This window comes from Mobula hypostoma, chromosome 23 (genome assembly GCF_963921235.1).
Source record: "Mobula hypostoma chromosome 23, sMobHyp1.1, whole genome shotgun sequence".
NCBI lineage: Eukaryota > Metazoa > Chordata > Chondrichthyes > Myliobatiformes > Myliobatidae > Mobula > Mobula hypostoma.
In genome coordinates this window covers 52577537-52865894 of record NC_086119.1, presented here as the reverse complement: position 1 = coordinate 52865894, position 288358 = coordinate 52577537, and the positions used below count along the sequence as shown (strand labels likewise).

General features: G+C 47.8%; 1 protein-coding gene across 14 annotated transcripts; it reads left to right on the top strand.

Annotated features, from left to right (window-relative positions):
* The first annotated feature begins 66548 nt into the window (after positions 1 to 66548).
* camkk1a (calcium/calmodulin-dependent protein kinase kinase 1, alpha a) lies at positions 66549 to 268472 on the top strand. Of its 14 annotated transcripts, none has more exons than XM_063031526.1 (19): positions 66549 to 66715; positions 75646 to 75761; positions 79806 to 79967; positions 80850 to 80946; positions 155172 to 155714; positions 202522 to 202569; positions 204835 to 204888; positions 210578 to 210629; positions 216411 to 216544; positions 219073 to 219109; positions 225845 to 225866; positions 225974 to 226062; positions 227161 to 227360; positions 232726 to 232779; positions 234658 to 234731; positions 236252 to 236339; positions 237910 to 238038; positions 239093 to 239196; positions 263297 to 268472. In XM_063031526.1, the coding sequence occupies exons 5-19, from the start codon at positions 155268 to 155270 to the stop codon at positions 263367 to 263369; spliced, it is 1605 nt and encodes a 534-aa protein (XP_062887596.1). In that variant the 5' UTR covers positions 66549 to 66715; positions 75646 to 75761; positions 79806 to 79967; positions 80850 to 80946; positions 155172 to 155267; the 3' UTR covers positions 263370 to 268472. The 14 variants fall into 14 exon arrangements, with proteins under 14 accessions (XP_062887596.1, XP_062887593.1, XP_062887594.1 ...); XM_063031523.1 differs by having other exon boundaries at positions 79806 to 79974; XM_063031524.1 differs by lacking the exon at positions 75646 to 75761 and having other exon boundaries at positions 79806 to 79974.
* The last annotated feature ends 19886 nt before the right edge of the window (positions 268473 to 288358 follow it).

The following is a 288358-nucleotide window of genomic DNA, read 5'->3' as shown; positions in this document are numbered from 1 at the left end:
GTGTGGTACTTGTCCTGTCTGGGGTACAGGATCAGGCGTGGTACCTGTCCTATCTGGGGTATAGGAGCAGGTGTGGGACTTGTCCTGTCTGGGGTATAGGGGCAGATGTGGTACTTGTCCTGTCTGGGGTATCGGAGGAGGTGTGGTACATGTCTCTCTGGGGTATAGGAGCAGGTGTGGTACTTGTCCTGTCTGGGGTATAGGAGCAGGTCTGGTACTTGTCCCAGAGAGTGTGTAGGAGCAGGTGCGGTACTTGTCCTGTCTGGGGGAAAGGACCAAGTGTGGTACTTGTCCTGTCTGGGGTATAGGAGCAGGTGTGGTATTTGTCTCTCTGCGGTATAGGAGCAGGTGTGGTACTTGTCCTGTCTGGGGTATAGGAGCAGGTGTGGTACTTGTCCAGTCTGGTGTGCAGGAGCAGGTGTGGTACTTGTCCTGTCTGGGGTACAGGATCAGGCGTGGTACCTCTCCTATCTGGGGTATAGGAGCAGGTGTGGGACTTGTCCTGTCTGGGGTATAGGGGCAGATGTGGTACTTGTCCTGTCTGGGGTATCGGAGGAGGTGTGGTACATGTCTCTCTGGGGTATAGGAGCAGGTGTGGTACTTGTCCTGTCTGGGGTATAGGAGCAGGTCTGGTACTTGTCCCAGAGAGTGTGTAGGAGCAGGTGCGGTACTTGTCCTGTCTGGGGGAAAGGACCAAGTGTGGTACTTGTCCTGTCTGGGGTATAGGAGCAGGTGTGGTATTTGTCTCTCTGCGGTATAGGAGCAGGTGTGGTACTTGTCCTGTCTGGGGTGTAGGAGCAGGTGTGGTACTTGTCCTGTCTGTGGAAAAGGAGGAGGTGTGGTACTTGCCCTGTCTCGGGTATCGGATCAGGTGTGGTACTTGTCCTATCTGGGGTATCGGAGCAGGTTTGGTACCTGTCCTGTCTGGGGTATCGGAGCAGGTGTGGTAGTTGTCCTGTCTGGGGTATCGGAGCAGGTGTGGTATTTGTCCTGTCTGCGGTATAGGAGCAAGTGCGGTACTTGTCCTGACTGGGGTATCGGAGCAGGTGTGGTACTTGTCCTGTCTGGGGTGTAGGAGCAAGTGTGGTACTTGTCCTTTCTGGGGTATCGGAGCAGGTGCGGAGCTTGTCCTGTCTGGGGTATAGGAGCAGGTGTGGTACTTGTCCAGTCTGGGGTGTAGGAGCAGGTGTGGTACTTATTCTGTCTCGGGTATAGGAGCAGGTGTGGTACTTGTCCAGTCTGTGGTGTAGGAGCAGGTGCGGTACTGGTCCTGTCTGGGGTATAGGAGCAGGTGTGGTATTTGTCCTGTCTGGGGTATAGGATCAGGCGTGGTTCCTGTCATGTCTGGGGTATAGGAGCAGGAGTGGTACTGGTCCTGTCTGGGGTATAGGAGCAGGTGCGGTACTGGTCCTGTCTGGGGTATAGGAGCAGGTGTGGTACTTGTCCAGTATGGGGTGCAGGAGCAGGTGTGGTACTTGACCTGTCTGGGGTATAGGAGCAGGTGTGGTACTTGTCCTGTCTGGGGTATAGGGGCAGGTATGGTACTTGGCCTGTCTGGAGTATAGGAGCAGGTGTGGTACCTGTCTGTCTGGGGTATAGGGGCAGGTGTGGTACTTGTCCTGTCTGGGGTATAGGAGCAGGTGTGGTATTTGTCCTGTCTAGGGTATAGGATCAGGCGTGGTACCTGTCATGTCTGGGGTATAGGAGCAGGTGTGGTACTGGTCCTGTCTGGGGTATAGGAGCAGGTGCGGTCATTGTCCAGTCTGGGGTGCAAGAGCAGGTGTGGTACTTGTCCTGTCTGGGGTATCGGAGCAGGTCTGGTACTTGTCCCATAGCAGGTGTAGGAGCAGGTGTGGTACTTGTCCTGTCTGGGGTATACGAGCAGGTGTGGTACTTGTCCAGTCTGGGGTGTAGGAGCAGGTGTGGTACTTATTCTGTCTCGGGTATAGGAGCAGGTGTGGTACTTGTCCAGTCTGTGGTGTAGGAGCAGGTGCGGTACTGGTCCTGTCTGGGGTATAGGAGCAGGTGTGGTATTTGTCCTGTCTGGGGTATAGCATCAGGCGTGGTACCTGTCATGTCTGGGGTATAGGAGCAGGAGTGGTACTGGTCCTGTCTGGGGTATAGGAGCAGGTGCGGTACTGGTCCTGTCTGGGGTATAGGAGCAGGTGTGGTACTTGTCCAGTATGGGGTGCAGGAGCAGGTGTGGTACTTGTCCTGTCTGGGGTATAGGAGCAGGTGTGGTACTTGTCCTGTCTGGGGTATAGGGGCAGGTATGGTACTTGGCCTGTCTGGAGTATAGGAGCAGGTGTGGTACCTGTCTGTCTGGGGTATAGGGGCAGGTGTGGTACTTGTCCTGTCTGGGGTATAGGAGCAGGTGTGGTACTTGTTATGTCTGGGGTGTAGGAGCAGGTGTGGTACCTGTCATGTCTGGGGTATAGGAGCAGGTGTGGTACTTGTTATGTCTGGGGTGTAGGAGCAGGTGTGGTACTTGTCCTGTCTGGGGTATAGGATCAGGCGTGGTACCTGTCATGTCTGGGGTATAGGAGCAGGTGTGGTACTTGTCCTGTCTGGGGTATAGGATCAGGCGTGGTACCTGTCATGTCTGGGGTATAGGAGCAGGTGTGGTACTTGTCCTGTCTGGGGTATAGGATCAGGCGTGGTACCTGTCATGTCTGGGGTATAGGAGCAGGTGCGGTACTTGTCCACTCTGGGGTGTAGGAGCAGGTGTGGTACTTGTCCAGTCTGGGGTGTAGGAGCAGGTGTGGTAGTGGTCCTGTCTGGGGTGTAGGAGCAGGTGTGGTATTTGTCCTGTCTGGGGTATAGGATCAGGCGTGGTACCTGTCATGTCTGGGGTATAGGAGCAGGTGTGGTACTGGTCCTGTCTGGGGTATAGGAGCAGGTGCGGTACTGGTCCAGTCTGGGGTATAGGATCAGGCGTGGTACCAGTCAAGTCTGTGGTATAGGAGCAGGTGTGGCACTGGTCCTGTCTGGGGTATAGGAGCAGGTGTGGTACTTGTCCAGACTGGGGTGCAGGAGCAGGTGTGGTACTTGTCCTGTCTGGGGTATCGGAGCAGGTCTGGTACTTGTCCGATAGCAGGTGTAGGAGCAGGTGTGGTACTTGTCCTGTCTGGGGTATACGAGCAGGTGTGGTACTTGTTCTGTCTCGGGTATAGGAGCAGGTGTGGTACTTGTCCAGTCTGGGGTGTAGGAGCAGGTGTGGTACTTGTCCAGTCTGGGGTGCAGGAGCAGGTGTGGTACTTGTCCTGTTTGGGGTGTAGGAGCAGGTGCCGTACTGGTCCTGTCTGGGGTATAGGAGCAGGTGTGGTATTTGTCCTGTCTGGGGTATAGGATCAGGCGTGGTACCTGTCATGTCTGGGGTATAGGAGCAGGTGTGGTACTGGTCCTGTCTGGGGTATAGGAGCAGGTGCGGTACTGGTCCTGTCTGGGGTATAGGAGCAGGTGTGGTACTTGTCCAGTCTGGGGTGCAGGAGCAGGTGTGGTACTTGTCCTGTCTGGGGTACAGGATCAGGCGTGGTACCTGTCCTATCTGGGGTATAGGAGCAGGTGTGGGACTTGTCCTGTCTGGGGTATAGGGGCAGATGTGGTACTTGTCCTGTCTGGGGTATCGGAGAAGGTGTGGTACATGTCTCTCTGGGGTATAGGAGCAGGTGTGGTACTTGTCCTGTCTGGGGTATAGGAGCAGGTCTGGTACTTGTCCCAGAGAGTGTGTAGGAGCAGGTGCGGTACTTGTCCTGTCTGTGGGAAAGGACCAAGTGTGGTACTTGTCCTGTCTGGGGTATAGGAGCAGGTGTGGTATTTGTCTCTCTGCGGTATAGGAGCAGGTGTGGTACTTGTCCTGTCTGGGGTGTAGGAGCAGGTGTGGTACTTGTCCTGTCTGTGGAAAAGGAGGAGGTGTGGTACTTGTCCTGTCTCGGGTATCGGATCAGGTGTGGTACTTGTCCTATCTGGGGTATCGGAGCAGGTGTGGTACCTGTCCTGTCTGGGGTATCGGAGCAGGTGTGGTAGTTGTCCTGTCTGGGGTATCGGAGCAGGTGTGGTATTTGTCCTGTCTGCGGTATAGGAGCAAGTGCGGTACTTGTCCTGACTGGGGTATCGGAGCAGGTGTGGTACTTGTCCTGTCTGGGGTGTAGGAGCAAGTGTGGTACTTGTCCTTTCTGGGGTATCGGAGCAGGTGCGGAGCTTCTCCTGTCTGGGGTATAGGAGCAGGTGTGGTACTTGTCCAGTCTGGGGTGTAGGAGCAGGTATGGTACTTGTCCTGTCTGGGGTGGAGGAGCAGGTGAGGTACTTGTCCTGTCTGGGGTGGAGGAGCAGGTGTGGTACTTGTCCTGTCTGGTGTATCGGAGCAGGTGCAGTACCTGTCCTCTCTGGGGTATAGGAGCAGGTGTGGTACTTGTCCTGTCTGGGGTATAGGAGCAGGTCTGGTACTTGTCCCAGAGATGTGTAGGAGCAGGTGCGGTACTTGTCCTGTCTGGGGGAAAGGAGCAAGTGTGGTACTTGTCCTGTCTGGGGTATAGGAGCAGGTGTTGTACTTGTCCTGTCTGGGGTGTAGGAGCAGGTGTGGTATTTGTCCTGTCTGGGGTATAGGATCAGGCGTGGTACCTGTCATGTCTGGGGTATAGGAGCAGGTGTGGTACTGGTCCTGTCTGGGGTATAGGAGCAGGTGTGGTACTTGTCCAGTCTGGGGTATCGGAGCAGGTCTGGTACTTGTCCCATAGCAGGTGTAGGAGCAGGTGTGGTACTTGTCCTGTCTGGGGTGTAGGAGCAGGTGTGGTACATGTTCTGTCTCGGGTATAGGAGCAGGTGTGGTACTTGTCCAGTCTGGGGTGTAGGAGGAGGTGTGGTACTTGTCCAGTCTGGGGTATGGGAGCAGGTGTGGTACTTGTCCTGTCTGGGGTGTAGGAGCAGGTACGGTACCGGTCCAGTCTGGGGTATAGGAGCAGGTGTGGTATTTGTCCTGTCTGGGGTATAGGATCAGGCGTGGTACCTGTCATGTCTGGGGTATAGGAGCAGGTGTGGTACTGGTCCTGTCTGGGGTATAGGAGCAGGTGCGGTACTGGTCCTGTCTGGGGTATAGGAGCAGATGTGGTACTTGTCCAGTCTGGGGTGCAGGAGCAGGTGTGGTACTTGTCCTGTCTGGGGTATAGGATCAGGCGTGGTACCTGTCCTGTCTGGGGTATAGTAGCAGGTGTGGTACTTGTCCTGTCTGGGGTATAGGGGTAGATGTGGTACTTGTCCTGTCTGGGGTATCGGAGGAGGTGTGGTACGTGTCTCTCTGGGGTATAGGAGCAGGTGTGGTACTTGTCCTGTCTGGGGTATAGGAGCAGGTCTGGTACCTGTCCCAGAGAGTGTGTAGGAGCAGGTGCGGTACATGTCCTGTCTGGGGGAAAGGAGCAAGTGTGGTACTTGTCCTGTCTGGGGTATAGGAGCAGGTGTGGTATTTGTCTCTCTGCGGTATAGGAGCAGGTGTGGTACTTGTCCTGTCTGGGGTGTAGGAGCAGGTGTGGTACTTGTCCTGTCTGTGGTATAGGAGGAGGTGTGGTACTTGTCCTGTCTCGGGTATCGGATCAGGTGTGTTACTTGTCCTATCTGGGGTATCGGAGCAGGTGTGGTAGTTGTCCTGTCTGGGGTATAGGATCAGGCGTGGTACCTGTCATGTCTGGGGTATAGGAGCAGGTGTGGTACTTGTCCTGTCTGGGGTATAGGAGCAGGTGTGGTACTTGCCCTGTCTGGGGTATAGGATCAGGCGTGGTACCTGTCATGTATGGGGTGTAGGAGCAGGTGTGGTACTGGTCCTGGCTCGGGTATAGGAGCAGGTGTGGTACTGGTCCTGTCTGGTGTATAGGAGCAGGTGCGGTACTTGTCCTGTCTGGGGCATAGGAGCAGGCGTGGTACTTGTCCAGTCTGTGGTGCAGGAGCAGGTGTGGTACTTGTCCTGTCTGGGGTCTCGGAGCAGGTGTGGTACTTGTCCCATAGCGTATTTAGGAGCAGGTGTGGTACTTGTCCAGTCTGGGGTGTAGGAGCAGGTGTGGTACTTGTCCAGTCTGTGGTGCAGGAGCAGGTGTGGTACTTGTACTGTCTGGGGTATCAGAGCAGGTGTGGTACTTGTACAATAGCGGGTGTAGGAGCAGGTGTGGTACTTGTCCTGTCTGGGGTATAGGAGCAGGTGTGGTACTTGTCCTGTCTGGGGTATAGGTTCAGGCGTGGTACCTGTCATGTCTGGGGTATAGGAGCAGGTGTGGTACTTGTCCTGTTTGGGGTATAGGATCAGGCGTGGTACCTGTCCTGTCTGGGGTATAGGAGCAGGTGCGGTACTTGTCCTGTCTGGGGTATAGGAGCATGTGCGGTACTTGTCCTGTCTGGGGTATAGGAGCAGGCGTGGTAATTGTCCAGTCTGTGGTGCAGCAGCAGGTGTGGTACTTGTCCTGTCTGGGGTATCGGAGCAGGTGTGGTACTTGTCCCATATTGGGTGTAGGAGCAGATGTGGTACTTGTCCTGTCTGGGGTATAGGAGCAGGTGTGGTACTTGTCCTGTCGCGGGTAGAGGATCAGGCGTTGTATCTGTCATGTCTGGGGTATAGGAGCAGGTGTGGTACTTGTCCTGTTTTGGGGTATAGGATCAGGCGTGGTACCTGTCATGTCTGGGGTATAGGAGCAGGTGTGGTACTGGTCCTGTCTGGGGTATAGGAGCAGGTGCGGTACTTGTCCTGTCTGGGGTATAGGAGCAGGTGTGGTACTTGTTCTGTCTGGGGTGTAGGAGCAGGTGTGGTATTTGTCCTGTCTGGGGTATAGGATCAGACGTGGTACCTGTCATGTCTGGGGTATAGGAGCAGGTGTGGTACTTGTCCTGTTTTGGGGTATAGGATCAGGCGTGGTACCTGTCATGTCTGGGGTATAGGAGCAGGTGTGGTACTGGTCCTGTCTGGGGTATAGGAGCAGGTGCGGTACTTGTCCTGTCTGGGGTATAGGAGCAGGTGTGGTACTTGTTCTGTCTGGGGTGTAGGAGCAGGTGTGGTATTTGTCCTGTCTGGGGTATAGGATCAGACGTGGTACCTGTCATGTCTGGGGTATAGGAGCAGGTGTGGTACTTATCCTGTCTGGGGTATAGGATCAGGCGTGGTACCTGTCCTGTCTGGGGTATAGGAGCAGGTGTGGTACTTGTCTGTCTGAGGTATAGGAGAAGGTGTGGTACTTGTCCTGTCTGGGGTATCGGAGCAGGTGTGGTACTTGTCCTGTCTGGGGTATAGGATCAGGCGTGGTACCTGTCATGTCTGGGGTATAGGAGCAGGTGTGGTACTGGTCCTGTCTGGGGTATAGGAGCAGGTGCGGTACTGGTCCTGTCTGGGGTATAGGAGCAGGTGTGGTACTTGTCCAGTCTGGGGTGCAGGAGCAGGTGTGGTACTTGTCCTGTCTGGGGTATACGAGCAGGTGTGGTACTTGTCCCATAGCGGGTGTAGGAGCAGGTGTGGTACTTGTCCTGTCTGGGGTATTGGAGCAGGCGTGGTACTTGTCCTGTCTGGGGTATAGGAGCAGGTGTGGTACTTGTCCTGTCTGGGGTATAGGAGCAGGTGTGGTAATTGTCCAGTCTGTGGTGCAGGAGCAGGTGTGGTACTTGTCCTGTCTGAGGTATCTGAGCAGGTGTGGTACTTGTCCCATAGCGGGTGTAGGAGCAGATGTGGTACTTGTCCTGTCTGGGGTATCTGAGCAGGTGTGGTACTTCTCCTGTCTAGGGTAGAGGATCAGGCGTTGTACTTGTCCTGTCTGGGTTATAGGAGCATGTGTGGTACTTGTCCTGTCTGGGGTCTCGGAGCAGGTGTGGTACTTGTCCCATAGCGGGTGTAGGAGCAGGTGTGCTACTTGTCCTGTCTGGGGTATAAGAGCAGGTGTGGTACTTGTACTGTCTGAGGTATAGGATCAGGCGTGGTACCTGTCATGTCTGGGGTATAGGAGCAGGTGTGGTATTTGTCCTGTCTGGGGTATAGGAGCAGGTGTGGTACTGGTTCTGTCTGGGGTATAGGAGCAGGTGCGGTACTTGTCCTGTCTGTGGTATAGGAGCAGGCCTGGTAATTGTCCAGTATGTGGTGCAGGAGCAGGTGTGGTACTTGTCCTGTCTGAGGTATCGGAGCAGGTGTGGTACTTGTCCCATAGCGGGTGTAGGAGCAGATGTGGTACTTGTCCTGTCTGGGGTATAGGAGCAGGTGTGGTACTTGTCCTGTCTGGGGTATAGGAGCAGGTGTAATACTTGTCCTGTCTGGGGTATCGGAGCAGATGTGGTACTTGTCCCATAGTGGGTGTAGGAGCAGACGTGGTACTTGTCCTGACTGGGGTATAGGAGCAGGTGTGGTACTTGTCCTGTCTGGGGTATAGGATCAGGCATGGTACCTGTCATGTCTTGGGTATTGGAGCAGGTGCGGTACTTGTCCTGTTTGGGGTATAGGATCAGGCGTGGTACCTGTCATGTCTGGGGTATTGGTGCAGGTGTGGTACTGGTCCTGACTGGGGTATTGGAGCAGGTGCGGTACTTGTCCTGTCTGGGGTATAGGAGCAGGTGTGGTACTTGTTCTGTCTGGTGTGTAGGAGCAGGTGTGGTACTTGTCCTGTCTGGGTATAGGATCAGGCGTGGTACCTGTCATGTCTGGGGTATAGGAGCAGGTGTGGTACTTGTCCTGTCTGGGGTATAGGAGCAGGTGTGGTACTTGTCCTGTCTGGGGTATAGGATCAGGCGTTGTACCTGTCATGTCTGGGGTATAGGAGCAGGTGTGGTACTTGTCCTGTTTTGGGGTATAGGATCAGGCGTGGTACCTGTCATGTCTGGGGTATAGGAGCAGGTGTGGTACTGGTCCTGTCTGGGGTATAGGAGCAGGTGCGGTACTTGTCCTGTCTGGGGTATAGGAGCAGGTGTGGTACTTGTTCTGTCTGGGGTGTAGGAGCAGGTGTGGTACTTGTCCTGTCTGGGGTATAGGATCAGACGTGGTACCTGTCATGTCTGGGGTATAGGAGCAGGTGTGGTACTTGTCCTGTCTGGGGTATAGGATCAGGCGTGGTACCTGTCCTGTCTGGGGTATAGGAGCAGGTGTGGTACTTGTCTGTCTGAGGTATAGGAGAAGGTGTGGTACTTGTCCTGTCTGGGGTATCGGAGCAGGTGTGGTACTTGTCCTGTCTGGGGTATAGGATCAGGCGTGGTACCTGTCATGTCTGGGGTATAGGAGCAGGTGTGGTACTGGTCCTGTCTGGGGTATAGGAGCAGGTGCGGTACTGGTCCTGTCTGGGGTATAGGAGCAGGTGTGGTTCTTGTCCAGTCTGGGGTGCAGGAGCAGGTGTGGTACTTGTCCTGTCTGGTGTATACGAGCAGGTGTGGTACTTGTCCCATAGCGGGTGTAGGAGCAGGTGTGGTACTTGTCCTGTCTGGGGTATTGGAGCAGGCGTGGTACTTGTCCTGTCTGGGGTATAGGAGCAGGTGTGGTACTTGTCCTGTCTGGGGTATAGGAGCAGGTGTGGTAATTGTCCAGTCTGTGGTGCAGGAGCAGGTGTGGTACTTGTCCTGTCTGAGGTATCTGAGCAGGTGTGGTACTTGTCCCATAGCGGGTGTAGGAGCAGATGTGGTACTTGTCCTGTCTGGGGTATCTGAGCAGGTGTGGTACTTCTTCTGTCTGGGGTAGAGGATCAGGCGTTGTACTTGTCCTGTCTGGGGTATAGGAGCATGTGTGGTACTTGTCCTGTCTGGGGTCTCGGAGCAGGTGTGGTACTTGTCCCATAGCGGGTGTAGGAGCAGGTGTGCTACTTGTCCTGTCTGGGGTATAAGAGCAGGTGTGGTACTTGTACTGTCTGAGGTATAGGATCAGGCGTGGTACCTGTCATGTCTGGGGTATAGGAGCAGGTGTGGTATTTGTCCTGTCTGGGGTATAGGAGCAGGTGTGGTACTGGTTCTGTCTGGGGTATAGGAGCAGGTGCGGTACTTGTCCTGTCTGTGGTATAGGAGCAGGCCTGGTAATTGTCCAGTATGTGGTGCAGGAGCAGGTGTGGTACTTGTCCTGTCTGAGGTATCGGAGCAGGTGTGGTACTTGTCCCATAGCGGGTGTAGGAGCAGATGTGGTACTTGTCCTGTCTGGGGTATAGGAGCAGGTGTGGTACTTGTCCTGTCTGGGGTATAGGAGCAGGTGTGATACTTGTCCTGTCTGGGGTATCGGAGCAGATGTGGTACTTGTCCCATAGCGGGTGTAGGAGCAGACGTGGTACTTGTCCTGTCTGGGGTATAGGAGCAGGTGTGGTACTTGTCCTGTCTGGGGTATAGGATCAGGCGTGGTACCTGTCATGTCTTGGGTATTGGAGCAGGTGCGGTACTTGTCCTGTTTGGGGTATAGGATCAGGCGTGGTACCTGTCATGTCTGGGGTATTGGTGCAGGTGTGGTACTGGACCTGACTGGGGTATAGGAGCAGGTGCGGTACTTGTCCTGTCTGGGGTATAGGAGCAGGTGTGGTACTTGTTCTGTCTGGGGTGTAGGAGCAGGTGTGGTACTTGTCCTGTCTGGGGTATAGGATCAGGCGTGGTACCTGTCATGTCTGGGGTATAGGAGCAGGTGTGGTACTTGTCCTGTCTGGGGTATAGGAGCAGGTGTGGTACTTGTCCTGTCTGGGGTATAGGATCAGGCGTGGTACCTGTCATGTCTGGGGTATAGGAGAAGGTGTGGTACTTGTCCTGTCTGGGGTATAGGATCAGGCGTGGTACCTGTCATGTCTGGGGTATAGGAGCAGGTGTGGTACTGGTCCTGTCTGGGGTATAGGAGCAGGTGTGGTACTTGTCCAGAGTGTGGTGCAGGAGCAGGTGTGGTACTTGTCCTGTCTGCGGTATCGGAGCAGGTGTGGTACTTGTCCAGAGTGTGGTGCAGGGGCAGGTGTGGTACTTGTCCTGTCTGGGGTATCGGAGCAGGTGTGGTACTTGTCCCATAGCGGGTGTAGGAGCAGGTGTGGTACTTGTCCTGTCTGGGGTATAGGATCAGGCGTGGTACCTGTCATGTCTGGGGTATAGGAGCAGGTGTGGTACTTGTCCTGTCTGGGGTATAGGAGCAGGTGTGGTACTTGCCCTGTCTGGGGTATAGGATCAGGCGTGGTACCTGTCATGTCTGGGGTATAGGAGCAGGTGTGGTACTTGTCCTGTCTGGGGTATAGGGTCAGGCGTGGTACCTGTCATGTCTCGGGTATAGGAGCAGGTGTGGTACTTGTCCAGTCTGTGGTGCAGGAGCAGGTGTGGTACTTGTACTGTCTGGGGTATCAGAGCAGGTGTGGTACTTGTCCAATAGCGGGTGTAGGAGCAGGTGTGGTACTGGTCCTGTCTCGGGTATAGGAGCAGGTGTGGTACTGGTCCTGTCTGGGGTATAGGAGCAGGTGCGGTACTTGTCCTGTCTGGGGCATAGGAGCAGGCGTGGTACTTGTCCAGTCTGTGGTGCAGGAGCAGGTGTGGTACTTGTCCTGTCTGGGGTCTCGGAGCAGGTGTGGTACTTGTCCCATAGCGGGTGTAGGAGCAGGTGTGGTACTTGTCCAGTCTGGGGTGTAGGAGCAGGTGTGGTACTTGTCCAGTCTGTGGTGCAGGAGCAGGTGTGGTACTTGTACTGTCTGGGGTATCAGAGCAGGTGTGGTACTTGTCCAATAGCGGGTGTAGGAGCAGGTGTGGTACTTGTCCTGTCTGGGGTATAGGAGCAGGTGTGGTACTTGTCCTGTCTGGGGTATAGGTTCAGGCGTGGTACCTGTCATGTCTGGGGTATAGGAGCAGGTGTGGTACTTGTCCTGTTTGGGGTATAGGATCAGGCGTGGTACCTGTCCTGTCTGGGGTATAGGAGCAGGTGCGGTACTTGTCCTGTCTGGGGTATAGGAGCATGTGCGGTACTTGTCCTGTCTGGGGTATAGGAGCAGGCGTGGTAATTGTCCAGTCTGTGGTGCAGGAGCAGGTGTGGTACTTGTCCTGTCTGGGGTATCGGAGCAGGTGTGGTACTTGTCCCATAGCGGGTGTAGGAGCAGATGTGGTACTTGTCCTGTCTGGGGTATAGGAGCAGGTGTGGTACTTGTCCTGTCTGGGGTAGAGGATCAGGCGTTGTACCTGTCATGTCTGGGGTATAGGAGCAGGTGTGGTACTTGTCCTGTTTTGGGGTATAGGATCAGGTGTGGTACTTGTTCTGTCTGGGGTGTAGGAGCAGGTGTGGTATTTGTCCTGTCTGCGGTATAGGAGCAGGTGTGGTACTTGTTCTGTCTGGGGTGTAGGAGCAGGTGTGGTACTTGTCCTGTCTGGGGTATAGGAGCAGGTGTGGTACTTGTCCTGTCTGGGGTATAGGAGCAGGTGTGGTACTTGTTCTGTCTGGGGTGTAGGAGCAGGTGTGGTACTTGTCCTGTCTGGGGTATAGGATCAGGCGTGGTACCTGTCATGTCTGGGGTATAGGAGCAGGTGTGGTACTGGTCCTGTCTGGGGTATAGGAGCAGGTGCGGTACTGGTCCTGTCTGGGGTATAGGAGCAGGTGTGGTACTTGTCCAGTCTGGGGTGCAGGAGCAGGTGTGGTACTTGTCCTGTCTGGGGTATAGGAGCAGGTGTGGTACTTGTCCTGTCTGGGGTATAGGAGCAGGTGTGGTACTTGTCCTGTCTGGGGTATAGGAGCAGGTGTGGTACTTGTCCTGTCTGGGGTATAGGAGCAGGTGTGGTACTTGTCCTGTCTGGGGTATAGGATCAGGCGTGGTACCTGTCATGTCTGGGGTATAGGAGCAGGTGTGGTACTTGTCCTGTCTGGGGTATAGGATCAGGCGTGGTACCTGTCATGTCTGGGGTATAGGAGCAGGTGTGGTACTGGTCCTGTCTGGGGTATAGGAGCAGGTGCGGTACTTGTCCTGTCTGGGGTATCGGAGCATGTGTGATACTTGTCCCATAGCGGGTGTAGAAGCAGGTGTGGTACTTGTCCTGTCTGGGGTATAGGATCAGGCGTGGTACCTGTCATGTCTGGGGTATAGGAGCAGGTGTGGTACTTGTCCTGTCTGGGGTGTAGGAGCAAGTGTGGTACTTGTCCTGTCTGGGGTATCGGAGCAGGTGCAGTGCTTGTCCTGTTTGGGGTATAGGAGCAGGTGTGGTACTTGTCCTGTCTGGGGTGTAGGAGCAGGTGAGGTACCTGTCCTGTCTGGGGTTTCGGAGCAGGTGTGGTACCTGTCCTGTCTGGTGTATCGGAGCAGGTGCGGTACTTGTCCTGTCTGGGATATAGGAGCAGGTGCGGTACCTGTCCTGTCTGGGGTATAGGAGCAGGTGTGGTACTTGTCCTGTCTGGGGTATAGGAGCAGGTGTGGTACCTGTCCTGTCTGGGGTATCGGAGCAGGTGCGGTATCTGTCCTGTCTGGGGTATAGGAGCAGGTGTGGTACTTGTCCTGTCTGGGGTATAGGAGCAGGGGTGGTACTTGTCCTGTCTGGGGTATAGGAGGAGGTGTGGTTCTTGTCCTGTCTGCGGTATAGGAGCAGGTGTGGTTCTTGTCCTGTCTGGGGTATAGGAGCAGGTGTGGTACTTGTCCTGTCTGGGGTATAGGAGCAGGTGTGGTTCTTGTCCTGTCTGGGGTATCGGAGCAGGTGTGGTACTTGTTCTGTCTGCGGTGTAGGAGCAGGTGTGGTACTTGTCCTGTCTGGGGTATAGGATCAGGCGTGGTACCTGTCACGTCTGGGGTATAGGAGCATGTGTGGTACTGGTCCTGTCTGGGGTATAGGAGCAGGTGCGGTACTGGTCCTGTCTGGGGTATAGTAGCAGGTGTGGTACTTGTCCAGTCTGTGGTGCAGGAGCAGGTGTGGTACTTGTCCAGTGTGGGGTATAGGAGCAGGTGTGGTACTTGTCCTGTCTGGGGTATAGTAGCAGGTGTGGTACTTGTCCTGTCTGGGGTATAGGGGCAGGTATGGTACTTGTCCTGTCTGGGGAATAGGAGCAGGTGTGGTACTTGTCCTGTCTGGGGTATAGGAACAGGTGTGGTACTTGTTCTGTCTGGGGTGTAGGAGCAGGTGTGGTACTGGTCCTGTCTGGGGTATAGGAGCAGGTGTGTTAGTTGTCCTGTCTGTGATAGAGGATCAGGCGTGGTACCTGTCATGTCTGGGGTATAGGAGCAGGTGTGGTACTTGTCCTGTCTGGGGTATAGGATCAGGCGTGGTACCTGTCATGTCTCCGGTATAGGAGCAGGTGTGGTACTGGTCCTGTCTGGGGTATAGGAGCAGGAGTGGTACTTGTCCATTCTGTGGTGCATTAACAGGTGTTTTACTTGTCCTGTCTGGGGTATCAGAGCAGGTGTGGTACTTGTCCCATAGTCTGGGGTGTAGGAGCAGGTGTGGTACTTGTCCTGTCTGGGGTCTCGGAGCAGGTGTGGTACTTGTCCCATAGCGGGTGTAGGAGCAGGTGTGGTACTTGTCCAGTCTGGGGTGTAGGAGCAGGTGTGGTACTTGTCCAGTCTGTGGTGCAGGAGCAGGTGTGGTACTTGTACTGTCTGGGGTATCAGAGCAGGTGTGGTACTTGTCCAATAGCGGGTGTAGGAGCAGGTGTGGTACTTGTCCTGTCTGGGGTATAGGAGCAGGTGTGGTACTTGTCCTGTCTGGGGTATAGGTTCAGGCGTGGTACCTGTCCTGTCTGTGGTATAGGAGCAGGTGCGGTACTTGTCCTGTCTGGGGTATAGGAGCAGGTGTGGTACTTGTTCTGTCTGGGGTGTAGGAGCAGGTGTGGTACTTGTCCTGTCTGGGGTATAGGATCAGGCGTGGTACCTGTCATGTCTGGGGTATAGGAGCAGGTGTGGTACTTGTCCTGTCTGGGGTATAGGAGCAGGTGTGGTACTTGTCCTGTCTGGGGTATAGGATCAGGCGTGGTACCTGTCATGTCTGGGGTATAGGAGCAGGTGTGGTACTTGTCCTGTCTGGGGTATAGGATCAGGCGTGGTACCTGTCATGTCTGGGGTATAGGAGCAGGTGTGGTACTGGTCCTGTCTGGGGTATAGGAGCAGGGGCGGTACTTGTCCTGTCTGGGGTATAGGTGCAGGCGTGGTACTTGTCCAGAGTGTGGTGCTGGAGCAGGTGTGGTACTTCTCCTGTCTGGGGTATCGGAGCAGGTGTGGTACTTGTCCCATAGCGGGTGTAGAAGCAGGTGTGGTACTTGTCCTGTCTGGGGTATAGGATCAGGCGTGGTACCTGTCATGTCTGGGGTGTAGGAGCAGGTATGGTACTTGTCCTGTCTGGGGTGGAGGAGCAGGTGAGGTACTTGTCCTGTCTGGGGTTTCGGAGCAGGTGTGGTACCTGTCCTGTCTGGTGTATCGGAGCAGGTGTGGTACTTGTCCTGTCTGGGGTATAGGAGCAGGTGCGGTACCTGTCCTGTCTGGGGTATAGGAGCAGGTGTGGTACTTGTCCTGTCTGGGGTATAGGAGCAGGTGTGGTACCTGTCCTGTCTGGGGTATCGGAGCAGGTGCGGTACCTGTCCTGTCTGGGGTATAGGAGCAGGTGTGGTACTTGTCCTGTCTGGGGTATAGGAGCAGGTGTGGTACTTGTCCTGTCTGGGGTATAGGAGGAGGTGTGGTTCTTGTCCTGTCTGGGGTATAGGAGCAGGTGTGGTACTTGTCCTGTCTGGGGTATAGGAGCAGGTGTGGTACTTGTCCTGTCTGGGGTATAGGAGCAGGTGTGGTTCTTGTCCTGTCTGGGGTATCGGAGTAGGTGTGGTACTTGTTCTGTCTGGGGTGTAGGAGTAGTTGTGGTACTTGTCCTGTCTGGGTTATAGGAGCAGGTGCGGTACTGGTCCTGTCTGGGGTATAGTAGCAGGTGTGGTACTTGTCCAGTCTGTGGTACAGGAGCAGGTGTGGTACTTGTCCTGTCTGGGGTATAGGAGCAGGTGTGGTACTTGTCCTGTCTGGGGTATAGTAGCAGGTGTGGTACTTGTCCTGTCTGGGGTATAGGGGCAGGTATGGTACTTGTCCTGTCTGGGGAATAGGAGCAGGTGTGGTACTTGTCCTGTCTGGGGTATAGGAGCAGGTGTGGTACTTGTTCTGTCTGGGGTGTAGGAGCAGGTGTGGTACTTGTCCTGTCTGGGGTATAGGAACAGGTGTGGTACTTGTTCTGTCTGGGGTGTAGGAGCAGGTGTGGTACTTGTCCTGTCTGGGGTATAGGAGCAGGTGTGGTACTTGTCCAGTCTGTGGTGCAGGAGCAGGTGTGGTACTTGTCCTGTCTGGGGTATAGGAGCAGTTGTGGTACTTGTCCTGTCTGGGGTATAGGTTCAGGCGTGGTACCTATCATGTCTGGGGTATAGGAGCACGTGTGCTACATGTCCTGTTTGGGGTATAGGATCAGGCATGGTACCTGTCCTGTCTGGGGTATAGGAGCAGGTGCGGTACTTGTCCTGTCTGGGGTATCGGAGCAGGTGTGGTACTTGTTCTGTCTGGGGTGAAGGAGCAGGTGTGGTACTTGTCCTGTCTGGGGTATAGGATCAGGCGTGGTACCTGTCACGTCTGGGGTATAGGAGCAGGTGTGGTACTGGTCCTGTCTGGGGTATAGGAGCAGGTGCGGTACTGGTCCTGTCTGGGGTATAGTAGCAGGTGTGGTACTTGTCCAGTCTGTGGTGCAGGAGCAGGTGTGGTACTTGTCCTGTGTGGGGTATAGGAGCAGGTGTGGTACTTGTCCTGTCTGGGGTATAGTAGCAGGTGTGGTACTTGTCCTGTCTGGGGTATAGGGGCAGGTATGGTACTTGTCCTGTCTGGGGAATAGGAGCAGGTGTGGTACTTGTCCTGTCTGGGGTATAGGAGCAGGTGTGGTACTTGTTCTGTCTGGGGTGTAGGAGCAGGTGTGGTACTTGTCCTGTCTGGGGTATAGGAGCAGGTGTGGTAGTTGTCCTGTCTGGGATATAGGATCAGGCGTGGTACCTGTCATGTCTGGGGTATAGGAGCAGGTGTGGTACTTGTCCTGTCTGGGGTATAGGAGCAGGTGTGGTACTTGTCCTGTCTGGGGTATAGGAGCAGGTGTGGTACTTGTCCTGTCTGGGGTATAGGAGCAGGTGTGGTACTTGTCCTGTCTGGGGTATAGGAGCAGGTGTGGTACTTGTCCTGTCTGGGGTATAGGAGCAGGTGTGGTACTTGTCCTGTCTGGGGTATAGGAGCAGGTGTGGTTCTTGTCCTGTCTGGGGTATCGGAGTAGGTGTGGTACTTGTTCTGTCTGGTGTGTAGGAGCAGTTGTGGTACTTGTCCTGTCTGGGTTATAGGAGCAGGTGCGGTACTGGTCCTGTCTGGGGTATAGTAGCAGGTGTGGTACTTGTCCAGTCTGTGGTACAGGAGCAGGTGTGGTACTTGTCCTGTCTGGGGTATAGGAGCAGGTGTGGTACTTGTCCTGTCTGGGGAATAGTAGCAGGTGTGGTACTTGTCCTGTCTGGTGTATAGGGGCAGGTATGGTACTTGTCCTGTCTGGGGAATAGGAGCAGGTGTGGTACTTGTCCTGTCTGGGGTATAGGAACAGGTGTGGTACTTGTTCTGTCTGGGGTGTAGGAGCAGGTGTGGTACTTGTCCTGTCTGGGGTATAGGAGCAGGTGTGGTACTTGTCCAGTCTGTGGTGCAGGAGCAGGTGTGGTACTTGTCCTGTCTGGGGTATCAGAGCAGGTGTGGTACTTGTCCCATAGCGGGTGTAGGAGCAGGTGTGGTACTTGTCCTGTCTGGGGTATAGGAGCAGGTGTGGTACTTGTGCTGTCTGGGGTATAGGTTCAGGCGTGGTACCTGTCATGTCTGGGGTATAGGAGCACGTGTGCTACATGTCCTGTTTGGGGTATAGGATCAGGCATGGTACCTGTCCTGTCTGGGGTATAGGAGCAGGTGCGGAACTTGTCCTGTCTGGGGTAGAGGAGCAGGTGTGGTACTTGTTCTGTCTGGGGTAAAGGAGCAGGTGTGGTACTTGTCCTGTCTGGGGTATAGGATCAGGCGTGGTACCTGTCACGTCTGGGGTATAGGAGCAGGTGTGGTACTGGTCCTGTCTGGGGTATAGGAGCAGGTGCGGTACTGGTCCTGTCTGGGGTATAGAAGCAGGTGTGGTACTTGTCCAGTCTGTGGTGCAGGAGCAGGTGTGGTACTTGTCCTGTGTGGGGTATAGGAGCAGGTGTGGTACTTGTTCTGTCTGGGGTGTAGGAGCAGGTGTGGTACTTGTCCTGTCTGGGGTATAGGAGCAGGTGTGGTAGTTGTCCTGTCTGGGATATAGGATCAGGCGTGGTACCTGTAATGTCTGGGGTATTGGAGCAGGTGTGGTACTTGTCCTCTCTGGGGTATAGGGGCAGGTATGGTACTTGTCCTGTCTGGGGAATAGGAGCAGGTGTCGTACTTGTCCTGTCTGGGGTATAGGAGGAGGTGTGGTTCTTGTCCTGTCTGGTGTATAGGAGCAGGTGTGGTACATGTCCTGTCTGGGGTATAGGAGCAGGTGTGGTACTTGTCCTGTCTGGGGTATAGGAGCAGGTGTGGTACTTGTCCTGTCTGGGGTATAGGAGCAGGTGTGGTACTTGTCCTGTCTGGGTTATAGGAGCAGGTGCGGTACTGGTCCTGTCTGGGGTATAGTAGCAGGTGTGGTACTTGTCCAGTCTGTGGTACAGGAGCAGGTGTGGTACTTGTCCTGTCTGGGGTATAGGAGCAGGTGTGGTACTTGTCCTGTCTGGGGAATAGTAGCAGGTGTGGTACTTGTCCTGTCTGGTGTATAGGGGCAGGTATGGTACTTGTCCTGTCTGGGGAATAGGAGCAGGTGTGGTACTTGTCCTGTCTGGGGTATAGGACCAGGTGTGGTACTTGTTCTGTCTGGGGTGTAGGAGCAGGTGTGGTACTTGTCCTGTCTGGGGTATAGGAGCAGGTGTGGTACTTGTCCAGTCTGTGGTGCAGGAGCAGGTGTGGTACTTGTCCTGTCTGGGGTATCAGAGCAGGTGTGGTACTTGTCCCATAGCGGGTGTAGGAGCAGGTGTGGTACTTGTCCTGTCTTGGGTATAGGAGCAGGTGTGGTACTTGTCCTGTCTGGGGTATAGGTTCAGGCGTGGTACCTGTCATGTCTGGGGTATAGGAGCACGTGTGCTACATGTCCTGTTTGGGGTATAGGATCAGGCATGGTACCTGTCCTGTCTGGGGTATAGGAGCAGGTGCGGTACTTGTCCTGTCTGGGGTAGAGGAGCAGGTGTGGTACTTGTTCTGTCTGGGGTGAAGGAGCAGGTGTGGTACTTGTCCTGTCTGGGGTATAGGATCAGGCGTGGTACCTGTCACGTCTGGGGTATAGGAGCAGGTGTGGTACTGGTCCTGTCTGGGGTATAGGAGCAGGTGCGGTACTGGTCCTGTCTGGGGTATAGAAGCAGGTGTGGTACTTGTCCAGTCTGTGGTGCAGGAGCAGGTGTGGTACTTGTCCTGTGTGGGGTATAGGAGCAGGTGTGGTACTTGTCCTGACTGGGGTATAGTAGCAGGTGTGGTACTTGTCCTGTCTGGGGTATTGGGGCAGGTATGGTACTTGTCCTCTCTGGGGAATAGCAGCAGGTGTGGTACTTGTCCTGTCTGGGGTATAGGAGCAGGTGTGGTACTTGTTCTGTCTGGGGTGTAGGAGCAGGTGTGGTACTTGTCCTGTCTGGGGTATAGGAGCAGGTGTGGTAGTTGTCCTGTCTGGGATATAGGATCAGGCGTGGTACCTGTAATGTCTGGGGTATTGGAGCAGGTGTAGTACTTGTCCTGTCTGGGGTATAGGGGCAGGTATGGTACTTGTCCTGTCTGGGGAATAGGAGCAGGTGTGGTACTTGTCCTGTCTGGGGTATAGGAACAGGTGTGGTACTTGTTCTGTCTGGGGTGTAGGAGCAGGTGTGGTACTTGTCCTGTCTGGGGTATAGGAGCAGGTGTGGTACTTGTCCAGTCTGTGGTGCAGGAGCAGGTGTGGTACTTGTCCTGTCTGGGGTATCAGAGCAGGTGTGGTACTTGTCCCATAGCGGGTGTAGGAGCAGGTGTGGTACTTGTCCAGTCTGGGGTATAGGAGCAGGTGTGTTACTTGTCCTGTCTGGGGTATAGGTTCAGGCGTGGTACCTGTCATGTCTTGGGTATAGGAGCACGTGTGCTACATGTCCTGTTTGGGGTATAGGATCAGGCGTGGTACCTGTCCTGTCTGGGGTATAGGATCAGGCGTGGTACCTGTCACGTCTGGGGTATAGGAGCATGTGTGGTACTGGTCCTGTCTGGGGTATAGGAGCAGGTGGGGTATTGGTCCTGTCTGGGGTATAGTAGCAGGTGTGGTACTTGTCCAGTCTGTGGTGCAGGAGCAGGTGTGGTACTTGTCCTGTGTGGGGTATAGGAGCAGGTGTGGTACTTGTCCTGTCTGGGGTATAGTAGCAGGTGTGGTACTTGTCCTGTCTGGGGTATAGGGGCAGGTATGGTACTTGTCCTGTCTGGGGAATAGGAGCAGGTGTGGTACTTGTCCTGTCTGGGGTATAGGAACAGGTGTGGTACTTGTTCTGTCTGGGGTGTAGGAGCAGGTGTGGTACTTGTCCTGTCTGGGGTATAGGAGCAGGTGTGTTAGTTGTCCTGTCTGGGATATAGGATCAGGCGTGGTACCTGTCATGTCTGGGGTATTGGAGCAGGTGTGGTACTTGTCCTGTCTGGGGTATAGGATCAGGCGTGGTACCTGTCATGTCTCCGGTATAGGAGCAGGTGTGGTACTGGTCCTGTCTGGGGTATAGGAGCAGGAGGTGTACTTGTCCAGTCTGTGGTGCATTAACAGGTGTTTTACTTGTCCTGTCTGGGGTATCAGAGCAGGTGTGGTACTTGGCCCATAGTGGGTGTAGGAGCATGTGTGGTACTTGTCCTGTCTGGGGTCTCGGAGCAGGTGTGGTACTTGTCCCATAGCGGGTGTAGGAGCAGGTGTGGTACTTGTCCAGTCTGGGGTGTAGGAGCAGGTGTGGTACTTGTCCAGTCTGTGGTGCAGGAGCAGGTGTGGTACTTGTCCTGTATGGGGTATCAGAGCAGGTGTGGAACTTGTCCCATAGCGGGTGTAGGAGCAGGTGTGGCACTTGTCCTGTCTGGGGTATAGGAGCAGGTGTGGTACTTGTCCTGTCAGGGGTATAGGTTCAGGCGTGGTACCTGTCATGTCTGGGGTATAGGAGCAGGTGTGGTACTTGTCCTGTCTGGTGTATAGGGGCAGGTATGGTACTTGTCCTGTCTGGGGTATAGGAGCAGGTGTGGTACTTGTCCTGTCTGGGGTATAGGAGCAGGTGTGGTACTTGTTCTGTCTGGGGTGTAGGAGCAGGTGTGGTACTTGTCCTGTCTGGGGTATAGGAGCAGGTGTGGTACTTGTCCAGTCTGTGGTGCAGGAGCAGGTGTGGTACTTGTCCTGTCTGGGGTATCAGAGCAGGTGTGGTACTTGTCCCATAGCGGGTGTAGGAGCAGGTGTGGTACTTGTCCTGTCTGGGGTATAGGAGCAGGTGTGGTACTTGTCCTGTCTGGGGTATAGGTTCAGGCGTGGTACCTGTCATGTCTGGGGTATAGGAGCAGGTGTGGTACTTGTCCTGTTTGGGGTATAGGATCAGGCATGGTACCTGTCCTGTCTGGGGTATAGGAGCAGGTGCGGTACTTGTCCTGTCTGGGGTATAGGAGCAGGTGTGGTACTTGTTCTGTCTGGGGTAAAGGAGCAGGTGTGGTACTTGTCCTGTCTGGGGTATAGGATCAGGCGTGGTACCTGTCACGTCTGGGGTATAGGAGCAGGTGTGGTACTGGTCCTGTCTGGGGTATAGGAGCAGGTGCGGTACTGGTCCTGTCTGGGGTATAGAAGCAGGTGTGGTACTTGTCCAGTCTGTGGTGCAGGAGCAGGTGTGGTACTTGTCCTGTGTGGGGTATAGGAGCAGGTGTGGTACTTGTTCTGTCTGGGGTGTAGGAGCAGGTGTGGTACTTGTCCTGTCTGGGGTATAGGAGCAGGTGTGGTAGTTGTCCTGTCTGGGATATAGGATCAGGCGTGGTACCTGTAATGTCTGGGGTATTGGAGCAGGTGTGGTACTTGTCCTCTCTGGGGTATAGGGGCAGGTATGGTACTTGTCCTGTCTGGGGAATAGGAGCAGGTGTCGTACTTGTCCTGTCTGGGGTATAGGAGGAGGTGTGGTTCTTGTCCTGTCTGGTGTATAGGAGCAGGTGTGGTACATGTCCTGTCTGGGGTATAGGAGCAGGTGTGGTACTTGTCCTGTCTGGGGTATAGGAGCAGGTGTGGTTCTTGTCCTGTCTGGGGTATCGGAGTAGGTGTGGTACTTGTCCTGTCTGGGTTATAGGAGCAGGTGCGGTTCTGGTCCTGTCTGGGGTATAGTAGCAGGTGTGGTACTTGTCCAGTCTGTGGTACAGGAGCAGGTGTGGTACTTGTCCTGTCTGGGGTATAGGAGCAGGTGTGGTACTTGTCCTGTCTGGGGAATAGTAGCAGGTGTGGTACTTGTCCTGTCTGGTGTATAGGGGCAGGTATGGTACTTGTCCTGTCTGGGGAATAGGAGCAGGTGTGGTACTTGTCCTGTCTGGGGTATAGGAACAGGTGTGGTACTTGTTCTGTCTGGGGTGTAGGAGCAGGTGTGGTACTTGTCCTGTCTGGGGTATAGGAGCAGGTGTGGTACTTGTCCAGTCTGTGGTGCAGGAGCAGGTGTGGTACTTGTCCTGTCTGGGGTATCAGAGCAGGTGTGGTACTTGTCCCATAGCGGGTGTAGGAGCAGGTGTGGTACTTGTCCTGTCTTGGGTATAGGAGCAGTTGTGGTACTTGTCCTGTCTGGGGTATAGGTTCAGGCGTGGTACCTGTCATGTCTGGGGTATAGGAGCACGTGTGCTACATGTCCTGTTTGGGGTATAGGATCAGGCATGGTACCTGTCCTGTCTGGGGTATAGGAGCAGGTGCGGTACTTGTCCTGTCTGGCGTAGAGGAGCAGGTGTGGTACTTGTTCTGTCTGGGGTGAAGGAGCAGGTGTGGTACTTGTCCTGTCTGGGGTATAGGATCAGGCGTGGTACCTGTCACGTCTGGGGTATAGGAGCAGGTGTGGTACTGGTCCTGTCTGGGGTATAGGAGCAGGTGCGGTACTGGTCCTGTCTGGGGTATAGAAGCAGGTGTGGTACTTGTCCAGTCTGTGGTGCAGGAGCAGGTGTGGTACTTGTCCTGTGTGGGGTATAGGAGCAGGTGTGGTACTTGTCCTGACTGGGGTATAGTAGCAGGTGTGGTACTTGTCCTGTCTGGGGTATTGGGGCAGGTATGGTACTTGTCCTCTCTGGGGAATAGCAGCAGGTGTGGTACTTGTCCTGTCTGGGGTATAGGAGCAGGTGTGGTACTTGTTCTGTCTGGGGTGTAGGAGCAGGTGTGGTACTTGTCCTGTCTGGGGTATAGGAGCAGGTGTGGTAGTTGTCCTGTCTGGGATATAGGATCAGGCGTGGTACCTGTAATGTCTGGGGTATTGGAGCAGGTGTGGTTCTTGTCCTGTCTGGGGTATAGGGGCAGGTATGGTACTTGTCCTGTCTGGGGAATAGGAGCAGGTGTGGTACTTGTCCTGTCTGGGGTATAGGAACAGGTGTGGTACTTGTTCTGTCTGGGGTGTAGGAGCAGGTGTGGTACTTGTCCTGTCTGGGGTATAGGAGCAGGTGTGGTACTTGTCCAGTCTGTGGTGCAGGAGCAGGTGTGGTACTTGTCCTGTCTGGGGTATCAGAGCAGGTGTGGTACTTGTCCCATAGCGGGTGTAGGAGCAGGTGTGGTACTTGTCCAGTCTGGGGTATAGGAGCAGGTGTGTTACTTGTCCTGTCTGGGGTATAGGTTCAGGCGTGGTACCTGTCATGTCTTGGGTATAGGAGCACGTGTGCTACATGTCCTGTTTGGGGTATAGGATCAGGCGTGGTACCTGTCCTGTCTGGGGTATAGGATCAGGCGTGGTACCTGTCACGTCTGGGGTATAGGAGCATGTGTGGTACTGGTCCTGTCTGGGGTATAGGAGCAGGTGTGGTACTGGTCCTGTCTGGGGTATAGTAGCAGGTGTGGTACTTGTCCAGTCTGTGGTGCAGGAGCAGGTGTGGTACTTGTCCTGTGTGGGGAATAGGAGCAGGTGTGGTACTTGTCCTGTCTGGGGTATAGTAGCAGGTGTGGTACTTGTCCTGTCTGGGGTATAGGGGCAGGTATGGTACTTCTCCTGTCTGGGGAATAGGAGCAGGTGTGGTACTTGTCCTGTCTGGGGTATAGGAACAGGTGTGGTACTTGTTCTGTCTGGGGTGTAGGAGCAGGTGTGGTACTTGTCCTGTCTGGGGTATAGGAGCAGGTGTGTTAGTTGTCCTGTCTGGGATATAGGATCAGGCGTGGTACCTGTCATGTCTGGGGTATAGGAGCAGGTGTGGTACTTGTCCTGTCTGGGGTATAGGATCAGGCGTGGTACCTATCATGTCTCCGGGATAGGAGCAGGTGTGGTACTGGTCCTGTATGGGGTATAGGAGCAGGAGGTGTACTTGTCCAGTCTGTGGTGCATTAACAGGTGTTTTACTTGTCCTGTCTGGGGTATCAGAGCAGGTGTGGTACTTGGCCCATAGTGGGTGTAGGAGCATGTGTGGTACTTGTCCTGTCTGGGGTCTCGGAGCAGGTGTGGTACTTGTCCCATAGCGGGTGTAGGAGCAGGTGTGGTACTTGTCCAGTCTGGGGTGTAGGAGCAGGTGTGGTACTTGTCCAGTCTGTGGTGCAGGAGCAGGTGTGGTACTTGCCCTGTCTGGGGTATCAGAGCAGGTGTGGAACTTGTCCCATAGCGGGTGTAGGAGCAGGTGTGGCACTTGTCCTGTCTGGGGTATAGGAGCAGGTGTGGTACTTGTCCTGTCAGGGGTATAGGTTCAGGCGTGGTACCTGTCATGTCTGGGGTATAGGAGCAGGTGTGGTACTTGTCCTGTTTGGGGTATAGGATCAGGGTGTTACCTGTCCTGTCTGGGGTATAGGAGCAGGTGCGGTACTTGTCCTGTCTGGGGTATAGGAGCAGGTGTGGTACTTGTTCTGTCTGGGGTGTAGGAGCAGGTGTGGTACTTGTCCTGTCTGGGGTATAGGATCAGGCGTGGTACCTGTCATGTCTGGGGTATAGGAGCAGGTGTGGTACTTGTCCTGTCTGGGGTATAGGAGCAGGTGTGGTACTTGTCCTGTCTGGGGTATAGGATCAGGCGTGGTACCTGTCATGTCTGGGGTATAGGAGCAGGTGTGGTACTTGTCCTGTCTGGGATATAGGATCAGGCGTGGTACCTGTCATGTCTGGGGTATAGGAGCAGGTGTGGTACTGGTCCTGTCTGGGGTATAGGAGCAGGTGCGGTACTTGTCCTGTCTGGGGTATAGGTGCAGGCGTGGTACATGTCCAGAGTGTGGTGCTGGAGCAGGTGTGGTACTTGTCCTCTCTGGGGTATCGGAGCTTTTGTGGTACTTGTACCATAGCGGGTGTAGAAGCAGGTGTGGTACTTGTCCTGTCTGGGGTATAGGATCAGGCGTGGTACCTGTCATGTCTGGGGTATAGGAGCAGGTGTGGTACTTGTCCTGTCTGGGGTAACGGAGCAGGTGCAGTGCTTGTCCTGTTTGGGGTATAGGAGCAGGTGTGGTACTTGTCCTGTCTGGGGTGTAGGAGCAGGTATGGTACTTGTCCTGTCTGGGGTGGAGGAGCAGGTGTGGTAGTTGTCCTGTCTGGGATATAGGATCAGGCGTGGTACCTGTAATGTCTGGGGTATTGGAGCAGGTGTGGTACTTGTCCTGTCTGGGGTATAGGGGCAGGTATGGTACTTGTCCTGTCTGGGGAATAGGAGCAGGTGTGGTACTTGTCCTGTCTGGGGTATAGGAGGAGGTGTGGTTCTTGTCCTGTCTGGGGTATAGGAGCAGGTGTGGTACTTGTCCTGTCTGGGGTATAGGAGCAGGTGTGGTTCTTGTCCTGTCTGGGGTATCGGAGCAGGTGTGGTACTTGTTCTGTCTGGGGTGTAGGAGCAGGTGTGGTACTTGTCCTGTCTGGGGTATAGGAGCAGGTGTGGTACTGGTCCTGTCTGGGGTATAGGAGCAGGTGTGGTACTTGTCCAGTCTGGGGTACAGGAGCAGGTGTGGTACTTGTCCTGTCTGGGGTATAGGAGCAGGTGTGGTACTTGTCCTGTCTGGGGAATAGGAGCAGGTGTGGTACTTGTCCTGTCTGGGGTATAGGGGCAGGTGTGGTACTTGTCCTGTCTGGGGAATAGGAGCAGGTGTGGTACTTGTCCTGTCTGGGGTATAGGAACAGGTGTGGTACTTGTTCTGTCTGGGGTGTAGGAGCAGGTGTGGTACTTGTCCTGTCTGGGGTATAGGAGCAGGTGTGGTACTTGTCCAGTCTGTGGTGCAGGAGCAGGTGTGGTACTTGTCCTGTCTGGGGTATAGGAGCAGGTGTGGTACTTGTCCCATAGCGGGTGTAGGAGCAGGTGTGGTACTTGTCCTGTCTGGGGTATAGGAGCAGGTGTGGTACTTGTCCTGTCTGGGGTATAGGTTCAGGCGTGGTACCTGTCATGTCTGGGGTATAGGAGCAGGTGTGGTACTTGTCCTGTTTGGGGTATAGGATCAGGCATGGTACCTGTCCTGTCTGGGGTATAGGAGCAGGTGCGGTACTTGTCCTGTCTGGGGTAGAGGAGCAGGTGTGGTACCTGTTCTGTCTGGGGTGAAGGAGCAGGTGTGGTACTTGTCCTGTCTGGGGTATAGGATCAGGCGTGGTACCTGTCACGTCTGGGGTATAGGAGCAGGTGTGGTACTGGTCCTGTCTGGGGTATAGGAGCAGGTGCGGTACTGGTCCTGTCTGGGGTATAGAAGCAGGTGTGGTACTTGTCCAGTCTGTGGTGCAGGAGCAGGTGTGGTACTTGTCCTGTGTGGGGTATAGGAGCAGGTGTGGTACTTGTCCTGACTGGGGTATAGTAGCAGGTGTGGTACTTGTCCTGTCTGGGGTATTGGGGCAGGTATGGTACTTGTCCTCTCTGGGGAATAGCAGCAGGTGTGGTACTTGTCCTGTCTGGGGTATAGGTTCAGGCGTGGTACCTGTCATGTCTTGGGTATAGGAGCACGTGTGCTACATGTCCTGTTTGGGGTATAGGATCAGGCGTGGTACCTGTCCTGTCTGGGGTATAGGATCAGGCGTGGTACCTGTCACGTCTGGGGTATAGGAGCATGTGTGGTACTGGTCCTGTCTGGGGTATAGGAGCAGGTGTGGTACTGCTCCTGTCTGGGGTATAGTAGCAGGTGTGGTACTTGTCCAGTCTGTGGTGCAGGAGCAGGTGTGGTACTTGTCCTGTGTGGGGAATAGGAGCAGGTGTGGTACTTGTCCTGTCTGGGGTATAGTAGCAGGTGTGGTACTTGTCCTGTCTGGGGTATAGGGGCAGGTATGGTACTTGTCCTGTCTGGGGAATAGGAGCAGGTGTGGTACTTGTCCTTTCTTTCTTTCTTTTTAAATCTTTTTATTGAGTAAGTATACAAAAAAGGTAAGCCATATAAACATTAATACAATGTTAAAGTACAATAAAATTCCAAAAGATAACAATACCAAAAAGAAAATACTACAAACAATGTAATTTAAGCATAAGAAACCAAGATAACATAATAGTATACTAGATTTTATATATATCAATGGAAAAAAAAAAGAAAAAAAAACCCCCAAAAAAAAACCCACCGTGCAACTACCTAAAAGCAAAGCAAAGCAATGGGCTAACTTGAAACCAAACAGAGTTAAACTTAAAATCACGTCCTCAATCCCGACCTCCATTAAAACAGTGAAAAAAAAACAAGAAGGGTAAATATTACATTAAATGAAAATATCGAATAAAAGGTCCCCAAATCTGTTCAAATTTAAATGAAGAATCATAAAGGTTACTTCTAATTTTCTCCAGATTCAAACATAAAATCGTCTGAGAAAACCAAAAAAAGGTAGTTGGAGCATTAAGCTCTTTCCAATGTTGTAAAATACATCTTTTCGCCATTAAAGTAAGAAAAGCAATCATTCTACGGGCTGAAGGGGAAAGATTACTAGAAATTTTAGGTAGTCCAAAGATAGCAGTAATAGGGTGAGGAGAGATATCTATATTTAATACCTTAGAAATAATATTGAAAATATCTCTCCAAAAAGTTTCCAAAGTAGGGCAAGACCAAAACATATGAGTTAAAGAGGCTATCTGCCCCGAACATCTATCACAGAAAGGATTAATATGCGAGTAAAAACGCGCTAACTTATCTTTGGACATATGTGCTCTATGAACCACTTTAAATTGAATTAGGGAATGTTTAGCACAAATAGAGGAAGTATTAACTAATTGTAAAATCTGCCCCCAATCATCCACAGAAATGGTAAGCCCCAATTCCTGTTCCCAATCTACCCTAATCTTATCAAATGGAGCTTTCCTAAGTTTCATAATAATATTATAAATCATAGCCGATGCACCTTTCTGACATGGATTAAGGTTAATTATCGAATCTAAAATATATATAGGAGGAAGCATTGGAAAGGAAGAAAGTATAGTACTTAGGAAATTTCTAACTTGTAAATATCTAAAAAAATGTATTCTTGATAAGTTATATTTATTAGATAATTGTTCAAAAGACATAAGGGAACCATCTAAAAATAAATCCAAAAACCGTAAAATACCCTTAGTCTTCCAAGTTTGAAAAGCGCGATCCGTAAAAGAGGGAGGAAAAAATATGTTGCCTAAAATAGGAATCGCTAACCCGAATTGATTAAGATCAAAAAATTTTCTGAATTGAAACCAAATGCGCAAAGCATATTTAACTATCGGGTTAGAGACCTGCTTAAGGCGTTTCGAATCAAAAGGAAGAGAGGAACCTAAAATAGAACCAAGTGTATAACCCTGAACAGATTGTAATTCCAATGCTACCCATTTAGGAATAGATAGTATGTCCCGGTCAAGTAACCAAAATTTCATATGTCGAATATTAATAGCCCAATAATAAAATCTAAAGTTAGGTAATGCTAAACCTCCATCTCTCTTAGCTTTCTGTAAATGTATTTTACCCAGTCTCGGATTCTTATTCTGCCAAATAAATGAAGAAATTTTAGAGTCAACTTTATCAAAAAAAGATTTAGGAACGAAAATTGGTAATGCCTGAAACACATATAAAAATTTTGGCAAAAAAAACATCTTAACTGCATTAATACGACCAATCAAAGTTAAATATAAGGGAAACCATTTAGATGAAAGTTGAGTAATATGGTCTATTAATGGTAAAAAGTTAGTCTTAAATAAATCTTTATGTTTACAAGTAATTTTAATCCCAAGATATGAAAAGTAATTATTAATCAATTTAAATGGAAATTTATAATATAAGGGAAGATGTTTATTAATCGGAAAAAGTTCACTCTTACTAAGATTTAATTTATAACCTGAGAAAAGACCAAATTGTGCTAATAACTCTAAAACAGCAGGAATGGATCTCTCAGGATTAGAAATATATAAAAGTAAATCATCAGCATAGAGTGATAATTTATGGGACTTTAATCCCCGAGTTATCCCAGTAATATTTGAAGATTCTCGAATAGCAATTGCAAGAGGTTCTAATGCAATATCAAATAATAGGGGACTAAGAGGACAGCCTTGTCGAGTACCACGAAAGAGAGGAAAAAAAGGTGAGTTTAAGGAGTTAGTACGAACCGAGGCTACAGGGGAGTGATATAACAGTTTAATCCAGGATATAAATTTCAAGCTAAAATTAAACATTTCAAGCACCTTAAATAAATAAGGCCATTCTACTCTATCAAAAGCTTTCTCGGCATCTAAAGAAATAACACACTCAGGAACATTTTGTGAGGGAGTATAAACGATATTTAACAATGTACGAATATTATAAAAAGAGTAACGACCTTTAATAAAACCCGTTTGGTCTTCCGAAATAATAGAAGGAAGTACTTTTTCTAGTCTATTTGCTAATAACTTAGAAAAAACTTTAGAATCAACATTTAATAAAGATATTGGTCTATAAGATGCACATTGAGCAGGGTCTTTATCCTTCTTTAGTATTAAAGAAATTGATGCTCTATTAAAAGATTCCGGAACTTGTCCTGTCTGGGGTATAGGAACAGGTGTGGTACTTGTTCTGTCTGGGGTGTAGGAGCAGGTGTGGTACTTGTCCTGTCTGGGGTATAGGAGCAGGTGTGTTAGTTGTCCTGTCTGGGATATAGGATCAGGCGTGGTACCTGTCATGTCTGGGGTATAGGAGCAGGTGTGGTACTTGTCCTGTCTGGGGTATAGGATCAGGCGTGGTACCTATCATGTCTCCGGGATAGGAGCAGGTGTGGTACTGGTCCTGTATGGGGTATAGGAGCAGGAGGTGTACTTGTCCAGTCTGTGGTGCATTAACAGGTGTTTTACTTGTCCTGTCTGGGGTATCAGAGCAGGTGTGGTACTTGGCCCATAGCGGGTGTAGGAGCATGTGTGGTACTTGTCCTGTCTGGGGTCTCGGAGCAGGTGTGGTACTTGTCCCATAGCGGGTGTAGGAGCCGGTGTGGTACTTGTCCAGTCTGGGGTGTAGGAGCAGGTGTGGTACTTGTCCAGTCTGTGGTGCAGGAGCAGGTGTGGTACTTGTCCTGTATGGGGTATCAGAGCAGGTGTGGAACTTGTCCCATAGCGGGTGTAGGAGCAGGTGTGGCACTTGTCCTGTCTGGGGTATAGGAGCAGGTGTGGTACTTGTCCTGTCTGGGGTATAGGTTCAGGCGTGGTACCTGTCATGTCTGGGGTATAGGAGCAGGTGTGGTACTTGTCCTGTTTGGGGTATAGGATCAGGGTGTTACCTGTCCTGTCTGGGGTATAGGAGCAGGTGCGGTACTTGTCCTGTCTGGGGTATAGGAGCAGGTGTGGTACTTGTTCTGTCTGGGGTGTGGGAGCAGGTGTGGTACTTGTCCTGTCTGGGGTATAGGATCAGGCGTGGTACCTGTCATGTCTGGGGTATAGGAGCAGGTGTGGTACTTGTCCTGTCTGGGGTATAGGAGCAGGTGTGGTACTTGTCCTGTCTGGGGTATAGGATCAGGCGTGGTACCTGTCATGTCTGGGGTATAGGAGCAGGTGTGGTACATGTCCTGTCTGGGATATAGGATCAGGCGTGGTACCTGTCATGTCTGGGGTATAGGAGCAGGTGTGGTACTGGTCCTGTCTGGGGTATAGGAGCAGGTGCGGTACTTGTCCTGTCTGGGGTATAGGTGCAGGCGTGGTACATGTCCAGAGTGTGGTGCTGGAGCAGGTGTGGTACTTGTCCTCTCTGGGGTATCGGAGCTTTTGTGGTACTTGTACCATAGCGGGTGTAGAAGCAGGTGTGGTACTTGTCCTGTCTGGGGTATAGGATCAGGCGTGGTACCTGTCATGTCTGGGGTATAGGAGCAGGTGTGGTACTTGTCCTGTCTGGGGTAACGGAGCAGGTGCAGTGCTTGTCCTGTTTGGTGTATAGGAGCAGGTGTGGTACTTGTCCTGTCTGGGGTGTAGGAGCAGGTATGGTACTTGTCCTGTCTGGGGTGGAGGAGCAGGTGAGGTACTTGTCCTGTCTGGGGTTTCGGAACAGGTGTGTTACCTGTCCTGTCTGGTGTATCGGAGCAGGTGTGGTACTTGTCCTGTCTGGGGTATAGGAGCAGGTGCGGTACCTGTCCTGTCTGGGGTATAGGAGCAGGTGTGGTACTTGTCCTGTCTGGGGTATAGGAGCAGGTGTGGTACCTGTCCTGTCAGGGGTATCAGAGCAGGTGCGGTACCTGTCCTGTCTGCGGTATAGGAGCAGGTGTGGTTCTTGTCCTGTCTGGTGTATAGGAGCAGGTGTGGTACTTGTCCTGTCTGGGGTATAGGAGCAGGTGTGGTACTTGTCCTGTCTGGGGTATAGGAGCAGGTGTGGTTCTTGTCCTGTCTGGGGTATCAGAGTAGGTGTGGTACATGTTCTGTCTGGGGTGTAGGAGCAGTTGTGGTACTTGTCCTGTCTGGGGTATAGGAGCAGGTACGGTACTGGTCCTGTCTGGGGTATAGTAGCAGGTGTGGTACTTGTCCAGTCTGTGGTGCAGGAGCAGGTGTGGTACTTGTCCTGTCTGGGGTATAGGAGCAGGTGTGGTACTTGTCCTGTCTGGGGTATAGTAGCAGGTGTGGTAGTTGTCCTGTCTGGGGTATAGGGGCAGGTATGGTACTTGTCCTGTCTGGGGAATAGGAGCAGGTGTGGTACTTGTCCTGTCTGGGGTATAGGAACAGGTGTGGTACTTGTTCTGTCTGGGGTGTAGGAGCAGGTGTGGTACTTGTCCTGTCTGGGGTATAGGAGCAGGTGTGGTAATTGTCCAGTGTGTGGTGCAGGAGCAGGTGTGGTACTTGTCCTGTCTGGGGTATCAGAGCAGGTGTGGTACTTGTCCCATAGCGGGTGTAGGAGCAGGTGTGGTACTTGTCCTGCCTGGGGTATAGGAGCAGGTGTGGTACTTGTCCTGTCTGGGGTATAGGTTCAGGCGTGGTACCTGTCATGTCTGGGGTATAGGAGCACGTGTGCTACATGTCCTGTTTGGGGTATAGGATCAGGCGTGGTACCTGTCCTGTCTGGGGTATAGGAGCAGGTGCGGTACTTGTCCTGTCTGGGGTAGAGGAGCAGGTGTGGTACTTGTTCTGTCTGGGGTGTAGGAGCAGGTGTGGTACTTGTCCTGTCTGGGGTATAGGATCAGGCGTGGTACCTGTCACGTCTGGGGTATAGGAGCAGGTGTGGTACTGGTCCTGTCTGGGGCATAGGAGCAGGTGCGGTACTGGTCCTGTCTGGGGTATAGTAGCAGGTGTGGTACTTGTCCAGTCTGTGGTGCAGGAGCAGGTGTGGTACTTGTCCTGTGTGGGGTATAGGAGCAGGTGTGGTACTTGTCCTGTCTGGGGTATAGTAGCAGGTGTGGTACTTGTCCTGTCTGGGGTATTGGGGCAGGTATGGTACTTGTCCTCTTTGGGGAATAGGAGCAGGTGTGGTACTTGTCCTGTCTGGGGTATAGGAGCAGGTGTGGTACTTGTTCTGTCTGGGGTGTAGGAGCAGGTGTGGTACTTGTTCTGTCTGGGGTGTAGGAGCAGGTGTGGTACTTGTCCTGTCTGGGGTATTGGAGCAGGTGTGGTAGTTGTCCTGTCTGGGATATAGGATCAGGCGTGGTACCTGTAATGTCTGGGGTATAGGAGCAGGTGTGGTACTTGTCCTGTCTGGGGTATAGGATCAGGCGTGGTACCTGTCATGTCTCCGGTATAGGAGCAGGTGTGGTACTGGTCCTGTCTGGGGTATAGGAGCAGGAGTGGTACTTGTCCAGTCTGTGGTGCATTAACAGGTTTTTTACTTGTCCTGTCTGGGGTATCAGAGCAGGTGTGGTACTTGTCCCATAGCGGGTGTAGGAGCAGGTGTGGTACTTGTCCTGTCTGGGGTCTCGGAGCAGGTGTGGTACTTGTCCCATAGCGGGTGTAGGAGCAGGTGTGGTACTTGTCCAGTCTGGGGTGTAGGAGCAGGTGTGGTACTTGTCCAGTCTGTGGTGCAGGAGCAGGTGTGGTACTTGTCCTGTCTGGGGTATCAGAGCAGGTGTGGTACTTGTCCCATAGCGGGTGTAGGAGCAGGTGTGGTACTTGTCCTGTCTGGGGTATAGGAGCAGGTGTGGTACTTGTCCTGTCTGGGGTAGAGGTTCAGGCGTGGTACCTGTCATGTCTGGGGTATAGTAGCAGGTGTGGTACTTGTCCTGTCTGGGGTATAGGGGCAGGTATGGTACTTGTCCTGTCTGGGGAATTGGAGCAGGTGTGGTACTTGTCCTGTCTGGGGTATAGGAGCAGGTGTGGTACTTGTTCTGTCTGGGGTGTAGGAGCAGGTGTGGTACTTGTCCTGTCTGGGGTATAGGAGCAGGTGTGGTAGTTGTCCTGTCTGGGATATAGGATCAGGCGTGGTACCTGTCATGTCTGGGGTATAGGAGCAGGTGTGGTACTTGTCCTGTCTGGGGTATAGGATCAGGCGTGGTACCTGTCATGTCTCCGGTATAGGAGCAGGTGTGGTACTGGTCCTGTCTGGTGTATTGGAGCAGGAGTGGTACTTGTCCAGTCTGTGGTGCAGGAACAGGTGTTTTACTTGTCCTGTCTGGGGTATCAGAGCAGGTGTGGTACTTGTCCCATAGCGGGTGTAGGAGCAGGTGTGGTACTTGTCCTGTCTGGGGTTTAGGAGCAGGTGTGGTACTTGTCCTGTCTGGGGTATAGGATCAGGCGTGGTACCTGTCATGTCTGGGGTATAGGAGCAGGTGTGGTACTTGTCCTGTCTGGGGTATCAGAGCAGGTGTGGTACTTGTCCCATAGCGGGTATAGGAGCAGGTGTGGTACTTGTCCAGTCTGGGGTGTAGGAGCAGGTGTGGTACTTGTCCTGTCTGGGGTATAGGAGCAGGTGTGGTACTTGTCCAGGCTGGGGTGTAGGAGCAGGTGTGGTACTTGTCCAGTCTGGGGTGTAGGAGCAGGTGCGGTACTGGTCCAGTCTGGGGTATCGGAGCAGGTGTGGTATTTGTCCTGTCTGGGGTATAGGATCAGGCGTGGTACCTGTCATGTCTGGGGTATAGGAGCAGGTGTGGTACTGGTCCTGTCTGGGGTATAGGAGCAGGTGCGGTACTGGTCCTGTCTGGGGTATAGGAGCAGTTGTGGTATTTGTCCTCTCTGGGGTATAGGATCAGGTGTGGTACTTGTCCTGTCTGTGGTATTGGAGCAGGCGTGGTAGTTGTCCTGTCTGGGGTATAGGGGCAGGCGTGGTACTTGTCCAGAGTGTGGTGCAGGAGCAGGTGTGGTACTTGTCCTGTCTGGGGTATCAGAGCAGGTGTGGTACTTGTCCCATAGCGGGTGTAGGAGCAGGTGTGGTACTTGTCCTGTCTGGGGTATAGGATCAGGCGTGGTACCTGTCATGTCTGGGGTATAGGAGCAGGTGTAGTACTTGTCCTGTCTGGGGTATAGGATCAGGCGTGGTACCTGTCATGTCTTGGGTATAGGAGCAGGTGCGGTACTTGTCCTGTTTGGGGTATAGGATCAGGCGTGGTACCTGTCATGTCTGGGGTATTGGAGCAGGTGTGGTACTGGTCCTGTCTGGGGTATAGGAGCAGGTGCGGTATTTGTCCTGTCTGGGGTATAGGAGCAGGTGTGGTAATTGTTCTGTCTGGGGTGTAGGAGCAGGTGTGGTACTTGTCCTGTCTGGGGTATAGGATCAGGCGTGGTACCTGTCATGTCTGGGGTATAGGAGCAGGTGTGGTACTTGTCCTGTGCGGGGTATAGGAGCAGGTGTGGTACTTGTCCTGTCTGGGGTATAGGATCAGGCGTGGTACCTGTCATGTCTGGGGTATAGGAGAAGGTGTGGTACTTGTCCTGTCTGGGGTATAGGATCAGGCGTGGTACCTGTCATGTCTCGGGTATAGGAGCAGGTGTGGTACTGGTCCTGTCTGGGGTATAGGAGCAGGTGCGGTACTTCCCCTGTCTGGGGCATACGAGCAGGCGTGGTACTTGTCCAGTCTGTGGTGCAGGAGCAGGTGTGGTACTTGTCCTGTCTGGGGTCTCGGAGCAGGTGTGGTACTTGTCCCATAGCGGGTGTAGGAGCAGGTGTGGTACTTGTCCAGTCTGGGGTGTAGGAGCAGGTGTGGTACTTGTCCAGTCTGTGGTGCAGGAGCAGGTGTGGTACTTGTACTGTCAGGGGTATCAGAGCAGGTGTGGTACTTGTCCAATAGCGGGTGTAGGTTCAGGCGTGGTACCTGTCATGTCTGGGGTATAGGAGCAGGTGTGGTACTTGTCCTGTTTGGGGTATAGGATCAGGCGTGGTACCTGTCCTGTCTGGGGTATAGGAGCAGGTGCGGTACTTGTCCTGTCTGGGGTATAGGAGCAGGTGTGGTACTTGTTCTGTCTGGGGTGTAGGAGCAGGTGTGGTACTTGTCCTGTCTGGGGTATAGGATCAGGCGTGGTACCTGTCATGTCTGGGGTATAGGAGCAGGTGTGGTACTTGTCCTGTCTGGGGTATAGGAGCAGGTGTGGTACTTGTCCTGTCTGGGGTATAGGATCAGGCGTGGTACCTGTCATGTCTGGGGTATAGGAGCAGGTGTGGTACTTGTCCTGTCTGGGGTATAGGATCAGGCGTGGTACCTGTCATGTCTGGGGTATAGGAGCAGGTGTGGTACTGGTCCTGAATGGGGTATAGGAGTAGGTGCGGTACTCGTCCTGTCTGGGGTATAGGTGCAGGCGTGATACTTGTCCAGAGTGTGGTGCTGGAGCAGGTGTGGTACTTGTCCTGTCTGGGCTATCGGAGCAGGTGTGGTACTTGTCCCATAGCGGGTGTAGAAGCAGGTGTGGTACTTGTCCTGTCTGGGTTATAGGATCAGGCGTGGTACCTGTCATGTCTGGGGTATTGGAGCAGGTGTGGTACTGGTCCTGTCTGGGGTATAGGAGCAGGTGCGGTATTTGTCCTGTCTGGGGTATAGGAGCAGGTGTGGTACTTGTTCTGTCTGGGGTGTAGGAGCAGGTGTGGTACTTGTCCTGTCTGGGGTATAGGATCAGGCGTGGTACCTGTCATGTCTGGGGTATAGGAGCAGGTGTGGTTCTTGTCCTGTTTGGGGTATAGGATCAGGCGTGGTACCTGTCATGTCTGGGGTATTGGAGCAGGTGTGGTACTGGTCCTGTCTGGGGTATAGGAGCAGGTGCGGTATTTGTCCTGTCTGGGGTATAGGAGCAGGTGTGGTACTTGTTCTGTCTGGGGTGTAGGAGCAGGTGTGGTACTTGTCCTGTCTGGGGTATAGGATCAGGCGTGGTACCTGTCATGTCTGGGGTATAGGAGCAGGTGTGGTACTTGTCCTGTGTCGGGTATAGGAGCAGGTGTGGTACTTGTCCAGTCTGGGGTGTAGGAGCAGGTGTGGTACTTGTCCTGTCTGGGGTATAGGAGCAGGTGTGGTACTTGTCCAGTCTGGGGTGTAGGAGCAGGTGTGGTACTTGTCCAGTCTGGGGTGTAGGAGCAGGTGCGGTACTGGTCCAGTCTGGGGTATAGGAGCAGGTGTGGTATTTGTCCTGTCTGGGGTATAGGATCAGGCGTGGTACCTGTCATGTCTGGGGTATAGGAGCAGGTGTGGTACTGGTCCTGTCTGGGGTATAGGAGCAGGTGCGGTACTGGTCCTGTCTGGGGTATAGGAGCAGGTGTGGTATTTGTCCTGTCTGGGGTATAGGATCAGGTGTGGTACTTGTCCTGTCTGTGGTATTGGAGCAGGCGTGGTAGTTGTCCTGTCTGGGGTATAGGGGCAGGCGTGGTACTTGTCCAGAGTGTGGTGCAGGAGCAGGTGTGGTACTTGTCCTGTCTGGGGTATCAGAGCAGGTGTGGTACTTGTCCCATAGCGGGTGTAGGAGCAGGTGTGGTACTTGTCCTGTCTGGGGTATAGGATCAGGCGTGGTACCTGTCATGTCTGGGGTACAGGAGCAGGTGTAGTACTTGTCCTGTCTGGGGTATAGGATCAGGCGTGGTACCTGTCATGTCTTGGGTATAGGAGCAGGTGTGGTACTTGTCCTGTCTGGGGTATAGGATCAGGCGTGGTACCTGTCATGTCTGGGGTATAGGAGCAGGTGTGGTACTGGTCCTGTCTGGGGTATAGGAGCAGGTGTGGTACTTGTCCTGTCTGGGGTATAGGAGCAGGTGTGGTACTTGTTCTGTCTGGGGTGTAGGAGCAGGTGTGGTACTTGTCCTGTCTGGGGTATAGGATCAGGCGTGGTACCTGTCATGTCTGGGGTATAGGAGCAGGTGTGGTACTTGTCCTGTCTGGGGTATAGGAGCAGGTGTGGTACTTGTCCTGTCTGGGGTATAGGAGCAGGTGTGGTACTTGTCCTGTCTGGGGTATAGGAGCAGGTGTGGTACTTGTCCTGTCTGGGGTATAGGATCAGGCGTGGTACCTGTCCTGTCTGGGGTATAGGAGCAGGTGTGGTACTTGTCCTGTCTGGGGTATAGGATCAGGCGTGGTACCTGTCCTGTTTGGGGTATAGGAGCAGGTGTGGTACTTGTCCTGTCTGGGGTATAGGATCAGGCGTGGTACCTGTCCTGTCTGGGGTATAGGCGCAGGTGTGGTACTTGTCCCATAGCGGGTGTAGAAGCAGGTGTGGTACTTGTCCTGTCTGTGGTATTGGAGCAGGCGTGGTACTTGTCCTGTCTGGGGTATAGGGGCAGGTGTGGTACTTGTCCTGTCTCGGGTATAGGAGCAGGCGTGGTACTTGTCCAGAGTGTGGTGCAGGAGCAGGTGTGGTACTTGTCCTGTCTGGGGTATCAGAGCAGGTGTGGTACTTGTCCCATAGCGGGTGTAGGAGCAGGTGTGGTACTTGTCCTGTCTGGGGTATAGGATCAGGCGTGGTACCTGTCATGTCTGGGGTATAGGAGCAGGTGTGGTACTTGTCCTGTCTGGGGTATAGGATCAGGCGTGGTACCTGTCATGTCTCGGGTATAGGAGCAGGTGTGGTACGGGTCCTGTCTGGGGTATAGGATCAGGTGCGGTACTTGTCCTGTCTGGGGTATAGGAGCAGGCGTGGTACTTGTCCAGTCTGTGGTGCAGGAGCAGGTGTGGTACTTGTCCTGTCTGGGGTCTAGGAGCAGGTGTGGTACTTGTCCTGTCTGGGGTATCAGAGCAGGTGTGGTACTTGTCCCATAGCGGGTGTAGGAGCAGGTGTGGTACTTGTCCTGTCTGGGGTATAGGAGCAGGTGTGGTACTTGTCCTGTCTGGGGTATAGGATCAGGCGTGGTACCTGTCATGTCTGGGGTATAGGAGCAGGTGTGGTACTGGTCCTGTCTGGGGTATAGGAGCAGGTGCGGTACTTGTCCTGTCTTGGGTATAGGAGCAGGTGTGGTACTTGTTCTGTCTGGGGTATAGGATCAGGCGTGGTACCTGTCATGTCTGGGGTATAGGAGCAGGTGTGGTACTTGTGCTGTCTGGGGTATAGGAGCAGGTGTGGTACTTGTCCTGTCTGGGGTATAGGATCAGGCGTGGTACCTGTCATGTCTGGGGTATAGGAGCAGGTGTGGTACTGGTCCTGTCTGGGGTATAGGAGCAGGTGCGGTACTTGTCCTGTCTGGGGTATAGGAGCAGGTGTGGTACTTGTCCTGTCTGGGGTGTAGGAGCAGGTGTGGTACTTGTCCTGTCTGGGGTATAGGATCAGGCGTGGTACCTGTCATGTCTGGGGTATAGGAGCAGGTGTGGTACTTGTCCTGTCTGGGGTATAGGAGCAGGCGTGGTACTTGTCATGTCTGGGGTATAGGAGCAGGTGTGGTACCTGTCATGTCTGGGGTATAGGAGCAGGTGTGGTACTTGTCCTGTCTGGGGTATAGGATCAGGCGTGGTACCTGTCATGTCTGGGGTATAGGAGCAGGTGTGGTACTGGTCCTGTCTGGGGTATAGGAGCAGGTGTGGTACTTGTCCTGTCTGGGGTATAGGAGCAGGTGTGGTACTTGTCCTGTCTGGGGTATAGGATCAGGTGTGGTACTTGTCCTGTCTGGGGTATAGGAGCAGGTGTGGTACTTGTCCTGTCTGGGGTATAGGATCAGGCGTGGTACCTGTCATGTCTGGGGTATAGGAGCAGGTGTGGTACTTGTCCTGTCTGGGGTATAGGAGCAGGCGTGGTACCTGTCATGTCTGGGGTATAGGAGCAGGTGTGGTACTTGTTCTGTCTGGGGTGTAGGAGCAGGTGTGGTACTTGTCCTGTCTGGGGTATAGGATCAGGCGTGGTACCTGTCATGTCTGGGGTATAGGAGCAGGTGTGGTACTTGTCCTGTCTGGGGTATAGGAGCAGGTGTGGTACTTGTCCTGTCTGGGGTATAGGAGCAGGCGTGGTACCTGTCCTGTCTGGGGTATAGGATCAGGCGTGGTACCTCTCCTGTTTGGGGTATAGGAGCAGGTGTGGTACTTGTCCTGTCTGGGGTATAGGATCAGGCGTGGTACCTGTCCTGTCTGGGGTATAGGAGCAGGTGTGGTACTTGTCCTGTCTGGGGTGTAGGAGCAGGTGTGGTACTTGTCCTGTCTGGGGTATTGGAGCAGGCGTGGTACTTGTCCTGTCTGGGGTATAGGGGCAGGTGTGGTACTTGTCCTGTCTCGGGTATAGGAGCAGGCGTGGTACTTGTCCAGAGTGTGGTGCAGGAGCAGGTGTGGTACTTGTCCTGTCTGGGGTATAGGAGCAGGTGTGGTACTTGTCCCATAGCGGGTGTAGGAGCAGGTGTGGTACTTGTCCTGTCTGGGGTATAGGATCAGGCGTGGTACCTGTCATGTCTGGGGTATAGGAGCAGGTGTGGTACTTGTCCTGTCTGGGGTATAGGATCAGGCGTGGTACCTGTCATGTCTCGGGTATAGGAGCAGGTGTGGTACGTGTCCTGTCTGGGGTATAGGATCAGGTGCGGTACTTGTCCTGTCTGGGGTATAGGAGCAGGCGTGGTACTTGTCCAGTCTGTGGTGCAGGAGCAGGTGTGGTACTTGTCCTGTCTGGGGTCTCGGAGCAAGTGTGGTACTTGTCCTGTCTGGGGTATCAGAGCAGGTGTGGTAGTTGTCCCATAGCGGGTGTAGGAGCAGGTGTGGTACTTGTCCTGTCTGGGTTATAGGAGCAGGTGTGGTACTTGTCCTGTCTGGGGTATAGGATCAGGCGTGGTACCTGTCATGTCTGGGGTATAGGAGCAGGTGTGGTACTGGTCCTGTCTGGGGTATAGGAGCAGGTGCGGTACTTGTCCTGTCTTGGGTATAGGAGCAGGTGTGGTACTTGTTCTGTCTGGGGTATAGGATCAGGCGTGGTACCTGTCATGTCTGGGGTATAGGAGCAGGTGTGGTACTTGTGCTGTCTGGGGTATAGGAGCAGGTGTGGTACTTGTCCTGTCTGGGGTATAGGATCAGGCGTGGTACCTGTCATGTCTGGGGTATAGGAGCAGGTGTGGTACTGGTCCTGTCTGGGGTATAGGAGCAGGTGCGTTACTTGTCCTGTCTGGGGATAGGAGCAGGTGTGGTACTTGTCCTGTCTGGGGTTTTGGATCAGGCGTGGTACTTGTCCTGTCTGGGGTATAGGATCAGGCGTGGTACCTGTCATGTCTGGGGTATAGGAGCAGGTGTGGTACTTGTCCTGTCTGGGGTATAGGATCAGGCGTGGTACCTGTCATGTCTGGGGTATAGGAGCAGGTGTGGTACCTGTCATGTCTGGGGTATAGGAGTAGGTGTGGTACTTGTCCTGTCTGGGGTATAGGATCAGGCGTGGTACCTGTCATGTCTGGGGTATAGGAGCAGGTGTGGTACTGGTCCTGTCTGGGGTATAGGAGCAGGTGCGGTACTTGTCCTGTCTGGGTATAGGAGCAGGTGTGGTACTTGTCCTGTCTGGGGTATAGGATCAGGCATGGTACTTGTCCTGTCTGGGGTATAGGAGCAGGTGTGGTACTTGTCCTGTCTGGGGTATAGGATCAGGCGTGGTACCTGTCATGTCTGGGGCATAGGAGCAGGTGTGGTACTTGTCCTGTCTGGGGTATAGGATCAGGCGTGGTACCTGTCATGTCTGGGGTATAGGAGCAGGTGTGGTACTTGTTCTGTCTGGGGTGTAGGAGCAGGTGTGGTACTTGTCCTGTCTGGGGTATAGGAGCAGGTGTGGTACTTGTCCTGTCTGGGGTATAGGAGCAGGTGTGGTACTTGTCCTGTCTGGGGTATAGGAGCAGGTGTGGTACTTGTCCTGTCTGGGGTATAGGAGCAGGTGTGGTACTTGTCCTGTCTGGGGTATAGGAGCAGGTGTGGTACTTGTCCTGTCTGGGGTATAGGATCAGGCGTGGTACCTGTCATGTCTGGGGTATAGGAGCAGGTGTGGTACTGGTCCTGTCTGGGGTATAGGAGCAGGTGCGGTTCTGGTCCAGTCTGGGGTATAGGAGCAGGTGTGGTATTTGTCCTGTCTGGGGTATAGGATCAGGCGTGGTACCTGTCATGTCTGGGGTATAGGAGCAGGTGTGGTACTTGTCCTGTCTGGGGTATAGGATCAGGCGTGGTACCTGTCATGTCTGGGGTATAGGAGCAGGTGTGGTACTTGTCCTGTCTGGGGTATAGGAGCAGGTGTGGTACTGGTCCTGTCTGGGGTATAGGAGCAGGTGTGGTACTTGTCCTGTCTGGGGTATAGGAGCAGGCGTGGTACTTGTCCTGTCTGGGGTATAGGAGCAGGTGTGGTACTTGTCCTGTCTGGGGTATAGGAGCAGGTGTGGTACTTGTCCTGTCTGGGGTATAGGAGCAGGTGTGGTACTTGTCCTGTCTGGGGTATAGGAGCAGGTGTGGTACTTGTCCTGTCTGGGGTATAGGAGCAGGTGTGGTACTTGTCCTGTCTGGGGTATAGGATCAGGCGTGGTACCTGTCATGTCTGGGGTATAGGAGCAGGTGTGGTACTTGTCCTGTCTGGGGTATAGGAGCAGGTGTGGTACTTGTCCTGTCTGGGGTATAGGAGCAGGTGTGGTACCTGTCATGTCTGGGGTATAGGAGCAGGTGTGGTACTGGTCCTGTCTGGGGTATAGGAGCAGGTGTGGTACTTGTCCTGTCTGGGGTATAGGAGCAGGTGTGGTACTTGTCCTGTCTGGGGTATAGGAGCAGGTGTGGTACTTGTCCTGTCTGGGGTATAGGAGCAGGTGTGGTACTTGTCCTGTCTGGGGTATAGGAGCAGGTGTGGTACTTGTCCTGTCTGGGGTATAGGATCAGGCGTGGTACCTGTCATGTCTGGGGTATAGGAGCAGGTGTGGTACTTGTCCTGTCTGGGGTATAGGATCAGGCGTGGTACCTGTCATGTCTGGGGTATAGGAGCAGGTGTGGTACTTGTCCTGTCTGGGGTATAGGAGCAGGTGTGGTACTTGTCCTGTCTGGGGTATAGGAGCAGGTGTGGTACTTGTCATGTCTGGGGTATAGGAGCAGGTGTGGTACTTGTCCTGTCTGGGGTATAGGAGCAGGTGTGGTACTTGTCCTGTCTGGGGTATAGGAGCAGGTGTGGTACTTGTCCTGTCTGGGGTATAGGAGCAGGTGTGGTACTTGTCCTGTCTGGGGTATAGGAGCAGGTGTGGTACTTGTCCTGTCTGGGGTATAGGATCAGGCGTGGTACCTGTCATGTCTGGGGTATAGGAGCAGGTGTGGTACTTGTCCTGTCTGGGGTATAGGAGCAGGTGTGGTACTTGTCCTGTCTGGGGTATAGGAGCAGGTGTGGTACTTGTCCTGTCTGGGGTATAGGAGCAGGTGTGGTACTTGTCCTGTCTGGGGTATAGGAGCAGGTGTGGTACTTGTCCTGTCTGGGGTATAGGAGCAGGTGTGGTACTTTCCTGTTGGGGTATAGGATCAGGCGTGGTACCTGTCATGTCTGGGGTATAGGAGCAGGTGTGGTACTTGTCCTGTCTGGGGTATAGGAGCAGGTGTGGTACTGGTTCTGTCTGGGGTATAGGAGCAGGTGTGGTACTTGTCCTGTCTGGGGTATAGGATCAGGCGTGGTACCTGTCATGTCTGGGGTATAGGAGCAGGTGTGGTACTTGTCCTGTCTGGGGTATAGGAGCAGGTGTGGTACTTGTCCTGTCTGGGGTATAGGAGCAGGTGTGGTACTTGTCCTGTCTGGGGTATAGGAGCAGGTGTGGTACTTGTCCTGTCTGGGGTATAGGAGCAGGCGTGGTACCTGTCATGTCTGGGGTATAGGAGCAGGTGTGGTACTTGTCCTGTCTGGGGTATAGGAGCAGGTGTGGTACTTGTCCTGTCTGGGGTATAGGAGCAGGTGTGGTACTTGTCCTGTCTGGGGTATAGGAGCAGGTGTGGTACTTGTCCTGTCTGGGGTATAGGAGCAGGTGTGGTACCTGTCCTGTCTGGGGTATAGGAGCAGGTGTGGTACTTGTCCTGTCTGGGGTATAGGATCAGGCGTGGTACCTGTCATGTCTGGGGTATAGGAGCAGGTGTGGTACTTGTCCTGTCTGGGGTATAGGAGCAGGTGTGGTACTTGTCCTGTCTGGGGTATAGGAGCAGGTGTGGTACTTGTCCTGTCTGGGGTATAGGAGCAGGTGTGGTACCTGTCCTGTCTGGGGTATAGGAGCAGGTGTGGTACTTGTCCTGTCTGGGGTATAGGAGCAGGTGTGGTACTTGTCCTGTCTGGGGTATAGGAGCAGGTGTGGTACTTGTCCTGTCTGGGGTATAGGAGCAGGTGTGGTACTTGTCCTGTCTGGGGTATAGGATCAGGCGTGGTACCTGTCATGTCTGGGGTATAGGAGCAGGTGTGGTACTTGTCCTGTCTGGGGTATAGGAGCAGGTGTGGTACTTGTCCTGTCTGGGGTATAGGAGCAGGTGTGGTACCTGTCATGTCTGGGGTATAGGAGCAGGTGTGGTACTTGTCCTGTCTGGGGTATAGGATCAGGCGTGGTACCTGTCATGTCTGGGGTATAGGAGCAGGTGTGGTACTGGTCCTGTCTGGGGTATAGGAGCAGGTGCGGTACTTGTCCTGTCTGGGTATAGGAGCAGGTGTGGTACTTGTCCTGTCTGGGGTATAGGATCAGGCATGGTACTTGTGCTGTCTGGGGTATAGGAGCAGGTGTGGTACTTGTCCTGTCTGGGGTATAGGATCCGGCGTGGTACCTGTCATGTCTGGGGCATAGGAGCAGGTGTGGTACTTGTCCTGTCTGGGGTATAGGATCAGGCGTGGTACCTGTCATGTCTGGCGTATAGGAGCATGTGTGGTACTTGTTCTGTCTGGGGTGTAGGAGCAGGTGTGGTACTTGTCCTGTCTGGGGTATAGGATCAGGCGTGGTACCTGTCATGTCTGGGGTATAGGAGCAGGTGTGGTACTTGTCCTGTCTGGGGTATAGGAGCAGGTGTGGTACTTGTCCTGTCTGGGGTATAGGATCAGGCGTGGTTCCTGTCCTGTCTGGGGTATAGGATCAGGCGTGGTACCTGTCATGTCTGGGGTATAGGAGCAGGTGTGGTACTGGTCATGTCTGTGGTATAGGAGCAGGTGCGGTACTTGTCCTGTCTGGGGTATCGGAGCAGGTGTGGTACTTGTCCCATAGCGGGTGTAGGAGCAGGTGTGGTACTTGTCCTGTCTGGGGTATAGGAGCAGGTGTGGTACTTGTCCTGTCTGGGGTATAGGAGCAGGTGTGGTACTTGTCCAGTCTGGGGTGTAGGAGCAGGTGTGGTACTTGTCCTGTCTGGGGTATAGGAGCAGGTGTGGTACTTGTCCACTCTGGGGTGTAGGAGCAGGTGTGGTACTTGTCCAGTCTGGGGTGTAGGAGCAGGTGTGGTACTTGTCCAGTCTGGGGTGTAGGAGCAGGTGCGGTACTGGTCCAGTCTGGGGTATAGGAGCAGGTGTGGTATTTGTCCTGTCTGGGGTATAGGATCAGGCGTGGTACCTGTCATGTCTGGGGTATAGGAGCAGGTGTGGTACTGGTCCTGTCTGGGGTATAGGATCAGGCGTGGTACCTGTCCTGTCTGGGGTATAGGAGTAGGTGTGGTACTTGTCCTGTCTGGGGTATAGGATCAGGCATGTTACCTGTCCTGTCTGGGGTATAGGGGCAGGTGTGGTACTTGTCCCATAGCGGGTTTAGGAGCAGGTGTGGTACTTGTCCTGTCTGGGGTATTGGAGCAGGCGTGGTACTTGTCCTGTCTGGGGTATAGGGGCAGGTGTGGTACTTGTCCTGTCTCCGGCATAGGAGCAAGTGTGGTACTTGTCCCGCCGGGAGGAAGAGCTGCTGCTCTGGGAGTACAGGGAGTGAGGGAAGAGGCTGTAGAGCAGGACCTCCAAGATAGTAATCTCTGGATTAGTCCCACAGCCACGTATTAGTCAGGGCAGGAACAGGATGATAGCACAGGTGAACGCGTGGCTAAGGAACTGGTGCAGGGGGCAGGGAATCAGATTTCTGCATCATTGGGATCTCCCCTGGCGAAGGTATGACCTGTAAAAAAAAATAGATCACACCTGAACCTGAGGGGGACCAATATCCTTGTGGGCAGGGTTGCTAGAGGATTTGAAGTAATTTGGCAGGGAGATTAGAACCATAGTGATAGAGATGTAGGTGGGGCAGTTGGTATACAGTGCACAGTGACACTGTGAGGACTGCAGGCAAAATTGCTGTCAGTAGGGTGAGTTGAAGTAAAACATGGGGGCAACATTGAAAAGGGTGACGAATACAGGACTGAACACAGTACACAGAATAGGGTAGATGGTCTTGCAGTGCAGTTGAAGATTGGAAGGTATGATATTCTGGACATCACTGAGTCGTGGCCAAAAGGAGATTATAATTAGAAGCTTAACATCCTTGGAAACACATTGTATCGAAAGGACAGGCAAGTGGGCAGAGAGGGTGAAAATTGAAATTAAATCCTTAGAAAGAGGTGATATAGGCTCGGAAGATGAAGCATCCTTGTGGGTAGAGTTAAGAAACTGCAAAGGTAAAATGAGCCTGACGGGACAGGCCAGGATGTGGGATAAAAATTACAATGGGAGCTGGAAAAGTATGTTGAAAGGGCGATGTTATGATGGTTATAATATCCATGGGAGATTTCAAGATGCGGGCAGATTGGGAAAATCAGGTTGGTGCTAATCCCCAATTGCTTTTTAGGGCAGTTTGTGGTTGAGTTCAGTAGGGGAAAGGCATTGGGTGTTGTGTAAAGACCCAGATTAGATTTGGTAAAGGAACCCTTATGAGTCAGTGATCATAATTTGATAGAATTCCCCCTGCAATTTGAGAAGGTGAGGATGAAGTCAGATGTGTCAGTATTACAGTGGAGTAGAAGGAATTACAGAGGCATGAGAGAGGAGCTTGCCAAAGTTGATTGGAAGGTATGATGGGAGAAGAGCAAAGGCTGATGTTTCTGGGAACAATTCAGAAGATGAAGGATAGATACATCCCAAAGATGAAGAAGTATTCAAAAGGGAGGATGACACAACTGTGCTTGGTGAGAGAAGTCAAAAACAGTATATGAGCAAAAGAGAGATCATATAAAATAGGAAAATTTAGTGGAAAGTTAGAGGATTCGGAAGCTTCTGAAAACCAACAGAAGACAACTAAAAAAGCCATGAAGGAGAGAAAAGATGAAACATAAAGGTAAGCTACCCAATAAAATAAAAGAGGATAAAAAAGTTTCTTCAGATATGTATAAAGAATAAAAGAGAGGCAAGAATTGATATTGGACCACTGGAAAATGACGCTGGAGAGGTAGTAATGGGGAAGAAGGAAATAGAAAATGAACTTAATAAGTATTTTGTGTCAGTCTTCACTGTGGAAGACAGTAGCTGTATGCCAGAAATTCGAGAGTATCAGAGGGTGGAGGTGAGTGCAGTTGCTATTACTGAGGAGAAGGTGCTTGGGGAGTTGAAAGGTCTGAAGGAAGATAAGACACCTGGACCAGATGGACTACACCCAGGGTTCTGAAAGAGGTAGCTGAGGAGATTGTGGAGGTATTAGCAATGATCTTTCAAGAATCACAAGGTTCTGAGATAGTTCTGGAAGATTAGAAAATTGAAAATGTCACTTCACTCTTTAAGAAGGGAGGGAGGTAGAAGAAAATAAATCATAGGCCAGTTAGTCTGACTTCAGCGGTTGGGAAGTTGTTGGAGTTGATTGGTAAGGATGAGTTTTTGGGGTACTTGGAGGCACATGATAAAATAGGCCGAAAATGGTTTCCTTCAGGGAAAATCTTGCCTGACAAATCTGTTGGAACTCTTTGAAGAAATAACAAGCAGGATAGACAAAGGAGAATTGGTGGATGTTGTTAACTTGGATTTTCAGGAGGCTTTTGACAAGGTGCCATACATGAGGCTGCTAAACAAGATAAGAGCCCATGATTTTACAGGAAAGATATTAGCACGGGTAGAAAACTGACTGACTGGCAGGTGGCAAAATAAAGGGGCCTTTTGTGGTTGGTTGCCTGTGACAAGTGCTGTTCCACAGGGGTCGTTATTGTGACTGCTTCTTTTCACGTTATATGATAATGATTAGGACGATGGAATTGATGTCCTTGTGGCCAAATTTGCAGACAATACAAAAATAATTGGAGAGGCAGGTAGTGTTGAGGAAGCAGGGTGCCTGCAGAAGGACTTAAACAGATTAGGAAAGTGGACAAAGAAGTGGCAAATGGAATATAGCGAAGGGAAGTTTATAGTCATACACTATGGGAGAAGGAATAAAGGTGTGGACTATTTTCTAAATGGGGGGGGGAGTTGGAATTTAAAAAATCTGAGGTGCAAGGGGACTTGTGCAGGATTCCTTACGGGTTAACTTGCAAGATGAGTCATTGGTGAGGAAGGCAAATGCAATGTTAGCATTCATTTCGAGAGGACTTGAATGTAAAAGTGAGGATGTGATGCTGAGGCTTTATAAAGCATTGATCACACCACACTTGGAGTATCATGAGTAGTTTTGGGCTCCTTATCTAAGAAAAGATGTGCTGGCATTGGGGAGGCTCTGGAGGAGGTTCACAAGAATGATTCTGGGAATGAAAGAGCTTAAATACGCCTACGCTCTGTCCGCCGGAGAAAGCAGGATCTCCCAGTGGCCACACATTTTAATTCCACATCCCATTCCCATTCTGACTTGTCTAACCACGGCCTCCTCTACTGTAAAGATGAAGCCACACTCAGGTTGGAGGAACAACACCTTATATTCCATCTGGGTAGCCTCCAACCTGATGGCATGAACATCGACTTCTCTAACTTCCGCTAATGCCCCACATCCCCCTCGTACCCCATCCGTTATTTATTTATATACACACATTCTTTTTCTCTCTCTCCTTTTTATCCCTCTTTCCCTTTGTCTATACCCCTTGCCCATCCTCTGGGTCCCCCCTTCCCCCTTTTCCTTCTCCCTGGGCCTCCTGTCCCATGATCCTCTCATATCCCTTTTGCCAATCACCTATCCAGCTCTTGGCTCCATCCCTCCCCTCCTGTCTACTCCTATCATTTTGGATTTCCCCCTCCCCCCTCCCACTTTCTAATCTCTTACTAGCTCTTCCTTCAGTTAGTCCTGATGAAGGGTCTCGGCCCGAAACATCGACTGTACCTCTTCCTTGAGATGCTGCCTGGCCTGCTGCATTCACCAGCAACTTTGATGTGTGTAGCTTAAATATGAGGAGCGTTTGACTTGCTCTGGACCTGAACTCATTGGAGTTTATAAGAATAAGCAGACAAGTAGTGAATATTGAAAGGCCTAGATAGAATAGATGCGTAGAGTATGTTCCTACAGAAGGTGTCAAGGACCAAAGGTCACAACCTCAGAATAGAGGGACATCCTCTTAGAAGAGAAATGAGGAGGAACTTCTATAGCCAGTGGGTGGCAGAATTCATTGCAATAGTTGCCTCTGGAGGGTAAGTCATTGGGTATATTTAAAGCGGAGGTTGATAGGTTCTTGATCAGTCAGGGTGTCAAAGATTATGGAGAGAAGGCAGGAGAATGGGGCTGACAGGGCTAAGAAATCGGCCCTGATGGAACGGCAGTGCAGTCTGAATGACTGGGGCTGACAGGGCTAAGAAATCGGCCCTGATGGAATGGCAGAGCATTCTCGATGGCCGGGGCTGAGTGGCGTATTCTGCTCCCATGTCTTACGTTTCCAACCATTTCCAAAGGACTTCCCATTCCCATTTCCACACGTTGGTCCATGGCCTCTTCTACTGCTGTGATGAGGGCACACTTAAGTTGGAGGAGCAACACCTCATACACTTCTGGGAGGCCTCCCAGCCTGACGGCATAAACATCGATTTCTCTTACTTCTAGTAATTTCTCTTCCTCTCCTCTCCCTTCTCTCCTTTTCCATTTCCTATTCTGGTTTCCCTCTCACCCCCCACCCCTTCTCCTCACCTGCCCAACACCTCCCTCAGGTGCATCTCCTTCCTCCATGGTTTACTGTCAGATGCCTCCTTCTTCAGACCTTTGCCTCTCACCTCCCAGCTTCTTACCTCATCACCCACCCCACCCATCCATCCATCCCCCTCACCTATCACCTGCCAATGTATACTCCTTCCTGCCCTCCAGCTTGCTATTTTGGCTTCTTTCCCCTTCTTTTCCAGTCTTGATGAAAGGTCTCAGCCCGAAGCATTGACAGTTTGCCCTCCGTAGATAAGGAGCCGGTGACGGGCATGGGTACTAGAAAGACCTGCTTCCTGCTTCATAACTTTGACTTGACCAACAACTGTCAATTTATCAACATTTGATGAGATTATTTCCACTGACGTGACAATGCCTGAACAGTGAGGATGTTCGTCATTAAAATTTTACTCAGTGTGCTGTTCAGTATGTGATTGTCTTCATGTTTTTCAGAAGTAGTTTTAATGACATCAGTGCAATTACAGTGATGCCTTGTTTAGTTCCAGAAAGAAGACTGTTCTATAATCAAGCTTTCAAATATAAAATATTCTTCAATAAGCAGCTCCCAAAATCCTGTCTTCTGTCATTAGAAGGATCAGGCAACCAGGTGAACACAGGAAACTAGAGTTCCATTCAATGCACTGTCCTAATCTTGATAAATATTTTTGTCTTTCCATTATTGTTGAGTCTAAAGCTTGGAAATCTTCACGAACACCTATCGTTCAGGTAACAAACACACAGAATCCAGGGAGAAGGCAGCTCACCATCTTTCTCATGGGGCGACCACGAATGGGCTAAGTTTCTGACCTTGCCAACAATGTCTTGTGAAACTTTACAAAGTAACCTTCTAAGCTGCGTCTCTGCCTGCTTGAGTATAATGATCCTTCAAGTTCGTACTGGGGAGGGAGAAGAGAACAGGGGAGAGATATTCCAGCAAAATTCAATCAAATCTTTTACCTTTAACTTACTAATTAGATTGAAGAACCTTCCTGTTTGCTGAAAACCCAACTTCATGGGAACCTGAGGAACCTAGTGGAAGACCAGGAGTACTAGGAAATGCTGAGTTCCTTTGACACACAGCCGGGCTGTAACTTCAATGGTGTTTCATTGCAGGTTTAATTGGAAGCGAAAATTTGACTCCGGGGGTGGGGGGGGGGGTTAATTGCTGATCAGAAATCAGTTACCACTTCCACCGGCCTTTCAAGTGATCTTCAGAGTCACCAAGACACGAAATAGTACAGCTCTTGCAACCACAGGTATCCACAGGCTTAAAGGATGCACTTATTAACAGTCAAACTGTATCCGGAAAGGTAATGTTCCTCTTGGGCATAGAGTATTCACATGAATACATGAAACACATCTTGGCATTGGGCCTGGGAAGATGGATTAATAAGGCACAGAGGGAAATGAGAAATCTATTCTGTCTGTGGAAGTTCAATGTTTTTAATTTTCTGTATGTAGTGCAAAGGATCTGAATTTAAAGTTATATTGTCTTCATTCCTGAAGACAGTGAAATCACAGCACAGACATTGGATTAGGTAGGCCCATGCAACCCAGAACACTCAATCGCTCCTGCCTTGCTCTGCACAGTGTCTTCATTTCACAGAGATGGTGACTGATATCTGGAGGGTGATACAGGAGGAGGTGGAGGAATCAGATACAATTACTATGTTTAAGAGGCATTTAGGAAAGTGCTGAAATATACAAGGCATAGAAGGATCCCAATGGCAATATGGATGGCATGTTCAAGCTGGGCTGAAGGGCCTGTGTCTGTCTCTGTCACTGAGATAGCCATTCTCTAAAGAGTTTGTCTCTGTGACAATGTCTGTCTCTGTGACAGTGAGATAGTCATTCTCTGAAGGCCCTGTCTCTGTGACAGTGGGATATCCATTCCCTGAAGGGCCTTTTTCTGTGACACTGTCTGTCTCTCTGACACTGTGATATTCATTCTCTAAAGAGTCTCTCTGTGACACTGTCTGTCTCTGTCGCTGAGATGTCCATTCTCTAAAGAGTCTATCTCTGTGACAGTGAGATAGTCATTTTCTGAAGGGCCTGTCTCTGTGACACTGTCTGTCTCTGTCACTGAAATACCTATTCTGTGACAGTGTCTGTCTCTGTCACTGAGGTATCTATTCTCTGAAGGGCCTGTCTCTGTGACACTGTCTGTCTCTGTGACAGTGAGATATTCATTCTCCAGATTCCACAGTGCTGATTCAGTCTCCATTACTGGAGGCTGCAGAACAGCCTATCCCTCAGGATGGAATCAGGGGCAACAGGGCAACGTTCAAAACGATGCCCACCAGAGAGGACTTCAGCTTGCATTAGCCCATCTCCTACCAGGGCCTCTCTGATGAACGATGGCTTACCAAGGTTTTCATCCCTAATGATGGCCATCATACCATCACCATCGCAAGTGGACTGCTTCATCCATGGATGTCAAGGTCACTCTCAGCTTTCTCACCACAGGAAGCACAGCAGATAGTGTACATCTCCCAATCCCATTGCTGATTTCAGGTTCAGAGCGTATACCCAGGCCCCGTACTTGTGGAGAACTCTGGAGCTTGTTCCTCACAGATCTGCTGCCTTCCAACCACTGCACACAACCCTCGACTGCACTCCAGACTGTTGGGGTAACCCCATGTGGCCCAGACCAGAAGCTTGTCATGGATCCTGGAAATATCAGCATTAGGTTTATTATTGCTGACGTACTGTATGTCGGAAATCCATTCTTTTGTGGCAGTAGTTAGTGCACGATATAAAAATTACTGTAAGTTACTGCAAATAGAGCAAAAGAGGAATAGTGAGGAGGTGTTTAAATCGGAGTACTGGAATCTGATGGCAGAGGGGGCAAAGCTGTTCCTCAGATCTTCACTGTGAGTCACACAGATGGGAAACATGCGTCTCGTTCTTCCTGAGGGAAACAGGGCTGCTGGACAGTTTCAGCGACTGGTACTGCCCAAGGGAATAGTGTCTGGGGGCAAGGCCTATCCTCCCCTGGCCTGGCTCCTCTGCCCACCACTGACAGCCAGTGAAATGAAGGGAGACCACCCAGCCTCAGTCCAGAGGCTCCCTGATATATACACCAAGCAGCTGGAAAACTTCAGTCTTGTGTCCTGTGCACGCTGACCCAGACTACTGTACATGGTGTAGGATGACCCAGGCCATTGTATCCTGTGCACGCTGACCCAGTTCATGTGGGCATGGGCTGTTTCAGTATCTGAGGGGCAGATTCACGTGAGCATCAACTGTTCCAGTATCTGAGGGGCAGATTCACGTGGGCATCAACTGTTCCAGTATCTGAGGGATAGATTCAAGTGGGCATCGACAGTTCCTATATCTGAGGGGCAGATTCACGTGGGCATCGACTATTCCAGTATCTGAGGGGCAGATTCACATGGGTATCATCTGTTCCAGTATCTGAGGGGTAGATTCACGTGGGCATTGACTGTTCCAGTGTCTGAGGGGCAGATTCACATGGGCATTGACTGTTCCAGTATCTGAGGGGCAGATTCACGTGGGCATCATCTGTTCCAGTATCTGAGGGGTAGATTCACGTGGGCATTGACTGTTCCAGTACCTGAGGGGTAGATTCACATGGGCATTGACTGTTCCACTATCTGAGGGGTAGATTCACATGGGCATGGACTGCCCCATCACTGAGGGGTAGATTCACGTGGGCATCGACTGTTCCTATATCTGAGGGGCAGATTCGCGTGGGCATGAGCTGTTCCAGTATCTGAGGAGCAGATTCACGTGGGCATCAACTGTTCCAGCATCTGAGAGATAGATTCACGTGGGCATCGACTGTTCCTATATCTGAGGGGCAGATTCATGTAGGCATCGACTGTTCCAGTACCTGAGGGATAGATTCACGTGGGCATCGACTCTTCCTGTATCTGAGGGGCAGATTCACATGGGCACTGACTGTTCCTGTATCTGAGGGGTAGATTCACATGGCATCGACTGTTCCAGTATCTGAGTAGATTCATGTGGGCATCGACTGTGCCTGTATCTGAGGGGTAGATTCAGATTCAAATTATTCTATTGCCATATACACCAGGCTGCAATGAAGTTCCTTGCTGGCATGAAGTTTACAGTGTAAACAGTATAAATGATAAAAATAAATACAGTATTTATTCTGACAAGTGCAAAACAGCAGAATGGTGTAAAGATTGTTGTGCAATCTGAGGTCATGAAAAACCAATGTTAAAGTGATAATTATGGATTAACTGAGAGTGGTGGATAGAGCTGAGGGTCTGCACCTCCGGGAAGGGGACGTGAAAAGGGTGATTGGTTCAGGAGTTTGATCACAGTGAGGAAGACACGCTTCTTGAATCAGCTCCTCTGAACTCCTAAGCCCCTGTGTGTTATTCTAAAACACAGGTTCCCAACCTGTTTTATGCCATGGACCCGTACCATTAACCAAGGGGTCCATTGTCCCCGGGTTGGGAACTCCCATGGAGTGGAAGGGGAACGGCCAGGGTGACAAGCATCCCTGATGATACTGTTAGCTTTCCTGAAGCAACAGATGGTGAAATGGACTAGATGGAAGGAAGTGACGAGCTTGTGATGAATTGGGCGGTGCTTAAGCAGACTGCTCCAGTCCAGTGCGGCTAGCGTATCAGACCGAGGTGTAGCTCGTCAGTATATTTGCCACAAAGCATCCGGAGAAGGTCAAGAGAACCCTCAGTTCCATCTGCAGTTTCTCCATTGCCTGAGAAAGTAAATATGACGATGTGCTTTATGGATCACCCAGCAGTGTAGAGGGACTGCGTGAGGTTGCCGGTGATATGGATGAAAGAGCTGATGGCATCTTGGCCAAGTTTGCGAGCGATACAAATACAGGTGGAGTGTTGAGGAAACAGGGAGTCTGCAAAAGGACTTAAACAGATTGGGAGAATGGAAAAAAGCAGCAGATGGAATATAGTGTAGGGAAGTATATGGCCATGCACGTTGGTAGAAGGAATAAAGGCGTAGACTATTTTATAAACGGGGAGAAAATTCAAAAATCAGAGGTGCAAAGGGACATGGGAGTCCTTGTACAGAATTCCTGAAAAGGTTAGCTTGCAAGTTGAGTTGGTGGTAAGGAAGGCAAATGCAATGTTAGATTCATTTTGAGAGTACTGGAATATAAGAGCAAGGATGTAATGCTGAGGCTTTATAAGGCACTGGTCAGATCACAATTGGGAGTATTGTGAGCAGTTTTAGGCCCCGCATCTTGGAAAAGATGTGCTGGCATCGGAGATGGTCCAGAGGCAATTCATACAAATGATTCCTGGAATGAAAGGGTTATTGTCTGAGGAGTGTTTGATGGCTCTGTGCCTGGACTTGCTGGAGTTCAGGAGAATGGCGGGGGGGGGGGGGTTGGCGTTCACACTGGCCTATCAAATATTGAAAGGTCTAGCTAGAGTGGGTGTGGGGGGATGTTTCCTATAATGGGATGAGGGACACAGCCTCGAATAGAGGAATGTTTATTTGCAACAGAATTAGGGAGGAATTTCTTTAGCCAAGGACTGGTAAATCTGTGGAGTTCTTTGTCACAGACATCTGTGGAAGCCAAGTCATTCAGTATATTTACTGTGGAGGCTGATAGGTTCTTGATTAACTAGGGCCTCAAAGTTATAGGGAGAAGACAGGAGAATGGAGTTGAGAGGGATAATAAATCAGCCATGATGGAATGGCACAACAGACTTGATGGGCTGAATGGCCTAATTCTGGTTCTATGTCTTATGGTCTTGGGGTTTTAATATTCTTACTGGCTACCTTGTAGCTCTCCAGAATCTTAATTCTGCTTCTTTCTTCCTCTTCACTGATGTTCCACATCTCGTGTCAGCTACGGTAGAAATAAGAAACAGTGAGGGGATGAGTGAAAAAGGCAAAGAGCTGGAGAGGAAGTGGATCATGGGAGGAAGGGAAGGAGAAGGTGACCCAGGGGAGGTGATAGGTAGGTGGAGAGGAAGTGGATCATGGGAGGAAGGGAAGGAGAAGGTGACCCAGGGGAGGTGATAGGTAGGTGGAGAGGAAGTGGATCATGGGAGGAAGGGAAGGAGGAGGTGTCCCAGAGGGAGGTGATAAGGGAGAAGAGGTAAGAGACCAGAGTGTGGAAATGAAGAAGAGGGAAGGGCCAGGGAAAAAATTACCAGCAGTCTGAGAAATTGATGTTCATGCCATCAGGTTGGAGGCTACCCAGATGGAATATGAGGTGTTGTTCCTCCAACCTGAGTGTGGCCTCATCGTGGCAGGAGGAATCCATGGACTGACATATCAGAACAGGAATGGAGATAGAAATTGAACTTTGGCCACTGGGAAATTTAGCTTTCCTGCAGATGGAGCTGAGGTGCTCGACAAAGTGGTTCCCCAGTCTACATTGGGTCCCACCAGCGTAGAACAGGCTGCATCAGGAACACAGGATACAGTCGATGACCCTTTTACTGGATCTCCCAGTGGTCACCCATTTTAATTCCACTTCTCATTCCCATTCCAACATGTTCGTCTATAGCCTCCTTCACGGTCGTGATGAGGCCACACTCAGGTTGGACGAGCAACACCTAACGTGGTCTGGGGAGCCTCCAACCTGATGGCATGAACGTCGATTTCTTGAACTTTCAGTAATGTCCCTCCCTATCTCTGTTCCGCATCCCTTTTCCCTCTTATCTCCTTGCCTGCCCCTCACCTCCTTTTTCCCCCTTTCTATTGAAGCAAAGTACTCACCAAGTACCTCACTTACCTTCTCTGCATCCAAGCAAATGTTTCCCCTTTATCCTTCAGCGGTCCCACCCTCTCCCTAGTTATTCTCTTACTCTTGGTGGATGTATAGAAAGCCTTGGGATTCATCTTAATTCTATTTCTCATTGCCCCTCCTGCCTTTCCCAATTCCCTTCTTTAGTTCTTTATTGACTTCTTCAAATTCTTCATGTGCTTTGTTTAATCCTAACTTCCAAAACTTTACATACTTTTCCTTTCTGACCAAATTCATCACCTCTCTGGACATCCAAGCTTCTCTTATCTTCACATTCCTGTCCTTTAACAGGAATATTCCTGTGCTCTGTGCAGTTGATCTTTAAACACCCTCCATATGTCTGATGTGGCCGTGCCAGAGAAAAGGTTTTCCCAATTAATGCTTCTTAGTTCCTGCCTAATGTCCTCGTCATTTGCCCTACTCCAATTTACTGTCCCACAAAGACCATCCCCATCCTTATCTTTATCTATACCTGTCCTGAAAGTGTCACAAAGGTGGGGAGCGAGGGTGGCGGACCCAAATGCAAGACACAGACTCGTCTCGTGAGGTTAACTAAATCGAGTTTATTGCTCGTAACAAGGAGCGCAAAGCAGAAGCGGGAATAGCGTAATGGACAAGGGCTCGGCGCCCGGGACCCCGGGGGCCAGGGCTCGGCACTCATTCACGGGACAGACTCAGACACAGGACTCAAACACTGAGCCGGGAATCCTCCTTAGACACAGGACGGAGCCGGGACTTCTCTTGACACAGGGTCAGGACCCTTCCAGGGTACAGGGCCGGGACCACTTTTAGACGCAGGACAGGGATACGGAGACCACACAACGATGGGCGGTACTATAACTGGACACAAGTACGTTCTAAGTAGTGATGAGCTCTTGACTCACCCCGGCGGGTTAACTTTGACTGACCCGCTCTGATAAGGGAAGGCGGCTTACTGGCACTTGCTTCGGGAGGAGACCAGGCTTACTCCAGCCAGATGACATTGGCTCGCAGTACCTTCAGTGACCTCATTAACGCTCTTATGCCACACGGCTGAAAGCCGGAGACTTATAAACTGCCGGTCAGCTGGGAGTAAATTGCCTCTAATCACCAAGCCCGAGGGACACGGGAAAACAGGGAACCAAAGGGATACAGGGAGTCAACGGTCGGGATCGTTACACAAACAAAGTAAATTTAAAGGGAACCCGATCCGGACCATGACAGAAAGCTGAGTTGTGGTCACTGTTCCCTAACTCTTCACCCACTGAAAGGGCACTCACCTGGCAGGGCTCATCACCCGACACCAGGGCCTCTCATTGGAACAACAGACATCAAAGTTGCTGGTGAACGCAGCAGGCCAGGCAAGTCGACGTTTCAGGCCGAGACCCTTCGTCAGGACTAGCTGAAGGAAGAGTTAGTAAGAGATTTGAAAGTGGGGGGGATCCAAAATGACAGGAGAAGACAGGAGGGGGAGGGATGGAGGCAAGAGCTGGACAGGTGATTGGCAAAAGGGATATGAGAGGATCATGGGACAGGAGGCCCAGGGAGAAGGAAAAGGCGGGGGGGGGGACCCAGAGGATGGGCAAGGGGTATAGTGAGAGAGACAGAGGGAGAAAAAGGACAGAGAGAGAAAGAATGTGTGTATATAAATAAATAACGGATGGGGTACGAGGGGGAGGTGGGGCATTAACGGAAGTTAGAGAAGTCAATGTTCATGCCATCAGGTTGGAGGCTACCCAGACGGAATATAAGGTGTTGTTCCTCCAACCTGAGTGTGGCTTCATCTTTACAGTAGAGGAGGCTGTGGATAAACCTATCAGAATGGGAATGGGATGTGGAATTAAAATGCATGGCCACTGGGAGATCCTACTTTCTCTGGCGGACAAAGCACCACCCCACCAGCCTCCGGGTCCAACATATTATTCTCCGTAACTTCCGCCACCTCCAACAGGATCCCACCACTAAGCACATCTTTCCCTCCCCCCTCTCTCTGCTTTCCGCAGGGATCACTCCCTACACGACTCCCTTGTCCATTCGTCCCCCCCATCCCTCCCCACTGTAAGCGGAACATGTGCTACACATGCCCTTACACTTCCTCCCTTACCACCATTCAGGGCCCCAGACAGTCCTTCCAGGTGAGGCGACACTTCACCTGTGAGTCGGCTGGGGTGATATACTGCGTCCGGTGCTCCCGATGTGGCCTTCTATATATTGGCGAGACCCGACGCAGACTGGGAGATCGTTTTGCTGAACACCTACGCTCTGTCCGCCAGAGAAAGCAGGATCTCCCAGCGGCCACACATATTAATTCCATGTCCCATTCCCATTCTGACATGTCTATCCACGGCCTCCTCTACTGTAAAGATGAAGCCACACTCAGGTTGGCGGAACAACACCTTATATTCCATCTGGGTAGCCTCCAACCTGATGACATGAACATCAACTTCTCTAACTTCCGCTAATGCCCCACCTCCCCCTCCTACCCCATCCATTATTTATTTATATAAACACACACACATTCTTTCGCTCTCTGTCCTTTTTCTCCCTCTGTCCCTCTGACTATACCCCTTGCCCATCCTCTGGGTTTTCCCCCCCCTCCTCCTTTTCCTTCTCCCTGGGCCTCCTGTCCCATGATCCTCTCGTATCCCTTTTGCCAATCACCTGTCCAGCTCTTGACTCCATCCCTCCCCCTCCTGTCTTCTCCTATCATTTTGGATCTCCCCCTCCCCCTCCAACTTTCAAATCTCTTACTAACTCTTCTTTCAGTTAGTCCTGACGAAGGGTCTCGACCTGAAACGTCGACTGTACCTCTTCCTAGAGATGCTGCCTGGTCTGCTGCGTTCACCAGCAACTTTGATATGTGTTGCTTAAATTTCCAGCATCTGCAGAATTCCTCATGTTTGGGCCTCTCATTGGACCATCCACATATTGATTTAAGAAATCTTTCTGGATACGCTTAACAAATTCAGTCCCATCTAAACCCCTTACACTAACAAGGTCCCAGTTTATATCAGAGAAGTTGAAATCCCCCATGACAATAACTATTACTTTCACACATTTCTTTAATCTGATTACATATCTGTTCCTCGATGTCCCAGTGGCTATTAGGGGTCTGTAGTATAATCCCATCAGTGTGATTGCACCCTTCCCATTCCTGAGTTCCACCCAAATGGACTCAGTGTCTGACCCCTCTGTTATGTCTCCTGAGTGCAGCTATGATATTGTCCCTGATTAGTAGCACAATTCCACTCCCTCTTTACCTCCTCCTCTATCTTCTCTAAAACTTTGGAAACCTGATACATTAATTACTCATTCCTGCCCCCCTCTCAACCAAGTTTCAGTAATGGCTGCAACATCATAGTTCCATGTGCTGATCCGTGCTCTAAATTCAGCACCCTTACCCATAATACTCCTAGCATTAAAATATACACACCTGAAACAACCTGTCCCATCATACCTGTTACTATGATTTTGCCTTTCTTTACCTTCCCTGACACCTACCTTCTGTTCCAATCCTTTCCCTCCGGTTCCTAGCCTCCTGAAAAACTAGTTTAAACTCTCCCGAGTAGCAGCAGCTAACTTTCCGGCCAGGGTGTAAGTTCCCCTCCAGTTCAGGTGCAAGTCGTCCTTTTTGTACAGGTCAGCCCTTCCCCAGAAAAGGTTGTAATGATCCAAGAACTTGAAACCTTGTCCCCTGCACCATCTCCGCACCCACTCATTCATCCGTGCTAACACCCCATCATCTCCGCACCCACTCATTCATCCGTGCTAACACCCCATTCCCTTTATTCCCACTCCTTGTCTCCAGCCAATGCTCTATCCATGCTTGTATCTTTCCTGTAATAACATGGGTTCTTATCTTATTAAGCAACCTCACGTGTGGCACCTTATCCGAAGCCTTCTGAAACTCCAAGTAAACAACACCGACCGATTCTCCTTTGTCTACCCTACCTGTCATTTCCTCAAAGAATTCCAGCAGATTTGTCAGGCAAGGTTTTCCTTTAAGGAAACTATGCTGGCTTTACGGTGTAGTCCATCTGGTCCAGGTGGACTTATCCCTCTTCAGACCTTTCAACTTCCTACGCAGCTTCTCCTTAGTAGAGGAGGTGAAGATGGCGGCGCGACGGCAGCGCGCACGGCCTCTCCGGTGAATGATATCTGTAATCTGTGCACAGTTCTGATTTGATGGAGATGGATGTGAGAGAATGGAGGAACATCTGGAAAACTTCTGAAATGCCCGCTTCGCTGCCGCTGCTACTGTGTGGTAACCGGAATCTCCGGAGCAGAAGGCCCCGAATCCTCGGCTTTGCTTGTTTCAGCGGCTGGGGCTAGGTCAAAGGCGCTCAGGAGGCTGTATTGGAGGGGCTGGTCGGAGGCTCGAAGTTTTCGGACGGACGGACTCAGTGTCGGCTGTGGTCGGCTGCTTCCGAGGCATCAGCAAGTTGACGGTGCCTGGAGGTTTATGGCAGGGAGTTTCTCCCTTTTGCTGCCTGCTATCGGGGACTCAGGAGTCGACCAACTGGGGGACTTTGAGACTTTTTTTACTGTGCCCGTGGTTTGTTCTTCATCAAATTATGGTATTGCTTCGCACTGCTGTAACTATATGTTATAATTATGTGGTTCTGCCAGTGTTAGTCTTTGGTTTGTCCTGTTTTCTGTGATATCACTCCGGAGAAACATTGTATCATTTCTTAATGCATGTATGCATTTCTAAATGACAATAAAAGAGGACTGAGTGTTCTCATAATCTAATCTAATAGCAATTGCACTGACATCTCCCCCTGACGCTCTCAAATTTCTCGCATACTGCTGGTGAAGACTGAAGCAAAATACTTATTATTTCATCCACCATTTCTTTCTCCCCATTACTACCTCACTAGTGTCATTTTCCAACAGTCCGATATCCACTTTCACCTCTCTTCTACTCTTTAGATACCTGAACATACTTTTTGAATTTATTGGCTAACTTTGTATTCCATCTTTTCTCTCTGTGTGACATTTTTAGTTGCATTCTGTTGGTTTTTAAAAGCTTTCAGCCTCTAACTTCCCACTAATTTTTGCTCTATTTTATGTCCTCCCTTTTGTTTTTAATGCTGTCTTTGACTTTTCTCATCAGCCACAGTTGCGTCATTCTCCCTTTAGAATACTCCTTCATTTTTGTGATATATCAATCCTGTACCTTCTGAATTGCTCCCAGAAACTCCAGCCATTGCTGTTCTGCCGTCATCCCTGCTAGTGTTCCCTTCCAATCAACTTTGGCCAGCTCCTCTCTCAAGCTTGTGTAGGGTAACCTAACTGGGAGAAATGCACATAATACACAACCACTGACATTGAACTTGGGTTTCACTTTAAGAGGCTCGTCTGATGTGATGACGTTATTATGTTAAGAGTTTTAGTCTGTTTTTTTGTTTAGGTTTTGGAGTTCAATAAATGTGTTTCATTTAACATAAAACTTTGCTTTATTTGCGAAGACCTACAATGGTGACCCCGATGCTCTGGGATGATTCCAGAGTTATTGAACATGTCAGCCAACACAGTCACTTTGAAGCTGCTGGAGCTTTGGGAGTGGTGAGTCTGCTTGAACAGCTGCCCAAACACAGTAAATACCAATCGCTGAAATCTCACCTTTACTGACTTTTGGACTATTGGAGTCTGAACGCGCCGAACAACTGTTCTCCCTACCCAGTCTTGGTGATGCTAAGCAGTCAGAGCTAATGGGCCACGTGCTGTCTCTCCTGGGAAATCACCACCCTTATTTTATTTTTAAAGAACTCTCCACGCAGCAAATGCCTGATCAAATTCACATAGTCCTCACTAATGCACCTGTGATGGACTACAGGGAGCTTGATAAATGATAGTCTACACTCGGCTGGGTGATGGTACATTGTTCCTCCTCCTTTGTCTACCTTAATAAGCCCAGTCAGCAAGAACCCCAACATAAGGACACTTGTGGCTGTGAAATAGACAATGCCAGGTCTGCGTTTCTACCACACTCACTTTGGCAGATCACTAAGTGCTGACTGCCTTGTAACTTTGGCAGTGCCAGTGCATTGGGACATCAGAGGTCCTTGAACACCATGGGTTCCAGCTGCCAGGGTCGTTTACTGTTCATTACAGACACTTGTTATGTGACATGAGTGCTCAAGTGAGTGTGCTGCCAGCAACAGGCAAAGAGTGACAAAACCTTGCTGGAAGCCGCCAATGGCAGCAGGATCCAGACTTACAGGGCATGACGGGTGGCACTGGGTGACGTTACACGTGGCACTTCATGCTGGCTAAAGTGGCCAGACCTCTGCTCGGTGTAGATTTCTTGTGTGCCCAAGGATTGCTAGTCGATCTTAAGATCTGCTGGTGTGAGGATGTCAAGGACTTTGGGTCATTACACTGCTTCCCCAGTATATTCCCCCCAAAGACTCTGTCAAACATATGCACCACCACGTGTGAGTTTACTCAACTGCTGGGTGAATTCTCACACCTCATCAGGCCCACATTCTCTTCTACAGTCACAAAACATGGGGTCGAGCACCACATTTCCACAACTGCCCTGCCAGTTCATGTCCATGTGTGTAGACTGGACCCAGAAAACCTGGCAACTGTGAAGGCTGCGCTTGCCAGCCTGGAAAGGCTTGGCATCGTATCCCACTGGAGTAGCCGCTTGGCTTCAGCCTTCCGTATGGGCCCTATGTCCGATGGTGGTTGCTGACCATGTGGTTATTACCAGCACCTTAATGAGACCACCACTCCCAATCATTACCTCCTCCCATTTCCAGGACATTTCGGCATGCTTAGCTGGAAAATTAATTTTTTCCAAGGTCAGTCTAGTTAGGGGCTACCAACAGGTGCTGTGTGCTTGGAGAACATTCCCAAAACAACGTTCTCTGACCACAAACCTCTCGTGCATGCGATGGCCAAAATATCAGACCCTCGGTCTGCACGGCAGCAACACCACCTAGCCTACATGGCGAAGTTCGCAGCTGATATACAAGATATCAATAATGCTGTGGCTGATTGCCTCTCGCAGCCAGCTATTGAAGCCATAAACATAGGGGTTTATGCCGGCATGGCAGCTGACCAAGTTACTGACCCAAAGGAACAAGCTTACCGAACGGTAGTCACGGGCCTGTGGTTGGCTGACATTAAGTTTGGGGAAGCTGGGGTTTCTCTCAACCAGTCGTCCTTGCTGCATAGTGCCCGCAAACTGGAGGCAGACTGTTTTTAACTCCATACATAGCCTCTCGCATCCAGGGCAGAAAGCTTCACAGAAACTGGTTGCACTAAAGTTTGTGTAGCGACTATGCCCCACTTGACCCCCGTTCGTCTAGGGTAAACTGGCGTTGACCCCACCAGCTCTGTAATCGCGTTGGTGTGGATACTGTGTGATTGCACCCCAGTACAAGCCCACAACATAAAATATCAGAAGGTACACAATAGGCAAGTAAATGATTACACTTTATAATTATTTCTCACTGATGGGTTAGTAGAAACAAATAAAATAAAGGTGCCAGGTCAGTAAATTTTATCAGTTCTGTGCACAAATAATTTGTTGGAGCTCACAAAATTGGGTATCCATTCCTCCCCTCGATCTCCTCTGAACTCCGTCGACCCTCGGCTGGGATCACTCCCGGTGATCTACCAGAGCGCTCGACTCACGTCCGGCCTCTTCTCTTCTCCTCCACCAAAAGCCCGTGCTTCTCCTCCGGTTCCCGCACATACAGATAGAATAACATGACTTCCATTGGCTAGCAAATTAATACAAGTCCTGTTATCACTAATTATAACCCAAACATGCTGCTACAGAGAACCCCTTACTCAGCAGTTAACAGTACAGAGAAGCCATTTTGTCAGCCTTAACAACTAACATTACGATGAGTAGTACTGAGAACCCCACATTTACTTGGCACAGTCTCAGAAAGGATTGCGTGGCTGGACTGCAGCCTGTGTGGAGTGCCAGCAGGCAAAAATTAACCATCATGTTCAGGTGCCACTGCCATCTTTTGAGGTCCCGGTGCGATGGTTTGACCATGTCAATGTGGACCTTGTCGGTTCTCTCCCTCCCCCACCCCCATGGTTTCAGTCATCTCCTTACCATGGTGGACCGTACCACCAGGTGGCCAGAGATCATCCCCCTGGCATCGACGACAGCTGCAGACATGGCTCAGACTTTCATCAGCACCTGGGTTGCTCAGTTTGACACCCCATCTGATATTTCCTCTGACCATGTCCCCAGTTCACATCAGACTTCAGGGCTGTGATGGCCCAGAACCTTGGCGTTAGGCTATACCACACCACACCACAGCGTATCACCCAGAGTCCAATGGCCTATGCAAGCAGTTAAAGGCTGCTCTGAGGGCTTCCCTGACGGACGAGTGCTGGCGTGATCTTCTCCCATGGCTCCTGCTGTGGCTCAGCACTGCTCCAGAAGAGGATCTGCAGTTGTCACACGGGCTGCCATTATGAGTGCCAGTGATTTCATTCCTGATGCCATGACCACCTGGTCAGCCTCTCAACAGCATTCCACCTTCCTCAGTAAATTCAATTTCTATTCACCTATTCCTGTCTCCCACCATGGTGTACAGCACCCTTGGGTTCCTGTTGACCTACATTCCACCTGGTTTGATTTTTTCCACCTTGATGCCCACCAATATCCCCTTAGACCCCCTTATGATGGCCTATTATACACTTTGAAATGGGGAAAAAAGACCTTTATCATAGATAAGAAGGGTAAACCTGAATGTATTTTGGTAGATTGGCTTAAACCAGCCCACTAAGATCTGGAGCATTCCACTGCTATGCCCCTGGCATCACAACATGACCATGAGCGTGTCAACACATCTCTGGACAAGTCAGAGGTACCTGCTGTTCCTCCACCAGTGGAACACAGGACCTGGGTCAAGCCCCTTGTCTGAGCTCCAGACAGACTCACAATGCCGGTTTTAGTGAATTCTGGGGGTGGGGGGAGGCTGTATAGGGTAACGTAATTGGGAGAAATGTATAAAATTCACAGCCACCAACACTGAGTTGGGGTTTTGCTTTCAGAGTCTGGTCCGATGTGATGACGTAAAGAGTCATTTATTACATAAAGAGTTTTAGCGTGCTCTTGTGTTTAGGTTTTGCAGTTCAAAAAATGTGGTTACAGGTTTCATTAAACATAAAATGCATCACTTCATTTTATTTGTGAAAATGTACACCTCTGAAATTCCCTTTACTCCAGAGTAATACCAATACATCTGACTTTAGCTTCTCCCTCTCAAACTGCATGGTGAATTCCATCATATTATGATCTCTGCTTCCTCATGGTTCCTTTACCTTAAGTTCTCCAATCAAATCTGGTTCATTACACAACACCCAACCTAGAATAGCTGATCCCTTAGTGGGCTCAACCACTAGCAGCTCGTAGGTATTCTATAAATTCCCTATCTTGGGATCTAGCACCAAAATGATTTCTCAATCTACCTGCATTCTGAAATCCTCCTTATTACCTGCCTTTTCTATCTCCTGTTTTAATTTATATCTGCTACCCCATTAATCTCCCTTTTATTTACAAATAAGAGGAAATCTGCAGATACTCTTTTATTTATGTTGTTTTAAATGTATTTTTATTAATTAATTAATTTTTGAAATAATTATACAATTGGAATATATGTGCTTAAAGTCCTTCCAGTTTTCAACTAGAGTTTAGCCTGGGCTAAACTGTTCTGATACAACAGATGACCATTTTCCTGAAACGGTCCATATCCTTCTAATCCTCTGGATTTTATGATTGCTCTTTTCTGCATATCTCTGGCTGGCTAATTTCCCAAGAGTCGAGCCCAGCAAGCCTGATTCCTCCTTTTCGACAAAGGTGGTTTCCCCACACACATATCCCAAACCCCTCTTTTACCTGAACGGGGTAAGTCCCCCATTATGCTACACTTTGGGTAACCCATTTCCGCAATTTCCCTCCAAACCTGAGGGGTCTCAATAACCCCTCCCCTACTCATCAACCCACCTGACCAATTTTAAAGACGACACCGGGTTATAGAATTTAACTCTCCGCTGACCGGTTCTGACATCCTGATCAGCGTGCTGCGCCGCGCACTAGGACCCGCCGGCTCCTTGCCGGGACTGGGTCCGCCCGCAGCGCTCAGCGGTCGGAGCGCCGAGCCGAGCCGAGCTGAGCCCGAGTAGCGGCTGGCCGCGGGACCGGGGTGACACTGCGGCAGGATACCGGTGCTCCAGGTAAGACAGCTCGGACAGAGTTAGTTCACCGACGGTGGGAGTTGACAGGAGCCAGTGGCTGTTGACTGGAACCGGCAGCTGTGGCGGTACACGGGGTCGGATCAAATACGTGCGGTACACAGGGAAGAGAAATGCAGTGTGTTTGTTACACGGGGACGGGATACAGCGTGTGTGTGTATTATCGGCGGGGGGCACGGGGGACGAGACCCGTTGTGTGTGCGTTACACGGCGGGGAAGGGGGTGCAGACACAATGTTGCCAATATCACGGTTCAGCTACAGTGAACCTAGTAAGAGAAGTTGCTGCGATCAGCCTAATATTAGGATTTGGATACAGTCAGTCCAATAACCTATCAGCCGCAGTGTGTTCAATAACAGAATTTTTCTACAGCTGTCCAGCATCTGAGATCAGTTACAGTGTGTCCATAGCAGGATCCCGCCAAGTCCCTCAGCTGACCGCCAGCACACGCAGGGAATCCCGCAAGAAGGGTTTAGCGGCAGTGCACCGAGAACGGGTGGCAGGCTGAGGGCTTGAGGGGAGCTGGAGCAATGCGGGGTCAGGTTCATGAGCAGGGTGGGACTGATGTGTTGATTTCAGTCCACAGAATAAGGCAGATGTATTTAGAGCCGGGATTTTGGTGTTAGGGTCATTGTGGAGACATTGTTGCAAGAAAGTCAGGACTGTGCCGGGAATATTCTAAGGTTTCATTGTTTAAGACAAGCCAGGGAGGGTTATATTACTGATGAGGGAGAAGGTCACAGGTACACTCAGAGGACCCCCTGGGGTGGGGGGGGGGGGGTCATCCACTGAGTGAGTGTCGGTAGAGCTCAGAAATAAGAAAGGTGCAATCGCTCTGATGTTTGCAGTATCGGTCTCCCAATAGCCAGCATGAGACAGGAACAACAATGTGGACAGCTGTAAAAATCAACGGCGTTGTCTAGTGGTTGAGTTTAACCTTACTAATATTTTCAATGCAAGAGGCTTAGGTGGGACAGAATTTGTTAGGTGTATTGAGCATTCCTTGAAGATGGATAATCCAAGGATGGGAAGGATCACTGTGGACCTTGTTTTCAGAAATTAACTTGGGCAGGTTTCAGTGGGAGAGCACTTTGGGAACACTGATGACAACTCCTTGAGTTTAAGATGGTTATGAAAAAGGTAAGGCAAATTTTGACATTGTTAGACAGGAGCTGGGGGAGGTCATTGGGAGCAGTAGTCATCAGTCAACTCCACATCTGGCAGGTGGGATTTTAAAGACCGGCTGATCAGAGTTTGGGACCAGCATGTTCCAGTAAGGACGAAGGATAGGAATGGCATGGTTGGCAACCTTGGATGAGCAGAGAGGCTGTGAATTGAGTCAAAAAGAATAAGGATGCTTACACAACATGTCACCTGAGTATCTCATTCTCATCTGCAGACATCCTTTTTGTTCCCCCGGGTAATGAATCCGCTAACACCACAGCTTGTCTCCTCTTCTCCCTTCTCTTCTGAGTCACAGAGCCAGAGACCTGACTGCTGTGGCTTTCCTCTGCGAGGTCATTTCACCGCCCGCCCCCCCAACATATCCTCTTGCTGAGGGGGACGGCCACAGGGGCACTCTGCACTTGACTGTTTAACCCCTTTCCCCTTCCCAACTGTCGCCCAGTCTCCTGTGTCCCGCACCTCGAGTGTAACTACCTCTCTATATGTCCCATCTAGCACCTCGTCAGCCTTCTGCATGATCCCAAGTTCATCCAGTTCCAGCTCCAACTCCTTTACGCAGATTGTTAGAAGCTGCAGCCGGATGCACTTCTAGCAGGTGAAGTTGTCAGGGACACTGGAGGTCTCCCTGCCCTCCCACATCCCACAAGAGGAGCATTCCACTAGAAACAAGAGAAAATCTGCAGATGCTGGAAATCTGAGCAACACACACAGAATACTGGAGGAACTCAGCAGGCCAGGCAGCATCTACAGAAAAATGTACAGTCCACATTTCAGGCTGAAACCCTTCAGCAGGACTGTAGACAAAAAAGCTGAGGAGTAGATTTGGAAGGTGGGGGAGGGGAGAGAGAAATAACAGGCGATAGGTGACACGGAGGGGGAGAGATGAAGCAAAGAGCTGGGGAGTTGATTGGTGAAAGAGACAAGGCCATGGAAGGAAGGGGGCAGGAGCACCAGAGGGAGGTGATGGGCGGGCAAGGAGATAACATGAGAGAGGGACAAGGGGATGGGAAATTGTTCCGCCAGAGCAAGCGGGATTCCAATTCCCATTCCCATTCCAATATGTTCATCCATGGCCTCCTCCACTGTCAGGATAAGGCTACTGTGGGTTGGAGGAACAACGCATTATATTCCGTTTGGGTAGCCTCCAACCTGATGGCATGAACATTGATTTCTCAAACTTCCAGTAATGCCTCCACCATCCCACCCCCACTTACCATTTTGCATCCCCTCGTCCCTCTCTCACGTATCTCCTCGCCTGCCCATCGCCTCCCTCTGGTGCTCCTCCCCCAGCTTCTTTCTTCCATGGCTTTTTCATCAATCAACTTCCTAGCTCTTTGCTTCATCCCTACCTCCCCCCCCCAAGTTTCACCTATTGCCTGTTAATTCTCTCTCCCCTCTCCCCACCTTTCAAATCTACTCCTCAGCGTTTTTGTTTTCTACAGTCCTGCTGAAGGGTTTCGGCCCAAAACATCGACTGTACTTTTTTCCATAGATGCTGCCTGGCCTGCTGAGTTCCTCCAGTATTTTGTGTGTGGAGCATTCAGCTATCCTGTTTGGTATCCCTGTTGCTGTAACTGTGCAGTTATAAAGAAGGAAACAATAAATAAATTGAAAAAATAATCAAGCTACAACTTTTTGCCTTCTCTCACTCCAGCCCCTCCTTGCTAAAGCCTCGATGAGCTAAATCCTCAAACCCCCCACTGTAACTGTGCCCGCTCCAAGAATAGCCACTCCACTTGCCTTTGCCTTGTTTTTATTTGCCCTTTCTAATAAATCCCGATCACTGATTGGCCACTAGATCACAAGCCGAAACTCCCATAAAGTGCTGCTTTTCAATGCACACTTGCTGACCTGTATGAGGAGGAATTTATTTAGCCAGAGGCTGGTGAATTTGTGGAATTCATTGCCACAGATGGTTGTGGAAGACAAGTCACCAGGTATATCTAAAGTGGAGATTGATAGGTTCTTGATTAGTGTCAAAACTTACGGAGAGAGGGCAGAAGTATGGGGTTGATAGGAAAAATAAATCGGCTATGATAGAGTGGCAGAGCATTTAGAACATAGAACATAGAATAGTACAGCACATTACAGGCCCTTCAGCCCACACTGTTGTGCTGACCCTCAAACCTTGCCTCCCATATAATTCTCCATATACCTGTCTAGTAGTCTCTTAAACTTCACGAGTGTATCTGCCTCCACCACCGACTCAGACAGTGCATTCCAAGTGACCTAATTATGCTCCTATGTTTTATAGTCTAATAGCATCAAAGTTGCTGTTTTCAGGGATGAGTGGGGGTTATTTCTATAGCATGTTAGCATTAAAAACACAAACGATGTTAGGTGTCTTTGTAGGCACCAAGATCAATAAATCTTCAAGGGCGGAAATTGTTGAGGCTTAAGAGGAATCAGCCTACACTTGGAAAAGTGGAACAGATCAGGATAGTCTGCCTGGCTTTGTGGTGGGAGGTCCTGTCTGACTAATTTGTTTGTGTTGATGAGGACGGTGTTGCTTATATGGACTTTGGGATGGTCTTGGACAAATTCCAAAATGTTGGAAACCGCAGATAAATTGGATCCAGAGTCCAGATGATAGCAGGAGGTAGAAGATGACAGTGCCTTTGTGTTTGGAAACTTGGGAGCAGCAGTTACCACAAGGATTGAACGTAGAAATCTACAGGACATTGCAGACCCCTTGGCCCACAATGTTGGAAGCTACTTGGTGCTGGGGCCATTCTGTCTATGACACACATAACAATATGCATATAAATGTCGGAGATAGGATTGGTAGGTTTGCAGATAAGACCAAAATTGGTGGTGAGGAGGATGGTCTTAGATTACAGAACACAATTTTTAGTTGGTAAAGCAATGGAAAATATAATTTAATCCCAAAAAGAGTAAGATGATGCATTTTGACTGGTTTGTTAGTGGTGAGATGTACACCGTGAATAGTAGGGCCCTGGTGAATATTGAAGTTTTGGTATTGGTTTATTGGTCTGTGTATCAAGATAGTGAGAAGCTTGTCTTGCATGTTGTTCATACAGATCAAAGCATTATTCTGTCCATTGAGGCAGAATAATAACGACGCAGAATAAAGTGATTGCAGGAAGTGAGATAGATTGAGAGGTCAAGAGTACATCTAATCGTACAAAAGCTTTGTTCAAAAGTGTGGTGAAAGCAGATTCTTTCCTTGAGCCTGGTGGTCTCAGGACATTGATAGGGGAGGGGAGAAGAGAGAATGTCTGGGGTGGGCGGGCTGAGGTGAGGCGGTGAGAAGTGCAGACAGAGTCCATAGATAGAGGCTGGTTTCTGTGTCCACAGATCTCTGCAGTTTCTAACAGCCACGTGCAGAGCAGTTGCCATAACAAATTATTACGCATCCAGACTAAATGCTTTCTGTGCTGCATTGATAAGACTCAGTCAGACTCGATGGGGACATGTTGAATTTCTTTAGCCTCCTGCAGCAGTAAAGGTATTGGTAAGCTTTCTCAGGCTGACATTACTGCTCTTGGACCAGGACGGGCTGCTGATGGTGTTCATACCTAGGAACTTGAAGTCTCTACATCAGTGCTGTTGAGGCTGACAGGACCATGTGCACCAACACCACTTCTCAAGTCAACAGCCAGCTCTTTTGTTGAGATTGAGGGAAAGGTTGTTGTCATGACAACATGTTACCCAGTACTCCATCTTCTTCCTCAGATCAGATGGATTAGGATCTGAGGGACCTTGGGCACTCGTCCGTAGGGACTTTAGGCACTTGTCAATAGGTCCTTAACTCTGGCACCGCAGGTAGATGAAGTGGTGAAGAGGTTGACCTTCATTAACTGGGGCAATACAAGAGCAAAAAGTACTCTACCACTTTATAAAATCCTGATAGTCTGCGGGGAAGTATTCTGGGTGGCTTTGCTTGCAGGTGCCTGTTGTGGAGAGAGTGCACTGGAGATTCACCAGGGACAGAGTGTGTCAGTGATGAGAGATTGAATTAGCTGGCTTTGCTTTCCTTGGTGCAAATGAAGCTGAGGAGCAGTCTGATATGGCCATACGGGGCAGAGAGATGGTCCTCATAGTGACGAGCAGTCTGATAGGTCTGTACAGGGGCAGGGAGATGGTGGTGGTCTCCATAGTGACGAGCAGTCTAATATGGCCATACGGGGCAGAGAGATGGTCCTCATAGTGACAAGCTTTCTGATAGGACTGTACAGGGGTAGGGAGATGGCCCTCATAGTGATGAGCTTTCTGATAGGGCTGTACATGGGCAGAGAGAGGGCGGATGGGGTCCACAGTGGACATACATAAGAGCAGAGGCCACATGTTTAAGGTGTGGAGTAAATGTTAAAGGGGATCTGAAGGAAAACGTCCAGTCACACCAGGTAGCTGCAGTGCCCATAAATAAAATGATACCAGTTTGTGTGTGTGTGTGTGTGTGTGTGTGAGAGAAATAAAATCGCCTATTTTACTTCTAGTAACAATGAAAGGCTGTAATGTGTCTAATTAGATAAATCAGTTTCAGAGGATCTAATAACTACTGTCTGCCCTATATGAGGCATCTCCGTGGTGTGCCCAGAACACAAATCAGCCAGTTTGTTTAATGAGGGAAATCAGTTGCAATAGCCAAAATTATCATATCAGACTCTCAATAATTAAAGGATTCAGTTAATATGCATCAGTGATAGCAGTACCAATCCATTGGGCAATGAGTAACAAGGCGTTCAGAAACAAGAAATATTTATTTCACACAGGCAGCATCTATAAGCATCTCAAAGCAAATATCAACATTTTCTGATTAACTGCTGTGTCAAATAGTGGTATTAATTGATGAGTACTGGTATTCATTTACTGTATGTCAGAGTGTCAGGAATGCTCGCCAGGGAAGGAAGTCATTCAGCCCATTACAGGTGCACTAGCCAATCAAGTGCTGCATCTCAACCCTTCTCTCAACATCTGGTCCCTAGCTTGCAGCCTACACCTCATCCTCATCCTTTCCTTTCCTGCCTCTTTAACACATCCAGAGCCCTCTCCCCTCTGGATCATGTTGTTCAACATCTTCCCTCTAATCCCTCTGACAAATAATTGAGCTGAAGGAAAAGGGTCTGAACCATTTACTCTGTTTAAGTCCCTCAAGATTATATACACCTCAATTTAATCTTCCCTCAGCCTCTTCTGTTCCAAGGAAAAACAACCCCAATTTGAATTTTTCCTTATAACTATAGTCTTCCAGCCTCAGTAATGTCCTTGTAAGTTTCTTTATGTTCCCTTGTTGTGTCTGGCTGTAATCTGGTAACTACAACTATGTGCAGCATTCAAGTTTTGGACTCAAGAACTGGAGTTCCAGCATAGGTTCCCTACATTTAAATCTCAACCATTATCAAGCATCACAAAGAGCAAGGCACAATGAAACCCGACAGATAACAGACCCCATGTTAAAAATATCTGTGAGCCCGTAAGGAGTTTGTACATTCTCCCTGTGACCGCATGGGTTTCCTCTGGGTGCTCTGGTTTTCTCCCACATTCCAAAGTCTCAGCGGTCAGTAGATTAACCAGTCATTGTAAAACGTCCCGGGATTAGGCTAGGATTAAATTGGGGGATTGCTGGGCATTGTGGCTCGAAGGACGGAAGGGTCCATTCCACACAGAATCTCAGTAAGTAATTAATAAATGAAACTTCTGTAAGCATCACTGAGCCAGTTTGGGACCTAGTCTGTCATATCCCATGGCCTGGCTGGTGTAAGGGCTTTGCTAAAGTCCATGGACACATGCCTCCATTGGACCCTCAGAAAGCACAGACACAACCTTCCCCTTTGCCATCAGATTTCTGAATGGCCCATGAATTCATGAACACTACTTCATTATTCTTTATTTACAAGATTTATGCTGTAATTTATAGTAATTTTTTAATTTTTGTAGTAAACTGCAAAACAACAAATTTCACAAACTGAGTCAGTGATAGTAAATCTGATTCTCCAAATATATCCACGCTGGCTATCTCTGAATGAATCTGTGCCTTTCTAAATGAAAATCCATTTTGTTTCTCAGTAACTTTGCGGAATTAGTTAACTAGTTAGCTTGTGAATATTTGATTTAGCTCTTTCTCCTTTGAACAGGGTAAATTAATCATAGCTCTCCACTCTGTAGACAGGGAGGTTTGTTTGAAACATTATAGTTACACCTTCTTTCACTGAACAACCTGGAACATATTTCATTTGGGCCAGGAGATTAATCCAGTTTCAAAGATGTGATACCCTGGCTAAGTCCATCCATCTATACCGTATTTCGGTTTCACCTCTTTAGGACTATCATCTCCCCTTATTTTGTGAAGATATTCATGAGGGAATGTTTCCACGTGAGTCACTCATAGACCCCCTCCCCCCACTTTTTTGGGGGGGGGGTTCTGGAAAAGGCCTGCTCTTTCCTGAGTTACACCCGGTGATCACTTCATTAGGTATACCTGAGCAGGTTGTTAATGTAAATGGCTAATCAGGTGGCTGCAACTCAGTGCATAAAAGCATGCAGACATGGTCAAGAGGTTCAGTTGTTGTTCAGGCCAAACACCAGAATGGGGAAGAAATGTAACTTATGTGAATTTGAGATTGGTGTGAAAAACAAACAAAAAAATAGTGAGCAGCAGTTCTGTGGGTGAGAATGCTTTGTTAATGAGAGAGGTCAGAGAGAATGGCGGTTCACGCTGACAGGAAGGTGAGAGTAACGCAAATAACCTCGTGTTACAACAGTGGTGTGCAGAAGAGCATTTCTGAATGCACAACACTTTGAAGTAGATTGGTTGCAGCATCAGAAGACTATGAACAGGCACTCAGTGGCTGCTTTATTAGGTACCTCCCATACCCAGTGGGGTGACATCTGAGCATATGCATTTCCTCCCCGTCCAAGAACATTTCGGTTATGCCTTTCCTCCCTGCCCAAGAACAGAATTCAGTGGCAGTGATCCCAACAACAAAAATGCATGGAAAGCAGCAGAGATTATCTACGCCATGAGCGATGACAGAAATCAGCCTCAGTAACAGTCCAATAGCAGGAATCTGTTTTTGTGTGCCTGGTAACATTATATCTAATAACTATTTATTATGTGTCTTTGGATTTTCCATTACTTGCTAATATAATTTTAACCATCTCTGTGCTTTTTAAAAACAATTTTCTTATTTTTCCCATGACATGTTATATATTCTTCTGTCTCACTGCAATACTGTGGTGAGTTTGTAGGTTTTGACTCTCCCTCTCTGCACCTTAACATCCACAGGCCCCAAGTTTTGTCAGCCCATCATCCTTTGAATTTCCTTTCTTCATTTCCTGCATTGCCGTGAGGATAATTTCCCTTCGAGCAGCTGTTTCCAGTAAACTTTACTAAATCACTAACTGGCCTCATAAACTTGGCCTTAAGCCAATTTAGGACGATAATCCTGCTTTATACTTGACCTTTTCCATAACTATGCTAAGTGAAATTCTCAAAAGAGATTTCCACTGGTATTCCTTCCACTTGCTCAGCTTCATTTTCAAGTCTGCCACAGAAATCGTCTCCTGTGTCTAAAGACAGAATCGAGAGGCACTGCTTCTGATTGCAGGCTGTGAGAAGCATCAGAAATCACCTACACTGCTACTGAGGGAGATAAACCAGCCTCAATAGCTGAAATCCATTACAATGTACCCAATTACAGCAAGCAGCAGCATTGCGTCTAATAATAGTCAGTTACAATGAGTCTAATAAAGGAAATGTTGCAGTGTGTTTAGAAAGAAGATGCTGTCTTCAAATCTGCTGTGCGATAATGGACGACAGATGAGGACCAGGCAGATTGTTCTGTACAGACACATAGAATCAGAGCTCATAGGGCTTTACGGTAAGGAGGTCTGTTTTCCTTGACTGACTAATATCCAAAATCTGTATCTTGAAAATATTCAATGAGTTGTCCTCCACAGCTTTCTGGTGTTGAAAATTCCAAATTCACATCTCTGTCTTAACTGAACACTGCCCACAAATTCTAGTTACTCCCATGAGAAGGAATATTCCCTGGCATCTGCCTTGTTAATTCTGCACAGAATCTTAAGTGAATTGTTTGAAAAAAATCATCTCCCACTCTCCTAAACTCCAAATGTTCATAATCAACACTTTTGTCCTTGTGGGTCTTCTCTGAGCAGTGTCCAAGAGCCCACCTTGTCTCTTTATTTTTATACACACCGTGTCGTCAATGCCACATTTCTGTTTGTCTTTCCCGTTAACAGCTGTACCGACATGCTAGCTTTGTCTGCCAGATTGCTCCTTATACACGTGAACACAGACACGGACACACAGGCATAGGATGGAGACTTGCCCTTCAGCCCGACTCCTCGGTACTACTCCATTACCCAGCGAGCTAGTCCCGTGTACCTGTGTTCAGCCCATAGCCTTCGAAACCTCTCCTATCCACGTGCTTATTTTAAATGTTGTTCTTGTGCCCGTCTCTGCCACTATTTCTGGAAGTGGAACTGCAATGGGTTTATTATGGTCACCTGTACTTTGATAAGTGAAAAGCTTGTCTTGCGTACTGTTCATATAGATCAGGTCATTACACAGTGCATTGAGGTAGAACAAGGTAAAGAAATAATGATACAGAATAAAGTGTGACAGATACAGAGAGTGTGCTGTGCCAGTAAACAATAAAGTACAAGTTCATAACGAGGTAGATTGTGAGGTCAAGGGTCCATCTTACTGTACAGGGAACCATTCTATAGTCTTGTGACGGCAGTAGAAGTCAGCTTTGAGCCTCGTGTTGTGTGTTTTCTGTCCAGTGCAAGAGGGGAGAAGAGACAATATCCAGGTTGGGTCAGATCTTTGATTATGCTGGTGCTTTACTTTGGTAGCAAGTACGGACAGAGTCCAGAGAGCGAGGAAGACATTCCAAATACGTACCACCCTGATGTCCCTTTTAAATCTCTTACCTCTGATCTGAAACCCAAGCCCTCTGGTTTTTAAGTTCCCCCGCTCTGGGGGGAAAAAAGACTGTTTTCACCTTGTGTATACCTCTCCTGATCTTGTATACCCCTCAATCTTGAGTGTTTCAGGGAATAGAATTCTAGTCTATGCCACCTCCCATTGTAACTCGGGCCCCCATGTCCGAACACGTTCTGCACTCTTTCTAGTTTAATCATCTTTCTTATCCAGGGTGCCTTAAGCTCTACACAATTGCTCCAAGTGTGACCTCACCAATGTCTTTTACAGTATAACTGCAAAATGAAACCTGTCGAATAGTGAGATTGGATGTGGAGAGGATGTTTCCTACGGTGGGAGAGTCTAAGACTAGAGGACACAGCCTCAGAATAGAGGGCATCCTTTTAGAATGGAGATGAAGAGGAATTTCTTTAGCCAGAGAGTGGTGAGTCTGTGGAATTCATTGCCACAGGCAGCTGTAGAAGTCAAGTCTTCATGTGTATTTGAGACAGAGGTTGAAAGATTCTTTATTGGTCAGGGTATGAGGGGATACAAGGGGAAAACAGGAGACTGGGGCTGAGAGGAAAAAATGGATCTGCTATGGTGAAATGGTGGAGCAGACTTGATGGGCCGAATGGCCTAATTCTTCTCCTATATGGTCTTATAATTTCCCAACCCTTGTACTATGGCCCTGACTGATGAAGGCCTGCATGCTGAATACCTTCTTCACCATCCTGTCTACGTGTGATGCTACTTTCAGCAAAATGTGCAGCTGTACTCTCAGGGGCCTCTTCTGTGACACTCCCCAGGGTCCCACCGTTCGCTGTACAAGTCTTATCCTGGTTGCATCTTTTCAAATGCCATTGCACTTCAATTGATCTGGATTGAAAGCCATTTACCAATTCTTAGCAATGCCCTGCTAATCACTCTTTCATAATCATTCACACACTCTGCAACACCAGCTGGTTTAGTGCCACTCGCCAGTTTACTAACCATACATCCAAATCATTTATAAAAATTACAAACAGCAGATATCTCAGCACCGACTCCTGTGGCACACCACTAGACACAGGCCTCCAGTCTGAGAAACAACTCTTAACTGTCTCCCTCTGCTTCCTACCATTGAATCTAATCCATTATCTCCCCCTGGATCCCTTGTCAGCTAACCTAGACTAACTTGCCATGAGAGAACTCGTCAAAGGCCTTGCTAAAGTCTGTATAGACAACATCTACTACCCTACCCACATCTACCCTCTTTGTTACCTTGTCAAAGAACTCCAAAAGATTTGTCGGACATGACTTCCACCTACACAGCCATGTTCTTGGTCCTGAATCAAACCCTGTCTCTTTAAATGTTGGTCGACCCCTGACCCTCAGAACTTACCCACCACTGATGTCAGACGTACTGGCCTGTTGTCGGTATGGGGACATACTGCAGTGTCAATGTTCCTCTTCTTACCCAGTGGACAACTCGCATTTCCCCACGTTCTTCTCCATCTGTCAATAAATTCGTACTTCCAACAGGTGCCCTTTTACCCCATCCTTTCCCAGCACCCAGGCACCCAAACACTCTGTGCTCCTTCCAGTCCAGGGGGCCTCCTCTGCATTGGGGAAACCCAGCACAGATTGGATGACTGCCTTGCAGAGTTCCTAATCTTCCTTGATGCTTGAATTCTCTTTTGCACCCTCTCCTACCTGTCTGTCTGTGGCTGATGGTGCTCTTATAATAATCGAAACAAAAGGCCGAGCAGCTCATTTTTAGTCTGGGCACATTGCAGCCTTTGGGAATCAATATCAAGTTCTTCAACTAAAGGTAACTTATTTTCTCTGTCCACGTCAGAACAGTTCACTCCTGCTGTAAGTTACCTGTCTGTAATGTTGTCTGCTTCTATGTGTTAGCACTGTCCAACCTCCTGGGCATGTCCCTCAGCCCCACATTTCACAATGTTCCTACAGCTGACTCCGTTAACCCATTGACTGGATGCTCTGTACAACTTATTCCCATTGCAACCCCTGGCCTAATGCTATCACAGATATTCCCTTTGTCCTATCCATTCCTGCCTCATCTTCTCCAGCACCAAAAGCTGCTGTCCTCTCTCTCGCAGTTCTGATGAAGGGTCTTTTTTTCTGAAAATCGTTCTGCAGGTACTGCCTGACTTACTGGGTGTTTCAGCGTTATTTGTTTTTATTTCAGATTTCCAGCATGTGCAGTGTTAGTTATTGTCTGTGAGGAGTTTATATGTTCTCCCCGTGACCATGTGGGTTTCCTCCCACAGTCCAATGATGTATGGTTGGTAGGTTAATTGGTCATTGTAAATGGTCCTGTGATTAGGCTGGGGTTAAATCGGGGGTTGCTGGGCAGTGTGACTCAAAGGGCAGGCAGAGCCTGATCTGCGCTCTATCTCAATAAAATAAATAAACTCCCCCCTCTGCAGCCTCCTGGTTCTCTTCCCTCTTGTAATTAGCACTTCCCCCTAATCAGTGCTTTCGTTAGCATGCGGGGCTTCCCAACCTAAGGTATATGGACCCCTTGCTTAATGACATCGGTCCATCCGCTGTGAGCACGGATTGAACGCAGTTGAGGCTCTGGCTTTGGCTGTTGTGGCACCTACTGGTTACAGCATGATGACCTGGCAGTGCCCCTTTATCCCAGCTCTCTGTTTTCTATCCATGTCGATGTATTAGCCCTCACCAGTGCTGGAACCATGCAGGTGAATGTTACAAAATGTCTTTTAGAAGCCAAGTGCACTACACATACCGGTTCCCCTCCTTCACCTGCTCATTACATCCTCAAAGGACACCAGTGAGTTTCCCACACGAAACTTCCTTTCCTGAAAGTCATGCTAACGAAACTTCCCGTTTGAGATGGTGCAACTGAAGGCATGGGGCAGCTCGCTGGTAGTTGGAAAGGCAAGGAATTCGACTAAGAACATGGCTAATAACCTTTTCTGAATTAAATCGTGGTAAACCACCGCAGCAAACAGCGAAGAGGCGAAGCTGATGAGAGGGATGAGCCAGGCTGGTGCTTTGCAAAGCCGAAGCGTAATGTGTTCGAGACGGGGTTGCAGATGGAATTGGAGTGAGCGATTCGGTGAGGAGTCGAGGCCGAGGTGTTTTGATGCCCGTCCAATTATCCCAGGTGCCAGGTTGGATCGCTTTAAATGCCGAGCAAAGTCAAAGAACAGCTTTGGGCTGGGTGACGAGGTTTGGGCCTAGAGCATATCGCTGTGGTGGGGCCCCAGTCCTAATGCGAGGCACAATCCACTGTTTGGGCAATCTAAACACCAGCCCAGATAGACTGGAGAGGCATGGTGTCAGGACCAGAGGCGAGGGTCTGGTCGATTTCGTGCTGAGGCTGTGAGACTGCCCAAGCTTCTGTGATTTGTGTCTGAGCTTCGCGGTGATCTGCCCTGCTAATATGATGAACTGAGACTGAGGCTTTGGGCCTGCTGTGGGCTGCTCTGGGAGTTTAGATCTGTGGACTCCATTTGGTTCTGAACGCTGTTGCTCGCTAATGTTTTTTGCATGATTTGTGTTTTTTTTTCTCTTTCCCTGCACGTTGGGGGTTGGTCTGTTTTTAAAAAATCAGGTTCTTTTGGGTTTCTTGCTTTGTGGCTGTCTGTAAGGAGACGAATCTCAAAGTTGTATAATTTATACATACTTCCATAATAAATATACTTCGAATTTTTGAATCTAGCTCTGTGATTATCTAAATGTCCTTTAATTACCTTCTGAATGAGATACATTCCAATATTTCCCTTCATAATAATGCATTACAGCCAGTAATGGGTCTCAGATGACCTTGTGTTTAATTTTTGGCTTTTTAGCTCATTCTGTTCCTTAATGGCACTGCTGTGTTTGCCATTTGGAACTAAATTAAGTCTTTTCCAGAATCCAAGTCATTCTGGAAGAATGAGAACAGTGTCTGTACTGTCTATGTGGTCATATCATATAAGATGCCAGTTACAAGACATCCAGGCCAGAGACTTATCACCGTTAACTCTGAAAGCTTTGTTCACAGGGCGTGGATGTTGGTGCCATTGCTGGTGGTTATTGTCCATCTGTGGTTATCCTGTGACGGAGGAGGCGAGCCTAAAGTCACATGTCAACCAGACTAGGTAAGGATGGGAAATTCTTCCTCTGGAGTTTATTTGTGAACCCGATGGGTTATTTTGGGTGACAATTCAGTAGTTTTGTGGTTACAATTGCCAAGGCTGTCTGTTACATTTTAGATTTATGTAATTTAAATTCCCTCAGTATCCTTAGTGGGATTCGAACTCTGCTAGTCTCTTTAGTCTACCTAGCACCTTTTCACTATGTTACATACCTCAAGGAGATCTTGTGACTTTCTTGTGAGAATGATGTAATAGTCTTTTGGAGGTCACCTGATGTAATTTTCCCGCCAATGTGAGGTCACGTGATGACATGTTCACCACCGGTATAAAAGGGAAGATCTCAGGTGATGCAGTCATTTTTCCAGTTAGAACGTTCGTCAGTGTGTCCGTTCCTTTGCGTATTTGTTTTATGACGCAGTTTCATTTTTAAAACGGAGTGTTACGTTCTGTTGCAAGGTACACTAGTGCTGGACTAGCAATTTCTGCTAGATTTGCTACTTTTCAGTAGTAGTGAAGAGTGAAGACTTTATCGAAGTACAGGATATGAAGGATTAAGAGAAGTCGGGAATGTTCGGCAGTTTAATAAAGGATCGACCTTATGGAGTCTTTGTTGAAGAAGTAGTGACCTGCATCGAAGATAACTCTTGCCAAAAGAGAAAGGTAGTTCATGCAGGATTTGCTCTATAGAAATTAAGGTCAGTTGTTTTAATCTGTTTATTTCCTGCATCGTGAATCCTTTGGACAGAACCAGCAGGAAAGTCGCGTTTATGAAGAAATCCTTCTCCAGAGAAGTCTCTCCCAATTGAATGTATAAATCTGTTGGACTTTCAAATTTACCGTTTTAAGAACTGTGTTTGACTTTACCGCTGTTTTCGCATTTATCGCTTTAAGAACCAGTACCGAGTGACGATTTGTTGAACGGCCGCATAGCGGTTAACTTCCGGTTAAGGTTTTCGTTTGTTTTTTATTGTTTATCCGTGTTTAATAAATGTTTGGTTGTTTTTATATAACCTGACTCGATTGATATTTATTGTTGCGGGTTACGTAACAACTAGTTATTGCAAGGTTCGTGGTTGGTGTTGGTCCTGTTATAATTGAGATGCTTTCATTGTTGACTGCCTTGAAGAAAGGTAGAAATTATTTCCTCAGAGAATTTGCCATTTCCTTTTGTTTGGATTTATTTCCTGAGCCCCATCTGTGAAGCAATTAACTTTAATCTTGATGAGTTATTTTTCAATTCTTAGAGACATGGAGCCATACCACATGGAAACAGGTCATTTGGCCCAATTTGTCCTCTCCGTCTGCATGTGGCTTATGGCCCTCTATACCTCTGTCAATGTATTCATCAAGATGGCTTTTAAATATAACTAATGTCCCTACCTCAACCACTGTTTCTGTCAGCTCATTCCAAATGCACACCACTCTTAGCATGAAGAAGCTGTCCCTGATGTCCCCTTTAAATCTCTCACCTCTGATCTGGAACCTATGCCCTCTTGTTTCAACATCTCATCTCTGAGAAAGAGACTGTGCTTTCATCCTGTCTTGGTCCCCCTAATCTTGTATACCTCTGAGGTCACCCTCAATCTCCTGCGTTCCAAAGAATAAAGTTTTAGTTCTCTCTTGTAACGTAGGCTCCTCAGTCCAAACAACAACATGATAAATCTTTTCTGCACTCTTTCTAGTTTAATAACTTCTTCACTATAGCAGGCTGAGAACAGCTACACACAATACTCCAAATGAGGCATGGCTAATGCTCTGTAGAAGTGCAACATGATTTCCATCTCCTATACTTGGTGCCTCAAATGATGAAGACCAATAGAACACATGCTGCCTTCACCATCCTATCCACCTGTGATGCCGTTTTTAAGAAGCTATGCACTTCTACTCCCAAATCCCTCTGTTTCATAGCACTCCCCATTCACTGTCCTGTCCTGGTTTGACTTCCCAAATGGAAATTCGTCACATTTATCTCCACTGAAAGCCGTTTGCTAATCCTCAGCCCACATACTTGACTGATCAAGATCCCCCTGTAACTTTTCATAACTTTCTACACTGTCTATGATGGAATCTATTTTAGTATCTTCCAGAAATTTACAAACCATGCCTTGTTCATTTGCATCCAAATCATTGATATGAATTACTAACAGCAAAGGTCCCAGCACCAACCCCTGTGGTCCACCAGTAGATACAGGTCTCCAGTATGAAAACCAATCTTAGCCATCACCCTCTGCTTTCAATCAGATATCTGCCCCTGGATCCCATATGATCATCCTTCCAGACTAGCCTGTCATGAGGGACCTTGCAAAGCCCTTGCTAAATCCATAGTGTCTTATCCTCGTCTAGGACCCTTGTTGCCATGCTGTAGGAGAGAAATGAAAGGCTGAAGAGAAAGAAGCAAATCTGGAAGATGGAGATAACCAGGGTTAGTTATTGTGTGCAAAAGAGGGGTGACAATGTTAAAATGACCTTTCTGAGGCACTGATCCTTCGTGCATAAAACATTCACAATCAGGTCGAGAAGTTAACAGAGCAAATAAGATAGTTGTACAGTTTCTGTTCTTGAGACGTTCTGAAAAATTCTTTGTGAGGGTTGAGCCAAAGTTTAATTGTTCTGCCATTCTGCTTTCCCGATTATATTTTTCACTGCGTCGATCTTTATCGTTTCTCCATTCACACGTGTATAAAGGTTTCCACAGTCAGACTTGTGTCCTCTGCAAGTTTGTTCTCACACTCCATCTCAGACTTGTTAATCTTCCTTTGTTGTGTTCTAAGATGTCCCCAATCCTCAGCCCTGCTTTTTTGGCAATTTGATGTGCCTGATCTTTGCATCTGATACAAACCCTGAGGCAGCAGCCTCTTTCCTGACAGAGAAATAAATGATGGTTATACGGTGTGTGTACATCCTTGCCTATTTTCCATCGCCTTTCCAATCTCTGGTTGGTGAAAGGAACTGAGATAAGTGAGAATTAGTAACGAGATACTGCTGGGAAAATCAGTAGTGCAGGAATCATAGACTCATAAAGCACAGAAAAGGTTCTTTCAGCACACCTCGTCACTACTAACTGATGTCTAATCCTGTTTGCCAACATTCTAATCCTGTCCGCCTTTCACCTGTATGGACCATTCCAAATGCCTTTTAAACATTGTAATTGTATCTGGCATATCACCTGCTCTGGCAGCTTGTTCCGTATAGGTACCACTCAGTGTATTGAGTACAGTCGTGCTTGTCACATCAGAGGAAGGAATAGAGTGCAGAAGAGATTCACTACAGGGTTGCTTGGATTGGAGGGCTGTGGTTGAAAGGAGAGATTGGATAGGCTGGGTTAATTCTCACCTGGAATATATGAGGCTGAGGGGTGAGTTTCTAAAATTATGAGGCCCCAGAGAAGTAGAGGGGCCAGGTTTAAGGTCAGAGGGAAGAAATTTAAAGGAAATCTGTGGAGTAAGCTTTTCACCCAAGGCCACTCTGTATGTCAATGCTCCCGCAATCCCAGCCATTTACTCTACAGGTCCTACCAGAATTTGTCTTCCAAAGTGCATTAGCTCACACTTTCTAGATTAAAGACCCCAGCACTGATCGCTGTGGTTCAGCGCTGGTTACAGATGTACAGATAGATAGACACCCATCCACTGCAACACTCTGCTTCCTACTCACAAGCCAAATTGGATCCAGTTTGCCAACACACCTCAGATCCTTTTGTGCCTTAAAATTCTGGACCAGAATGTCATATGCAACCTTGTCAAAAGCCTTACTGCAGTCCTTGTAAAACCACATCTGCTACACTGTCTTCATCAATTTTGTTAAATCACTTCCTCAAAAGTAAGGAGGAAGTTATGGAGGGATTGTCTACGGAGTCTCTGTGGGTGGAAGTTAGTAACAGGAAAGGGTCAATAACTCTACTGGGTGTTTTTTATAGACCTCCCAATAGTAACAGGGATATTGAGGAACAGATAGGGAGACAGATTCTGGAAAGATGTAATAATAACAGGGTCATGGTGGTGGGAGATTTTAATTTCCCAAATATCGATTGGCATGTCCCTAGAGCGAGGGGTTTAGGTGGGGAGAATTTGTTAGGTGTGTACAAGAGGAGAGGCTGTACTTGATCTGGTATTGGGAAATGAACCTGGTCAGGTGTCAGATCTCTCAGTAGGAGAGCATTTTACAGATAGTGATCACAACTCACAATTCTATCTCCTTTACCATAGCATTGGAGAGGGACAGGAACAGACAAGTTGGGAAAGCGTTTAATTGGAATGAGGGGAAATATGAGGCTATCAGGCAGGAACTTGGAAGCATAAATTGGAAACAGATGTTCTCAGGGAAATGTATGGAAGAAATGTGGCAAATGTTCAGGGGAGTTCTGCATAGGTACGTTCCAAGGAGACAGGGAAAGGATGGCAGGGTACAGGAACTGTGGTGTACAAAGGCTGTTGTAAATCTAGTCAAGAAGAAAAGAAGAGCTTATGAAAGGTTCAAAAGGCTAGGTAATGATAGAGAGCTAGAAGATTATAAGGCTAGCAGGAAGGAGCTCAAGAAAGAAATTGGGAGAGCCAGAAGGGGCCATGAGAAGGCCTTGGTGAATAGGATTAAGGAAAACCCCAAGGCATTCTACAAGTATGTGAAGAGCAAGAGGATAAGACATGAGAGAATAGGACCAATCAAGTGTGACAGTGGAAAAGTGTGTATGGAACCGGAGGAGATAGCAGAGATACTTAATGAATACTTTGCTTCAGTATTCACTACGGAAAAGGATCTTGGCGATTGTAGGGATGACTTGCAGCAGACTGAAAAGCTTGAGCATGTAGATATTAAGAAAGAGGATGTGCAGGAGCTTTTGGAAAGTATCAAGTTGGATAAGTCACCGGGATCGGAAGAGAAGTACCCCAGGCTACTGTGGGAGGTGAGGGAGGAGATTGTTGAGCCTCTGGCAATGATCTTTGCATCATCAATGGGGACGGGCGAGGTTCCCGAGGATTGGAGAGTTGCAGATGTTGTTCTATTATTCAAGAAAGGGAGTAGAGATAGCCCAGGAAATTATAGACCAGTGAGTCTTACTTCAGTGGTTGGTAAGTTGATGGAGAAGATCCTGAGAGGCAGGATTTATGAACATTTGGAGAGGCATAATATGATTAGGAATAGTCAGCATTGCTTTGTGAAAGGCAGGTCATGCCTTACGAGCTTGAATTTTTTGAGGATGTGACTAAACACATTGATGAAGGTAGAGCCGTAGATGTAGTGTATATGGATTTCAGCAAGGCATTTGACAAGGTACCCCATGCAAGGCTTATTGAGAAAGTAAGGAGCATGGGATCCAAGGGGACATTGCTTTGTGGATCCAGAACTGGCTTGCTCACAGAAGGCAAAGAGTGGTTGTAGACGGGTCATATTCTGCATGGAGGTCGGTGACCAGTGGTGTGCCTCAGGGATCTGTTCTGAGACCCCCACTCTTCGTGATTTTTATAAATGACCTGGATGAGGAAGTGGAGGGATGAGTTAGTAAATTTGCTGATGACACAAAGGTTGGAGATGTTGTGGATAGTGTGGAGGGCTGTCAGATGTTACAGCGGGACATCGATGAATGAGAACTGGCAGATGGAGTTCAACTCAGATAAGTGTGAGGTGGTTCATTTTGTTAGGTCAAATATGATGGCAGAATATAGTATTAATGGTAAGACTCTTGGCAGTGTGGAGGATCAGAGGGATCTTGGGGTCCGAGTCCATAGGACATTCAAGGCTGCTGTGTAGGTTGACTCTATGGATAAGAAAGCATATGGTGCATTGGCCTTCATCAATCATGGGATTGAGTTTAGGAGCCGAGAGGTAATGTTGCAGCTATATAGGACCCTGGTCGGACTCCATTTGGAGTACTGTGCTCAATTCTGGTCACCTCACTACAGGAAGGATGTGGAAACCATAGAAAGGGTGCAGAGGACATTTACAAGGATGTTGCCTGGATTGGGGAGCATACCTTATAAAAACAGGTTGAGTGAACTTGGCCCTTTCTCCTTGGAGTGACGGAGGATGAGAGGTGACCTGATAGAGGTGTATAAGGTGAAGAGAGGCATTGATCGTGTGGATAGTCAGAGGCTTTTTCCCAGGGCTGAAATGGCTAGCACGAGAGGGCACAGTTTTAAGGTGCTTAGAAGCAGGTACAGAGGAGATGTCAGGGGTAAGTTTTTTACGCAGAGAGTGGTGAGAGCGTGGAATGGGCTGCTGGCGATGGTGGTGGAGGCAGATACGATAGGGTCTTTTAAGAGACTCCTGGACAGGTATATGGAGCTTAGAAAAATAGGGGGCTATGGGTAACCCTCGGCACAGTTTTGTGGGCCGAGGAGCCTGTATTGTGCTGTAGGTTTTCTATGTCTAACCAGATTTATGAGACATGACCTCACCTGATCAAAAAAATATTTACTCCTTCTAATCCGTCTTTGCCTTTCCAGGTGAATGTAAATCCTGCCCCTCAGAATCTTCTCCGAACCTCCCCAGCACTAACACAGGTCTTGGCAGACTGTAGTTTCCAGGCTTGCCCCTGCTGTTCATGTTGAATTTTGGGACAACGTTGGCTCTGCCCCAGTCTTCTGGTACCTCTGTGGCTATCAAAGATGCAATAATCACCATATGAGCCCCAGTATAGCATCCTGGGATAGATCCTGTCAGGCCCCGGAGATTTCTCCACCCCCACGTGTGCAATTATTTTTAACACTTCCTTGTTTCTGATACAGACGTACTCCAGAATATCAGAGTAGGCCTCCCTTAAATAATCCTGTCTCCATGTCCTTCTCACTGGTAAATAGAACTCTGACTTGACACATAGATTACTCCTTTGGTCCATGAGGGAACCTACTTTTTCCTTAGCTACCCTTTGCTTCTAATACACTTAGAGAGGATAGAAATATAGAAAATAGGTGCAGAGTAGGCCATTCGGCCCTTCGAGCCTGCACCGCCATTTATTATGATCATGGCTGATCATCCAACTCAGAACCCTGTACCAGCCTTCTCTCCATATCCCCGATCCCTTTGGCCACAAGGGCCATATCTAACTCCCTCTTAAATATAGCCAATGAACTGGCCTCAAGTGTTTCCTGTGGCAGAGAATTCCACAGATTCACCACTCTCTGTGTGAAGAACTTTTTCCTCATCTCGGTCCTAAAAGGCTTCCCCTTTATCCTCAAACTCTGACCCCTCGTTCTGGACTTCTCCACCATTGGGAACCATCTTCCTGCATCTAGCCTGTCCAAGGATGTCAGAGCTCTCCTTAATCTTACTTGACAAGGTCTTGGCCAATAATGTCACCATTTGGATTTAAAAAAATTCTCCTAAATTCCTTGCAAACACCAAAGACTGATGGATCTGACGGCTTCCCGAAGGACGGACAAAGGCAGTCTGTGTTTGAAAAGAGAATCATGTAAAACACATACACTGAGGGACCCAATCGATGTGAGGTGCATTTGGATTTTCTGAAGATTTTTGGTAAGTTCATATGTAAAGGGCTAGTGTTCACAGTTAATGGAAGGAACATGGGTTGAGAATATCTGACAAATAGAACGGGCTTTTGCCCAGGTGACAGGCAACAATTAGTGAGCTGCCGCAGGGTTCGGAGCTTCCGGCTCGCAATGTATGCCAATCATCTACATTAGGGAATATTTTGAAGTGTGCAAAGTTGTATTGGTGGCAAGGGTGGAAGGTGAGCTGGCGGGGGGGGGGGGCGGGGGAGGTACAAGGACATTCCCGTGGTATTTAGATGAGTGGATGATGTAGAACACCATGAATAAATACAAGGTTAAACACTTCAATTCCAAGACCAAGGAGACAGCTTGAGTCTGTCTGAGTGGTGGATTGACTGGGAGAGAGAAGAGACAAAAAGGCTTGGCTATCCTCGTGCTAGACTAGATGACTAGATGCAGCTTCCCAGTGTAGTAGTCTGTTAAGAAGGCAGATGGGATGTTGGTAAGAGGATTTGAACACATAAAAGAGGATTTCTTCCTATAATTGTACAGGGCCTTGATGATGCCCTGACATGCAATGGTGTCTGCTTGTTCTAGAGGAAGTGCAGTTGTACCAGGGCTTTGGTGATGCCCCATTCTGGAGCTGTGCGTCCAGTGTTTGTCTCGATACCCAAGGCGGATGCTCTAATCGTGGAATGAATACAGCAAAGGTTTACTGGACTGATTCCTGGGATTGTAGGACTGACAATGGAAGTGACTGAGGTAGTTAGGACTACTTTCACTGGGGTTTAAAGGAACAAGAAGGTTTCTCAGAAATGGGTAACAGGCCTAGCCAGAGACGTAGGTCACAGAGTTGTAGAGAAGTACAGCTTCGGAAAAAAAACCCCTTCGGCCCACCCAGTCCATGCTGAAACCATTTAAACTGCCTACTCCCATTGACTCCCTACTCCCAGAGACCTCCATACCCCTACCACCCATGTACCTGTCCAAACTTCTCTTAAATATTGAAATTGAGCTCGCATTCACCTCCTGTGCTGGCAGCTCATTCTACACTCGCACGACCCGCTGAATAGAAACATAGAAAATAGGTGCAGGAGTAGGCCATTCGGCCCTTCGAGCCTGCACCGCCATTTATTATGATCATGGCTGATCATCCAACTTAGAACCCTGCACCAGCCTTCCCTCCATACCCCCTGATCCCCGTAGCCACAAGGGCCATATCTAACTCCCTCTTAAATATAACCAATGAACTGGCCTCAAGTGTTTCCTGTGGCAGAGAATTCCACAGATTCATCACTCTCTGTGTGAAGAAGTTTTTCCTAATCTCGGTCCTAAAAGGCTTCCCCTTTATCCTCAATCTGTGACCCCTCGTTCTGGACTTCCCCAACATCGGGAACAATCTTCCTGCATCTAGCCTGTCCAATCCCTTTAGGATTTTATACGTTTCAATCAGATCCCCCCTCAATCTTCTAAATTCCAATGAGTACAAGCCCAGTTCATCCAGTCTTTCTTCATGTGAAAGTCCTGCCATCCCAGGAATCAATCTGGTGAACCTTCTTCGTACTCCCTCTATGGCAAGAATGTCTTTCCTCAGATTAGGGGACCAAAACTGCACACAATACTCCAGGTGTGGTCTCACCAAGGCCTTGTACAACTACAGTAGTACCTCCCTGTTCCTGTACTCGAATTCTCTCGCTATAAATGCCAGCATACCATTTGCCTTTTTCACCGCCTGCTGTACCTGCATGCCCACTTTCAATGACTGGTGTATAATGACACCCAGGTCTCGTTGCACCTCCCTTTTTCCTAATCGGCCACCATTCAGATAATAATCTGAAGAAGTTTCCCCTCAATCTCTTCACCTTTCACCCTTAACTCATGGTCTCTAGTTGTAGTCCCACCCAACCTCAGTAGAAAAAGCCTGCTTGCATTTACTCTATCTATACTCCTCATAATTTTGTATACCTCTATCAAATCTCCTCTCAACTTTCTACATTTCAAGGAATAAAATCCTAACCTATTCAATCTTTCCTTATAACTCAGGTCCTCCAGACCTGGCAACATCCTTGTAAATTTTCTGTGTTCCCTTTCAACCTTATTTGCATCATTCCTGTAGACAGGTGACAATACTCCAAATTAGGCCTCACCAACATCTTATACAACTTCAACATAACATCCCATCTCCTGTACACAATAAATTGATTTATGAAGACCAATTTGCTGAAAGCTTTCTTTACAACCCTATCTACCTGTGATGCCACTTTCAATGAATTATGGACCAGTATTCCCAGATCTGTTTGTTTTGCTAAAGTCCTCAGTGCCCTACCATTCACTGTGTGAGACCTACCCTAGCTGGCCCTACTGACATGCAAAACCTTGCACTTGTCTGCATTAAATTCCATCTGCCATTTTCAGCCCATCTTTCCAGCTGATGCAGATCTCTCTGCAAGCCATGATAGCCTTCCTCGCTGTTCACTACACCCCTAATCTTGGTGTCATCAGCAAATTTGCTGATCCAGTTAACCTCATTATCATCCAGATCGTTGACATAGATAACAAACAACAATGGACCCAGCACCGACCCCTGCGGCTCACCACCAGTGACAGATCTCCAGTCAGAGAGGCAACACTCTACTACCACTCCCTGGCTTCTCCCTCAAAGTTAGTGCCTAATCCAATTTATTACCTCATTCTGAATGCTGAGCAACTGAACCTTCTTGATCAGCCTCCCATGAGGGATCTTGTCAAGTGCCTTTCTAAAGTCCATGTCGACACATCCACTGCCTTGCCTTATCCACTTGCCTGCTAACTTCCTTGAAAAGCTCTATAAGATTGATTAGGCATGACTACCACACACAAAGTTACATTGACTATCCTTAATCAGTCCATATCTATTGAAATATTTGTATATCTGGTCCCTTGTACGTTTCCAATAACATTGCCACAACTGATATCAGACTAGCCAGCCTATAATTTTGTGGTTTATGTTTTAGACACAGAAAACCGATAGCACAATACAGGCCCACAAAGTTGTCCTTACCTTAGAAATCGCTCGGCTTACCATAGCCCTCTACTTTTCTAAGCTCTAAGTCTTGAGCCTTTTTTAAACAGTGGAACAACAGTGGCTATCCTCCAGTGCTCTGGTACCTCTCCATTGCTAAGGATGTTTTAAATATCTCTGCTAGGCCGCTGGCAATTTCTGCACTTGCCTCCCATAGGGTCCAAGGGAAGATCTCGTCAGACCCTGTTGATTTATCCACCTTAATTTGCCTCAGGGTAGCAAACACTCGCTCCTCTGTAACCTGTATCGGGTCCATGAAGGTGATGCTGCTTTGCCTCACTTTTATAGACTCTGTCTCCTGAGTAAATGCAGATGCAAAGAATTAATTTAAGATCTCCTCCACCTGTTTTGGCCTCACACATGGATTACCATTCTGATCATCCAGAGGACCAGTTTTGTCCTTTCCAATCCTTTTGCTCTTAATCTATCTGTAGAATCCCTTTGGATTCTCCTTCACCTGGTCTGCTGGGGCAACCTCATGTCTTCTTTTAGCTCTTCTGTCTACTTTAAGTGTTTTCTTTCATTTCTTGTACTCCATATGCACCTGATTTGTTTCTACCTGCTTTGCTACTACCTACTGAGCCTAATGAACAGCTCTCTATTTCATGGCAAGGGACCCCTTCCATTTATAAACAGCCACAGGGGCAGAATATCCTGGCAACATTTTTACAGATTTAGCACTTGCCACGTGTTGCACTCCTGATGGTACCAAGATAAAAATGCACAGGTCATTCGAGATTGCTTTTATGATTTGTGTCCCAGTGAAATAGGCCGCGCACTGACATCACCTGGAGAGGGCACGTGACAGGGAAATGAAGCCTGCTTTGGGATGAAATGCCTGCTTCAATTTCCCAATCAGCACTATTCGGTTGAAAAAAGGATTTAGTTTTGCTTTTTATGTATGATCCACACAACTAGGAAAAGATGCAAATGGATCTTATTTCTATGTGTCAGACCCCTCATAATAGCAGTGACAAGGCTTCCTTTTGATTGCCAGTCCTGAGTATTGTGCAAAGATAGCAATGACAGTGATTTATCTTCCTGGGTTGCTGCCTTTCACCTGGTGCCATCACTGCTGGATGGCAATCCCAGTTTGAGACCCAGCAGTGAGGCAAGAATAGCGGTAAAAATCACACCTGTGTGAGACGGGGAGGGGAACCTGAACCAGATGCTATACCAGTGTGAGACCGGGTGATACACCTGTGTGAGATGGAGAGGGTACCTGGACCGGGTGATACACCTGTGTGAGACGGGGAGGGAACCTGGACCGGGTGATACACCTGTGTGTGATGGAGAGGGAGCCTGGACCGGGTGATACACCTCTGTGAGATGGGGGAGGGTACCTGGACCGGGTGATACACCTGTGTGAGACGGGGAGAATGAACCTGGACTGGGTGATACACCTGTGTGAGATGGAGAGGGTGCCTGGACCGGGTGATACACCTGTGTGAGATGGGGGAGGGTACCTGGACCGGGTGATACACCTGTGTGAGATGGGGGAGGGTACCTGGACCGGGTGATACACCTCTGTGAGATAGAGAGGGAACCTGGACCGGGTGATACACCTGTGTGAGACAGGGAGGGAACCTGGACTGGGTGATACACTTGTGTGAGACAGAGAGGAAACATGGACTGGGTGATACACCTGTGTGAGACGGGGAGGGTACCTGGACCGGGTGATACACCTGTGTGAGACAGGGAGGAAACATGGACTGGGTGATACACCTGTGTGAGATGGAGAGGGTACCAGGACCGGGTGATACACCTCTGTGAGACGGGGAGGGAACCTGGACCGGGTGATACACCTCTGTGAGACGGAGAGGAAACATGGACTGGGTGATACACCTGTGTGAGATGGAGAGGGTACCAGGACCGGGTGATACACCTCTGTGAGACGGGGAGGGAACCTGGACCGGGTGATACACCTCTGTGAGACGGAGAGGAAACATGGACTGGGTGATACACCTGTGTGAGATGGAGAGGGTACCAGGACTGGGTGATACACCTGTGTGAGATGGGGGAGGGAACCTGGACCGGGTAATCCACCTGTGTGAGACGGGGAGGGAACCTGGAACGGGTGATAGACCTGTGTGAGACGGGGAGGGAACCTGGAACGGGCGATAGACCTGTGTGAGATGGGGAGGGAACCTGGACCGGGTGATCCACCTGTGTGAGATGGGTCAGGGAACCTGGACCGGGTGATACACCTGTGTGAAATGGAAGGAACCTGGACCGGGTGATACACCTGTGTGAGACAGGGAGGGAACCTGGACCGGGTGATCCACCTGTGTGAGATGGGTCAGGGAACCTGGACCGGGTGATACACCTGTGTGAAATGGAAGGAACCTGGACCGGGTGATACACCTGTGTGAGACGGGGTGGGAACCTAGACCGGGTGATACACTTGTGTGAGACGGGGAGGGAACATGGAACAGGTGATACACCTGTGTGAGATGGAGAGGGAACGTGGACCGGGTGATATACCTGTGTGAGACGGGGAGGGAACATGGAACAGGTGATACACCTGTGTGAGATGGAGAGGGAACGTGGACCGGGTGATACACCTCTGTGAGACGGGGAGGGAACCTGGACCGGGTGATACACCTGTGTGAGACGGGGAGGGAACCTGGACCGGGTGATACACATCTGTGAGACAGGTAGGGAACCTGGATTGGGTGATACACCTGTGTGAGACAGGGGAGGGAACCTGGACTGGGTGATACACCTGTGTGAGTCGGAGAGGGAACCTGGAATCAGAATGAGAATCAGGTTTATTATCACTGAAATGTGATGTGAAGTTTGTTAACTTAGCAGCTGCAGTTCAATGCGGTACATAATATAGAAGAGTCAAACAAATAAATAAAATAAAAGTAATAATAATATGTAAATCTATGTATATTGAGTAAATTTTTTTTAAAATGCAAGAAAACAAAAATGTTGTATATTTAAAATAAAAAGTGAGGTAGTGTTCACAGGTTCAAAATCAATTTGGAAATTGAATGGCAGAGGGGAAGAAGCTGTTCCTGAATCGCTGAGTGTGTACCTTCAGGCTTCTGTACCCCCTACCTGATGGTAACAGTGAGAAAAGGGCATGCCCTGTGATGGAGGTCCTTAATAATGGACGCTGACTTTCTGAGACACAGCTCCCTAAAGATGTCCTGGGTACTTTGTAGGCTAGTACCCAAGATGGAGCTGACTAGATTTATAGCCCTCTGAAGCTTCTTTCAGTCATAGTCATAGTCATACTTTATTGATCCCGGGGGAAATTGGTTTTCGTTACAGTTGCACCATAAATAATAAATAGTAATAAAACCATAAATAGTTAAATAGTAATATATAAATTATGCCAGTAAATAAGTCCAGGACCAGCCTATTGGCTCAGGGTGTCTGACCCTCCAAGGGAGGAGTTGTAAAGTTTGATGGCCACAGGCAGGAATGACTTCCTATGACGCTCTGTGTTGCATCTCGGTGGAATGAGTCTCTGGCTGAATGTACTCCTGTGCCCACCCAGTACATTATGTAGTGGATGGGAGACATTGACCAAGATGACATGCAACTTAGACAGCATCCTCTTTTCAGACACCACCGTCAGAGAGTCCAGTTCCATCCCCACAACATCACTGGCCTTACGAATGAGTTTGTTGATCCTGTTGGTGTCTGCTACCCTCAGCCTGCTGCCCCAGCACACAACAGCAAACATGATCGCACTGGCCACCACAGACTCGTAGAACATCCTCAGCATCGTTCGGCAGATGTTAAAGGACCTCAGTCTCCTCAGGAAATAGAGATGGCTCTGACCCTTCTTGTAGACAGCCTCAGTGTTCTTTGACCAGTCCAGTTTATTGTCAATTCGTATCCCCAGGTATTTTTAATCCTCCACCATGTCCACACTGACCCCCTGGATGGAAACAGGGGTCACTGGTACCTTAGCTCTCCTCAGGTCTACCACCAGCTCCTTAGTCTTTTTCACATTAAGCTGCAGATAATTCTGCTCACACCATGTGACAAAGTTTCCTACCGTAGCCCTGTACTCAGCCTCATCTCCCTTGCTGATGCATCCAACTATGGCAGAGTCATCCGAAAACTTCTGAAGATGACAAGACTCTGTGCAGTAGTTGAAATCTGAGGTGTAAATGGTGAAGAGAAAGGGAGACAAGGCAGTCCCCTGTGGAGCCCCAGTGCTGCTGATCACTCTGTCGGTTACACAGTGTTACAAGCACATGTACTGTGGTCTGCCAGTCAGGTAATCAAGAATCCATGGTACCAGGGAAGCATCCACCTGCATCGCTGTCAGCTTCTCCCCCAGCAGAGCAGGGCGGATGGTGTTGAACGCACTGGAGAAGTCAAAAAACATGACCCTCACAGTGCTCGCTGGCTTGTCCAGGTGGGCGTAGACACGGTTCAGCGGAAGATAATGGCATCCTCAACTCCTAGTCGGGGCTGGTAGGCGAACTGGAGGGGATCTAAGTGTGGCCTGACCATAGGCCAGAGCAATAGCCCTGTGCAATAGCCCCCCACTCCATCCTCCCCATACCAGACAGTGACGCAGCCTGTCAGAAAGCTCTCCACGATACAACTATAGAAGTTTTTGAGTGTATTTGTTGACAGGCCAAAATTCTTCAAACTTCTAGTAAAGTATAGCTGCTGTCTTGCCTTCTTTATAACTACGTCGATCTGTTGGGACCAGGTTAGATCCTCAGAGATCTTGACACGCAGGAAGTTGAAGCTGCTCACTCTCCTCCTGGATCTGCTGCCCTTGCCCACCTGGATGGTTGGGTGATCTGAAGAAGAAATGCAGCCTTAATATTTCCCCAGCCGGCACCAAGTCTCTGCATCCCCACTGCTCCCCACACCCTGAGCTTGGTGATTCACTGTCCAGGTTAAGCAATGCCTTTTGTTAGGAAATCCTCCTCCTTGAGTCCCTCCATGGACTTGCCTCTCCCATTTCTCTAGTCTCTTCCATCTTCATATATGTCCTGGATACGTGCACCGATATGCTTCTGACTTCAGCCCTCCCGGAATTTAATCACAGCCCCATTGGCATCTGCGACTGTACGGCCCCGAGCCCTGGAATGCAGATTTTAAAAAACCCTTCTTTCAATTTTCCTACAACATACCTCTTTGATCAAACATCTAGTCGTCTGCTTTAATATCTGAAATGAAGACTGAGGCTGTGTTGAGTTGTCAAAGGTGCTAGAGAAATGGAAAAATGGTTGTTTTGGAGGGTGTCTGGGCCTTTGCCTCATTACTGTCTGGAACTCTAACACCATGTGCCCACAAAACACTCAATAATCATCTCACAGTGTGACCTTATAGCAAAGGAATGGCATTCCTGCATCACGTTCTAATCTTACCCATGATAACTTAAAATCTGGCTTAACACAGGCCCTGAAATTCTTTTTAGCAGCAGAACGCATTCTTGTGGTTTGCAAAGGAATTGAATTGAAATGCTGAATGTGGTCCCCCAGGTTTACCAAATTACTTGGGCGTCCTCTGCGCACGAGGCACGTGTGCGTTTGGAGGCACGGGTGTGCACAAACCCACAGATTGAACCACCAAGTAGACAACAGCAGCAGGTGCATGGGAATACACAGCCTGTAGACTACCTCTCCCCTGAGGCTCACCTTGTCTTGAAAATATGTCGCTGCTGGCTCTTAATCCTGAAACCCCCTCCCTCGTAGCACCTTCACCAGAAAGACCGCAGTAGTCGAGCAGGCAGCTGACCCCCACCTTCTCCAGGGCAGTTAGGGGTGAGCAACAACGTCTGGTCATCGAAACCTCATGCCCCGAGGTATTCTGGTGCCCTGTGTGTGTTTGCAGTCTTCTCACTCGCCTCTGTGTGTGGCCTGCCCGCTGGGTGACCAGGCACATTTCGGTAGAAGGTAATGGGAGCTAGCTTACATGGTGCCCGTTGAGTGCCTGGACATTCCTGTGTGTGAATTCCTTTAACGGGGTTGCCTTCACCAATTCCCTGGACAACAGTGTGCACCCAATCACGCTCCGTTCCCTTGTGCTCAAGGAGAACAGCCGCTCTCACCAGACTGCTCCGAATCTTCAGCTCAGAATTGTCAACTGATACTCATCCAATTGAAACTTTGTGCACTTTTTAATTCCATTGTTGGCAAGTATAAGTACCAATCATGATGCATTTTTCAGGTGTTAAATACCAATAACATTTGTGCATAATGACCAAATCACCTTAGATTTAGTAAAATAACTGTCAATTGTCTACAATCACAAACAAGAGAAAATCTGCAGATGCTGGAAATCTGAGCAACACACACAAAATGCTGGAGGAGCTCAGCAGGCCAGGCAGCACCTATGGGGGGAGAAAAGTACAGTCGATGTTTGGGCCGAGTCCTAGGCTTGGCCAGTCCTGTACTTTTTCCCCAGAGATGCTGCATTTTGTGTGTGTCCTTAGTTTGTGTCCTTGTCTCGGTCTGCCTGGTGGCTTTGGGTTTCAGGCTTGAAGTAGGGAGCTGGGCTCTCGATGGCTGTTCTCAGCTTGTTGTGACTGTACAATGTTCGCACACTATCTCTGTTCAATCTAACAAACTGATAGTGAAATAATTACTCACGAGAGGGGGAAAAGAAAGGGAAAGACAGCAGATACAGTGGGAGAGACGAGGCAGAGAGAGATAGAAGGGGTCAGGGAGAAAGAATGAGAGAAATGAGAACGTCGGAGAGAGATAAAGACAGATAGAAATGGAGACGCAGAGGCAATGAACATTTAGACAAAGACGGTGATAAGTGATCTGCTGGAGGAATTCAACAGGGTGAACAGCATCTGTGAGGAGAGAAGGAAATGGCAAAGTTTGGGGTCAAAACCCTGCATCCTGATTGCAGCATTTACTGCTTCGTGCGTCGACAGAGACTCACTGAAAGACTATGTTGTGGTGGTGACAGGAGACTGAGAGAGGGAACTTTTCAGAAAGTGATGAAGGTGGGATGAGTACAAGAAAACCCCCTGTGGCTAATCTGATGTGGGAATTGCAGCAGATCAAATGGTGCAGGGCTTGTCTGCGGCAGTCCGTGTGCAGGCCCGTTGCGCTGGGTGAGTGTGAGTACCTGCAGCTCAGAAGGTGCTTGCCAGCAGCATTCCCATACTGGCGTTTGGCCCCCCTGCACTTACCGCGCTGCCACGAGGAGAGGAGAGCATCAACCATGAGGTGGGTAGAGAAGAGCAAAACAAAGCAAACCCTCCTCGCTGAGGAGGCGAGAGTGAAACCGTTGCCCAGGTAACAAGGTACATTGGTGCAGGCAGTATTTTTCTCCGCGAAGCACAGTTTAAACATTGCTAAGGGAAGCAGTCCTGTGAGTGACAGCCCATGCAACTGCCTTTAGGCCTCACAAATGTATCAAGGCATGGATTCTGTACGTCAGAGAGCAATTGATTTACCAGCATGGCAGAACACTTAATCCTACATGTATAAATAAAAGCAGAATGTGCTGTGAATCTTCGGATCAGACAGCACCTCTGGGCTGTGAAACAGATAGATGACCTTTGATCAGAAGTAGGCAGCGTGAAGGCTTTGTTGCGCTGTGGCAGGCTGAACATTCTGTTCGTTCTCACTGTTATGGAGCAGGCGTGACTCCCCCGAGTAGCCGCAGCAGCAACTCCCAAAATGCTGGAGGAACTCGCTGGGTCTTCGGAGCGAAGTGGACAGCCTGTGTTTCAGGCTGAGACCTATGACCTCTCTTCCGTCTCATCGGTTTGCAGGTTGCCCACACACACAGTGAACACAAAAATACACTAGACTGCTGACCGGTTACACAAGGTTTGCTCGGTTTTGGGAGGGTAGAGGAGGGGCTCGGGGTGACCAAGTCTTGCAGTTTGTTGGAATGGAGCTTTTCCTGCTCCTATTTGCCTGCTAAAATAAATATTTGTATCAGTTACTCCAGACCATGATCTTCAGGCACAGAGATCCACAGCCAGTAAGGTACCATGGTCACTGTTGTACAGTACATGCTCACAGCACCAGACTCCAGTTCAATCCCAACGTCTGTTCCTGTCTGTGTGCAATTTGCACCTTCTCCTAGTGACTGTTGTGTTTCCACCGAGTGCTCTGGTTTCCTCTCGTATCTCAAAGATGAATGGGTAGGTTCATTGGCTAATGTAAACTGGCCCCGGTGTGTGGGTGAGTGGTGGTGCCAATGTAAACTGCCCCCGGTGTATGGGTGAGTGGTAGTGCCAGTGTAAACTGACCCTGGTGTGTGGGTGAGTGGTGGTGCCAATGTAAACTGGCCCCGGTGTATGGGTGAGTGGTGGTGCCAATGTAAACTGCACCCGGTGTGTGGGTGAGTGGTGGTGCCAATGTAAACTGCACCCGGTGTGTGGGTGAGTGGTGGTGCCAATGTAAACTGGCCCCGGTGTATGGGTGAGTGGTGGTGCTAATGTAAACTGGCCCCGGTGTGTGGGTGAGTGGTAGTGCCAGTGTAAACTGACCCTGGTGTGTAGGTATGTGGTGGTGCCAGTGTAAACTGACCCTGGTGTGTGGGTGAGTGGTAGTGCCAATGTAAACTGCACCCGGTGTGTGGGTGAGTGGTGGTGCCAATGTAAACTGGCCCCGGTGTATGGGTGAGTGGTGGTGCTAATGTAAACTGGCCCCGGTGTGTGGGTGAGTGGTAGTGCCAGTGTAAACTGACCCTGGTGTGTGGGTATGTGGTGGTGCCAGTGTAAACTGACCCTGGTGTGTGGGTGAGTGGTGGTGCCAATGTAAACTACCCCTGGTGTATGGGTATGCGGTGGTGCCAGTGTAAACTACCCCTGGTGTGTGGGTATGTGGTGGTGCCAGTGTAAACTGACCCTGGTGTATGGGTATGTGGTGGTGCCAATGTAAACTACCCCTGGTGTGTGGGTATGCGGTGGACTCGGAGTATGTGGTGGAATCTGGGGGTAGCTGATGGATAAAACGAGGGAGTAATGTCGGATCAGTGTCAAAGAGCGGTGGATGGTGACACAGACTGGGTGGGACAAAACGTCTGTTCCCCGAGGAATGATTTTGTACTTGTCTCTTGGCCTGTGGCTTAGGTGAGGCCCTGCTCCCTCCATTCCGGCCAGTGTCAGAGAGACACATGCGGCTCCCTGACCATCTCCTGGAATTGAGCCTGGCCATGGTAGCTCGACTCTGTCAGGTGTCTGCGACATTCGTCACACCTTCCCTCATCTGCAAACCAATTACCTTTTCGACTGGTCTTCATAATAACCCCTGAATATCCCTCACCAACCACTGCAGAGCTTCCTCTTGGCTGCTCAACACCAAGTCCATTTCCTGTTCTCCAATGGGTAGGGGTTTGGTGGAAAAGACACAGATCTGAACACACTGCCCTCCTCTCTCTCCACACCAATCCCATCCTCACCATCTCTAAATACACAACTCCCCCTCTCTCTCCACACCAATCCCAACCTCACCGTCTCTAAATACACTGCCCTCGTCTCCCTCTCTCTCCACACCAATCCCAACCTCACCGTCCCTGAACACACAACTCTCCCCTCTCTCCACACCAATCCCATCCTCACCATCTCTAAATACACAACTCCCCCTCTCTCTCCACACCAATCCCAACCTCACCGTCCCTGAACACACAACTCTCCCCTCTCTCCACACCAATCCCAACCTCACCGTCTCTAAATACACTGCCCTCGTCTCCCCTCTCTCCACACCAATCCCAACCTCACCGTCCCTGAACACACAACTCTCCCCTCTCTCCACACCAATCCCAACCTCACCGTCTCTAAATACACTGCCCTCGTCTCCCCTCTCTCCACACCAATCCCAACCTCACCGTCTCTAAATACACTGCCCTCGTCTCCCTCTCTCTCCACACCAATCCCAACCTCACCGTCCCTGAACACACAACTCTCCCCTCTCTCCACACCAATCCCAACCTCACCGTCTCTAAATACACTGCCCTCGTCTCCCCTCTCTCCACACCAATCCCAACCTCACCGTCTCTAAATACACTGCCCTCGTCTCCCTCTCTCTCCACACCAATCCCAACCTCACCGTCCCTGAACACACAACTCTCCCCTCTCTCCACACCAATCCCAACCTCACCGTCTCTAAATACACTGCCCTCGTCTCCCCTCTCTCCACACCAATCCCAACCTCACCGTCCCTGAACACACAACTCTCCCCTCTCTCCACACCAATCCCAACCTCACCGTCTCTAAATACACTGCCCTCGTCTCCCTCTCTCTCCACACCAATCCCAACCTCACCGTCTCTAAATACACTGCCCTCGTCTCCCTCTCTCTCCACACCAATCCCAACCTCACCGTCTATAAATACACTGCCCTCGTCTCCCTCTCTCTCCACACCAATCCCAACCTCACCGTCTCTAAATACACTGCCCTCGTCTCCCTCTCTCTCCACACCAATCCCAACCTCACTGTCTCTAAATACACTGTCCTCGTCTCCTTCTTTCTCCACACCAATCCCAACCTCACCGTCTCTGAACACACAACCCTCCCTCTCTCTCCACACCAATCCCAACCTCACCGTCCCTGAACACACAACCCTCCCTCTCTCTCCACACCAATCCCAACCTCACCGTCCCTGAACACACAACTCTCCCTCTCTCTCCACACCAATCCCAACCTCACCATCTCTGAACACACAACTCTCCCCTCTCTCCACACCAATCCCAAACTCACCATCTCTGATCACACAACTCTCCCTCTCTCTCCACACCAATCCCAACCTCACCATATCTGAACACACTGCCGTCATCTCCCTCTCTCTCCACACCAATCCCAACCTCACCATCCCTGAACACACAACTCTCCCTCTCTCTCCACACCAATCCCAACCTCACCATCTCTGAACACGCAACTCTCCCTCTCTCTCCACCCCAATCCCAACCTCACCGTCTCTAAATACACTGCCCTCATCTCCCTCTCTCTCCACACCAATCCCAAACTCACCATCCCTGAACACACAACTCTCCCTCTCTCTCCACACCAATCCCAACCTCACCATCCCTGAACACACTGACGTCATCTTCCTCTCTCTCCACACCAATTCCAACCTCACCGTCCCTGAACACACAACTCCCCCTCTCTCTCCACACCAATCCCAACCTCACCATCTCTGAACACACAACTCTCCCCTCTCTCCACACCAATCCCAAACTCACCATCCCTGAACACACAACTCTCCCTCTCTCTCCACACCAATCCCAACCTCACCATCCCTGAACACACTGACGTCATCTTCCTCTCTCTCCACACCAATTCCAACCTCACCGTCCCTGAACACACAACTCCCCCTCTCTCTCCACACCAATCCCAACCTCACCATCTCTGAACACACAACTCTCCCTCTCTCTCCACACCAATCCCAACCTCACCGTCCGTGAACACACAACCCTCCCTCTCTCTCCACACCAATCCCAACCTCACCGTCCCTGAACACACAACTCCCCCTCTCTCTTCACACCAATCCCAACCACACCCTCTCTAAATACACTGCCCTTGTCTCCCTCTCTCTCCACACCAATCCCAACCTCACCATCTCTGAACACACAACTCTCCCTCTCTCTCCACACCAATCCCAACCTCACCATATCTGAACACACTGCCGTCATCTCCCTCTCTCTCCACACCAATCCCAACCTCACCATCCCTGAACATACTGCCGTCATCTTCCTCTCTCTCCACACCAATCCCAACCTCACCATCCCTGAACACACTGCCGTCATCTCCCTCTCTCTCCACACCAATCCCAACCTCACCATCTCTGAACACGCAACTCTCCCTCTCTCTCCACCCCAATCCCAACCTCACCGTCTCTAAATACACTGCCCTCATCTCCCTCTCTCTCCACACCAATCCCAACCTCACCGTCTCTAAATACACTGCCCTCATCTCCCTCTCTCTCCACACCAATCCCAACCTCACCGTCTCTGAACACACACCCTCACTGTCTCTGGGTTGTGTGGTTTTCACCATGGGTGTTCACCATCCCCCATCAGTAAAGCCTCAAAGCTCTCTGCTTCTTTCTCAATAAAATAACCAACCAGTTCCCCTCGTCCTCCTGGTAGAACTAGTCCTCATCCTTAACAATTTTTCCTTCAGCTCCCACTTTCTCCAGACTCAAGGGGTAGCCATGGACCCCAGCTATGCCCTTTTCATTCGCTATGTAGAATTGTCTTCCCTGGTAATGCTCCCCAGCTCTTCCTCTGCTATATTTTGACTGAATTGATGCTTCTTCCTACACCCATGCTGAACTCGTCAATTTCATCAACTTTGCCTCTAACTTCCACTCTGCCCTTAAATTTGCTTGGTCTATTTCTGACAATTCTCTCCCCTTTCTCGATCTCTTTGTCTCCACCTCTGGGGATAAACTGTCAACCAACATACTGATTCCTGTGGTTATCTTCACCGGACCTCTTCCCAGCCTATCTCCTGTAAAAATGCTGTTTCCTTCTCCTCTGCCGCATCTGTTCCCAGGATGGGGCTTTCCTTTCTAGAAGATCAGAGATGTCCTCCTTCAAGGAATGGGGTTTCCCATTCTCCTATTGCTGCTGTCCTCACCCACACCTCCTCTATTGTTGTACATCTGCACTCACCTCATCTTCCTGCGCCGCCTTAACGGTGATGAATTCCTCTTGTCCTCACCGACCACCCCATGAGCCTCTGCATCAACACATCATCCTCTGCAACTTCAGCCATCTTCAGAGTGATCCAACTGCTAAATGTAGCTTTACCTCCCCCCCCCCCCGCCACTTTCTGCTGGAATCATCCCCTCCGTGGTTTCTTGTCCATTTGTCCCTCCTCACTAATCTCCCTCCTTGCACTTACTCCTGCAAGTGGCCAAACGGCTACACCTGCCCATTCACCCCCTCCCTTGACTTCATTCAGGGCCCCAAACAGTCCTTCCAGGTGAGATAACACTTCACCTGTGAACCTGCTGGGGTCATTCTATTGGGTCCGATGTTCCTGATGCAGCCTCCTCTACGATGGTGAGACCGCTTCGTCAAGCACTTCCGCTCGATCCGAACCTCCCGGTGACTCAATATTTTATATCTAATTCCCATTTCCATTCCGACATGTTCTCCTCCAATGGTCCATGGCCTCCTCTTGTCCCCCTGCCCCTTCTTCTATTCCCTACTCTGTCCTCTTACCTCTACTCACGTGCCTATCAGCTCTCCCTGAGTTCTGCGCTCCTTCCCTTTCTCCTATGGTCCACTCTTCCCTTCTATCAGATTCCTTCCTCTCCAGCCCTTCACCTTTCCAACCTGCCTGGCTTCACCGATCACTTTCTAGCTATCCTCCTTCCCCTTCCCCCGCCTTTTTTATTCAGGGGTCTTCCCCCTTTCTTTTCAGTCCTGATGAAGGGTCTCAGCCCTCGGCCCGAAATGTCGACTGTTTACTCTTTTCCATAGATGCTGCCTGGCCTGCTGAGTTCCTCCAGCATTTTGTGTGTGTTGCTTTGGATTTCCAGCGTCTGCAGACGTTCTGGTGTTTGTGCAAAGCATCTTCATTGGCTGCCTGGCCTGCTGAGATAACTTTGAGTGACAGTTGCCCAATCAGGAAGTGTGTGCTTGGGTAAGTTCCTTATTTTTGACCAAACAGTAAGAGTTTGAGAATTGAGGAAGTAAAATGCTGTCTGCTGCAATGACGTGAACAAACTCATCAGGGCATCCCAGAAGCTCCCCTTTTCCATGGTGTTCTGCACGCTGAATGCCAACCTCCGGTGAATGCTTCCCTCTCCCAAACGGTATGTTTGCACCTTCAATGTGATGCAACAGGCCATGCTGGGACTGGTCCCAAGCTGGAACCTTCAATACTGACAGCAAGGAGATCTTGAAGCAGGTGAAAGTCATGGGTCTTAAAGGAGTCAGCTTCAGGGCAGAGCTCAATGCTGGGACAGGTAAGCTACGGCCCCCATTGGTGGAATGATGTCCTGGGGTAACAGATCATGGAAGATTGTTGGGCTGAAGAAGCTCATAGAAGTGGGAGGGGATGAGAAATGAACACTTTGATAAGGTAATATTTTAAGTATCTGACATGAAGGGGGTGGGGGAAGCCTGTGCTGCTGCAAACCTAGAGATTGTGACTGATGGGTTTCAATTGTTTCAGCCAAAGTTCTGGCCACTGCATTACAGGGGTGGTGTGGAGCCTTTGAGGGGATGAAGATGGGCTTTCCTGAGTTAGGGAATGCAAGTTATTTGAGGGGATGAAGATGGGCTTTCCTGAGTTGGGGAATACAAGTTATTTGGAAAGATTGGACAAACTTGGCACGTTTTCTCTGGAGCAACCAGGGTCAAGGGTAGCCCCGATACAAGTTTATAAAATTATGACAGGCGTAGATTGGGTAGACTGTCAGTCTTTTTCTCAGGATGTAAATGCCAAGTAATGGAGAGGTGAGAGGGGAGGAAAGTTTAAATGAAACTTACGAAACTATTGTTTTTTTTAAACGCAGGGAGTGTTGGGTGTCTGAAATGCACTGCCGGGGTGGTGAAGGAAGCAGGTTCAATCACAGTATTTGCAAAGCATTTAGACTGGTGCATAAACACGCAGGGATTGGAATCGACCACGTGCAGGAAGCTGTCAACTTTAAACTGACATCATAGTCAGTACAGACGTGTCAGGCCATAAAGCCTTTTCCTGTAAACAACAGGAATTCTGCAGATGCTGGAAATTCAAGCAACACACATCAAAGTTGCTGGTGAATGCAGCAGGCCAGGCAGCATCTCTAGGAAGAGGTACAGTCGACGTTTCAGGCCGAGTCCCTTCGTCAGGACTAACTGAAGGAAGAGTTACCTTCAGTTAGTCCTGACGAAGGGTCTCGGCCTGAAACGTCGACTGTACCTCTTCCTAGAGATGCTATCTGGCCTGCTACGTTCACCAGCAACTTTGATGCCTTTTCCTGTACTGTACTGTTCTCTGTTCAATTTAGAGTTGAGAATTTAGATATAAGAGATAAATCAACATTTTGATGAGCCTCTATCGGTCAGAGTCAACCATGGATATTGCATCCTAGCTGTCTAGATATGCAAGCCTGGGCAGTACGATATGGAGGGCAAGCTGTTGCCCATGTAGCAAGCTCCCCCTCTCCACACATCTGACAAACCCAAAGGAACGGCAGAGACTGATACAGTTTAGCACCAGCTGTGTCGCAGGAGTTGCCAGTCAACTATGAACTCAATGTTGGACTGCCTTAGGGACTCCAGCTCCGGATTTTTCCCTCTGAGTTTACTCCCGAAGCCTTTCCCATGAGTGGGTATACCTGCAAGGCAGCAGAGGTTTGAGATCAGAGTTTTCCTTCTCCTAAATGAGCTGCCAACCACGGCTGATGAGGCCCATTTGTCTGAAGCGACTGGTTTTATGGTGCCAGAAACCCACCTTTGCCCCTTCTCCTGTCTGTAGAAATTGTTCTGTCGGGCTTAGTAGCTAAGCCAGACGTGAAGGCCAGGAGCTGGGCTTGGTTGTCAGAGGCTATTTGAGTTGAACACCATTGGGAGCAAAACAAGGCTGAACCAATATATTAGATCGAATACATTCATTAATGTCGTCAACTCCTCTCCTCTATTCATATAATCTAAGTTAATAAAAAGGATTCGGAAAAGGTCAAACTACATCATATGAAAATGTTGAATGAATGGCTTCCAAGTCTCTTCAAATTTAACCGAAGGATCAAAAATGACACTTCTGATTTTTTCTAAATTTAAGCATGATATAGTTTGGGAAAACCATCAAAATGTAGTAGTGGGGTTGGTCTCTTTCCAATTCAATAAAATGGATCTTCTGGCCATTAGTGTAACAAATGCGATCATCCAACAAGCTGAAGAGGGTAAAGATCTATGTTCTGTCATTGACAAACCAAAAATTGCCGTAATAGGATGGGGTTGTAAATCAAAATGCAAAACTGTTGAAATAATATCAAAAATATCTTTCCAAAATTTTTCTAAGAGAGGGCAGGACCAGAACATAAGAGTCAAAGAGGCCACCTCAGAGTGACATCTATCACAAATAGGATTTATATAGGAGTAAAAACAAGCTAGTTTATCTTTAGACATGTGGGGCCTACACACATTGTATCAGCGTATGTTTAGCAAATATAGAGGAAGAGCTAACTAATTGAAATTTTTTTTCCCATTTCTCTATAGGTAGGCGAAGTTGAAGTTCCCTTTCCCATTCATTTTTAATTTTATCAGATATACCTGGCTGTATTTTTGTAATTATATCATAAATAGCTGCTATGAATCCCTTCTGATAAGGATTTAAACCTAAAATTTTGTACGTGATATCAGTAGAGTGTGAAATCGGAAAGGTAGGCAGCGTGGTATTTAAAAAGTTTCGTATTTGTAAATATCTAAACAAAAAGGGATCTGGGCAAGTTATATTTATTAGATAACTGTTCAAAAGACATGAAACAGTTATTCAGAAATAAATCACGGGAACATGTTATACTCTTCATTTTCCATATCAAACAGGCTTGATCCATAACTGAGGGTTGGAAAAAAATTAGATATAATAGGGCTTGATAATATAAACTTGTTCAGACCAAAAAATTTATGAAGGTCATGCTCTTTAGTAGAAGGAATAAAGTCATAGACTATTTTCCAAATGGGGAGAAAATTCAAAGTTCAGAGGTGCAAAGGGGCTTTAGAGTCCTCTTACAGAATTCCCAAAAGGTTAATTTGCAGCTTGAATTGGTTGTGAGGAAGACGCATGCATTTTGAAAGGACTGAAAGCAAGGACGTAATGCTGAGACTTTGTAAGGCTGCACTTGGGAGTATTATGAGCAGTTTTGCGCCCCTTATCTAAGAGAGGATGTGCTGGCATTAGAGAGAGTCCATAGGAGGTCCACCAGAATAATTGAAGCGATGAAAGGATTAACATATGAGGAGCGTTTAATGGCTCTGGTCCTGTGCTCATTGGAGTTCGGAAGAATAGAGGATTTCATTAAAACCTATCCAATATTGAAAGACTCAGAGTGCATGTGAAGTGGATGTTTTCTGTAATGGAGGAGTCTAAGACCAGAGGCCACAGAGATGATGAGGGTGCAGAATCTGTGGGAATGATTGCCACGGACAGTTGCTGAGGCTAAGTCCCAAGTCATTGGGTATATTTAAAGTGGGGGTTGATATGTTCTTGATTAGGTAGTGAAGCACAAGCCCAGGCAGATCTATAACCTTGCAGGTTGATCTCTCACAGAGGATCTCCCTCTCTCAGTGCCAGCATCCGCCTTGGCCCTAACCAGCCCAGCGACGGCCCTGGACACACAGCCTACTGCCACACTGTCTGTCCAGGCGCCTCGCTAAGTCAGGCCCGTGGAGGAGCAGCAGAGAAAGGCTCCTGACTTTCAATAACCTTTTGCTATCACATAGAAATTGGACTGCCTAGTGCACACATTGTAAAATGAAAGCAGAAAATGCCGAAAACACTGAGCATCATCCATGGAAAGAGAAGGCGACTTTTTGTTAACAATGCCATTAAGCTATTAGCCACAATTTATCCTACTGTTGCTGCTGTTAACCCATTAAGAACACCTTATCTCCATGGCAACTCTAACCTTGGCCTATTCCAGACATTCCCTTTGTACCATCCATCACCAACCAAGTTAAATCTAACAGCTTTCCTCTCTTCCCCAGTTCTAACAGGCTTTCCAGCATTTCTGGAGATTTCTGGCATCTACTTTTAATTTTATTTCAAAGGCTAATACTATGCTGCTGAATCCAATCTCTCAACTAAATTCATGGAACTTAAACATAATCATTTACATTGCACCTTTTGTGTAATCATGAAATATCTTATGGCCTTGTTAAGGCAGAGTTTGATATAGTCTTGATTGGTCAGGACATGAGGGGCTACGGGGAGAAGGCAGGAGATTGGGGCTGACGGAAAATGGATCAGCCCTGAGGAATGACAGAACAGACTCAATGGGCTGAATGGCCTAATTCTGCTCCTATATTTTATGGTCTTATGATCTTACAAACTGATTCCTAGTTAATTCTTGAAAGGTAGTCACTGTTGTACTAGGGGAACACGATGGCCAGTCTGAACCCGGAATCAGAAGTGCGACAATGACAAATAACTAATGGCAGTCTAGACAATGAGTGGTTCAGGGACTGGGGCAATTGTCCTACTTGCCTGGGGTCAGTAGGTCTTTTACATGTGCCTAAGAAGGCAAACGGGATCTGAGTTTAATATTTAATCTGACAGGCAGCATCTCGGACAGTGTTGGGGCATCACACGAATCCATGACCTTCCACCTCGGAGTTTTACCCCGGCGTGCTCTGATTCATGGAAACAGGAGATGCGAGCAGGTGAATGGGTGGGCTAGTGCTTGATTAAAGTGTGTGTGATGAAGACAGCAAGACCTCTTCATTCCTCTGAGGGATGTGTTGCTTGCACTGATTAGAGAGGGTGGTGTTTCAAATTGCCAGTTTGTTTATCACAGTATTTCTGAGAGCAGCTTGCCTGAAGAGGATTAGGTGTTAGTCGGAGGAGTTAATTTAGTGTGGTGAGTTTCCAAGTAAACATTAGTTTTGAATGGGGAGAAAAGAGAAAAATATCACACAACTACAGAACATCTAAAACATGGAACTGCCCGACAACCTTGGGTTCTTTTACTGTGGAATGGACTTGTAATGAAGATAGAAATTTTCATTAAAAGATCATCAGCAGCACTGGGGCTCCACAGGGGACTGTCTTGTCTCCCTTTCTCTTCACCATTTACACCTCGGACTTCAACTACTGCACAGAGTCTTGTCATCTTCAGAAGTTTTCGGATGACTCTGCCATAGTTGGATGCATCAGCAAGGGAGATGAGGCTGAGTACAGGGCTACGGTAGGAAACTTTGTCACATGGTGTGAGCAGAATTATCTGCAGCTTAATGTGAAAAAGACTAAGGAGCTGGTGGTAGACCTGAGGAGAGCTAAGGTACCAGTGACCCCTGTTTCCATCCAGGGGGTCAGTGTGGACATGGTGGAGGATTACAAATACCTGGGGATACGAATTGACAATAAACTTGACTGGTCAAAGAACACTGAGGCTGTCTACAAGAAGGGTCAGAGCCATCTCTATTTCCTGAGGAGACTGAGGTCCTTTAACATCTGCCGAACGATGCTGAGGATGTTCTACAAGTCTGTGGTGGCCAGTGCGATCATGTTTGCTGTTGTGTGCTGGGGCAGCAGGCTGAGGGTAGCAGACACCAACAGAATCAACAAACTCATTCGTAAGGCCAGTGATGTTGTGGGGATGTAACTGGACTCTCTGACGGTGGTGTCTGAAAAGAGGATGCTGTCCAAGTCGCATGCCATCTTGGACAATGTCTCCCATCCACTACATAATGTACTGGTTGGGCACAGGAGTACATTCAGCCAGAGACTCATTCCACCGAGATACAACTCAGAGCATCATAGGAAGTCATTCCTGCCTGTGACCATCAAACTTTACAACTCCTCCCTTGGAGGGTCAGACACCCTGAGCCAATAGGTTGGTCCTGGACTTATTTCCATCTGGCATAATTGACATTATTATTTAATTATTTATGGTTTTATATTGCTATATTTATAGTCTATTCTTGGTTGGGGCAGCTGTAACGAAACCCAATTTCCCTCGGGATCAATAAAGTATGACTATGACTATAATATTGGGGAAATAGTTAGATACTGGTATTATGTAGAATTTTCACTGGGTAGTGCTTGGCTTCTTTGGCACATTTGGCAAGTACTGGTGCTCTTTGTGATCTCCTGTGCTGACTTGCAGTATTGTACCAGTGACAAACCCCACTCGAGCATCTGGCTGTGTCTGTCAACGGAATCTAGTGTCACAGTGGGTTTCTGCTAATTGCGCTGTTTTCGGCCTTGGAGGGGCTCTTCAAATTACGCTTTGGTAAATGGTGCAAATAGATTAATAGCCACCCTTTAAAATGTTTGAGATATTAAACATGGCTTCTGTTACTGAGATGATGACTACATCAGCAGGCAGTGATAATGCAGTACTCATCCTGTAGATGTTTGTTATTCATTCATTGATGGTACTGTGACAAAGTGCAGGCTTTGCAAGTTCTTTGAATAAAATAGCGCAATAATTTCTGAAATCGATGTTTCTGTATTTAATAATTCCATTGTAAGGCATTACTGTGTTTGTATTCCGATGATCAGTAAATGTGCTTGAAATCCAGTCCCAGTCAATCTTTAAACCAGAAAATTTGCACACCAGGTTAATTGAGTATAAAGTTTCCTTTGTGGGCCCTATGTTCTACATTGGGATGAGAAACTCCGAAAGCTACAGAATTAATTGGCGTGAGGAAAATACGATGGGTTTGTGTTGTTGGTGAGAGTGAGGTTACAGTGGAAGTGTATCAGGAATGTGGTACAATCCTCCCTCTCACCATTATCGGGTATTTGGGTCTTAGCGTCCTGTGCGCATGTACAGGAGCTCTTGAGGTGATCAGGAGAAAGGGGAAGCTGAGGGCAGACCTTGGCTTCTGGGATCAAAAACTCAATGAGTGCAGCATGCTTTGAAGTGTGCTGAAAGACACCAGCCTCTCTCTCCATGCTGACCACTCAGAGTGGGTGGGGTTTCAGTTCACCTTGTGTTGGCATTTCTGCTTTTCAGTGCAGAGCAGTATTGGTCGGGGCACAAGGGTGGGCGAGGTTAGACTCCTAGTGGAATGTGGTCCTGTAGTGTAAGGGGTATTGGGGTACAGGGATGGATTGATTTACAGGCACTGGGGTGTACCGACTGTTGTAGCGTGGATGAAATCACCGGAGAGACAGAGTCACTGGTAGATATAAAGCAGCTCCTTTATTCGATACAACAAGCAGGCATCATACGGACGGAGACGCTTTCCGTAGAAAGGTCTGCTAGCTCAGTGTGGGCTCGATATTTATATGCTAAACACAAAGGCAATCGCTACTTAAATGGTTATGGACAATGCATAGACAATGCTCCCTTTTGAGGCTACATACTAAATATCACACCATCCTTTCCTTCCAATGCCAACATGTCTGGGTTGGTAGCCACAGCCTTTAGGAATGCAATTAATTCCACAATACATTTATTTGGCATTTTGCGTGCGAACATAGAAGACAATTAATATTTATAATGTATAGATAATACTGTCTTCGAAACTACAGCATCAGGTCAGACTACAGCGCCAGAAGTATCTGGTATTTACACCTTTTTAGGAAGCGCATTGTTGTGGACTCAATCCATGGTACTTTGTCAAATAGAAGTCTGGTGGCCAAAGTCATTTAAATGTAAACAAATCATCTACCCAAAAAAACACCGAGGGAGCCAGATGTTCGTGTAGCATGAATTGCAACAAGTTAGCAGGCAGATCTGTTACGTAACCGGCAACAATGAATATCAATCGAGACAGGTTATATAAAAACAACCAAACACTTATTAAACACGGATAAACGAATAAAAAAAACGAACGAAAACCTTAACCGGAAGTTAACCGCTATGCAGCCGTTCAACAAATCGTCATTCGGCACTGGTTCTTAAAGCGTTAAATGTGAAAACAGTTCTTAAAGCGGTAAAGTCAGATATAGTTCTTAAAATGGTAAATTCAAAAGTCCAACAGATTTATATGTTCAATTGGGAGAGACTTCTCTGGAGAAGGATTTCTTCATAGACGCGACTTTCCTGCTGGTTCTGTCCAAAGGATTCACGATGCAGGAAGTAAACAGTTTAAAACAACTGACCTTAAATTCTAGAGAGCAAACCTTGCATGAACTCTTTTCTCTTTTGGCAAGAGTTATCTCGATGCAGGTCATACTCCTTCAACGAAGACTCAATAAGGTCGATCCTTTGATAAACTGCCGAACGAAACCAACTCCTCTCAATCCTTTGGGTCCTGTACTTTGATAAAGCCTTCACTCTCCCATACTATTGCTGGAATAAGGTACATCAACACATATAGCAAAAATTGCCAATCTAGCACGATTGTACCTTGCAATAGAATGCAACACTCCGTTTAAAAAAAAAAATGAAACTGCGTCATAAAATAAACACGCAACAGAAACGGAGACACAGATGCACGTTCTAGCTGGAAAACTGAAAACTAAAAACTAACTGCGTCATCTGGGGTCTTCCCTTATATACCCGTGGTGCAAATGTCATCACGTGACCTCACATCGGTGGGAAAATTACATCAGGTGACCTCCAAAAGACCATTACATCATTCTCCCAAAAAAAAATCTCAGATCTCCTTGAGGTGTGTAACAGGTCTGACAAGTTGTTAAGAATGCAAATAGTACATTGGCCCTTTGGAAAGAGATTGGTGTTAAAGAATATTGAATCAGGATCTGGTTCAATATCAGTGGCTATTGTTGTTTTGCGGCAGCAGTACAGGGCAATATGTAAATATGATAAATTACAACAGGAAGTATGTATAAAATGGAATTAAGTAGTGCAGAAGAAGAACAAAATTTGTGAGGTATTGTTCATGGATTGTTTAATTGTTTGTTCAGATAGAAGCTGTTTCTAAAATGTTTTTGTTACAGTCAGTTAAGGCTACACCTGTGGAATACTGGTGTATTCCTGTACAGTCAGTGAAGCTACACCTGGAATACTGGTGTATTCCCCTACAGTTGAAGTTACACCTGGAATACTAGCGTATTCCTGTACAGTTGGTGAGGCCACACCTGTGCAATACTGTTGTGGTCCCCTTACCTAATAAAAGAACATACTGGGACTGGAGGCAATCCAAAGGAGGTTCATCAAGGTAAGTGCTGGGATGACAGGGTTGTCCTCTCGAGTGGCTGATCCTGTTAGGTTTGATTTCTTTGGAACTTTGAAGATATTTTGAAGACCCATACTCGATGTTTTAGGAATAGCTTCTTCCCCTCTGCCATGAGATTTGTGGATGATCGTGAACTCCTGGCACTACCTCACTATTCCTCTTTGGCTTTGTTTATGTAGTTTTGCAGCTTATAGTAATTTTTTGCACTATACTGCTGTCCCAAAACAAAACATTTCACGATATATGTCACTGATATTAAATCTTATTGAAACAGACGAGCCACTAAGGAGCTTAACAGGCTGGATGTTACTGCAGTTTCAGATGAGGGGTTATAGTGACAAAATAGGGACTGGCAATTGAAGTTGAGATGAGACGTAATTTCCGCTCTGAGGTTGGTCAACCTCAGAAATTCTCCCCAGCACCGAGTTGAGACCTGGCAGATCATTCAAGGTACTTAATGTGGAGACAGATACGTTTTGGAAATGTAGTGGAGTTGAGAGCTGTGGGGAAGAGGAGTTCAGGGACAGGCAGATCCTGCACCCCTGCTCCTAGTGTCTTCTTGATCCCTGCGTGGATCTTGCACACAATGTTGGTTTCTGTGCTCAAAGAATGCTTGCATTAGAGGCAATACGAGGGTTCCTAGGGTTGATTGCAGAGATGATTGTCGGAGGCTAAGAGGAGACCTCATAAACATCTATAAAATAAGGGGTATCAATAGGTCAGAGAGTCCTTTTCCCAGGGTGGAAATCTAGAACACTAGAGGGCATAGGCTTAAGGTGAAGGGGGTGGTGGTGGGGAGCTTGAAAGGAGATGGGTGGGGCAAGGTTTTTTAAATTTTACAGAATGGTTGGTGCCTGGAAGGTACTGTGAGGGAAGCGGTGGAAGTAGATAAACGCGGCTGTATTTAAGGAGCACTAAGTGTGGAACATAACCAGTAAGGAAATCAATTGCTGAGAATCAGTGTTCATATTTCCCCCGGGGGCATAGAGAGTACTGAAGCATCAGAATTTTAATTATTTTTCTCTGGGCAAGGCCTGTTTTTACCGGCACAGCCCCAGGTTTGAGAAGGAATCTGTGGACAGCGCGACTATGATGCCACGTCACTCAGTATGGCAGGGAATCACAACCCTGACTCGTGTGCAAAGTCACACCACAAACCACCAACCTCTGGTTTAAAGGCAGCAGAGCATGGAGTTTTATAGTCATTGTGTTGTCCGGGCAATATGTTGGCGGTGCACATCTCTGTACAAAGCCTCAAAGGCACTCATAAGCAACACACAAAGCACTTGCGGGTCAGGTCAGGAAAATGGACAGTGAAGATTCAGATTGAGATCCATCACCTGGTCTCAGCTGGCCACTCTGGATTGCTGGTTGATGTAGCCAGCTGGTTGCTGCACATTTCCAGCATCTGGAATCTCTTGGCATAGAGCACTGTGGCACAGAAAAACAGGTTCTTCAGCTCACCTGGTCCATGCCAACCGGATCTTCTCATTACTCCCATCCACCTGCACCGGGACCACACCCCTCTCCTCTCTTATCCAGTTACCAATCCAAACTTCTCTTAAATGTTACAATTAAACCCCCATCTTCCACTTTCACTGGCAGCTCGTTCCACACTAACATCATCCTCTGAGTGAAGCAGTTGCCCCTCAAATAAGTTACTAATAAGTACTAATAGTTGATAAGTACTAATGAATAAGTTTCAAAACCTGGGCCTCTGTACTCCCCCTGCAACTGATCACTGACTTTACCTGGAGACCACAGTCAGAGCAGATAAGAGATAGCACCTTCTCACTGACAATCAACACAGGCACACCTGAAGGATGCATGCTTAGCCCACTGCTCTACTCTCTCTACCCTCATAACTGGCTACCTGCAGTTTAAATGCCATCTGTAAATTCACCAATGGCATATCTGTTGCGGGCTGATGGTATCGGGGAGGCTTATAGAAGTGGGATAGATCGACTGGCTGAGTGATGTTGCAGAAATAATCTTGCACTCAACATCAGTAAGACCAAGGAATTGATTGTGGACTTCAGGAAGGAGAAGGTGGGAAAGCACACCAGACTTCATTGAGGGGTTGGCTTTGGAGTGGGTGAGCAGCTGCCAGTTCCTGGGCGACAACATCTCAGACGATCTGCATACTGATATAATCAGAGAAGTTATTCCAGCTGCCATACTTTGGGAGTTTGAGGAGATTTGGTCAAAGACTCTTGCAAATTTCCATAGCTGTACCATGGAGAGCATTGTAACTGGTTGTATCGCTTCTGGTACAGGGTTGCAGACTCAGCCAGCTCGATCATGGGCACTAATCTCCTCACCATCGAGGACACGTTCGAAAGGCAGAGCCTTCAGAAGATGGCAACCATCTTTAAGGACCTCCCCATCCAGGACATGCCCTCTTCTCATTTCTACCATCAGGACTATCCCTCTGTGCATCCTGGGAGTCCTCATGCAGGATTCCGTAAAGGTTAACTTACAGTTTGAGTGGGTGGTGAGGAAGGCACTGTTGCCATTTATTTTGAGAGGACCAGAATATAAAAGCAAGGATGTAATGCTGAGGCTTTATGAGGCATTGATCAGACCACACTTGTGTATTGTGAGCAGTTTTGGGCCCCTTACCTAAGAAAAACTCTGCTGGCATTGGTGAGGGTCCAGAAGTGGTTCACGAGAATGATTCCAGGAATGAAGGGGTTTACATCCGAGGAGTGTTTGATGGCTCTGGGCCTGTGCTCACGGGAATTTAGAAGAATGAGTGGGGATCTCATTGAAACCTATTGAATATTGAAAGGCCTAGATAGAGTGGATGTGGAAAGAATGTTTCCAGTAGTGGGGGAGTCTAGGACCAGAGGGCACAGCCTCAAAATGGAGGGCCGCCCATTTAGAACAGAGATGAGGAGGAATTTCTTTAACTAGAAGATAGTGAATCTGTGGAATTCATTGCCACAGGTGGCTGTGGAGGCCTAGTCATTGAGTATATTGAAAGCCGAGGTTGATGGGTTCTTGTTTAGAGGTTACAGGGAGAAAGCCGAGGAATAATCAGTCATGGTGGAATGGCAGAGCAGATTTGATGGGCTGAATGGCCTAATTCTGCTCCTTTCTTATCCATCTATTTATTTTTATTGTAATCAGTAGTAATTTTTATGTATTACACTGTACAGCTGCTACAAAACAAGTTTCACAAACCATTTCAGTGATTATAAACTTGGTTCTAAATCTGACTCTGACTCCTAGTCCTAGTCTTGCCCAGCCTAAGAGGAAAAGACTTGTACGCGTCCTCCCTTATCATTTTGGATTTCTTGGGTCTCCTGTCATTATCTTGTGCTCCATGAATCTCTCATGCAGGCTCTTCCTACAACCTTCAAGTGCTGGGCTGTCTCCTGCACGCACCCAGCGAAGCCACAGCTGACACTTGGGCTTCATTTGAAATTCACTGTGAACCTTGATTGTTCTTACCAATTCAAACTAAATGCTCATTATAGTCGCGGTGTAAACACTACAGATGCCAAGTGTTCGAAGGGGATGGAGAACCTGGGCTCTCAAAGAGCTGAATTTTGGTCTCCGGAGTGTATGGAGACAGAAATTAGTTGAAGTTCATTAAATTTTTATTGTGATTGTTTGGCTCTGGGGTGAATTACAAAGCATACGCAATTAATTATGCAGAGTAGTGAGGGGAAATTAGAGTGGAGTGATTTTGGTTGAATCTGATATTGAAGTTTATTATTATGAATTTTATTCCATCTATGAATGGTATATTGTTTACTTTATATAAACAATATCATTAATTGATTTTCTTCCTTCAACCTTCAGTTATGGTCGGGCAAGGTGATTGTTCTCTTACCAAGGCAAAGGAGATTAATGGTCAGAATTATAGAGCCCTGCATACAGAAGGCCATTCAGTCCACAATGCCTATACTGTACTGGAATCATGAAAGAACTGTTTAATTTGTCCTGTTATGCTGCTCTTTCCCAGAGTCTTCCAGTTTTCCCTGAATGAATCAGTTTCTCCTAATTTCCATCCTAACCTACTGCCGAGAACCTTTAGGCTATCACCTAGTTCTAGTGTCACTTCCCAGTGGAAACAGCTTTCCTGCGTCTGTCTTTATTTATTTAGAGATGCAGCATGGTAACAGGCCCTTGGGCCAATTGACCCGCGTTAGAATGCACACGCGTGACCCCACTAACTCCACTCAATCTTTCAACATTTAAATAATATGATATTCTATTTTTTTTACGTTCTAAGTGATCTCACATTTACCAGCATTATACTCCATCTGCCACACCCTCGTCAACTCAGTGAACCTATCTATTTTTCTCTGTAGACTCTTCACATCTTTGGCACAATTTTGCTTTTCCATTCAACAGAGAGCCATCAGCAAACTTGTATGTGCTACTATTGTTCCCCTCTTCCAAATCATTAATGTATATCGGGAACTGCACTGCCCTCACCATTGACTGCCAACCAGAATAATTCCCAACTCTCTGTCTTTTATTGGTTAACCAAACCAATAACCAAACCAAAGTATATCCGTGTTATACTGTACAATGCCCTCAACTCCATGCATATGTTGTGCTCTCTAGAGGTATAGTTCATTTTAATATTATTTCTTGTGTGTTAGTTTTGATTTGATTTCAAGTATGATGGAAGAAACATATCTCCATTCACTCTTTGTTTGCCTTTGAGACAGCAATATCATGGACAGACTGAACTTCCATCCATCCCAAAACATGTACATTTGGCAAGACAGTCTCCCCAATGCTCTCACTCAGGGTCTTTCAGTGCATTAGATTTGGCTTGGTATCTAATTCAGCGAAACCTGTTCACAGCAGAACTAAAGTGTTTGATAACCAGTCTGCCAGTTATGTGTCCTGGAGGACTTTGCAATGTCGTGGAAGGACCAAGTCTCAAACCTAGCAAAGAGCTAGACCCTCTCTGTCAGTGGCTTGGTGGGGAGTCACTGCAACGTGTAAGAAAAGTTAGAACATTAATAATTCAGCTGAGGGTTTACAAATCACAAACGAGAGAAAATCTGCAGATGCTGGAAATCCGAGCAACACACAGAGAATGCTGGAGGAACTCAGCAGGCCGGGCAGCATTTTGTGTGTGTTGTAAGGGCTTACAAATGTTGTGGCAAAGGCTGGACAAATGCCGTGGCTCTCCACAGGCAATGGAAGAAACTCTCGTCAGCAGACTCACTCATTTTCCAAAGCTCTCATACAGAGAACCACAGACCTTCTGAGCTTCTAGATCTGTAGTTGGAAGTACAAGCTGCAAAACATCAGGGTTACCTACGAGGACTGACTTTCTTGGATACAACAAGAGGAATAAACCCTGTAGTGGAGAAACTACTGAGCAATATGCAAGGACAGTGGATAACTGAAGGTTTCAAGTATAAAATGAAGTGTTATGCCCCTTACCCACTATTTTCATTCTGAGCATACTTCAGCTGCTGTCACACTGAATAACCCCAAGTTTGTTCTCTCAACTTCAACCTGATTCAGAACGAGGTCTTCAGCAAAACCATGGAGAACCAGAACTCCTATCAGCTGTAGCAGAAAACTCTGTCATGAACACCAACAGACAATGCTCACCCCTTAAGGAAAAGAGAAAATCTGCTTGCAAGAGGTGTATAAGATGATGAGAGGCATTGATCGTGTGGATAGTCAGAGGCTTTTTCCCAGGGCTGAAATGGTTGCCACAAGAGGACTCAGGTTTAAGGTGCTGGGGAGTAGGTACAGAGGAGATGTCAGAGGTGAGTTTTTTACGCAGAGAGTGGTGAGTGCGTGGAATGGGCTGCTGGCAATGGTGGTGGAGGCGGATACGATAGGATCTTTTAAGACACTTTTAGATAGGTACATGGAGTTTAGAAAATTAGAGGGCTATGGGTAACTGTAGGTAATTTCTAAGGTAGGGACATGTTCGGCACAACGAAGGTCTAATTAGGAACAGTCAAAGTGGATTTGTGCGTGGAAGGTCATGTTTGACAAATCTTATCAAATTTTTTGATGAGGTTACTAGGAAAGTTGACGAGGGTAAAGCGGTGGATGTTGTCGATATGGACTTCAGTAAGGCCTTTGACAAGGCTCCACATGGAGGGTTAGTTAGGGAAGGTTCAATCATTAGGCATTAATATGGAAGTAGTAAACTGGATTCAGCAGTGTCTGGATGGGAGACGCCAGAGAGTAGTGGTAGATAATTGTGTGTCAGATTGGAGGACGGTGTGTAGTGGTGTGCCTCAGGGATCTGTACTGGGTCCAATGTTGTTTGTCATATATATTAATGATCTGGATGATGGGGTGGTAAATTGGATTAGTAAGTATGCAGATGATACTAAGATAGGTGGTGTTGTGGATAATGAAGAAGGTTTTCAAAGCTTGCAGAGAGATTTAGGACAGTTAGAAGAGTGGGCTGAAAGATGGCAGATGGAGTTTAATGCTGAAAAATGTGAGGTGCTACATTTTGGTAGGACTAATCAAAATAGGACATACATGGTTAATGGTAGGGCATTGAAGAATGCAGTAGAACAGAGGAATCTAGGAATAATGGTGCATAGTTCCCTGAAGGTGGAATCTCATGTGGATAGGGTGGTGAAGAAAGCTTTTGGTATGCTGGCCTTTATTAATCAGAGCATTGAGTATAGGATTGGGTTGTAATGTTGAAATTGTATAAGGCATTGGTAAGGCCAAATTTGGAGTATTGTGTACAGTTCTGGTCACAGAATTATAGGAAAGATGTCAATAAAATTGAGAGAGTACAGAGGAGGTTTACTAAAATGTTGCCTGGGTTTCATCTCCTAAGTTACAAAGAAAGGTTGAACAAGTTAGGTCTTTATTCTTTGGTGTGTAGAAGGGTTGAGGGGGGACTTGATAGAGATGCTTAAAATTATGAGGGGGATAGATAGAGTTGACGTGGATAGGCTTTTTCCATTGAGAGTGGGGGAGATTCAAACAAGAGGACATGAGTTGAGAGTTAAAGGGCAAAAGTTTGGGGGTAACATGAGGGGGAACTTCTTTACTCAGAGAGTGGTAGCTGTGTGGAACGAGCTTCCAGCAGAAGTAGTTGAGGCAGGTTCGATGTTGTCATTTAAAGTTGAATTGGATAGATATATGGACAGGAAAGGAATGGAGGGTTATGGGCTGAGTGCAGGTCGGTGGGACTAAGAGAGAGTAAGAGTTTGGCATGGACTAGAAGGGCCGAGATGGCCTGTTTCCGTGCTGTAATTGTTATATGGTTGTATGTATTGTGCTGTAGGTTTTCCATGTTTCTAAACTGGTGATGTTTTCTACAGGAGCACTCAATATGTTTCAAATGTACACCAAGCAAAAGACTGTAAAGTTATCACACACTGCACTGTGTGCAACAGTGACCAGCATGTACCAGGACTTCATTCAGGGCCAGTGCTTTGGACTACTACTGGTTCCAGCACCCTTGCAGCAGGGCACGGCAGGGGACCAGCTCAGCACCCATCAGACATAGTTACTTCCCCGCGCACAGAAGTATGCAGGGAAGGATTCCAAGGCAAATCCTGCTCTAAAATATATCTAGGCAGTATCTACCTGAAAGGACATCCTGAGCAAAACATAAAAGCTTATTAGTTGATCAGATTCTCTGCCCACCAGAGAAAGCAGGATCTCCCAGTGGCCACACATTTTAATTCCACGTCCCATCCCCATTCTGATATGTCAATCCACGGCCTCCTCTGCTGTAAAGATGAAGCCACACTCAGGTTGGAGGAACAACATCTTATATTCCATCTGGGTAGCCTCCAACCTGATGGCATGAACATTGACTTCTCTAACTTCCGTTAATGCCCCTCCTCCCCTTCTTACCCCATCCCTTATTTATTTATTTATTTATTTATTTATTTCCTTCCTTCCTTCTTTTTCTCTTTTTTTCTCTCTCTGTCCCTCTCACAATAACTCCTTGCCTGCTCTCCATCTTCCTCTGGTGCTCCCCTCCCCCTTTCTTTCTCCCTAGGCCTCCTGTCCCATGATCCTCTCCCTTCTCCAGCCTTGTATCCCTTTTGCCAATCAACTTTCCAGCTCTTGGCTCCATCCCTCCCCCTCCTGTCTCTCCTATCATTTCGGATCCCACCCCGCCCCCCGACTTTCAAATCTCTTACTATCTCTTCTTTCAGACCCTGACGAAGGGTCTCGGCCCAAAACGTCGACTGTGCTTCTTCCTATAGATGCTGCCTGGCCTGCTGTGTTCCACCAGCATTTTGTGTGTGTTGCTTGAATTTCCAGCATCTGCAGATTTCCCCGTGTTTAGATGATCAGAGCAGGGTGTCATTGGTGAAATCAATATTCTTTGATGTATTCGGTTTTCATAGTTCTGTTTCCCCATACACTCTAAAGCCATGTTGTGGAAGATCAGAAACTGTCAGAAGAAGAGCCAGTGGATTAGTCTCGGGGTTAATAGGAGAGGAGGTCTTCCTACCCTTGCCAACCCTCATTGAGTGCGACCATATTCCCAACAACAGGGATGAAGTCCCAATTCCTGAAGCTGCACACTGTCATTCATATCCTAAGGATACGGCTGACAAGATTTCCCTACTGGACTCTTCTGCTGAGATTGGTCTGTTGCTTGGCAGCAACACCGTAAGGTACAGGAGCAGCACAATGGAAGGCAGTCACGTGCCGGGAGTCTGGACTGGGTTGGGTTATAGTGGGTGAAGTTGGCCTCACTGGTGCTCATCAGCCCACTGTCAGCACATTTAAATCATTTCAGACCCTGTGAGAATAGAATCTGTATGAAAGAGAAGATTGTACAGTAGGTAAGCAAACCAATTGCCCTGACGTACTTACGTCTGCTCAGCCAGAGTTAGGCAAGCTGATCCTCTGACACTTGGAAGATGAATCTGAGCTGGCATCTTCCATCAAAGAAGAGGTCTTCCTTTGAATCATGAACAAAGAGTTTCGCAAAAATGAGTCCAATAGTTGGACAGCTTCCCTTCCTTTCCATTCTCCATGACAACTCCTACCAAACAGAGAGCAGGCCCTCAGTTGACTCATGTCCCTCAGTCACACGTTGAGAAGGAAACCAGAAATGAAAGATCATTACACAGAGTTCATAGAGAGACTCTTCAGGAACAATTGTACTGAGTTATTTCTCCACCAAATCCCAACAAAGAAAACTGGTATCTGCCCAACTTTTGGTGTTTACCACCCCAGAAACTTGCACGAATATGAATTGTCCTTGATTAAAATGCTCAGCTCAAAGGCATATCACCAAATCATATGTCTTGTGGGGCCCAGACCTCAATAATGGTCTGCTTGGGGTCTTGTGTGTTTCAGAATTGTGTCTGTCGCTGTGATGGCGGACATTAAACTAATGTTCCACAGCTTCCTCGTGAGAGAAGGTCATTGAGACTTCCTCAGGTTCTTGTGGTTTCATGACCACAAACTGGACAATGCGATTCTGGAGTACTGCATGAGAGGATTTGGTAACCAGCTGTGGCAATCTATTTCCTTAGCAGAACAGCTATTGATGGAGAGAAAAAACTTATGAATGAAGCACACGGGGGCATTCCTGTGTTGATGGTCTGAAATAATTTTCTAGTGCAGAAGAAGCAGCCAGCATGTTGAAAGCAGCGTAAGACATGTTGGCACAGTCTAATCTCAGTAAGATCGTGTCCAACAGTGCTGAGGTCATGCAATGTTTTCCATCTGAAGGTCTGGCCAAAGGTCTACAAACTCTTGATCTGGACAGGACCTCCCTGCAGCTCAGTCTGGGCCTTGGATGGGGCCTCGGTACTGATGCCTTTACTTTCCAGGTTGCTGATACTGAAGAGCCCTTTCTGCGTTGTGGCGTGGGATTGACTATTAACAGCCTATTAACCCTCTTAGATTTGCTGCTGCAGTCGCTATCCCAATCCAGAGACGCTTCATGTTCTCAGACATTTGTGGACAGAAAGAATGTCCTGATGCCTAAAGAAAAGCACGAGCAGTGGCAGCAGTGGTGTTCCTCCCTGCAGGATCTTTAAAGTTTTAAGATTTCAAGAACCTATGCAGCAATTCCACTATCTATAGTTCAAATGAAAGCGGTCTACATCTACTGTGATATGTCAACTAAAGCTTTTCCTGAAGGTCACAGGTGCTGTGGGATTTAGTGACATTGGATTCATCCTAGGCAAGGCAAAGCTTGCTCCCGAGCCAGACCCCAGCACACCAAGGCTTGAGTTTGGTGCTGTTGTTCCGGCAGTTGAGATTGTAGAGATGATAACCAAAGAGCTGGACACAGAACTAGATGATATCAAATTCTTAACTGACAGCAAGGTTGTGCTCGGTTATATATTTAATGAAACAAGGAGATTCTGTGTTTACGTACATAATAGGATCCCACATATCTGGGTGAACAACCCAAAAGAGCCAGTGGAACTGTGTTCCACTGATCTGAATCCAGCTGATCAAGCCACAGGAGGGCTCTAAGCTAATCAGCTACCCCTCTTTTCTTGGTTAACTTGCCCAGCACTCCTTGCTGATCATCAACATTGTCAGCAGGAAGCTTTCACCTCAGCTGACTTTGAGGAAGATGTATAAATACATGAACCGTCAGTTGTTGACCAACATCACACATTTATCACTGCTCCAACTTGGCAGCGCATGCTTTGAACATTCTTAGCTGACTTTGAGGAAGGTGTATAAATACATGAACCATCAGTTGTTGACCAACATCACACATTTATCACCGCTCCAACTTGGCAGCGCATGCTTTCAACATTTTTCAACCTGGAAGTTGCTTACCAGAGCAAATGCCCAGCTCTCACTTATTGCTCATTCCTTTACAGAAGGAGCCAATGACAGCCTTTGCAATGGTTGGCACTTCTGTAAGTAACCGCTCAACCCAGAGCAACCCAACCAGGCAAAGGTTAGGATCTTTGTTGTTTAAAGGCAGGTTTATGCAGAGGAAGTGAAGTGCATCACAAAGCAAGATTCTTTCTCAAAGCAAAGTTTACTTAGTGAACCCTGCCCCTTTCTTTGCTCTGAGGGACTACTGAGAGTTAGAAGCTGTATTAAATGGGTACAACACACTTCCAAGGTAACTTGCCCAGTTGTCATTCCAGGTCAGCATCATGTCAACTGTCTGCTCGTTAGACATTAGTACGAGCAATGATGTCATCAGGGCCGATATTTTTGAAGTGAAAATTGTTGAAGGTCACTGAGACTATCCTTTTGCCAAAGACTCAATGAAATGATCACTTGACTTTTAGTTTCAGTAGTTCCATTTGACAGCCTATCGATGCCTTGTGGGGGGTGTTCTGGCATCCAGCAGAATTTTGTATAAACAGCTTTTCCTGTATGTAAGTTATTTTTAACGTCATTTCCTGCGCAGGTTAGTTTAGGTTTGATCTGAAGTACGTGGAACTCATCTCCATCCACTGTTTATTTGCTCTTGAAACAGCAATATCTTTTCACAGGTAAAGAAATCTCATTTAAAGCCCCTGAAGACAGCTTCTGTCTCGGGTAATTTTTGAGAAATTGTTTAGCCCTCTGCATAGCTGTACATAGGCGCACAGTAAGGGCAGTAGATTATGGATAAATCTTTTATGCAACATCTTATTGAACATCTTCCGGAATTACAGCATCCACCTGTTCCCCTCCGTTTACTGCACTCATTATATCCTCAAATAACGCCAGTAACTTCATCAATCAGGACCTGCACTTCCAGAATCCCTCTTGTCTGTCTGATGGAACCATTTCTATTCATCTAATCCCTCGCTATTTCTTCCATGGTACTTTCATTGTGGCCCTTTTCATTGTCCTTAAAGTACTAGCCAAAGTCGAGTCAATGGATGTTATTTGGTTAGGTTTTCAGAAGGCCTCTGGTAAGGTGCTAAACCATGGTGTTCAAGGCAAGGTACTGGCAATGAGAGCAGATCAGCTGACTGACAGAAGGCAAAGAGTTGGGATATTGGAGTTCCTTTCAGGATGACTGGTGGAGTTCCACAGGGGTCAACTTTTTACTTTACACATTAATAATCTGGATGAAGGAACGATGTGGCTGTGTTTACAGATGATACAAAGATAGGTGCAGGGATAAGTTGTGTGGCAGAAGCAGGGAGTTTGCAGACGGACTTGAACAGGTTGGGAGAGTGGGCAAAGAAGTGGCAGCTAGAATGATCCCAGGAGTGAAAAATGTTTGAGGAGAATTTGATGGCTCTGGACCTGTAGTTGATGGAGTTCAGAAGGATGAGGGAGAATTGAAGACCTGGATAAAGTGGGTGTGGAGAGGGCATTTCCTTTAGTAGGAGAGGCTGGGATCCAAGGGCAGGACCCTAGATTTGAGATGAGGAATTTCTTGAGCCCGAGGGGTGGTTAATCTGCGGAATTTGTTGCCATGGAGGACCGTAGAGGACAAGTCATTGGATGTGTTTAAGGCAGAGAATGTTGGGGTCTTGATTGATTAAGGGCTTAAAGAATACAGGCGGGAGAATAGGGTTAAGAAAAATATCACCCATGCTTGAACAGTGGAGCAGGGTTTTTGGGCCAAGCGGCTTAATTCTGGTCCTGTTCCTTATGGTCTTGTCTGACCGTGCTGAATGTTTATCCCTAAACACAAGAGCAGGTGAACTGAAGACACTAATGGATAAATGGATGTGTTTTATTACAGAATTGCTGAAGCGTGGATAAAAGCGGGTAGGCCAGTGTACTTATGGAGATTTTAGACCAGAGAGACGGGGCTGCATAATGAGAGGTATTGGCAATATTTGATGAAGAAACAATAACTGCTCTGATAAGGGATGATATGTTAGAAGCATCATTACAAAGGCTGAAAGGGTTGAAAGAACAAGAGGAGGTCTAGGAGTATACTGTGGATCTGTAAGCAGTGTGGGATAGGCTGGGTTGTTCTGTTACAGCCATTGAGAATACACTCTCCAGGTCATCTCCCCGTGTCACGCGATTCATACGATGGATTCCAAAGCAATCTTCACAGTGGTCTAGGCTGGAAATTACTGGTGCCTTCCCAGACGGTGGTGCAGCTGGTAGTGCTGATGCCTCATGGCATCAGGGATCCAGGTTTGATCCACACCCTGGATGTTGCCTATGTGTAGTGTTCACGTCCTCCCCAAGACTGTGTATTTTTCTGTCAATTGCTTCATTCTCTTCCCATTACCCAAGAGACTTGCTGGTGGGTTAATTACCCACTGTAAGTTGTATGCAAGTGTCAAAAGGATCTGAAGGGGAGGTGATGGACAAGTGACAGAAAACACGTAGGAAGGTTACAGATGAACTCTCGACCTTACAGTCTACCTGCTCGCACTGTTGTCTGCCTGCACTCGTTTTCCCTGTAACTGCAACATTTCATTCTGCAGTTTGCTAGTTTCTCCCTCTGTACTACCTCAGTGATCTGTGTGGGTACCATTTCACCATACCTCAGTACCTGTGATAATAGTTTACCAGTTTAGGAGTGTTGGATGTTGTCCAGATGCTGGACAGCTCTGAGCCATCACCATAGTGGGATTTCCGGACAAAGATAATGGCTTAGAGTAATGGATACTGAGCCCTCGTGCTTTGTATCCCACCCCTATGTCGCTGAGGTGTGCACATCAGAGCCAGGTAGATGTGGATTCAGCAGTGGTCCTGTGAATGAAGTGAGGATTAACCCATGGAGGGTGAGCAAAAGCAGATGAACTCAGGTTTGGCAGTGTTCGCCGTGACTTTGTCCAACAGCCTTGACCGGTGCTGAGCAGGTGAGAGAACTCACCATGAGAACAAATGTAGGTGTCCCCAACTCCCTTCTAATTTGGGCTTACTGTAACATTAATGGGGAATGCAAACCCTTCCTTCTCCTCCAGTGCTGGGATCCGAGTCAAATTCCAGCCAGGTTCCCTGTCTGAGCAGACGTTGACATGGTGGCAGAGTTGTGTCCACCGCAGAGGCTGACCTGGGAAGGAGAGGTGGGCCAGTGGCCCACAGAGCATTTAACCTCTACCACAGCCATGGGTACAATCAATCCCATTCTTCTGGTAATGAGAGCCACCAGCTTGTTTGTGGATCTCACATGCCCTTTGTCCTGGCCCCCTCCTCCCCCCACCCCCCGACACCAGCTCCAGTCCCACCTCTGTTGTCTGCACCCTTCAGCTGTGTATTTTCATTGTACATGGGTCCTAGCTGGCTTCTTGCTCTTGTACTTCCTCCTGAGACTACCAGCTCAATACTTCTCTTTCCTCCTTTGCTCAAGCTTCTGGTGTGTCTGTGCTAATACTGTTCCGTAGGCCATTTCAGCTAATCGCTGCTTGTTATCCTGTAAAGTGGGTGAAAATGTTGTAGATGACAAAGGCACAATGCTCCCTGACCTTATCACCCTCTCACCTGTCACCTCGCAACACCTTCCTGTCCTCTCACCCTCCATCATCATCCTGACCTCTCACCCTCCATCATCTTCCTGACCTCTCACCCTCCATCATCATCCTGACCTCTCACCTCCTCACCAACTTCCTGTCCTCTCACCTCGCCATCACCCTCTTAACCTCATAATTGATAGAGACCCCCTACACTCCAATGAAAACAGCCCCAATCAGCCCAATGTCTCTCGATAACTCAATCCCAAGTCCCTATTGAACTGTTCAATCTACATTTTCCACCCTGTCAATGAATCTAGATTATAATGGTTTGTGCAGTGATCAAAGCTTTCAGGTGTGATCGTCGAAGTTGTTGAATGGCCATTTAGTAATGGCGCTTGTCACTGTGTACTTTCAACAGCTGGACTGATCTGGGGCTCGGATGGGGGTTTGTGGCCCGATCCTGCCAAGTTATTGGTGTGTATCTGTGTGTGAGTGCGAAGGGTGGAGCAGAGGCGAAGGATAAGAAGTTAATAATTGCATTGTCGTTGGAATCCCAGACTTTACTTCGAATGTAGCCAAGCCTTGGGAATGTCCAAGATGGCTGCTCCCGGCCCAGCATGGTCTAACTTGTGCATCTGTGTTCCAAAGGTCCTGTTGTGAGGGGAATGATATAGTTTGGTGCACGCAGATCATGTTGGCAACTGGCGGGTTACATCCCACTGCAGGATGGATACATTTCGATTTGCATAACTCTCTTGAAATGAGATTCTCAGTAGAATTTAACGCTCTTGCAGTTGCAATCATTGCAATCTCGACAGGGGCCAAAAGAAGAAAGCGAGGTGTAAGTGGAGCGGACATTGTGTGAGTGGGCCAGTGTTAGAGCGGCCAGTCTTTGGCTCAACGGGCTGAGGTGAGAACAGGAGCAAGCTAGGACTCAAGTTTGTGAAGTTAGAGCTGGAACAAGTGTCGGCAGGATGGTAGCACAGGCAGTGGAATGCTCCTCCTGTGGGATGTGGGATTTCAGGGTACCTAACCTTCTCCCTGATGACTACATCTGTGGAGAGTGAGCCCAACTTCTGCTCTTGACGGAATTGGAGCTGATGTACTGTACCTAGGACCATCTTGGAAGCTGAAAACCTCATAGATGAGACTTTAACTGAGGTGATCACTCCAGACTGCAGGCTGTACATAGTAGATAGTAACCAGCAGGAGAAGTGAGGAGAGTGGGCAGTCAGCACAGGGTTCCCTTGGCAACAACCCCTTTGGATATTGCTGGTAGGGGCGGGGAATGACCTGTCAGAGAACAGGAGCAGCAGCCAGGCCAGTGGCACTGTGGCTCAGCAGGGAAGAGGCAGCGTGATAGTGATGGGAGACTCTATAGTTAGAGGGATGGACAGCAGATCCTGTGGCCACGAAACAGAAGCCAGGATGGAGTGCGAGGATCCAGGGTGTCTCAGAGTGGCTGCAGAAGATTCTCAAGGAGGGTGAGCTGTCAGAGCTTGTGGTGCTCATTGGCACCAATGGCGTAGGTAGAAAGAGGGAAGAGGTCCTGCACGGTGAGTGTAGGGAGTGAGGGAAGAGGCTGCAGAGCAGGACCTTCAAGGTCGTTACTCCCAATACCACGTGCTAGTCGGGGCAGGGCAGGAATAGGATGAATGAGTGGTGCAGGGGCAGGGTTTCACATTATTTTATTCTGAGATACATCACGGAGCAGGCTCTAACAGTCCAATGCGCCACGCCACCCAGCAACCCACCTGTTTCACCACGGGACAATTTGCAATGACCAATTAACCTACTCAGTGGTACGTCTTTGGACTGTGGGAGGAAACCAGAGCACCTGGAGGAAACCCACACATCCACAGAAAGGATGGCGGAATTGAACTCCAAACTCGGAGCTGTAATAACGTTGTGCTAACCATGGTGCCTCCATTTCTGATTTCTGGATCGTTGGGATCTCTTCAAGGGACCTGTACAAAAAGTACCGATCCCACCTGAACCCCAGAGGGACCAATATCCTTGCAGGCAGGTTTGCCAGATCTTTTGGGGAGGGTTGAAGCTAATTTGGCAGGGGAGGGGGGGAGATGAGATCTGGGGCAATAGGGCTGAGGATGGGGCAAATAGTATACGTTGGTGGTTTCTGTAGTAAGACTGAGAATGGACAGGTAGAAAATATTACAGTCAGTGGGATGAGGTAGCGTGTAACGTGGGGGCAGAATCAACAAGGGTGATGAATCTGGGGATGAAGGTGTCATATTTGAATTCGCGCAGTATATACGGAATAAGGTAGATGATCTTGTAGCGCAGTTAGAGATTGGCAGATATGACGTTGTGCGCCTCACTGAGGGTACACATTTGTATTGAAAGGACAGGCAGGTAGGCAGAGGGGGTGGGGTGTGTCTGTTGCTAAAAATATTAAATCAAATCATTAGAAAGAGGTGACGTAGGATAGGAAGATATAGAATCTTTGTGGGTAGAGTTAAGGAACTGCATGGGTAAAAAGACTGCTGCAAATTATATAAAGACCCCTGAACCACAGCCAGGATGCGGGATATAAATTTCAATGCGAAGTAGAAAAGGCACGTATCAAGAGCAATGTTGCAAGAGTGATGGGGAATTTCAATATGCAGTAGATTAGGAAAATCAGATTGGTGCTGAATCCCAAGAGAGGGAATTTGTAGAATGCCTACAAGATGGCTTTTTTAGAGCAGCTTATGGTTGAGCCCATTAAAGGAAAGGTATTTCTAGACTGGATGTTGTGAAATGAGCTAGATTTGATTAGGAAGCTGAAGATAAAGGAACCCTTGGGAGACGGTAATCATAATACGATAGAATTCACCCTGCAGTTTGGCGGGGAAAAGATAAAGTCAGATGTATCAGTATTACAGTGGAGTAAAGGGAATTACAGAGGCATGAGAGAGGAGCTGGCCAAAGGAGCTGGAAGGGGACACTAGCAGGGATGACAGCAGAGCAGCAATGGCTGGAGTTCCTGGCAGTAATGCAGAAGGCACAGGATAGCTACATCCTAAAAATGAAGAAGTTTGCTAAAAGAAGGATGGGGTAAAACATGGCTGACAAAGGAAGTCAAAGACAACATAAAAGCAAAAGAAAGGGCATTTAATATAGCAAAAATTAGTGGAAAGGAAGAGGATTGGGAAGCTTTTAAAAACCAACAGAAGGTGACTAAAACAGCCGTAAGGAGAAAGAAGATGGAATATGAAGGTGAGTTAGCCAATGACAGCAAAGAGGACACCAAAGGTTTTTCAGATGTATAGAGTAAAAGAGAAGTGACAGTAGATATTGGGCCGTTGGAAAATGACGCTGGATAGGTAATCATAGGGGACAAAGAAATGGTGGAGGAAGTTGAGCTTTCTTCCGCCTGTCTTCACTGTGGAAGACACTACTGGTACACCAGAAATTCAAGAGTGGCGCGGGCAGAAGTGAGTGTCGTTGCTATTATTAAGGCGAAGGTGCTTGGGAAGCGGAAAGGTCTGAAGGTAGATAAGTCACCTGGCCCTGATGGACTACACCCCAGTGTTCTGAAAGAGGTAGCTGAAGAGATTGTGGAGGTTTTAGTAATAGTCTTTCCAAAAGTCACTGGGCTCTGGAATGGAAAATTGCAAATGCCACCTCACTCCTTAAGAAGGGAGGGAGACAGAAGGAAGGAAAGTAAAAGTCAGCTAGCCTGACTTCAGTGGTTGGGAAGATGTTGGAGTCTATTGTTAAGGATGATGTACTTGGAGACGCATGATGAAGTAGGTCAAAGTCAGCATGGTTTCCTTAAGGGGAATTCCTGCTTGACAAATCTGTTGAAATTCCTTGAGGAAGTAACGGGCAGGATTGACAAAGGAGAGTTGGTGGATGTTGTTCACTTGGATTTTCAGAAGCTTTTGACAAGGTGCTGCACGTGTGGCTGCTTAACAAGATAAGAAGCCATGATATTACAGGAATATACCAGTATGGATAGAAGATTGGCTGACTAGCTGGAAGAGTTGATTGGGAATAAAGGGGGCCCATTCTGGTTAGCTGGCAATAACTAGAGGTGTTCTGAAGAGGTCGATGTTGGGACCGCCTCTTTTCACGTTATATGTCAACGATTTGGATGGTGGAATTGATGGCTTTGTGGCCAAGTTTGCAGACTATACAAAGATAGGTGGAGGGGCAATTTGTGTTGAAGCAGGGACTTAAACAGATTGGGAGAATGGGCAAAGAATGGCAAATGGAATGCAGTGTGAGGAAGTGTATGATCATGCACATTGGTAAAAGGAATAAAGGTGCAGACTATTTTCTAAACAAAGAGAAAATTCAGAAATCGGAGGTGCAGAGGGACTTGGGAGTCCTTGTGCAGGATTCCCTGAAGATTAACTTGCAGGTTGAGTTAAGGAAGGTAAATGCAATATTAGCATTCATTTAGGGAGGACTAGGATACAAGAACAAGGACGTGATGCTGAGGCTTTATAAGGCATTGGTCAGACTGTACTTGGAGTATTGTGAACAATTTTGAGTTCCTTATAAAAGGAAGGATGTGCTGGCATTGCAGGTTGATGAGTGAGTTTGGAGATGAAAGGGTTAACATGTGAGGAGCTTTTGGTGGCTCTGGACCTGTACCCACTGGAGTTTGGGAGAATGAGGAGGGATCTCATTGAAACCTACCGAATATTGAAAGGCTTAGATAGAGTGGATATGGATCAAATGTTTTCTATCAAATGTGAGTCTAGGACCAGATGGTATAGCCTCAGAGTAGAGCAGGGTCCATTTAGAATGGAGATGTGAGGGAATTTCTTTAGCCAGAGAGTGGTGAATCTGTGGAAATCATTGCAATGGATGACTTGGGGAGGGGGTGTCAAAACAAAGATTGGTAGTTTTCATTTAGTCAGGGCATCAAAGGTTATGTTTCAATACTTAAGCCTAGGGATGTTCCCTCTCCCGCTTAAGCCTAATCAGATGATAAAGAAGCATAAACTGTATCATAACTGACAGTCACTATGTTCATGTTCATCTCTCTTGACTCCAAAAAAAACCCTGCTAACACATTTAGTGTATTAAGTTGAGAAAAAAATCTGTCAGAGTTAAATGAGCACATCCACAGTAACTGATAATTATGTTCTCAGTGCTGTCTGATGATTCCTGGACTCAGTCACATCTTTTGGTTTCATTGTATCTTTTGTACAAATATTTTACTTCTTGCTTTGAACACATGTTAAGTATCCAGTGAAGATTTTGTGTGCTGGTGGTAATTTAATTGCGTACTATGATAGATTGGTCTAAAGACATTTAAGAATTGAAAATGTAAGGTTAATTGATTATTGGTTTACTTTCAGAAGTTATTGTTTTATAACTTATTGCTGACAGGAAAAAAAATAATGAGTTTTAAAATTCTAATCCCACATGAGACCAAACCTGAGAACTAGACCCTGAGAATTTCTGATAATTAATGAATATTTTTGGGACCTTTGTTAGAGTGAGCTCTGGGCCAGATGCCACAGTGTCCCTAGTTGGAGCCTAGAGCCCAAATGTATTCGGGTCAGCCAAAGGATTCTCACGGAACAGCCACACTTCCATAGTACTACAGTATGGAAATACAAGGCAGTTCCCTCTGATTATATCCAACTGAATGTGCAGTCTGGCTGGGACAGGATGTGCAGAGCGATTGACAACGAAATCTGTAAACATGGTAAGATGCACTCGCTGTAACTGTGGGTTCATTTCTGGGAGATTTGTGACTGAATGTCCTTAGCCAGATTAAAAAGAGGTCATTTGATCTTTGTAAAATCTCTCCTGCCAGTAAGGTTGACAGCATTCAGCTGCAGAGCTGCTGGATAATGAAGTGCTGGCTCCAACCACTGCTGCTATCCGCACCGCCATGGGATTGTCACCCTGGACCTGGATAGAGTGGATGTGGAGTCCAGGCTCACTGTTCTTGGATCTGGTCTCTTTACTTCATTACATTGGCCTACTCCTTGCCTTGACTGTAGCAGGTTAGAAGCGAGGAAGCCAGTTCTTGTCTGTGGCCTATGAATAATTAATACTGCGTTGAACAATGACTTGTCTGCTATTGGAGAGGTTTGAACAGTCACAAAGCGTTTTGCTTTTATGATGACACAACAGAACTTCTGCATGCTGCTCGTGATTTTGCACATGCGTGTACACACACACATATATACACATAAGATTCAATGCATATGAATGTGAATTATCTGTGTGTGTGTGTGTGTATATATGTGTATGCATGAAGATGAGACATTGAAGCAGGGATTGTAAGTTGACAAATTTCATGACACATGCCTGTGATAATAAACGTGATTCTGACATCTGGCTCCTTAGACCTGCTTCCCCACCTCCCCACCTCCACCTCCAGCCTCCACTTCTTCAGGAAGATCGGAGCTGGCTTTTACCTCAGCACCATGTTCCTGCACTAGCCCCATATCCCTCGATTCATTTAGTGTACAGAAACCCATCGACCTCTGCCTTAACTGCACTCTGAGTCTGAACTGCACAGTGTGTGGTGCAGGAAACTGCAAATTGTTCTCCACCCTCTGAGTGAAGATGTTTCTCTTTAGTCCTCAATGGCCAACCCCTTACCTTGTAACATTGATCATCCCTCCTTCAGTTCTGTTCACCCCAACTCCACATCTACCCTGTCAAGCCTGAGGGGCACCTTTTACTCCCAGAGTGAACGAGCTGCCAGAGGAAGTGCTAAAGGGAGGTATGGTTACATAGGTGAAAGACAGTTGGACAGGGATATGGATGGGAAAGGTTTTATTATTAGATTAGATTATTATTATTTTTAGGGGTAGGGATCAAACTCGGGTCAGGATGGATAGTTTGGGCTGAAGGGCCTGTTTCCATGGTGTATAACTCCAACTCCAGGCCCTGTAGGAACTGCCTGTTTCAAAGAGATCACTTTCTAAACCCCAGAGTTCAGGCCCTGTCTGCTTTTTTCTCTCTTCTAGAACAATGCCCCTGTATTCACATCGGTATCCTTCCTTGGACAGGGATCCCAGACCTAAACATTGTGTCACAGGTACAGCCTCAACAGGGCCGACAATAATTTCAGAAGTGTCCATGTGGGTGCGCTTGTACAGGGAAATCTGATTGTGTACGTACATTTTTTAATTTTAATGATGCGTTGTTGAGGACGTGGTCATTGCTGGCCAGGTGAGTGACTGTTCTGATCCTTTGAGATAGTGTTGTCATAGAAACATAGGAAATAGGCACAGGAGTAGACCATTCGGCCCTTCGAGCCTGCATCACCATTCAGTACAATCATGGCTGATCATCCAACTCAGAACCCTGTATCTGCCTTCTCTCCATACCCCCTGATCCCTTTAGCCACAAGAGCCATATCTAACTCCCTCTTAAATATAGCCAATGAACTGGCCTCAACTGTTTCCTGTGGCAGAGAATTCCACAGATTCACCACTCTCTGTGTGAAGAAGTTTTTCCTCATCTCGGTCCTAAAAGGCTTCCCCTTTATCCTCAAACTGTGACCCCTTGTTCTGGACTTCCCCAACATCAGGAACAATCTTCCTGCATCTAGCCTGTCCAATCCCTTTAGAATTTTATACGTTTCAATAAGATCCTCCCTCAATCTTCTAAATTCGAGAGAGTATAAGCCTAGCCGAACCAGTCCCATGAACTGCTGCCGTCACAGGGTGCAGGTGCTCCCATAGGGTTGTTGGTCAGGAGACAGGTCCAGTGAAGATGGAGGGCTGGCAGTACCTATCCTCTCCAGGATGGCATGTCTTGGAAGGAACCTGCTCCTGCTGCTCTCCTCTTTCTTGGAGGTAGAGGCTGTAGTCTGAGGAGCTTGGGAAGGAACTGTGGTGTACTTTGTAGACAGTATGCACTGCAGTCACTGTGCTCTGGCGCTGGACGGAACAGATATTGTGGCTGATGAATGAGCTTCGAATCCAGCAGGCGGTTTTGTCCCGGGGGCTGCAAGCTTTGTGAGAGTTGTTGGCACTGCACTTGTCCGGGCAAGTGGAGACTTCTGGCGTGTACTTGCTGCCAGATACACAACCTTCGGTCTGCTGCGTTTGTGTCAGGTCCCACTCAGGTTCTGCTCAGTGTGTTGGTGATGGGATTGGCCATGGATCTGAAGGATGATGGTCAGACTCTGCTGTCAGAGATGGTCATTGCCCGTGTGGCGTGAGTGTTGGTTGCCAACCATTACCTCCTGCCTTGCTGCACGCTGGTATAGACTGAGGTGTTTGGCATTGGAACTGAAACTGTAACATTAATGAACTTCCTCACCTGGGACTGCTGGACGTAGGAAGGTCATTGATGAAGCAGCAGAAGGTGTTTGTTCCCTGAGAAATTCCCACAATGAGGTCCTGAGGTATGATTCAACCACTGGTGTGTTCCTCCTGTGATGCCAGGAACCGGAACTCAGTCATGATACTCTTGGTCACGTACTGTCTCTGTGTCAGGTCACCGCTGGAACTTGTCTGTGTGCTTGCTGGTGTGATTACAGGTGTCTGTGCATTGTATCTGGACATATATACCCATATCTTCATCTGTGTCACTCGAACTTGTGTCAGGGACTGCCCACGAACCCCCCCTTTCAGTGAGGTGATGCATTTTGGAAAGTCAGACCAGCATAGGACTTGTGCCATGAATGGTAGAGCACTCTGGAGTGTAACGAAGCAGAGGGGCTTTGAAATACAGATGTATAGTTCATTGAAAGTGGTGCCACAAGTCGACAATGGTGAAGAAGGCATTGAACCCATTGGCCTCCATCATTCACGGCACTGAGTATGAGACTTGGCACGTAACGTTGCAGTTGTGCAAGTCATTGGTGAGGCTGCATTTGGAGTACTGTGTCGAGCAATGGTCACTCCTGTTATAGGAAAAGTGGTTAATCTGGAAAGAATGGAGAGAAGATTTATGAGGACTTTGCCAGGACTGGAGGGCCTAAGTTATTGGGAGAGGTTGGCCTGTCGAGGTCTTTATGCCATGGAATGCAGGAGGATGAGGTTGGCCTTGTAGATTTGCTGAACAGTCTTTTCCTTTCTCATCCATCAGGCTTGGAGGGATGTGGGTGGAATGCAGGGAATTGGGACGGGATGACTGGTTAGGCTGAAGGGCCTGGATCGCTACTCTATTGCTTCGTGACGCTGTGACTCACATTTTGTGAGGACTGGCATATTGGTGAGCAAAGGCAGGACTCGGGGTCTGGCTGGCAGCGGAGGGTTGTGTGTCAGAACCTCCAGTGTGCCTCTCAGCAGGGTGCTCTGGTGCCGAACCTGCCCCTGGAGGTGGCAGAGTTGTTCCGATGAGCTCCAGCTTGTTGCTGGACTGTCACTGAACTCCCGTTCTGTCGTGTTTGAGGTAGACCTGGCCTCCAGCCCCTGTGTACAGTGTGGAAGAGTCTGGGCCTGAAATGTCAACCGTTGGTTCATTTTCATGGACGCTGCCTGACATTTTGTGTGTGTTGCTTTGGACTTCCAGCATCTGCAGAATCTCTCGTGTTTACTGTGCAAAAGGGTAAGGGTTTGTTTCAGTTCCTCAGGACAGGAGGTTCAAAGGTCATCTGCTGGAAAATGCAATCGTTTTGAAAGAAATGGCTATAGGGGAGGATGGTCTGTCCCAAGGGCTGAGGGGATGGAAGACTTAGTAGTCACCTTGGACAGACGGGACATCTATGGACACACTGGTCTCTATGCACCCAGCTTCAGGATGGAGTTGCTATACCTTGGAGATCAGCCAAAGTTGCCCTGCAAGTTGATAGGGTGGTTAAGAAGGCATATGGTGTGTTAGCCTTCTTTAGTCAGGGGACTGAGTTCAAAAGCCATGAGGTAAAGTTACAGCTCTATAGACCCCTGGTTAGACTGCATTTGGAATATTTTGTTCAATTCCGGTCACCTCACCGTAGGAAGGATATGGAAGCTTTAGCGTGCGTGCAGAGGAAATTCACCAGGAGGCTGTTTGTATTAGAGAACATGCCTTATGAGGAAAGGTTGAATAATCTATGACTTTTCTCTTTGGAGTGAAGGAGGGTGAGAGGTGACTTGATAGAGGTGTACAAGATCATAAGAGGCATAAAAAGAGTGGCCTTTCCCCAGGGAGGCAACGGGATGAACTACTGAGGTGAATGGAGGGAAGTGTGTGGGGGAGGTTTTTTTTACACAGAGTGGTAAGTGCATGGAACAGTCGGCTGGGGATGGTGATAAAGGCAGGTACATTAGGGACATTTAACAGAGCCTTAGTCACATGGATGGAAGGAAATTGGAGTGTTATGTGGGAGGAAAAGGTCTGATTGATCTTGGACTAGGTTAAAAGGCTGACACAACATAGGGCCTGTATTGTGCTGTACTGCTCTTTGTTCCAGAATCTCCTCCCTCCCACCCCCAATCCCTGCTAGCAGTCACGCAGCGACAGGACCGTCATCTCCATGGGTGATGCCAGACAGGGAGCTGCATTGAGGTACGAGAAGCACAAGAGTCAGAGGTTTCGAGTGTGAGAGGGAGTCAGAGAAGTGAGGGTACAAACGGCAGAGAGTGCATTATAGAAATGGAAAGCCAAGAAAGAAGAGGGAGTGGAGGGGGGAAATAAAGAGTTGGGGGTATGAAGAAGGGTGAAATGGGTGAGAATATTTGAAGGATGGGAGAGAGAGAGAGAGTGACGATGAGAGAGAGGCGACTGGGAGGCTGAGTGAGAGGGGTAAGAGCAGTATGGGTTAGGGATAGAGAGGTGGATGGGGGAGAGAATGTGCAGTGGTAGGAAGGGAAATGAGGATGGGGTGAGGACGACGAGTGGTAGGGGAGGGCGAGGACGACGAGTGGTAGGGGAGGGCAAGGACGAGGAGTAGGGGAGGGCGAGGACGAGGAGTAGGAGTGAGGGTGAGGACGAGGAGTAGGAGTGAGGGCGAGGACGACAAGTAGGAGTGAGGGCGAGGACGACGAGTAGGAGTGAGGGCGAGGACGACGAGTGGGAGTGAGGGCGAGGATGACGAGTGGGAGTGAGGGCGAGGATGATGAGTGGGAGTGAGGGCGATGATGACAAGTGGGAGTGAGGGTGAGGACGACGAGTGAGAGTGAGGGCGAGGACGACGAGTGGGAGGGGAGGGCGATGATGACGAGTAGGAGTGAGGGCAAGGTTGACGAGTGGGAGGGGAGGGAGACTTTCAAAGGAAGGAGTGATAGGGGGCTGAGAGAAGGGAGATTGACGAGACAGTGGGTGAGCAGAGAATAAGAGGGAAGGGTGGACAGCTGGGAGAGGAGACCAAAGGCCGTTTGAAGGGGAGAAAAGAAGAAATGGTTGAAGAGATTGGATGGGATATGCTTGCCTGGGTTTTCCTGGAAACTCCACTCTCTAGGCTTTCAGATGCCTATGCAGATTCTGACTGGCTGGCTTTGCCCGATGCAGCTCCACAAATAGTTTTGTGACAGTTACGAATGTGGACGTTGATAACGTTTGTTTTTAGTGCTCAGAAGTATTTCTCTCAGGAAAACCTCAGTCCTGTTTCAGGTTTAAGGTAATGGAATGACTCCTTGTGTTGTGTCTGATAGCAGGTATATCAGGAAATGACGAAGGAAGATTGACGAGCAGGACCTAATACTTCCGACAGAAAGTCTCATTTGAGATGCCTGCTTATATTCCAATTCTAACTCTGTCTCTGTTAGTGGTAAAGCAAGATAAAGTCAAACTAATCACTCCCTCTTAAGGTATAGCAGGCTCATAATTTACATACATGGTGATGGGTTTTTGGTTATAGATTGAAAGAAGTGATTAACAAGCAAATTCCCAATATACTTCCTTCCCAATTTGCCAAAGCAATGAATATGGGGTGCTGTGAACCATACCCTCTCCTCCAAGCATTGGCAAAAGGATAATGTGTTCATACATTGCTGTTTCTTTTGCACATTGTTTTTTGTCACTCTTTAGTTACATAGAAAGATAGAATACCTACAGCACAATACAGGCCCTTCGGCCCACAGTGCTGTGCTGAACATGTACTTACTTTAGAAATTACCTAGGGTTACCCATAGCCCTCTGTTTTTCTAAGCTCCATGTACCTATCCAGGAGTCTCTTAAAAGACCCTGTCGTATCCGCCTCCACCACCATTGCTGGCAGCCCATTCCATGCATTCACCACTCTCTGCGTAAAAAAAAAACAACAACTTACCCCTGACATCTCCTCTGTACCTACTCCCCAGCACCTTAAAACTATGCCCTCTCGTGCTAGCTATTTCAGCCCTGGGAAAAAGCCTCTGACTATCCACATGATCAATGCCTCTCATCATCTTATACACCTCTATCAGGTCACCTCTCATCCTCAGTTGCTCCAAGGAGAAAAGGCCGAGTTCACTCAACCTATTTTCATAAGGCATGCTCCCCAATCCAGGCAACATCCTTGTAAATCTCCTCTGCATCCTTTCTATAGTTTCCCCATCCTTCCTGCGGTGAGGTGACTAGAACTGAGCACAATACTCCAAGTGGGGTCTGACCAGGGTCCTATATAGCTGTAACATTACCTCTCGGCTCCTAAACTCAATGCATGTCTTTTTCACAATACTGCTTTTTAAAAATTTTCCTGTAAATGCCTGCAAGAAAATGTGTCCCAAGGTAGTGTAGTACATGGTGACATATACATACTTTGATAAATTTACTGTGACTTTGAAAAATCCATTTACAAAATGCACTACATTTGCATACCCCGGTTCCTCAGTCTGCACCTCCCAGTCTTTCAGCCTCTCATCAAAAAGGCCAGAGCAGTAGACTCCAATGGAATACATTGTGAGGGGTTCCCTGGAGATGCACGCATCCTGACGTGGGAACGTATTACTGGTTCGTCAATATGGCTGGGTTTAAATGCTGGCACTCCCAGCCCAACAGCAGTGTGGGAGCACGTTCACAAGTGCATCTGCAATGGTTAACAAAGCTGGCTCGGCACCAGCATCTCGGGGCGGTGAGTACTGACCTCGCCAAGGAACGCCTTATTTGAGAAGGAATACCTATATGAGACACAGCGCGTGTAAAAGATTGTTGCTCACGGAATGCTCCATCAGATTGTTTATAGGAATTGGTGTGTTATTAAATATACGTGAAGTATATTTATCAGTGTTATACAGAAAGTGTTTTACTCCAATTAGAGCGCCTGTAGCTAAAACAATGTTGCCATAGTGACATTGTGGTCTGTCAGTCATTTCTGTTGGATGAGATTGAACTTTATCTTATAAAATAAAATTGACAAAAAGCGATTGCTAGTAACTGTTAAAAGAATTTCCTACAGTGTGGGTTAATCATAGTTTGACACCGAACATTTATTTTGCTGAAATATTCCTGATTGAGGGATTTCCTAGGCATGTGCGTATATTGTCACTGATGATTCCGAATCAAATCAGGTTTAATATCACTGGCATATGTCGCCAAATGTGTTGTTTTGTGGCAGCAGTACATTGCAATACACGAAAACGCAGAGCTATAAATTACAATAAATTATTTCGTAATGCGGTCCCGTTTGGCGAATGACAATTAAATCTGAGTTAAATTGTATATTTAAATTTAGTGCAAAAAGGGAGCAAAAAAAAGAAAAAAATACTGAGGTATTGTACAACGGGTTCATTGTCCATTCAGAAATCTGGTGGCTGTGGAGAAAAGCTGTTTCTAAAATGTGCGTTTTAGAAATGTGTGTCTCCTCGATGGTAGCAATGAGAAGAGGCCATGAGCTGGGTTATGGGGGTCTCTAATGAGACATCTGATTTTGAGGATGACATTGATGCTGGGGGGGAGGTGAGTTTGGTAACGAGTTGGCTGAACCATGAGATCTGTAATCTGCTGAGGGCCAAGAAGGTTACAAAGGATCCAGGTACGTTCTCCAGAAAGCCGTCTCATGGGCGACGGCAATTCCGGACTAAACTGGAATCAACGAAGGGTGCTCAGCTGTTGTGGCAGGGCTTGAATGCAATCACCTCTTGTAAAGTAAACTCAAGTGACATGGGTGACAACAGGGTTTTGCTTCCAGGTGAGCTTGATGCCTTCTATGTTGGTTTTGACCATCAAAGCATGGAGGAACCACAGCAAACTCCCACAGCCCCGATGAAATCACAGGATCAGTCTCTGAGGCTGACGTGCTAGGAGCCTTCAGGAGGATGATCACGAAAACCATCCGGCATGGACGTGGTACCATCTGGCTGAGACGCTGTGCCATCCAGCCCGGACACAGTACGAGACCAAATACTAAAGACCTGTGCTGATCAACTGGCCGGAGTGCTCACTGAGATCTTTAACCTCTCACGTCGACAGTCTGAGGTACCCACCTGCTTCAAGCAGGCTTCAATTATACCAGTGCCAAAGAAGAACATGGTAACTTGCCTCAGTGACTATCATCCAGTAGCTCTTACATCCACAATGATGAAGTGTTTTGAGAGGTCGGTGATGAAGCATATCAACTCCTGCCTGAGAATCAATTTGGATCTGCTCCAATTTGCCTGCAGGAGCAACGGGTGCCCAGCAGATGCCATCTCATTGGCCCTTCACTCAACTCGAGAACATTGGGCCAGCAAAGAGACGTACATTAAGATGTTCTCTATTGACTACAACTTGGTATTCAATACCATCATCACCTCAAAATTAATCAATATGCTTCAAGACCTTTGTTTTGATTCCTCCTTGTGCAATTGGATCCTCAATTTCCTCACTTGTGGACCCCAGTCAGTTCAGATTGCAACAACATCTCCTCCACAATCTCCATCAGCACAGGTGCACTACCAGGCTGTGTGGTTAGTCCCCTGCTCTACTCGCTCAACATTTGAGACTGTGTGGCTAAGCACAGCTCCAATACCATTTTCAAGTTTGCTGATGACACCGCTGTGGTACGCTGAATCGAAGGTGGTGAGGAATCAGCATATGGGAGAGAGAGATTGAAAATCTTGCTGAGGGGTGCCACAAAAACAACCTCTTACCCAAAGTCAGCAAGACCAAGGAGCTGATTATTGACTTCAGGAGGAGCAAACCGGAGGTCCATGGGCCAGTTATCAGAGGATCAGAGGTAAAGACGTACATTCCTTGATACTATAATTTCTGTGGAACCTGTCCCGGGCCCAGCATGCAAGTGTAATTATGAAGAAAGCATGAGAGTACATCTACTTCCTTATGAGTTTGTGAAGATTTGGAATGACATCTAAAACTTGACAAACTTCTGCGGATGTGTGGTGGAGAGTGCATTGTAGTCTGGTATGGAAACACCAACAGAAAATTCCCCAAAAGGTAATGGATAATGCCCAGTCCATCACAGGGAAAGCCGTCCTCACCACTGAGCACATCTACACGGAGAGTTGTCGCAGGAGAGCAGCACCTGGTATCAGGTCATGCTCTCTTCTCGCTACTGCCATCAGGAAGGTGGTACAGAAGCCTCTGGATTCTCACCACCAGGTTCAGAAACATTATCGCTCCTCAACCATCAGGCCTGAGCCAAAGGGGATAACTTCACTCAACTGTTCCCACAACCTATGGACTCACTTTCAAGGACTCTTCATCTCATGTTCTTGATACTTAATGTGTATTTATTACTACTTCTTTCTTTTATACTTGCACAGTTTGTTGACTTGGCACACTGGTTTAACACCCAAGTTGGAGCGGCCGTTCATTGCTTCTGTTGTAGTTGCTGTTCTATTATGGGATTATTGAGTATGCCAGCAAGTAAATGAACCTCAGGGTTATATATGGTGACATGTATGTACTTTGTTAATAAATTTACTTTGAACTTTAAGTGCGAACCCAGTTCTGTGTGTTATAGGTGGGCGGTCATTGCTGCTGAAGCTTCTCTGTGGCATGTGGCCATTCTCACCAAAGCCTGGGATGCCAGGGTGTCAGTTCATAGTTCTGCTCATCCCAGCCAGATATCAACTTGTGGCAGAGCCAGCAACACATCCCATATCTTCATGTCTCCACCTCTTCTTTCCACCTCTTCCCTGACCCTTGCAGAGACCCACATCCTGGCTGATGCTTAGTTGTAGATGATGTCTAATTTCTTCTAGTTTAGCATTTAAATGCCTGAAGCCCTATTCTTCATGTCTGCTGCAGACTGTTGTCATGGTTACAGGCTCTGCTCATGGTCTAAGCCTGAAGTTTGCTGCACTGCTGATGTCCTAGCTGGTTCAGACCTGAGCATATCACCCCATGTCTCTCCAAACACTCTTCTTCTACCTCAGTCCATCTCCTGTTGAGGTCTCCAAAGATACCTTTATTATCAGTGGACCCAACCATCTGCTTTCTATTTTGTTCCTCAGGTGGATCTCTACTAGTTGATACTCCCGAAGGGCTACCTGCAGCCCGAGTCACCCTGTCGGATCAGCATGTTTTCATGCCTTTCTCTTTCAGACTTGTTCTGCAAAATGCATCCAGCCTATTGATTGGAGCCTTCCACGAGGGAGGCAGGGGGCTCCACTCTCTGCACGGGATCGGATGCATTTTCTTCAATACTCTGTTGTTACTGTGAGGTTTAGATTGTTGGGCACGTGGCCAAGTGGTTAAGGCGTTCGTCTAGTGATCTGAAGGTCGCTAGTTCGAGCCTCAGCTGTGGCAGCCTGTTTGTGCCCTTGAGCAAGGCACTTAACCACACATTGCTCTAGTCTGTGCGAGGAGTGGCGCCCCACACAGACCTCCGATCTGCGCCTTGTAAAGCATGAAAATGCCCGACGCAGGCCTCTCATGATCTGAGTCAACGTTCCCTCCCTCCCTCCCCTTAGATTGATGACTCCTGCCATTCAACTGCCCCGCTAGTGGAAACAATTTCACACTTAATCATGCGGTTTCCTCTGATGGATCAGCTCTTGTGTTTAACTTTCCCAAAGAAAAGAGACTCAACTCTCTGTGTGTGCCTGTGTGCGCGCTGATGACTCTTGGGAGTGGGTCAAATGTGTCGAATCCCTGCTGGGAGGACTCTTCATCCTTCCCGTCGCTCCCCACTGCACTCACTCATTGACACACAGTCCCAATGAATACAGTGACTTCCTGAGCTCAGTGCTCAGGGGAAGGGTGCAATTAGCAGAAGATGCTGGACACTGATGTGTTCTCCTCTGGAACGGAAGTAGCATTATACAAAGGAGTGGTTAACACTGGGTCTGATGAGTTTAATGGTTGTGTTAGAGTTTGGTGAGAAGTACCAGGTGTAGGGAGGAGTTGGGATTGGGTAGGGTTGGATGAGATCTCCGCCATGAATGGATTATCAGAGGAAGGATCACACAATTGCCACAGACCCTTTGGCCCTCTGGGTCTGTGCTGACCATCACTCACCCAGTCACACGAATCCTACACAAGCCCGTTTTATTCTCCCAGCATTTCCATCCATTCTCTCCAGATCCTGCCACTCATCTACACACTGGGAACAAGTTACAGCAGGAAATTGATGTGCCAACCTGAGCCTTTGGGAGGAGGAAGCAAACTGAAACATCCATGAAGTCACGGGGAGAACGTGCAAACTCTAAACAGACAGCACCCTACGTCAGGATTAAACCTGGTCAGTTCAGCTTCAGCAAGCTCCTCTCCCTGTGTATCACTGTGCAATCCCTCTGTTTGGAAACGCCTCTCTGTATCACTGTGATGCACACCTGTCTGGAAACACCTCTACCTGTGTATCACTGCTATCCACCTGTTTTCCTGTGTTTCTCGGAGTTTCTTTTCAGGGCTCAACACTGTCTAGTTGCAGAGAACCTTTTAAGCTGATCAGGGTCTTGATTAGATGCCTGAATGGTGCATCCCAGATCTTCAGTATTATTTAACTCTCAACAGAACTCTTTGGTTGAAGCTGCCCACCCCCCCCCCCCCCACCACTCCTCCAATCCACAGCCTTTGCTGGTCTTCACCCTTCCTCAAGATCCTCCATACTGGGGGATTGTGCGTGAAATGCATTTTTGGATGACTAGGTCTGTAGCTGACTCCTTCAGCTGCATCAACAAAGAGCACATTCTATTTAGAAGCAAAGGCTTTGCTTTCAAACTATTGTTTAGCATTTTAAAAGATACACATTGTTTATCTTCATTGGACGTATTATATTTTAAATGTCCTGCTTAAGGATAATCTGAAGTAAGACCAGGGTCTGAGGAAAACACAGGATCTGCCAAATAGAATACTGGATGTATCAGCCAGGTAGTTTGGTCTGTTGGAATGCTTCCTCCAGTGAGCAACAATCTGACTTCAATTGACAATGGCCAACAAGCAGGGCCCTTAAATTGTATTCTGCAGGAAAAGCTGTGGGTTGAGGGGAGACACACTCTTAAAGGCTTGATTAGTTCTTGTTAAGATAGCATAGCCCAGAGTTGCATTGGACAGCAAGAGTCACTTGATTCTCATTGATATATTTGGGGTTTGTCGCCTTTAACTGGCACAAGGCTCCAAATTTTCTTTATTTTAACATCTGGTTAGGATGTATAATGCAAAGTGCTGCTTGAACTTGTTACGAGGGGGATGCAGTCTGTCCATTGCTGAATATTTCTGGTTCGAGCCTATTTAATGCCCAGGAACAAAGCAAGCTTATGTACCTGTTCCTGCCCTTTGCTGCGAACTCCAGGTTCAAGGGTGACTCTCCCAGAGGTGGTTTAGTGGACAAGGCAGTGATCTCAGGAGTTCCTGTGACCTTTACAACCACTTCAATAGATTGCCGGTGGAATCAATGATGTAATGCATTAAATTCCATTTAATCCTGTCTGTTTAATAATTATCAATCCATGCTATTATATGAATTTTAGTTTTGCTCACCAACCAGTCTGTAGAATTATGGAACAGCAAAAGGTCTGCCCGTGCCTTCCTAACTTGATGCAATGAGTATTGAGCATTTGATAGAACCTGACACCGAGCTCTCGAGAATCATGGGGTAATGGAGCATCGAACATCCATTGGCCCAAACTGTCCCTGCTGGCTGAGCATGGTGCCCACCGAGTTCGTCCCTTTAGTCTGTGTTTGGACAATTTCCCTCTGAACCACTGCTATCCACATACTTATCCAAATGGTATTATTGTACCTGTGACAAACACTCATTCCGTACACATTACCCTCTGAATGAAGCGCCGAACAGGTGCTTTGTAAATGTCATCATAAACCTAAACTGCCTCGATTTTAGTTCCCCTTTCCTGGGTAAAAGCCCATGTGCAATCACCTGATGCATGGTCCTCGTGGTTTTGTCCACCTCCAGAGATTCATCCCCGTGTACTCCTCGGAGCGTCGGAGAAAGTCCCAGCCTGCCAACCGCTCCCTGTTACCCAGTCCCTCCAGTCTAGTAGCATTCTTGTAAAATGTTGATATTTATATCTAATTTAAAACATGTTGATGTTAAACATGACATGTTAATCTGAAACGTTTCTTAATGTGCTCGGAGACTGATTTGCATTGATTGGTCTTGCATCAATTTTCGGAAGTCCCTCATCGACAAGCCCAGATTGCTTTTCAGATGAAAGCTCTGCAAGTCTGTATCCCAGAATTGCATTCTTTCAATATCTCAACTTCACAAATATAAAAAGAAAAGATAAATTTTTATTTCAAGGTTTTCACTTGAAGCCCTTAATGTTATTGAGATATTTTTTGCAGTGAAGAAATCGTCAGCAGCATTCTTTGACAGTATTTGAACTCGCACTGAGATAATTAAGATAATTTTCATGTCTGCTGGTGAAATCCGTTTGCAGACTAACAGCAGCACCAGACAAGGGCTTATAATAAGGGGGATGTTCCGCAGTATGTGTCCGACTGAATGAGTTCAAGGACAACAAATTGTATGCCAGAAACTGTTCCAGTATGGCTGAGTGTGTGAGGCTACCTGCCCTGAGACGCCCCAGTGCACTGGCCCAGAGTGCCCTATCTGCCAGGACCTGTCCTCAGCACACTGGCCCAGAGTGCCCTATCTGCCCAGAGACTATCCTCAGCACACTGGCCCAGAGTGCCCTATCTGCCAGGACCTGTCCTCAGCACACTGGCCCAGAGTGCCCTATCTGCCAGGACCTGTCCTCAGCACACTGGCCCAGAGTGCCCTATCTGCCCAGAGACTATCCTCAGCACACTGGCCCAGAGTGCCCTATCTGCCAGGACCTGTCCTTAGCACACTGGCCCAGAGTGCCCTATCTGCCAGGACCTGTCTTCAGCACACTGTCCCAGAGTGCCCTACCTGCCCCGAGTGTCCTCAGCACACTGGCCCAGAGTGCCCTATCTGCCCAGAGACTATCCTCAGCACACTGGCCCAGAGTGCCCTATCTGCCAGGACCTGTCCTCAGCACACTGGCCCAGACTGCCCTATCTGCCAGGACCTGTCCTCAGCACACTGGCCCAGAGTGCCCTACCTGCCCCGAGTGTCCTCAGCACACTGGCCCAGAGTGCCACTCTTGATCCTACCTGTACCGAATCCACATGGCTGGCTCCCTGTGGCTGGACCCAGGCAGTGTGGACCAGCATGGGGATGGGGTTGGAGCAATACAAACAGGGGTTGTGGGTGTAGAATTGTAGCCTTCAGCCGACCCTTTACCAGACATCCCATTCACCCCAATCTGACGCCAATCCTATTTTATGTTTCCCACTCTACCATCAAATCTCCCCCAGATTCTCCTGCTCTCTAACTGAGGACAACTCGCGGTGGGCAATTAACCCTCCAACCTGCTGTCGTGGGGAAGTGAGGAATCTGAAGCACCTCGGGTAAGGAGAATGTCGCATGTCGAGTCTACACAGACAATGCCTGAGTTCAGGATAGAACCTGGGTCACCGGAACCGTCAGGTAGCCTCTGTAAGACCGAAGTAGCTGCTACATTTACCTGGAAACGTTTCCATGCTAATGTCGCACTCCAATTTCACTTCCTGATTTCTCTGTGTCTCTGAATGTCATACAGGGATGAATGGTGGAGAGACCGACTGAGTGGAGTGGTGGGTTAGTAAGTTTGCTGATGACACAAAGGTTGGGGGTGTTGTGGATAGTGTGGAGGGCTGTCAGAGGTTACAACGGGACATTGATAGGATGCAAAACTGGGCTGAGAAGTGGCAAATGGAGTTCAACCCAGATAAGTGTGAGGTGGTTCATTTTGGTAGGTCAGATATGATGACAGAAGATAGCATTAATGGTAAGATTCTTGGCAGTGCAGAGGATCATAGAGATCTTGGGGTCCGAGTCCATAGGATGCTCAAAGCAGCTGTACAGGTTGACTCTGAGGTTAAGAAGGCGTACGGTGTATTGGCCTTCATCAAATCATGGAATTGAATTTAGGAGCGGAGAGCTAATGTTGCAGCTATATAGGACCCTGGTCAGACCCCAGTTGGAGTACTGTGCTCAGTTCTGGTCGCCTCACTATAGGATGGATGTGGAAACCATAGCAAGGGTGCAGAGGAGATTTACAAGGATGTTGCCTGGATTGGGGAGCATGCCTTATGAGAATAGGTTGAGTGAACTTGGCCTTTTCTCCTTGGAGCGACGGAGGATGAGAGGTGACCTGATAGAGGTGTATAAGATGATGAGAGGCATTGATCGTGTGGATAGTCAGAGGCTTTTTCCCAGGGCTGAAATGGTCACCACAAGAGGACACAGGTTTAAGGTGCTGGGGAGTAGGTACAGAGGAGATGTCAGGGGTAAGTTTTTTATGCAGAGAGTGGTGAGTGCGTGGAATGGGCTGCCAGCAATGGTGGTGGAGGCAGATACAATAGGGTCTTTTAAGAGACTTTTGGATAGGTACATGGAGCTTAGAAAAATAGAGGGCTATGGGTAAGTCTAGTAATTTCTAAGGTAGGGACATGTTCAGCACAATTTTGTGGGCTGAAGGGCCTGTATTGTGCTGTAGGTTTTCTATGTTTTTATGTTTCTATGAAATTCTTCCACATAACACAACAACATGGTAGAACTTAATCTCAAAGTGGTCTGATCTTTTCTGATCTGGGTTGGTGGATTCTTGGCTCAAGCATGAAGTCGGCTTGGTAAACGGAGAGGAAGCCTGCACATACCCAGATGTTCTCTGGTACCCGAGCACATAGTTACTGTTAGTTATAGGTGGCTTCAGTTACAGGTGACTGGGGAGGCGCAGGCCTGTTCTGGCAGGTAACAGCTTTGCTTTCTTTAGCCCTGAAACTCTGTCCATTGTGCAGCCGTGCTATCAGAGCCCAGAACCGCTTGTCTGTACCCCGTCGGGCAACTCCTGTCCCATCACTGTAAGATGTTGTGCTTTGTACGGAGCCTGATCAGACTCTCCTGGAACCAACACATTGATGCAATCATGAAAGAGGCATGCCACTGGTTCAACTTCATTCGGAGTTTGAGGGGATTGGATATGTCACCAAAGACTTGCAAATTTCTACAGATGTCCTTTGACTGGTGGCACCTTAGCTTGGTGTGGTGGATTGAAAGAGGCTACAGAGCTGTAGACTCAGCTCATCCTATCACGACCTTGACCTTCCCACCGTTGAGGGCATCTTCAAAAGGTGGTGCCTCCAGAAGTTAGCATCCATAGTTGACCCTTGCCATCCAAGATGTGCCCTGTTCTCGTTACTACTGTACCATCGGTGAGGAGGAGCACAAGTCTGAAGCTCCTTCCCCTCTGCCATCAGATTTCTGAACCGTTCATCAGCCCATGGACACTACCCTCCTTTTTGCACAGAACTTGTCATTTATAGAAATTGTATGTATTTACACTGTATTATTACTGTGGCAAAACATCACATTTCACATCATATAAGACGGGTAATGAGCCGCATTCTCATTCTGATTCCAAACGCAGGGAACTGCAGTGGAAACGAGTCATGGTCTGTCTTGAGTCCTAAGGAGCTGTTGGAGGGGAAGAGATACAAACTGCAGCAGGCACAGAATGGGTCAGCCAGCATCCGTGGAGGCAGAGGGATAGTTGACATTATGGGTTGAGTCCCTGCATCGGGACTGAGTGTGGAGAAAGAAAACGACAGCCAGCTATCACCCCTCCTTCTCATCTCATTACGCTGGCCATCTCACCTCTCCAATCTCAGTCCTGATGCAGGGTCTTGACCTGAAACATCGACCATCCCTCTACCTTCACAGATGCTGCCTGACCTGCTAAGTTCTTCCAACAGATTGTTCTTTCTTTTTGTGCACCAGGTTCCAGCATCTTCAGTCTCTTGTGTCTGTAAGAAGAACATCTTCACACTGCTGTCTGTAAGGAGTTTGTATGTTCTCATGAGCCTGTGAGCATCTTCACACTGCTCTCGGTACGGAGTTTGTATGTTGTCCTCATAACTGTGGGTTTCATCCAGATGTTCTTGTTTCCTCCCACATTGTAAAGACATACAGGTCAAGTTTAGTAGGTTGTGGGCTTGCTATGTTGGCAGTGAGGGCATAGCAACACTGCTGGGAAAGAATATCCGCAGACTGTGTTGGTTGTTGATGCAGGTGATGGACTTCACTTTGTCTTGGTATATGTGTGACAAATAAGTACAACCCCATTTTCAATTTCTAAAAAACTTCATTTTCCAGTTTAGTGATCAGAAAGCATTAGGACACACTGACTCACATATTCTTTCACTAATTAAGGGGGAGGACTATTAAAGCACAGTTTTTTTCTGTAATTTTCCCCCGGCTGTGTTTATATCACAGTACCGATGCTGGAGGAATCTGGGTTTTGCTGATGACGCTGTGCAAGTGGAACTGGGTGCTTATTATAGATCTCTGCCTGGAAAGTGCATGTTTGCTGCAAAGGTAAATTGATGCTTTAATTAAAGCTGAGCTGAGTGTGTCCAATAGGCATTGCTTGGTGTGCAGTCTTTAACAACAGCAGCTGGAAGCATTGCCTTTCTCAGGTACCCTTGTCTGGACCACTGTCCAGCATTAACATTCCTCAGCTCAGGCTGAGCTTTGGGTAGGGACCAGGGCTCGGAGGCATCATTCAGACTGCGGGAGAGGTGAAACAGGCTCCTAAACCAGTCGCTTGTGGGGGAAAAGGGGCCCAGGGGATTTTCACAGAGGAAGAAACTGAATGGTGTGCAGGAGGAAATTACAGCCTAGGGGGAGAAGTCAAGTAGGGAGGCTGGAAAATGTCATGTTGGAGGGGATTTGCAGGGGAATCATGGAGAAGTTATGGGAGGGATGGGGGAGTTCTGGGGAGTGGAAGGTAATGATTTTCAATGTCCCAAGGCCACTGAACAATTGCACCATTTAGTAACAGTGCAAATACAGAGTGCCTTTGTAACAGTTTACATCAGCTGAAGGGCTTCCGATGAAAGTGACGAACACGTGCAGCGGCCTGTCTTGGCCTTTCCTGGCAAACACGGTGTGAACCATTCCGTCCAGAAACTGGAGGCACAATGGCGACATTATAAACGGGCTGTTCAACAGCACAGTTGAGACCCCACACTATATCTCAAAAGGCCAGGGATGGCGGGGGGGTGTGGTGTCATCAAAACTTTCCAAACTGAGAAGATCAGATTTGCTTTGTGTAACTGCGCAAAGACATTTGGGTCAGTCGGGAACTAACTGAAGGCAAACTCTCGGGGCTCCTGCCGCTGTCACAAGGAGGGAGGTAGCACGAGGAGCATTATCCCATCTGACCCAGGGGGAGCTGTGTCACTGGATGGCTTGCAGTGGTACCTTCGGTATAAATGGAGCAAAAGGAGCCTTCGTTTCATGTCAACAAGATACATCAGTAGCTGCACCAGGAATAAACAGAGAAAGCTACTCGTGGTCATGCTCATCTCTTCAATATATTTAAAATGACATTGTTAATAAGCTGCATCTCTCTCTCGAGGCTTTGCATCTGAAGAGTGGTGATTATTTTCAAAGGCAAAACACATTGCTCCACAGTCAGCCTACACAGAATTTTAAAGTATGTTTTTAATTGGACTGTAATTCATTTGTGTGTGAGGAGCTGAAGACTGATTACTGTCTTCACAAGCCAATGGATCTTGCCTGTTTAATTATTCTACCAGCTGGAGAATAAACTCAGTAAATGGAGATTAAGCTCCAAGGTCATTAGAATACTTTGTAATGTCTGGCTTTCCCTCGTCATGGCAGTGTTATGTACAAGGTTTTGTAAAATACTGAACGTTGTGTTTATTGCAGGCTGATAGTGCAGCACAGATTGAAATTACATTGTGAATGTGCTGTCATTGGATGATAATTAATTACTCATAATTAAGTGGAGTCACAGTTGCTAGGAGTTCTCATCTTTATCACCGGCAAAATTTCGATGGTAATACTGGTAGATCTTGTTTCAAACGTGTGTTTTCCATTTGGATTCTGTGTTTTTTCCTCAGCAATATGCTGTTCCATTTATCAGTGTATACATAGTTCTTCTGTTACTCATTCGGTGAATGTTTTTCTTTGCTGTTTTAATCCTCAATGTGTAAGCTTCTTTCATTCCAGGGAGGTTCTCTGAGAATGCATTTCTGTGTGATGACTGATTTTGATTATCGATTGCCTTCATGCTTCAATTTGACAGCTGTTTATTGTCAGTTTTTTCTGAGTTGACTACCTAAACTTCTTTTTAAGTTGAATGTTTCTTCCCAGCTTTTGAATTCTAATTCTGGTGGATTGTTGTCTCTGTTATAACCTTATTAATGTACATTTTTTTTCAGGAATTAGTGTTTCTGTATGGTTGGATCCCCTTGTTCTTAAACGTCATTTGAGTCTCTTTCGATTAGAAGCTGCCAGTGCCTGGTCTGAGTTGCATGGGTTTTCCTTGGCGCTAAGCAGAGCTGAGTGGCATTAAGCCAACCGTGCCCTGGGTGGACCTTTTTACTGTGGTGGGGACAGTAGACTGTTGTACAGTGAGCAATGCTGCAGAGTTTTCCAAACTTTAACTCTTTGGAGACATAAAATACTGCAGATGCTGAAATCAAGAGTTACCACAAAGCGCAGGAAGAACTCAGCAGATTTGTCAGCGTCCAGAGAAGGTCTTGATCTGAATAGATGCAGCTTCCCTAGCTGAGTTCCTCCGGTTCGTTGTATGTTACTTTAATCTTTGTTCAGTGCTTCACAGCTGGAGACATCATTAGAGCTCGGAATTCTTTGTGTTTTAACTGGATGCCCAGGGTGAGCTCAGCAGTAGTGCTGTTTTGCTGTTTAAAGTTTAACATGGAAAAACTGGGATTCAACTGACTTTGGAAAGCAGATCTTAAGTGCTTTGAGCTTTAGTAAGCAATCTGATTTGCTATTGATATATTTGGCACTTTCGTATTGTAAACTGAATGCTGGAAAGTCTTTGATGGGTGTAGACTCCTAACACCCATCATGTTGTTGTTTACCTTGATCTTTCAATTACAAGCCCTTAGTTTCACCCTATGAGCCCATGAGCTCCTTTGGGAGATTTTAAACACAGGGACAAGCTTGACAAATCTGCTGATTAATTAAAAAGTCTGCAGTTTACTCATTGGATGTAGGATGTTTTAAAGTGAGTTGTTCTTGAAATCAATGAAACATTGGCATAGGTCTAAGAAGATGTCCATTTATATTGACTAATTACCTATGTGATTTATTGAGGCATAAATAGAGAAAAATTATTAAAATAATGTATCTTAATTGGGTAAAAGAATGAAATAAATTGCGCAGATATTGTCTCCTGTTGCTCTAATCTGCAGCGATAGCAGAAGCACATTCAATGATGAATAATTGGAAAAATATTTTCAAAACACAACGTGGGGGCTTTGCGAAAAGAACAGTGGAGTGGGACAAACCCAAGAATTAAAGGCAGCAAAATATCTCCTGTTGTGCTGTATTAATTAATGACAATTCCCTGCTATACACTGTAGGCTGAACTTTCCCATTCTCTTTCTTCAACTTTAATTGATTCTTTATTTCAGCTCTGTAGGACTGGGGAAATCTTCTAAGAACAAGAATCTCATGAGAGTTGCGGTGACTTCCAAAATCGCTTCTTTCTGCTGGGTTCCGAAATTGTGATGATGTCAGCTGTGGAAAGGAACTCCGAAAACGAGGGCATGGAGATGGATGGTGTTGGAGATCCTCAGCCGGAAGACTTGGCTGTGCAGGTGGCTGCCGTGCAGGTGTCTGAGGAAGCTGCTTCTGCAGGCATGGACAGTGTGAAACAGTCCTTGAAACTCCAAGATCTAGACAACGCAAAGGATGGAGGAAGCACTCAAGCCAATGGAATGGGCCACCTCGCTGAGGATCCCACCAGCATCCACAGGGCTACAAGCAGCATGCCAAAGAAGGTGGGTCCGAGGCCCAAACTTTCCAACAGGAAGCTGTCCCTCCAAGAACGTTCCTCTGGAAATAATCTCTCTGCCCGTGCAGACCTACCAAGCTATCCCTACTCAACTGGACCACTGTCATCAGCAAGACGACTCACCAATGAGTCCAGCCGGGTCAATATGGGCGATTCCCAGGTGAGTTAATCTTGTAGTTTACAACCAAAGTTGTTCCAGGCCAAAATAAAGCACCATTTGGTGCTTAAAATTAATTTCAGAATTTGGAATTGGTATTTCTGGAAGAGAAGATTCAAAAAGGGTTATGACTTGTTAGAAGTTCCCGAAAGCCTACCTTTAAATGTGGAGAAGGATCTGGTGTGATTGTAGATATAACTGGCTCGTTCAGAAAGGGGGGAGGGGTGAAAATATTTTTAAATTAAATGGGTCAGAATTTGGCCTTCTTGAAGTAAGGTGAAGGGCACGGTCACCAAGATCTGAACAGGAGTAATCTGCCCGAGGTTTGATATAGGTGCCAATCCACTTAAAATAGTAATGACATCTCTGAGGTACTGAACTCGGGAATGCCACTCCAGTGCAGGAAGCATTCAGTTGTTGGGACCATGCACATACATTTTCAAATCTTTGCTGTATCAATGTCGTGCGGTGCGGGGGTGCCAATGTATGTACACCAACTGGGATCTCGGAAGTGGATCCTTCCCTCTGTGGGTATGCCCAGTGCTGGGGGGTGGAATGGAATTGTCCCACGGTGGTGATTGACCTTATACTCTTCAGGGTCTTAGAAAAATCTCATTGCAATGGGTAATATTTTTCAATGCCTTAATATGGTTGGTATAAAGTTAATGTTCCCCATGGTTGGGGAAGTGAAGATCAAAGGTAACCATTGAAATAAAGGGGAATTTTTCACCGTGTGGTGAACGTCTGGGGAAGCTGTGGAGGCTCTGTCGTTGGGAATCAGTAGGTTTCTGCATAACGTGTGCTTACTAACTGCACCAACCAAATGTCACTGCACAGGAGAAACAGGACATTAGTGTGGTGTGTCACTGTCTTTGCGATCCCTGCGTGACCCTATTCACAATGGTTGGGAAGGTTAAAACGAGGTCAGTTTTTCTCAGTATTCGGACAGATTGCATTAAACCAGCTGTCACTACTTCAGTGCTCCACCTGTGATGTGTGGCAGAGAAACTCTGCCTGACTGATTTAAAGACCCCCTCAACGTGTGGAAATGGCCCTGCCTCGGGCCGCTGTGCTAACGTGGATTTATCAGTATCATGAACTACACAGAAGCTGAGGTGCAGCAACAGAGAGTTTCTGTCCCATTGTTCTGGTTCAAGGCTTTTGCCACTTGCTGTTCCCAAGCAACAGATAAATCACGTTTGATTCACTCAGCAATGGAGAGGGCTGATGTGGGTGGTATAGTTAATGATGTGTATGTGGCATTTAATGGTATGACATAGTCGACCCGCTGGCAAAAATGGGCACTTAGAAAAGTAAGTTTGAGAGTAGTGGTGAATATTTTTCAAATTAGAGGAAAGTATTCATCAGGTGTCAGTGTGAGGTCACAGGTTTTACTCATTATATTTATTAATAACCCAGATTTGGTTCCAAAGGCTGGTTTTGCTCATTTTATTTGATTTACTGAGGTATAGCGTGAAATGGTCCCTTCCAGCCCTTTGAGCGCACCGCCCGGCAACCCCACACTTACCCTACTAACCTGTGGGAGGAAACTGGAGAGTCTGGAGAAACCACAGGCATTCCATGGGGAGGACGTACAGACGACGTCGGAGTTGAGCTCCAGACTCTGAACGCCCGAGCTGTAATAGCGTCGCGCAAACTGCTCAGCTACTGTGGGTTTCCAAATGTTCATATATCCTATACCAAAGAATTTTCTCCAGCAATTACCCTACAACTGAAGTGAGACTCACCAGTCTATAGTTCTCCCTTGTTCCCTTCTTCAGTAGAGGTACAACATTAGCCACTGGCCAGTCCTCCGAGACCTCACCTGTGACTAGAGAGGACACACAGGTACTAGTCAAGGGACCAGCAATCTCGTCTCCAGCTTCCTTCAATAACGTTGGTAAATCCTATCAAGCCTTGGGGCTTATCCACCTTCATACTCATTAAGAGGCCCAACACTTCCTCCTCCCTGACCTCTGAAACCCTAACGTATTCCTCCAGCTCGGATCTCCTGATCCTCCATGTCCTTTTCCTTGGTAAATAATGAAGCAAAGTATTCATTAACTACCTCACTCATTTCAGAATCACAATTAGAATCCGGTTTAATATCACCAGCATATGTCGTGAAACTTGCTAACTTAGTGGCAGCAGATCAATGTGATACATGATAATAGAGATAAAACAATTACAGTAAGTATATTTGTGTATTAAATAGTTAAATTAAAAATGGTGCAAAAACAGAAATAATAATAAGTAGTGAGATAGTCTTCACGGGTTCAATGTCCATTCAGAAATCGGATGGCAGAGGGGAAGAAGCTGTTCCTGAATCATTGAGTGTGTGTCTTCAGGCTCCTGTACCTGCTCCATGATGTAACAGTGAGAAGAGGACATGTGTTGGGTGCTGGGGGTCCTTAACAATGGACATTGCCTTTCTGAGGCACTGCTCCTTGTAGGTGTCTTGGATATTATGGAGGCTGGTAAACCAATTTCCCCCGGGATTAATAAAGTATGACTATGACTATGACTAAGATAGAGCTGACTAATTATACAACTTCCTGCAGCTTCTTTCTGTCCTGTGCAGTAGCCCCCCAACCCATCTTCCCCATACCAGACAGTGATGCAGCCTGTCAGAAAGCTCTCCATGGTACATCTGTAGACATTTTTGAGTGTTTTAGGTGACAAATGAAATCTCCTCAAACTCCTGATTAGATATAGTTGCTGCCTTGCCACCTTTATAACTACATCGATATTTTGGAACCAGATTGGATCTTCAGAGATCTTGACACCTAGGAACTTGAAATTGCTCACTCTCTACTTCTGATCCCTCTGAGGATTGTTTTGTAATCCCTCGTCCTACTCTTCCTGAAGTCCACGATCAGCTCTTTGGTGGTCTTACTGACGTTGAGTGCAAGGTTGTTGTTACGGCACCACTCAACTAGCTGGTACATCTTCCCATGTACACCCTCTTGTCTCCATCTGAGATTCTGCCAACAAAGTAGTTGGTATCATCAGCAAATTTCTAGATGGCATTTGAGCTGTGCCTAGACACACAGTCATGGGAGTAGACATACAGAGGGAGTAGAGCAGTGGCCTAAGCACACACCCCTGAGGTGCGCCAGTGTTGATTGCCAGCGAGGAGGAGATATTATTACCAATTCGCACAGATTGTGGCCCAGGTTCCAGATGCAGAGGCCCAGGTTCTGTAGCTTATCAATCTGCAGTGTAGGAAGGAATGTGTTAAATGCTGAGCTATAGTCAATGAACAGCATCCTGACATAGGAATCGTAATGCCCAGGTGACCTAAGTCCATGTGAAGAGCCATTGAGATTGCGTCTGCCACAGACTTGGATGCATTCTCTGTACTCAAGCAAATGTTTCCCCCTTTATTCTCGAGTGGTCCCACCCTCTTCCTAATTATGCTCTTGCTTTTGCTATATGCACAGAAAGCCTTGGGATTCACTTTTATCCTACTTTCATGGCCCCTTCTGGCTTTCCTAATTCCCTTCTTTAGCTCTTTTCTGGCTTCTTTAAATTCCTCATCTGCTCTGTTTGATCCTAACTTCCAAAGCTTTACATACTTTTCCTTTTTCTTTTTGGCCAAATTCATCACCTCTGAACATCTAAGGTTCTCTCATCTTCCCATTCCTGTCTTTCCTTCTAACAGGAACATTCCTTTCCTGTGCTCTGTGCAATTGACCTTTAAACAGCTTCCACACGTCTGATGTGGACTTGTCAGAGAAAAGGTGTTCCCAATTAATGCTCCTCAGTTCCTGCCTAATGCCTCATAATTTGCTTGACTCCAATTTAAAAGTCTCCCACAAGGACCATACCTATCCTTATCTATAGCTATCCTGAAAGTTAAGGAGTTGTGGTCACTGTTCACCCGCTGAAAGGTCAGTTACCTGGCCAGGCTCGTTATCCAACACCAGGTCCAGTACAGCCCCTCCTCTCGGTCTGATTTAAGACACCTTCCTAGAGACACTTAATAAATTCTTCCCCATCTAAACCCTTTTCACTAAGAAGGTCCTAGTTTATATTTGGGAAGTTGAGATCCCCCATGACAACAACCCTATCATTTTTGTATATTTCCTTAATCTGATTACACATCTGTTCCTCAATGTCCCAGTGGCTATTGGGGGTCTGTAGTACAATCCCATCAGTGTGATCGCACCCTTCCCATTCCTGAGTTCCACCCAAATAGACTCAGTGTCTGACCCCTCCATTATGTCTCCTCTGATTGCAGCTATGATATTGTCCCCACCACCCCTCTTTACCTCCTGTTCTCGCTTTTCTAAAACATCAAAAACCTGGTACATTAATCACCCATTCTTGCCCCTCTCTCAACCAAGTTTCTGTAATGGCTACAACATCATAGTTCCATATACTGAACAATGCTCTAAGTTCATCACCCTTACCCATAATGCTCCTAGCATTAAAATATACACACTTCAACCTATCCGACCTGTCATACCTGTTATCTTGATTTTGCCTTTCAATACTTTCCCTGACATCTACCTTCCTGTCTGACCCTCCCTTACTGACCTGTGGCTCCGGTACCAACCCCCTGCCCATGGTCCGTGCCGAGGAATAGTGAGGTAGAGTTCATGGACTGTGCTTTGAGAGGCTGGTTATGGCAGAATTAACTTCTGTGTCAGTAAGTGCTTGGACCTGCTGCAGTTTGCCTATGGCCGTGGTAGGTCTACAGTGGATGTGATTTCACTGGCTCTTCATGTGGCCTTGGGTCATCTGGACAATACAAATACCCATGTCAAGATGTTGTTTATTGATTACAATCATTCCTATAGTTCTGATCAAAAAGCTCCAGAACCTGGGCCTCTGTGCCTCCCTCTGCAACTGAATCCTCGGCTTCCTCACTGGAAGACCACAACTGTACAGATCTGAAATAAAATCTCCACCTCGCTGACAGTCAACACTGGTGCACCTCAGGGATGTGTGCTTAGCCCTCTGCTCTACTCTCTCTACACCCACGCCTGTGTGGCTAGGAATAGCTCAAATGCCGCCTTTAAATCTGCTGATGATACAAACATTGTTGGCAGAATTTCAGATGGTGATGAGAGGCGTGCAGGAGTGAGATGCATCAGCTAGTTCAATAGGTTTCACAGGTACATTTAATGTCAGAGAAATGTATACAATATACAACCTGAAATTCTTTTTCTTCACAAACATCCACGAAAACAGAGGAGTGCCTCAAGGAATGAATGACAGATAAATGTTAGAGCCCCAAAGCTTCCCCCCATAACTCCCCCTCCCATGTATATACAGCAGTAAGGCAACAACCCCCACCCTCACCAGCAAAATTGCCTCAGCACCCCCACTGAGTGCTTAAGCGTGCAACAGAGCATCATTAAAGACACAGACTCTCAGTACTCCAAAGACTACTCGTTCACCTGGTATTCGACATACCACAGGCTCTCCCTCTCTCCCTAATAAGTGAAAAGAGGTGTCCCTATTTCACAGCGAGAGGGGAGACGTAACAAACAACTCGCTGATTTACAATGTTAAAATTCTGTTGGGTCGCTTTTTCCGAGCTCTGTGCCTGGAGAGTCGGCATCATAAAGGCTCAGCTGTCTGGACACACAACCCCCGGCAGCTAACCCTCTGCTCCCGATGTTCCGTGTTCTCCCGCGACTCCTCGGTCAGGGGCACCGGTCTAGAGTCAGCTTGTCCCCAGAGCCACGAAATCCCAGAACCCTGAAGGCGCGCTGTCTCCCAGGCCATGTCCTTGGGATATTAAAAAGTGGCCAGTCGTGAGGCTCTGGGAGCAGGTCCCATTCCCGCAAAGAGCCAAAGTCAGAGTGCTGAAGCTGAACTCCAGGTCAGGGTCTTCAAAAGAACCCCCCCATACCCTGAAAAGGAGAAAAAGAGATACCAAAGATAGAAATAAAGCAGTTTCCAAAGATGCAAGCAAAGGATTCACCATTTAGCAGCACCTTAACTTTGCCCCACCTTCACAGGAGTTGTAGCAATGACATTACACTCAATGTCAGCAAGACCAAAGAACCAATTGTGGGCCTTAGAAGAGGTAAGATGAGGGAACACACACCAGTCCGTAGAGGGATCAGAAGTGGAAAGGGTGAGCAATTTCACGTTCCTGGGTGTCAACGTCTCTGAGGATCTATCCTGGGCCCAACATAGTTGATGTAGTTACAAAGAAGGCACGACAGAGGCTATACTTCATTAGGAGTTTGAGGAGATCTGTTATGTCACCAAAGACACTTGCAAATTTCTACAGTTGTACCATGGAGACTGTTCTGACTGGCTGCATCACCGTCTGGTATGGGGGGAGAGGGCACTCACAGGATAAGCTGCAGGAAGTTGTAAGCCTAGTCAGCTCCACCACAGGCACTAGCTTCCATTAGTATCCAGGACATCTTCAAGGAGCAGTGCCTCCAAAACGTGGCGTCCATCACCCAGGTCATGCCTTGTTCTCATTGCTGTCATCAGGAAGGAGGTACAGAAGCCTGAAGGCACACACTCAATGATTCAGGAACAGCTTCTATCCCTCTGCTACCCGATTTCTGAACTCTGGTTGTTGTGATGCGTCTAGTGTGGTAGTGTAGTGAGTAATGCTGGTCGCCCTCACTTCCTGCCTGTACACAGCCTCTCCAACAGCAAGCCTCGTGTAGTACCTCCTCGCTGGTGACACATGGAAACTCAACTCCTTTCAGACTCGGGTCGAACTACAGAGGACAGGGAGGAGGTCTGGCCCCTGCACACGTAGCATGCAGGCCCACTGCTGTGCGGACATGCCCTGGTACTCGTGAACCAGATCCCCAGCTATGGGTAAATATCCCCACTGCCTTGTGGGCAGCCTCAGGAGAGACAAAAGCTACGGGAATAAACCCAGACAGCAGATCCGGAATAGAGCGCCTAAGCTGGCTGGACGCCATTGAACATCCTTCCAGCAGCTCCTGCAGCCAAGCTGATGCCAAAGGTACTGCTTCATAAGCTTTCTTTCGGACCACACTGGTGAGGCCGAGAGGTGGTCTTGACGACTGAGCATCTCAGGGTCTCCATACCTTCTGCCCAGGCTTGTGATGATGGTCATCATCACCCACTGCCCTTCGAGACAGACGGATGCCAACCATCTCTATATCTCATGGTGGAAGCTTGTCTTTAGGCTCCTAGACGTCCTGCTTGACAACAAGAGGGCATGTTCTGGATAGCAAGGGTCCTTAATGATAAATGCTGCCTTCCTGAGGTCCTGCTTTTTGAGGGTGTCCTCGACAGTCGGGAGGCTTGTGCCCGTGATGGAACTGGCTGAAACTACAATCCTCTACAGCCTCTTTCGAGCTTCTGCATTGAGCCTCCCTACCAGGCAGTGATGTGAACAGTCAGAATGTTCTCTATGGTACATCTGTAGAGATTTGCTGGAGTCTTTGGTGACATACCAAACCTCCTGATGAGGTTTAGCTGTCGATGTGCCGCCTTTATGATTGCATCAAAACGTTGAGTGCAGGAAAACTCCTCTCAGATGTTGAAGCACAGGAGCTTGAAGCTGCTCATGGCTGACCCCTCAATGAGGACTGGTATGTGCTCTCCCAACTTCACCTTCCTGCAGTCCACCATCAGCTCCTTGGTCTTACCGACGTTGAGTATAAGGTTGTGTTTGTGTCGCCACTCAACCAGTATCTCCTACTTAGCCAGTTGAGATTCTGCCAAAACGAATGATGACATTGGCAAATTGAGAGATGGCATTTGAGCTGTGCCGAGACACACAGTCATGAGTGCAGAGGGAGTAGTACAGTGCCCATCCTTGAAGTATGCCAATCTTGATTGCCAGTCAGGAGGAGTTGCTATTGGTGATCTGCACTGGCTGTGGGCCTCTGGTCAAGGATTCAGTTGCTGAAGGAGGTACCGAGGCTCACGTTTTAAAGCTTGCTGATTCGTAAGGGGGGTACGATGGTGTTAAACGCTGAGCTGTAATCAATCACAGCAGCCTGATGTAGATTTTGCTGATGCCCAAGTGCTCCAACACCAAGTGGGGAGCCAGTGAAATTGTGTCTGCTGTAGACCTGTTGTGCTGGTGAGCAAATTGCCAACCGTCTCTGTCTCCCCTTAGCCTCTCTCTGTCTCCCCTCAGTCTCTCTCTCTCTCTGTCTCTCTCTGTCTCCCCTCAGACTCTCTCTCTCTCTCTGTCTCCCCTCAGTCTCTCTCTCTCTGTCTCCCCTCAGTCTCTCTCTATCTACCCCCTCAGTCTCTCTCTGTCTCCCCTCAGTCTCGCTCTCTGTCTCCCCTCAGTCTCTCTCTCTCTCTCCCCTCAGTCACTCTGTCTCCCCTCAGTCTCTCTCTCTCTGTCTCCCCTCAGTCTCTCTCTCTCTGTCTCCCCTCAGTCTTTCTCTCTGTCTCCCCTCAGTCTCTCTCTCTCTCTGTCTCCCCTCAGTCTCTCTCTGTCTCCCCTCAGTCTTTCTCTCTGTCTCCCCTCAGTCTCTCTCTCTGTCTCTCCCCTCAGTCTCTCTCTCTCTGTCTCCCCTCAGTCTCTCTCTCTCTGTCTCCCCTCAGTCTCTCTCTCTGTCTCCCCTCAGCCTCTCTCTCTCCCCTCAGCCTCTCTCTCTCCCCTCAGTCTCTCTCTCTCTCTCTCTGTCTCCCCTCAGTCTCTCTCTCTCTCTGTCTCCCCTCAGTCTTTCTCTCTGTCTCCCCTCAGTCTTTCTCTCTGTCTCCCCTCAGTCTCTCTCTCTGTCTCTCCCCTCAGTCTCTCTCTCTCTGTCTCCCCTCAGTCTGTCTCTCTGTCTCCCCTCAGTCTCTCTCTCTGTCTCTCCCCTCAGTCTCTCTCTGTCTGTCTCCCCTCAGTCTCTCTCTCTGTCTCCCCTCAGTCTCTCTCTCTGTCTCCCCTCAGTCTCTCTCTCTCTTTGTCTCCCCTCAGTCTCTCTCTCTGTCTCCCCTCAGTCTCTCTCTCTGTCTCCCCTCAGTCTGTCTCTCTGTCTCCCCTCAGTCTGTCTCTCTGTCTCCCCTCAGTCTCGCTCTCTCTCTCCTCAGTCTCTCTGTCTCCCCTCAGTCTCTCTGTCTGTCTCTCCTCAGTCTCTCTCTCTCCCCTCAGTCTCTCTCTCTCCTCAGTCTCTCTCTCTCTGTCTCCCCTCAGTCTCTCTCTCTCTCTGTCTCCCCTCAGTCTCTCTCTCTCTCTGTCTCCCCTCAGTCTCTCTCTGTCTCCCCTCAGTCTCTCTCTCTCTGTCTCCCCTCAGACTCTCTCTCTCTTTCCCCTCAGTCTCTCTCTCTGTCTCCCCTCAGCCTCTCTCTCTCCCCTCAGCCTCTCTCTCTCCCCTCAGTCTCTCTCTCTCTCTCTCTCTCTCTCTCTCTCTGTCGTCTCTCTCTCTGTCTCCCCTCAGTCTCTCTCTCTCTGTCTCCCCTCAGTCTCTCTCTCTCTCTGTCTCCCCTCAGTCTCTCTCTCTCTCCCCTCAGTCTCTCTCTCTCTCCCCTCAGTCTCTCTCTCTCTGTCTCCCCTCAGTCTCCCTCTCTGTCTCCCCTCAGTCTCCCTCTCTGTCTCCCCTCAGTCTCTCTTTGTCTCCCCTCAGTCTCTCTCTCTCTCTCTCCCCTCAGTCACTCTCTCTCTCTCCCCTCAGTCACTCTCTCTCTCTCTCCCCTCAGTCTCTCTCTCTCTGTTTCCCCTCAGTCTCTCTCTACAGAGAATACAGGCCAGGTGAATTTACCTTCTCCCTATAAATGATGCTCTCTGATCCAGACAACATCTTGGTGCCTCTCTTCTGAACCCTCTCTGAAGTCTCCAAATCCTTCCTGTAATATGGCAACAAGGAAGTTTAATGTATTATCAAATTAAGTATGCACTTTATTAGGTAGACCGGTGCACCTGTTAATTAATGCAAATATCTATCAAAAGACAAACATGTAGCAATACCTCAATGCATAAAATCATGCAGACATGGTCAAGAGGTTCAGTTGTTGCGCAGACCAAATGAAAGAATGGGGAGGAAATGTGATCTCTGTGAGTTTGAGCATGTAATGATTGTTAGTGCCAGGTTGTCAGGAATTTTGACACACAGCAGTTTCTAGAGGATGGTGCGAGAAAGAAAGCACACCCAGTTGTGGTGCAGTGGGTCCTGTTGCTTCCTCATGGCTCCAGGTTCAATGTGGAGTTCGTACTTTTCCCTGGTCTCCGTTTCCCTCTGACATTGTAAAGCTGTGTGTAAATTGCCACAAGTGGCAAAAGAATTGAAAGGGAGCATTGGTAGGGAAATTATCTTACAGGCCAAGTTGTCCTTATAAACTACATATCAATGTTGTCACAAAGACAGCTTCTTCCACCTCCAATGGGATCCCACCACCAAGCACATCTTCCCCCTCCTTCTGCTTTCCACAGGGATCGCTCCCTATGCGACTCCCTTGTCCATTCATCCCCCCCATCCCTTCCCATCGATCTCCCTCCTGGCACTTATCCTTGTAAGCGGAACAAGTGCTACACATGCCCTTACACTTCCTGCCTCATCACCATTCAGGACCCCAGACAGCCCTTCCCTGTGAGGCGACACTTCACCTGTGAGTCGGCTGGGGTGATATACTGCGTCCAGTGCTCCCAATGTGGCCTTCTATATATCGGCGAGACCCGACGCAGACTGGGAGATCATTTTGCTAAACACCTACACTCTGCCCGCCAGAGAAAGCAGGATCTCCCAGTGGCCGCACATTTTAATTCCACGTCCCATTCCCATTCTGATATGTCAATCCACGGCCTCCTCTGCTGTAAAGATGAAGCCACACTCAGGTTGGAGGAACAACACCTTATATTCCGTCTGGGTAGCCTCCAACTTGATGGCATGAACATTGATTTCTCTAACTTCCGTTCATGCCCCTCCTCCCCTTCTTACCCCATCCATTATTTATTTTTATTTCCCCCCTTTTTCTTTTTCTCTCTCTGGCCCTCTCACAATCACTCCTTGCCTGCTCTCCATCTTCCTCTGGGCTTCCCTCCCCCTTTTCTTTCTCCCTAGGCCTCCCGTCCCATGATCCTCTCATATCCCTTTTGCCAATCAACTTTCCAGCTCTTAACTTCATCCCTCCCTCTCCTGTCTTCTCCTATCATTTTGGATCTCCCCCTCCCCCTCCCACTTTCAAATCTCTTACTATCTCTTCTTTCAGTTGGTCCTGACGAAGGGTCTCGGCCCGAAACGTCGACTGTATTTCTTCCAATAGATGCTGCCTGGCCTGCTGCGTTCACTAGCATTTTGTGTGCGTTGCTTCTTTTCCCTTAGTGTTTGAATACATCTCTCTAGTTCACCATTGATGAGATTTTGTGTTGTGTGATGTGTGGTAGACGGAATGTACACCATAATTCAGAGGAGATCTGATTTCCATCCTCACCACCAAGCCCGGGAGAGGGATGGTTAAGCCTGGAATAGCACTGCTGATTTCTGCCGCCAGCCATTCATTATCAACTCAAGGTCAAAGTTGAGTTCATTGTCATGAGCTCAAGCACAAGTGCAAGGAAAACTTTCTCAGCAGTAATACCACAGGCACATAGCGTTCACAAGGAAGATATTAAATACATATAAGGTTTGCAAGGAAGAGCACAATGGAAGAAAACAAAAGATGGCCATATATCTTAGGAAAGATGTGTGGGTGTAAGAGAGGGTCCAGAGAAGAATAATCCAGGAATGAAAGGCTGTAATATTTGAAGAGTTTGATATCTCAATGGAGTTTAGAAAGATGGGTGAAGGATGGGGGAAGTGTCATTGAAACCTGCTGAATACTTGTGGGGAGGATGTTCCCATTAGTAGGAGAGCCTAGGATCTGAGGGCACAGCTTCAAAATAAAGGAATGTCCCTTTGGAACTGTGATGAGGAGTAATTTCTTCAGCCAGAGAATGCTGAATTTGTGGAATTCATTGCCACAGAGGGCTATGGAGGCCAGGCCATTGGGAATATTTAAGGCAGAGATTGATAGATTCTTGATTGGTAGGGGGTTAAGGGTTAGGAGGAGAAGATGAGATTGAAAAATAAAGTCTACCAAGATGGACAGAATGCACGAATCCTACAGCTACAGTGCCTTGAGAAGGTATTCGCCCTCAACCCTTTGTTCACGTAAAGGAGTATTACAACCAGAGATTTTGATCAATTTAATTGAGAACTGTTTTGAAAGTTGCCTTGAGAGGCATGTTTTAAGGATGTGTGATTATAGATCTCGTTCAAGATCAGAAATGTTATATTTTGTTGAAATTAAAACCATGATTGGCTGTTTCTATTGCTTTCTTTGTGATGAAACACTTCAGGGGTAGAGTCATAGAAAAGTACAGCACATTTAATCCATGCTGAACTATTTAAATGTTTACTCTCATCAACCTGCATTTGGGCCATAGCCCTCCACACCCCTACCATCCATGTACCCATCCAAACTTCCCTTAATCATTGAAATTGAGCTGGCATGAACCACTTGAACTGGCAGCTTGTTCCACATGACCCTCTGCATGAAGAAGTTTGCCTTATGTTCCCCTAGCTTTTCACCTTTCACCCTTAACCCATGACTTCGAGGTGTAGTCCCACCCAATATCAGTGGGAAAAACCTGCTTGCATTTACCCTATCTATACCCCTCTTAATTTTGTCTACCTCTATCAAATCTCCCTCCAATCTTCTGCATTCCAAGGAATGAAGTCCGAACCTATCCATCTATCCATATAAACTCGGGTTCTCCAGACCCAGCAACATCCTTGTAAATTTCCTCTGTACTCTTTCAACCTTATTTACATCTTTCCTGTAGGTAGGTGACCAAAACTGCACACAATACTCCAAATCTGGCCCACACCATTGTCTTTTAATCTTCAACATAACATCCCAACTCCTGTACTCAGTATATTGATTTTTGAAGGGCAATGTGCTAAAAGCTTTCTTTACGACCCTATCTACCTGTGATTCTGCATTCAATGAATTATGAACCTGTATTCCCAGATCTTTGTTCCACAGAACTCTTCAATGCCCTACCCTCGTTGGTCCTGCCAAAGTACAAAACCTCACACTTGCCTGCATTAAATTTAATCAGTAATGGACATTGAGATTTATAAAGTTCAGCATAAAAATCTTGAAAAATCGTATTAATTTCTTCATATTCCTGAGCCAAGGTACCATCTTTCCTATGAATTTTCATGATTTGCCTTTTGGCTGCAGCCATTTTTAATTGAGATGCGAGCAGTTTATTATTTTTATCTCCAAACATATAAAATTGGCTTTTTAACTTAAGCAAATATCCTTCAATGGGATGAGTTAATAACAGGTTATATTGTGATTGAATTTCCACCCTCTGTTTAAATAACAAAGTTATTCGGGGCAAGTGCATAGATATTATCTAAATCTTTAAGCACTGATGGACTTTGCTGTCCACTACGTCCCCAATATTGGTGTCATCGGCAAATTTTCTGATCCAGTTAACCACATTCAGATCAAATCAGGTTTAAGTATCGTTCAAACCATGCGTAGACACAGCTGAATGAGTCAGCGATCCTTTGGGGCCACGGTGCAAACATTCAAAATAGTGAGTAAAGTAATTCAAATTAGTGAGCAAAGAAGCATATGCACTCACAGAAAAACTATACAGTCCAAAACCCTAAGCAGCAATCTCTGGCAATCAGTGATGTGCAGATACACACAATCCAGCCTGTCCTTCCATCGCTCAGACATGGGAGGGTAGCACCGACTGTCCACCCCCAACACCCGAGGCTTGAGGGCCTAGTCCGAGATATGCAGCTTCCATGTCATCTGCCCCTCCACCAGACCAGGGTAACAGGCCTGCGACAGCTTACATTATCACTGTCCAACAGAGTCTTGAGATAGCAAGTGAAATGTCCGAGACCTCTCCCACGGTTATATTGGACCAACTCCGATGCTTCCAAGTAGCGGGTAGCAATACGGCCTGTAGCCGGTCCAGCTCCTTTCCTGATATCCCGGCCGGCTCCTTCGGCACCTCGAGCTGAGACCAGTCCATCTACTCTGATCAATGAGCAACTCACTGATGGAGTAGCCCTGCAGTACTCGAAGTTCTTGGAGGAGAATCGTCTTTGGGTGGTTAAAAAAAATACTAATTTACAAAGTAAAAAGCACCTTTGATTGGCCCCCGAGAGGCTGCTGCATTTGCACGCGTCACCATCTTACTTGAAGGATCTTACTGGATTCATTGATATAGATGACAAACAATAATGCACCCAGCACCGATCCCTGCAGCACTCCACTGGTCACTGGTCTCCAGTCAGAGAAGCAAACATCTACTACCACTCTCTGGCTTCGCCCACAAAGCCAGTGCCTAATCCAATTTACTACCTCATCTTGAATTCAAACAACTGAACCTTCATAACCAACTTCCCATGAGGGACCTTGTCAAATGCCTTGCTGAAGTCCATGTAGACAACATCCACTTTAACACTTAAGCTTTAATACTTTGTTTTTTGATTATTATTGATATACTGTTCAGCCTGGTTGATAGTTTAACTCTTATTCTACATATGGATATGTTATCTCGATTATTTTGATGTATTTTCTCTGTTGTTGATTTTCAATAATAATTAATAAAAAGACTTAAAAAGGAAAAGACAACATCCACTGCCTTGCCTTCATCAACTTTCCTGGTAACTTCTGAGAAAAACTCTACCAGATTGGTTAGGCATGAACTACCACATGAGAAGCCATGCTGACTATCCCTAATCAGTCCATATCTATCCAAATACTCACGTATCTGGTTCCTTGGAATACCTTCCATGACTTTTCCAACATTGATGTCTGGTTCATAGGCCTATAATTTCCTGGTTTATTTTTAGAGCATTTCTGAAACAGTGGGACAATTCTCCTTCACCTTGTTTGCTAGAGCAACTTCATGCCTTCTTTTAGACCTCCTGATTTATTTTTTAATTGTTCTTGTATTCCATAAGCACCTCATTTGTTTCTATCTGCCTATTCCTGTTATGCACTTCCTTTTGTTTCTTGATCAGGGCCTCAATATCTCTTGCAAACCAACTTTCCCTACACTTGTTATCTTTACCTTGTATTCTGACAGGCGCATACAAGCTTTTTATTATCAAAATTTTGCTTTTGAAATCCTCCCACTTATCAAGTACACCTTTGCCAGAAACACCTTTGTCCCAATTCACACTTGCAAGGTGCTTTCTGATACCATCAAAATTGGCCTTTCTCCAATTTAGAATCTCAACCTGTGGACCAGACCTATCTTTTAACATATTTACTTTGAAATCAATAGCATTAGATGTAAAGTGTTCCCCTGCACAAATTCCGTAACCTGCCTTGTCTCATTCCCTAATAGGAGATCAAGTATCACACACTCTCCCATACAGAATATGGAAATTTTCCTGAACACATTTGACAAACTCTATCCCATCTAGTCCTTTTACAGTATGGGAGTCCCAGTCAATATGTGGAAAGTTAAAATCACTTGTTATCATAACCTTGTGTTTCTGGCAGCAGTCCACAATCTGCAAGAACCAGTGTAGAGAAAAGGTAACACAGTTCACTTCAATGGAAGCACTGAGTAATCTGTACACCATGGCAGATTGACAAATGTTGATGTTTGGAGGGACTTGAGTGAACTTGCAACCCAGTTACTAAGAACCTGGCATGTAGGAGTAGTAGGCAAATGGTGTGTTGAAAGCAGACTAATGATTGAATACGAGAGTAAAGATGTCTTGCCACAATTATATGGAACTTTAATTATTGGAAGATGAAATTGAATAGGGACCTTGAGGAATACAAGGCCTTGGTGAGACCACGCCTGGAGTATTGCGTGCAGTTTTGGTCCCCTAATCTGAGGAAAGACATTCTTGCCATAGAGGGAGTACAAAGAAGGTTCACCAGATTGATTCCTGGGATGGCAGGACTTTCATATGATGAAAGACTGGATTGACTAGGCTTATACTCATTGGAATTTAGAAGATTGAGGGGGGGATCTTACTGAAACATATAAAATCCTAAAGGGATTGGACAGGCTAGATGCAGGAAGATTGTTCCCGATGTTGGGGGAGTCCAGAACGAGCGGTCACAGTTTGAGGATAAAGGGGAAGCCTTTTAGGACTGAGATGAGGAAAAACTTCTTCACACAGTGAGTGGTGAATCTGTGGAATTCTCTGCCACAGGAAACAGTTGAGGCCAGTTCATTGGCTATGTTTAAGAGGGAGTTAGATATGGCCCTTGTGACTAAAGGGATCAGCGGGTATGGAGGGAAGTTCTGAGTTGGATGATCAGCCATGATCATAATAAATGGCGGTGCAGGCTCGAAGGGCCGAATGGCCTATTCCTGTACCTGTTTTCTATGTTTCTATGTTTGTATAAAGAATCTAGAAAATAACTCAAGAAAAGGTCATGAAAACTTTTTGGCAACTAAGACTGAAGAGAGCTGCAAGGTATTCTATGTAGCACATACATTAAGAGCAAGAGGGTAACTAGGGAGAGGGTAGGACCACTCAAAGGTAAAGGAGGGAACATGTGGTTGGGGGAGGAGGTTGTCCTAAATGGCTACTTTGATTCAATATTTATCAAGAAGGACATGGAGGGTAGTGGGGAAAGTGTGGAGTGTGCTGATGTGTCAGGGCATCTTGCAATAAAGAAAGAGGTGGTTTGTGTCTCAAAGAGCCTTAAGGCCAATTTGTCCTCAGGGCTTGGTGGCATATACCCCAGGTTACTGAGAGAGGCAAGAGATGAGATTGCAGGGAGTCTTGGCCAAGACTTTCGTGTCCTCTTTGGCTATAGGAAAGGTCCCAGTGGACTGGCGAGTTGCTGATGAAATGGGGATAATCCTGTAAACTATAGACCATTGAGTCTCATGTCAATGGTAGGAAAATGTGTGGAGAAGTTTCTTAGGAATAGAATTTATGAGCATTTGGAAGCTTTGGTCTAATTGGGGGCAGTCAGCATGGCTTTGTGGGGTGCATGTCGTTTTAGCAACTTGATTGACTTTTTCAAGGAGGTGACAAAGGTAATTGATGAAGGTAGAGCTGTGACTGTTGTCTATATAGATTATAGAAAGGAATTTGACAAGGTCCCTCATGGTAGGCTCATCCAGAAGATGAAGATGGTTGAGGTCCATGGTGACTTAGCCATTTGGATTCAGAATTGGCTTGACTATGGAGGACAGAGGATAGGGATCAGTGGGATATATTCTGGCTAGAAGTGATATTCCATAGGGATCTGTTCTGGGAGTTCCACTATTTTTGACATTGCAGTAACTTGATGAAAATGTGGATGGGTGGGTTAGTAAGTGTGCGGATGACACAAAGGTTGGTGGTGCTGTGGATAGTGTAGAAGACTAGCAAAGGGTACAGTGAGATATGGATCAGTTGCAGATATGGGTGGAAGATGGCAGATGGAGTTTAACCCAGCCAAGTGTGAGGTGTTACAGTTAGTAGCAGGACCCTTAACAGTGCTGATATACAGAGGTATCTTGTGTTCCAAGACTATAGCTCCTGTAAGCCACTGTACTAATTGACAGGGTAGTAATGAGGGTGTTTGACATGCTTGCTTTTATTGGTCAAGGCATTGAGTTCAAGAGTCAGGAGGTTATACCACAGCTTTATAAAAAAAATTTAGGCTGCACCTGGAGTATTTCCTTCATTTCTGGTTGCCCCCAGTATTGGAAATGGCTGTGGAGAGGGTGGAGAGGGTGCAGAAGATGTTTTCCAGGATGCTCCCTGGATTAGAGGGAGTGTCCGGTAAGGACAGGTTGAACAATCTTAGGCTGTTATCTCTGGAGTTGTTGAGGCTGAGGGGGGACCTGATACAAATTTATAAGATGATGAGAGACATAGATAGACAGCTGGCATCTTTTTTCCCCAGGATCAAAATGTCCTACAGTAGAGGACATTTATTTAAGGTGAGGGTGGGAGGTGGGGGATTTCAAAGGAAATGTGCGCGGCAAGCAATTTTTACACAGAGCAGTGGATTGCGAGGGGTGGTTGTGAAGGTAGATATGATGGAGGTGTTTAGGAGGCCCTTGGGCACATGAGTGTGCAGAGAATGGAGGGATGAGGTCTGTGTGATGGCCAAAGGGATTAGGTGTCAGTAGATGAATTATTTCTGCATAACATCGTGGCTGACAGTCCTGTTCCTGGGCTGTACTGTTCTACAGTGTTTAGTGCTACCATACATGGTCAAATCATACATAGTTGTGTAATGTACTGTATTCCCCCCCCCCCACTTCCATGAAAGTGATATAGTGAAAGTTCACCAGACAGGTTCCTGAGCTGGCAGTTTTTCCACATTGGGGCAGGATGAATGTGTTCTTTAGAGTTGAGAAAAATGAGAGAGGGTATCACTGTCTCCAGTAACAGGCCCTTTGGCCCACCATGTTTATTAATCCAATGTAGCATTGATCCCACATTTTCTGCACCCTAAAGACTATTTAGCCGTACTAGTAAACAAAATCTACTTGTTGCGCATAATTTAAAGTTTGGGCAATAAACCTCTGCTGTTTTGACACCATTTACAATTGAAACCTGGAAACTTTGAACGATAAAAGGCAACACCAGCCAGCATATTTAACACAATATTATCCAAAATGTAATTTCCAATACTGGGCCTCACTTAGCACACAGATTTCCCAGATTCTGTATTCCTACAGTGTATCCAATGTTAAATTACAGGCGTAGAACACAGGAGGGAAGAGGTGTTAGGGGCTCATAACAAAAAGTTCAAAGTAAAACTTATTATCAGAGTCCATACATGTCACCATTTACAAAGACAGGTGTGTAAAAAAGGGCCCGAAGGGTCACTGGGGACCCGAGTCACCCCAATCACAATCTATTCCAGCTGCTACCATCTGGGAAACAGTACAGTAGCACAAAAGCCAGGATCAACAGGCTCCGGGACAGCTTCTTCCACCAGGCCATCAGTCTGATGAACTCATGCTGACACAACTGTATTTCTATGTTATATTGATTGTCCTGTTGTACATGCTATTTATTATAAATTACTATAAATTGCACATTGCACATCTAGACGGAGATGTAACATAAAGACTTCTACTCCTCATGTATGTGAAGGATGTAAATAATAAAGTCACACACATCAAAGTTGCTGGTGAACTCAGCAGGCCAGGCAGCATCTCTAGGAAGAGGTACAGTCGACGTTTCAGGCCGAGACCCTTCGTCAGGACTAACTGAAGGAAGAGTCAGTTCAGTTCAGATTCTTCCTCCTGTTGGCATACTCGACAAAACTCTCTCGAATAGTAACCGTAACCAGGAGCAACGAAAGAGCAAGAGCATAGAAAATAACAAACTGTTAAAACACAAATATAAATAAATAGCAGTAAATAACGAGATCATGAATTATCACGATAAAGAGCCATTAAAGTGGGATCACTGGTTGTAGGAACATCTCAATAGATGAGTGTAGTTATCCCCTTTGGTTCAAGAGCCTGATGATTGAGGGGTAATAACTGACCCTGAACCTGCTGGTGTGACTTTAAGGCACCCTATACCTTCAGTGAGAAAGCAGCACGGCAAACATTAAGATCAGCCTTCTTTTGCTGTACTTTCTATCCCACCAAGATAACTTGCCTCTACTTGCTAGTATCAGAGTTCATTCCTAATCAGGAAGTCGAACTGTGATAAATTTGAAATGCAAATTTTTGGAAGGGTGGTTCTTTCAAACTGTTTGTCATCAGCAGCCAACACGGGTCATGTGACTTCCCCGGGTTGCCAGTGTGACTGATGTGACTATTGTCTTGGAGGGTTTGATGGCATCGGAGCTGGAACCATGTTCTCTTTGGCCAAGGAGTCACGGCCTCAATCAATGTAAGGGGTAGATTGAGACTGTATGGAAATGAATGAAACTTTCCTCATCCAGAAGGAAACGGACATTGGGAATTCTCTCCACTGAAGGTTCAGGAGATTCAGCCACTGATCCAAAACTGAGATAGATTTTTGATGTAGGAGGAATGAAATTATAGGAATAGTGCAGGAAGATTGGACTGAAGTGGGAGATCAGCTAGAAGCTTATTAAAAGGCGGAGGCAGCTCGAAGGTTTGAAAGGTCTGCCCTGCTCTTACCACTTCTGTTTGAATTATATATAACTTGCCACCATCTGCTGTTGAGTGAAATACACTGACAGTGTAGATTTTGCACCTATGTAGTCATTAGTTTTGGGTGCTAAAGCTATCCTGCCGTTCTTCCCCAGGGGAGCTGTCGGTTCTTGCACATTGCCTGTGATTCTAAATGCACTTGCTGCTCCTTCAAAGCCGCTGTTTCGAGGGCAGAGCCAAAGATGGTTTAGGACGTGTGTGCTGTTACATGATGTTCCACATCTTGGCAGTGTGTGAGTGCTAGGCGGATGTACGGAATGTACCCTTCGTCCTACTATTTACCAAAAAGCATATTTTTATTGGAATGGGTTATTCTTGTCACATATACCGAAGTACAGTGAGAAGCTTGTTTTGCATACTTCAGATACAAATCAAATCATTACACAATGCATGTTGAAAGGCCTCGATAAAGTGAATGTGGAGAGGGTGTTTTTGAAGACCAGAGGACACAGCCTCAGAATAGGGGGACGTTCATTTAGAACAGAAGTGAGGAGGAATTTCTTCAGCCAGAGGGTGGTGAATCTGTGGAATTCACTGCCACAGGTGGCTGTGGAGGCCAAGTCATTGGGTATATTTAAGGCAGAGGTTGATCGACTCTTGATTGGTCAGGGCGTGAATGGATACGGAGAGAAGGCGGGAGATTGGGGCTGAGAGGGGAATGGATCAGCCAAGATGAAATGGTGGTACAGACTAGATGGGCCAAATGGCTGAATACCGCTCCTATATCTTACGGTCTTGTGTATGGAGGTAAAGCAAGCTAAAAAGATTTCAGAATGCAAAGTAAAGTGTAACAGCCACAGAGGAAGTGCAGTGCAGATCATTGAGGTGCAAGATCATAACAACACAGATTGTGAGGTCAGGAGTCAACTTATCACAATTAATAATGTTTAACAGCGGGGTAGAAGCTGTCTTCGGCAAGGTATGTGCTTTTAGGCTTTTGTTCCTAATGCCCATTGTTGGGTAACTTGTGTAGAGTCTGTTTTATTCCTTGTGAGAATGTGCCTTGGCAGATGCAGCACGAAATGGTAGGCTGGTTCAGGAACAGACACTAGAGCAAGATGCCTTGCACTCTCGACCTGAGAACAAAAGGCACAAGTTCACTTTGGCGGTATTCACATACGATGCTCAAACCGGCAGCGGGTTCATTTCAGAGTCCGAAAGCCATGTCACTAACGTAAAACTGAGGAGGCTCTGGGTCCGTTTCCCTCGGAGCAGAGCTGGTTACCGGGACGTGACTGAGGTACGTAAAGTTATTGGGGTACAGACAGGGTGGACTTCAGGAAACCTTTCCCCTTCTCAGAGGTGGATAAGTCTTGAGGAAGTAGGTTTTGGGTAATGGGTAAGAGATCCAGAGGGGATCTGAGGGGAATATTTTTCACCCAGGCAGGGTGAGTACCTGGATCTGTCAGAGGGAGTGGTGGAAGCTGAGTCGAGAAGAGCAGTTGAATTGGTTGACCGCGGGGGCTACGGCCAAGTGCTGGGGGGTGAGATTAGTACAGAAGGGTTCCCACTGGTTGGCGGAGATGTAGAGGGTGGAATTCTCAATTTTCTCATTTCAATCTGAAGTTGTAATGTTTGATACGACAGCTATGGCAGTCACATACATCACTTGTCTCTGAGTCTCTTCTGTACCCACTCCTGTGCAGTCATCTGGAAGCGCAGGATGATTCCTGATGGCAGGCTTTCACTCTGAGATGTCGACAATACCTCTCCCCTTACAGAACCCACGGAGTTTCATGTTAGATTATTTATTGTACAGAGTGCTCCTGCTGTGGCCTGACCGATGTTTTATGAAGTCATACCGTAACCTTCCTGCTCATACATTCAATCACAAACAAGACAAAACCTGCAGGTGCTGGAAATCCCAGCAACACACACAAGTCCTGCTGAAGGGTTTCGGCCCAAAATGTCGACTCTGCTCTTTTCCATAGATGCTGGCTGGCCAGCGTTTTGTGTGTGTTGCTGCTCGTGTATTCTTTCCTGTGTCTGATGAAGACAAGTATCATACACATTTTCAGTATCTCAATGAATTGTGCCAGATCCTTGGAATTGTACACCGAGATCCCTCGGTTCCTCCACATTCATAACCAATCATGCTGTATGGTTTATACCTGTTGTACCTGCAAGTGCATCACCTTGCAGGTATACGGATTAAATTCAGACGGCTGTGGAGGCCAGTCACTGAGTACATTTAAAGCAGAGGTTGATAGGTTCTTAATTAGTCAGGGTGTCAAAGATTCCAGGGAGACGGCAGGAGATTGGGATTGAGAGGGATAATAAATCAGCCATGATGGAATGGTGGAATAAATTTGATGGGCTGAATGGCCTAATTCCAATCTTGTGTGTTATTGTTGGTTGTGTCCATCTTACTAAATGATTTGTACGCTAACCTTTAGCCTGCAATTAGTCTTCTCACTGTCAGTAACACGACTGATTGTTGTCTCGCCCACAAACTTACTAATCATATCTCTTATGTTTATATTGAATTATTAATGCAGGAAAGGTTGGAGCATTGCTCCTTGGGTGTGTCACTGGTCACAGGCTTCCAATCACACAACTAACCCAGCACCAGCACACTCTGGCTCCTAATACCAAGCTAAGCTTGGATTCATGTTACCAACCCTATGGGCTTTCGCCTATTGCTCCAGTCTCCCTGGTGCACCTGGGACCTTGTCAAAAGCATCATTAAGGGAGAGGTTGGAAGCCAGTGTCGGACAGTAGGGGAGAGGAGGAGTACATGCTTGTGGGTGGGGGAGGAGAATAAAGGGGAATGATGCACCCCTCTCTCTTTGCTAGTTTGCTTCTTGCCCTGAACATAGTTATAAAATACTTACTCATTTTTCTTAATCTCTCTGCTTATGATACTTTCTGGTTCATTTTTGTCCCCTAATTTTTCTGTTGGGGGCAGCCCGTGGGCACTTGAGCTCCATGGTGCTGGGAGGTTGTTCAGCGTCTGTGAATACACGAGCACTGCCCTGTGCTGTTGGATACAATGCCCTCAGAGACCTGGAGATTACTGGGAGATCCAGTGCTCAGTGGAAGTGGACAGTGTAAGGCAGTACCTGCGTATGATCCCCGGACGTGAGTGAATTACAGTCAGTCTCTCTCTGTTCCTTGCATATTCTTTCCACACTTGGGAGAGGGGTGGTTCCTCACACAGCGTAGGATGTCCGAACATTGGAATTTACCTATTGTTAGGACCCGAATACATCGCCTGTGACATTAACACTAATTCAGTTCCCTCAAGCTCTCAAATTGATGGAAGACAAATGTGACAAACAACTGGGGTGATTTATACCCAGAGAGTAAAGGTTGATTGTAGTAACCTACGCAACTGGGCTACACCGTTGTGAGCAGTTATACTTGTGCATTGATGTGTCTGCATCGCTCTGCAATTCACTGCCAAAACGCTAGTTGGCGGTGGGGTTTCTATGCCACTGTGTTGAGTTTCTTCATGTTGAAACTCAACACGAAGAAACTCAAAACTTCAAACAATGGCGACTGAAACTGAAGGAGGGTGAATTTTCTGTGCTTGTCCGGCCACTGGGAGACATGGACGAGGAAATGCATTACAAATATTTTCGGATGTCAGCAGGTAGATTTGACGATTTGGTTCATCGTCTCCAACCATTTATTTCGCATCAGTGTATGCACAGTATACTCAGAGACTGGCAATCACCATTCGAGTTTTAGCTTCAGGTGGAAGTCAACAGACTGTAGCAGCTAGCTACAAACTGGCTTCAAGCACAGGGTCCTCCATAATTTTGGAGGTCTGTAAAGCTTTATGAGAAACATTGCAGCCAGAGTTCCTTCCGTGCCCTTCAGTCGCCCAATGGGAAGCTATTGCAGTGTAGGAGGAAATGCGATGCTACCAGGCGGACCAATCACAGTTGTTGCGGTCTGCGTCGCCGCGACGCGTAGTTATATTTTTGGGGAGGTGCGCATCAGGCTACGGCATTGGGTATGCGGCTACACTGTACCTACGGCGTAGATTTGACGCAGAAGTATAAATTAGCCTTAACATTAAACCAGGTTACAGCTCTGCTGCACGTAGCTGCCAACCCTTTGTTGACCAGCTTTCACAGAAAGCAGCACCTGAGGGTGGTGAAGGAGGCATCTGCATACTAGCCATTATCAGTATAGGAGTCGGGACATTACAAGATGTTGGTGAGGCTGCGTTTGGAATATCGTGTTCAGTTTTGGTCACTCTGCAATAGCTGGAAAGATTGCAGAGGAGATTTATGAGGATGCTGTCAGGACTTGAGGGATGGAGTTATTGGGAGAGGTTAGCCAGGCTAAGACTGTATTCCTTGGACTGAGGCGTGACATTATAAAATAACGAGGGACATGGACAGGAGGAATACACATAGTCCTTTTCCCAGGGAAGGGGAACTAAAAGGCGAGAGGGTGCAGGTTTGATGTGAGAAGAGAAAGATTTATAAAGGACATGAAGGGCAAGCTCTTCCTAGAGAGGGTGGTGGGTATGGTGTCGGTGAACTTACTCCTGTTCACATCAGTGGTGTTGAGATTGAGAGCTTTGAGTTCCTCGAAAGCCTGTCCTGGTCCAACCACGCTAATGTCACACCCAAGAAAACTCACCAATGTTTCTTCCTCAGGAGGATGAAGAAATTTAGCATGTCCCCATCGACTCTACCAATTTTTATTGAAGGCATTCAGCCTGGATGCATGATGGTTTGGTACGGCAGCCACTCTGCGTTGTTGCAGGTAGCTACAGGGGGCTGTGGACACAGCTCAGCACATCACTGAAACCAGCCTCCCCTCTGTGGACTCTGTCTACACTTCCCACTGTCTCACTAAAGCACCAGATTAATGAATAACATGACCCACCCCAGACATTCTCTCCTCTCCCCTCTCCCATCAGGCAGAAAATACAAAGGTCTGAAAGCACGCACCACCAGATGCCATTATGCCATTAATTTCAAGATAATTATGGAAAAGGATATATCTGGTCCTCCGGTTAAGACTCTAAATTGGAGAAAGGCCAATTTTGATGGTATCAGAAAGCACCTGGCAGGTGTGGATTGAGACAGGCTGTTTTCTGGCAAAGGTGTAGTTGGTAAGTGGGAGGCCTTCAAAAGGAAAGTTTGAGAGTACAAAGCTTGTATGTGCTTGTCAGAATAAAAGGCAAAGATAACTGGTTTCATCTACCTTCATTTTTGAGAGATTGAGGCCCTAGTTAAGAAAAAGGAGGTGTATTTCGGGTACAGGCAGGAAGGAGCAAATAGGGTACTTGAAGTACATAAGAAATGCAAGAGGACACTTAACAGGAAATCAGGAGGGTGAAAAGAAGGCAAACTTGGGGAAGGAGACTCCCGAAAGTTAGCAAGGGACAAAATAGATGATTGAATTGACTTGATTTCATATATCCTTCACATATATGAGGAGTAAAAATCTTTACGTTATGTCTCCGTCTAAATGTGCAATCATAGTAATTCATAATAAATAGAACAGTCAATGTAACACTCAAATCAAATCAGCGTGAATTAATCAGTCTGATGGCCTGGTGTTAGAAGCTGTCCCGGAGCCTGATGGTCCTGGCTATTATGCTGCGATACCATTCTCGGATGGTAGCAGCTGGAACAGTTTGTGGTTGGGTGACTCGGGTTCCCAATGATCCTTTGGGCCCTTTTCATAAACTGGTCTTTGAAAATGTCCTGAATAGTGGGAAGTTCACATCTACAGATGTGCTGGGCTGACCGCACCACTCTCTGCAGAGTCCTGCGATTGAGGGAAGTACAGTTCCCATATCAGGCAGTGATGCAGCCAGTCAGGATGCTCTCAGTCGTTCCCCTGTAGAAAGTTCTCAGGATTTGGGGACCCTACTTCAACCATCTGAGGTGAAAGAGGCGCTGTTGTGCCTTTTTCACCACACAGCTGGTGTGTACAGACCACGTGAGGTCCTCAGTGATGTGGAAACAATACTGATTAAATAAGTAAGCAATAAATATTGAGAACATGAGATGAAGAGATATAATAGTGGCCAAAGGACCTAGGGTAATGGATGAACTGAAGGAAATTTATATTAGGCAGGAAATGGTGTTGGATAGACTGTTGGGTCTGAAGGCTGATAAGTCCCCGGGACCTGATGGTCTGCATCCCAGGGTACTTAAGGAGGTGGCTTTAGATATCGTGGACGCATTGCTAATCATTTTCCAATGCTCTATAGATTCAGGATCAGTTCCTGTGGATTAGAGGGTGGTTGTCCCTCAAGAAGGGAGGAAGAGAGAAAACAGGGAATTATAGACCGGTTAGCCTGACATCGTGGTGGGAAAGATGCTGGAGTCAATTATAAAAGATGAAATTACGACACATCTGGATAGCAGTAACAGGATCGGTCCGAGTCAGCATGGATTTACGAAGGGGAAATCGTGCTTGACTAATCTTCTGGAATTTTTTGAGGATGTAACTATGAAAATGGACAAGGGAGAGCCAGTGGATGTAGTGTACCTGGACCTTCAGAAAGCCTTTGATAAAGTCCCACATAGGAGATTAGTGGGCAAAATTAGGACACATGGTATTGGGGACAGAGTACTGACATGGATTGAAAATTGGCTGGCTGACAGAAAACAAAGAGTAGCGATTAACGGGTCCCTTTCGGAATGGCAGGCGATGACCAGTGGGGTACCGCAGGGTTCAGTGCTGGGACCGCAGCTGTTTGCAATATATATTAATGATTTAGATGAGGGAATTAAAAGTAACATTAGCAAATTTGCGGATGACACAAAGCTGGGTGGCAGTGTGAAATGTGAGGAGGATGTTATGAGAATGCAGGGTGACTTGGACAGGCTGGGTGAGTGGGCAGATGCAGTTTAATGTGGATAATTGTGAGTTTATCCACTTTGGTGGTCAGAACAGGAAGGCAGATTATTATCTAAATGGAGTCAAGTTAGGAAAAGGGGAAGTACAACGAGATCTAGGTGTTCTTGTACATCAGTCACTGAAAGTAAGCATGCAAGTACAGCAGGCAGTGAAGAAAGCTAATGGCATGCTGGCCTTCATAACAAGGGGAATTGAGTATAAGAGCAAAGAGGTCCTTCTGCAGTTGTACAGGGCCCTGGTGAGACCACACCTGGAGTACTGTGTGAATTTTTGGTCTCTAAATTTGAGGAAGGACATTCTTGCTATTGAGGGAGTGCAGTGTAGGTTCACAAGGTTAATTCCCGGGATGGCAGGACTGTCATATGTTGAAAGATTGGAGTGACTGGGCTTGTATACTTTGGAATTTAGAAGGCTGAGAAGGGATCTTATTGAAACATATAAGATTATTAAGGGATTGGACATGCTGGAGGCAGGAAGCATGTTCCCGCTGATGGGTGAGTCCAGAACCAGAGGCCACAGTCTCAGAATAAGGAGTAGACCATTTAGAACAGAGTTGAGGAAAAACTTTTTCACCCAGAGAGTGGTGGATATATGGAATGCTCTGTCTCAGAAGGTTGTGGAGGCCAAGTCTCTGGATGCTTTCAAAAAAGAGATGAATAGAGCTCTTAAAGATAGCGGAATCAAAGGTTATGGGGATAAGGCAGGAACTGGATACTGATTGTGGATGATCAGCCGTGATCACAGTGAATGGTGGTGCTGGCTCGAAGGGCCCAATGACCTACACCTGCACCTATTGTCTATTGTCTAAGAGTCCTTGAAAGTGAGTCTATAGGTTGTGGGAACAGTTGAGTAAAGTTATCCCCTTTGGTTCAGGCCGGATGGTTGAGGAGCGATAATGTTTCTGAACCTGGTGGTGAGAATCCAGAGGCTTCTGTACCACCTTCCTGATGGCAGTAGCGAGAAGAGAGCATGACCTGATACCAGGTGCTGCTCTCCTGCGACAACTCTCCGTGTAGATGTGCTCAGTGGTGAGGACGGCTTTCCCTGTGATGGACTGGGCATTATCCATTACCTTTTGGGGAATTTTCTGTTGGTGTTTCCATACCAGACTACAATGCACTCTCCACCACACATCCGCAGAAGTTTGTCAAAGTTTTAGATGTCATTCCAAATCTTCACAAACTCATAAGGAAGTAGATGTACTCCCATGCTTTCTTCATAATTACACTTGCATGCTGGGCCCGGGACAGGTTCCTCAGAAGCTATAGTATCAAGGAATGTACGTCTTTACCTCTGATCCTCTGATAACTGGCCCATGGACCTCCGGTTTGCTCCTCCTGAAGTCAATAATCAGCTCCTTGGTCTTGCTGACTTTGGGTAAGAGGTTGTTTTTGTGGCACCCCTCAGCAAGATTTTCAATCTGTCTCTCCCATATGCTGATTCCTCACCACCTTCGATTCAGCGTACCACAGCGGTGTCATCAGCAAACTTGAAAATGGTATTGGAGCTGTGCTTAGCCACACAGTCTCAAGTGTTGAGCGAGTAGAGCAGGAGACTAACCACACAGCCTGGTAGTGCACCTGTGCTGATGGAGATTGTGGAGGAGATGTTGTTGCAATCTGAACTGACTGGGGTCCACAAGTGAGGAAATTGAGGATCCAATTGCATAAGGAGGAACCAAAACAAAGGTCTTGAAGCATATTGATTAATTTTGAAGTGATGATGGTATTGAATACCAAGTTGTAGTCAATAGAGAACATCTTAATGTACGTCTCTTTACTGGCCAGATGTTCTCGAGTTGAGTGAAGGGCCAATGAGATGGTATCTGCTATGTACCTGTTGCTCCAGTAGGCAAATTGGAGCAGATCTAAGTTGATTCTCAGGCAGGAGTTGATATGCTTCATCACTAACCCCTGAGAACACTTCATCATTGTGGATACAAGTGCTACTGGATGATAGTTATTGAGGCAAGTTACCATGTTCTTCTTTGGCACTGGTATAATTGAAGCCTGCTTGGAGCAGGTGGGTACCTCAGACTGCCGACGCGAGAGATTAAAGATCGCAGTGAACACTCCGGCCAGTTGATCAGCACAGGTCTTTAGTACTTGGCCAGGTTCTCCATCTGGGCCGGATGTTTCTCGTGGGGTCACCCTCCTGTAGGCTGCTGGCATGTCGGCCTCAGAGACTGAAATCAGTAGGAGTTGTGGAAATTCATGATGGTTCATCCATGTTTTGATGGTTAAAGCGAGCATAGAAGGTGAAACCCTGTTGTTGCCCATGTCATTTGGTTTTACTTTAGAAAAGGTGAATATCATTCAAGCCTTGCCACAACTGTCAAGCCTCCTTCATTAATCCACAGTTAGTCTGGAATTGCCAATTCACTTGTGAGATAGCTTTCTAGAGATCGTACCTGGACCTCTTGTACCTATCTTGGTCAGCAGACTTGGATGCCTCTGACCTGGCGCTCAGAAGATTGTGGATCTCATGGTTCATCCAGGGCTTCTGATGGGGGAAGACTCTGAGTGATTTAGTGGGGTTGCACCAGTCTACAACTGTTTTTATAAAGTCTGTGACAGCCATGGTATATTCATTCAGACAAGTCCTTATCTTGGTATAACAGTGGTCTCGTCTGATGCTACGGGTTATATGTTGATCGTCATTAGAAAGGGATATCTTCAAACAAGCCTGATCAAAATCCTTGATGGTGATTTGAGGTGATGACTGTATACAGATTAGAGGGTGAGGCTTTTGCTGTTTTGAGGTAAATGAGAGTGGATAAATCTCTGGTACACAACAAGCTTTTTCCTTGGATCCTGTAGGAGGTTTGTGCAGAAATTGTAGCAGCGATACTTAAAATGTCCTTAGCCGTGACATCAGTATTGGGCAAGTTTTGGTAGGTATTCTAAGGGACTCAAATCCCTTTGGAGAACAAAAGGGTCTGGGAATACATACAATTCCTTGAAAGTGGTCTGGGAATACATATAATTCCTTGAAAGTGGTCTGGGAATACATATAATTCCTTGAAAGTGGTAGAACAGGTACTGTAGATAGAGTTGTAAAAAAAGCTTTTGGCATATAGGCCTTTGTAAATCAAAGTATTGCGTACAGGAGTTGGGATGTTATGTTGAAGGTGTATAAGATGCTGGTGAGGCCTAATTTGGAGTATTGGGTGCAGTCTTGGTCACCTACTTACAGGAAAGATGTAAATAAAATTGAAAAGGTCCAGAGAAAATTTACCAGGATGTTGCAGGATTTGAGGACCCCGAGTTATAGGGAAAGGTTGAATAGGTTTGGAGTGTAGAAGAACGAAGGGAGATTCGATGGAGTCATACAGAATTATGAGGGGTATAGACAGGGTAAATCCAAGCAGGCTTTTATCACTGAGATTGGGTGAGACTAGAACGAGAGGTCATGGGTTAATGGTGAAATATTTAAGGGGAACTTGAGAGGGAATTTCTTCACTCAGAAGATGGTGAAAGTGTGGTACGAGCTTCCATTGCAGGTGGTGGATGTGGCTTTGATTTCAACATTTAAGAGAAATTTGGATGGGTACCTGGATGGGAGGTGTTTGGAGGGCTATAGTCAGGGTGCTGTTTGATGGGACAAGGAGATCAATACTTCAGCATGAACTAGATGGGCCAAAGGGCCTGTTTCTGTACTGTAAGTGTAAAAAAAATCACCTGTTGGTGAGAGATTTCTCCAGTTTCCCTTGTTTCAACAGGAAGTCCATTTCTTCATCCTTTTTGCAAGTCATTTTCTGATGGCATGAGAGGCACTCCCTCGGAAGAAAGTGCTTTCTGTTTAATCTAACCATTAAATATTAACTGCTTTTGAGTGCCCGCAGCTCAGTACACATCCATTTCAATTCTGGTGCTCCTTGCCCCCGAACAGTTAATGAGCCAAACTGTTCTACTTCCTCTTCCTCAGGAGGTGGATGAGCCGGCTCAGGCGGAAGTCATGTCAGGTTGCCCAGTGACCAGGAGTGCAGCAGATGGAGATCAGATACTCAAACTGTTCCACAGCTGCTAATGTAGCAGAGTTTCAGCACAAGTCGGTGTTGGTTGGTCCTGCAGCTGAGCCTTTGCGGGCAGTTGCTGCCTAATGCACAGAGACGAGGGATTTCCCCGCTCACTCCTCGACAAAGACTGATGGGGTGTGGACAATGTGTGATGTTGTCCTGGATTTCGCTGGTGGAACTGCAGCATGGATCAGTCAGAGGTAACACTTCTCTGGTGTGATATTGGGAGCTCATACGGTGGTCATTTCCTTCGTTTATCTGTCACTGCTACTTTACGCGTGCCTTTTTCCTTCTCTCCTCCGGTGATCTGAAGCAAATTAGTAACTCCATGGCCTACTGGGCACCAGTCTACTGCCCAGCTGAGACTTGTTAGTTACACAGAGGCTGTGGGTTGTGGGCTCTAGCCTCTCTCCAGAAATGTCAGCACCTGATCTGGACTGACGTTCCAGTACGATCTTTAGAAACTGGGATTTGAATGTGGGAGGTACGGAGGGCACTGGAACAGCTCAGCCTGCTTTTGGGTGCTCAGAGACTGAGGAGGGTGTGGTCTGGGCTGGGTGGAGCGGTGCCCAGGGAGGGATGGAGGCCATGCAAGCTTCTCTCTGCTGCGGTGGCCACCAGCGTTGCAAGTAGTCTGTAACAGCAGCAAGGATCCTTGAAGTGTGGTGGGATTGAGTGGCCGCTCACCTGAGACTGATGCCGAGGCAAACTGTGGTGGGATTGAGTGACCGCTCCCCGAGACCGGTGCCGAGGCAAGCTGCCGGTGGGATTGAGTGACCGCTCCCCGAGACCGGTGCCGAGGCAAGCTGCCGGTGGGATTGAGTGACCGCTCCCTGAGACTGGTGCCGAGGCAAGGTGCCGGTGGGATTGAGTGGCCGCTCACCTGAGACCGGTGCCGAGGCAAGCTGCCGGTGGGATTGAGTGACCGCTCACCTGAGACCGGTGCCGAGGCAAGGTGCCGGTGGGATTGAGTGACCGCTCACTTGAGACCGGTGCCGAGGCAAGCCGCCGGTGGGATTGAGTGACCGCTCCCCGAGACCGGTGCCGCGGCTAACTGTGGTGGGATTGAGTGACCGCTCCCCGAGACCGGTGCCGAGGCAAACTGTGGTGGGATTGAGTGACCGCTCCCCGAGACCGGTGCCGAGGCAAACTGCCGGTGGGATTGAGTGACCGCTCCCCGAGACCGGTGCCGAGGCTAACTGTGGTGGGATTGAGTGACCGCTCCCCGAGACCGGTGCCGAGGCAAGCTGCCGGTGGGATTGAGTGACCGCTCCCCGAGACCGGTGCCGAGGCAAACTGTGGTGGGATTGAGTGACCGCTCCCCGAGACCGGTGCCGAGGCAAACTGTGGTGGGATTGAGTGACCGCTCCCCGAGACCGGTGCCGAGGCAAACTGCCGGTGGGATTGAGTGACCGCTCCCCGAGACCGGTGCCGAGGCTAACTGTGGTGGGATTGAGTGACCGCTCCCCGAGACCGGTGCCGAGGCAAACTGTGGTGGGATTGAGTGACCGCTCCCCGAGACCGGTGCCGAGGCAAACTGCCGGTGGGATTGAGTGACCGCTCCCCGAGACCGGTGCCGAGGCTAACTGTGGTGGGATTGAGTGAGCGCTCCCCGAGACCGGTGCCGAGGCAAACTGTGGTGGGATTGAGTGACCGCTCCCCGAGACCGGTGCCGAGGCAAACTGTGGTGGGATTGAGTGACCGCTCCCCGAGACCGGTGCCGAGGCTAACTGTGGTGGGATTGAGTGAGCGCTTCCCGAGACCGGTGCCGAGGCAAACTGTGGTGGGATTGAGTGACCGCTCCCCGAGACCGGTGCCGAGGCAAACTGCCGGTGGGATTGAGTGACCGCTCCCCGAGACCGGTGCCGAGGCTAACTGTGATGGGATTGAGTGACCGCTCCCTGAGACCGGTGCCGAGGCTAACTGTGGTGGGATTGAGTCAGCGCTCCCCGAGACCGGTGCCGAGGCAAACTGTGGTGGGATTGAGTGACCGCTCCCCGAGACCGGTGCCGAGGCAAACTGTGGTGGGATTGAGTGACCGCTCCCCGAGACCGGTGCCGAGGCAAACTGCCGGTGGGATTGAGTGACCGCTCCCCGAGACCGGTGCCGAGGCTAACTGTGGTGGGATTGAGTGACCGCTCCCCGAGACCGGTGCCGAGGCAAACTGTGGTGGGATTGAGTGACCGCTCCCCGAGACCGGTGCCGAGGCAAACTGCCGGTGGGATTGAGTGACCGCTCCCCGAGACCGGTGCTGAGGCAAGCTGCCGGTGGGATTGAGTGACCGCTCCCCGAGACCGGTGCCGAGGCAAGCTGCCGGTGTTTCTGCAGTTCTGTCCACAACCGGGTCGCTGTGCAGCTGCTGCCTATCTGATGCCTTCGATCAGGTCTTCCTGCTGAGGTAGTGCTGGTACCTGCTGGCTCAGGATCCCCTGGTGTGATGCTGATCAGCACTAGATACGCAGGAATAGCGGGGCAAGGAGAAAACTGTATCTGCTTTGTTCCCGGTCTCTCCCTCCTCACCTATACCAGTCACTCACCCTGTTTCTACGAGCCTGAGGGCAGGGTATAAAATGAATTTATAACTGGCAGAGTTACTGCCTCACAGTGCCAGAGACACCGGTTCAATCCTGACCTGGAGCTGTCCGTGTGGAGTCTGCATGCCCCCGTCCCCAGGACGCGTGGGTCGCTGGGTTATTTGGCTCTTGATGTGTGGGTATTTCTGTATAATCTGTATTCTGTGTGCTGTCTGAACCTACCCGCCTGTGGGCAAGTAGTCACACCTCACCGTGTGCAGGACGGTGACGCTGGCTTGCCGTGAGTGGTGGGATCCAGCAGTGCCGATGAGAGCGTGGGTTTTGTGTCGGATCAGTGGGCCTGATCGGCATGAACTCAGTGCGGAGAGGGGCCGCTTTTAGTGCCGTGTCTCCGAGTACCTTGGCTATGTTCAGTACAGCGGACTGGAACTGAAGATCAGTCACCAAACAGGTGAATGGCTCGTAAACAGGCGACCTGTTCACTTCAGCAGAGCCAGTGCAATCTTGCCCTGGGAGTGTCCTGGGATGAACTATTTATTGTGTGTTTAATGTACTGTCCTTGTCCGGAACAGGGCTTTCCTGTGCAATCCTGTCCTGGGAGTGTCCTGGGATGAATTATTTATTGTGTGTTTAATGTATTGTCCTTGTCTGCAGCAAGGCATTCCCGTACAATCCTGTCCTAGGATGAATTATTTATTGTATGTTTAATGTACTGTCTTTGTCCGGAGCAGAACATTCCCGTACAATCCTGTGCTAGGATGAATAATTTCTTGATGTTATTTATTTAGCGATATCATGTGGACAAGGCTGTTCAAGCCAAGCCACCCCTGATAACCCTGCCTTGACTCACCGGACAATATACACAGTGCACCTTTGTACTGTGGCAGGAAACCAAAGCACCTGGGAAAATCTTTGCATTCCGTGGGGAGGACATAAATATTCCTCACAGACGGTGCCAGAATTGAACTCTGAACTCTAGTAATGCCTCGAGCTGTAATAGCTCTGCGCTAACTGCTACGCTGGTGTAGTGCCAGTTAGACACAGTCCCCAAAGGACAACCACAGGCAGTGGGCTAGAATCCCACCGCGGCAACTCCCATACCTACTCTGAAAGGCTCCATGCCTTTCAACTCTCTAATCTTCCTTCGGTCTGCAGCACAGCCCTCTCTTGTCTTCCCATCCCTGCTACTCTTCCAGTCAGCCCAGTGACTATCTGACTCCTTCAGGGGGGACCCCAACTGACAAAGTTCCCCAAGCTCCTGCCCCCGCCTGATCACAGATCACAGACTCGGGGCCCAATCGGGTCCACAACTTTAGGCTTGAGGAAGCCTCGGGTGTTGCTGAAGTTTATGGCAGCTGGGCCCATCCACCGATCCCGCTGTTCCCCCGCTGAGGATCAGTATATCTGAGATAGTTGGTATGTGATCTTTTTTACTAATGCAAAGTGTGGCCAACAGCACACACTTCACTGCTGCTGGTGGTTGAGCTGCGATTGCCAGGGAAGTGGTGGTCTCTGCTGATCGCCAGCTGAAAGCCCAGGTACGTGTAACAGGAAGTTTTCAGATATCTCACAGCTTGCTGACTGAGCAGAGTAAGAGGAAAAGTAAGTTATGAAGAATGTGCAGGCCAGGCGGAATCATCATGTGGCCAACTGTGAGTTCGAAAAGTAGGAAAGCAGAATCTTTCTTTGAATGTTGGCACTGTTGTCCTCAAACACAGAGCACAGAAAGCTGTGTGCAGTTGCAGTAAGAATTACAAAAAGGAAATGGTAGATATAAATTCGAGTATGTGAGGCTAGAAATGTTATTCCATTTACACAGAAGCTAGGTGAGACTTGTCTGAAGTACTGAATGTGTTTTCGATTTCCTAACCAAGGCCAATAAAGTTCCTTTAAGAAAGATCCAGTGAAACTTGACTTGACCAGTTGCCAATAGTTGGTGATTGCCCTCTGAGTTAAAGAAATATTCCTTGTAGTTTAGAGAAAAATGAGAAGTGTATATTGTAATGTAAAAGTTTCAAGGGAGCTGATCGGCTGAATGCTGGAAGACTGTTTTGGATGTGGAAGTGAAGGGTGGGTCTGGTACCAGCCCTAAGGTTGAATGTTGCTGCAAGCTCGGTGGCCCAACTATTTATTATATAAAGACAGGAAACTCAACAGGTCTGGCAGCTGCTGTGGAGAGAGAAAGCAGTTGTTAACCCTTCAGCGCAAAGGCTCTTGACAGAGGAGGAAAGGGAAAACAAGTTCAGTTTTAGATTTTCCTTTACTGATAATTGCGAATGGAGGCCCTCTTATGGAAGACTTCCAACTAACAGGTGCCTTGTGTTGATTTTTAGACTGGTTGGAATGTGGTTGAACACATTGTCCTTATTCCAGTGGAATCTGGAACCGAGTCACGGAAATCAGGCAGTAGCATGGGGGCATCTCCAGAGGACGGATGTTGCAGACTGGGCCCTGTGTCAGGTCTAAGAGAAAGTGCAGAGAAATTGCGTAATAAAAACAAAATACAGGAGACACTCAGCAGGTCAGGATATCAATGTGCAGAGAGATTGAAGATCCAAAAAATCTATGGTCTGAACTGTCAGCTCTGTTTCTCTCTCCACAGCTGCTGTCTGACCAGCTGAGTGTTTCCAGCACTTCCTGTTTATATTTTGGGTACCTAATGTCTGTAGTCATTGCCAATTCTGATGGGTGCAGAGGATAGGAGAATGAGGCTGGTGGGATTGTTTAACAGGAACTGAATGGCCTCCTGATGTGCCATAAGAAACAAGATGATAAGATCTCGGTGCAGAACTAGGGCATTTGGCCGACTGAGTTTAAGATGGGGCTGGTAAAACACAGCAAAAACAACTACTCATTACTTTACTGATCACACTTTTTCTCAAAAATGATCACTGCAATCAATAGCCTGTAACTGCTGTTTTGGGGTTGAGCTTATGATCTGGCATCTTTGCGGTGTGATCTGAAGTCTCGAAGGTGCAGGACGGTTACACCGTGGTGCGTAGGTGTTGAATCAAGGCAGTGAGGCCTGGGCCCGAGAGTGGGGAATGAGCCAATGTTTGGCTGCTGGAGCGGACTTCTGGGGGATTCGAAGCAGCAGAACCAGGGTGAGGCAATGTCAAGGTGGAGGGGCTCGGACCCGAGAGCAAGGAACAAGCTGATGTTTGACCAACTTAAGCACCTGGCTGAACTGAAAAGGAAGGATTGGGGTTGAATCGTGGTGGTGGTGTTATGTACCCCGTAACTGGGTTGCCAAACCAGCAGAAATGGACCACTTAGTTGGAGTCTGGATTACTGGAACTAAGAAAGTTTTATTAAAGAAATAAGTAACACAGTACTCTAATAGTAAGGATATAAATGCAACAGGTTAGCAATGATAAAACACACATGTACACAGAACTAGGATAATAGGATCAATCAAGCTCTATTGCAGTCTGGGGGTAAAATGATCAGTCTCAAGTGAGGCAGAGTTCAGTTCAGTTTAGTTCAGTTCGCAGTAATCGCTGTTGTGCCGTTGGGGAGAGAGAGACAGAGCGAATGATGATATTCAAATCGGATTCAAACAGACCTTTGATATTCCTCGCAGTTAGCTTTCGGACGAGCCCTTTGTAATGTCTTCTGAGGTCACCAACTGTGACCCCTCCATTCCGGATACGATCGTTCTTCTGCGGTGAACCTGGCACCCAGGCAAGGGCGGACACACACACCAGGTTCCCGCCGATCGTACCTTTTCACCCTGTGCGTCTATGGTCGGTCCTGTGATCAGACCTCCAAAACTCCCACCAACTTGTGGGGGGGGGCACACCGCACTTCCAGGGTCTCGTTATCTTGTGGTGTCATGGTGTCTTGCCTTAGCGAACCTGTTCCTTTTATCCCTCTGCTGGGGTATCGCCTGTCCATCAAACTTCAAACAGTTCAGGTTCAAAGCAACCGGTCTGACAATACTCGGAACTGTGTCTCTTTTTTGTTAATCTCTCTCGTCTCTCATATTAGCATTTTGAACGTTTCCCCATTGTCTCTCTTATCAGCATCAATCTTCTGATAACTTGGTCTTTTGTCACAGTGGATACTGGGCCAGAGAACGTATCAAAGTGGCAGGACTGGGTCCAAGAGCGAGGATCGACCTGCTGTTTGGCTGATTTAAACGCTGGGCCGGATTGAAAAGGTCAGGATGTTGGGGCCGGAGGTGAGGGGCGGGCTGGTATTCAGCTCACTACTCTGCGAGATTTGCTTGTCTGAACTGAGGCCATGGCTGGGTCAGCTGTGACTGGCTTCGTGGCTCTGGACTCATCTTCAGGAACTTCAATTCCGGAAGTTATTTGCTTACTTTTATTGTTTGTACGGCTTCTTTTTTTTCCCTGCAGATTGGGTGTTTGACGGTCTTTTTCTTAATGGGTTCTATTGGGTTTTTTTGTTTAGGGGCTGCCTGTAAGCGGACAAATCTCAAGGTTGTATACATACTTTGATAATAAATGCACTTTGAACTTTGAGTTGCTCTGCCATTCAATCATGGCTGATTTTTTTTTTTGCTCTCAGTCCCATTCTCCCGCCTTCTCCCCGCAATCCTTAACCCCCTTCCCAATTAAGACAGTATCAATCTCTGCCTTAAATATCTTGGCGTCCGCAGCCCTCTGTGGTAACAAATTCATCACCCTCCTGCTGAGGAAGTACCTCCTCATCTCAGTTTTAAGGGGATGCCTCTTTATTCTGAGGTTGTGCCCTCAGATCCTAGATTCTCCTACTCATGGGACCTCTGGGATGTTGCTTGTGTTTTCACCATGAAGACTGACACAAAGTGCTTATTCAGTTCCATCACCATTGCCCTGTTCCTCCAGTGCTTTAATACCTGAGTAGGCAGGGAGGGAAGATGAAGTTTCAGTAAAATGAAAGACAAATACTATGGAGAAGCAAAGGAAGCTGAGGTCAGGGGAAGGCAGAGGGAAGACAGAAGAGTGGAGAGGAAATCTGGGTGGAGAACAAGTCAACGAAGAGAGTGCAGACCCTGCTCATCCACCCACCATAACAGTATTTGATCAGCACATCACCCCTTCCTTCCAAAGTATCGATCAGCCCAGAATTTCCAATCCCTATGGTCATGCTACCGATGAGCTGGGATTAATTTCTGGGGAATTGTTACTTTATGACGTAGTTACATTGTCCAGCCAATGGAGAAACACTGAGTCACGGTCTCACAGCATGAAAACAGGTGCTTTGGTGTTCTGTGTCCACACCAAACGTCAAACACTCAGTTACAGCAATCCTCTACTCACACCCACTTTCCCATCAACTTCCCTTGATCCTTCCCCACACCACCTCACTCAGAATAACTTACTCAGCCAGTTAACCCACAAACCCACACAGCTTTGGGATGTAGGAGGAAACTGGAGCACCCAAAGGAAATTCCCATGATTTGGAGGGGGAGCAGAGAGTGTGGACAGCGCACACTTGCAGCTTTCGAGGTCACAGTTGAAACTGAAACTGAGAGGCAGTGGCTCTTACTGCAGCACCACACTGCTACGCCAGTTCGTGGGCCTCTGTATAAAGTAGTTTGATTGGAGAGGAAGGGACAAGGAGGAGCTGGTGTCAATGAATCGGATGACAGATTAGTGAGGAAATAGAAGCAGACAATACATGGGGCCGACATACAGGGAAAATGAGCTGTAGTGAAGGTACCAGGGCAGTGAAGACCACTTTGCCAAGCTGAGCAGCAATGAAGGTACCAGGGAATTGAAGACCACTTCATCAAATTGAGCTGTAGTGACGATACCAGGGCATTGAAGACCACTTCATCAAATTGAGCTGTAGTGAAGATACCAGGGCATTGAAGACCACTTCATCAAATTGAACTGTAGTGAAGATACCAGGGCATTGAAGACCACTTCATCAAATTGAGCAAGCTGTTCACTAAAGGTTGGAAATAAGTGCACCCCACAATAAAGAGCTCACAAACATCGGTCAGACTTTGACCATCAGCTGAGCTGTGGAGAGTTTCTGAAGCTTTTTCCAAGATCAGCTACCTCAGGCATTATAAAAGAAACCTTTCCATTGAACAATCTTACATAGAAACGTAGAAAACCTACAGCACAATACAGGCTGTTCGGCCCACAGAGTTGTGCCGAACATGTCCCTACCTTAGAAATTATTTGGCTTACCTATAGCCCTCTATTTTACTAAGCTCTATGTACCTATCTAAAAGTCTCTTAAAACACCCAATCGTATCCGCCTCCACCACCGTTGCTGGCAGCCCATTCCATGCACTCACCACTCTTTGAGTAAAAAAACTTACCCCTGACATCTCCTCTGTACCTACTCCCCAGCACCTTAAACCTGTGTCCTCTTGTGGCAACCATTTCAGCCCTGGGAAAAAGCCTCTGACTATCCACACGATCAATGCCTCTCATCATCTTATACACCTCTATCAGGTCACCTCTCATCCTCCGTCGCTCCAAGGAGAAAAGGCCGAGTTCACTCAACCTATTCTCATAAGGCATGCTCCCCAGTCCAGGCAACATCCTTGTAAATCTCCTCTGCACCCTTTCTATGGCTTCCACATCCTTCCTGTAGTGAGGTGACCAGAACTGAGCACAGTACACCAAGTGGGGTCTGACCAGGGTCCTATATAGCTGCAATATTACCTCTCGGCTCCTAAATTCAATTCCACGATTGATGAAGACCAGAGCACTGTATGCCTTCTTAACCACAGAGTCAACCTGTGCAGCTGCGTTGAGTGTCTTATGGACTCGGACCCCAAGATCCCTCTGATCCTCCACGCTGCCAAGAGTCTTACCATGTGAATTTTATATGAGCCAATAAAAAGAAAGGACGTGTAAGCAGAGCAGACATTGTTGGAGTGGGCCAGAGTTAGAGTGGTTTGGCTTTGGCTTTGGCTCAACAGGCTTGGGCATGTGCAGGCGGCCATCCTAAGTAAGTTTCTACAAATTTTTTTCTCTCTCTTAACACGTAGCTCGTGCACTGTGAATGGGTCCAGAGTTAGTGGTATGTTCCTTGTGTGAGATGTGGGAACTCTGGGAGACCTCCAGTCTCCCTGATAACTACGTCTGCACGAAGTGCACTGAGCTGTAGCCCCTTAGGGACCATGTTAAGGAACTGGAGATGCAGCTCGCTGATCTTCGGCTCTTGTAGGAGAATGAGGAGGAGATACAGTAGATAGGAATTACAGGGAGGTAGTCACCCCTAAGTTGCAGGAGGCAGGTACCTGGGTGATTGTCAGGAGAGGAAAGGAGAATAGGTAGCCAGTGCAGAGTCCCCTCAATGATGTACACTGCTTTGGATACTGTTGTGGGGGGAGCGGGGTGGGTTTGGGGAACAACATACCTGCAGCAAGCAGGTCCCAGGCACTGAGTTTGGATCTGTGGCTCAGAAGGGAAGGGGGCAGAAGAGGCAAACTGTGGTGATAGGGGATTCGTTAGTTCGGGGATCAGAAAGGATGCTCTGTCGATGAGAACAAGATTTCCGGATGGTTTGTTGCCTCCTGGGTGCCAGGGTCAGTGACAGCTCAGATCGCGTCCGCAGCCTTCTTAAACGGGAGGGTGAGCAGCCAGAGGTTGTGGCCTGTGTCATTACCAATGACATGGGTAGGACGGGTGACGAGGTCCTGCAAAGCAAGTTCAGGCAGTTGGGTGCTGATGAAAGGACAGGACCTCCAGGGTTGCGATCTCAGGATTGCTACCCATGTCACATGCTAGTGAGGCCAGAAACAGGCAGATCATTCGGTTTAACACATGACTAAGGAGTTGGTATCAGGAGGGAGGGCTTCAGAGTTTTGAATCATTGGGCTCTCTTCCAGGGAAGGTGGGACTTGTAATGGAAGAGACAGTTTGCCCGAACTGGAGGCAGACTAATACCCTGGGGGGAAGGTTTGCTGGTACTGCCAGGTGGGGTTTAATCTAGAGTTGCAGGGGAGGAGGGACCAGAGCGCCAGAGCAGGTAGAGAAGTGGTTGCAGTGAAAAATGTTGCTAAGCCTGCAGACAAGGTCAGGAATCAAAAGGTTGAGCATGATGGGACTAATGTTCTAAAATACGTTTATTTCAAACAAGGGATATTGAGGGAAAGACAGATGAGCCCAGCACTTCAAAATAGGACGTTGTAGCCATTAGTGAAACCTGGTTGCAGGAGTGAGTAGAACTGGCAAATCAATGTTCCAGGGTTCCGTTGCTTTAGAATGGAAGGGATTAAAGGGGAGGGGTAGCGTGCTAGAAAGGGAAAATGTCAGGGCAGTGCTCGGTCAGGACAGACTGGAGAAATTGTCCAGTGAGGCTTTATGGGTAGAGCTGAGGGTAAAGAAAGGTGTAACCATGTTAAGTGTAAAAGAGAGGTGAGAGTGGATATTGGACCGACCGCTGGAAAATGATGCTGGGGAGGTAGTAATGGGAGATAAGGAGATGGCAGATGAACTGAATAAGTATTTTGCATCATTTGTGGAAGACATCAGCAATATGGTAGAAGTTCTGGGTGTCAGGGGTCATGAAGTGTGTGAAGTTACCATTATTAGAGAGAAAGTTCTCGGGAAACTGAAAGGTCTGAAGTAGATGAGTTTCCTGGGCCAGAATGTACACCCCAGGGTCCTGAAAGAGGTGGCTGAAGAGATTGTGGAGGCATTAGTAATAATCTTTCAAGAATCACTAGATTCTGGAATAGTTCCAGAAAACTGGAAATTATAGGCCAGTTAGTCTGACCTCAGTGGTTGGGAAGATGTTGGGGTCAATTGTTAAGGAGAGAAAATACAAAAAAACAGAGGCAAGAAGGGACTTGAGTCCTTATGCAGGATTCCCTAAAGATTAATGTGCAGGTTGAGTCTGTGGTCAGGAAGACAAATGCAGTATTAGCTTTCATTTCAAGAGGTCTAGAATATAAAAGCAATGATGTAATGTTGAGCTTTATAAAGCACTGGTGAGGCCTCACTCGGAATATTGTGAGCAGTTTTGGCCCCTCATCTGAGAAAGGATTAGGTGTAACTGGAAAGGGTCCAGAAGATGTTCATGAAAATGATTCCAGGTTTGAACGGCTTGTCAGATGAAGAATGTTGAGGAATGTCTGATGTCACTGGGCCTGTATTGACTGGAATTCAGTAGGATGAGAAGTGACCTCATTGAAACATGTGGAATGGTGAAGGACCTCAATGGAGTGGATGTGGAGAAGATGTTTCCAATGTTGGGAGAGTCGAAGACCAGAGGACACAGCCACAGATTAGAGGGGCGTCCTTTTAGATTATCAGAGATGATTTCATAAATTCACCTTGTATCTATTGCTGTTTCCTTGAGCTTACATCCTGTATTATAGATTTCAGCATTTTCTCAACCAACAATGTCAGGCTAACAGATTTGGATGAAGGCTCCAACAAGTCTAGATAAAGGGTCTCATCAGGAAATACCGTCTACTTGTTCTCTTTCATAGATGTGAGATTCCTTCCTGTTATAGGGTTCCCAACCCTTTTTATGGCATGGACCTCTACCATTAACGGAGAGATATGTGGACCCCAGGTTTCGCATTTTGTGTGTGTTGCTCCTGGTCAGGGGTCCCCTGCTTTTTCACTTCTCCCTTTTTTAAACTAGTCAGATCAGATTGGCTTCCTGCTGGTCTGCAGGATTTTAATCATTTTGGAAAATGGTAGCCAGTGCGTGTATGCTCTCTCTTGGATCTCTACCATATCGATCATCAAGTCTCGGGGTCATCGGTTGTCGGGTTTGGTCAATTCCCCAGTCTTATTCCCTTTACATCACCCGCCCTAACTTCTCACTTCTCCAATCCTTCTGCCTTCTCTTTGAAGACAGACACACAATCTTTGTTTAATTGTTCTGGCATTTCCTTATCCCCCACTATAAACAGCCTGTTTCCTGGCTGTATGTGAGCCAACTTTGCCATTTGCTACTCTTTTCCAATTGACTGATGCACAGAAGCTCCTGCGCTTTGGGTTTTAATGTTCCCCACTGATTTAGTCCCGTACTTCATTTTCGCTGTCATCAATTTTTTTGGTAATCCTTCGCCGAATTCGAAAGCAGTCCAATTCCTTGGACTGACTGTGTTACTGGAAGCCACGTGATTTCTTTCTTAAATGTATTACTGTACCAGATGTGATTGAAACACACGGGGCTGACCGGTTACTTCAGCGGGAATGAATGTTTGAGCTTTGGGAAAGAAAGTGGTAAATGATGGCCAGAGAGTTTAGCGCCAAAATCAGATTGATGGTTTCAGGACTGACTAACCAAGTTCGGAGTGGGACTCGGGAACAAAAACCGTATTCGCCAGGGCAGACCTCATTGCCTGATATTGAACATTTGACAATCGGCTCCAATTCACAACAGTCGCACTGCTGGTCAGTTGCCAATATGTAAGGTCCCAACAGGCAGCGGAAGACACTGGGGAGGGGCCGGTGGAGATACAGCTCAGCTCTTACGCAGGATGTAAAAATCCAGCAGGTAGCTCGCTGTGCGCACTGTGGGGAAAGAGCCCAGAAAGCGGCTGAATCTAAATATGTAAAACCCCGGTAGTTAGCTGAACCTTTCTGTATAAAGTCCCAGCGGACACCTGTACCCGTTGTGAAAAATCTGAACCCCATTGAAAATGTATCGGACAGCTGAACGCCACCAGTTAAAAATCTGGTTAACATTCAGAAATAATACAATAAGCCAGAAGGTAGCAGAATCCAAATTAAAAACTCGGCAGTCAGCGGAAACCCTACTTTCCCACCTTCTCTCTAACTCTAACCGCAATTCACTTTCTCTATCTGCGCCTCTTTCTCTCATTCCATCCCTCCTTTTCTTTCCCACTTTCCCCCTCCTCCCCCCATTCCTCCTACAGCAGTACCCCCACCCCCATGAAGGTCGCTTGATATGGGAATCCACTTTTACATTGGGGAGCTGGGGTGAAAAGGTCCCCGATGCACAGAGGCGTACAAATGTAACAATGTCAGTGAGAATCGTCTTGCTGTTGGCTCCCAGCCGCCTGGCGTTTCCCATCCCGGGAGGAGTCGAGGTAACGGGTAGATACGGAGTGTGAAAGGTTGCGGCCACAATCGCAGTATCTGAAGGGGCTGCTCCTCAAGTTCTGGCTGCACTTCGGCCCCGTGCTCCCAATCTTGGCGGGAGGGGCGGGTCTTTCGGGGGATCGCCTGGTCGGTTTGCTCCCGGGCCTGGCTAGTGTGGCCATTCATGTGTCCAGGCGGAGGTTTCTGCCCAAGCCGATCGCCTGCCCTCTTCCAGGGTTATGCCGGTGCCCGGGTGTCCCAGGGAAAAAGGCGCAAACGGTACCTGTGCCGGGTTTCTGGGACCCCGGGTCCCACGGCGGCTCGTGTGCGTTCTGGATGGAGACGGCCGTGTTGGAAATTGACTGTAAATAGTGTGAATCATGAAACACTGTTGTATTGTAATGATGTGACCCTGGAGTCACTGAATAAACCTCCTTTGGAAAGGGGGGGGGGTCGTTAAATGTCTGCCATTGTTAGCCAGCTAAACTGCACTCCTTGTCAACAGGATATCAAACTTCTCGCCGCTGCTGCTGCAAAGTAGTTGTGGGTGGGGTTTTGTGCGGGCGGGGCGGGGCTTGTGCTCCCCACGCCGGGTAGTTTTGCCGGTTCCAACACTCGTACCAGGGCATTCACCGCAAACTTGTAAATGGTAAGTTGCTGTTTGCTTTTGTACAGAGCGGGGGTCAGGCGGTTCACTCTTTTGGCTCGATGTTCCCAGACATTAGTTCGTTACTGATCCGGAACTTGCCCTGAACAGGGAGATCGGACAGGCCAATGGGTCACCCAGATTCCTCAACTGTAAAAGAGAAATTCAGTTGAACGCGAGTGTATTGGTGACTAGAAAAGCCCAGACTGACTGTACCTGTAGTACAGAGCCGTCCCGGACTCTGTAACATACGACGCCCTGGAGGCAGTACCCAAATGAATTACCTGGATTCTGAGAGTCAAATTCTGCGGGGAGCTATGCAAGCTAGCGCTACGCTCTCTGCAATTAAGAACGGGTGTTTCGATCAGCATTCCCGACATACCGGCAATGAGTGGCGGGCAGGTGAACAAAGAAAAGTTATTGTACCGTGGGCATTGTGTCGCCCAGGAAACCCAGTCAACAACCGGAGAGAAGTTGGGGGGACACCTCAGCTGACACAGGAGTTTCGAACATCCTTCCTCGGCCAGCGCAGTGCGAAGCCATCCGTCAGTTTAAGGAGTGGGTTTTCTTTTTAACACACTCCCTTGTTTGGCAATTACGCTAGAAAGCTGAAACTCCTCTGGGCTTTGGTGCCATAGCAACAGATTTTCTGGTCTGTTGGATGTTACCCCTGCTTGCACTCAGTAGTCACAAGTGGAACCCGGTGTGGTGTTGCGCTGCGAGGTTTTGCCGTGTGTGTTCGGAGATGCTCGCCTGCACACCGCTGTTGTAACGCCTGGTTGTTTGAATTACTGTAACCTTCCTCTCAGCTTGAATCAGTCTGGCTACTTCCCTCTGACCTCTCTCATTAACAAGGCATTTTCGCCCACAGAGCTGGCACTCGGAATGTTTTATTTTTGTTTTTCGCACCATTCTCTGTAAACACAGCGCGGAAGTGCGGGCAGTGGAGGCCTAGTGAATTTAAAAGGAGTGTGGGAAACAGGGCCCCCGAGAGCTTTGAGGGAATATTGGCGAGCCATTTAGATTTCAGAAGCAACACACATCGAAGTTGCTGGTGGACGCAGCAGGCCAGGCAGCTGTATCTCTAGGAAGAGGTGCAGTTGACGTTTCCGGCCGAGACCCTTCGTCAGGACTGAGATCCTAGAGATGCTGCCTGGCCTGCTGCGTTCACCAGCAACTTTGATGTGTGTTGCTTGAATTTCCAGCATCTGCAGAATTCCTCGTGTTTAGATTTCAGAAGAATGGGTTACTAGATTATTGGTGTTTTACAACATTTCTTCTGCGTGCCTGTGAGATATAGTCGAGGATCAGCAACAGCGGCCTGTTTAACGTTCTGGACAGGGCAGAGGAAATCCACAAACGTCATTCCATTCCATCATAGTTTAGAAGTAAAGCTGGTCTTCCATCTTTTCCACAGATGCTGCCTGGCATGTGGAGTTCCTCTGGCGTTTTGTGTGTGTTGCTTTCATCTTTCAGTTTTGAAGATTCCAAACAGATTAACATTCAATGATCTAACAGGTAGTACAGGGCCCTGCCCCCTCCTCTTCAGTCCTGACGAAGGGTCTCGGCCCGAAACCTTGACTGTTCGTTTCCACGGATGCTGCCCGACCTGCGGAGTTCCTCCAGCGTATTTTGCGAGTTTCTCTAGTACAGGTGTGAGCTGAACAGCACTAAATTGATTGGTCTTGTTTTCTTCTGCTAAAATGCAGAAGTCCAAGATAAGCACCATTAACTTTTGTTCTCTTTTCTCTCTAGGACTCCATGCGTTTGAACCAATATAAGTTGAAGACTGAGATTGGAAAGGTAATACAAGCCCATCCCAAGTCTCTGCAGGAGCTGGTTTATGGTGCCTCTCTGTCTTTTCCCAGGGCCTAATAAGATTCTCCTTTTGTTCAGAGTTGGAACTGCTCAAGCTCGGAGGAGGTTGGGAGGCAGCAGAGCAAGCTAATGGCCTATGGAATAGTGTGGCATGGGAGTTTACTGGGCTCAACCCTCCCCCTGTAGGCATGAGTACATGAACAGGAGGAGATGAGAGTGTAACACCCCGGGAAAGCTTTCACTGCTAATGTAATGGTCTTTCTGTAGAAGCGGTGTTTGGGCTATGGTTAGAGATAATGGGTACTTTCCAATGAAGGGAGTGTATTTTCGTGCTGTGTGCTGTGATCTGGATCTTTTGTTCGGTGAGAGATGGAGAGAGAAGATGCCGGAGAGGAGAGGAGAGGTCATGGGGGTGGACTTGGAGTGGGGCCGGGAGTCAACTGAGCCCAGGGAAATCGATGGAGGATTGGCGAAGGGGAAACCGTGAGCTCCAAATTGTGCACGTTAGACTGTTACATTAAAAAGACACGCCTCTTTCTTTTTTTTTGCTTTTTCTTTACTAACCCTTTAGTCAAATTAAGAATTTTAAAGCTAAATTGTTTAATTGTATATGGTGTACTGTCTGTTATTTCACGGTACTGATTTGTAACAGGGTAACAAGTCACGCACCGTCCACACAGACAGGGGGTTTCAGGGGGGAGGCTCACACCTCAATCTCACGTGATTGGCGGGGCCAGAGACAGTCTTCCCTCAGCAGAACCTGAGGACCACCAGAGACTGTTTTCCCTTGACAGAACCTGAGGGCCAGAGACTGTCTTCCCTCAACAGAACCTGAGGGTCACCAGAGACTGTCTTCCCTCAACAGAACCTGAGGACCACCAGAGACTGTCTTCCCTCGACAGAACCTGAGGACCACCAGAGACTGTCTTCCCTCAACAGATCCTGAGGACCACCAGAGACCGTCTTCCCTGGACAGATCCTGAGGACCACCAGAGACCGTCTTCCCTCGACAATAATCCTGAGGACCACCAGAGACTGTCTTCCCTCGACAGATGCTGAGGACCACCAGAGACTGTCTTCCCTCGACAGATGCTGAGGACCACCAGAGACCATCTTCCCTCGACAGATCCTGAGGACCACCAGAGACTGTCTTCCCTCGACAGATGCTGAGGACCACCAGAGACCATCTTCCCTCGACAGATCCTGAGGACCACCAGAGACTGTCTTCCCTGGACAGAACCTGAGGACCACCGGAGACTATCTTCCATGGACAGATCCTGAGGACCACCAGAGACTGTCTTCCCTCGACAGAACCTGAGGGCCAGAGACTGTCTTCCCTCGACAGATCCTGAGGACCACCAGAGACTGTCTTCCCTCGACAGAACCTGAGGGCCAGAGACTGTCTTCCCTCGACAGATCCTGAGGACCACCAGAGACCGTCTTCCCTCGACAGATCCTGAGGACCACCAGAGACCGTCTTCCCTCGACAGATCCTGAGGACCACCAGAAGAAGCAAGGGGGGAGCCAGAGTGGGAAAAACAGCGTCTAGCTTGTACCACTTCTCTTCCCCATCTTCTTATTCTGGCTTCTTCCCCCTTCTTTTCCAGTCCTGACTAAGGCTCTCAGCCCAAAACATTGACTGTTTATTCCTTTCTATAGATGTGGCCTAACCTGCTGAGTTCCTCCAGCACTTTGTTTAGTTATTTACCGAGGTACAGAGTGGAATAGCCCTCCCGGCCCTTCAAGCCGCACCACCCAGAAATCTCCCGATTCAAGCATAGCCTCATCACGGGACAATTTACAAAGACTGATTAACCAACCAATTGGTCTATCTTTGGATTTTGGGAGGAAACCGGAGCACCCAGAGGAAACCCACACAGTCACGAGGAAAACATGCAAACTCCTTACAGACAGTGGCGGGAATTGAACCCAGATTGTCGGTAGTGCAAAGTGTTGTGCTGACCGCTACGCCACTCTGCCACCCCAGTGCATTACTCTACCTATTGTACAAGAGTTTGTCTCCAAGAACTTTCCTAGTGGGCTTAATCCTAAATCCCACCGACAAGAAGTTTGGGGACACTCAATCCCAATCTCAGCTCATGCTGTCCAATGTTTCGGTCTGGAACAGGACTGTGGAACTCAAATTCCTAGAACTGAAAAACAGGGCTGGGGTTTACACATTTTTACATGTCCTTCCTCTACCCCTGGGGTTTCATTGGATGACTAACCTGAACTTTGGTTTGTTGACAGGGGTCCTATGGTGTTGTGAAGCTGGCCTACAATGAGAATGATGACAAGCATTATGTGAGTAAACTGGAGATACGTTTCTGTTCCTGAAGTGGAGGGTGTTGAGTGATCTTCCCAGCAGTAGAGAGGGGTCGATACAACATACCTTTGTCTAGTAGGATAGAACAACCTCAGAACAGACCACCTGGATCAATGCTGTGGACATGAGAATATTGTCTGTGGATCCGCAGACTCTCAGGATGCTGAGTATGTCATAGTCATAGTCATACTTTATTGATCCCGGGGCAAATTGGTTTTCGTTACAGTTGCACCATAAATAATAAATTAGTAATAGAACCGTAAATAGTTAAATAGTAATATGTAAATTATGCCAGGAAATAAGTCCAGGACCAGCCTTTTGGCTCAGGGTGCCTGACCCTCCAAGGGAGGAGTTGTAAAGTTTGATGGCCACAGGCAGGAATGACTTCCTATGACGCTCTGTGCTGCATCTCGGTGGAATGAGTCTCTGGCTGAATGTAGTCTTGTGCCCACCCAGTACATTATGTAGTGGATGGGAGACATTGTCCAAGATGGCATGCAACTTGGACAGCATCCTCTTTTCAAACACCACCATCAGAGAGTCCAGTTCCATCCCCACAACATCACTGGCCTTACGAATGAGTTTGTTGATTCAGTTGGTGTCTGCTACCCTTAGCCTGCTGCCCCAGCACACAACAGCAAACATGATCGCACTGGCCACCACAGACTCGTAGAACATCCTCAGCATCGTCCAGCAGATGTTAAAGGACCTCAGTCTCCTCAGGAAATAGAGACGGCTCTGACCCTTCTTGTAGACAGGCTCAGTGTTCTTTGACCAGTCAAGTTTATTGTCAATTCGTATCCCCAGGTATTTGTAATCCTCCACCATGTCCACACTGACCCCTGGATGGAAACAGGGGACACCGGTACCTTAGCTCTCCTCAGTTCTACCACCAGCTCCTTAGTCTTTTTCACATTAAGCTGCAGATAATTCTGCTCTCACCATGTGACAAAGTTTCCTACCGTAGCCCTGTACTCAGCCTCATCTCCCTTGCTGATGCATCCAACTATGGCAGAGTCATCAGAAAACTTCTGAAGATGACAAGACTCTGTGCAGTAGTTGAAGTCCAAGGTGTAAATGGTGAAGAGAAAGGGAGACAAGGCAGTCCCTTGTGGAGCCCCAGTGCTGCTGGTCACTCTGTCGGACACACAGTGTTGCAAGCACACGTACTGTGGTCTGCCAGTCAGGTAATCAAGAATCCATGATACCAGGAAAGCATCCACCTGCATCGCTGTCAGCTTCTCCCCCAGCAGAGCAGGGCGAATGGTGTTGAACACACTGGAGAAGTCAAAAAACATGACCCTCACAGTGCTTGCTGGCTTGTCCAGGTGGGCGTAGACACGGTTCAGCAGGTAGACGATGGCATCCTCAACTCCTAGTCGGGGCTGGTAGGCGAACTGGAGGGGATCTAAGTGTGGCCTGACCATAGACCGGAGCAGCTCCAGAACAAGTCTCTCCAGGGTCTTCATGATATGGGAGGTCAATGCCACCGGTCTGTAGTCATTGAGGCCGCTGGGGCGCGGTGTCTTCAGCACAGGGACCAGGCCGGATGTCTTCCACAGTACAGGAACCCTCCGGAGTCTCAGGCTCAGGTTGAATATATGGTGAAGTACTCCACATAGCTGAGGGGCACAGGCTTTGAGCACCCTGGTACTGACACCATCCGGTCCTGCAGCCTTGCTTGGGTTGAGACGTTTCAGCTGTCTTCTCACCTGTTCAGCTGTGAAGCCCACCGTGGTGGTTTTGTGTGGGGAAGGGGTATAGTCATGAGAGCAGGGTGGGGGACTGTGAGGAGGGGTAGGAGGGGAGAGTGGAATGTGTGTTGGTTGGGGGCCGACAACAGATGGCTCATGTGGGAGATGGGCAGGGGCCACAATGTCAAATCTGTTAAAGAACAGGTTAAGTTCATTGGCCCTGTCCACACTGCCTTCAGCTCCTCTGTTGCTAGTTTGCCGGAACCCAGTAATGGTCCTCATCCCCCTCCAGACCTCTCTCATGTTGTTCTGCTGGAGTTTCCACTCAAGCTTCCTCCTGTACCTGTCTTTAGCCTCCCTGATCCTGGCTTTCAGGTCCCTCTGTTTATCCTCAGCTCCTCCCTATTTCTATCTCTAAACGCCCTCTTTTTAGCGTTCAGGATGTCCTTAATGTCCTTTGTCACCCGTGGCTTGTTATTTGAATAACAAAGGACAGTTCTTGTCAGAACATTGCAGTCCACACAGAAGTTGATGTAATCCGTGATGCACTCTGTGAGCCCATCAATATCCTCTCCATGTGGCTCACAGAGTGCCTGCCAGTCTGTCACCTCAAAACAACCCTGGAGCGCCTCGTAAGCCTCCTCCGACCATTTTCTCACTGTCCTCGAGGTTGCAGGAGGGTTTGATACCAAGTCAGTAGATTTCTTTGTGTTTACTGTGATTATAACCTCTCATTAATGCTGAGCATCAAACACTAACTCTCTGAACAGAACAAACTAGTTGGGAAAGTATTTGAGCTGACATAAGATTTTTTTTCTCTGTGGAAATGATTCGCATACTGAAGTTTCTGAAATCCTCAGGCAACTTGTTAGAATCCTTAAACAACAGGAATTCTGCAGATGCTGGAAATTCAAGCAACACACATCAAAGTTGCTGGTGAATGCAGCAGGCCAGGCAGCATCTCTAAGAAGAGGTGCAGTCGACGTTTCAGGCCGAGACCCTTCGTCAGGACTAACTGAAGGAAGAGTGAGTAAGGGATTTGAAAGTGGGAGGGGGAGGGGGAGATCCAAAATGATAGGAGAAGACAGGAGGGGGAGGGATAGAGCCAAGAGCTGGACAGGTGATTGGCAAAGGGGATACGAGAGGATCATGGGACAGGAGGTCCGGGAAGAAAGACAAGGGAGGACCCAGAGGATGGGCAAGGGGTATATTCAGAGGGACAGAGGGAGAAAAAGGAGAGTGAGAGAAAGAATGTGTGTATATAAATAAATAACAGATGGGGTACGAGGGGGAGGTGGGGCATTAGCGGAAGTTAGAGAAGTTGATGTTCATGCCATCAGGATCCACGGCCTCCTCTACTGTAAAGATGAAGCCACACTCAGGTTGGAGGAACAACACCTTATATTCCGTCTAGGTAGCCTCCAACCTGATGACATGAACATCGACTTCTCTAACTTCCGCTAATGCCCCACCTCCCCCTTGTACCCCATCTGTTAATTATTTTTATACACACATTCTTTCTCTCACTCTCCTTTTCCTCCCTCTGTCCCTCTGAATATACCCCTTGCCCATCTTCTGGGTTTCCCCCCCCCCCCCCCAGCTTGTCTTTCTTCCCAGACCTCCTATCCCATGATCCAGGACAGCGAATTTCAGGAGTAGTTCATGAATCGCCAGTTAACAGAAGTAGTTAATCACGAGAGAGACCAGGTCTGTTTGTAGAACCATTGTTCCCTTTGTTGACGAGTTTAGGGTAGATAATTCAAAACAATGATACGTGATGAGGTTAGAGTGATAGACCTTTGCAATCACCATCCTGCTTTGGGTAGTCCCATGAAATAAGGAACAGGTTCCAGACTCTTGCTGTGAATCCTGTTTTGTTTCACTCCTTGACAAACTGCTGCCTTTGCTGGGAAGGTCTAATGTTGTCAGGGCTCTCCCTGCGTCCTGGGTCTCACACCTTGCCCTGTGACCCCAAGAACATGGCAGTGTGTGGGCAGACTAGCAACAGAGGAGCAGAAGGCAGTGTGGACAGGGCCAATGAACTTAACCTGTTCCTTAACAGATTTGACAGTGTGGCCCCTGCCCATCCCACACATGAGCCATCTTCTGTCGGCCCCCAACCAACACATATTCCACTCTCCCCTCCTACCCCTCCTTACAGTCCCCCACCCTGCTCTCATGACTATACCACTTCCCCACAAGAAACAGCTCTACAGGTGAGATACAGCTGAAACGTCTCAACCCAAGCAAGGCTGCAGGACCAGATGGTGTCAGTACCAGCGTGCTCAAAGCCTGTGCCTCTCAGCCATGTGGAGTACTTCGCCATGTATTCAACCTGAGCCTGAGGCTCCGGAGGGTTCCTGTACTGTGGAAAACGTCCTGCCTCGTCCCTGTGCCGAAGACGCCGCGCCCCAGCGGCCTCAATGACTACAGACCGGTGGCATTGACCTCCCACATCATGAAGACCTTGGAGAGACTTGTTCTGGAGCTGCTCCAGCCTATAGTCAGGCCATACTTAGATCCCCTCCAGTTCGCCTACCAGCCCCGACTAGGAGTTGAGGATGCCATCGTCTTCCTGCTGAACCGTGTCTACACCCACCTGGACAAGCCAGCGAGCACTGTGAGGGTCATGTTTTTTGACTTCTCCAGTGTGTTCAACACCATTCGCCCTGCTCTGCTGGGGGAGAAGCTGACAGCGATGCAGGTGGATGCTTTCCTGGTATCATATATTCTTGATTACCTGACTGGCAGACGACAGTACGTGTGCTTGCAACACTGTGTGTCCGACAGAGTGACCAGCAGCACTGGGGCTCCACAGGGGACTGTCTTGTCTCCCTTTCTCTTCACCATTTACACCTTGGACTTCAACTACTGCACAGAGTCTTGTCATCTTCAGAAGTTTTCTGATGACTCTGCCATAGTTGGATGCATCAGCAAGGAAGATGAGGCTGAGTACAGGGCTACGGTAGGAAACTTTGTCACATGGTGTGAGCAGAATTATCTGCAGCTTAATGTGAAAAAGATTAAGGAGCTGGTGGTAGACCTGAGGAGAGCTAAGGTACCAGTGACCCCTGTTTCCATCCAGGGGGTCAGTGTGGACATGGTGGAGGATTACAAATACCTGGGGATACGAATTGACAATAAACTGGACTGGTCAAAGAACACTGAGGCTGTCTACAAGAAGGGTCAGAGCCGTCTCTATTTCCTGAGGAGACTGAGGTCCTTTAACATCTGCTGGACGACGCTGAGGATGTTCTACGAGTCTGTGGTGGCCAGTGTGATCATGTTTGCTGTTGTGTGCTGGGGCAGCAGGCTGAGGGTAGCAGACATCAACAGAATCAACAAACTCATTCATAAGGCCAGTGATGTTGTGGGGATGGAACTGGACTCTCTCACGGTGGTGTCTGAAAAGAGGATGCTGTCTAAGTTGCATGCCATCTTGGACAATGTCCCCCATCCACTACATAATGTACTGGGTGGGCACAGGAGTACATTCAGCCACAGACTGATCCCACCGAGATGCAGCGCTGAGCGTCATAGGAAGTCATTCCTGCCTGTGGCCATCAAACTTTACAACTCCTCCCTTGGAGGGTCAGACATCCTGAGCCAATAGGCTGGTCCTGGACTTACTTTATAATTTACTGGCATAATTTACATATTACTATTTAACTATTTATAGTTCTATTGCTATTTATTATTTATAAAGCAACTGTAATGAAAACCAATTTCCCCCGGGATCAATAAAGTATGACTATGACTAGAACTTCACAACCCCGTGGACTTTTTTGACCAGAATAAGTTTCATCCTTGAAATATGATCCAAGCAATTCTGCTCTGCTATTTACTCTATAGATTTTGTGAATCTGTTAAGTCTAATTCCTTGATATTATCTCTTTACTCGTGTTCAACAGAAATTTAGATGGTGTTTTAGGTAAAAGCCCTTGTTGGTAACAGAAATACCTTTTCTCCCCAGGCTATGAAGGTACTTTCCAAAAAAAAGTTGATGAAGCAGCAAGGATTTCCACGTGAGTTATCTTCCTAATGACAGTCAATTTTCATGTGTGAGTTCTGATGCAATTATTTGGTGTTTTGACATCAGCCTGTAACATCAGAATGGGTGAATATCACGCGATAGGATTGGTAGCCTTTCAGTGCTGAGGAGAACACAGCTGGTGAAGTTAAACAAGAAGGAACGTTTAGCAAGCAGAAATCAAACAGACCCTCGAGGAATATAAAGAAGCCCGAAAAGAACTCAAGAGGGATTAAGGGAGCCAAGAGGACCATTCTATACATTCATCAATAGCAAGGCGATGACGAGGGAGAGGGTAGGACCACTCGTGGGGAAAGGAGAGAACATGTGTTTGGATGTATGTCATGTCAGTATTTAGCAAGGAGGAGGTTGTGGAAAATAGATCAGTGTGGAGCATTCTAACATGCCAGGGCAGTTTGAGATAAAGAAGGGGGTGGAGTTGAGTAAAAAAAAGGATATTAAAGTAGATAACTCCTCAGGGCTTGATGAGATATTCCCCTGGTTATTAAGATCTGATTTATGGGGCTTTGACAAATATCTCCATGTCCTGTCTAGCCACAGGGGAATTCCGGGAGGACTGCGAGTGGATCAGAACAGCACAGGAACAGGCCAAACGGCTCACAATGTTGTGCCAAGCCTGTTAAAAAGCAATCTAAAACTCCCAGACTAATCCCTCCCACCTACACCATGTCCATATCCCTCCATTTTCTTTCCAACCATGTGCCTATCCAAATGTCTCTTAAAGTCTCTAATGTGTTTGCCTCTACCAAGCAGCACATTCCAGGCATCCACCACTTTCAGGGTAAAAAATTACCCCTCACATCCCTCTTGAACCACCCCCTCTCACCTTCAATGCATGGCCTCTGGTATTAGACATTTTAATCCTGGGAAACAGATACTCCCTGCCACTCTATCTGTGCCTCTCAATCTTATAAACCTCTATTAGATCTCCCCTCAGCCTCCGGTGCTGCAAGAAAACAACCCAAGTTTACCCATGCTCTCATGATAGCACATGCCTCTAAACCAGGCAGCATCCTGGTAAACCTCTTTTGCACCCTCTCCAAAGCTCCAACATCATTCCTATAGTGAGGCAACCAGAACTGTATTCAAATCTTCACATGTCGCCATACCAGAGTTTTATAAAGTTGCAACATTACCTCCTGACTTTTGAATTCAGTGCCTCGACTAATAAAAGCAAGCATTCCATAAGCCTTCTTAACCACCTTGTAGACCTGTGTAGCCACTTTCAAGGAGCAGTGAACTTGAACTCCAAGATCTGTCTGCTCAGCAACACTCTTAGGGTCTTGCCCTTAACAGTGCACTGTCTCCTTGCAATTGCCCTACTGAGATGCAACACCTCACATTTATCTGGGTTAAACTCCATCTGCCATTTCTCTGCCCATATCTGCAACTGACCTATGTCGTGCTGTAGTCTTTGCCAGTCTTAAAGTGCAGGTGGGTTTGCCAGGATGCTACCTGGAGTAGGGGTTATGGGGTTTGTCAGGATGCTGCCCGGAGTAGGGGTTATGGGGTTTGCCAGGATGCTGCCCGGAGTAGGGGTTATGGGGTTTGCCAGGATGCTGCCCGGAGTAGGGGTTATGGGGTTTGCCAGGATGCTGCCCGGAGTAGGGGTTATGGGGTTTGCCAGGATGCTGCCCGGAGTAGGGGTTATGGGGTTTGCCAGGATGCTGCCCGGAGTAGGGTCTGTGGGGTTTGTCAGGATGCCGCCCGGAGGAGGTGATATGTGGCCATAAGGAGAAGATGGAGAAATAGGCTCTTTTCTCTGGAGTAGCAGAGACTAAGGGGTAAACTTGATACAGGATTATAAGTTTGTGTGCATGGATTGAGCCAGTGTATTTGACCAGAGAGAGGATGACCTTGACCACTGAGACAGGATGACCTTGGCCAGGCAGGAGGGTGAAGTGGGTGGTAATGTGTTCCTGCCACAGTCTGCACAGTATTTCCATGTCCTCCCACTGTAGAATCTTGAGTCTCTCAGTCCCATCTCAGACTCTCCTACACTTTGAGCAGACGTGGCTGGAGGCTCTCAGTGTCAGTTGTACTTCTTCAGGGATGTTTCAAGCACATCCTTGAATCTTTACATCAGCTTTCCAGTTCACCTCCTCCCATTACCGGGCTGGAATAGTGTTCACTCTTGTCGGCTGGCTGGAGCTGGTTATGCAGGTCAGTGAGGCACTGGCATTCTCAAAGGGACTTTGAGAACATCCTTGAAACATCTCCTCTGGGTACTGGTGATGGAGATTGGATGCGTCTGCCTACTCAGCCGAACCATCAAGTGTATTTATAGAGTCGACTTATAAGCAGAGAAGTGGGCTCTTTGTCGTTCCGTATACATTCCCACTTTCTGATCGTCAGCTTAATCCCATTTGCCATCATTGGCAAAGCATCCTTGCCTAGTCAGTGCCTGTACTGAATGTACCTGCTTCAGCCCGCCCTTGGGCATTACTTTCCGGTTATCAACCACCTTCTATAAGAAAAAAAAATGCCCTCAAATTCTCCCAATCCCCAGAATATGCTTGTCTGTAGCTTTGGATATATTCAGCAGTGGGGCCCCCTTAGGCCTATGTTCTATATAATCCAATCATTTTACAACACTCTGCAAGAAGAATTTTCCACTCTCCTCAGTGATAAATGATGGCCCTCTGACTCTGACTCTGTCCCTCGGTTCTGGACTGTCTAGACAGGTGAAACATCTATGTAATTCATCGCAGTCAGAAACCCCTGGGTCTAATTCAGATCCCTGAATTTGATCTGAATGAGAAGGGGTTGTGGTTTACACTTCATTGAGTGAGGGCAGTCCTACCTGATATCCTTCCATGGAATGGGTCCCTCCCTCTTTCCAAAAATCTTCTTTTGAGCCCCCCCCCCCAAATGTACGGATCCGCATTCTCTCCCGCGTACGGGCCTGACCCCCCCCGCCCTCCAAGTACAGGTCCGCAACCTTCCCCCCGCCCCGTGTATGGATCTGCACCCCACCCCCAGCCAGGTTCAGAGCCCACACCCCTTGGGAGGGGCTGTGGGTCTGTATGTGAGGAGTGGTGTGATTCATGAGAAGATGTTTGGGAAGAGGGATTGGCCCCGTCCCATGGAAGGACATCAGGTAAGTTTAGATCACAACCCGCTCTCATTCAGATTGCAAATAGGGATCCGAGTTAGACCCGGGGGTTCTGAGAGTGATGAACAACACAGATGTTTCACCTGCTTGCACAGAGTCTGCAGCTTGGACAAACGTTTACTGATGCACGGTAGAGTGTTTGCTGATTGGCGGCATCACGGCCTGGCAGCAGAACACCAATGAGAAAAACTACCAGAGGCTCATTCCATCCCAGGCAAACCCCTCCCCACTACCGAGCACATCCAGGCAGAGCGCTGTAGCAGGAAACCGGCGTCCGTCATCAGGGACCCCCACTACCCAGGCCATGCTCTCTTCTCACTGCTGCCATCGGGAAGGAGGTACAGCAGCCTCAGGACCCAACCACAGGTTCAGGAACAGTTACCCCTCAACCATCAGGCTCTTGAAGCAGACGATATCTTCACTCACCCCAACACCGAACTGATTCCACAACCTATGGACTCACTCTACAACTCATGTTCTTGATATTTATTGCTTATTTATTATAATAATTATATTTTTTTCTTTTTTAATTTGCACAATTTGTTGTCTTTTGCATGCTGGTTGCCTGTCTCTCTCATTGGCAGCTTTTCATTGATTCTGTTGTGTTTCTTTCTATTTACTGTGAATGCCTGTAAGAAAACGAAGCTCAGGGTTGTATCTGGTGACATGTATGCACTTTGATAATAAATTGACTCTGAATATTTGCACATAGACCTCTCAATGCAGTGTTTTCCTCCAACTCTTACAATTAAATCCCCTTAGAAAAGGCCAACATGCCAATCGCCATCCTGTGCTGCACCTGTGTGTTTAACAACCTGTGTTATGTGTGTCTACACTCTTCCATCCCAGTGCTACACTGACATTTAATAATTTCTGAGTTCATTTTAAGGAGAGAAATGTCAAACTTTTCTCTATTATGCCTTGAGTGCCACCTTCATTTTTGGCTGTGTCTCCTTTACCTATTTTTATTTTGTCTCAAATTGATGCCACATCCGTTGGAATTTATGGTGTCTCCCTCACCATTGCACCAACACTTCCACCCTCTCTCTCTCTGCTGCCCCTCACCTACCCCTCCCCACTTATTTCCTGCTAGCTCTGTTTCTCTGGAATCTTCTATATCGGACACATCCACTTTAAAAATATGAAAGCAATGGGAGCCCTTCCTAGCCTCCATACTTGTACCACAACTTGTTTTCCTTCACTCTGCTCGTTGAACAGGCTGACACTGCACGGTTCAATGCACATTGTTCAGAGTTTAATCTTCACACAGCTGAATGTTCAGTATCATATTGCAGACTCCGACATTATCACGTTAGTAAACAAATCAGCCAGCTAGGAGTTTCAACCAGATCCGGTTGACATTGATCAATTAATCAATATTCACACCTGTGACAGAAGCAATCCTCTAACAGGCTTTGAAAGCTAAACCTTCATCGTATCATCGCTAAGTATTAGTTCCCTCCTCCACCTATCCTCTTCACCACCCCTACCCTCTTCTCCCCCTGCACCTACCCCCCTCTCCTCGACGCACCTGCCTCCTCGACACTCGCCCCCCCCTTACCGTCCCCCCCTCCCTCCTCGCCCTCCCCCCCCCCCGCCCCCCGGAAGGGAGGCTGGCCCAAAGCACAGAGAGCCGAGCCTGTAGCCGTGCAGAAAAGATGACACTGAGTTGAAGTATTGTTCGGAAACGAGGTCTGGCAGAATGATAGAAGGTGGCTGCTGAACACTGTTGGCTCTCCCAGCCCTGGCATTGGGGTCAACAGGACGGGTTCCCTTTCATTAACAGTGAAATAATGTGCTGCAGGTCTTCATGCATCAAGAAATATGAAGTTAACTAATGCATTCAACCACACACATGTATGGAGCTGAACAAAACATCGTTCCTCTGGAACCAAGGTGCAAACACAGCACATATCTTACGATTCTGCACACGCAGTCACAAAATAATATTAGCACAAGGACCCTGAGTGGCCTGGCTGGAAGTTTGACAGGTTGACATTAAGTGTGAGATGCCTGTTTATGGAAGACAGTATCACGTTACTGGCATTGTTACAATAAAACAAGCAGTAGTATAAATAAGTGAAACAACAGCAATTGACCAGTGCAGGATGAGGTGAGTTAGGCAGGGGAGGGGAGGAGAGTGAAGTGGCCGGGTGTTTGGATTGACTGGTCAGGTGTGCTTGAGTAGCAGTGGGGTGCTGAGAAGTCCAACAGTCTGGGGGACGCAGCCTGACGCTTCTGGTTCTTGTGCCTCAGTACCTTCTGCCTGAGGTCGTGGGAAGGATGGGAGGTTTGTTTTAACAACGCTGGAGGCACTGTGCATACACTGCTTCAGACGTACAGGTATGTCTCGACTGCAGGTGGAGGGAGACCCCAATGGTGCTCTCAGCAGTCCTCACTGCCTGTCAATGTGGGGACGTCACTGTGCATTTGAAGAATTAAGCAGGGAAACCATAACGTGTACCTCAGCCTATCAGGAGATCAATGAAGTGCTTTGTCCTGTGCTAAAGCAACTCGTTCGATAGCTTTATGTATCAGTGAAGCACCAGGCAGTGTACTGGGCCTGAGCTGCCTTGTCAGATTCACTAAAGGTTGTTGCCTTCATTGAAATGATGTCTCACCCCTTGCTCTGGCTTCCAGGTCGGCCCCCACCCAGGGGATCGAAGCCCCCATCTGCAGAGCAGTCCAAGACTCCAGCGCCCTTAGAGAGGGTCTACCAGGAGATAGCCATCCTGAAGAAACTTGACCACCCCAACATTGTAAAGCTGGTGGACGTGAGTTGGTTCATCGTTGAGCTAAAATATTTTTATTTCATTGCTAAATTCAGGCCATGGCTGAACAAGACACGAGGGGTGATTGATAAGTTCATGGCCTAAGGTAGAAGGAGTCAAATTTAGAAAACCTAGCACATTTATTTTTCAACATAGTCCCCAATACATTTACACACTTAGTCCAGCGGTCATGGAGCATACGGATCCCTTCTTTGTAGAAGTGGTCCCAGCAGGGGTGATTGATAAGTTCGTGGCCTAAGGTAGAAGGAGATGAGTTATTAACTTCAAACTTTCTGCATTATCACTCAAAGAGTTGAACTGCACGTGCATGTAACGAGTGCATCTCGGACCTCCAGGTGGTCCGGGGCAGGGGCGATTGACAAGAAGGACATGAGTTATACAGCTCTCATTACAAGCACATGCAGTTCAACTCTTTGAGTGAAAATGCAGGAAGTTTGAAGTTAATAACTCATCTCCTTGTACCTTAGGCCACAAAGTTATCAAGCATCCCTGCTGTGGACCACTTCTGGAGGCCCAAGACGCTGACTTCTACAAAGAAGGGATCCGTATGCTCCGCGACCGCTGGACTAAGTGTGTACATGTAGGAGGGGACTATGTTGAAAAATAAATGTGCTAGGTTTTCTAAAATTGACTCCTTCTACCTTAGGCCACAAACTTATCAATCACCCCTCGTACGTGGGGATGGTAATCATCATGGAACGCTAAATATACTGATCAGTTTGTTTTTCTGACATAATTTCTGCAAAACTGGGGGTCAGTGGTCAGGTGATGTAGAACACTCTTCCTCCCTCCCCGACCTTTGGGTGAACTCTGCCCAGGGACATCCCTTCATCCAGCTGCCGTGCCATTGGCATCATTTCTCCTGACTGCACTGCTTTCTCTTCAGCCTTCCCATCACATTGTTAATACACCAGGTTTACGGAAGACAGCCTGAGCACATGAACTCCCTCGGAGTTGCTGCTGTCTCAGCCTGCACTGAGGCCCAGTCAAAGATATTCCACAGCAGTTGCTCAGCTAAGGCATCTTTTTAGGTTAATGAGCGAGAGGGTAAATTCTTGTGTCCAGAAGTGGAGTCATGGTTTAAAATTTAAAAGTCCTGCGAAAGGGTCTTGGCCTGAAATGTCAGGTGTTGATTTCCCTCCCTGGATGCTGCCTGACCTGCTGAGTTCCTCCAACATTTTCTGTGTTGCTGAAGATTTCCAGCATCTGCAGAATCTCTTGTGTCACAAATGTTAATTTGATTGGATGGAATTTGAGACAATTTATTATCACCTGAAACACTGGATATACAACCATGGGATTACTAAAGAGAAGGCTGTGTTGGCTGCCAGAGTCTCAGTGGGCCAAAAGGTCTGCATTGTGTGGCTGTGACGTCTACCGAGTACAGGATTCACGTTGCACTCTGGCAACTGATTACAATAACCCCTCCGTCTACTAATGTTTGATATATGAATTTTCATCAATATGTCCTTGACTCTTCAGATATGTGTCCTCAGTTTACCAAGCTATTTTTTGCTACGGCGAATGTCATACCCCTTCCCATCCATGGAAATACATTGTACAAGAACACCCAAAATAGTCTGTTCCATAGAAATACACTGTACAAGAACACCCAAAATACAGTCTGTTCCATAGAAATACACTGTCCAAGAACACCCAAAGTAGTCTGTTCCATAGAAATACAGTACAAGAACACCCAAAATACAGCCTGTTCCATAGAAATACACCGTACAAGAACACCCAAAATAGTCTGTTCCATAGAAATACAGTACAAGAACACCCAAAATACATTTGGCCCAGTCTTTCTGGTTTAACAGATTTCACAGCCATGTTATTAATGGTGGAATTGCAGTGATCGTTGACATGCCCTTTATTTTCGAGGAGGTGACCAACAGAGTGACCATTCCTTTCCGGGAGAGGTGAGGGTGCAGTCTGCACAGCAGTGGGTTCAGCCTTTGTTTTGTCGTCTGTGCTGGCCTCAGCTGCTGAGCCTCCTGACTGTAATGGGTCTGCAGCCGTCTGTGCTCTGGATGGGACGGTCAGGACAATTACCCTTGTTGCCTGGCTGGTGTCAGTTCCACCTCAACCACCGGCTGTTGTTTACGGGAATTCAGCAGGTTGAGTAGCATTTGTGGAGTGGGAGGTGAGAAAGAGGAACTTCCGATGGTTTGGATCTTCAGGACTGAGAGTGGATGGTATAAAATGGAGTGGAGGAGTGAGACAGAGGCTGCCAGGTGATTGGTGAACCAGGTTGGCATGAAAAATGATGGGCAGATTGGATCCGGTAGGAGAGGGGGAGTGTGGGTGGCGTGTAGAGGCAGGCAAAGAAATGGGCTGACAGAGCCAAATGGGGGGGGGGAGGATGGTGTTTATGGGATCTTGCTTTGCCACAATGCCTACTTTACAACAGTTCAACATTCCCTCAGGACATCCTGAGGGAGTAAAAGGTGCTATGTAGGCACAGGACTTGACTGTCTAATTTTGTGAATTTCCCCTCTCCTGTATTTCAGGTTCTCGATGATCCCACTGAAGATAATCTTCACATGGGTAGGTGACAGGCTGTCTCAGAACGGAGGGCGGTACTGCTGATAGTAATTCAGTTTGTTGTGCTGTAACAATTACTGTTTTAAAATCTGTTGGACATGGATGGAGTTTGCTTCCTGTAGGACAGTTTTGTTTAACTCAGCTGATCGCTCCTCGCCTTCTGGGCCTGCGTTACCGCTCGGTCTTTGCGTTTAGACTGTCTTGGCTGGGAAGGGAGGTGATGGACGCCAGCCCGTCCCCACAGGTAGGGAGCTCATTTCCCCCACCTGTGAAGGACGGAGAGACGGAGAGCAGCAAGGGAAGTGGCTGAAATCCCCCATCTCGGCACTGACGTGCTGACACCTGTGTCAGTGTAGTTGTGGAAGATCTGCCACTGGTCTTACGGGAGCATTACCCGGTGGTCAGCCACTCTGCATCTGTTCGCCCTGGCCTGCTTTCCAGAGTGTCGACCACAGTCTCATATCACAGGTTCCTGCCCAGTCTACAGGAAACCAGGCCACATCATTAATGCAAAGTGAAGGGAGTCTACCGTGGCACATATCACTCTGCAGTCCCCCCTGTCCTCACAGAGGCATAGAAAAGGCCTGTATCACTTAGTGGGAGGAATATCATGGGAGTTACTGCTGAGGAGCTAAATATATTCGAGTTTCAACAAAACATGATGGTGGAAAATCTGGTTTTTATCCGTGATGTTTGAGTTTGCAGGCAGAGTCTTTTCCAATCCAGCTGTCCCATAAAGTTTGACAATGAGCTACATAACTTCACTTGGGTTGTGTGTTAGTTATCTGCAAAACAATCACTTCACAAATCGCTGAAACTATCTGCTTTCAAATCAGTTGAGCAGTTCCACTTAGATGCCCTCATAGCTGATAGAAACATAGAAACATAGAAAATAGGTGCAGGAGTAGGCCATTCGGCCCTTCAAGCCTGCACCGCCATTCAGTATGATCATGGCTGATCATCCAACTCAGAACCCTGTAGCAGCCTTCCCTCCATACCCCCGATCCCTTTAGCCACAAGGGCCATATCTAACTACCTCTTAAATATAGCCAATGAAATGGCCTCAAGTGTTTCCTGTGGCAGAGAATTCCACAGATTCACCACTCTCTGTGTGAAGAAGTTTTTCCTGATCTCGGTCCTAAAAGACTTCCCCTTTATCCTTAAACTGTGACCCCTCGTTCTGGACTTCCCCAACATCGGGAACAATCTTCCTGCATCTAGCCTGTCCAATCCCTTTAGGATTTTATACGTTTCAATAAGATCCCCCCTCCATCTTCTAAATTCCAACGAATATAAGCCTAGTTGATTCAGTCTTTCATCATATGAAAGTCCTGCCATCCCAGGAATCAATCTGGTGAACCTTCTTTGTACTCCCTCTATGGCAAGGATGTCTTTCCTCAGATTAGGGGACCAAAACTGCACACGATACTCCAGGTGTGGTCTCACCAAGGCCTTGTACAACTGCAGTAGTACCTCCCTGCTCCTGTACTCGAATCCTCTTGCTATAAATGCCAGCATACCATTCACCATTTTCACCGCCTGCTGTACCTGCATGCCCACTTTCAATGACTGGTGTGTAATGACACCCAGGTCTCGTTGCACCTCCCCTTTTCCTAATCGGCCACCATTCAGATAATACACATCAAAGTTGCTGGTGAACGCAGCAGGCCAGGCAGCATCTCCAGGAAGAGGCACAGTCGATGCCCGAGGCCGAGTAGTTACCTTGTATGTTCATTCTGAGTGTAATACTGACTCAGCCAATTCCTCATCGAGCTGAAGCTCTTGTTTTACTTTGCCACAACCTGCTCCTAGCTCCCTGCTGAGGCTGTACGCTCTTTGTTGACTGGCCATCTGTTTTCTATTTCCTAACTGTTGGCTGCTTGTGTGCTGCCAGCTCCCAACGTGGACGTTTGGTTTCAGATGGCAAGGGTTTATCGGTCCGCTGCTCCCGTGTGAATTGTAAATTGTCCTCCAGAAGATTAGGAAGGCTTTTTTGAGCTGAACCTTTTACGTCAAGATGAATTCTAATGTTTGACCACTTGGGAATTTGGGGATTATCACGGTCTTGCTTCAAATGCCTTCTGTTGCTTACAGCTTAAGATGGTTCCAGCATATTAACTGAGTAAATCCAAAAACAGTAGCAAAGATGTGGGCTACAAATTATAATGGGAGGTAGAAAATCAAAAGGGCAATGTTACGATGGTCATGGGGGACTTTAATATGGAGGTAGATTGGGAAAATCAGGTTGGCGCTGGATCCCAAGAGGGGGAATTTGTACGAGAAGGCTTTTCAGAGCAGCCTGTGGTTCAGCTCCTATGGGATCAACTATTCTATTGGGTGTTGTGCAATGAACCGGAATTGAATAGAGAGCTTAAGGGAACCCTTAAGGGGGAGTGATCATAATATGATAGAATTCACCCTGCAGTTTGAGAGGGAGAAGCTAAAGCCAGGTGTATCAGTATTACAGAGGAGTAAGTGGAATTACAGAGACATGAGAGAGAAGCTGGCCGAAGTTGATTGGAAGAGGGACAGTAGCAGGGATGACAGCAGAGCAGCTTCTGGGGGAAATTCAGAAAATGTAGTATAGATCCGTCCCAGAGAAGTAGTATTCTAAAGTCAGGATGATGCAACCGTGGCTGACGAGAAGTCAAAGCCAACAAAGAAACAAAAGAGAGGGCATATAATAAAGCAAAAATTAGTGGGGATTGGGAAGCTTTTAAAAACAAACAGAAGGCAAATAAAAAATCATAAGGAGGGAAGAGATGGGATATGAAGGTAAGCTAGGCAATAATATCAAAGAGGAATATAAATGTAAGCTGGCCAATAATATCAAAGGCAAACGTTTTTTCAGATATTTAAAGAGTAGAAGAGAGGAGAGAGTAGTTGTTAGACTGCTGGAAAATGATGCTGGAGAGGTAGTAATGGGGTACAAGGAAATAGCGGGTGAACTGAGTAAGTATTTTGTTTCATTCTTCTCTGTGGAAGACATTAACAGTATGCTGGAAGTTTGAGAGTGAAGTTGCCGTTACTAGAGAGGAGGTGCTTGGGAAACTGAAGTTCCTAAAGGTAGATAAGTCACCTGGAACAAATGGTCTACACCCCAGGGTTCTGAAAGAGGCGGCTGAAGATGGTGGAGACATTAGTAATGATTCTTCAATAGATTCTGGTATGGTTCCTGAGGACTGGAAAATCGTAAATGTTACTCCACTCTTCAAGAAGGGAGAGAGACAGGAGAAAGGAAATTATAGGCCATTTGGCCTGACCTCAGTGATTGGGAAGATGTTGGAACCGTTTGTTAAGGATGAGGTTCCGGGGTACTTGGAGGCACATGATAAAATAGGCAGAAGTCAGCATGGTTTCCTTTAGGAAAAATCATGACAGACAAGGTTGTAGGAATTCTTTATAGAAATAACAAGTGGGATAGGCAAAGGAGAACTGGTGGCTGTTGTGTATTTCGATTTTCAGAAGGCCTTTGACAAGGTGCCACCCATGAGGCTGCTTAACAAGTGTACAGCCCATGGTATTACAGGAGAGATTCTAGCATGAATAAAGCACAATGGCTGATTGGCAGGAGGCAATGAGTGGGAATGAAGGGAGTCTTTTCATGTTGGCTGCCAATGACACATGGTGTTTCACGGGGGACTGTGTTGGGACCGATTCTTTTTATGTTATATGTCATTGCATTGGATTATGAAATTGGCGGCTTTATTGCAAAGATTGCAGACAATACGAAGGTAGATGGAGGGGCAGGTAATGTCGAGGAGGCAGAGAGGCTGCGGAAAGACTTGGGTTAGGAGAATGGGCAAAAAAGCGGCAGATGGAACACGGTGTCGGCAAGTGTATGGCCATGTACTTTGGTAGAAGGACTATTTTCTAAATGGAGAGAAGATTCGAAAATCTGAGGTGCAAAGAGACTTGGGAGTCCTTGTATAGGATTCCTTAAAGGTTAATTTGCAGGTTGAGTCAGTAGTGAGGAAAGCAAATGCAACGTTAGCATTCATGTTGAGAGGATTAGAATATAAAAGCAAGGATGTAACGTTGGGCTCTATAAGGGACTGGTAAGGCCTCAGCTGGAGTATTGTGAGCCGTTTTAGGCTGACGTTGGAGAGGGTTCCGAGGAGGTTCATGAAAAGGATTCCAGAATTGAAAGGTTATCATACGAGGAGCATTTTGGACTTGTACTGAATTCAGAAGAATGTTTGGGGGTGGAGGGGGTGCAGGAGAGGTGGTTCTCATTGAAATATCGAACGTTGAAAGGCTTGATAAAGTGGATATGGGGAAAATGCTTTCTACGGTGGGGGAGTCTGGGACCAGAGGGCACAGCCTCAGAATAGAGGGATGCTCATTTAGAGCAGAGGTGAGGAGGAATTTCTTTAGCTGGAGAGTAATAAATCTGTTGAATTTGTTATCACAGGTGGCTGTGGAGGCACTATGGAGGCAAAGTTCGTGATTAGTAAGGGTGTTAAAGGTTGTGGGGAGAAGGCAGGACCATGGGATTGAAAGGAAAAATAAATCAGCCTCGGGCAGACTCAAAGTGTCTAATGGCCTAATTCTACTCCTTTCTCTTATGGTCTGGAGCAGCGGTTCCCAACCTGGAGTCTACGGACCTCTCGGTTAATGGTATGGGTCCATGGCATAAAGAGATTGGGAACCCCTGGTCTCGAGCTTCCTGGCCTCGAAATTTGCTCCAATTTTCATTGATAGTAACCTCCCTGATGTTTAAAAAAGATCCCATGATTTGATAGCATACGTTCTGAAAGAGCAGTAACAGCTCTTTTGCGTGATGCAGTTCTGCTCCATGAGCACTGTGGGTTAGGGTCTAATTTCCCGTATGCGATACGCCATCCCCAGCTCTGACCTCGGGAAGTCTGGCCCTGCAGCATCAGGTCACGGCACCATACCCCTTCAGCAACCGAGGTTATTTTCAAGGACTGAATGCAGGTTGTGGTAGGGGAGGGGTGGGAGAGTGCTCAAGCTTGCAGACACCACAGGGGAGGGCACCAATTCCAGGGAGGAGCCGATACGGGCAGGAGAGCTGTCTGAGTGCTGGCCCGGCAGCAAACTCCTCTTCCAGGGCTGAATGTAAGGGGCACATTGACCAAGGAGCAGAGGACTGCACTTTACCGAGTGAGCTATCAGGAATCGTGCGGTGGGTGGAACCGGGAGTGACAGTGCTCTACTCTGACTCTGAGAACAGTGACCTGAAAGCTTTGAGGTGTGGGGGAGAGCATTCTTGTGTGAGGGAGTGTGTATCGTCGTTATTTTATTTTAGAGAGAGCAATGGTGGAGTAGACCATTCCGGCCCAACGACCCACAGCACACAGCAACCCCCCTAGTTAACCCTGGCCTAATCACACGGCAATTTACCATGACCAATTCACCTACTAACCGGAACGTCTTTGGATTGTGGAAGGGAACCGGATCGCCCGGAGGAAACCCACGTGCTCACGGGAAGGATGTACAAACTCCTTACACAGGATGCCAGTATTGAACTCTGATCTCCAACATCCCGAGCTATAATAGTGTCTCGGCAGCCACTGTCCTACCATGGCGCCCCTAATCACAGTGTCCCGCTAACAATTGTACTGGCGCCCCTAATCACAGTGTCTCGCTAACAGTTGTACTACCATGACACCCCTAACCACAGTGTCTCGCTAACTGTTGTACTGGTGCCCCTAATCACAGTGCCTCGCTAACAATTGTACTGGTGTCCCTAAACAGTGTCTATCTAACCGCTGTGCTACTGTGATGCCCCTAACCCAGTGAGGCTGTGGTGGGTATCACCTCATCTCTGTGATGCCCTTCTCCTGTACTCAGCTGATTGACATGATACCGTTTTCCCACTTGCAAATTTCTTCTGGCATTTCTGATCACTGAGTCTTGTGAATGAACAGACTGAAGGTGGTGGTGGTGTGGTAAACCATGTATATAGGTTGTAACTGGGTTACCTGTCTGGACATGCCTGGACACACCCCTCTGCTGACCGCTCCTGTGGGTCCTCCAACAGACCCCTGAATAAAGGTGATTGCGTCACTGCTCCTCCCTCAGTCCAGGACAGATATTCAGCATGGACGTAGATCCATTTTAGTGTTAATAAAAGCCTTTCAGTATTTACTCTACTTCCAGTCTTTTGGAGTGATTGATAGTGCATCAGGTGGGTGGTGAAAGAAGGCACGTTTATAGAGATCCCTGTTGGGGTCAGTCTCAGTGTTCTACAACTCTGCGCTTATGGCTGTAGGAGAGGTGTACCTGACCCAGCAATAGAACAGGCTGCCTTCAACATCAATACCGACTGTGAGTGAACAGCAGCAACTTGGAAACTTCATTGGAGATGGACTTTGGGTGTTGCTCAGCTGAGTACTGGATGAACATAAAAATTGTGCATCAACAATCCCATCACAGTTAACAACTGGTATTAAGTCTCCCAGAGGCTTAAACAACTTAAGGCCATGCAAGCACAGTTTGTACAACAACTATTTTCCCAGTGTTACTATGGATGAACTTGTGCACCAGCTTCTACAAAGTGCTTGAATTTTCAAACTGGCTTGCTGCCATAGAAGGCAGAAGCAAGATAATGAAAATGCCTGGGCAATTTCCTTACCAAAATAAGTTAAAATGGAATAGATTAAATTATTTAGAACAAAATTTGTTTCTTTATTAATCCAGAATGTAATTGTGATGTTTCCATTTATTTTTTTGTATTCACGTCTATTTTGTTTCTTCCCCTTATGCTTACAGTATTCGAGCTCATGAGCAAAGGGTGAGTTCAGTGGTAATTCATTAATAAATGCTGATTTTCTACAATGCTGTTGTCGAAGTTCTAACCTTTCCTTTTAACCCTGTTTCTCCCCCCGCCCCACCGTTTAGTCCTGTGATGGAGGTGCCAACTGACACGCCATTCTCAGAGAAGCAGGCACATTTCTACTTCAGAGATATCATCTTAGGCATTGAATATTGTGAGTGTTAAACACCATGTTTCCATAGCAACTGCCTTTCGGCATAGTGATCATACTTGATATCAATCTACCGTGCAGCGCCTTCTGATGTTTTATCCCAATGATCATCTTAAAAAAATATTTTCTGTATAAAGAGTCAATGTAACTTTTAGCCCTTCTATCTAACGATTATGAAACAATTTAAAGCTGCATGACTTTTCCCCAAAATGCTGAGTAAGGGCAGAACAATTCTCTAAGGAAATGTTTTAAATTAAAATGTCATTACTTGTAACCTTTTCTGTATCGAGTAAAGTTATTTGACCGGACGCTTTGTGTTGGGAGTCATGCTCATGACTTCTGTGAGATCTTTGTAACAGGGCGACAGGAGCTGATGTCATTTCTCAATCAATACTTACTTAGTTACCCAATGGCACTGTACCAACTCTCCAGCCCAAACTGCAGCCCACACCCTGACAGCTCCATCTGTGCTCCAGTCCCCTCAGTCTGTGTTTACTCCCCTTCCCCTCCGTCTGAGAGCCGCACCTTTTCTCAGTCTTCATTCCTCTCCAATTTTCCCTTGATCCCCTCTCTCTCCTCCCATCCTCTTGATCTGAATTCCATTCTGTATCAGATGTACTAAGCCCAAATCAGCTGCCCAGCAGAAGAATTGGAGCGAGCTCTCACTACCATATCTCTAACACGAGGTCACTCGAAGTTCCGTGGGCAGTCATGGAGCCCGACAGCAGGGTCTGCATTGACCATCAACCATTTGTCCAAGCTAAACCCATTTTATTCTCCCCACGATCCCATTAAGTCCACAAACTTGAAACCATTTACAATAGTCAATTAACCTACCAATATCAGGACTTTGGGATATGGATGGAAACCGGAGTCCCAGGGGACCCCACCCTCCTGGGGAAACCCCCACGATCACCCGCAGACGCCACCCAGACAGCAGCGAAGATCAGGAGCAATCTGGGTGCCCGGAGCTGTGGGCCAGGGGCTCAGTCAGGTATGCTGCTCTGGGTCACTGGACAGACTGACCCAGTGTCGGCGTAACCCGAACTGGCCGGTAAGTGTGAAAGCAGAGTAAACTGATTTCACCTTTCTCTCTCACAGTGCATTACCAGAAGATCATTCACAGAGACATCAAACCGTCCAACCTGCTGCTGGGTGATAATGGCCACATCAAAATTGCTGACTTTGGAGTCAGCAACCAGTTTGAGGGGAACGATGCCCTGTTGTCGAGCACAGCTGGAACGCCAGCGTTCATGGCTCCGGAGACACTGTCCGAAAGCAGGAAGAGCTTTCATGGGAAGGTAGATGCAGTCGGCCTCCCTGTCCAAGTGGGTGGAAGATCCTTACACAGAGGAACTCGCTGAGGACTTCCACTGTTCAGTGTTCTCATTCGTGTATAGTCCTCTGTGCTCTGAGCAAACTTATCTCTGCCCAGACAATGATTACAATGGAAAATCCTTATCCTGATGTCAAGCACAATCCGGCATTCCCTGTCACTGAAACTCTCGCCAATCTCTGAACACCTCCCCACCTCCGTAACCCTCTCTGGCTCCTACACCCCTCCCCATCTCCATAACCCCCTCCAGTTCCTACACACCTCCCCTTCTCCGTAACCCCCTCCAGATCCTACACCCCTCCCCGCCTCCGTAACCCTCTCTGGCTCCTACACCCCTCCCCATCTCCGTAACCCCCTCCAGTTCCTACACACCTCCCCATCTCCATAACCCCCTCCTGTCCCTACACAACTCCCCATCTCCGTAACACCCTCCAGATCCTACACCCCTCCCCATCTCCGTAACACCCTCCAGATCCTACACCCCTCCCCATCTCCGTAATCCTCTCCAGATCCTACACCCCTCCCCATCTCCGTAACCCTCTCCAGATACTACACCTGTCCCCATCTCCGTAACCCTCTCCAGGTCATACACCCCTCCCCATCTCCGTAACCCTTTCCAGATCCTACACCCCTCCACATCTCCGTAACCAGTCCCTACACCCCTCCCCATCTCCGTAATCCTCTCCAGATCCTACACCCCTCCCAATCTCCATAACCCTCTCCAGATCCTACACCCGTCCCCATCTCCGTAACCCTCTCCAGGTCATACACCCCTCCCCATCTCCGTAACCCTCTCCAGATCCTACACCCGTCCCCATCTCCGTAACCCTCTCCAGATCCTACACCCCTCCCCATCTCCGTAACCCTCTCCAGATCCTACACCCCTCCCCATTTCCGTAACCCTTTCCAGATCCTACATCCCTCCCCATCTCTGTAACCCCCTCCTGTCCCTACACCTCTCCCCATCTCCGTAACCCTCTCCAGATCCTACACCCCTCCCCATCTCTGTAACCCCCTCCTGTCCCTACACCCCTCCCCATCTCCGTAACCCTCTCCAGATCCTACACCCCTCCCCATTTCCGGAACCCCCTCCAGATCCTACATCCCTCCCCATCTCTGTAACCCCCTCCTGTCCCTACACCTCTCCCCATCTCTGTAACCCCCTCCAGATCCTACACCCCTCCCCATCTCCGTAACCCTCCCCATCTCCGTAACCCTCCCCATCTCCGTAACCCTCCCCAGATCCTACACCCCTCTCCATCTCCATAACCCCCTCCAGATCCTACACCCCTCCCCATCTCCGTAACCCCCTCCAGTCCCTACACCCCTCCCCATCTCTGTAACCCTCTCTTGCTCCTACACCCCTCCCCATCTCCGTAATTCCCTCCTGTCCCTACACCCCTCCCCATCTCTGTAACCCCCTCCAGATCCTACACCCCACCCCATCTCCGTAACCCCCTCCTCTTCCTACACCCCTCCCCATCTCTGTAACCCTCTCCAGATCCTACACCCCACCCCTCCCCATCTCCGTAACCCTCTCCAGTTCCCACACCCCTCCCCATCTCCGTAACCCCCTCCAGATCCTACACCTCCCCATCTCCGTAACCCCCTCCAGATCCTACACGCGTCCCCATCTCCGTAACCCTCTCCAGATCCTACACCCCTCCCCACCTCCGTAACCCTCTCTGGCTCCTACACCCCTACCCATCTCCGTAACCCTCTCCAGATCCCTTACGCTTCCCCATCTCCGTAACCCCCTCCAGATCCTACACCCCTCCCCATCTCCGTACCCCTCCCCAGCTCCTACACACCTCCCCATCTCTGTAACCCCTTGCAGTCCCTACACCCCTCCCCATCTCCGTACCCCTCCCCAGCTCCTACACACCTCCCCATCTCTGTAACCCCTTGCAGTCCCTACACCCCTCCCCATCTCCGTACCCCTCCCCAGCTCCTACACACCTCCCCATCTCCGTAACCCCCTGCAGTCCCTACACCCCTCCCCATCTCCGTAACTCCCCATCTCCGTAACCCTCTCCAGATCCTACACCTGTCCCCATCTCCGTAACCCTCTCCAGATCCTACACCCGTCCCCATCTCCGTAACCCTCTCTAGATCCCACACTCCTCCCCACCTCCGTAACCCTCTCTGGCTCCTACACCCCTCCCCATCTCCGTAACCCTCTCCAGATCCCTTACCCCTCCCCATCTCCGAACCCCTCCCCAGCTCCTACACAGCTCCCCATCTCCGTAACCCCCTGCAGTCCCTACACCCCTCCCCATCTCCGTAACCCCCTCCAGATCCTACACCCCTCCCCATCTCCGTAACCCTCTCCAGATCCTACACCCCTACCCATCTCCGTAACCCCCTCCAGATCCTACACCCCTCCCCATCTCCGTAACCCCCTCCAGTCCCTACACCCCTCCCCATCTCCGTAACCCCCTCCAGTCCCTACACCGCTCCCCATCTCCGTAACCCTCTCCAGATCCCTTACCCCTCCCCATCTCCATAACCCCTTCCTGTTCCTACACCCCTCCCCATCTCCGTAACCCTCTCCAGATCCTACACCCCTCCCCATCTCCGTACCCCTCCCCAGCTCCTACACACCTCCCCATCTCCGTAACCCGCTGCAGTCCCTAAACCCCTCCCCATGTCCGTGCCCCTCCCCAGCTCCTACACACCTCCCCATCTCCGTAACCCTCTCCAGATCCTACACCCCTCCCTATCTCCGTAACCCTCTCCAGCTCCCCTACACCCCTCCCCATCTCTGTAAACCCACACTGGCTCCTGCACACCTCCCTATGAGGCTATCAGGCAGGAAATTGGAAGCTTAAATTGGAAACAGATGCTCTCAGGGAAACGTATGGAAGAAATGTGGCAAATGTTCAGGGTATACTTGTGTGGAGTTCTGCATAGGGACGTTCCAACGAGACAGGGACGTTATGGTAGGGTACCGGAACCGTGATGTACAAAGGCTGTAATAAATGTACTCAAGAAGAAAAGAAAAGCTTACAAAAGGTTCAGCGAGCTAGGTAATGTTAGAGATCTAGAAGATTATGAGGCTAACAGGAAAGAGCTTAAGAAGGAAATTAGGAGAGCCAGAAGGGGCCGTGAGAAGGCCTTGGTGGGCAGGATTAAAGAAATCCCCAAATCATTCTACAAGTATGTGAAGAGCAAGATGATAAAACGTGAAAGAATAGGACCTACGAATTGTGACAGTGGGAAAGTGTGTATGGAACCGGAGGAAATAGCAGAGGTATTTAATGAATACTTTGCTTCAGTATTCACTGTGGAAAAGGATCTTGGTGATTGTAGTGATGACTTGCAGCAGACTGAAAAGCTTGAGCATGTAGATATTAAGAAAGAGGATGTGCTGGAGCTTTTGGAAAGCGTCAAGTTGGATAAGTCACCAGGACCATATGAAATGTACGCCAGGCTACTGTGGGAAGTGAGGGAGGAGATTGCTGAGCCTCTGGCGATAATCTTTGAATCATCAATGGGGACGGGAGAGGTTCTGGAGGATTGGAGGGTTGCGGCTGTTGTTCGTTGATGACACAAAGGTTGGGTGTGTTGTGGATAGTGTGAAGGGCTGTCAGAGGTTACAGTGAGACATTGATAGGATGCAAAACTGGGCTGAGAAGTGGCAGATGGAGTTCAACCCAGATAAGTGTGAAGTGGTTCATTTTGGTAGGTCAAGTATGATGGCAGAATATAGTATTAATGGTAAGACTCTTGGCAGTGTGGAGGATCAGAGGGATCTTGGGGTCCGAGTCCATAGGACGCTCAAAGCATTTGCGCAGGTTGACTCTGTGGTTAAGAAGGCTATTGGTATTCATCAATTTGGCCTTCTTCAATCGTGGAATTGAAGTTAGGAGTCAAGAGGTAATGTTGCAGCTATATAGGACTCTGGTCAGATCCCACTTGGAGTACTGTGCTCAGTTGTGGTCACCTCACTACAGGAAGGATGTGGAAACCATAGAAAGGGTGTAAAGGAGATTTGCCTGGATTGGGGAGCATGCCTTTTGAGAATAGGTTGAGTGAACTCGGCCTTTTCTCCTTGGAGCGACGGAGGATGAGAGGTGACCTGATAGAGGTGTATAAGATGATGAGAGGCATTGATCGTGTGGATAGTCAGAGGCTTTTTCCCAGGGCTGAAATGGTTGCCACAAGAGGACACAGGTTTAAGGTGCTGGGGAGTAGGTACAGAGGAGATGTCAGGGGTAAGTTTTGTACTCAGAGTGGTGAGTGCATGGAATGGGCTGCCGGCAACGGTGGTGGAGGCGGATACGATAGGGTCTTTTAAGAGACTTTTGGATAGATACATGGAGCTTAGAAAAATAGAGGGCTGTAGATAAGCCTAGTAATTTCTAAGGTAGGGGCATGTTCGGCACAACTGTTTGGGCCGGAGGGCCTGTATTGTGCTGTAGGTTTTCTATGTTCTGTCTCTGTAACCCTCTCTGGCTCTACGCACCTTCCTGTCTCTGTAACCCTCTTCAGGCCCTACGCACCTTCCTGTCTCTGTAACCCTCTTCAGGCCCTACACCTCCCCATCTCTGTAAAGCTCTCTAGCTCCTACACCCCTCCCTATCTCTGTAACCCTCTCCAGGCCCTACACTCCTCCTATCTCCGTAACCCCGTCCCTATCTCTGTAACCCTGTGGCAGAATCTGCTGGTGCCACATTGTCATCACAGAGCTGGAGGGGACTGATGATGAGAAAGGTGGTGGTGTTGGGACAGGGGTCAGCCGGGTCGGAGACCACACGGTGCAGGCAGGGTCTGGTGAAGTGTGTTGAATGGCTTATCATAAAGGCATTGCACGCCATCCTTACCTCCATTCCCTAATGTATGATCCAAGCAGCTGATTCGTCACGGGCGCAAGGCTGTCCGCAACTCTGCCGTCTCTTGTGGTCTTGGCCAGAGCCGTTATACACCCCAATAGGGATGCTTTTTATGGTGCATATGTCAAAATTGAGGGTCATGCAGAATTTCCTAAGATTTCTGAGGGTGTAGAAGCAATGGTGAGTTTTCTTGGCCGCACGTTGTACTGGTTCAGGCTACTGATGAAGTTTACACCGAGGAACTTGACGCTACAACCATGCTGACTTGTTTGAAGTGTTAGATTCAAGGCCTGGACTGGATTTGCCTCGCTCTGACTGGGTTGTGAGCGGATGTACTTTGCCATGCCTGTGTCTTTAGGACTGAGCGGTAGGGGCTGGCGGGATGGCACGTTAAACAGGAGTGCGTGGGACGGGAGGGTTTGATGGCGGAAGGGCCTGCACGTGGGAAGACAACACTGTGGATAACGTTGTCTACTTGTTCACGTTACTTTTCAGGCGGTGGATGTCTGGGCTATTGGAGTGACGTTGTACTGCCTGATCTTCGGTAAGGTAGGTGAAGAACACACAGGGGAGCTGGGAGTGCAGCAGAGCCTGTCTGTCTGTCAGTCAGTCGCTGTTTTCCACTCAGGCGTAGAGGAAGTATGGATTCTCTCTGACTGTACCAGGATCACCTCAGGAATTGGATTGTTCATAGCTGGTCTTCCATTGAAGATTCTGCCGAGAATGCAAAGCCAGCAGGCAAACTTCGACCATCAGACTGGCAGCGGGGGCTGAGAGTGAGGAAGGAAGATATCAGCCAGATGCTGAAGTGAAAAAAGCAGTAGTAAATGGTCTTTGTCCAGAGACGGGCGAGATAAAACTTTGGGGAGGGCAGATCAGGAAAGGGAATATAGGGTACAGAGAAAAGGGGATGTCGACCTCTACGGGTCTTTAATGTAACCAGGATAAGTGGACAGAGTGGGTAAGGAGCAGAAGGGATATTTGCTTTTACTGGCTGAAGCACAGAATACAGGGCTGGGAGGTCACGTCCTTGTTTGGCCGCAGTGAGAGTGCTGAGTGTGGTTCTGCACCAGCCAGTGGGGCAGGTGTGACAGTTGGACAGAGGGTGCAGGGGAAATTTACAAGGACCCTGCCAACCCAAAGACACACAGTTGTGATGAGACGTGGATGAAGTCTGGGTTGTTTTCTTTGGCCAGCTGCAAGACCTGACCGAGCCTGGTGATGTCTCTGGTGTCGTCAGTCAGGTGGTCTCAAGCACAAACCACAGGCTCTCCCAGCGTTTCAAACACCTGACTTGTGGACACACTTGTATATATGTGTGTTTGGAAAACTGGTGGACTAGATTAGCCATCTACTACAGAGTGGGAGTAGGGTATTTCTGCACGCCTTCTCCCCTCCGTTCCCCATTCCAGAGCCACAACAGTAGGGAGCCTGGTGGAGCTGAGCAGAGCCGGGAGCACCGAGCAGACTCACTCACTCAGTCTCTCACCGAGTCAGTGAGGCCGGCTCCCCTGCGCCCGTGACACACTGATTTCTGATTGATGAGCAGCTCTCAGGAACAGATTTGGAGAGTCTTTGTATGTCACCAAAGACTCTAGCCAATTTCTACAGATGTACGTTGGGGAGTATTCTGACTGGTTGCATCCCTGCCTGATGTGGAGGCTCCAATGCCCAGGGTTGAAAGAACTTGCGGGGGGTTGTAGATTCAACCAGCTCCATTGGGGGTGTAAACCACCCCCCCCCCCCCACCATCGAGGACATCTTCCAGAGGTGGTGTTCTCGAAAAGGCAGCATTCACCATTAAGCATCTTCACCATCTGGCCAGGCCCTCGTCTCTCTTGGGGATTACTTTATTTACTCATCTGTCTATCTATTTAGGTTTTAGTAATTTTTTTATGCCATGCACTGAATTGCTGCCACAAAACTACAAAATTCTTGATTCTGAATCTGAACCCTGTTGTAACCCAGGAACTGGCAGTGAGTTAACGTCTAGCTGGGAGGGAGACAGAGTTCGCAATCTGTTAAAAATTCAATTCATATTGAAGGGCTTTTAGCATCCGAGCCCAGATGACGGCTAAGTCTTCAGCACAGGTTCTAAAGGGCAATGTTGCCAAACAATATGAAGCAATCAGGAGGGAGCTGCCCACATCGATGAGGAGAAATAATTGGTTTCTCCTAGCTTGTAAACTAAATGAGCAAATTCTAGCACTAGTGGCCACTTACCCAGCACGGTTTAGATAACATTGTGCCTGGGATCCAGTCTGAAGTGGTTTGTGTTGTCAGTCTGGCCCCACTCTCAGCGCCTTGCTCCTCCGTCACTGCCCTCTCTGGGGTGGTCTTTACAGCAGCCCCTCAGAACCAAAGTACTTTGTGCTCAGTGGAACGCTGGATGGTGGCAAGTAACACGGCGCTGTGTTTTATCCGCAGTGTCCGTTTATGGACGACTACATCCTGGCACTTCACAGCAAGATTAGGAATCGGCCTGTGGAGTTCCCTGAGAGGTAAGTGGAAGAAGGCGGGATAAGGAGGCTCCTCCCAAGGGAGACTCATCTCGGATTAGTACCGGGGGTAAGGAGAGGCCCAAATACAGAGCCATTCTGTGAACACTCAGCACAGAACAGGCCTTTTGGCCCACCGTGTCTGTGCTGAAACTAATAAAACTAATCCCGTCAGCCTGAATATGGTCCATGTCCCCCCATCCTCTATCTGTTCATGTCTGTCTAAAATGTACCTGCTTCCGTCATTCCCTGGCAACAAGTCCGTGCACCTGCCACGCTGTGTAAAAACCTGCCTCATAAATCATTAAACCTGTCCTCTCTCATCTTAAACCTACGCCCTCCAGTATTTGACATTTTCACCCTGGGAAATGTCCCTGGCTACCTACTTTATCAATGCTAATGCATCTGTACTTGAAGTAATTGTGTTTTGATATCTACATAATAAAGCAGCCTCTGATACACAAGCAAGTAGATCTAGATGTTCACTCGAAGTAGTCACTAAAGAGGCAAGAGGGAGTGCTGGCTTTAATTAAGAGCAATTACAATTGAAGGACTTTAAAGTACTTTCATCTCTTGTTCTCGATATTTATTGCTTATTTATTTATTATTATTATTTCTTTTCTTTTTGAACTTGCACAGTTTGTTGTCTTTTGCGGACTGGCCGAACGCCCAAGTTGTTGCCTTTCATTGATGCTATTGTGGATTTATTGAGTACACCCTCAAGGTTCCCAGGGTTGTACGTCGTGACATATATATACACTTTGATAATAAATTTACTTTGAACAATTGAAGATGAAGGCTGTCACATTCAGGGCTCAGTACTGACTGCCTAAGTTGGTTTAATTTTCCTTCAGTTAGAAGAATTACTGATGCTCCAGCCAAGGTATCAAACTGAATATTGGTTAGGATGCAGGACACGGATTAAATAGGGAAATTATAGTTTCATGTAACCAGGACAGAAGGGCTGATCTATGTAGACTAATCTACATATACATAGATTGAGTGAGCACTGACAATTTGGAGAATGAATTTCTGAGTGAGCAGGTGTAATGGAAGCTGTAAAACTGTGTCCTCTTGTGGCAATTCTAGAATGAGGCACATTCTCTGAGTGAGAACAGGGACGTGACAATAGTCAGGTATCTGCTGGGTTACTGGGAGAGGCACATTCTCTCAGAGTGAGAACAGGGACGTTTTCAATCACCGGGAATCTGCTGGGTTACTGGGAGAGGCCCATTCTCTCAGAGTGAGAACAGGGGCGTTACAATCGTCAGGAATCTGCTGGGTTACTGGGAGAGGCACATTCTCTCAGAGTGAGAACAGGGATGTTACAATCACCGGGAATCTGCTGGGTTACTGGGAGACTGCTCAAACTGTAAAAGGGTGCAAGGGTTAGATATTTAAGTCTGTGAATTGAGGAATATGGAAGTAAGGAGGTGATCAGTGACAGCTAACTGAGTGCTTGATTTGATTTAAATGTTTCTGAACCTTCTGCTTTATTCTCTATTGTTGTTGTTGTGTTCCAGACCTGAAATCAGTGAGGATCTGAAGGATTTGATTCTACAGATGTTGGATAAAAATCCTGACACTAGAATTACAATTCCTCAGATAAAGGTAAGAAGACGCAACACAAGTTTAAGTTTAAAACATTCCTCACTGCATCATTTGCAATCCTCGGTGGATATTGAAAAGTTACTCACCCTTCAGTGATAGTTTCAGTGTGATACAGGGAAATACTGATTTATACAATGTGCGGGGGAGACGAAGAAAGGAGATGGAGATGAGGTATTACTGCTAGTCAGGGGTGATCTTGTGTAATGTAGTGTTGAACTAGAATTGGGACAGAAAGCATTGGTGAGGGTAGTTTGTAAACTGCTGAAGTGGTGACAATGTGGGCCTGGTAGAAAGAAGGAAAGTGAAGGTTTGCGTAGCAAGAACTTTAACCTACATATAGACTGGATAGGTGCTAATCATCTAAGGAATGAACTCCTGGAATGTGTCGGGTCCAGTTTTCTAGACCAGGCTGTTTCAGATCCCGTGTTGCGCAATAGTCCTGGTATATAGGGGCCTGCAGGAAAGAGTGGGTGTAAAATGGTACAACAGGTTATGTTCTGAGAACTCCTGCTGCCTGTCAGCACTTGTGACATGAGCCTGCAGTCATGAGATCAATCTTCTCCGAAACCTAGAGAGAAACTGCCGAAGTCGCAGTCGTTGGGTAAAAGCAGACATGGAATATGTAGTAAATGTGTGCATGCAGGTGACAGGGGAGACAACCGAGAGGAGAATGGGTTGGGAGGGGGGGAATGTGCTGGACGAGAACTCTCAGGGTACACAGAGAAGCATGAAGCAGCCTGCATGAATTGGAAATCCTCTGGTGGATTTCCATTCACGCCAGGGTTAAAAACTAAGTTGGGGGGCCGATGATATTGGCTTTTCCAGATCTGCATATGTGGGGAGATCATAGGTATGTCTGTGTGACACTTAAGTCTTCATTTGGTGGAGTGCACATGTATGTGGGCAGTTCTTTGTCCATTAGAATAGCCCTTTGACCTCCATAGGTACATTGGCCAATGTTCTCATCATTTTCTGAATACACACCATCAAAGGGTAGCAATGTGGCACAGCCGATGCCTCCCTGTGCCAGAGACGTAGGTTCAGTCCTACCCTTGGGTGCTGTCTCTGTGCAGCCCACATGTTCTCCCTGTGGGAATTCTCTGGGTGAACATCTCCCACATCTCAAAGTTGTGTGGCTTGGTAGGTTAGCTTACTGCTGTGGATTGCTCCCAGTGTGTAGGTCAGTGAGGGAATTGGGGAGATTAAGACATGGGATTAATGTTGGACAACGTGCATGAAATGTTCGAGGAGCTCAGCAGTAAGGAGGAAAATATTTCGGGCCAGGACCTTTCTTGAATGACTGCGTGCGGAGACAGACAGACATCTATGGAATTGCAGTGTTCCTCTGGCATTTGTGTGTATTACGCACAATTTCCAGCTTCGGTAGCATCTGTTGTGCTGTATTTGCGTGAGTGGGTGTTGGCTCGGCTCAGTGGGTCAGTGGCCTGTTTCGGTGACTGTGGCCGTGTCTCGCTGCGACTCGAGGCAGATCATTTAGTACCTGGAACAAGAAGAGCTTTCAACAAGCAGGCGCAAGGAGGTCACACACTCTTCTCTGGTGCGTGTGCAGGTACACCCGTGGGTGACAAAGAGTGGGACCGATCCTCTTCCACTGGAGGAGGACCACTGCAGCGAGGTGGAAGTCACCGAGGAGGAGGTGATGAACTCAGTCAAGTTAATCTCCAGCCTCTCAACTGTGGTAAGGAATTCCCCTTTTTAATACAAAGATAAAAACTATTGTGCACCCTACAAGTGCATGATTGGAATTCCCATTGTCCTTCCAGTTGCATTTATTAATAGATTATGATCAGATTACTACCAGTGTAAGTTTAGCAATTCTTGCTTAAGGGAAGGGAATGTGAAATATGTGGGACAACGTGTTGCAGTGGATCATTTCTGTGTCTAGTGGCCAACAGTGTTTATTCTCTTAATCCTCTCACTGAAAGTGGATCATTTCTGTGACTAGAGGCCAGTAGTGGGTATTCTCTCGATCCTCTCCCGGGAGCGCTGGGGAGCTGCGGAGAATGAGGGAGCTCCTGTCATCTTTTGGGCTCAATGGCACCTCCCTGAGAGGCTGCAGCCTCCGTCTGACTATCCAAAGTTGTGACTGCACTTCAGCTCCATGCTCCCGATCTTTGGTCACCCGGTGCGGAGAGGAGGGCGTCACTTGGGGGATTTCCTGCTTGGTTTGCTCCTGGGCCAGGCCAAGGTGGCCATACGCGGATCCAGGAAGTGGTTCTGCCCGAGCCGACTGCCTCAGTGTACCCCAAAGTCTGCCAAAGTACCTGTGGACAGTGCGTTCTCCTTCTCCAGGGGCTGCATCTGTGCCCACGTGTCCCTCGAGAGCAGCACACATTGTCCACAGGTCATCGAACCATTTCTGGGACCAGTAGGCTCGCGTGCATTCTGCATAGTGATGACCGGGTTGAAATTTGAAACCGTTGGCTGCAGATAGCGTGAATCACAGAGTACCGTCATATTGTAATGATGTGAAGTGGTAATCACTGAATAACCCTCCGTTGGAAAAGGAGAACGGAAGAATCCCCGTGGCTGTGTGTCAGTGTGTGTTGAGGATGGAGATCGGCGTGATAAGCCATACAAGGTTCCTGACACGATTAATCGCGAGTCTTTATCAATCAGAGTGCAGTGTGATAGAGGTGCTCAGAAAGTTAATTACTTAAGAGAACATGATGGGGTTCTTCTCGCTAAATTGGATTTAGATCAACAGCTGAACTGACCTCACTTCTTTGCAGATCCTGGTGAAGGCAATGCTGAGGAAACGATCCTTTGGAAACCCCTTTGAGTTCCAGACCAGGAAGGAGGGAAGGTCCATGTCAGCACCAGGAAATCTCCTCATGTGAGTGTTTTGGATTTGAGCTGTTCTGCATGAACACTGGTCTGATGTTAATTACCGTCCTTTATGCTGCCCGTACTATGTCAAACGCTGTTTACATAGACTCGAGGAAGGGCAGCAAGGCAATGGTAGCAAAATGTGACAAGATATTTCCGACTATCACTGATCTTAGTTTGTATTGTTCATTTATTTGTTTTGACATTTCTCTCACAGTATAGCTCAGCATTTAACACCCATCATTCCCACAATCCTGATTGATAAGTTACAGAACCTGGGCCTCTGTACCTCCCTCTGCAATTGGATCCTCAACTTCCTAACTGGAAGACCACAATCTGCATTTAGCCCACTACTCTACTGTCTATGACTGTGTGGCTAGGCATAGCTCAAATACCATCTACAAATTTGCTGATGATACGACCATTGTTGGTAGAATCTCAGCTGGAGCTGAGAGGGTGTACAGGAGTGAGATATGCCAACTAGTGGAATAGTGCCGCAGCAACAACCTGGCACTCAACTATACTTCATTAGTAGTTTGCAGAGATTTGGTGTATCAACAAAAACTTCTGTAATTTTACCATGGAGAGCATTCTGACAGGCTGCATCACTGTCTGGTATGGAGGGGCTACTGCACAGGACCGAAAGAAGCTGCGGAAGGTAATAAATCTAGTCAGCTCCATCTTGGGTACTAGCCTACAAAGTACCCAGGACATCTTCAGGGAGCGGTGTCTCAGAAAGGCAGCGTCCATTATTAAGGACCTCCAGCACCCAGGGCCTGCCCTTTTCTCACTGTTACCATCAGGGAGGAGATACAGAAGCCTGAAGGCACACACTCAGTGATTCAGGAACAGCTTCTTCCCCTCTGGCTTATTCCTGTTGACTGATTTGATGATTTTAATTCTTTCTGGCCAACAGTAAGTTTTTCTTTGTGAAAAAATCTGGAACAAGGGGTCACAGTTTAAAAGAAAGGTGTTGCCTATTGAAGACAGAAATGTGGTATTACCTGTTTCTCCCGGAGGACCATGAGCCTTTGGATGTAGAGTTGGCCAGCTACATGGATAAGAAAGGTTTGGAAGGTTATGGACCAAATGCACACTAGTTTGGATGAGCTCTGTGGTCAGCATGGACTAGATGGGCTGAAGAACCTCTTTCCATGCTGTATAACCTAAGAATCTATGAATATTTTCAAGTCAGAGATAGTTAAGTTCTAGACCAGCAAGGGGGTGAGCAGTTACTTGGATGGACATGGATGTGGTGTTGAGGTTACAATCAAACCAGCCATTATAATGGCATAGGTGGATGGGCCGGTAGTGCTGAGGAAATGGAGAGTCTGCAGAGAGACTTGGATAGATTGGAAGAATGGGCAGAGAAGTGGCAAATGAAGTACAATGTTGGAAAGTGTGTGGTTATGCACTTTGGCAGAAAAAATAAACGGGCAGACTTATTTAAATGGGGAAAGAATTCAAAGTTCGAAGATGCAACGGGACTTGGGAGTCCTCGTACAGGATACCCTTAAAGTTAACCTCCAGGTTGAGTCAGTAGTGAAGAAGGCGAATGCAATGTTGGCATTCATTTCTAGAGGAATAGAGTATAGGAGCAGGGATGTGATGTTGAGGCTCTATAAGGCACTGGTGAGACCTCACTTGGAGTACTGTGGGCAATTTTGGTCTCCTTATTTAAGAAAGGATGTGCTGACGTTGGAGAGGGTACAGAGAAGATTCACTAGAATGATTCCGAGAATGAGAGGGTTAACATATGAGGAACGTTTGTCCGCTCTTGGACTGTATTCCTTGGAATTTAGAAGAATGAGGGGAGACCTCATAGAAACATTTCGAATGTTGAAAGGCATGGACAGGGTGGATGTGGCAAAGTTGCTTCTCATGGTGGGGGAATCTAGTATGAGAGGGCATGACTTAAGGATTGAAGGGTGCCCATTCAGAACAGAAATGCGAAGAAATTTTTTTAGTCAGAGGGTGGTGAATCTATGGAATTTGTTGCCACAGGCAGCAGTGGAGGCCAAGTCATTGGGTGTATTTAAGGCAGAGATTGATAGGTATCTGAGTAGCCAGGGCATCAAAGGTTATGTTGAGAAGGCGGGGGGGTGGGACTAAATGGGAGAATGGATCAGCTCATGATAAAGTGGCGGAGCAGACTCGATGGGCCGAATGGCCGACTTCTGCTCCTTTGTCTTATGCTCTTATAATTTTCAGTAACGGAGGAGGCTTGAGGCTTTGAGTGCCCTCTCCTGCTCTGTGAATCAGAATCAGAATCAGGTTTATTATCACCGGCATGTGACGTGAAATTTGTTAACTTAGCAGCAGCAGTTCAATGAAATACATAATCTAGCAGAGAGAGAGAAAAAAATAATAATAAATAAACAAGTAAATCAATTACATATATTGAATAGATTTTAAAAATGTGCAAAAACAGAAATACTGTATATTTGTAAAAAAAAACGTGAGGTAGTGTGAAAAGCTTCAAAATCCATTTAGGAATTGGATGGCAGAGGGGAAGAAGCTGTTCCTGAATCGCTGAGTGTGTGCCTTCAGGCTTCTGTACCTCCTCCCTGATGGTAACAGTGAGAAAAGGGCACGCCATCATTGTCCAGAAATACGTCCATAAATACTGTTTGTTCTTCAGCAATTTGTGATGGAATCGTGGAGCCATTTGTCGCTCAACTCATATCCCTCTGGAACTCCTTCAGAGTGTGACTCACCCTTGGGTCGCTGCAAAACCTCCGTGCTGGGGCGCACAGGATCTTGATGTGTTTCCTTTTAGTTTTAGAGCACTGGGGAGACACCTGGCCCATGTTGTCCTGAAAGTGAACCTTGCTGGACTGGGACACTCCAGGCTTCCAAGAGTAATATTGTGAGGCCCCCTGTGACGCAAGGGCACTATCGACCTTTCAGTCACCTGGCATCACCACCAAATGTAGAACTTTGCAGGAGTCTTTGGTGACAAAGCAGATCTCCTCAAGATTCACTCTGAATGAAATATAGCCACTGTCATGACTCCTTCGTAGCTGAATTGACATGTCGGCTCCAGGATAGATCCTCAGAGACACTGACACCCAGGAATTTGATACTGCTCACTCTTTCCACTTCCGATCCCTCTGCGGACCGGCGTGGGTTCCCTCCTCTTACACTTTCTGAAGTCCACTGTCAGTTCTTTGGTCTTACTGCTGTTGTTGTGACACCACTCAACCAGCTGATCTGTCTCTCTCCTGTACGCCCTCTTGTCACCATCTAAAATTCTGACAAAAACAGTCGGAGTAGTAGCACAGTTTGGCTGAAGGGCTTTTAGTGATCCGTGAGTCTGAGGGACTGGACAGAGGGCATGAGGGAGAGTGCTGTACACAGATATCAGGCACCGGGGAGAGTGAGGGAGGACACGATATAGAAATATCAGGGTTTATTCACCCCCAGATACCGGGGAGAGTGAGGGAGGACACGATATAGAAATATCAGGGTTTATTCACCCCCAGATACCAGGGGGAGTGAGGGAGGACACGATATAGAAATATCAGGGTTTATTCACCCCCAGATACCGGGGGGAGTGAGGGAGGATGTTGTATAGAAATATCAGGGTTTATTCACCCCCAGATACCGGGGGGAGTGAGGGAGAATACGATATAGAAATATCAGGGTTTATTCACCCCCAGATACCGGGGGGAGTGAGGGAGGACACGATATAGAAATATCAGGGTTTATTCACCCCCAGATACCGGGGAGAGTGAGGGAGGATGTTGTATAGAAATATCAGGGTTTATTCACCCCCAGATACCGGGGGGAGTGAGGGAGGATGTTGTATAGAAATATCAGGGTTTATTCACCCCCAGATACCGGGGGGAGTGAGGGAGAATACGATATAGAAATATCAGGGTTTATTCACCCCCAGATACCGGGGGAGTGAGGGAGGATGTTGTATAGAAATATCAGGGTTTATTCACCCCCAGATACCGGGGGGAGTGAGGGAGAATACGATATAGAAATATCAGGGTTTATTCACCCCCAGATACCGGGGAGAGTGAGGGAGGACACGATATAGAAATATCAGGGTTTATTCACCCCCAGATACCGGGGGAGTGAGGGAGGATGTTGTATAGAAATATCAGGGTTTACTCACCCCAGATACAGGGGAGAGTGAGGGAGAATACGATATAGAAATATCAGGGTTTATTCACCCCCAGATACCGGGGAGAGTGAGGGAGGACACGATATAGAAATATCAGGGTTTATTCACCCCCAGATACCGGGGGGAGTGAGGGAGGATATGATATAGAAATATCAGGGTTTACTCACTCCCAGATACCGGGGGGAGTGAGGGAGAATACGATATAGAAATATCAGGGTTTATTCACCCCCAGATACCGGGGGAGTGAGGGAGGATGTTGTATAGAAATATCAGGGTTTACTCACTCCCAGATACCGGGGGGAGTGAGGGAGAATACGATATAGAAATATCAGGGTTTACTCACCCCAGATACAGGGGAGAGTGAGGGAGAATACGATATAGAAATATCAGGGTTTATTCACCCCCAGATACCGGGGGGAGTGAGGGAGGATACGATATAGAAATATCAGGGTTTACTCACTCCCAGATACCGGGGGGAGTGAGGGAGAATACGATATAGAAATATCAGGGTTTATTCACCCCCAGATACCGGGGAGAGTGAGGGAGGACACGATATAGAAATATCAGGGTTTATTTACCCCCAGATACCGGGGGAGTGAGGGAGGATGTTGTATAGAAATATCAGGGTTTACTCACCCCAGATACAGGGGAGAGTGAGGGAGAATACGATATAGAAATATCAGGGTTTATTCACCCCCAGATACCGGGGAGAGTGAGGGAGGACACGATATAGAAATATCAGGGTTTATTCACCCCCAGATACCGGGGGGAGTGAGGGAGGATACGATATAGAAATATCAGGGTTTACTCACCCCAGATACAGGGGAGAGTGAGGGAGAATACGATATAGAAATATCAGGGTTTATTCACCCCCAGATACCGGGGAGAGTGAGGGAGGACACGATATAGAAATATCAGGGTTTATTCACCCCCAGATACCGGGGGGAGTGAGGGAGGATACGATATAGAAATATCAGGGTTTACTCACTCCCAGATACCGGGGGGAGTGAGGGAGAATACGATATAGAAATATCAGGGTTTATTCACCCCCAGATACCGGGGGAGTGAGGGAGGATGTTGTATAGAAATATCAGGGTTTACTCACTCCCAGATACCGGGGGGAGTGAGGGAGGATACGATATAGAAATATCAGGGTTTATTCACCCCCAGATACCGGGGGGAGTGAGGGAGGATACGATATAGAAATATCAGGGTTTACTCACCCCAGATACAGGGGAGAGTGAGGGAGAATACGATATAGAAATATCAGGGTTTATTCACCCCCAGATACTGGGGAGAGTGAGGGAGGACACGATATAGAAATATCAGGGTTTATTCACCCCCAGATACCGGGGGGAGTGAGGGAGGATACGATATAGAAATATCAGGGTTTACTCACTCCCAGATACCGGGGGGAGTGAGGGAGAATACGATATAGAAATATCAGGGTTTATTCACCCCCAGATACCGGGGGAGTGAGGGAGGATGTTGTATAGAAATATCAGGGTTTACTCACTCCCAGATACCGGGGGGAGTGAGGGAGGATACGATATAGAAATATCAGGGTTTATTCACCCCCAGATACCGGGGAGAGTGAGGGAGGACACGATATAGAAATATCAGGGTTTATTCACCCCCAGATACCGGGGGGAGTGAGGGAGGATACGATATAGAAATATCAGGGTTTACTCACTCCCAGATACCGGGGGGAGTGAGGGAGAATACGATATAGAAATATCAGGGTTTATTCACCCCCAGATACCGGGGGAGTGAGGGAGGATGTTGTATAGAAATATCAGGGTTTACTCACCCCAGATACAGGGGAGAGTGAGGGAGGACACGATATAGAAATATCAGGGTTTATTCACCCCCAGATACCGGGGGAGTGAGGGAGGATGTTGTATAGAAATATCAGGGTTTACTCACCCCAGATACAGGGGAGAGTGAGGGAGGACACGATATAGAAATATCAGGGTTTACTCACTCCCAGATACCGGGGGGAGTGAGGGAGGACACGATATAGAAATATCAGGGTTTATTCACCCCCAGATACCGGGGGAGTGAGGGAGGATGTTGTATAGAAATATCAGGGTTTACTCACTCCCAGATACCGGGGGGAGTGAGGGAGAATACGATATAGAAATATCAGGGTTTACTCACCCCAGATACAGGGGAGAGTGAGGGAGAATATGATATAGAAATATCAGGGTTTATTCACCCCCAGATACCGGGGGGAGTGAGGGAGGATACGATATAGAAATATCAGGGTTTACTCACTCCCAGATACCGGGGGGAGTGAGGGAGAATACGATATAGAAATATCAGGGTTTATTCACCCCCAGATACCGGGGGGAGTGAGGGAGGATGTTGTATAGAAATATCAGGGTTTACTCACCCCAGATACAGGGGAGAGTGAGGGAGGATGTTGTATAGAAATATCAGGGTTTACTCACCCCCAGATACCGGGGGCCTGCAGCTTCTGGGTGGGCACCTGTATTATTGCTGACTTGACAAAGTTGGCTGCATGCCTTTTTAATGCTTCTTACAACTGACATAGCACACACAGCTGCTGGTCCATGGGCAAATCTGGCAGATGGAGACAAAATGACACATTTGGTGACAGAGCTGCCATAAGGTTCTGGCGCTTCTGCTGTGCCTGTGTCCAGTCTCCGGTTGCTGCTGAGATGATTTGTGCCTGTCAGGGAAACACGTATTTTACAATTAATTTACCATCCTTGATGCTGAGAAGTGGTGATCTGTCAAAGACTAGTACTCTGCATTCTTAGGATTCGATTGGAGTATTCCCCCAAGTGCCATTGGGAATGACCCTACTATACTCTGGTCTTCCTGCCACGTCTCTCTCCGATCTCCCATGCCTCTGTGATGAAGCAGTTTTCCCTGCAGCAGTTAGAGAGTGCCCCCTACTTGAGACACATCAAGGGAACTCTTCCCTGCAAAAGGATCATTCGATGCCGTGTACCACCCTTTCTCTGGGGCAGCGGAGGATGAGGGAGAGCTGGTACCATTTTGTACCGTTACGACAGGCGGAGATGGAACAGACAGTATATCCTGTTCTCTGCGCCATGATGGCCAACAGTGGGAAAGGGGAAAGTTCAAAGGTGGGTGTCTGGACTGTGCTGCCAGGGATGGTGGTGGAGACAAATGTAATAGAGGTGTTGAAGAAGCAGAGATTGGAGGGACAGGGACCGTGCGCAGGCAGAGTGTGAACAGGCAGGGGAGACGGGGACCGTGGGCAGACAGGGGGAGATGGGGACCGTGCGCAGGCGGGGGGGGGTTGTGCGCAAGCAGAAGGGATTGATGTAATAACGTGTCACTAGCTTAATTAGATCAGCACAACATAATGGGCCGAAGGGCCTGTTCATGTGCTATACTCTGTCTGTTCTGTTTTCTGTACCTGAACACACTTCCCGATCCGTGAACATTTGAACATAACTGGACTCCAGCAGTGTGGTCTCCGGTGGTCGGTCACTGGGCAGTCTCCGGGGTTCAAGATTCAAGGTAGTTTAATTTCCATTTCACAAAGTAGAAAGGAGATTCAATGCAGCACAAAAGAAACAGGAAAAACACCACAATAATATAAAAAACACAATAATTTAAAAACATATAAAATATAAATATGTAACATAGTTTATGTACAAGAGAAAATCTGCAGATGTGGGAAATCTAGCTAACACACACAAAATGCTGGAGGAACTCAGCAGACCAGGCAGCATCTATGGAAGGGAGTACAGTTGACGTTTCGGGCTGAAACCCTTCAGCTGGATATAATTTATACACATAAATTATATGTCCATAAATTGACGCTAGCCACAGGAGTGTCAGTATGTAAAGTCACTCTGACAGGAAATGATAAAGTATTGTACTTATTTTATTTCTTACATCCAAGGAAGTAAATATCTCTGTGTTGCATCTCCATTGCAATGTACAAGCAATGAAGAGAGGAACTGTGGGAGGATAGTGCCCAAACACAATGGTTGTATACATATGTAGCCCCCCTGGCCAGCCTCAGGGTCGCTCGGCTCGCTGTCGTCTAGGGAAACAACCCTCGGCCCCGCCAAACTGGGTAATTAGTTTGTGTGGATGCTGTGTGATGTACCCCACCCCGCCAAATAACAGACAATACACCATATACGATTGAATGACTTACAGTTTATAGATATTACTGGAACTATATAATTAATAGAGATAAAATATAAAAGGAAAATAAAAGACGCCACACTTATCAAAGTTCAATCTCTTCGTGCACAAACAGTTGGAGCTCGAGTAACGGTCCTCTCTTCACCATTCGATCCCCTCTGACCACCTCGACCTGCCTCCTGGGATCAACCATGGTGGTCGACCAGACACTCCACACGAGTCCGTCTCTGTCTCCTCGCCGAACACCCTGAACCTTGGACTCCTGCTAGGGGTCCAACCCTGTTAACCAGCTCACAGCACCTTGTCCATCCTCTCTCTCTCTCTCTCTCTCTCTCTCTCTCTCTCTCTCTCTCTCTCTCATGCCTTCTGATCAAAAATCCGCACATCACAATAGCTTACAGACACACTAGAAAGAATAACATCTATCCCAATTGATTCATTTGTTCTGATATCAATAATATAACCCAAACAAACTGCTAGCGAGAGAACTTTCTCAGCCTTTAACATAACAAAGAAGCCATTTTAGTTAGCCTACGCAGTAACATAAAAGAAGAAACCCCTTACACATAAGCAGGGGTGGGTTTGCGTATGGAGGTGTTGATCAGCCTTACTGCTTGGGGAAAGTAACCGATTTTGAGTCTGGTGGTCCTGGCGTGGATGCTTCCTGGTGAGAGTGGGAGAGACAGTCCACGAGCAGGGTGGGTGGGATCCTTCATGACGTTACTGGCCCTTTCCCCCACTCTGAAGACTGATCACTGAATGCTGGTGACCCTTTAAAGCAGGACTGAGAGTTGTGCTTTGGGTGGTGCTGGTATTTGTTTCCCAGGTAGGGGAGGAGGTTCTTCCTTCCTGGTAGATTCTGTGATGTTGCTTCAGGTTGGTTCAAATGTTCGCACCTGCTCTGTCGTCAATGTGTTTCTTGCCAACCCACCACTCTGAATCTGTGGGATTTCGATGCTCCGTTGCCTACGCAGTGACTGTGTTCCAGATACTGTTTCTCAGCCTTTACACCTAGAAAACCAATCCCGGGTTGGGGAGCGAATCGTCGGATAAGGAGGCGATTTGGTCCATCCAGCTTGTGGACCCTCCTTCGATGAACAATCCTACTCACTTTTGACGTGGAGGAAGTGAGTGTAGAAGCTGTCCAATGCAAGAACAAATTCCCTCAGGTGAATGGGTGTGGTGTTGGGTGACTGTTCAAGGAAGAGACAAAGAGCCCTCAGACCGACCCAGTGTGGGGCGAAGCTGCAGGAGAACTTGCCACTCTTGGTGGTAATTATCTGTGAAATCCTGTGACCAGCAATGCACCACAGCGATTGTCGCTGGGGCACTTTCTCTTTGTTTTTAGATGTTAAAGTGGTATGAACATAGCAGATAGAATTTGTCAGATTGCTTGTGCTGTTATTGATAGTGAGGAGGGTAGTTGTCAGCTACAGAATGCTATTGATCGGCTGATACGTTGGGCAAAGCTTGGCAGATGACACTGTATTTAACACTGATAAGTGTGAAATGCTGTATTTTAGGGTTCTAGTAAGAGTGGAAGATGTACAATGTATGCTGGGTCCCCAGGGAGAACTGAGGAACAAATGGACCTTGGAATAAAAATCCGTAAGCCCGCAATGCTGGCATTGGATGTGATGCTGAGCTGCACTTGCTATGTCTGACTAAAGAGCTCTTCGTTCAATGGTTAGGTCACTGTCGAGTTTATTGTCATGTCGTGTGCTGTACAAAAAGTACATACAAAACTTGCATCACAGGCATAACCGAACTGTAAATTATGCACAATTTTAAAATGAAACTATGCAATTACATGAACACAATAGAAGAATAAAATCAAAATCAAAGAGGACCAGAATATAAAGGCAAGGATGTGATGCTGAGCCTTTATAAGGTATTGGTCAGACTGCACTTGGAGTATTGTGAGCAATTTTGGGGCCCATATCTAAGAAAGTATGTGCTATCATTGGATAGTCTAGAGGAGGATTACAAGAATAATCCTGGGAAAGAAAGGGTTAGTGTATGAGGAACATTTAATGGCTCTGGGCCTGTATTTGCTGGAGTTCAGAAGAATGAGGGAGCATCTCATTGAAACCTACTAAGTATGTGAAAGGCCTTGTTTGAGGAGACATGGATGGAGAAGATATTTTGAATAGTTGGGAGAGTCTGGGACTGGATAACTCAGTCTCAGAATGGAGAGACATATCTTTAGCACAGAGATGAGGGGGAATTTCTTTAGCTGGAGGTTGGTGAATCCGTGGAATTCATTGCATGGTTGGCTGTGGAGGCCAAGTCTTTGGATATATTTAAAGTGGGTTCTCGATTAGTAAAGGTGCCAAATGTTATTGGGAGAAGGTTGAGGGAAAATAACCAGCCATCAAACGATGGAGCAGACTCGACTGTCCAATTTTGCTCCTATGTCTTCTGATGGTATGGTCTATTTAGTGCAATGTAATGAAAGTAGTCACTGCGTTGCAAAGTTGTAAGTGATTAGGGTTGGTTCAAGAACCAAATGATTGAAGGGCAGTGCTGCTTTTGTACCTCGAAGAGGGTGATGGTGGTGAATTTTTAGATTAGATTATGAGAACACTCAGTCCTCTTTTATTGTCATTTAGTAATGCATACATGCATTAAGAAATGATACAATGTTTCTCCGGAGTGATATCATAGAAAACAGGACAAACCAAAGACTAACACTGATAGAACCACATAATTATAACATATAGTTACAGCAGTGCAAAACGATACCATAATTTGATAAAGAACAGATCATGGGCATGGTAAAAAGAAGTCTCAAATCCCGACCGACTCCCGAGTCCCCGATCGCAGGTGGCAGAAAGGAGAAACTCCCTGCCATAAACCTCCAGGCACCGACAACTGCCGATGCCTTGGAAGCAGCCGACCACAGCTGACACCGAGTCCGTCCATCCGAAAACTTCGAGCCTCCGACCAGCCCCTCCGATACAGCCTCCCGAGTGCCATCCTCTGCCGAGCACCTTCGACCTCGCCCCGGCCGCTGAAAGAAGCAAAGTGGAGGATTCAGGGCCTTCTGCTCCGGAGATTCCGGTTACCACACAGTAGCAGCGGCAGCGAAGCGGGCATTTCAGAAGTTTCTCCAGATGTTCCTTCGTGCTCTCGCGTCTGTCTCCATCAAATCAGGATTCTGCACGGTCCCCTACTTGACTGATAACAGACATCATTCACCGGAGAGGCCGCGCGCACTGCCATCTTCTCCTCCTCCTCCTTGAATTTGGAATGCTGTGGTTGGCCATGCTGTACGGGGGAAGGCGATGGGATCCAGTGTTTGTAGTTCTGTTTGCCGGACTACAACAAGCACATAATTGCAGTGGAGAGAGTCCAGAGGAGAGCTACCAGGGTGTTGCCTGGGATGGAATATTTCTGTCCTGTGGAGAGGCGGTTAGATGGAATGAAAACTGTTACAGGAACTCAGTGGGCCACACACCATCTGTGGAGGGAAACGGTTGATGTTTTGTGTCGGGACTCTTCGTCTGGATCTTGTACTGATGAAAAGTCTTGGGTGTCTTTTTCTTCTTACACCTGCTTAGCTCCTCCAACAGGGGGATCTTTGCTCCAGATCCCAGCACCCTTCTGTCTCCTGTTTAGGCTCGATTTGTTTCCCTTGGAGCAGGGAGTGCTGATGGGGACAAGGGGAATCTCTATAGAAGAGGAATGGACGGGCTGAGCGGTGAGAAACTTTTCCTCGTGGCAGCGAAGGGGGAAGCTGCAGTGGAAGAAGTGGTTTTAGTATGTTCCACACTGCTAGAAAGGGTGATTGCTTGGATCACCGGGGGATAGAAGTTGTAGAACGAGTCCCAGTAAATTGACTCGTTCTACTCTAAATGTTCATTCCCTCCACTGCTAGTGCATACTGGCTATAGTGTGTAACATCTGCAAAAGGTACCACTTAGCATCTCCTGAGACAGACAAGAGCAGCAGGTACATGGGAATACCGCCCCTTATAGGTTCCCCTTCAAACTGCACACCATCGTGGTTTGGAAGTGCATCAGCGAACCTTCATCCTTACTGGCTGTCATGCTGCAACTCTGTCCCCAGCAGCACTGTGCCAGATGCTCACCACCCTCTCAGGGGCAGTGAAAGGGCAACAATTGGCATCAGCCCCACAAATTTAAACAACTAGGTAGAGGTAAACTTCAGTTTCTTCAGCTGTGCGGCGGTTCTCCACAAGAACGTTGTGTAGAGTAACTCTCCCTGCAAACCTCAGCAAGCACGGGAAGCTGCTTCTTTTGGTTGGTTGGTTGGTGTCCCTCCAGAGGGACATTAAGAGGCCCAGTCTATTTGTGCTAATGGTTAACCTACTCAAATTATCCCAAAAGCAGAGTGGATTGGCACTGTTGTCTCAGTAGCTGTGATTTTTAAAAGCATAGACTAAAACAAATCCTTTATCTTCCTTGTGAGGAATGTACCCACAATCAACTTGGATGGAGCTTTATTAATGGCATATTACACTAAGCAAGTTCCCTAATAACAGTGAAATATTTCTGAACACTAATTCCTTTATCTTTTCACAGTTTGCATTTTGCTGCCAGGGATAAGAACTTGTTTCCGTATTCCTCAAAAAGACCCACTTCGTCACGGTGACTTAATTGTGTGTGGAGTCTGTTCACGTTCAAAGTAAATTTATTATCAAAGTACATGCATGTCACCACATATAAACCTGAGATTCATTTTCTTCCAGGCATACTCAATAAATCCAATAACCACAGTAGGATCAATTAAAGACCGCAGCAACAGGTTGGGCAATCAGTGCGCGAAAGACAACAAACTGAAAATGCAAAAAGAAAAAGAAAAATAATAATACTGATAATAAGTAAGCAATACGTATCGAGAACATGAGATGGGAGTCCTCGAGAGTCCATAGGTTTTGGGAACAGTTCAGTGATGGGGCAAGTGAGGTTGAGTGGAATTATCTCCTCTGGTTCAGGAGCCTGATGGTTGAGGGGTAATGACTATTCCTGAACCTGGTGCTGTGAGTTCTGAGACTCCTGTACCATCTTCCTGACAGCAGTGGCGAGCAGAGAGCATGACCTGGCTGGTGGGGGTTTCTGATGATAGATGCTGCTTTCCTGTGACAACGCTCCGTATAGATGTGCTCAACGGCGGGGAGGGATTTACCCGTGATGGACTGGGTTGTATCCACGACTTTTTGTAGGGTTTTCCTTTTAAGGGCATTGCTGTTTCCGTACCAGGCTGTGATGCAGCCAGTCAATCTACTCTCCACCACACATCAGTAGAAGTTTCTCAAAGTTTTAGATATCACACCGAATCTGCGCAAACTTCTAAGGAAGTAGAGGTGTTGCTGTGGCTTCTTAATAATTACACTTACTGGCTGGGGCCAGGACAGGACTTCTGAAATGATGATGCCAAGGAATTTAAAGTTGCTGGTCCTCTGCAGCTCTGATCCTGTGATGAGGACTGGTTCATGGACCTCTGGTTTCCCCTTTCTGAAGTCAATAATCAGCTCCTTGGTTTTGCTGACATTGTTGTGGCACCACTCGGCCAGGTTTTCAATCTCCCTCCTATATGCTAATTCATCACTACCTTTGATTTGGCTACAACAGTAGTGTCTTCAACAAACTTACATTTTTTGTGTCTAATGTTTTTTTTGTGTGTTCATGATTATGTCTTAACCACTCTATCTCCCTGTGTTGCTACTTTTAGTGAGCTGTGGACTTCTACCCCAAGATCCCTCTGTACATCAATGCCTCTGAGGATCCAGATTTCTTCCTATGTATTCCTTCTGTTTGACCCCCCCCCCACCCAAGACTTATCCTGATTAAATTCTGTCTGCCATTTCTCTGCCCACATCTCCAACTGGTCTATATCATAGAAACACAGAAAACCTACAGCACAATACAGGCCCTTCGGCCCACAATGCTGTGCCGAACATATACTTACTTTAGAAATTACCTAGGGTTACCCATAGCCCTTTATTTTTCTAAGCTCCATGTACCTATCCAGGAGTCTCTTAAAAGACCCTATTGTATCTGTCTCCACCACCGTTGCCGGCAGCCCATTCCACGCACTCATCACTCTCTGCATAAAAACTTATCCCTGATATCTTCTCTGTATCTACTTTCAAGCACCTTAAACCTGTGCCCTCTCATGATAGCCATTTCAACCCTGGGAAAAAGCTTCTGACTATCCACATGATCAATGCCTCTCATTATCTTGTACAACTCTATCAGGTCACCTCTCATCCTCTGCTGCTCCAAGGAGAAAAGGCCAAGTTCACTCAACCTATTCTCATAAGTCATGCTCCCCAATCCAGGCAACATCCTTGTAAATCTCCTCTGCACCCTTTCTATGGTTTCCACATCCTTCCTGTAGTGAGGCGACCAGAACTGAGCACAGTACTCCAAGTGGGGTCTGACTAGGGTCCTATATAGCTGCAACATTACATCTCGGCTCCTAAACTCAATTCCACGGTTGATGAAGGCCAATGCACCGTATGCCTTCTTAACCACAGAGTCAACCTGCATGGCAGCTTTGAGTGTCCTATGGACTCAGACCCCAAGATCCCTTTGATCCTTCACACTGCCAAGAGTCTTACATTTAATACTATATTCTGCCGTCATATTTGACCTATCAAAATGAACCACCTCACACTTATCTGGGTTGAACTCCATCTCCATTTCTCAGCCCAGTTTTGCATCCTATCAATGCCCTGCTGTAACCTCTGACAGCTCTCCACACTATCCACGACACCCCCAACCTTTGTGTCATCAGCAAATTTACTAACCCATCCCTCCACTTCCTCATCCAGGTCATTTATAAAAATCACAAAGAGAAGGGGGTCCCAGAACAGATCCTTGAGGCACTCCACTGGTGACTGACCTCCATGCAGAATATGACCCGTCTGCAACCACTCTTTGCTTTCTGTGGGCAAGCCAGGTTTGGATCCACAAAGCAATATCCCCTCGGATCCCATGCTTCCTTACTTTCTCAATAAGCCTTGCATGGGGTACCTTATCAAATGCCTTGCTGAAATCCATATACACTACATCTACTACTCTACCTTCATCAATATCCTGCTGCATCCTTTGACAACCTGTCTCACCGTCCACAATCCTACCATTTCTTGTGTTTTCTACAAAGTTAATAATCAGCCCACCTTCATTTTCATCCAAATTATTTATAGATACTTCAAATAACAGAAATTCCAGCACTGATCCTTATGGAACATGACTGGTCACAGGCTTCCAGTCAGAATAAAACATCTCCAGCACTTCCAGTAAGACCAATTTAGAATCCAGTCTAACAAGTTTCCATGAATTTCCTGTGAAATTCCCTACAAAGAGGGACCACTTTGAAATCTGTACTAAAGTCAATGTACACAACATCTACTGCCCAACCACCATCATTCATCTTTGTAATCTCAGAGCGCTCAGCCAAGTTTGTATGACATGGCTTTGGCCTGAGAAAGCCATGCTGACTATCCCTAATAAGTCTGTGCTTTTCCAGATGCGATTAGGTCCTAACCTTAAGAATCTTCTCTAACAATTTCCCTACCACTGATGTGAGGCTCACTCCCCTATAATTTACTGGGTAATCCTGATTACCCATCTTACTGAGAAGGAGCAACACTGATGTTTCTACTGTCCCTTGGGTCCTCACCTGTAATTAAAGAGGATACAAAGATCTTGGTCAAAGCCTGAGAAATCTCCTCTCTTACCTCTCTCAGTGTCCTGGGATAGATGCCATCAAGTTCCGGAGACTTATCCACCCTAATGCTCTTCGGGAGGCCCAACACTAACTCCTTTTTGAATAGAGAGACAGAGAAACTATTTTCATTGGTGTAAGAGTTGGAAAGTTGATGAGAATAAAATATTTTGACACAGTGAATGGTTGGGGTCAGAGGTGCACTGCTGGGCAAGAGGTGTCAGGGAGCTGGATAAATATCAGAAAGGAAAGGACGGCTGTGAGAATTTCACACTTAACCTCGGGCTGGAACTGCTTCTCACAATTCTTAAAGATAATTCGATCCAGAGAAGACTTCCAAACTGAGCAACAGCAGTCATTTTAATACCCCTCCGATGCTGGAGCAAGCAATTTCCACCTTCTCCAATCCATGGGGAAAGAAACAGGTTTTCAAAGAGCATCATAAAGGAGTAGAAAGAGGTAAAAAGCTAAAGAGGTTTGGAGATGGGATTGCAGTGCTTAGGACCTTGAGAACTGAAGACACAGCCCTCGGTGTTAGGACAAAAAAGAAGTGCAGTTACTGATGAATTCAAAACTGACGGTGAAGGCACTTATAAGAATAGCGATGGGAGAAACCTTGGAGAGGTTGGATGGGAATTATTCGCCCGATGCGAAGTCAGTGTGAGCTAATGGTTGGTGAGGTGGGAGGTTACGGATTGCGGAGTGTGGGGGAATGGTCATTTCATTGCTTTCTTCTTGGTGGCAAAGGCTGTTGATTACAGTTTGGGGAGGATGGGGGACATTATTTCATTGTTTTCTGCTTGGCCTGAACCAGTCGGCTTTGAAATAGGTCTCTTCAGAGTGTAATGCAAGTTGGCACATTGTGGCACTCTGCTGCTCAGCAACCATGTTCTAGTGCTAAAGTAACAAAAACGGGCATTGGTAAAGGAGAGGATGATAATTATAGGACATCCTGATTACCATAATTAGACAGGGGTGGAGCAAATGGAGTGAGCTTTGGACTGTCATGATACCATCTGTTGGAAGAGAGGCCAGGAAAAAAGGCTGCATTTAATTGGAAAATTGGGAGCTAAGTAAATGGTAATCATAATATTATGAGATGCATTGAGTACAAGGTTACTAACTAAGGACAATGGAACTATAGGGTTCAAAGCAGATAGATGAATGGATTGGAGGGTCAGGATACAAACATAAAAGACTTCAGGTTGTGTGGAACTAAGACAGGACAAGGTTGCTGTTCTTGAAGTGCCGACGTCTAAAATGACCTTTGTCAGATGGTATAAATACCTGCTGTTGCTTCTCTTCCAGGAATGGCAGGCATTAGGAAGCTCTGTTCTCTGTGCAGTGTGATTTCCAGCTCTGTCTCTTGTGGGATGGATTTCATGGCTGCTCTGGGCTGCAGGCACCTTTTTTCCAGGTGGGATCTTGGCTTGAGGCTGCATGCCAACTTGCCTTTATATCCCAGGAGCTGTGAAGGGTTCTCAGGAACAGAACGCTGTTGTATCCTGGGGAAGATCTGGTTCTAAAATATTGAATTCAGTATTGAATCCCAAAGGCAGCAGTGTTTCCAGATGGAAGGAGAGATGTTCTGCCCCAAGCTTGCATTGGGCTTCATTGGAACCTGATAGACACACGACGGAATGGGAGAGAGATGGCGAATTAAAGGAACAAGCAACTGGGAGCTCACTGACTGCCCAGAGTGCTCGTGCAGAGTATGCATGATCTCTCTAGATAGCAGATCACATTGCAGGGCACCAGAGGAGAAGGGCAAGTTAATTCCTACTTCACTTGAAAGGATTGTTGAGATCACTGGATGGAGAGAGCAGGTGAGACAAAGGGCAAGAGTCACCTGTGGGATAGTCTCAGCACATTAGGTAGGTGGAAGAGAGCAGTGAGATGCAAACAGAGCTGTCTGTCCACAATGCCGGAAGCAGAGGGGAATGTCTGGACTGTGACCAGCCTGAGTTCCAGGATTTGAATCTTGAGCAACAGCTGATGCTAATATGTCCACCCATGAGGCTGTGTCTGTGAACAACATGATTCAGGGGAAATCCCTGTATCTCAGGACAGGGCTGTGTCCATGAACAACATGATTCAGGGGAAATCCCTGTATCTCAGGACAGGGTTGTGTCTGTGTACAACATGATTCAGGGAAAATCCCTTGTATCTCAGGGAAGGGTTGTGTCTGTGTACAACATGATTCAGGGGAAATCGCTGTATCTCAGGACAGGGCTGTGTCTGTGAACAACATGATTCAGGGGAAATCCCTGTATCTCAGGACAGGGTTGTGTCTGTGAACAACATGATTCACGGTAAATCCCTGTATCTCAGGACAGGGTTGTGTCTGTGAACAACATGATTCAGGGGAAATTCCTGTATCTCAGGACAGGGCTGTGTCTGTATACAACACGATTCACGGTAAATCCCTGTATCTCAGGACAGGGCTGTGTCTGTGTACAACACGGTTCACGGTAAATCCCTGTATCTCAGGACAGGGCTGTGTCTGTGAACAACATGATTCAGGGGAAATCCCTGTATCTCAGGACAGGATTGTGTCTGTGTACAACATGATTCAGGGAAAATCCCTTGTATCTCAGGGCAGGGTTGTGTCTGTGTACAACATGATTCAGGGGAAATCGCTGTATCTCAGGACAGGGCTGTGTCTGTGAACAACATGATTCAGGGGAAATCCCTGTATCTCAGGACAGGGTTGTGTCTGTGAACAACATGATTCAGGAGAAATCCCTGTATCTCAGAAGAGGGTTGTGTCTGTGAACAACATGATTCAGGGGAAATTCCTGTATCTCAGTACAGGGCTGTGTCTGTGTACAACACGATTCATGGTAAATCCCTGTATCTCAGGACAGGGCTGTGTCTGTGTACAACATGATTCAGGGGAAATCCCTGTATCTCAGGACAGGGTTGTGTCTGTGAACAACATGATTCAGGGGAAATTCCTGTATCTCAGGACAGTGCTGTGTCTGTGCACAACACGATTCACGGTAAATCCCTGTATCTCAGGACAGGGCTGTGTCTGTGAACACCATGATTCAGGGGAAATCCCTGTATCTCAGGACAGGGTTGTGTCTGGGTACAACATGATTCAGGGAAAATCCCTTGTATCTCAGGACAGGGCTGTGTCTGTGAACAACATGATTCAGGGGAAATTCCTGTATCTCAGGACAGGGCTGTGTCTGTGAACAACATGATTCAGGGTAAATCCCTGTATCTCAGGACAGGGTTGTGTCTGTGTACAACATGATTCAGGGAAAATCCCTTGTATCTCAGGACAGGGTTGTGTCTGTGTACAACATGATTCAAGGGAAATCCCTCTGTATCTCAGGACAGGGTTGTGTCTGGGTACAACATGATTCAGGAGAAATCACTGTACCTCAGGGCAGGGTTGTGTCTGTGTACAACATGATTCAGGGGAAATCCCTGTATCTCAGGACAGGGCTGTGTCTGAATGGTATGATTCAGGGGGACAATTTACAATGATCAATTAACCTAGTAAGTAGTTTGTCTTTGGACTGTGGGAGGAAGCTGGAGCTCCTGGAGGAAACCCTTGTATAAACTCCTTACAGATGGCGCTGTCATTGAAATCTGAACAGTGGATGCCCTGCTATGCCACCATGTTGTTATTCCTGTTAATGCTCCAGCATATTTACATATCACTTTTGCATGTTACGCGGTGCTATAATGCATTTTCCTTTGCACCCAGTCAGTCTGAAGGAGCTGCAGATTGAACTTCCAGCATTTGAGTATCAGCTTGTCACAGAAAGTTGTAACAGACAAGCACTCCAGATCCCGGCTCCTGACCTTGATGTTCCCCACCGAGCTCCGGCTATGGCTGCACACTCCACTCAACCTTAGACCAGTGAGTGAGCCAGTGCCAAAGCTTCATCGGTTCTGAACTGCTAGCATTTCGCTGTGTGATGTAGTCAGAGCTGTGGGACTATTCCTTCCAGCCATCTAATGATCATTCTGATTGGTGCTCTCGTAGTTAGGTTATGTTGAGGTCCTGTTTTGGCATGGTATGGCTGCCGCTCATTTCTCCTTCCAGGCCTACAAGGTAAGTTCCATCCAGCACGGCTCTGACCAGTTTCTCACCTCGCAAAGTTATTCCATGGATTCCGAGCTGCTGCTTCCCTTTCCGCTGTTCAGCGGATTTGGAATCGCAGCAAGTATGGCAATTTCCAATGTGCTTTTGACTCTGATACAAAGTAGTGCCAGTAGCCATTGCGGACCAATTTAGGGCCCACTACCTGTTCTAGTTTAAATTAAGCCCTCCTCAGACAGTGGAGCTCACGTGTCTACAGAACTGGACTCCGGGCTTGAGCAGAATTGGAATTGGTTGATTATTATCACATGTACTGAGGAACAGGGAAAACTGTCTTGCAGACAGATCAATTTATTACTCAGTACATCGAGGTAAAGCTATTACTGAGTACAGAATGAAGTGTAACAGCTACAGAGAAAGTGCAGGGGAGGTGGACAATGTACAACAGATGCAGCTGAGGCGGAAAGTGCACAGGCAGGTTAAAGTCACAGCCAGTCTTCAACATTACGTATGTGTCCACAGACTCAGATATATTATTTGCTTTGCTGAATACTAACAAGGACCTGCTTCTACGCCCCACCGCTTGTACATGTCCCTGGGTGTGACTGAAACCGCTGTAGAAGCTGACGGGCTCAGCCTCTGACATTTCCACTGACCGTGACCACAAGACTTCATTCTCTCCCCCACAGAACTCAGCTTCTGCACTGACCTGGGCACCAGAACAGAAGGTGAGCACGCACAGGAGCTCTGCTCACCGCAGTGCGCGCACAGGAGCTCCGCTCACCGCGGCGCGCGCACAGGAGCTCCGCTAACCGCAGTGGGTGCACAGGAGCTCCGCTCACCGCGGCGCGCGCACAGGAGCTCCACTCACCCCGGCGCGCGCACAGGAGCTCCACTCACCCCGGCGCGCGCACAGGAGCTCCGCTAACCACAGTGGGTGCACAGCAGCTCCACTCACCATGGTGCGCGCACAGGAGCTCCGCTCACCCCGGCGCGCGCACAGGAGCTCCGCTAACCGCAGTGGGTGCACAGGAGCTCCACTCACCGCGGTGCGCGCACAGGAGCTCCGCTCAATACAGTGCACGCACAGGAGCTCCGCTCACCGCGGTGCGCGCACAGGAGCTCCGCTCACCATGGTGCGCGCACAGGAGCTCCGCTCACCCCGGCGCGCGCACAGGAGCTCCGCTAACCGCAGTGGGTGCACAGGAGCTCCACTCACCGCGGTGCGCGCACAGGAGCTCCGCTCAATACAGTGCACGTACAGGAGCTCCGCTCACCCCGGTGCACGCACAGGAGCTCCGCTCACCGCAGTGCACGCACAGGAGCTCCGCTCACCCCGGTGCACGCACAGGAGCTCCGCTCAATACAGTGCACGCACAGGAGCTCGGCTCACCCCGGCGCACGCACAGGAGCTCCGCTCAATACAGTGCACGCACAGGAGCTCCGCTCAATACAGTGCACGCACAGGAGCTCCGCTCACCCCAGTGCACGCACAGCACCCTTACCTTGTTTCTTTCGAGGTTCCTTACTGAAGTGAACATGGTACAGTCATGGTGTAGTGAGGGGATGTGGGGAAGTGAAAAAGAATTGGAGGATGATGTGGCAGTGAGCAAAGAGAAAGGGAGCAGCATTTCTGTCAACGTGCAGTGCATTCTGGCAAATTTCTGTCGACATGGAATGCATTCTGGCGAATTTCTGTCTATGTGTAGCACATTCCGGCGAATTCCTGTCGACCTGCAGCGCATTCTGGCTAATTTCTGTCGACGTGCGGCACATTCAGGTGAATTCCTGTCGACACGGTGCGCATTCCGGTGAATTGTGACACATCGGGAACCTTACCTATTTTGCCTCTACTAAGTGGTTGCCCCAATTAGCCAAAGTTTCACCTTTTAGCTGAGTAACAAGTTATGTATTTAAATGAAATACAGTACAAATTAGAACACTACCAATACCTCTGGTGACTATCTGTTGTATCCAATGATAACAGGAAACCTGTGAGGGAGTGTTTTAAAAGTAAGGAAGCTGTTTCACTGTGGTAGTTCTACTCCCTTGACTTTGGAAGTCTGTACAGAGGTACGAGTGGACGTTGCAACTGGGGTCTTCCCTAGTTGGAATGATGACCATGACCTCTTCTGTGCCTTGTCGTGCCCTTGCTCTCCATGTAGCATTGCTCTCCTGCTGTTGGATTTTGTACTCCCAGACTGACAGAGATGCCTTTGCTTGCTGGGACAGGCAAGTCCCTATCTCACCAGGGTATGAAACCTGCTGCCTACCCTCACCCGGTTTAGTCTGCCTGTCAAAGTGGTGGACCTGGGTGTGGACACTGTCACATGCAAACAGCGACTTGGAGGCACAGCTGAGAGTTGAGAGTCTGGTGGGGACCAAAGGCAAGACTCAAGATGACTGTCCATACCTTTAAATTCTTTGTAGTTGCCAACTGGTTGAAGGGGTGGAAAGATTTTATTTTCACTCCTGGCGTTTCCAAGACTGAATGCTCGAAACCGCAGTGAGCAAAACAGTTCTCAATTGTCTTGCTGTTTATTTCTCACCAGCTATCAGTGACAAAAATCGCTGCTTTTTGAACACACATGTGCACAACTGATGCTATTGAAAAGCTGTTCGCTGTAAGCTCAGTGTAGTGTGTAACGGTCACACAAGTGCACGTGACTGACACTAGTTGGAAACTGTTCGGCAAAGTCTCCTGTCCTCATTAAGCAGCAGAGTGACCCAAATAAATGAAGAGAATCCCGGCTATTATCTCAATTAGTTTTCGTTCTTTAAGAGCTGTCCCAAATACACGACTGCCTCCTGTAGGACTGTTTGAGGTAACTTATTTTTATTCTTTCTTACTTCTAATATTTGTATATCTGTGCACTTTTAATGCTGCTGTGACACTGTGATTTCCTTTGGGATCAATAACCGATGACCCAATGCACCGTATGTTACTAACTATTTTAGCTGGCCATGTGTTCCACTTGAGGGGTACTTGCAGTGGTGTGGGATTTCTATCTGTTCGCTGCCAGAAGCTCGTGTTGTGTTGATTGAACAGACATGACGATACAGCCTAGCAAAGCTCACAGACCCCATGTTCTCTGTTTGCACCCCAGATGAACACAGACCATCCCCATTGATAACACAGACCATCCCCATTGATAGTACAGCCTGGCAAAGCTCACAGACACAATGTTCTCTGTTTGCACCCCAGATGAACACAGACCGTCCCCATTATTTTCCATTGATGGAGGAAGGCTGTGGATGAAGTTGCAGTTCACTTCACTGCTTAAAGATTAGTATTAACGATTGTTTCAGTGTACACGTGACAAATAAGACAGTGAGATATGTTGGTTGTGTCAATGACCAGCCTGCCAGTGCCTCCACGCTTCCAGTGCCAACGTGGCATGCCCACAACCAACTAAACCTTACTTGCCACGTCGCCAGCTGGGGTTTCCTCAATGCGCTCGAAGCGATGGGATCTCTCCTGCTATCCTGGGTTATTCCTTAGACCGTTGTGCCTGTCACGCTGGGCACCTGCGAGCGCAGATGGTGCTGTCTGGCTGTATCGCTCCAGGCTATTCCATGGAGGGTGACTGTCATCTCCAGTCAGATTGGGAAGGGTTTGCCCACCTGGAATCCAGTGACAGAGCAGAAAGGCTCTGTGGCCCGAGAGCTGATGCTGAACCTGCAATCCACTGACCTCCTGGGCAATGCTGGTAAATACTTAGAAGCATGAGTAAGAGCAAGTTACAATTTCAAAATTGCTTTCCTCATGTTAATAGCTTTAAATATGCTTTCTGAGCATTTTACTTGTTTATGTTTACAATGTAATACAATCCATTTTACTTTGGCAAGTTTTGCTGACTGTCGGAGCTGGTCAAGATGTTTCTGCCTCGGTTTCTTCCCAGGCCACCTGCCAGTGCTTGAATCTTCCACTGAATACTGCCCAGTCAATGTCTCTGGTGCCCACTCCGCTGAATCTGGCACCTGGCCTGGGAACAAGGGTGCGATGCATCCCGGGGTGCAGTCGGGTACTAACACATCTCACTGTCCCTGTTGCAGGAAGCAAGTGAGTGGGGACGCAGGAAAAGACAGTGAGCTGCCGGATGTGTGTGAGGACGAGGCCATTTCCTGAGGGCCCGAAGCTCATGCATGCTGCATTCAGCCTGTCGCACGCTCGTTTCCAACCTGTCTTCGCTCTTCATTACCACGCGGCCTTCCATGGACTACAGCTTCCGATTAAACCCGAGAGGGGTCCTGACCAGCTGGCAGATGTGACCACAAGGGCAAGGCGAGGAAGTGAAATGGTTCCCCCGCTCTTGAAGCTTCCTCATTGGACGAGACGGATTGTGTCGCTGTGGAAGGTCGGTGTGCTCAGCCCGCACCAGCTCGCCGTCCTGTGAACTGCTTCCGGGTTACCGAGTGACCCTCCATCATCCATCCTCCGCCGCCAGACAGAACCCTAGAAACGGGACACATCAGGAGCTTCAATGCAGGTGACGAGTGTCAGAAACCGACTTGTACCATCAACCTCATGTCCTGTTGCCCTGGACTGGGAGGGTGCAGGCTGTTCTGTTCTCTGTGATCCTGTCAGGGTGACGTGCAGTGGCCAGGACTCTCCCCAAAGTCAAAGGTTATTGTCGTCTGCACCAGTACAGTGAAAAACTTACTTGCCGCAGCATCGCGGGCACAGAGCGTCAGGGACACGACATTCACAAGCAAAGCATAGCCCGTACAAAATTAGTACAAAACAAGACAAAGTTGTACTGTAGTGGCAAGTGATCCGTGTTGCTATACTGAGGTGGTGGTTAGGGTTGTGCCACTTGGTTTAAGTACCAAGTGAATGAAGCTGTTCTTGAACCTGGTGGTGTGAGACTTGAGACAGATCCCCGGTGTGGATCTTTGATGTTGGACATTGCCTTCTCGAGTAGTGCGTCCAGTAGATACTAGCAATGGTGGGGAGAGATTTGCCTGTGATTGATATATTGACCAACACCACTAACACGTACATCTGTCCCCTGAATGACGTAGTTTAGCAAATTATTTGATTTAATAAACAAAAGTTTATTCAAATGACCACAGTATCTCAGAACATTGGATCTTCATAAAACACTGCTCACTGTAACAAATTAAAATACGGTTATCACTATCGAGCCCCCGATGGGATCACTGGTCCCAGAAATTCCCTTTTGTACTCATGAATACCATGAGTGTCTTCTCCAGGGACATGGGCATGGACATGACCCTAAAAGAGGGGCAAGGCAATCAGCTCTGGCAGACCCCCCGACTGCCCACCATCTTGGGCAGGCCCAGGAGCAAACAGACCAGGAAACCCGCCGTGACCCAGACCCCGCCCCTCCCCCACCGCGTGACCTAAGGAGCCCGGGGTTGAACTGCGGCCGGAACCTGAGGAGCAGAGACTCAGAGAGAGGATACAACCTCTCACACTCCATACGTGCACGATGCATCAACTCCCGGCCACAGAATTGACAGGGGGCTGGGGATAGCAAATTGTCCAGCAGATTCATGAAACATAGATAAGTTGCCACGTTAATGACTGGGATGATTCACAATTTGTTGGTGTGCTTGGGTAGAGCTTTGTGGATGTGGGCTGCAGGAAGGTGATCCTGAGGGTGGGCAAGAGGTGATGAGTCTTTCCAGGTGTCGGAAGGCTGGGTCACCTCATCCATTGGATTACCTGTCCAGTGAGATGCCTACCTTTGCTGGGGGTGGCACAGGTGAGCGGTGGAATGGAAGAGCATTCTAGCCTGCCTTGGGTCATCAGGCACAGTATGGACATGTCCTTTAGGATCCCCAGAGATCCCTTGGAATCAAGAGGCAGCAGTGAAGGTTACTAGGTTGGAGTGGGTGGGGGGGGGTCATTTTTGTCTACAGCATGCAAGGGGGAATGGTGAAGCTGACTCCATAACTGGAACTGCCCTGCGATTAATGGAGCAGGTCAGTGGTGAGTGGGGCCTAGCATGAGACCAGGGTGTGACATCCTGAAGAAGGGTCTTGGCCCAGAATGTCGACTGTACTCATTTCCATAGATGCTACCTGGCCTGCCGAGTTCCTCCAGCATTTTGTGTGTTGCTTGGATTTCCAGCATCTGTAGAGTTTTGTGTCTGTAGCCCATTATTAGTCAGGTGCTAACACCTTGGAAACTTTGGTATACGGGGGACTCAGGATTGTAAATCCATATCTCCCTGAAGATGGCAACACCAGGTAGTGAAGGTTGTGTTTAGCTTGCTTGCCTTCATAGCCAGGTTATTGTGATGAGTGTCAGGAAAACATGGTACAGATGTATAAGACATTGGTTAGGTGAAACATGGAACTGAGTGCGGTCCCAGTCGCTGCACTGTGGAACAAATGTGCTGACAGTAGAGAGAGTGCGGAAGAGATTCATCCGGATGTTGCATTGCAGGGTTTTACTCACAAGGGAAGATTGGATAGACTGCGATTGCTGTCACTGGAGCATTTTGGAGGTTTATAAAATCATAAAGAGCATAGATAGAGTCAATGGTCACAGTCTTTCTCTCAGGGCAGGGGCTTTCTGGTGAGCGGGAAAAGATTTAAAGGGTACCCGCAGAAGAATTTTTGTTGGTAGAAATTAGTAGGTAAACGGAGCTAACTGCCAGAGGAAGTGGTGGACAGGAGTACAATCACATTTAAAATGCTGTGATGATACTTGCCTCTGTGAGGGATTGGGCCAGATGCAGGGAAATGAGATGAATGTAGATAAGCACCTTGGTCAGCATGGCGCTATGCTGCTTTCACAGTGACTCGACTGGTCTCCAACACCTCAGCCCTGCTCTCTGAACCTGGTGCCTCCAATCCCAGCACTGGGGCTCTCACCAGCTCCAGCTGCCTTGCCCATAGCCCCCAGTCCCTGCCTCAGGACTGGCCAGCGGCGGTGTGGGATCTGCCTGTGTAGTGATGGGGAATGGCTACGTGTCGTCGTTAATGCCTTGTGACTGTTGTAGACCGTTAGGTCCTGCTCTACTTGGGGCAGATTTCTGAATGCTCTGCTGATGTCGTTAGAGCCACCGGCTATTTCACAGCCGATCCTCACACACACCGTACCAGGCACATAAGGCAAGCCCCAGCAGGCTTTTCTCAGAGCGAGGAACTCGTCTGCCCACGCTGAAGAAATCACCAGGTATAAATTATCTTTAAAATCCTTAGGATTAGAGCTTTCATTCTTTGCAGATGAGGGTTGAATCACCCGTTAAAGAGGGAATACTCCCCTCTGTCCCTCTCCATTAATTGAAGGCAGGATCAGTAATAAGACCATAAGATACAAGAGCAGAATTAGGCCGTTTGGCCCATCGAGTCTGCTCTGCCATTTCATCATGGCTGATCCAATCTTCCTCTCAGCCCCAATCTCCTGCCTTCCCTCTGTATCCTTTCATGCCCTGACCAATCAAGAATATATCAACCTCCGCCTTAAATATACATAAAAGTTTGGCCTCCACAGTTGCCTGTGGCTATAATTCTACAGATTCACCGCTCTCAGGTTTAAAGAAATTCCTCCTCATCTATGTTCTAAATGGACACCCCTCTATTCTGAGGCTGTGTCCTCTGGTCTAGACTCTCCCACCATTGGAAACATCCTCTCCACATCCACTCTGTCAAGGCCTTTCACCACTTGATAAGTTTCAATGAGGTCACCCCTCATCCCTCTGAATTTAGTGAACAGAGGCCCAGAGCTATCAAATGCTCCTCATATGACAAGTCACTCAATCCTGGAATCATTTTCACGAACCTCCTTTGACCCCTCCAGTGAACAGCCTCTCATTGACGTGAGAACTGGCACATGGCCTACTGCCCTGCCTGGCGGTGCTGTGAGGTGTTCGGGGTGAGAGTTGCCCTGCTGGTCAGTGGCACGGCGGAGAGGCAGCAGTGATACTTAGTGAAGAGGGAGAGGCAGTGGCGGCTGGTCTGAGCAGTGTGGCTCGGAGCCACTTCCCAGCAGACTGGGAAATGCCCATGGTTTGGGAAGGTTGTGTGGAGAAGGCAAGGTGGTGTGGGTCACGCTGGACGCTGTGCCCTGCGCCCTGCAGGTGTTGAATGCGACCTCTGCATTCCCCTTCACCCTGGTGCTGCTGAGAACTACGATAGGTGAGACTTTTAGAGTAACCAGAGTCAGTCCCACACTCCCACAGAAAGGAATGGGACTCCACACTGTTCCACTGTCTTACCCTATGGGTAAAAATCATCCTTCCCCTGCACCACCTGTCAATCTATACCCTATCCCTACACCCAGGGCCTAGTGCTGAGGCTCCTACCTCAAAATACTGCCACACTCAGTCACAGCTGGACCAGACTGGCAATGCCTGGCTCCTTCTGCTTGCCACCCTTGTTCAGCTGGCACTGTGGGCAAATGGTTCATCACCATCTCACGCATCTGGTGTGAACAGCTGGTGAGGGGAGTTCCTGGGCTGCAGGCCTTGTCTTGGTCACCCACAACCTCTAACTCACTGTTGGTGGGCTGGGTCAATGTACCACCTTGAGCCCCTGGCGAGGGGGTGAACGGACCGGCAGCCTGAGCCCAGCAGGTACTCAATGGGATTTGTCACTGTAGGAAGCGAGTAGCCCAGCAGAAGCTGTATGGACCACCAGTAGCCCTCCATCGGAGAGTGCAGTCCCTCCATAACATGCCTGGCCTTCCGTGCATGGTCCCCAGCTGTATTGTACCCAGCATGGCAACCAAGGTTACATGGTGTGTCTATGTCCTATTGCGGTGCAGCGCATGGAATGCCAGTGGCCACACCGGTCTGTGTGGCTGACGAGACAGTGTGCTCTTTAATGTCCAGTCCTCTTGCCTTGTAGTCAGGGGCACTGAACTGTTGTGAAGTCTCCCGGTATCTTTATTTTTACTTTGATCTTGTCGGAATACCCCGTGTCACCCTTCCCGCATCAGCTGGATTGTAAAACTCAGTGTTTGCTGTGACTGATGAACCTACACTGCCCACTACGGTTTATGCATGATGCCACTGTAATTAGTCTGGGGAGAGATGCAACTGTTGTTCTGTACATATGTATTAATACAAAGAGCATATTTTTTGCATGTTTTTATATTCTCAAGGTAAGATGAAAAGGATCTCCAATAACTTACCCATAATGAGTGATGATGGACTCATCTGATTCATGGAAAGCAAGATGACTAAATTTAAAGTTCAATAAACTTGTTATATCCTAAACTCTACATGACTTTCAACCTGTGTCTGTTTTGATCTTTGATTATGAGTAGAATATTGCACTTCCCTAATTTTGGCTGATGGTCCTCCCAGGGTTTGTTTATAAGGTGCTGGGGCCTGCAACAACGGACAAGTTACCGGAGGAACTCGGGACAGTCTCTGGTGTGAAATAAATGGCTGATGGTTCAGGTCAAGACCCCTTATCTGGAAAAATATTTCTGCAATGCCAAGTCTCTCTCATATGTCTCTCATGAAACTTCTCTGCTCCTGGAGGGGTTCCATAATGCCTCAGCTTTCCACTTGAGGAAATGTCCTTATCACCATCTGAAATCAGTCCAAAGCCTTGATGAGAGTGATATAACCATATAACAATTACAGCACGGAAACAGGCCATCTCGGCCCTTCTAGTCCATGCTGAACTCTTACTCTCACCTAGTCCCACCGACCTGCACTCAGCCCATAACCCTCCATTCCTTTCCTGTCCATCTAGCAGTCCAATTTAACTTTAAATGACAACATCGAACCTACCTCAACCACTTCCGCTGGAAGCTCGTTCCACACAGCTACCACTCTCTGAGTAAAGAAGTTCCCCCTCATGTTACCCCTAAACTTTTGCCCTCTAACTCTCAACTCATGTCCTCTTGTTTGAATCTCCCCCACTCTCAATGGAAAAAGCCTATCCACGTCAACTCTATCTATCCCCCTCATAATTTTAAATATCTCTATCAAGTCCCCCCTCAACCTTCTACGTTCCAAAGAATAAAGACCCAACTTGTTCAACCTTTCTCTGTAACTTAGGTGATGAAACCCAGGTAACATTCTAGTAGATCTCTTCTGTACTCTCTCTATTTTATTGACATCTTTCCTATAATTCGGTGACTAGAACTGTACACAATACTCCAAATTTGGCCTCACCAATGCCTTGTACAATTTCAACATTACATCCCAACTCCTATACTCAGTGCTCTGATTTATAAAGGCTAGCATACCAAAAGCTTTCTTCACCACCCTATCCCCATGAGATTCCACCTTCAGGGAACTATGCACCATTATTCCTAGATCCCTCTGTTCTACTGCATTCTTCAATGCCCTACCATTTGCCATGTATGTCCTATTTTGATTAGTCCTACCAAAATGTAGCTCACATTTATCAGCATTAAACTCCATCTGCCATCTTTCAGCCCACTCTTCTAACTGGCCTAAATCTCTCTGCAAGCTTTGAAAACCTACTTCATTATCCACAACTCCACCTATCTTAGTATCATCTGCATACTTACTAATCCAATTTACCACCCCATCATCAAGATCATTAATATATATGACAAACAACATTGGACCCAGTACAGATCCCTGAGGCACACCACTAGACACCGTCCTCCAATCTGACACACAGTTATCCACCACTACTCTCTGGCGTCTCCCATCCAGCCACTGCTAAATCCATTTTACTACTTCGATATTAATACCTAACGATTGAACTTTCCTAACTAACCTTCCATGTGGAACCTTGTCAAAGGCCTTAGTGAAGTCCATATAGACAACATCGACCACTTTACCCTCGTCAACTTTCCTAGTAACCTCTTCAAAAAATTCAGTAAGATTTGTCAAACATGACCTTCCACACACCAACCCATGTTGACTGTTCCTAATCAGACCCTGTCTATCCAGATAATTATATATACCATCTCTAAGAATACTTGCCATCAATTTACCCACCACTGACGTCAAATTCACAGGCCGATAATTGCCAGGTTTACTCTTAGAACCCTTTTTAAACAATGGAACCACATGAGCAATACGCCAATCCTCCGGCACCATTCCCGTTTCTAATGACATTTGAAATATTTCTGTCAGAGTCCCTGCTATTTCCACACTAACTTCCTTCAAGGTCCTAGGGAGTATCCTGTCCGGACCCAGAGACTTATCCACTTTTATATTCCTTAAAAGTGCCAGCACATCCTCTTCTTTAATTGTCATAGTTTCCATAACTTCCCTACCCATTTCCCTTACCTTACTAAATTCAATATCCTTCTCCTTAGTGAATACCGAAGAAAACAAATTGTTCAAAATCTCCCCCATCTCTTTTGGCTCCACACATAGCCGTCCACTCTGATTCTCCAAGGGACCAATTTTATCTCTCACTCTCCTTTTGCTATTAATATAACTGTAGAAACCCTTTGGATTTATTTTCACCTTACTTGTCAAAGCAACCTTACATCTTTTAGCTTTACTAATTTCTTTCTTAAGATTCTTTTTACATTCTTTATATTCCTTGAGTACCTCATTTACTCCATGCTGCCTATATTTATTGTAGATATCTCTCTCGTTCTGAACCAAGTTTCCAATATCCCTTGAAAACCATGGCTCTCCCAAACTGTTAACATTTCCTTTCAACCTAACAGGAACGTTAAGATCCTGTACCCTCAAAATTTCACCTTTAAATGACCTCCATTTCTCTACTACATCCTTCCCATAAAACAAATTGTCCCAATCCACTCCTTCTGAATCCTTTCGCATCTCCTTAAAATTAGCCTTTCTCCAATCAAAAATCTCAACCCTGGGTCCGGACCTATCCTTCTCCATAACTATACTGAAACTAATGGCATTGTGATCACTGGACCCGAAATACTCCCCAACACAAACCTCCATCACCTGACCTATCTCATTCCCTAACAGGAGATCCAACACTGCCCCTTCTCTAGTTGGTACCTATGTATTGCTGCAAAAAATTATCCTGCACACATTTTATAAACTCCAAACCATCCAGCTCTTTTACAGTATGGGCTTCCCTGTCTATGTGTGGAAAATTAAAATCTCCCACAATCACAACCTTGTGCTTACTACAGATATAACCATACAACAATTACAGCACGGAAACAGGCCATCTCAGCCCTTCTAGTCCGTGCCGAACTCTTACTCTCACCTAGTCCCACCAACCTGCACTCAGCTCATAACCCTTCATTCCTTTCCTGTCCATATAGCTGTCCAATTTAACTTTAAACGACAACATTGAACCTTCTTCAAATATCTGCTATCTCCTTACAAATTTGCTCCTCCAATTCTCGCTCCCCATTTGGTGGTCTATAATACACCCCTATAAGTGTTACTACACCTTTCCCATTCCTCAATTCCACCCAAATAGCCTCCCTAGACGAGCCCTCTATCCTGCCAGAGCACCACTGTAATATTTTCTCTGACAAGCAATGCAACACCTTCCCCTCTTGTCCCCCTGATTCTATCACACCTGAAGCAATGAAATCCAGGAATATTTAGTTGCCAATCACACCCCTCCTGTAACCATGTTTCACTAATAGCTACCACATCATACTTCCAGGTATCAATCCATGCTTTAAGCTCATCCACCTTTCTTATTATGCTCCTAGCATTAAAATAAAAGTATTTAAGAAAATTTCCACCTCTTACTCTCTGTTTATCACTAATGGTGCAAACAACTTTACTATTTTCTTTTCCTCCTTCTCCCCTACATCTGTTCCTACACTCTGGTTCCCCTCCCCCCTTGTATCTAGTTTAAATCCACTGGAGCCTCTCTAGCAAACCTACCTGCAAGAATATTTGTCTCCCTCCAGTTCAGATGTAAACCGTCCCGCCAGAACAGATCCCACCTTCCCTGGAAAACTGCCCAATTATCTATAAATCTGAAGCCCTCCCTCCTGCACCACGTCTTCAGCCATGTGTTGATCTGTGCTATCTTATTATTTCTAAACCCGCCTGCATGTGGCACTGGTAGCAATTCTGAGATTGCTATCTTGGACGTCCTGTCCTTTAACTTGATGCCTAACTCCCTAAACCCGCCTTTCAGGACCTCCTCACTCTTCCTACCCACGTCATTGGTCCCTACATGGACCACGACATCCGGCTGGAAGTATGCACAGTCTCCCAGGTGAAGGCAAATGCAAGCATCATAAAGGATAGAAGACTGTAAATGGTGTGCCCTTATCGAAAAGATGGTGGCGTCCGTCTGTCTTGAAGGACAATAGGTGATTCAGAAGACTGGGTAGATGGTATGGTGAGCCTGGAATACCCAGTCATCAAGATCCCCCTTACCGGTGTAGTCCAAAGGAAAGCAAAGCAATACATTCGTCACCAGTTTGACTGTTGGAAGGATGTTCAATAAAAAAGAATTTCAGGATGTATATTGTATACATTTCTCTGACATTAAATGTATCTATCTATTGATGTCAACTGCCCTAGGTGCTCCATTCCAGATCTGCTGTCTGGGTTTACTCCTGTAGCCTTAGTCTCTCCTGAGGCTGCCCGCAAGGCAGAGGGGCTGTTCCCTTATAACTGGGGGTCTGGTTCACAAGCACCGGTCATGTCCACATGTCGGTGGGCCTGCCTGCTACACGTGCAGGGGCCAGACCTCCTTCCCGTCCTCTGCAGTTCAGTCTGAGTCCAGAAAGGAGTTCAGTTTCTGAATATCGTCAGTGAGGAGACACTACATGAGGTTTGCTGTTGGGGAGGCTGTGCACCGGCAGGGAGAGACTCACACATTCAGCTGTCCTTTTGGTGAGGCTGCTAGCCTGCGACGGAAGCCGAAAGCCAGAGTGACAAACACTACACCCCCACACTAGATGCATCACAAGCATTTGACACCTTAATTCACAAAAGTGCGAGGTACTTGGGACTTTCACAGTGAACAGTAGTACCCCCCAATGTGTGGCAGAACAGAGGTACCTGGGAGTACAAGTACGTGCTTCCCCATAGACGGGATGGTGAACGCAGCTTTTAGCATGCTAGCCTCCATTAGTCAGGGCACTAGTGCAGAAGTTGTGCTGCAGCTGTTCGAGGTTGCATTTGGAATATTGTCTTCAGTTTTGGTCACCGTGCTATAGGAAAGATGTCATAAGCTGAAAGAATGCAGAGGAGACTTAGAAAGGATTTTGCTCGGTGGAAAACATGGAGAGAAGTTGAGCAGGTAGGAGCATTATTCACTAGAGTTCAGGAGCTGTGAGAAGTGATCTTACAGAGGTGTATAAAATCATGAAGGACATAGATAAAGCAGATGTGTACAGTCTTTTCCCCAGGTTTGGGGAATCAAGAACAAGTCGGTATAGTTACAGGGTGAGAGAAGAGAGATTTACAGTAATAGGAACCTGAGGGGCAACTTCTTCATGGAGATGGTGTATATATGGAATGAGCGGCCAGAGGAAATGGCCGGGGCAGGTACATTACAACGTTTAAAGGGCTCTCGGCCAGGTACCTGGATAGAAAGGTTTAGAGGACTGTGAGCCAAGCCCAGGCATAATGTTAATCTTAGTCGGCATGGACAGTTGGTCCGACGGCTTGTTTCTGTGCTGTGTGATTAGTAAAGAGAGCTGGCCTTCACACTGTATCTGGTCAGCCCAGTCTTACGTAGACACATGGGAAGCAGTTTATTTACCCAACTCGGAGGGTAGTGCCCTCTCAAGGCTGTGTGTGATGAGAATGTAAGAGACATTGATGGTCAGTTTCACCTGTCTGCAATGGTCCAGCAAAGACCCTGTCTGAAGTTTGAAGATCGGCCTCCAGGGTGAGTCGGCCAAATGGATAGAACCCTGACTTGGAAGTAGGAGCCCGAGTGTGGTGGTGGATAGATATCTTCCAGATTGAAGGCCTGTGACCTGGGGTATGTCATGGGAATCGGTGCTGGGCCCACTGCGTTTGTCATTTGTATTAACAATGTGGATGATAATGTACTTGGCACAGTTTGTAAGTTGGCAGATGAAACCAAAATGGGAGGTCTTGTGAAAAGAGAACTGGGAGATTGGGCTGACTGGCACAAGTGTTAAGCATTGCACTTTGAGAAATCAGGCCAGGGCAGGACTTGCACAGTAAATGACTGGGCCCTTTAGACTGTTGTGGAATAGAGAGACCCAGGGTACAGTACGTAGTTCCTGTGACACAGGTAGACAGGGTGGGGAAGAAGGCACGTTTTGTGCTTGCCTTCCACTTAAGAGGGAATCGAGTACGAGAGTTGGAATGTTGTGTTACTGATGTACAAGTCATTGGTGAGACCGCACTGGTGTGCAAATTCATAGGAAGGATGTCATTAAGCTGGAACTGGTGCAGAAAAGATCCACAAAAATACTACCAGGACTGGAGAGCTAGGACTGTTTTCCCTGGAGTGAAGGAGGTTGAGAGTGACCCTACATAGGTTTATAAAGTTACAAGGGACACAGATAGGATAAGTGATTGCAATATCTTTCACAGTGTAAAAGGAGTCTAAAACTTAACTTGGGTTTATGGTGAGAGTGGCAAGCTTCACAGGGGAACTAAGGTGCAAGTTTTACTTACAGTGGGTGGGGAATGACCTGCCAGAGGAAGTGGTAGAACCACGTTTAAAAGACATTTAGACAGGTCGATAGATAGGAAAGGTCATAAGACATAGGTGCAGAAATTAGGTCATTCAGCCCATTGAGTCTTCTCTGTCGTTCTATCATAGCTGATCTATTATCCCACTCACTCCATTCCCCTGCCTACTCCCCATAATCTTTGACCACCCCCTTACTAATCAATGTATCTCCCTCTGCTTTAAATATACCCAATGACTTCGCCTCCACATCTGTCTGTGGCAACAAATTCCACAGATTCAACACCCTCTGACTAAAGAAATTTCTTTCTCAACTCTCTTCTTTTCTGAGGCTGTGTCCTCCTAGATTCCCCCACTGTAGGAAAAATCCTCTCCACATCCACTATCTAGTCCTTTCAATATTCAAAAGGTTTCAGTGAGATTCCCCCCCCCCCATTCTTCTAAACTCCAGTGAGTACAGCTCCAGAGCTCCTCATACATTAACCCTTTCATTCCTTGCATCACTCCCATGGACCTTCTCCAATGCCGGTGCATCTTTTCTTAGTTAAGGGACCCAAAACTGTTCACAATCCTCAAAGTGCGGTCTGACCAATGCATTAAAAAGCCTCAGCTTTGCATCCTTGCTTTTAATTTCAAGTTCTCTTGAAATGAATGCTTGCATTGCATTTGCCTTTCTTACCACTGACTCAACTTGCAAGTTAACCTTTAGGCAATCCTGCTCATGTCCTCTTCTGATTTCTTTTCCCCGTTTAGAAAATAGTCTGTACCTTTATTCCATCTACCAAAGTGCATGACCATGTACTTCCCTGCACTACGTTTCATCTGCCTCCTTTTCCCATTCTCCTAATCCGTCTAAGTCTCTCCGTAGACTCCTTGCTCCCTAGTCACTACCTGCCCTTCCACCTGTCACCCGCAAACTTGGCCAGAAAGCATCATCCAAAGCATTGCGCAGGAGTTGAGTGGGCGAAGCAGTCCCATCCCTCCAAGCAGACCATTGCCTTTGTCAGAGCTGGGGAGCAGCCAATACCCACCAAAAGAACATTTGCAGGCATCCTGATCTCTGCAAGGGACTGGCAGCTGTTGGTGGACCTCGAATGGCAGCTGAAGTTCCCCAACCATATCGCAGCCACTACCCTGCGACCAGACATTGTCCTAGTGTCTGAGTCTACTAAGCAAGTGGTGCTGCTGGAGCTGACAATCCCATGGGAAGATAGCTTGGAAGAGGCCTTTGAAAGGAAGCTCTCCAAGTATGCAGGACTGGTCAGCAATTGTCAGCAGGCTGGATGGAGAGCGAGGTGTCTCCCAGTGGAGGTTGGTTGTAGGGGACTCACAGCCCGTTCCTTAGAGCCTTCAGCATTTTGGGCATCAAGGGAGAGAGGAAGAGGAGAGCCATCCGCAGTACCACCGATGCGGCAGAGAGGGCCTCAAGATGGCTGTGGCTAAAAGAGGAGAGCCATGGAGTCATAAGTAGCTAGCCATCCGGACACAAGCCAGGGTCTGATCAGCCCTGGCTGGATCACCTGGAGGAGATTGTATGATGTTGAAAGACCCGAAACACCCGATGATTCCAGGAACATCACTGAAGATGTGTCCAGAAGCATCAGTAGATGTATGTACACAGACATGTAATGTGAAAAGAAGAGGTTCCAACACTGACCCTGCAGAACACCACTAGTCACCAGCAGACAATCAGAAAAGGCCCCTTCATTCCCACTCTGTCTCTGGCCAGTCAATCTTCCAGTTGTTTAGAGAGATATGGGCCAAGTGAGACAATTGTGACGAGCTCAGGCAAGCAACTTGGTTGGTTAGCATGGATGAGTCGGGCTGAAGGGCCTTTGTGCTGTGTGACTCTATGGCCAGGCAACAGCCAGCCTCATTCTCCTATCTGATCCCGAGTCACTGGCTATTTCCAGCAGGCACCCCCCTCAGACCAGCAACCCTAGTGCTCAGGCCGTGATTGTACCCAGAGGTCCACTGTCTCCTTCACTGGCATGTCCGACACCTACGCTCCCCAAAGGGATGGAGACGGCCGGGTGCACTGAGGAAGTGATTCATAAAACGCACAGGCCCTGCGGTTCAACATTGTGCCAACTTTTTAACCTACTCCGAGATTAATCTAGCACTTCCCTCCTACACAGGCCTCCATTTTTATTTCACCCATGTGCCCCAGAGTCTCAAATATATCTGAATTTAGCACCACTCATTCATGCAGTGAATTCCAGGCCCCCATCACTCTGTAAACTAACTACCTGTAATATTTCCCTCACCCCCCATTCTTTCCTCTAATCACTTTAAAATAAAGCCCTCTCGAAGCAGTCATTTCTGCCTGGCTGTCCACTCTGAAGCTTTATTGAAACCTGTGCCACTCACACAGTGCTGGCAGTAGTGGGGGGGGCATTCAGTAGGGCACTAAGGATCTCCAGATAGGGCACTGAAGACCAGCCTAAAGGGCAGAAGGAGCAGGGCGTCTCACATCTCATCCCTACCTCCTGCTCCAGCTGTGATAGAGACCCACATCAGCCGCTCCGGAACCCATCGAATTGCAAGGGAGGCAGGTCACCCTGAGGTTAGAAAGTGAAACTTACTACAAGGACCACAGGGGGAGAGGGGACAAAGTTGTGGGTGTCTCTGAGGGGAAAGGCGGCTCTGGTGAGTTTAAGGAAGTGTGCAAGCTGTGGCTCCAGTGGGCTTTGAAGGAGGGTGGGGATGGCCTTTAAGTATGACCTACCAAAGTGTAAGACTTCCCACTTTTCCAGCTCCATCTACTACTTCTAAGCCCTGCTCTCCCTGCTCTGCATCTTATCAATGTCCCATTGTCCCCTTTGGCAACCTCCTACCCTATCCACAACATCACCAACCCTTATGTTATCTGCAAACTTACTAACACACCCTTCCACTTCCTCATCCAGGTCATTTATAAAAATCAGCAAGAGCAGGGGTCCGGAACAGATCCCTTTGTGGGTTGGAAAAGGCTAATGAAAAGAAGTTAGGTCTAAGCGGAGCAACCTTTGTGTGAGTGGGACAGTATTAGAGTGGTTTGTTTCAGGTTTCGGCACAAGAGGCTTGGGCGCGAAGAAGCGAAGGGCCTAGGTAAGTTTCTTTCTTTGTCTATTGGTGGTTCAGCGAGAATGGGTCCGGGGTCAGCATTCTTCGTGTGAAATGTGGGAACTTCAGTCCCTGATAACTACATCCGCATGAAGTGCATCCAGCTGCAGCTCCTTACAAACCGTGTTAGGGAGCTGGAGGTGCAGCTGGATGAACTTTGACACAAACAGGAGTTTAATGAGGTGACAGGCAGGGGATGCAGGGAGGTAGTTGGTCCTAACTTGCAGGAGGCGGGTAGCTGGGGAGCTGTCAGTAGGGGAAAAGGCAATAGACAGACAGTGAAGATTATCCCTGTGGCTGTTATCCTCAAAAATACACTAATTCAAGACTCACAGAATTCAAGATTGTTTGATATCATTTCCTGTACATAAGTTTAATGAGAATGAAATAATTGTTATTCCTGATGCAATGCAGCACCAAAAGAACCATAAGAAAAAGAATGCAATAACAATAAAAACATCCACAATAATATACATAAACAAATAAGATAGCTTCTATACATTGATCGATTATATGTCCATACAGTGACACCAGGCTGTACCCAGGGTGACTGATGGGAAATAAAGTATTGGTGGAGTTAGTGGGTGGAGGTGTTGATTAGCTATACAGCCTGTGGGAAGTAACTATTTTAAGATAAGATGCAAGATAAAACTGTAAGATACAGGAGCAGAATTAAGCCTCTTTGCCCATCGAGTCTGCTCTGCCATTCCATCATGGCTGACCCAGTTTTCCTCTCAGCCCCAATCTCCTGCCTTTTCCCCGTATCCCTGCATGCCGAGACCAATATCCTCGCGGGCAGATCACTAGAGCTGTTGGGAGTGGTTTAAACTAATATGGCAGGGGATGGGAACCAGTATGATGGAGCTGAGGATGAGCCAGCAGGATTACAAGTAGATGATGGGTGTTACATGAGTGTAAGGAAGGACAAGCCAATGACTGAGTACAAATACAGACAGAGCAAAGAGTTAAATTGTACCACAGAGGTAAAACTCAAAAGGGAGAAGAATGCAAGACTGAAGGTGCTGGATTTAAATGCGTGTAGCATTAGGAATAAAGTGGATGAACTCGTAGTGCAATTAGAGATTGGTCGGTACATCATTGTGGGCATCACTGAGCCATGGCTGAAAGGGGGCCATAATTGGGAGCTGAACATCAAAGGATATACTTTATAACAAAAGGCCAGGCAGGAAGGCATAGGTGGTGGTGTGGCTCTTTTGGTAAGAGATGGAATTACATCTTTAGAAGGAAGTAACATAGGGTCAGAGAATGTTGAATGTTTGTAGGTGCAGTTAAGAAACTGTAAGGGTAAAAAAAACCATTATGGGAATTATATGTAGGCCTCCAAATAGTAGCCAAGATGTGATGTTAAGGTTGCAAAGAGAGTCAGAAAAGGTATGTAATACGGGGAATGACTCAATTGTAATGGAGGTCTTCAATATGCAAGGGGATTGGGAAAATCAAGTTGGTGTTGGGTCACTAGAGAGGGAGTTTGTTGAATGCCTACAAGATGGCTTTTTAGAGCAGCCTGTGCTTGAGCCTGCTTGGAGAAAGGCTATCTTAGATTGAGTGTTGTGTAGTAACCCAGATCTTATTAGGAAGCTTAACGTAAAGGAACCCTTAGGAGGCAGTGGTCATAATAGGATTGAAATCATACTACAATTTGAGAGGGAGAAGCATAAGTCACGTGTATCAGTATCGCAATGGAATAAAGGGAATTACAGAGGCATGAGAGGGGAGCTTGCCCGGCTGGATTAGAGAGGGATACTGCAGGGATGATGGCAGAGCAGAGATGGCTGAAGTTTCTGGGAATAGTTCACAAGGTGCAAGAAAGGTACGTCCCTAAGGAAGAAGTTCTCAAGTGGCAGGGTAGGCAACAATGGCTGACGAGGGAAGTTAAAGACTGCATAAGAGCCAAGGAAAGGGCATATAAGCTAGCAAAAGTGAGAAGATGACTGATTGGGAAGTTTTAAAAATCCAACAAAGGGCAACTAAAAATGCTACAAGGGAAAAGATGAAATATGAAGGCAGACTAGCCAATAATATAAGGATTTTTCAGTTATAAAGAGAAAAAGGGAGGTGAGCATTGATATTGGACCACTGGAAAATGATGCTGGTGTGGTAGTAATGGGGGACAAAGAAATAGCGGATGAACTTAATGGGTACTTTGCATCAGTCTTCACCGTGGAAGACACTAGCAGTGTGCCAGAGGTCCGTGAGTGTCAGGGAGCAGGAATAAATGTCATTGCTATTACAAAGGAAAAAGTGCTAGGCAAACTCAAAGCTCATAAGGTGGATAAGTCACCTGGACCAGATGGACTACATTCCAGTGTCCTGAGAAAGGTTGTTGAAGAGATAAATGATACATTGGTCATGATCTTTCAAGAATCACTTGATCCTGGCATGGTTCCAGAGAACTGGAAGATTGCAAATGTCACTCTACTCTAAGAAGGGAGGAAGGCCAAAAAAAAACAAAATTATAGGCCAGTTACCCTAGCCTCCATGGTTGGGGAAGTGTTGGACTCTATTATTAAGGATGAGGTTTTGAGATACTTGGAGACTAATAATAAAATAAGTCAAAGTCAGCATGGTTTCTGTGAAGGGAAATCTTGCCTGACAGATCTGTTAGTGTTCTTCGAGGAAGTAACAAGCAGGGTGGACGAAGGAGAGGCAGTGGATGTCATTGACTTGGTTTTTCAGAAGGCATTTGATAAGGTGCCACAGATGAGGCTGCTTACCAAGATAAAATCCCATGGCATTACAGGAAAGATGAATGCCATGGATAGCAGAATGGCTGATAGGCAGGAGGCAGCGAGTGGGAATAAAAGGGGCCTTTTCTGGTTGGCTGTCATTGACTCATGGTGTTCCTCAGGGGTCAGTATTGGGACCACTACTTTTCACATTGTTTGTCAATGATTTAGATAATGGAAATGATGGCTTTGTGGCATAGTTTGTGGATGATATGAAGATGGGTGGAGGGGTAGGTAATACTGAGGAAGCATGCAATTGCAGCAGGAATTAGACTAATTGGAAGGATGGGCAAAAAAGTGGCAGATGGAATACAGTGTTGGAAAATGTATGATAATGCATTTTGGTAAAAGGAACATTAGTGTGGACTATTATCTAAATGGGGAGAAGGTTCAAACAGCAGAGGTGCAGGGAGACTTACGACTCAAGTCTCCCAGAAGTTAATTTACAGGTTGAGACTGTGGTAAAGAAGGCAAATGCAATGTTGCCATTTATTTCAAGGGGAAGAGAATGTAAAAGCAAGGAGATAATGCTGAGCCTTTATAAGACACTAGTCAGGCTGAACTTGAAGTATTGTTAACAGTTTTGGGCCCCATATCTCAGAAAGGATGTGTTGTCATTGGAGATAGTCCAGAGGTGGTTCAGGAGGATGATTCCAGGAATTAAGTGGTTAACACATGAGGAGTGTTTGGCACCTTCAGGCCTGTACTCGCTGGAATTTAGAAGAATGCAGGAGGATCTCATTGAAACATACTGAATGTTGAAAAGACTAGATAGGGTGGATGTGGAGAGGATGTTTCCTATGGTAGGGGTATCCAGAACTAGAGGACACAGCCTCAAAATTGAGGGGAGACCCGTTAGAATAGAGGTAAGGAGGAATTTTTTTTAAGCCAGAGTAGTAAATCTGTAGAATGCTCTGCCACCTACCTTCATATCATCTGCAGACTTTTCAACAAAGCCATCAATTCCATCATCCAAATCATTGACATATAACACAAGAAGAATTGGTCCCAGCACAGATCCCTGTGGAACACCACTAGTCACTGGCAGCCAGTCAGAAAAGGCTCCCTTTATTCCCACTCTCTGCCTTGTGCCAATCAGCCATTGCTTTATCCATGTTAGAGTCTTTCCTGGAATACTATAGGCCCATAGCTTGTTAAGCAGCCTCACGTGTGGCACCTTGTCAAAGGCCTTCTGAAAATACAAGTACACAACATCAACCAATTTGCCTTTTTCTATCCTGCTTGTTATTTCTTCAAAGAATTCCAACAGATTTGACAGCATTTTGTGTGTGTTGCATAGTCACCAAGATTTTCCCTCGAGGAAGCCATGCTGACTATGCAACACACACAAAATGTTGGAGGAACTCAGCAGGCCAGGCAGCATCTGTGGGAAAAAAAGTACAGTTAACGCTTGCTGCATGGTGCAGCATCTGCAGATTTTCTCTTTTGTGATGCTATGGTTTATTTTATCATGTGCCTCCAAGTATTCTGATACCTTATTATTAATCAACTCCAACACCTTCCCACCCACTGAGGTCAGACTAACTGGCCTGTAGTTCCCTTTGCTTTCCCTTTCTTTTGCCTTTCACCCTTCTTCAAGAGTGGAGTGACATTTGCAATTTCAGAGTCTTCTGGAACCATTTCAGAATCTAGACGTTCTTGAAGGATCACTACTAATGCCTCCACGATCTCTTCAGCCAGCTCTTTCAGAACCATGGGGTGTACACCATCTGGTAAAGGTATCTTATCTACCTTCAGATCTTTCCGTTTCTCAAGAACTACCCTGATTGGCCTAATCTCAAATAATGATGAGGCAGCCTGCAGAGAAGTCATCACCCTGACACAGTGGTGTCAAGAAAACAACCTCTCCCTCAATGTCGCAAAAACAAAGGAGCTGGTTGTGGACTACAGGAGGAATTGAGACAGACTCACCCCTGTTGACATCAATGGATCTGGGATTGAGAGGGTGAACAGCTTTAAGTTCCTCAGCGTACACATCACTGATGATTTCACGTGGTCTGTACATACTGGATGTATGGTGAAAAAGGCACAGCAGTGCCTCTTTCACCTCAGACAGTTGAAGAAGTTTGGCATGTCCCCCAGATATGGCCCTTGTGGCTACGGGGGTCAGGGGGTATGGAGGGAAGGCTGGGGCAGGGTTCTGAGTTGGATGATCAGCCATGATCATAATAAATGGTGGTGCAGGCTCGAAGGGCTGAATGGTCTACTCCTGCACCTATTTTCTATGTTTCTATGTTTCTAAATCCTAAGAACGTTCTATAGGGGCACAACTGAGAGCATCCTGACTGGCTGCATCACTGCCTGGCTATGGGAACTGTACTTCCCTCAATCACAGGACTCTGCAGAGAGTGATGTGGACAGCCCAGTGCATCCGTAGTTGTGAACTTCCCACTATACAGGACATTTACAAAGACAGGTGTGTAAAAAGGGCCCGAAGGATCATTGGGGACCCGAGTCACCCCAACCACAAACTGTTCCAGCTGCTACTATTTGGGAAGTGGAACCGCAGCATAAAAGCCAGGCCCAACAGGCTCTGAGACAGCTTCTTCCACTAGACCATCAGACTGATTAACTCATGCTGACAACTGTATTTCTATGTTATATTGACTATCCTGTTATACATACTATGTATTATAAATTGCACATTGCACATTTAGATGGAGACATAACAAAGATTTTTACTCATGTATGTGAATGATGTAAGAAATAAAGTCAAATCAATTCATGCCTCTATAATTCCCTTTACTCCACAGAAATACATCTGACTTTAGCTTCTCCTTCTCAAATTTCAGGGTGAATTCAATTATATTCAATTCAATTCAATTATCACTTGTCCCTAAGGGTTCTTTTACCTTAAGCTCTCTAATCAATTCCAGTTCATTGCACAACACCCAATCCAGAATAGCTGATACCCTAATGGGCTCAACCACGAGCTGCTCTAAAAAGCCATCTCATAGACATTCTAGAAATTCCCTCTCCTGTAATCCAGCACCAACCTGACTTTCCCAATCTACCTGCATATTGTAACATTGTCCTTTTAGCATGCATTTTCTATCTCCTGTTGTGATTTGTAGGCCACATCCTTACTACTGTTTGGGGGTCTGTATACAAGTCCAATCAGGGTCTTTTTACCCTTGCAGTTCCTTAGCTCTATCCACAATGATTTAACACCTTCTGACCCGGTGACGCCTCTTTCCAATGATTTGATTTCATTTTTTTAAGCAGAGCAACGACGCCCCCTCTGCCTTCCTTTTCGACACAATGTGTATCCTTGGGCATTGAGCTCCCAGCTATAACCTTCTTTCAGCCACAATTCAGAGATGCCTCCAACATCGTACCTGCTGATCTGCAAGTTCATCTCCCTTACTCCATGTACTGAATGCATTCAGATGCATCACTTTGTCTCATATTCACCCTTTTTAATTTTGTCTGCCTTTTACTTTGCAATTCATCCTGTTGACTGCAATTTTGCCCCATCCACAGCCTCTCCTCACTACACAGTGCCTCTGTTTGTGAACCAGCTACCTCTTCAGCAATATTATCCGCTTTCCCTACAACACTTCTTGCACTGAAATGTACACAGCTCAGAACACTATCACACCATGGCTCAACTTTTTGATTCCTAACTTTGTCCGAGGTTTTGATAACAGCTGTCCCCACAAACCACCCCCAGTGGCACTGGACCTGATGCAGCTGCTAACAAGCAACACTGCATTAATTTCAAGAGGACTAGAATATAATAGCAAGGGGGTAATGCTGAGGCTTTATAAGGCACTGGTCAGACCACACGGAGTATTATGAGCATTTATTTCCTTCTCTAAGAAAATCTCAAAGTTCATAATTCAAAGTAAAATTTATTATCAGAGTACATACATGCCACCACGTACAACCCTGCGATTCTTTTTCCTGTGGGCATGCTGAACAAATCTATAGAATAGTAACTGTAAAGAGGATCAATGGAAGAGCAAGAGCATAGAAGTCAAACTGTTGAAAGGCAACTATAAATAAATAGCAATAAATAATGAGAGTATGAAATAACAAGATAAAGAGTCCTGAAAGTGAGATCACTGGTCATGGGAACATATTAATAGATGGGTGTAGTTACTTTCTTTTGTTCAAGAGCCTGATGGTTAAGAGGTAGTAACTGTTCTTGAACCTGCTGGTGTGAGTCCTGAGGCACCTGTACCTTCTGCCTGATGGCAGCAGTGACGAAAGAGCACAGCCTGGATGGGGAGGATCTTTGATGAAGGATGCTGCTTTTCTACGGCAACATTTCATGTAGATGTGCTTAATGGTTGGGAGGGCTTTACCCATGATGTGCTGAGCCAAGTCCACTTCGTCGGATTTTCTGCTCAAAGGGATAGATGTTCCCACACCAGGCCAAATGCAGCCAGTTAGCACACTGTCCACCACACACCTATAGAGGTTTGCCAAAAATTTTTGATGACATGAGGAATCTCTGCAGACTCCTGAGGAAGTAGAGGTGCTGTTGTGCTTTCTTTGCAGTTACATTATGATATAATGGGTCCAGGACAGGTCCTCTGAGATGGTGACATCCAAGAATTTAAAGCTACTGCCCCTTTCCTCCTCTACTGAGGACTGGCTCGTGGACCTTTGGTTTCTTTCTCCTGAATTCTGCAATTAGTTCCTTGGTTTTGCTGACTTTGAGTGAGAGGTTGTTGTTATGACCCATTCAGCCAGATTTTTAATCTCCATTTTGTATGCTGATTCATCAGCTCCTTTGATTCAGCCTACAACAGTGGTGTCGTCAGCAAACTTGAATATGGTGTTGGAGCGGTACTTAGCCACAGTCACAGGTGTAAAGTGAGTAGAGCAAGGGCTGAGTACACATCCTTGTGGTGCTCCTGTGCTGATGGAGACTGTGCAGCAGATGTTTTTGCCAATCTGAACTTGCTGGGATCTGCAAGTGAGGAAATCCAGGCCCCAATTTCACAATTAGGTATGGAGGTCCAGGTCTTTAAGCTTACTGATTAGTTTTGAGGGGATGATGGTGTTAACTGCTGAGCTGTAATTGATAAAGAGCATGATGTTTGCATCTTTGCTGTCCAGATGTTCCAGGGCTATGTGAAAAGCTAATGAGATGGCATCTACTGTTGATCTCAAAGCTCAAAGTAGTTTATTATCAGAGTACATACATGTCACCACATACAACAGATTCTTTTTTCTGCTGGCATACTTAGCAAATCTATAGAACAGTAACTGTAAACAAACTGTGCAAATACAGATAGAAGTAGCAATAAATAACAAGTCCTTAAATGAGTGTATTTAGCCCCTTTTGTTCAAGAGCCTGATGGTTGAGGAGTAGTAACTGTTCTTGAACCTGGTGGTGTGAGTCTGAGGCTCCTGTACCTTCTACCTGATGGCAGCAGAGAGAAAAGAGCATGGCCTGGGTGGTGAGGATCTTTGATGATGGATGCTGCTTTTCTACAGCAATGTTTCATGTAGATATACTCAGTGGTTGGGAGAGTTTTACCTGTGATGTATTGGACAGATCCACTACCTTTTGTAGGATTTTCTGCTCAAAGGCACTGGTGTTCCCACACCAGGCTATAATGCAGCCAGTCAGCACACTTTCCAACACACAGCTATCGAAGCTTGCCAAGGTTTTCGGTGACGTGCTGAATTTCCACAGATTCCTGAGCGAGTAGATACACTGTCGTGGTTTCTTTGCAATTATGTGATGAGTCCAGGACAGGTTCCTCTGAGATAGTGGCACGCAGGAATTTAAAGTTACTGACCCCCCCCCCCCCACCCCCCCACCCCCCACTACTGATCCTCTGATGATTATTGGCTCATGAATCTCTGGTTTACTTCTCCTGAAGTCTACAATCAGTTCCTTCATCTTACTGACACCACTCAGCCAAGTTTTCAGTCTCCCTCCTATATGCTGATTCATCACCTTTGACACAGCCCACAACAATGGTGTCATCAGCAAACTTGTATAGTGTGTTGGAGCACAGTCAGAGGTGTAAAACGAATAGAGCAGGGGGCCAAGTACACATCCCTGTGGTGCTCCTGTGCTGATAGAGATTATGGAGATGTTTTTGCCAATCTGAACTTGCTGGGATCTGCAAGTGAGGAAATCCAGGATCTAATTGCACAAGGGTATTGAGGCCCAGGTCATGGAGTTTACTGATTAGCTTTAAGGGGCGATGGTGTTAAATGCCAAACTGTAATTGATAAAGAGCATCCTAATGTATGCATCTTTACTGTCCGGATGTTCCAGGATTGTGTGAAAAGCCAAAGAGAGCATCTTCTGTAGGCCTGGTGCTTCGGAAGGTGAATTGGAGCAGATCCCACTCATTCAAGACAGGAGCTGATATGCTTCAACACAAGCCTCTCTAAACACTTCACTGGTGCTCTGGTGTGTAAATTGGGGCAGATTTCAAGTCACCACTCAGACAGGAGATGATAAATTTCAACACCAGTCTCTCAGAGCACTTCATCACTGTAGGTGCATGTTCCACTGGGTGATAGGCATTGAGACAGGTTACCACACTCTTCTTGGCCACTGGTATGATTGAAGCCTGCTTGAAGCAGATGGTTACCACACACTGCTGAAGAGATTGAAGATATCCATTAACACCAGCCAGGTGGTCAGCACAGGTCTTCAGTACTTGGCCAGGTCCTCCATCTGGACTGGGTACTTCCATTGATTCACCCTCTTGAAGGCATCCTGCACGTCACCTTCAGATACTGAGACCAAAGGATCATCGGGAGATGTGTAATGATTCCTCCATGTTCTGGTGGTCAAATCGAGCATAGAAGATGTTGAGCTCACCTGGAAGCGAAGGTCTGCCATCCCCCATGTCGCTTGATTTACTGATGTGCTAGCATTGGAGAGGGTCCAGGAGGTTCAGAAAGGGTTAATGTAGGAACTTCGGGCCTGAACTCACTGGAGTTGAGAAGAATGAAGGGGGATCTCATTGAAACCTGAGTGCGTATTGAAAGTCCTAGTCAGAATGGACATGGAGAGGACGTTTTCTATAGTGGGCGAGTCTCAGGCCAGAAAGCAGAGGCTCAGAATAAAAGGGCATCCATTTACAACAGAGATGAGGAGGAATTCTTTAGCCCGGGGGGTGGTGAACCATTGCCACAGATAGTTGTGGAGGCCAAATCATTGAGTATATTTAAATCAGAGGATGATAGGTCCTTGATTAGTCAGGGTGTCAAAAGTTACAGGGAGAGGGCAGGAGGATAGGGGAAGAGAGGGATAACATCAGCCATGATGGAATGGTGGAGCAGACTCGATGGGCCAAATGGACTAATTCTGCTCCCAAGTCTTATAGTCTGATAATAGGACAGTACTGAAAGCATTGACAATGAATATAAAGAAAGAAGAGGCATCAGTTTATTCTTGTAAAATTTTTTAATTAATATACCATTTGTAAATTGGGGGTCCGCTTAGTCGAGCACCTCAGCTCCATCCACCAAAAACAGAACTTCCCAGAGGCCAAACATTTTAATTCTGATTACTATTCCCATTCTGACATGTTGGTCCACAGCCTCCTCTTGTGCTAAGATGAGGCCACTGTCAGGGTGGAGGAGCAACACCTTGTATTCCATTGGGGTAGCCTCCAACCTGATGGCATGAATATTGATTTCTTCCTCAGGTAGAAATATTTTACCCTCCACCTTCCCTCTTCTTGAATTCCCTACTCTGGCATCTTGCCTTTCTCACTTTCCCCTGGGTCCTCACCCCTTTCCCCTTCTCCTATGG

Bases quoted from the DNA above. Each gene is read 5' to 3' on its own strand.
- camkk1a (XM_063031522.1), top strand. From the start codon at position 155,268: ATGATGTCAGCTGTGGAAAGGAACTCCGAAAACGAGGGCATGGAGATG. The intron at 155,715-202,521 runs GTGAGTTAATCT...TTTTCTCTCTAG, and splicing joins TCAATATGGGCGATTCCCAG to GACTCCATGCGTTTGAACCA. The intron at 236,340-237,909 runs GTAAGAAGACGC...GTGCGTGTGCAG, and splicing joins TTACAATTCCTCAGATAAAG to GTACACCCGTGGGTGACAAA.